Consider the following 283,457-nt stretch of genomic DNA (forward strand, 5'->3'; position numbering starts at 1 on the left):
CTGGTGATCCAAGCGATGTGTGCGCGCGTATGTGTGTGTGTGTGTGCGTGTGTGTGTGTAGAGTTGGCTGTGTTGGAATGACTAATTGCGCTGCTGCGCGGCGGAGCAGTGTCACGTCTATAAATAGTATAATATAATGCGAGTGTCGTCGGACGTCGGTTCGCGAGGAACTGTTTTTCGAAGTCGACAAATCTGATGTGTGTACGGCGAGCACCGTGGAATAATAATCGCGTTCTTCTTCGATGAATCAATTTCGACCTGACCATCGAGTGACACAATTACATCAATGCCAATGCTGAATCGTATCCATTTTATAATCATGGCATTATAACAATATTATAGGATAAGAGATTCGGCGGTGTATACGGCAACCACAGACCGCAGTCTAACGTTACTGTCGGACACGTGCTCCATGTGATTTTCGGTTTTCGTATAATTATATTTTTAAACCCTACGGCGGAACGGCAAAAGTGAGCGCAATGATCCGCGTACAATAAATAATGATATAGTATTATCATTTAGTACGATCCGTCCTGTGTACCTACCTCTATAGCTCCATAGCGCGATGCTTTCATTTATCACTATTGCTTTGTGTTCGCGTATCGTATTAGCGAACAAGTGGTCGGTCGAGTAAATGTACTCGAGTAATTAACGAGCATGTTAAATATTTCTAACGGATTTCGTCAAAAAGGGCGTTTAATTACATATAAATTTTAATGAAATTGTTAGCCTTTAGCAAATCGATTTTAGGTACACGTTATATTATTATATTGAGGGAAATTAATTATAAATGACAAATTATTATTGACAAGTGGCAATTTTCAGTTTTCAGAAAATTATAATGGACGTAGTCACGTCGACTTAAATGATTATATTAATCTGTTTCAAATAATTTTGACTTTTGAGGATTTAATTAAATTTAATAATTATGACATCAATTTCATCTAACTTTCTAAACTTGATATATCGAGTCACTGAAGTTGTTGAGTGCGCTTTTGAAATGTTTTGAATTATAATTCAAATCTAAAATTATGCTATGCTAATATTGTTAAATAATTATTTAAAAGATATACAAGTTTTTTTTTTATAGGAAAATACTTTATAGTTTATATAGTTACTTTAAATACTTAATAATATTGTGGATCTATTAAACTATTTATTTTTAAATAGTAATCTATCCTTATTTTATACGTAGGTATTTGTTAATTTCTATTTCGGTATTTTTGTAATATAAAGTATGTTTTTCTTAATTTTTTCATATAATTGTCTTAACTCGACGTAATTTCATTACTTATAAATTATTAGTGCTGACTTGTACTTTTTATTCATTAAAAATATTTTAAACTAAAACAAAAAACTTTTTTTTTTAATATATAGATACTTATAGATGCTTGATGACTCAAATATTAAAAAAATTTTTTTTATTTGCTCATCTATTTAAAACTATTTTTATAGTAAATATTTAGCAATCATACTTAGTTGTAACGTCATTTCTGAAATTTATCATCACGTAATATATGAACTCAAAGATCATGCAGTGTATTTATATTTTGTACTTCAGTACTTTATGATTTTTTTAAAATAATTTTATTTGTATGTAAAAATGTTTTAGTTATTCTGAGAGCAAATTTTGGTATATTGATGATTGGTTATCGTTGAAAAGTTATTTGCGTCTCATGGAAAAAAAAAACATCAAATCACGAAACTCAAACCAAATGTATAATGTAAATACGGTAATCAAAGTAATATAGTTATAAGCTAGATATAGTTCATTAAAAATGGTATTGTTTGATCCAAAATAATCACGTTTGACACTTTATAATCACGTATAATATAATAATCGCGTTTGTAGATTTTGTCAAATGCAAAAAACACTTAAATATTTACAAGATAATCTTAAAAGAGTAAATTAAATATTTCAAAGTTGTATGGAAACTGTTTTTTTTATCAATGCAATATTATTAAATTTATTTAGTACAAATAAAACATTTAGTGTTTATTGGCAAGGGCATCCCGCCTTATCCAATTGCACTTTTTACCTAAAATAAATGATCGAATTGCACTTGGGTTAAAAAAAAGGTTATGGTCTAACTGGACTCGTGTAAAAAGCTGATAATTGTCGAACTGCTTTCGTATAGAAAAAGGGTTCCAACAAAAGTATTTGAAAAATAAACTTAAAAACTTTAAAAATGTTACGAATCTTATTTAGGAACGTTAGTCGTAAATACTTTAATAGCATTATATCGGTTCGTTAGTGCTCTTTTTATAATACGAGTTTTTCGATGTGAGTTAATACATAACCATGAAGAACCATCGAATGTACTTCGAAAAATGATTTTAAATTCAGTAAAGAGAAAAGCAGCTGTTTAAAGTATTTATAGACTAATAAAAATTATCAGGGAAAAAGTTATCAACGTTCCTGTATAATTAACACAATTAATAAACTGTAATCAACTATGAAAACATAATATGTTATATATATTATGTATTATGAACATAAATTCAATTTTACCAAAAGAGTGCAGTTTGACTAAAATAAATGCAACTCGACTATACTCGACAAGAGTTGTTAATATAACTTTGAGAGTTTTTTTTCTAATGAAATTAAAGTTGTATTAAATCATTTTGTATTTAACACAAAAACATTTTTCAGAAATATAAACGGTTTTCGTACACATTTAATTTTGTATTAATATTATTACTATTATTTTTAGACATTAAGTATAGAAATAAATAAATACATTTTTAAAATTAAAACGTTTGTTTAAATGTTGATGCATATTACTAGTTTATACTTAAATACAGTATAGATATACGTTTTCCACTTATATTTGAACACAACATAATCACATTTAAGTGATAAAACGTATTATTATCGTCTAATATTATTATGTTCTAGAATCATTAATCATGGGATGCAATCAAGATAAGCACTTACGTACAGTAATATTGAGGAGTATCTGTGCAACACGGAAGTGTCGGAGGATATTTTTAATTTGAGTACCTAGTGAATTGATAGTGTTGGGAAATGGAGCAACAAGTGTCAGTCTTTTGAAGAACTTGTTTATCCGAAATGCATTTTCCACCCATGGCTTCTTAATAGTACGTAAGTGCCATAAAGGATTTTATAGCACACGCTGTAATATTTTGTTGTGTGTTATAGGTATGAAAATTGTATTAGCAATGTTGTTGTTTGGAAGTTTCTCCCCAGGCCATAAAAATCGACTACATTGCTAGCAATAACATCCATAACGCTTTAACAGGTTGATTCTCTACAACGTCATAAAAATACGAAGATTATGCTTTTCAGCTACTAAACAATATTTCGTTTAGCGATAGTGTGTTTATTGTATTGTACGGTGCAGTTGGCGTAGTATATATTATTTGCAGAAGTCGATAGGAAAACGGACGGGGGATGGAGCAGATACATATAGTATACATTTGTGAGTCACAAATCAAAATAATTAAATGCTTGTAATTTTAGATTTTAAACGTAGCAAAAACGGCTATCACATATTTTAATTATTTTTTTTTTTTTGTTTTGTATAATTGGCCTTCTACCGATTTCTTTAACATGCGACGACGTTCAGCTTTCGTTCACCTGTCAGTCATCCTGTCCAATCTCTTCTTTTTCTACCGTCCACGGAGAATGACTTGGAAAACAGATAGTTTTACGTTTAATATACTATTTTTTTTTTATTATTAACACGGAGTAGCTACCAGCTAAAGTCTACCCCGGCGATGTCTACGAGAACGAATACCGATGTACCGATGGGTATCCCTGAATGTCCCTCGATGTATAATTATAAATATATGTACTGTAAACTAATCTTACCCGTGAAAAGTATCTTTGAAATAGTGTCTACTATGTGTGTGTGTGTGTGTGTGTGTGTGTGTGTGTGTGTACGGGTGAATGATACCATGATACCCTCTACATCCCTATGGGCTCTGTAATCACATACCTATGTATATTTATAATAATAATTTGTTATGGCGTACACTGTAGGTACAATGATCAGCGAGTATCGTGATTAATGATTATCATAAACAAAAGGGCGAATCCGGCAGTGAAAGCGTAAAACGCTTTCCCCTGACGAATTTAAAGATCCATTGTCGGCATTTTTGGCACAGTAACAAAACGGGATGGATGTATAGAACAAACACCGTCGTGGACTCGTGGCAATAAGAATATTGTGGAATGGTGACTAAATATCGTAAGAGCCTTCCCACGTGCTGAACATTTTTTTTCGTTGGCTCAGATTAAGACGTCTGCTTAAATTATCACGTTTTGTACCATACATATTACTATATTCATTTCTATTATAGTCGGGCAACGCAAACTCGAGCATTTAGCATATTATTTAGATATTTTATTTAATGTTTTTATTTTTATATATGTACTGTACATATAGAATTTAGAAGGAATATTATTTTAATACCTCATTAAAATCATAAACGTAATGATGATAGTTATTTGAACGATTTTAAAGCACATATTATAATACGACAATAATAGAAAAACCAGTGAGAATCAATGAAAAAAAAAATAAAGCCTCAATAATAGTCGCCCAATGTGTATATTTCACTATTATTTAAAAATATATCTTTGTTATGATTTACTGACATAATTAGTTTTTATTTATGCGAAAAACATAGATTAACATTTTAAGACTTTTGTGCATATTTAAGTACAATATTATAGTGAATATAAAATTAAAGAGTTGCTTAAGAAAACTAACAAATCATAGCAAAGGCAATAATACTTTTTAGAAATAACTATAGCACTACGCTTAAACTAATTAAATTCGTTTTAATTGAAATTGCAGTTATGTATTCATAAGAGTAACTCTTTACATTTCAGTAGTCTTTGTTTAAATTCAAAATATTTTTGTAATCTTAAACCTCATAAATATTATTTTGAGTAGCTCTTATTTAGGAATATTGTTTAATTGAATTCAAAACTATTCCCAAATAAAATGATTTATTATGAATTTTTATATAATACTATAATATTGTAATGAAAACTGTAGCAGGTGACTCTACATACATTATTATATCTATAATTTTGCTGTTATTTATACGAATATCTAATTATATGTTTAGCACTATAAATTGTAAGACTTCTTTTATTTAATATTTAACTATTTTTTTTTGTTTTGCTTTGTTTGTTTGTTTGTTTGTTTGTTTGTTTTTTTTTAATATAATGATATAATGAGCTCTTTTCATTTTTCTTTTTTTTGAATAGATAAATTATTTTAGTAGGTAAGTAAAAAAATGTTGATTTTTTTAAAGTACATTGTAATAAAATAAGTGTTAAGGACAAGCATTTAACTTCGGTTAATGGTTTCAGGAGATAAAATTATATTTGATTTAATTATTTTTTTTTTTATAGTATCTGATTTAAAATTTTAATTCTTAATTACGAAAGTTAAATATAATTGAGAGATATTATCTTTTGAAAGTTTTTTCACTCTAAAGGTAGTTTGATTTTTTTTTTGTTTTTTACAAATATTTAAATTAATATGAAATCCAAATGATATATACTATTACGTAGACATGTTTATATAATTTATCTTAAAAAGGTTAATAAATTGTATAACATATATAGATTATTGAATTTAATAATACCAACAATACTATTGAATTATTCATTGTTGTGCACTTTGTAATATTTTGGGTTGTGTCATAATTTAATAACTAAAAATAAATATAAAATACATAAAGACATATTGCGGCTGAGAGTTGAACGTGCATTTCACTTCGATCACATCGGTTTAGTAGTTGTGCTGTAATATCATGGAATCTGTAACTTTGAAAGTAATGATAAATTGTTGAACTTGATAAAAGAATCTGAGCGTAGCTTGACGAAGATGTTCTTGTTTAAGCTTATTGATTTTTTAAAAACTTTTCGATAGTTTATTTTTTAAGTTTCCTGATGCATAGAAAATAATAAAATTTAAAACAATTGTTAGTTTAGAATAATGTACAATCGAGTACAATAAAAAATGAATAACTCAATTGAAATTAAAACTAAAGATTTAATAAAAAATAGTATAATGTGAAAAGTTGAATTGTATGTGCTACTAAGATGTTTTAATTACTCTTCGTCAATATTAAATAATATTTAATATTTTAGTTACTGTTTCAAAATAATTGATAAAAGTTCGTACCGTATTTTTTATTTTTGGTATTTTATTATTTTGTTTTTTGAAAAGTAAACAATAAAAATGTTATTGGATATATTAAACAATATACCGTTTATAAAGTTTAAGTACTTAGAAAATGTTTATATTTTTACTGCAAGTCGTCAGAAGTATATATATATGTATATTGTGAGTATGATAATAATTGGATTAATTCGTATTTTTATTTTTTACGGTTACGAGCATTTCGAACGTGTATCTTTAATTGAGATAAGGAGAAACTAAAAATAATATTTAATTGTATGGTGAATAATACATTAATGATAAAAAAAAAAATGTATTTAAATTTGCGTTCTATTTAGATCCAACTAGTAAGTTCTAAATTAATCGGTACTAAAAATAATGATGCGTACATATAAAAATAGCAGTATGAAAAAAACGATCACATCACAGCTATAATGTTGACTGTGTTACTCAGACATAAAATTATGCTGTTGATCAGAGTGAATGGTGCAACGCAAGGGTGGTGTTGAGACAGTATGATAATAATATTATTGAGAATATTATCCCACGGATTAGTGATTTTGATCTTATTTTATGTATATGTGTATAAATATTTATTGTTCGGTAAAAAAGAAAACCATTTATAAACCATGTCATTAAATTCTATCATTAAAACGATTCTTTTATCTTAATTCTTACAGTGTCTGGTTTAATTTAACAATAATATTTATAGTATACATACAAAATTTAAAATGTGGTTTGAACAATAAATAAATAAACAATGCCAATAAATAATATTTATAAAAAAAGTTCTTTCATGGCAGTTATGACGAATTCGTATAATACAAATTAGTATAATTATTAATGTGCAATTTAAATCATATAATCGTATTTCATATAATCGAGTGCTAATTTATCTCATTTGTAGTTTTCAAACGTAAATAGGTACCTAGTTAATTATCACAAGAACAGAAATAGCGTGTCGAATTTAACAACGTATAATTGTAAAAATTCTGACAAGTAACTCCTTCAACTTAACTTTGCACTTATTAAGAAGTTTTGTGTAAGCTTATAAATGCGTTATTTGATTCATATATAGTAGGCGTTTGTCGTTTGTGTTATTTAATTTATATAATCTGGATCCAATTTCAAATGTTAAAAAATGTAAATTAAAAGTGTATATATACCTACGAGTACAATATAATATTTGATGTTAAGTTTAATTTAACGTTTATACAGCGCATTTCTTAGCTTCTGGATTTTTTTTATTATTTTTTTTTTTGAAACAATTTCAACTGTGTAATGTATTTTACGCAGTTAATAAGTGGCAATATGATACTTACAAAACACATGGATTTCTGAATTGTATAGTTTTAGTGTTTTAACTTTAAATTCACTTAATAAATAATAAATATTGATTGAATTATGAGTATATTATAAATTAATAGGCAAGTAAATAATACTTACAGCGAGGTTTATAGGCAATGTTGCTACACTGGTTATTTATTGATATTACAATAATTTAGTAAATAATTTGAACTAATCATAACATTGTTATTTCTAAATAATTATAAAAGATTGGCAACAAAGTATTGATAATTATTAGAGTTTGTATAAAATCAAGTGTCTATTTATATATATACATAACTATTACGTAAGATATAATAAAGTCATAGAGAAATAGAGCATTATGTGATTTTTTAACATTATAATACAATTTTGAATAAATATTTCTAAATTATAAATTATTACTATTTAATAATGTAATCATTTTATTTTAAGAAATATTTGTTATGAACCACAACATATATTATTAATAATAATAATACTTGTATTTATATAAATTTCTCTGTTAGTATGTATTTTACAATTAATAAAGTAAATAGATTATTTCATTATAAGATATACTTAAAATCAAAACTATATACTGCCGTTTAATTGTTTTTGATATTAACTGGAACAGGTGGACTGATTAATCTAAGTTTGATCAAAACTTATTTTTAACGTTTAAAGTATAATAATAAAGCTAATTTAATTAATTCTGTCTTGAAGCGAGTTTGATAAGATTAAATGTAATTTATTGATTATTTACATTTTTCTAGTATTATGAAACTATTTTTAATATTAACATAACTGAATCACCTGAATTTGTCTCTTATTTACCTCTATTAAATATTTAATTTAATCACGACGCATATCAAAATAAGTTGAGTATACTTTGATTAAAGGGTTGTTATAAACTCATTTTCTTAACCGAAAAAATCATTTTACCTAGACACACACCTTAGGTAAATATTAGCAAAATATTATATTAGCTTAACAATCTCAATGTAATCTTCTGTGTAAAATATTTCTTTGGTTTTCTATATAATTTCATAATTATTAATATTTATATTAATTCCTATAAAATGTATAATTTATAATTATTCTATCAATGAATTACTAATAAAATGTATAATTTATATTTTTATTAAATTTTATTCGGATAAAAAAGAGCTTAATACGTTTAAGCATATTGTCAAAAATGTCATGGAAATTTTAAACACATTTGGACGCAATTTAAAAATAAATATCATTGTAAGAAAAACAACAAATAAATTAAGAAAGATACTGTAGACAGATTAAAGTTTTTACAAAAATGTTCGGAAAACGATCAAATTAGTAATATAAATTAACTTATATTAATTAGAATAATAACGCTTTGTGGCAAAATTAAATAATAATATACAAATAAATAGAAAATATTGCCTATTATTTTAACTCACAAGTAGAAATAATAGTTGTTTACTGGAAAGTAGTTAAAAAAGTGGATCTGCGTATGATCGCAAATAATATTATAGTATCGAATATAAAATGTTAACATAATACTATTATTGCTTTTGATGTCACCCGTCAGAAAAACAAATCAAAATTGCTTTGAGTTTATTGTTAATACAATAAAAATATTATCTCTAAAACTTCAACACAATACGTGTCATAGGTATTAAAGTTAAATAATAAGTTTATTTATTTTTACTCATTTAACTATGTTTATGATTTACAATGGTGATGGTAGTATAAATGTTTAATATTCATCTTCAATAGAACGTTTGTACTTAATTGACTATGTTAAGTATATTTTTCATTTGGTTAAATATATAGCATTATATTAATCACATTTAAGTATTACAGTATCGTTAACTGCTCCCGTACAAATCGAATTGTGAATAATAAAATCAATAAAAAAAATAAAAATTATTTAATCATAAAAATGATAAAAATAATAAAAGTATCTATAAATTACATAAGTAACTTCTCAATGTGCGATAATTTATAATTGGACTATTAAATATTTTTCATTTGAAAACTTTTGGAGCAATTTTTGAATAAAAATCTATTACTTACTACCTATTTTAAGTTTTAAAATCCATCATTAGATTAAACACGACGTTTGTAAAGGGATTAGAAAATAATTCTGACGTATTTTGTGGTATACTCGCATTGCATGATGTTTTATTAAGCTTGTTATAAAGGTATTTTTGAGTTTTTGCCAAGCCAAAAGCTTCTGTTTAAATCCAATTCATCACATTTACTATTTGTTAAAAATCGTTTAGACTTTGGCTGTCAAAATTTATTTTTAAAATGTATTCAATACAACATTTACGCACTAAATAAGCTATTGTCAATTGATTTTTTTGAGATGTCGATTGCAACAGATGTTCTAATATTTTTAAAATAAAAAATGATATTATATTAAATTATGGTATATATATTATAAATAAATATAGAAAAATACACTTAGTTTTTGATTGGAAAGTTATAGTATAAAACCCTAACTAATTATATATTTTATATTTTCAAAACTATTCGGTGAAGTACTTCGATTTGGAGGCCTATTTATTATTTATCATGATTTATTATACACACGATTTTTCGGTTTTAGATTTTTGATATTATATCTTTAAGTTTATTAATTGAACTAATACAATAAATGTGTAACTTTACAAATAGTTGTCTCAATTTTTAAATTATAACTTATTGTAGCAATTTATTTGTAACAATTTATTGGGTCTATGTAATTAATTACTGGTTATTAGTTGCGGATTACATTATTTTATCATTTAAATTGCATTTATTAATTATACTATATTTTTATAACTTGTAAGAATATTTAAAAAGCTTAGTAAATCATAAAGTTGATTTTAGGAAGAAGTCAAATTGAATTATGATTTGTGTTCAACATTCTTATTGCATTACTAAATTGATAAATATTGCGTGTAAAAAGTAATATAATATTAATAAACTGAAATATTTTGTTATAGGTATGTTAAAAAAAAAAGAACTAAAACAAATTGTTGACTTATATAATATATAAAAGAATGCCCTTAATAATTGCAAAAATTTATCATAATAACTGTAATTTATTATTATTTAATTAATTAGGTATATTATACGTACATAAATTTATTCTTGATAATTAATATTAAAAAAAATAATATTTTGTTTTAAATTATAATATTGCTGTAATTTTTTACTGCATCCTATAAATTATTATTTTGGACTTGAGCCCATTATTACAAAAAAAAATTCTGATATAATAATAAAGTAATAACTAATAAGCTATATTCAACATAAAAACAATGTAACTTGGGATATTAAAATAAAACATATATTTTTTATTATTCATTATCTTGGTAAATCCATATGCATAATATTTCATAATATTAAGTACTCAGAAAATCAGTACATATATATATAGGTAATACGTACAACTTTTAGAGTAAAAAGTGCTAGAGTTGGGTTGACCACGAGGTGTCGGTTTTATAACTGAAATAAATAAATAATAAATCATTGCGTTCGATAAATAACTCTGATATGTTCTGACTACTGAATGTTTTTGTATAAGTGCGTCTGGTAAAATGTTGGTTTAGATTTTGAATATTAAAAATCTTAATGTTCACTCTGCATCAGAAGAACCCACAATTTTGACAAAAACGATTAAGAGTACCTATACCTAGTAATTTTATTCAATTTTTACGACTGTTACTATAGTCTCGCACTTATACAACAGTATCTTTACGGCGCCTCGTAAAACACTGACACATAAAACTATAAGCATTATTATTATTATGATCCGTTGTGCCGTGCATGTAGTTTTAGCACATCGACGTTATACAGACGAGTATAAAGTGTTCGAGAAAGGTTATCAGTACAAAATGACCTAGGGACGTATAATAAAAAAAAAACATAACAAAAATTGGCATTATTTCCTTTTTATAATAATATGTTTCTATCAGCTTTCAGAGTACCAGTGGTCGTTACATTTTGTAAACGCATATATGAAGATAATTTACTTAAAGATATCGAATGGCTCGCTCGGCGTTTCAGAGGTCAGCGAATGGTGGACAATATGGAAATTCTTCACAATCATTATCGGGCTTATGGCACTAATAAATATAATATTAAGAATACGCGCGCTTATATATTACGTGCCATCAAAAGTTGATTGTTGATTGCTATTAAAATAATTCAAATTTTGTAGACTGCATAAAATTATATAAATTTATACGGAAAATATTTCTGCACGCGAGAATTAAAATATTTACAAACGAAATACTCTCACCTAGACAGCGTATTAACGTTCGTACATGCATAGAGATCATACAGTATACCAATAACCATATATTCACACGCGTAAAAATATTGTTTCGTACTGACGACGTGTCTTTCGGGTTACCAAATAGGTAAACGTGAAACGTGAGTTATATTATATTATATTCGCATTACACGATACGGGCGCCTCTATATACGGATGTACAACGGTCATACGAGGTACGGTTTTAACGACTTTTCATAATTCAAACACGTACGGCGTATCTCGTTTTCAGGAAAACTTGGAGAATCTAAATCTAAAACGTCACTGAAGTATTAAATGACCCTTTATACTGTTTAACTCCCGAGGTTAGAGTTTGAGTTTTACGTCCGACACGAAAGCTTTTAACATTAATAAACCGTACGTACGCGAGACTTCAAGGCAGCAAACGATGCAGCAGTGCCGTTTAATCGACCGCGGTACCCACGGCCCACCTAAAGAAAGTTGGGAAAACCGGAGAACCTGCAGCTGTCACACACGTCGCTGCGGTGGAGATAAATAGAAGAAATACGATGGATAAACGTTCGAAACTAAATAAACGCAACCGGCGGCACTTTATACTACAGCAGTGCAACACTGTATTATGCATGACTGCTAAGGTGTAGTTTAATAATTATATTGTTTGGATAACATTATCGATATATATATATGCATATGATATGTGTATTTTGTATACTACCTCCATAAATTGAATTACTTCATATTTCTGTTTTAATTTACTCTTGAACAATAATTTAAATTTGTAAAAAAACTGCATTTTTACAACTTTTTTACAGTTATATAACTAAATACTAATCAAACGAACGTTTAAAATGGTAAATAATACAGTGTTATACTATTATTATACCGCGATGACCAGTGAACACCTAATAATATAATATAGATTATACATTTATAATTGATATAACATTGTATTAAACTATTTTGAAATTTTCATTTTTTTTTTTTATTAGATACCTAAAACTTATGCTGTATTAAAGTATCTTATTTCTATACATATATATTTTTTTTTTTCAAAAAAATGAAACACTTAAAATTTAATTATTTTATATAGTTATCGTATTGTTTTATTACTTACGGTACAAAGCATAATGTAAAAGTATAAAGTATGTAAATTAGTCGACAAAATCATATTTTTTTATATTTAGTTAAAACTTTACTGAAATTTAAAGAGTTTATGATTAATAAGTTATAATAACTTTTAACGCAGAATATTTTTGAATTCCATCTCAAATATTAGCTTGGTCTTTATCAAATATTTTTGGCTAGTTTACAAAATGATTAAGTGTCTACATACTTTATAAAAAGTGTTATATACAATTTTAAACTATATGATACATTATACATACATTCTGATAGTGTATAGGTAGTAGAATTATATTATCTACGCCATAATTATTTTTTATGGTCTCACTAGTACACATTTTCTTTGTGAAGTTAGTGTTAATTTATACAATAAAAGTCAATTAACGGAAAATATTAAAAGTAGATAAATGGAAATTTGTTTACGGAAAATAACATTAAAATATTTTAATGAGGAAAATGAAAGCCAAATTTAGTTAGAAAAATAAATTATTGAAACAAAGTTCTATTAAAACTGTTTAGTGTTCTGCAGCTAATATATTTTTGTATGTGTATTAAGCAATAAAAGGTGCATACTCTGAGTGATATTTAATTCCACTAAATTAATTAAACAAAAAACGTGAGAAGAGTTTTATAGCGTTTGATAGTGAACTGTAATTAATTAATACCAAAATATAAAAAAAAAAATATTAAACGTTGGCAAACTGTCGTTAGAACACACGTGGTTTTTGACTATTTAATATAAACTATAAAGACATTAATGTAACGAAAATATGACACGGTTAGGTGGTCTGATAGATGATTATAAACACTGTGGGTGTCCTTCGTCACTTGTCAACAAAGAGGTTTGTAATGTGTGTCGACTTATTGAAATGAAAGAAAAAAATGAATATAGGTCGAGTGTTCCATCGATATCGATTAGCCATTTGATTTTTATACATTATTTTATTCTATTATTATTTATTACTGCTATTACCTACTATATAATTTATATATTACACATTTATAAATATACTAAGTGATTCATTTATCGAACAACAACCATCATTTCTAAATCTATTAATGGTTTTGGAAATATTTTTTTTTTACATAATTTTTAGTTGAAATTAAAACATCATTCTTTAAAAAAAAATATCATATTTTTTTATAATCTGTTAAGTATTTTATTTTCTTGGATGAAAATAACCATTTATATATTCTGAAATAGAATATTATTCGCAATATTTCGATACATAACAATTAAAATCGGTTTTTGAGTTATAAGTATTTACAATTTAGTTAAGTGGATCAATATTTTGCAGAATATTTTCGTCCTTTCCACTCAGCTCATCTAAATATTAAATAAGTACTCATAACTCATTAACTATTCGTCCAAATTCGATTTCTGTGTATTGAAAAATTCCAAAACATATTCTGATTTAGAATATGAAATCAAAAATGTATGGTGTCATTCAAAAAAGCAAAAACTTAAAAAATTATCACGATAAAAAATAATAAAATATATTATTTTTTTCCGAACGTTGTTTTATTCTGACAGGAAATTATGTAAAACATATTTTTAATAATATCGATAAATTTTGAAATAATAAGTGTTGGTTGATAAAATCACCGTATTTTTTACAATGATTATTACGGGTGGTAGGAGGTTACTGAGAAAGAGTCTAATAATGGTTTCATCGACCACAATAATGAGAGAGACATTAAAGTTGATGGAAAAGAATGGATTTTTTTGTGGAGGAACAGCAGACCATACATAAAATAAAATATTTTTGTTGATATTAAAGCTGATGTAATATCAGATTACAACCAAAAAAAAGATTATTAAAATTTGTTTTGTGTTCAAGATGTTAAGACCTATATTATAGAAAAATATTTTAAATTTGAAAAATATTATAAGTACTTTATTATGTCACGTATAATGCATCATAAATTAATTTTGTGTTTACCAAAGTGTTTATAATGTTTAAAAAATACAATATTATCTCAAAAGTAAATTCAATATGTAAAAATTAAATTTTTAATTGATATTTAATTGGTAAATAATGAAAAAAAATGTTTATTTATGCATATCTAATAATATGTATATATATATAAAATAATTGTGATTTAATAATGACGTAAATCATATTATCTGAGAGATGAGACGAAAATATGGTACTTAGTAGATAATTAAAAATAGGCTTAAACTTTTTTTATTAACACAAAAATAAGTTTATGTCATAATACTATAATAGTATTTAAAAATACAGAGAAGGTTTACAGGAAAACTTTGAAAGTTCACAAATGAATGAAAAGATTTTTGATGCCTTTTAAATAAACATATTTGAACTCAATTCATAATTGAATTCAATAAATGTTTTGTTGTTAGTATGAAAATACAACTTTTTTAATTAGTAAAAAAAGGGTTTAAACAGAAAATCTCTTTTAACAATTTTGGTTGATCTCAGGAGCTTAAACTTGTGAATAGTTTTATTTTATTTTCAGAATGATATGATGTTTTAGTGGAATGAATTAAATTAAATGAGTCAACATTTATTTCATCACGCAATTATTTATTTTATAATATTAATGTTTTAAAATTATTCATTTAATTGTTAAATAGTTGTATATTACATATTTACAATAAACTAAAAAACCGGTAAATTTATTGTAAAGCACATGTACATTTCACAAATAGCATATTATAAAAGGACAAAGGCTATGGATTTACTTGTATACTAGAAAATTAAAAAATTTAAACTACATACTATTTTGTTGTTTTACTTTCATCGTAACAACAAGTGCTAGTTTTTTTCACTACCCAGACTCCAGAGTTGATTCATTTATACAGTTTGAAGATCAGTTGTCAAGACCAAATTAGTTCCCACGAAGTAGTTTGTACATAAGTTTTATGCTGAATTGCATGTAAATGATTAAAAAAATATATCAAAGAAGGCACTTTGCTTTATAAGTAAGTTGAGAAGTTCACTGTAATAAGTATGTTACATTTAAATCTAACGACAAAACATTTTATATTCTATACTAAAAATTATTTTAATCGGAGACTGTGTATCAGCTTCTATTTTAAGGATATTTTAAAATGTTTTTATATTATTATATGATTTATGCATTTTTCAATTAGTAATACCGAGTATGGTATGATTAACTAATTTTTGCCCAAATCATCGCATAATATACTACATAGTGGGTCACGAAAATAGGGCCAAAAATAAATTATATCTATCTATTTCTATCTATTCCCGTGATCCACTCTATGTATTATGTAATCATAATTAAAAATTATTGTGTTATTTTATACATTAATTAATATTTAAATGATTTTTGATTTCGATGTTTTGTGTGTGAACTTAAATTTGTTTTAATCATTGTTATTTATATATTTGATAAAAGATTCATCCGTTATAAACTTTTGGAATTCGTATAATAATTGTAGTTTATATGAAATATCCATTACAATTATTAACACCATGAATACAATTATAAAAAGTTTTTTTTAGAATATTCATATTAAATTTATAAATCAATATCAACATATTATATAACATAAGGGTGGTTTATAGTAAATATAATAAAATAAAATGCATGCTATATTTAAGTGTACCTATTGTTGAGAATTTCGATGTGGGTATGTAATGTATTATGTTTTATTGTATATTTATTGTATATGGTATAAATATATGTTGAATGATGAAATTAATAATGATATTGCATTAACAAGTATGGCTTGAGAGGTTGTTATTAGAGCGAGTCTGATTTATTATTTTCTTTAAGTTTGTGTGTAAATACAGTTACGTACTATTTTCATGTTATGACTTTGGGTGTTTGAGTGTTCATATATATGACATATGTTCAAATGTATGTTATAAATAAAATGTTTATATATAATTTATTACCAAATACTATAACTGATAAAAACTATACTCACCAGTTGTATTATACTTATAATTTTATTATATAAGTATTAGGTATCTATGCATAAAATGTATTTTAAAACTATTAGCGGCTACGACAAAACGGCAAAGTAGGTGGCAGAGAGCATTTTGTACAATGCCATAAAAAAAAAAATGTTTTTATTTTCTTGCCAAAGATTGACTAGTCTTTATTTGTGTTATGCAATAAAATATTTTTGTCATATTGGCCTTTTGACCTTATCAGCTAAAACACTTTCGGACACTTAACTTTTAGCTGTTTAAATTCGTTCGAATGTCTGTTTACCAAATACATTTTCTGAAATGTGATATTATCGAAAAAATAATAATAATAGTAATAAAAAAATACAAATATAGAAAATATAGGTCAATGACCATTGTTTTATTCACTAAAAATTGAATTTTCATAGAAATCATACGTGTATAATTTTATATTTAAATTTAAAATATTGATGTTAATAGCATACGTCTGGAAGATCCATTTTAAATTGTATAATTTATGCTAGTTAGTGAAATAAAAAAATAAATTAGGTAATCGATCTCTGTCATCGAGTTTTAAACAGTGTAAAGCGTTACAATGTTGCACAAACGAAACACATTTTAAAATACATTTTTTGAATTTTAAAAAATAAATGTTATTTTTAGACATTTTTAAACAGGAATATAATTCTTTTTTCACTTTAATTTAATGGCACAATGTATTTACACTTAACACATTTATAGCGATACTCACCATTTAATATTAATTGTTTAAAAAAAAACAGCGTCATACAATAAATAAAAAATATTACTATTTTTATTATAATATTGTATTGCTTTGATGACGAATACTTTTCGTATAACGGTCATACAGAACGTCTAAACTTGACCAAGACTGAATAAGTTGTCTGGGCAATGTTTTTCCATGCCTTTCGTGATCTCGCAAATAATGGAGAAAATTATATATATTTCAATTCCCAACGTTTTAGGTATTTAAAATCAATCATAATGGCTTGCATAAATATCGTGGAGGATGATTTGTTATCATCTACAGCACGGAGGTGGTGCGGCAGTCGAACAATAACAAACGTGAATGGTATTTAAGCCATACAATGTCCTATACAAGCGGACAAATTTAGTTGCACTAGTGGATAAGCACCCATAATGCAAATGAGACGGATGTTGATAATCAGCGGACAGGACACCTGGGAAGTGGTGAGTACATGACGGTTTGCAGTATGTTAATTTTCAACACAATTGCACTCGCTCTTTATTACATAAACAACAAAAGGTATAATGTTCGAACACAAGACTTGAATAATAATTTCATCGAATATCAATAATAATAATAATATATCCGAGCACATACGTAAATGGTAACGTGAAATTATCGAGATATATCTAATATATTATATATTATATATATATATATGTATATTGTTAAAAGATTTTAAGCGTATTATACATAACATAATAAACTTACTATAAATTTTAAACAAACAAAAAAAATTCGGCATGTTATGTATTATATTATTATAAGATATTATACAATCTGAATATGTGTTTGTGTATTTTTGCGTATTATTATTATTATTTTCACATTTCAGAAATTATAACACTTTGCTTATTATTATTATTTTTTTGATTTTACAATTTATTTTTCCTTAATTGTTAATAATATAATATACATTCTATCACAATAATTACAAAGAATTCAAATCTCACAGTTTTTTGACGTTTACTAAATAAAATCAAAATCAATAAAATGTATACAGCTTAAACGAAATTTTAATTTATACAAGTATAATAGCTCATAAAAAAAATAATTTAAATACTTTAAAAACATAACTGTACATTTTTTTCATGAACTACTGTTTTATTGTAAAATAATTGAAGTTCTGCAGTATTTATGATATTTATAATTAAAATATCTATTTGATTTATTTTATTCACATTTATTTAATATGTCTTCTTAAAAACTAAAAATGTATTTGAAACAACTCGTGTGTTAATAGGTACTTTGACGAAGAAAAACTCAACTTTTTTCATTGACCATAATATTATACACTAGCTAAAAATTTTCTAATACAATAATAACCAGGTAATAACTATTATAATTTGTTAAATCTTGTTGTTCGTTTTATTTATCTTTCCAAAATCAATTTAAACACGAAATAACTAAAAATAGTATATTATGTTATCGAAATAGGTACCATTTTTATTTATATGTTCATTAATATTAATTTATAAATATTAGGTGAACATTGTTAATAAAGAATTATATTATTTGCTACCAGTGCTCGATTTGGGAGAGGAGGTTGCAGAGGGGCGGAGTACTCCAACTAACTTTTCAGAAATTTTAGCATATTCCTATAGGCGGAGATTAGGCCATTAGGGGGTGCTTGAGCGGGCTTAGCCCACCCCAAAAAATCGAAATCCCCCCCCAAATTATTGAAAATTTTTCAAAGTATTAAATAGATACCTAATTTGTAACAATATTTCTAAATATACCCCCTCCCTAAAATGCAATCAAATTTCCGCATATTCCTATTATTATTTTTAAGGGAAATGCATGAGACGCTTCACCATTCAGTATAATGAGCGGAACACCATCATGATTTGTCTTATAAATTATTAAAATTATAATACCTATGTAATATATTGTCAGTTACCACTGTTATCATTATTCAATAATATTTATTATCAGTTATCATAAATCTAAAGATTATTATTTTTAAATTTAATTTTCATTATCATTATTGTTATTAATACAATGTACCTACTGGTCCACTCATCAATAGATTTATACCAAGTAGCTAGATAAAAACTTGGATAATAAGTGGTAAAAGAGATGTGGAAGAAAATTGTTATCCAAAAAGGATACAATTAGAAGATATAAAACAACATAGGCAATACTAATAATAATACATTTATGGAAATATTTAAACAAATAATTAAAAATAAATGTTTTATATTTATTTATTTTTATTATCCTTTTGAGTTTATTATTATTTATAACTATATTATATAATATAATAAGTACAGTAATTACCTATGTCTTATATTAACTTGTATTTTTTTTTATTTTTTTTAATTGATTATTTATAAATATTTTTATATGATTTAAAAAGGGGTATAAGATAGTGGCGGGTATAGCCTCCACGGCTCAATAACGTTTAACAAGTAATGGATACGCTTTTTTTTAAAAAATTAAACAAAATCTCCTTACTTTAATTTTGCCAATTCGAGCACTGTTTGCTACATCGTACATTTTAAATAGTCGTAAAAATAAATTTCAAAACAGATAGTAAAAATGTACAGTTAAATAAGCAAAATATTTTCAGTAGGTATCTCTATCATAAAATATAGTTTAAGATCAATAAGTAACTTAACTTATTTCGATATTGAAAATGGCATTCGTGACTGTTAGGTTTATATATTTTTTTAATGTGTATCCATGAGCAATCTGATGCGTCTAATTACTTATTGTTGTCTGTGAAGTGCATATTCTGGATATTATATTATTAAGCTTACGTACAATTATTGGAAACATATTGTCGTAATACATTTGCATATTTTCTTATGAATGTAAACAGTATGAGTTGCTGAATATTATTTTCCAAATTCGTTGTTCAATATAGAATAGAAGATAAAAATAATATAGAATCAAAAAATTAAAATTGATTGAGAGTATACAATTTTATTACAGTAGTTCAGTGAAAATAAATTAGGATCTACGCATACGTATATAAGCGTAATGCGTACGGATAAATATATTATATCAAAGTGATCACAACGAAAGACACAAACTACAAAAAATCAATTAGATAATATTACATACATTTTCACATAAATTACATGTTGTTTAAAATCTTTGATCACGCCGTTGTCATCAAAACAATATCATCGAAACATCGAAAAATGTTTCTGATGTAATACAATTTAAGATAATTATACGGTCAAAACGTTTATGACAAACTCCGGCACGATTTTATAATTATTTATATCAAACCGCGAATTAAGTGTTTATTGCGCGATCATAAAAAAACAAAAACAGATAATGTATAGATAATTATTTATATATATATATATATTATGTTTATGTTATATAATGAATTATATATTATATGTTTTACCGTTTTTGCAGTTTTTGACGTTCAGGGAATATCGTTTAACGTATATTGTTATTATTTTTTACTCGGAGTCCGTCCCACGCGGACAGAATCGGAAAAAAACATTAAACGAACTAATGAAATCGGCAAACACAATAATATTATCATCTCGCAGCCCGAGTACACACAGTTATTATTGTATAATATTTTGTAATATTATTATAGACTATCATCACCGTCGCCGGACTGTGCGACTACCGATTTTGCTTCGGGCGTGTCGCCGCCGAGCCGAACGGATAATATATGTTATCGTTTAATATATTGTTGTGTCGCTGTCTCGCGGGGTCGTGATAATCCGGTCACTACTAGAGGAACGACTCGGAAGCCAACGTCTGTTGATTGGAATCGGTGCCGGTCCGCGTGTCGTCCGGTTTGGTCGGCGACGGGTGGTGCGGCACGATGTTTGGCTCTCCGGGTATCACGCAATAGTGTGTGGAGTGCTGCGGCTCCGGGTCGCCGTACTGCGAATGGTAAAATTCCTCGCGCATCATGTGGTTCAGCGAGCCACACTTGAAGTACAGTATTTGCTGGAACGGCCTTCGGAAGTCTCGATTCAGCGTGGCGTAGATCACCTGAATCAATTACCAGACGGGTATAAGGTAAACATGAACGCATTGAACACGGGTGATTAGACATTAATAAAAGCCGCAACGGGACTTCGGAGTGGTTAAACCTGCCGGCGGGATTGCGATTGCTAATGGTAGTGGTGATGGTGGCGGCGGGGGAAGGGGTAGGGGGAGTGGTTGTGAGTTGTGGCGTTTAAACGATGATAATATAATGATGTATGCGTGTGTGTGTAAACGACGGGATGACATTCAATTATACCAGTTAGTGAAGTAGGCACGTCGCACGTTTAGTACAACAAACTTAGTTTTTGAACAAAGAAGGCTAAAACAATATGTGAAAGTTTATGTACTTACATGGAAAATATTATACACCCACTAGTTATTGTTCTTTTACGTATTTGTGTGGTTTCACGTTGTATTAACTATTCACATTTTTAAAATCGTGTTAAATTCTCTACCTATTGTTCGTGTCAATGATCGATTCGTAATATAGTATCATAATAAGATAAAAAATTATGGACTATGAAGTATAAATGATATTGTTGGTTACGAATCAATGTCACAGCTAAAAGTTTTTACTTTTAATTTACGAGATAATTTGTACTTTATGCACATTGCACATGCATATTTTATCAACAAATATATAGTTTAAAAACGTAAAATCGAAAAACAACCGAATCGAAACTCTAAAAATCACAAAATTTCACTAGGTTTACAAAAACTTTTTTTTAAATTTTATTGATTACATTTTGAAACGAATTAAAATTTTTCTAAACGATACACCAAAAATTCTTGGAATAATAATAATAATAATAATAATAAAAAAACGTGTAAACGCAAGTCGCGACAATGTATGAATTCGACAGCCAAAATCCATTGCACTGTTTCACGTGTATATAGAGAATATTAATAAACCTTCGCAGATCATACTACTCGTAATAAGTAATAACAGTAATCGATTAGGTTACCTACTATATTTGTGCACAGTGCGATTTCAATTACGATCGCATATCTACGTTTCTGTTCGGGTTTTCTACGCGTATAATAAAACACAGACGCGTAAAGTAATAGTTTAGGTATGTGAGTAATATCGACTGTCATGTGCAAACTACTGAAGTGTGTACAGTGAGAACGGGTTATTATACCTATACGCCGTGGATACACCGTGTTCTAAACCTCCGAATCGGAAAAACCGTAAGCTATAATATATGAAGTATTATTCGTATCGTAATATTCCTCGCCGCCAATACTTGATGTTATTGCTCGTGGTTGCATGTCGGAAACGCGGTAAATACCGGGAATCGCTAAGACCGCGGCGATGACGTCGGCGGAACGGAACGCCAAACAGAAACAGCTATGTAAGTATAGATAGACGTTATATAGGCGTAAATCGTGTAGTAACTTCGAAAATTTTCGAAACGAGGCTTTACCGTAATTATATGGGATACGGTTGAAACGCTGACAGTTGAAATATCGACAGGTCAAAACAATGACGGCCGAAACGTCGAAAAGTATGAAATATCGATTGAAAATTCGTTAAATAAAAAACATAATAGGACATAAGAATAAAAAGTTCCTTGATTACAGCGAAACGCGATAAAATATAAAATTACGTTTTTATAACTGTAATTAAAAAAAAAAAACAAAAAAAACAACGAACTAATAAAAAACGTATAGAAATTTATTTAATATTATATTTAAATAACCTAATAACACGTAAATATCATCAGATCATGATTTCATGTTATAGCACGCCATTCCACGTAAAAGATCTTTTTGTGTAGGTAAATTCCTAAGCGGTCTTGTATTTTTCCTAAGGTTGTGTTCACCGCGAAGAATCGGTTCGAACGCTGTTTGGTACTTTTCTATATTACTCGTTTCCGTAACTCTCCGATATTAACTATTAAGTGATGACATACACAAATCTCACATGCCAAATTCAAAAACGCTCGACGCACATCCAATAGTTAGCGCTAAAACATCGTCAACTCCAATGCATTTTAGTCTTGTCATCAGCAAGCGTTTGAATATACGTAAGTTATATTATTATATATTCGAGGTAAACAGAAATAAAAACAAAAAACCGACGGCGGCGGCAGCGGCGGTGAAATAGCGCACAATTCGTAACGCCCAAATAATATTGTTTATAGCACTCACGGGGTTCAGTAACGAGTTGGCGTAGCCCAGCCACAGGAACAGGCTGCTCAGCGAGCTGGGTATGCTGGACGGGTCGCTGAGGAACGGCCTGACCAGCGCCAGCACGAAGAACGGCAACCAGCACACGGTGAACGCGCTCATGATGATGCCCAGCGTGGTGGACGCTTTCCGCTCCTTGGCCAGCTGGAACCTGAGCTTCTTGCCGCCGGACTCTGGTTTCTTGGTGGCCGCGGCCGCCGGGCGTCCTGCGTTGTGGCCGTTGCTGGGCACTACCATCAGCACTGGGCACTGATACTCGCCCACCGACCGGCGTACCATCGAACAGCACCGGCACCCGTCGCCACCGCGTGCACCGCTCCCTATCGTTCCACTGCACTGAATTTGCAACGACAAACACAAAACGCAATCATATTATTATATAATATAAATCAATTCAAGTTTGGTAACATCGTCAAATATTGTTGTTGTTGTTATTATATATCGGATTAGGATGAAGTGTGATTAAAAAAACGGGAATTGTAGCTCATATATTTTAATATTTTGGAAACTAAATTTTCAATTTGGGATTAAAAGCTTATCATCTTTTTTATAAGAATTTTAGATTTACTTTTGTTTTAAATATAAAATAAATACATTTACATTTACATAAAAAATAAAAAAATATAATAAAAATATTATACCCAATATAGTTTTGTTCCTTAAACAAAAATAAATTATCTCATATATATATATATATATATATATATATATAGTTGATTAGTAATAGTATTGAAATTGTCGTGTATAATATACTGAATATTTGTAACTATAAAGCTGGTGATTGCATACGATCGAAAATAATACGGCTTTTCGAAATATACGATCGAATCTTGCAGACCGGTGACAATAATATTTTAAAATAAATACGATTCATAATATTATTATCGTTATTGGTTTTTACTTTGTGGTCCGTTCGTAGCTTCGAGCACGGTAGCAATGAAAGTTTAAGATCAACCTTTGATTTCATAGAATCGAATGTAAAACATACTCGCTTCGAACCTCTAATCACTGTAGTCGTCCAAAACTGTTTTCGTGATAGGCTCCTTGTTTGTAAAATATTATGTTTCATATTCGTATATAATTATTTATGGTATATTAAATGTGTATAATGTATATTAATCACTATATTATAATTGTTTATCATGTGATTTCAATACGGTTTTATAGGTTCGCTTTGAACGTGTTCGTTAAACGGACCTTTTTCCTACTGCTTTGCAATGGCCCTTCTACAAATATAATAGTATCCTTTTTTGTGTAAAAAAATTTTAAAATATTGATTAAGGTTAATCGAGGGCTTCATAATGTTGATATTGATTTCATAATATCTGACTAATAATAAAAAAGTTTCTAAACATAGTAAAAATATTAGTGAAGGTTCTTAAACTGTCGCTTTGTTATTTTAAATTGTATTTAGATTATAAAAACATTCATTTTGTTCGTGATTACGAGGGAAGAAGGTCATTTGTTTCCACTCTTATAAACCTGTTGACTGTAAAAACTTCACGACAGATTGTTAGATACATGTATTACGTATATTTATACAATATTATGTTATCTATTTATTGGGTACCATATAACAGTGACAAGTTTGGTGCCGATCGATAATATTGCAATAGGTATTTTAGATGGACGAGAGAAACATTTTATTCTTTGTAGTTTGTATATTTGTACAAATTTCTTTTATTAACGTTACAGTTTGGGCAAAGTTTGACTTCAACAATATGCAGGGTTAAACCACGTCTAAATAAAACACAAATGTTACTCGCTAAGTTTTAGTACAGTTTTCCTGAGTTTTAGTCGTATATGTGAGTTTTATTCACATGCGTCTGTATTTTTGTTTTCCCAAGTAACTTTAGAAAATTTAGAATATCGAAACACTTAAAGTACCGAATACCAAAAATTTATCACTCCTAGGGGTTTTAAATGAGTCCTATTCTTTTATTTAAAAACACGCCTGCACAGAAAAACGTGTTTTTATAAAACGTTGTACTTTTTACTTCAATAAGTCAGAAACAACTATGACAATAAATAAATAAAAGTAATCAAATGAATGGATGGAATTTATTACAGGGCAATGGTTATTTCTACATACTCGGCAGAATATGTATATCACATAATCTTAAAAGAAAAAAAAATGGCGCTAGAACGTAATCATTTATGGACGTTTTATATTATAGCTTGGATTGTAAATAATACTTGAACACTTTCAATGGAAAATATATTTAAATATAGCAATATTTGTACGTTTTCATATATTGTATCGAATAAATCATGTTTTATGAATACTCAAACAAACTAAAATGTTAAGAATGAATTGCGTATAAGTTAAAAGTTTACAAGATTAGTCGAAAAATTTTATAGTCATTTCAAGAATAATTTTACTAGAATTTATGTATATTATAAATATTTACGTATATTTTTCAAATTTATTTAACGACCATAAATTAGATGATTCATTTTAGACTATCGCAGATGGGGTGATAGTAGTTTAGTTTACTCGTATTATTACAAAGATTTAAGTATCGATCGTTTTTAATACACATTGCGTAAAAGCAATTATTAAAGAAACATAATAGTTATACAATTAGTTTTTACTAACACCTACTTATTATATGTAGGTATTTATCAATGTACAATACAGACGTTTTCGATTAATTTAACAGGTTGTCGAGCAAAAGGACATTAGGTAACCTCTAAAGTTGGATACTAGTCAAAGGATTTTTTTTTGTTATCGTTTAATATCGCATTGCCTAATTTGTCATTACGCCCAAACTACGTTCCGATTGTTGTTGACAACAAGTTTTGGCAAACTATGTGCTGAAAAGGTAGAGTGGAAACAATTTTTTTTTGGCGTGGTTTAACCAATGAAAATAAATTAATGAAGTGAAAAATAAATCATAAAATATAAAAATTGAAATATCTATAAAAATAGAACTGCCTATTTGTTAAAACCTATTTTTCAGTAGGTATGATTTTTGTTATGTTAATAGTAATAACTGATCCGTCAATGAAATATGAATACAACATTAATCGTACCTTAAAAATTCTAATAATATAAATCGTAAGAAATCTACCTACTATTATACATATAGAATTGAAAATAATCGTGAGCGTGAAATACTTTTGATAAAGTATATACACCTGAGAGATTTTTAGTTGTGTGAATTTAGAGTACCTACATGCATAGAACATAGGTGTTGAGTACATTTGTTATTTCAACGCAGTGTCGAGCGTATTCGATGGATAGTTGTCGAAGATGGTGATAAATGATAATAGTTTAGATACAAAATAAAAATATAGATGAATATACTGATATTCGTATATGTGTTTGACATTTATATAGCTACTTTTTCTTTAATTTTATTCCGATTGGTAACCGTTTTTAATAAAAAAAAAAATAATAATAATAATAATTGTTTATATTGTTGTTATAATACCTATGTAAGTTATACATAGTCATAAAAAAAGTTAAAATGACAATGAAAATATTCGCAAATATATGACCATAACTAGAAATTTACGTAAATTCAAAGCTAAGTTGGCTAATAGTATTAAAAATTGTTTGCCGGATTTACGTCTTGATGTTAATATCACCGAAACAATATTACGTTTTTATATAAAATTTTTTTTAACATACCTAACCTATCTCATTTTAATGAAAATATAGTTCATACATTTTTTTTCACAATGTTTCATAAATGGAGACTTAAAAATAATAAAGTACACGTATTTCATAGAATAACTTTAAAATTCTAAAGTAGTCTAGTGCTATATATTAAACATATAATATAACAAAGAATATCAATATCATTAATATAATTTCATACTTGAGCTCATTTCAATTATATGCATAATAAATTTCAATACATTTTTAAGTAAATATAAAAAGTTTTTTTTAAAAATATGAATAAATAGTAATATTCATTTACAGTAAATATATTTATTTTTTTCCAAAATAGTTATATTATTTATTAATTATGATTATTTCTATGATAAAATATGCCAAAGTGAAATGATACCATAGACTCTAATGTCCAACCATACCTGTACATGGGAAATTATTTTAACATTAGATTTTATTTTAAATATATTTCTGTCAAACCAATATTTTCATAATTATCTATAGTTTAAAAGTTATAACTGAACAAGTGAAACAAAAATAACCGTGATAAACTAAAAATTATACTTTTATTAAAATGTTGATACATATTTGCACTACTGATTTAATACGATAATAGCATATACACGCGTGGTCTGACTACAGTTTAAGTTTAATTATACATGATATTATCCTTATTAGCTCAAAAAACAATCTATTTTAGTAAAAGATCAAATAAGTATAAAAAATAATTGCCAGAAAACAATATTTCTAATATTATATATTGTATTAAAGTAAAACTAGTTAAACATTATTGTTAAAAAAAACATATTATTATTGGTTTAAAATATTTATAGATTTGATTAAATTATATACTATTGTAGCATACGATAGGGTCAATTACATTTTTATGAAAATGTCAACTTATAAATCTTACTTATACCACATATTATATATTATATTATATGTACCGTGAATAATGACAAACAACTAGGATGTGTTTCAAAATTAGTAAAATATGAACTTTGTAATAAGTTTTTTTTCTTAGTTTTGAGACTAAATTTATTAATAAATATAAAAATGATGTGCTGAGAGTAAGTAACATTCTTCACCATTTGAAATCAACATAACTGTGTATTTTACTAATACCATGCTAAAGTTTAAAGTTGAAAACTACATTGTATTCATTGCCTTTCGAATAATTACCTCTGGCTATGAAATATATTATTATTGTAGAGTTAGCTAACTCATTTTCGATTACATAGAATTCGTATTAATATTTAAGTACCAGGCGCAGGTATTCCATTTGTAAATTGTATGTTTATTTTTATTAATTTAAATTATTAATTATAAAAAAACAGTTGTATAATATATTTTGGTAAAATGATAGAAAATGTATAACTATGTTATGAATTTCAATTAGCATGATATTTCTCAAACTATTTTATTTTATAAAACTAAAATATATGATTAATTTACAATAATAATGTAGCCAGGATATTTTACTACATCGGTTACTACTTTAATAGATCTGATAATGGTTAAAAAATAAAACTTAAATTCGATTGATGTGGATATATTTAGAATCATATTTTAATGTATGGTTTTAAATTCTGTGAAGGTTTACGATTTTCGATTGTGATATTCAATTACATTTCCATATACAAGTTCTTAAATATTTATTTAGTCTTTATTGATCTCACTGTTTTATTATTTAACGCAAGATTTCAATATTCAATATCCTCTACCTTTGAAGACATAGTGTTTGATAAATGATAATATGCATTCTCTACTGGGTTTCAAGCCATACAAATATGTAGGTAATATAGGTTTAAAAGAATATTTTATCAGAAACTTCAAACACGGAATTTAAAATAATGTTAAATTATTGATACTTGATACACATTATGAATTAAGTGGTCTTTAATAATATATAATATAATATGTTTAGTCCTTAAACTTACTGTACAATAATAATTATCGATAAAAGTGTACTTCAGAAACTACTTTAATAGTACAATGTATTTATATACATATATAGCCATATAAGCATGTATATTATATTATGTTTTTATTATTATTTGTGGATGCTCCAACAATAATATAATTCTTAGCATAATTTAATACTAAAAACAAGATATAAATAAACCAAAGGTCAATATATACAATTTTTAATCTAAACAATTTATGTATTGTTTAGGTGTTTCTTTCATTGAGTGCTATTGATATTCCATTAGGTAAAAGTGCTCATATTTTAAATGTTAAAAATTGAAAAGTGACGTTGATTGTATTGTTTTTGTTGTAATCTACCTATACAGGGCATAATTTTAAGCACGAGTTTAGATAGTTAAGTCATTTTGGTTTCAATAAAGTATTAGAACCAAAATGGCATGTCTTATCTTTTTGTTCATTTTTATCAAATTAGGTACATCGACTATAATTATTTTTATAAATACTATGTTTGTATGTTTTTTTATTTGAGACATTTTTTAAAATATATTTTAATGTGATATAAATGAATCAAGAACATTATTTTAAAGAAAAATGTTGTTGATGGTTTGAGTTGTTCATTCAATTTATTTTTTAATTGGATTTAAGTTTTTTTGGTGCTTTTATTTTAGTTAAATTATTTGAATTTACTAAGTCTTCAACGGCTGCAGCTGGTATCGATAAAATTGAGTAAAATTAGAATAATAAAGTGATGATGAGGAACATGCAGATTTAGAGGCTAGTTAAGTATTCAGTAGATACACGTGGTTCATAATTCTTACATAAGTTTCATTCTGTAATTTTTAATTATTGTCTTTACCTACTAGTACGTGGATGTGGATTACTAATGATTGCTCAATGATGATCAATTTATGGTATAAAGAATACTTGATGTTCACGTTATTAAATGAAGAGGATATGTGACTAGTTTGTTTATACCTCTATGAAGCAAGTAACTGTTTTTCAGTAATGAAGATTTGATATTTAGATTATGCAGGGAAACCATAATCGATTCCACGAGTCTCGAAAAATTGTGGAGATTTATAAATAACTGTTTTTAGAAGCTTATTGTTCGTGAGAATTTACTAAGCTAAAGAAGCCAGCTTTTAGTGCAGCTTTTAGTGTTATTTTTACTCAAATATTTTCAAAGACTTTAATAATATAATATCATTCACTTATTAGTATAATAACAATATTCTTAAGAATAACAAAAGGGCGTTAGGGTAAATATTTTATAAAATAATACGTTTATATGGGATTACAAATTTTCGTATTGTTACAAAACATGTTATCGATGTATATTGTTGAATGTTTATTACGTAATGTATGTAATCTATATATTTCGATATAAATATTGATCATTGGTTGGTTTTTAAAATAAAAATACAAGATCAAAATTATTATACATGTGTGAGACAGACATACTTAACGTTTGTTGCTTTAGTAATTTGACTAGGTGTGTTGATAAAACGTATTTTGTTTAGTAACGTCTATCGCTTGATTAATTGTAGGTACATAATATCGAGTTAAGTGTTGTTTCTTCAAAACTTTTAACTTGAGTATTTTCTTTTGATGTATTTATGTTGTTGAGAGATTCATTAATATACGTAGTATTGGGTTGATTTTGAGATGTTTGTTTTGGATTTGTTATTTTGAGTGGATCATTTGTTAGATATTAATGATTTATCATTAATACATGATTTGTAGGTTTTATTCATATCTAGATTATGTAGTGTGTCAATATAAGTTTTATTGGTATTTTGTATATTATATTAATAATATAATTTAATGCATTAAAAATAAACTGTTTATTGTAATTTATTATAAAAAAAATGGTCATTTTACAAATTGAGCATGCGTTTTATATTATTATCATTGTAAATAGATACGTGTTGAATTTGTGGAAAGATTTCAATTAAATTATATAAATAAATACGAATTCAATTTTTTGCTATTATTTTTTTTTATGCTTTTCTTTATGTATATCAGTTCATTGTGTATACGTTTTACATAATATAGCTGGAAGCTGGTATTTAAATAAGCACTATAAAGCGTATGCGTTATAACTAGTAAATAATATAAACAATTTCTTATGGATCCGTAAATAATTATTGTTCATAGTTTAGGTTTTTTTCAATTTTAAATGAAACAACAAGAGGTTTAATAATAATAATAAAAAAATTCTTATTGAGAATAAAACCATACAGTTTTTTGTTCTTGACATATTTGTTCTTTAAGTGTAAGTAACAATATTTCCAATTTTATACAAATACATATTTTTTTAGAAACATTACAAAATGTCAAAATGTATGTTGGTTATATTAATACGTAGTTGTAATATGATCCCAAACATATAGCTGTATACCAAAATATGCATTAAACAAAATATCCCATAACAGTTTAAATGTATACAAATATGTATATATAACCAGTGCTTGATTTGGGGAAAAAATTAGAATAGGTGGGTGAAAATAAAGTGTAAAAAGAGTGTATCTGTACTTACATTAAAATATCTTATTGATTAGGATATAATTAGTAGTGGTATAAATAAATATTTTTTAAAAAGAACAGAAACTCCATCCCTATATGCCTCCCCCCAATTCAAACATTATAACATGTCCATTTTTTAAAATTTTTTTTTTAATAAAAAACAAGTAAACTTTTTCTTGCTGTATCATCAAAACGAATTGTGATAAATTAAAAATCAGTTTTATCTTTAATATCCACGTAGTTACATTAATACTTAATAAATTATGGGTAATACGTACTAAACAGTAATCCCTATCAAACACGTATTAACCAATAAATTGTTAATAGGTTTATCGTTTATGGCATTATGATACTTATAATGATTACAATTTGTAATTTAATTTTTATTTAATGGATTATTATTTAAAAATAAATGATATATTTTTTAAATATAAATATTATTAAAACAATTCACCAAGTTAGAACCTTTTGTACCTATTTTCATAAAAATAGTTATCTATAAGTAAATACATTTAATTTCAACTTTATGGTTATAAATTGTATTTTGAATTCATTAAAATGGCTTATTTAACTTTAATCACTCATTTTTTTTGTATATATTAATCATGTATTACTGTATTAGCTTATCTTTATTTACTGTTTTTATTAAATTAAAATTAATAATAGAAATTTAAATTTATATTACGTTATTTTATTAGGTACCTATAGATAGTGTTTAATTATTTTTTTTTTTAACTGTGGATAAAAACGATTTATTGCTGTCGATTTATTAAATGAAAAAACTTAATTCAGTTTTTATTTTAATATTTTGGCGTTATGAGTTTTCGTTCAAAACCACGAAAAGTAACATATTATGAAAATCATATTATAATCTAATCCCCGTATAATGAAATCACGAGGTATTAATAATTTAGTTACAATCAGTTTCGTTGGTTAATACTTAAAGGATTACTTATTGTGAATCATTTGTCGAGAAATACCTTAGATTATAATCAGCTAACACTATTTCACGGAACCTAGACGAAGATATCTATCTAAACGGATGCGAATCATTTACAAAATGAAGCGACGCCAAAGATGACCCACTGTGATTTGTTTTATAAAAATTATATTTACCCGAATTTTACGCTTAGATGCGCATTAAGTCATGTCCCCGTAAAAACACGGAAAACACTTAAAGTGCTCTTATCTTTATTTTACATTGAAGAATAGCATAAAAAAACGACTAGTAACACTTTACTAGAGGTAACAAATTGACATTATATTTGTATCCAATTATAATATATTGATTACTTTACCTGGTATTAATCCGATATAAAATATTCATTATTGTATCCTCTTTTTGTTTTATTAAAACTTCATCAATTGGGTCTCTTATGAATTAAACACGATCTTGTTAAAAGTAAAATGATCTTATTCTCTTACATCGAATTAATAATATTTAAATTAAGTCTTAGCATAGTTAAGCTAAATCCTGATTTTTGAGATGGATATTATATTTACATATTAATTATATCCAAGTAACTTTTTAGAATTTATTAGTAAATTAGTTATATTGAAATTAAATATTAGTAAAAACGATGTATAAACATTCAGATCGATTGCAATCATTTTTCGAACACAATTATTCAATAATAGTAAATACATTGTAATACCTACTGTTCAATCGTTTTCGTCCAGTAAAAATCTTAAAAGTGTTCGTCTTACATCGTTTAATACAGTGCATCTAAATTGATTTAGATCTCTGAAATAATAATATACTAATAAAACTAATAATAGTTTAGTGGTTTACCAATTGTTTCCGGCTACAATCCAATAAACCATTTAATAGTTTTAATAGTGCTATTATTTTGGTAGTTGAAAAGTTCATCAGGAAAAAAAGATAAATTTAACCCACAACGGTGGTGATGGGTCAATCGTTTTGTATTTGAACGTCAATGCATTTTTGGGATCGTAATTCGTAAACATTATTGATAGAATTTGAATTATACATTGGTGTGTTGATATAAATGGCATAGATGCGTTCCATAAAGGCTAAACAATACCGATTGTTGCAATAAATTATGAGGATATATGTGGATCGGAGTATGTTTTGTTGAAGGGGGAGAAAAAGTGAGAGAGAAAGAGTGATTGGGGTTCGCCGATGCCTGTATAACACAGCGTTATAGGTAAAAATAGCAATTTATTATATTATGTAAATTATATACCTACAAAAAGAAAATATATTGTTTGATTTTTTTATTTCATTTAAACTGGGATGGAATAATATTGCAAAAATAATATTTTGTTGGAAATAACTTTATTGCTCTACATCGTTCTGAGTATTTATTATTATTATTATTATTGTTTATTTATTTTGACGCATATAGGGTAATTACGTTCTATTTGTATTTTTCAAAAGGAACGTTTACAAAGATAACGAGTTTTGAAAAAAAAAATATCCAACAACATAATATAACAAGACCTAAAGATATTTACGAAATCATCAAGATCATTATTTAATGTTTGATAGATCTATTTTTTTTCCATCGTTAATTTGTACAAAATGTTTGCAGTTTCAGGAAGCTACATTTATGATGTATTAAATAAAACTAGTTATTAGGTACCAAAATATATATTTTAAACATTTAAATAAGTCAATAAATATCGATTCTTGAAAAGTTACTTGTACTTTTTGTTTATAATTTGTTTTCATTAAATGAGATACTCAATAGACACCTAACTACATATTATATACTATATTTGATATCTTACAAAGTATTCTATACACGAGTGTCTAAATATTATTTAACATATATAAATTATAAATAAGTGAAGTTATTTTCTTTTTTTAAGAACAAACAAGAGTATATTATACAGTCTGTAATAATTTAAAAAAAAAGTAATATAGATAATTGATTACAGGACTGCATGGCTTGATTAAAGGGGATGGTCAAAATAACACTACTTTAAAATTTTATTTTTAGTTTTTAATTGTATGCACACAGAGTAAATTTCAATGGACGAGTCAAAAATAAATTAATTGTAAATTATAATATTAACTTTGGTTATTTGTTATAGGAATATAGGATGAATAATATTTATCAGGTATATTTTGTTGTATAGTTATATTTATTAATTATTTAAAAGAACGATTTTTGAATGAAAACTCTTTGAATATAACTATAAGATAGTTGATATAACATCAATATGATCAAGTAAAAAAAAAATATGAGCACCTGTTATTATTAATTCAGTAGCATTCAAAGCTGACTTGAACGCAATAAATTGCTGTATGAACGATTGGCAAACAAGTTAACGAAAAAGACTGGTTTTAATTTATAAACATACGGAGTTAGTTTATATGTTTCGAAAAAAAAAACGGTTATTGGAACACTCGTGATACACTAAGTGTTTTTCAGAAATATTGGACACAGTTTAATGGCCGTTAATATAAAAAACAGTCGTGCACATTTCAAACGTCTTATTTAGTATTTAAACAGCAAACGCGCTGTAAAAATCAATTGATGCGATTAAACTCATCTCGGTATGAATAAAGTCGTGGTGTATATTATTTATTTGTTATATCCGTTTTATTGCTGTTGTACGTGCGTAAGGACGAAGACGGTCGACCCCAATGACTCCTCCGAGTAGGTATATTATAGTCGTCGAGTAGTATACCTTTTAGAAATCCACCGAGACTTATTCGTGGAAATGTCATTCGAGTGTATTTTTACTGGTTATATAACTTATCAAGACGTAAAAACGCCTAAAGTAAAATCTGAACGTTAAATGCTCACAATCGTTAATAAAGTATAATTAATATTTCAGTGTTGTACTATTAATCGCATTATTGCATTAAGCATAGTTATTCCGAAAAGATTAAGTTATTGTGAAGTGTATTTATTTACAATGTTGAATGTATTAAGTTATCTTTTAGTAATTTATTATTGTTCGAAGGGTGCAAGAAAGAAGTATTTGTTTTTTTATTTATTATAGTCATCTTAACACCACTGAGTTTCCGATTCTTGATAAATAAATATGATATACGTTGAAGCCAACGTATTTATTTATTGTATTATCATTTAATTTAATTATATTTCTGTATATAACATCTTTAGTTTGAAAATACACTTCATTCGACTGCAAATGTCCTAACTTATCCTAGTGGTTATTTAAATTTATATATAATGCTTTACGTGTTAACTTGTATTGTGTTAGTAATTTATATAGCCTTAAATAATCATTAATGTAATATATGTATGCAAGCTATCACGGGGAAAAAAAAATAACCAATTCATTATAATAATTGGGATACTTATACATTTTTTTAGCCGGAATAATATAAGAATAAAGTTTCAAAAAGTTTTAAGCTATTTTCAATATAATTTTCTTTTATATAGTCGGATTTAAAAGATTTAATGAAAAATTACTTTGAATGCATTTAAACTACTTTTTTTTTGGAGAGAATACTATTACAAGTGTGCATTCAAATTATGTTAAGTCGTATCTAGCAACTAAAATTCTTTTCTTCAAATTTGAAATTTCTAAACTATTCTGTGCGAAGCTGCTTTTGTAGCTTATGTTTCTAATTGAAATGGGTAATCTGTCGATGATATAATAATATTTTTGCTTTTTCATCATCCAATTTTTGTTTAAAGCTTAGTTAAAGGTTAAAAATAATTATGTAAAACCCTTAAGATTATAAATTATGAATAAATGAAACAAGTGAAAAAAATATTTGAATTTATCAGATATTTAAAAAAAAAACTTTTAAATAAAGGGAAAAAATAAAAAAAATGATTAAACTAAATTTTAACAAATGTAGAATCTTTTTAAAATTCAATAACTCGTTTTTGTTTTAAAAATAGTTACTCCTTTCTTATGTACTCAAACCAATTCAATCTTCAGTAATGAGGACTTTATTTGAACGTATTAAGTATTGAGCAATTAAATGTTTTAAATATTATTTTATTTATTTAGTGAATATTTTGTTCACCTTTTAGTTGGGGGAAAAATTCATTAGAGATTATGTGTGCGTGTTATAGTGTTATACATACACATTTATGTGATTGTTATAATTTAGAGAATTATAGACGGAACGAAGTTATTGAAACGGAAAACCCTGAACAAATAAATAGTAGACGTGTTTTTTTTATGTTACTGCTGATCCTTGATTACACATGAATATAAAATACGATTCAATAGTTGCTTATGAACACATTTATTGATTTAAAACTAATTCAATCTTGTCTTGGTTGAATTTAGAGTAGTCATATTTTTCCAGTATTCAAATATTTTAGACATATAGTGATTAAATCAGGCTAATCTATACGTTTATATAGATCTTGATTAAAGTAAAGTATATTATGATATTATATTATACTAAAAATATAATTAATAATAAAAAAATATAAATTTATTATTTTATTTTTGAAACTAATTAAAGAACGATAACTTTTTATCATTTTTAATCTTTAAAAATAAGTACAATTATTATTTGTACTTAGCATATAATGTATCCATATTTTATTTTATTATAGTTTTTTTCTTTCTATTAACTAAATAATTTGGTTTTAAATAATGTAATATTAAAGACTCTGTTTAAAATAAACTATTATAAGGTATTATTTAATGAAAAATTGTATTATTTATTACACGACACATGTTATTGTTATATTTTACAAATGACTAATACATTTTTATTGAATGGTGTAGGAACACCAGTGCGCCAGTACTTTATCTCGCAATTAGATATTTTAGTGATGTGATACGTATCACGTACGGTACGTAGACTCTTCTGCATTGATTATACGTAACAGAAATTTCAAGGTATTTAGAATTCATACTTTAAATTATATTTTAATCTTATTTTTGATTATTTAACATAAGCTAATGCGATTTGACTGCTTATTAATAGAAGTCACAAAGTTAGACCTTTATTGAATTTATGTAACTTATCAAATAATATTAATGTCATAGTACTTATACATATATAGAGGAATAGAATGATTATAAGCATACAATTTTAAAATTTATGTTATTTATTACATAGTTAGTTTTTAGTTTTATGACTTAAATAAAATAAAAATATATTGATAAAAATATACCTAGTAATACCTGACTGATTTACTAATATTATAATTTAAATCTTGTTGAAATATAATATTTTAAATTTTTAGTATAAAAAATATATATTATTTTTGAACATTGTTAATTTTCGTAAAGTAATTAAATAAAATCTATCATTTAAACAATAAAAATTTTTAGAAATAATGTATTACATTAGAATGTCGATGTTTCATATATGTGTATTTGTACAACAACACTGTACAATTAAGTAAAAAATAATTTTTTATAAATTGTTTTTTCTATTTTTATTAAAGTTTATAATTTTTTTTGATAAGAAATAAGAAGCAACGAGTTCATAAAATACGTAATATGTTCATTATTTTTTTTTAAATAAAATAATTAATTTACTTATCTACATCTACATGCAACTCATTATTCTAATGTTTACCACAGACTTAATTAAAATATGATTGCATTTAAAAATTATTAATTTTACTTAAATATTATCTGTTAAAATTATTGCATAAGGATAAATGTTGTTTGTTTAGAAAGTTTTTTTTTTTTGATTAATTTTCAAATTTCATGATCTATTTATGGTTTCTGGATGGTATCATGTATTTCATGGTCTGGTGATTAAAATTATTATACGCAACAGTTAAAGTTTTGATACAATATGTTTACTGATATTGTTGGTGATATTTGTAAAGTGTATATGAAGTATATTGTATAGAAACATAGTTTTAGAAAATGATGGAACGAAAGTATTAAACCAAAAATGACGTAAAGTGATGTTATAGTACTTATACCAACATAATTGACATTTTGAAATCGATGAACAAAACCATCATATTGAGCCATTCTATATAAGAAACTTTACTGCAGAGAACATATCACATAATACAGTAATATCCAACGGGAAATTCTTAAACATGTATTTTATTTTCATGATTTACAAATATTTGGAATTGGAATATTTTAACGACGGTGTTAAGAATTTCACTATAGCGAGAACGTTGCCGGTGTTTGATGAATTACGAAGATAATATATTTTTATATATTTCATTATTCCGATTTTTAATGGAACGATAGGTTAGTGTTTGGTCGGTTAGTAATACTGAAAGGAAATTAACAAAAAACCAATATCGTATTACAAAAGATGTCATCGTAGTAAATAATAAAGTTTTTTCGGAGGAAAAAAGAGCGATTTAATTTAACAACAAAAAAAAACTCAATCTTGTCCCATCAATGTGTAAACAAAGAAATAAAGGATTTTAAAATGACTGTCAGATAAAATAAAATTAAAAAAAAAAAACAGTTATTTGTTGAAGAGTTGCTAAAAACGGCTCTCGATAAAAGAGTCAACAGTAAAATGGTCAGCGGATACACTACAACATTCAATGGTTGACGCATAAAATAGAGGGGAACAGTGTTAAAATATATGGTGTTTCAATTTTCAATTCATATGCATTTGAATTTGTATAAAATCAATCACTTCACTGGTTAAAAAAAAAATAATAGTGTTATAATGTCCTATCATGGCGATATAACAGACATGTACGGTTTTGTAATCGTTTAATGTTATACAAGTTATACAATATTATTTGGAATACAAAATTCCATTTTGGCTCGGCTTTAGGTATATAAAACTGTAGGGTTTTAAATTTATTTTCTCAACTCGTTTTGTGATTGATTTTTTTTTGTATGGTGTATTTTATTATGCTATAGCCCATAGGTATATAATATGCATTTTAAACATTAATATAATATTAAGTATAATATGAATGTATTTTCTTATAATCATATTCATAGCAGAAGTATGTCGAATGGATTACTGCATTATATGAACCAAGCACTGTTTCAGAAACTTTGTAATCCTATTTATTCTATATAATATTCTGTGAACTATAATGTCGAACAGAAATACAAAATAATGTGACTTTGTACGATCACGTTAACTAGATTAATAGTATTGTACTCCAGTGTATATTTTGTTTGTTTTTTTTTTTTTTTATATGAAACTAATAAAATGATTCATTTTTATTTGATTTCATTTTATAAATGTAAATTTTTTGGTTGATGGTTGAGCTGTTATAGCGTACCCACATGACGCACGTGATACAAATACAATGAAAATATACCGGCTATAGATTAGTGGAAAACATCACTATATATAATATCTTCTCACGTGTATAGTAAAATATCAGAACCTATTCTGTAAAAGTTCGTTTACTACGAATTTCGCTGTTTTTATTTTTCGAAAGTTTGACCCCAATGGTTATACAATATACATTTTCAGCTTACTTTGAGAATTTTTTTTTAGTTTTCATTATATTCCCGTAAATCACCAATAATAATTCTGAAAACATTTTATTATGCCATTCAAAAAGTGTCAGGAAGTTTCTTTTTATAATTTTTGTTTCGATTCACCGTGACTTGATGAAAAGTTGCACAGTGATAGGGCGCTTTTAGAAAAATTATGATGGGAGGAAGCAGAATGGGTATGATTCACCCGTGGAATACGATCAAATCATCGACGAAAGAATCTTTTTCTGTTGCTCTGTCGGGTACTAGGGTGTGAGAAGTGTAATTATGCCAACTAATGAAAGTGAGTTGATTGTTATACACCGTTGCCTAATAAATAAATGTACAAAATTTATCTCCGTGATTTTGTATAGAGTGGGACATGAGAACAATAAAAAACTTTTTAATGCTATGAACTCTGTGTGCGAATTGTTGGTGTTTTATCATTGGATCAGAATACAATTATATGTTAATTATGTCTTAAAAACAAAATGGACAAATATGTAATAATTAATAATATACCTAATATAGTTATATATTATTTAACTGAAAGTCACGTTATTACTTAAGTCTTGTCAATATATAGCTATCGTACGATTGTTGAATTTATATTCAACAATCGTGCAATAAGAATTTAAAAATTATGAATTATGAATTTAAAGTATTTGGGAAATATTAAAATGTAAAGTATAATATATTTTAACATGCAACGTTATAATACCACTATTTTTATATTTATGTTGATCATAAATACAGTAGATATATTATGTAATTCGTATATTTCAAAAAATGTTGATACATATAATATATTATATTATATATCGATCGTGTTATTTTATTTGTATATATATATAACTTTTTTTTCAATATAATATAAATAATAACAAAAAAAATATATTAAAAATGTTTACTCGTATATGTATACAGTTTCTTTTATAAACATCAATATCTAATTAATTGGCGGAAAAGAAATTACATTTAAACTGACTAACCTAAATAATGTAGTTATTGTTTTGTATTGACATTTACTCGACCTTTATCGTGTGTAGAAATTAGATAAAATAGCAACTGTTTATGTGTCAATATATAAATCCAAGAATTTAAATGTTTAAAAATTAAAAATATATTGGGTATTGATTGCATAAGTTAATAAAATATTTAAAAAACATAAATATCGGAATAGTAAAATACAATTTTAATACTAAAATAGGTATATAAAAAAAAAATAAAACATTTTAAAATCATTCAATAATATTAACAATATCCTTAGGATGATAATCATTTATAATACAATGAATTATGGAATGGAAAAGGAAAGTCCTAAACTATTATCAGTGTTATAATTTATAATTTATATTGTATCTAGTTAATTTTAGTGCGGTGATAGTTAGATGTCGTAGTTCGCTTGGATACTACTCTAATATTTTATTTATAAGACTTTAAAAAGTAGAAAATTTTCCGGCAAGACAGTTTTTGTATTAGGGTTAATACAACACAATATGAACTACCAGTTCTAATTTACTTAAGTAATTTAAAATTATAATATTTACCTATGTAGACATTTATTTTACTGTTAATAACATATTACAATCATTTTTAAAACCACTTCTAAAATTTAACTATATTTAAATTTTCATGATATATTGTACGATCGATCTTGACGAATGAACGTGGTTATTAAAACGGTACATTCGGACGCAAAAATAATAATAATAATACAATTAATTTATTTGGGTCGTCCAACTTTATTTAAACAAACATAAACAGTGTTACATATAAAATACAAAATATAAAAATGTATGTTTCAAGTGATTACATACTGTACAGAAATATTTTGGCCATCATCTCTATAAAAAATGACAAAACTCCTTTTCGTTCACAGTTTCAACGACTTTCAAAATACTCTTATTAGCATAAATATATTTTTAAAATTTTTAGGAAGACTATTTTATGTTTGCTTCTAATTGATTATAATACAAAGTCTCTATCGGCTTGCACTTTTTAAAAACAAGTAAGAAAATACAACAAACTATTAATTTCTGGAATTACCAATGTTTTTTTTTTTTTTTTAAGGTAATCGAATTCTATTTGAATTTAAATGAATTCGTCGTACATAATTGTCTTCAAACCAATTAAGTAAGAATCGTAATTTGTCTGATAAGTGTTTGGATAATAATTCAATAGTTAAATCGATATCATTAATTGAAATAAATGTCAATGCTACAACCATTTTTACTAAGTTTAAATAATCAGCATCGTTTCAATAATTGTATATAATTCCTAACTTATATATTAAAAAAAAAAAAAACTTTTGATTAAATGATAAAGAAAACCATATATTTCAGCAAAAACAAATTCAGTGTTATTTCATCACATTTTTAAACTACGATTTTGTCTAAAAATTAAAATACAATTCTCGCATGGTTAATATTCTTACTTTAGTCGTTTCTGATAATCCGGAAATACATTTGTTAATTACGGTTGATTTAGTTCTGTGATTCCAGTGGTTTTATTTTTCAAACGATTGATGGCAACCATCGCCTCAACGTTTGCAGCCTCTGAATCATAAGTGCTTTCATTAATGCGTTTTCAGTATTTCTAAACTGTCAATTTCTCTATTAACTCGTGCTTTACATTTACGTTTATATTTACATCGGTGATTTTTTTTAAGTAAGTCAAAACTTAATATATTATATATATATATAATATGTGTGTTAAATATAACCATTTTCAGTAAAAAAAATATTGATTACGATTTAAGTTTATTAATGCCACAGGTACCTATTTATAATATTGTATAATATGTTTAAATAAATCAATTTAAATTTATATAACCTATTAAATGTTTACTTTATGTGGTTTTTACCGATTTAGATAACGTTGGATATCCCTATTCTGATAATATTATATTATAACATATATATACTAATTTACATACTATAAGACTGTATGAATTAAAAAATGTCAAACAACTGGAATAAAATAATTGGACTAAATGTCCTCACGCCAAAATGGACACGTCCATTTGTTGCAATTATTTACTAATATAGATATTATTAATTGTTTGTGTTAGGTACAACATTTTTTCAGTATTCTGCTTCTATTCAATAATAATTTAATTGAGAATATCAAATATTAAATTTAATTTAATGACATTTTTTATTTTTCTGTACATAAAATGAAAAACTTTTGATAACTTGACAACAGTTCCTAAAGAAATGCAAGCAAGTGTATAGTATTGAAGAAATTTCAGTATGTGTAATTTTTACTCAGAATCAAATATTACAATGATTTATCATTTACTTTCAAATGTAATATCATACAATATCACTATTGTGAATTGAAGTGAGCTAGTTGTGACGAGATCTCAACTAACTTAACTCCGTATCTATATTTTAATATATACTTGAACAATTATCATATAATAATTTTGTTTTTACAACGACGGCCTAATCAGAATCTAAATTTTCATTCGTAGTTTTATTATATATCTAATTATGTAACTTTTGAACGATTTGTATTCTATAACAATTGCAACTAGAAATATCAAACTAAAATAATAATAATACCACTATATATTTCGGACTGCATACATATTGCTATTGATCATGGTTTATGATAACATTTCAGAAATCTAAAACGTACGCTTGTAAAAAAAAAATACCTGTTTGCATGAAAAATAAAAATGTCCTAGGTTAGTTTGAAAAAATGTTTTAGATTTTATTTTTTATGAAAAGGACTTCATGGTAATCGGACGTAAGTTTATAATAATAATAAAAAAATCGATTCGGGTTTGACGGAGCTTTTATTTTTACGTCCGTAAAGAACATTAATATAATATACTGCAACATTATAAACGAATTAAATTAGATTTTCCAAATAAGAAAGATCTTTGTTTATTATTCAACGATGGATAAAATTTTCTACTTAAATACCATGTACTGCAATAAACCATTATAATATAATATATTATATTATAACATTTTTCATATTTCCATAATTTATAATATATAATACCTCATATATTTCTATTTTCTAAACAGCTATTGTACAATTTTAAGTGGTTTTCACATTAAAAGATCGAATCTGTATGATATAAACTGAACCAATTTACATTGCATTTTAAAATCTCAATAAAAATAATTATGATTTCTCAAATGAGCGTTAAATTATATTCTGAATTCTGAACTAAATCCTGTTTCCTTCTTTAAAATGAATAAAAAATTTAATTTATCCATAGAGGCAAAGTCAATAATCTATTTCAAACTAAAAAGAAATGTTTTTAGAAATATTATCTATTGTAATAGTATAATCTATGTGAATGAGGTAGGTAACACAAAAATACTGTGTTTTGTGGTTCTTATGACAATACAAACTTTTTTTCATATGATATCCATTCTTAAATACTTTAAATTGGTCATGCATTTTTGAAAAAAAAAATTTTATTTAAATTAAAATTCGAACGATTAGTTTTCAGTTATAACATTTTGTACACAGTTAGGATATCAGATTTGAATTCATTGGTGTTTTAATGATTTGAATATGACGACAATTATTTATTTTATTTTAAAAACTGATGAAGTACAAGACTAATAACTATATTATCTATTTTATATTTTATGTAAAACCATAATATTATTAAAGATTATTATTACAGAACATATTATGTTTTAATAAATCAGAAAATGTTAGTTTACACTTCGAGCAGATTTTATAGATACAAATATTAAAAAAAAAAAAATAAATAACTTATTTGTAATTTACGGTAAAAAGAGATTTTGTAAAAAAAATTAAAATTTTGTAATGCCTTACAACGTACCTTAAGTTAAATTTCAAATAATACAAAAATAATACATTTAATAAATTAATTACTTAAGGACAAAAAGGAATGAGAATGCTTGATGAATCGCTGGGATATTATATTGTTAAAAGTTATATTACACATGTGTATTTACATCATACCCAGACTTATACAAGGAAATTAGTTGTAGTATTAAGTTTGTTTTTAATGAATAAATTATAGTATATAGTTTCTATATTAGTTTAATAATTGTTAAAATTATGTATAAAACATAAATTATTTAGAAGGTATACTATTATAAATATTTTATGAATTATTAAAAAAAAAGTGTGAAATAACTAATAAGTATAAAAAAAATGTCTTAATAGTTTTTAATTAATATTTATTTATTACTTATTAAATATAACAATATTATTTATAGCTTTATAATATATATTATTTAATTTCGTGATTGTTAATGAATATTGTATATACTAGTTTTTAATAAATATAATATTTGTTTAAGTTTGAATTTTTAGGAAACTAATAAAGATCTCGAAACAGAGCCGATTTTTTTATGATTTAAAGTTTATAAAAGTTCAATTTATGTAGCAAAGGTTTGAAAATTAGCGCATTATTCCACATAAATATTTCTTATTAAGCTCAAAAATCTTAAAAAAAATATAAGCATGATTTTTTATATAGAGTATCTTAAGTTAAAATTTAGATGAAATTGGATAGGTACTTAAACATAGAATTTTGGTTATACTTAGTATTGTAATTCAAAAATATTTATGAGGCTTGAAATTAGTACGTATAATATGTATTATCATATTTTATATGCAATAACATTTTCAAAATACCTTTTTAGATTAATTTTCATGGTTTGCCTATTTATACCGTATATTATAGCCATTATAGGTATTAACACTAAACTAAATTATTTTAATAACAATTTAAATATGATATGATAAAGTATACTTATTAGCTGACGTAAGTACCATCTCTGCTCAGAATCTTTTATTATATACAATGACCTATAACTGAATTCGAGTTGAATCTTTAACATCTATTACAGTAACCTACTCAATAATAATGTAAACTTGACTCCTATTGTTACAGCAGAGTGGGTTACCTAATTGTCCACTATTTTTTAATTTATAATATAATTTTGATATAAAATGCGTTCATTTGGAATATATTATTCATATTTGAACGATTAATTATTATACATTTTATTATAAATAAACATAATTTATAGGTACTTAAAAGTGTAGTTAAGACTATACAATTATAATTGTTGTGTAATTATGTACACAAAAAATAAAATATTACACAATTTCATATTTCAACTATTCAATGTTGTGTTATATTTTTATTATCAAAGTTATATTAAATTTATAAATTGTTTGTTGAAGTGTGACTCATAAAAATAATATAAAATATGTCGATTGGGTCAACACTTGAAAGGAACTGAGAACTTTAACAAAAAGTGCTCAGCAGCAATTCAAAAGAATTATTGTAAAATTGGTTTCTTTTTTGAGCTTCATTTAAAATCTAAATAATAGTGAAAACGAAATCCTTATAACAAAATTGATCAGTTTATATTATATTCATATCGTTGTATTATAGTGCTCTATAATAATAAAATCAACGAACTCGCACTCAAATTTAACATTTCCAGCTATTTGTTTATTTATTTTTTTCATAAATGAAATTTCATAGCAAATACATTAAAAAAACAACACTATAATTTCACATTATCAGAGTACTAGAATTTACAAATATCAAAAATAACGTAAAGTATTATGATTGAAATTCATTATAATTAGATATTATTAGTTTTTTTTCACTGTTTTTTACACTATACATTAAAGTCACTTTTGAATACTCACAGTAATATCTAATTCAAAGGGCTATATTATTATGTAATATATTACATTATTACCTATACTTATATTATACAGATTTGTTTGCTTTTTATTAATGTATGCTTATATTTATTGCAAAGAAAAGAATATATAACAAATTGAATTGCTTTTCGCGTTTTTTTTTTTTAGCTTAAAACAAAATATAACAAGAAAAAGAAATCAAATATTCATTATTTCCTGCCTACATAAAATTTCTTCACTGTGTTTGTGAAATAATTTTATCTATAATATAGCGTTTTCTATGTATTCTTTATTCTCTCGGTTCAATCAATAAATGTATTATTATAATAGTTTGCTTGATATACAATTTCGTCACTGAGCAAAATTATGTTAGGTACTTAAATAGTTAAATGTACTCCTAAGTTCTCCAATGAATTTGCATTTTCGATACATTTTACTTCTGAACTAGAACACGAATAAGTAGGTTCTTAACATTCATTTTACATAATTATGCCCCAGTAGACATTTAGTAATACAAATACAACACAATTTTGAAGAAATAAAGCTTAAACTTAAGTGTATACGTATTTTATGATATACTATATTATGTATTTTATTTTAATTATTATCCATTAGTCATCATACTTAATATAGGTATATTTTATTTTCACTGTATCTAAATATTGCGCAATAAGTGTTATTTAACTCGATTCCTAACCTATTTTTAAGTTTGCTTTTTATAAAAAGTAATAGCTTAGATGTGAAAACTTAGTGTTAACTAGTTTCATGTTTTGATTTAACGAAAAATTATATCTAATAATATTTAAAATTTTCAAATCTAATTTTTAACTTACAGCTGACTGTTCATTATTTTATTCATTTTTGTATAAATGGTTAGCCATTTGTGCTCTAAATAATGTCCTATAATATAGGACCTATATTATACTAAACACATTGTTTAAAAACTAAAATATGATATAACTGTTTTAGAGTTTCATTTGATTTTGGATCTGTTTATGTTTGTAGTTATATAATACCATATCAAAACGGTGCAATAAGAAAACTTGCTGCCATTTTAACGGCATAACATTGTATGACCTCCAGCCATCTGATTCTTCGCCATGGCATTTTTTTCGAAGATTACAAAAATATTTAGTGTTCTTTGAAATTCGTGGACAATTAGGATAGAGATTTTTAAGGTAGAGAGGTGAAATAAAATATAAAGTGAACGCCATAGTCGCCTTGACTTTTCCGTCAAAATGATTATTATTATAAGGCGGTGCCTCTCAGGTACAAAGAAAACACCATACATCGCAAGCCACGTGTTACTTCATTATCACCATATAAATAAAATACAACCTTTTGACTCATCCAATTCCCCTAAGTGCTTCGAATGGCAAACAAATGTTTTAGATATGTGTTATAGATTTTTGACGAACGCAGCACTTATTTTAAAGCCACCCGACATTGCTGTGGGCTTTTTTTTGCTTCCGGTCCAGCGGAAACCGTACACAATTTCTATTATAGATATGTGAATGTAACACTCTCTGGAAATTATTTAAGTCAAGGGCCTGTATAAATACGTCACAAAGATAATTTGCTGTCATTTAGTGGTAAACAACTGAACGAACTGATATCAGAGACTAAAAAACTAAAAATGAAGTACAATAATACAGGGTGTCCCGTGTGAATTTAACCATTGCCATATCCCTTGAAATAATGGATATATATTCTGATTATTAATAAGATTCACAGGAACAAGAGTTACAAATATTTTATGTTTTAATTTATTTTAATGTTTTGGTAAAAAAGTTAAAAATATATTTTTTTGTTTAATTATTTTCAGAAAAATTTAAAAAAGCCTCTACAGTAGAGTTCATTTTTCTGAAAATATTGACGTTTCATCATTTTAATTTCATTAATCTCCTGATTTTTAATATTTTTTCTAGTTTCGAGAAGCCGGCCGTACGGGCCACGTGTTTGATATTATAATACCACTAGGTATCTTATAAAATAATTCGCAGTTTTTTACGAAACTAGAAAAAATATTAAAATCAGAAGATTAATTAAATTAAAATGTTATAATATTATGAACCTATATTTTATTTAAAATTTAAATGTTTTTGATTGTCTAGGTTTGGTATATTCAAAGGCTAAATGAACAAATATATTAAAATAATGATGCGTGATGGAGACATAAGAGGTAACGGAACCATTAAAATATCTCATAGTATAAAATTATTGTCAACAAATTCTAATAATATAAGCAATAATAATCTACCAATTACTATATACCAAACAAATATAAATACAAACAAGTTATCTGAAAATATATGAATCAATCCAGTATTAATTGATAGCAGTAAGGATTGTGTTGAGCTTAACGATATATTTAGTATATTTGAATTAAATAACAGTTTAAGTCATAATAAAAGCAAAGGTTGAGGCTTCCTTTAGTAAACCCTTTAAAGCAAAAATAATCCTACTCAAAATACCTAATAAATTATAGAAACAAAGAACCTTTCCAGGCAATAAATTGGAAGTAAGCATTAGTGGTTTTAATACCAAAAAATTAATATATTAAAAATACTATATTAGATTAAATTGAGGTTAGATTTGAACTTTGTAATATAAATTTAATATAAAGTCATCATATGACCTAAAATTGATTATGGGTTGATATAGTACAGATATGGATAATGGATAAACTATAAAAATAAAGTTATCATAGAATAACATAATTGCTAAATACCATAAAAAATATTGTTATCTGCTTTATCAATAGAGGCTTTCAAATTATTCCGCTCGAAAGCATACTCATTAAACCATTTTTCACATTTATTAGAAAATTACTTGAAATAAAATATGTATAATAAAAATATTTTAAAAAAAGAAGAAAATCAAGTTTACGATAAAATAATTTTTAAAAAATTACCCGATTCTCGTGAGATTATCTCATTTTTCATCAATATACAAACAAACTTTTGTTTCAAACAACGAAATGGCATTTTAAAACATAATCCAAAATACTTAATTGAAAATAATACCTCCTGGATGATTTAATAAAGACTTGATTAACTTGAACTTAATAAGTTACAGTAAAAATATCACAGAAAAAATCATTTATAAAACCTTTTTTTCAATTACTCCATGATACCAAGTTTACAAATACGATGTTACATACAATGTTATAACATTTTTATGACACATAAAAAAATCATCAAAAATTAAGACTAGCCGTGATATCAAATGATAGTAATTTAATTTCAAATAAATGGTGTCTAGTATTTTTACAATACAAGTTTTATACTCAATGCCATCCAAAAATTCAATTTAATGATAAGAATTATCTAATAATGTATTAATGCACTTTAATCAGCAGAAACAATTGAAGAATATCACAACTAATCAGAATTCAAATAAAGGAATTTCTAGATGCTAGTGAAATGGTCGCCACTTCGGCAGTGAATTTATCACGGGAAAATTGATCACAAATTCACAATAAAATTGGTCGCCAGGATAATTGATCGATCTTTTAACAAATATTTTTAGTTTTTTGTTATTTTATTATACTACAACTAGATAATTAATACACACATTTCTGAGTTTTATGTATAGTATTTTAGAATATTTAAATAGTACTCTCACTTATTTATTTTGAAATAACGAACAGTTAATCTAATTTACAATGTGGATAACAGACATAATAATATATACTAATATATGAAAACACACAAGATAATAATTGATTTGGTGTGGTAATTACATCGATAAGCTTTTTAAAAGGAATATCCGAATATCCCATAATTTTTAATTTCAATTTTAAATTAAAATTATATTTTTTTAAATTTAATTAACTGACATTATTATTATGTTTTATGTGTAATTACTTAAATTAACAATAAAATCTGTAATTTTTATTTGACAACTTAACATTTTAATATTAATATCATAATGTTGTAAATTGGATTTACTGTCAGTTATTTAAAAATACATAAATACGAATATTTTAATTCTTATTAAAATAGAATATATACACATTTTAAGAATGTTTTTTTTATATTCTAAAATAATAAACATGCAATCCCGGAAATATACCTTAAATAAATAAGAAACTAAAAATGTACGTTCGACGAGCAATAATCCTGGCGACCAATTGTATTCGTGATAATTTCATCGGCGATCAATTGTTCGCGACTATTTCACCGGATACCCAAATAAAGTATAAACAATGAACTAAATAGTCGTAAAAATAGAATGTCTTTTACGTGGATTCCATGATATATCAGTTTAGTAAGAAATGAAGAATTTGATTGAAAAGCAAAAAAAGCAGTATTTAAGCCTGATTTAAAAATATATTCCGGCAGAAAAAATTACAATAAACCCTATCATATCACATAATTGATTAGAAAAACTAATAATTTAATTTACAAAACAATTCAATTAAAGATTTATGAATAATAATCAAAGGTATTCTAATAGCGGCCACATTTTCATTAAACATAGATAATAGATATATCTTGACGAAGATTCATCTTTAATGCTCAGCTTCTTGTATACTCAAACACAATCCCTATAAGACAGTCAATAACAAACCAAATTAGAGTACAAACACAAACTTTCAGAAATTATACGTAAAATCCATGCACTTTCAACAAGATTATTCAATACATTTATTACATTTACTAATGAAACTGATATTAAATTAACTAATTCAATATTTTTTTAATATTAAATAATTAATACAAAAAAAAAAAAATATTATTTTAATATTATATATAAAATAATAATAATAATATTATATTATAATATAATAATATTATAATATTATAATATTATTATTTTTTTATTTTTTTATAATATTATATTTTTTTATATTTTTAATATTATTTTTTTATATAAATACATTAAACATATGTAATAATAATCAGTGTCTAAAGAATAACACTAATATATTGAATAAAATATTATTAAATAATATATTAATATATATTTATTTCAAACAAATTATTTAAAATATGTTTACTAGTTTTTAAATATGTATATGTTTATTTTTTTGATTGTAACTAAGTAAAAAAAAATATAATCAAATATTTTATGAGTGAAAAAATATTATCACTATAAGTATAATAATGATTAGTTTTATAATATTAAAATACGACAATAATTCACTAATTTATGTAATGAGTATATCGACTTGTATTTTAAATTTACAAATTAAATTTAAAAAAAAAATGACGCGCACATGAATAATAAATAATAAATTAATTACTTAAATTTATATTCATGTATCTGTAACTAGTTTCTGATCCAACTCTTGCAGCTAACTCTTTTAAAGTATATTATTCAGTTTTCAAACTTTGTAGAAAGTTAAAAATTAAAATTTTCCATTTATAAATAGAACTATAAGATCTTAGTACGATTTGAAATACTAAGTATTATTATTATTTATTATGATAGTGATTACAAAAATTACTTTAAGTGTGACTAAGTTTATAAATTACCATTTTTATGTAATTCGGCTATATAAATACATGTTTACAGTTCACAAAGGCATGTTAACAATAATTGTGTTGTCTCAGAAGAGAATTAATGGGTCAATAAGAAGCCAAAGTTTTACATTTATATTTTAATGCGTAAAACTATTTAAATACAAAACATTTATACTCCTGTTATATACGATGTGTAAATAGTATTTTATTTTTATTTAAATATATAAATATTATTGTAAATGCGTTATTGAATCCTAACAACTAAATCCTAAATATAATTATAATAAATATATAAATAATGAAAAGTCCAGTATATATTTATAATTTTGTGTGTAATTCAATAATAAACTTGCAAAAATTGCATTCAAAGTAAACAATATTATACTACCAAGCTTTTAAATACAAATCATAATTATTATCTGATTTGCACATAAAAGTTAGTAATCCTGCTATAAACCACTCAACATATTTTAACGAACAAAATACTATTTATCAATACTGAGTTATAAAAGTAAATAGGAAGTAATAAATGGTTTTTCTAAAAACTTTATTTTAAAACTTCATATGTATTTAATATAATATATTGTCTGAGAGTTGCTTTTGAGTAGTTGAGAGTATTTATCAACTCCATGCTATCTTCTATTAACTATGTATTCGTACAATAATAATTGATTATTTAACTTTATTTTAAAGTATTTTTTTTTTCAGAAATCAAAGCAAATGATTTTTAAGTACAATATATCTCGAGAAAAAGTTAAATAGAAAGTATCTTTATTAGTACTTTGATTAAGATGGTTATAGTATTACTGTAGTTTTGGCACATTAGCCAAAATGTTGTACCCTGAACTTGCAATAACATTACATTGATATCTGTTGCTTAATTTTTTCTATTACAATATTTTTATAAAACAAAATCACATCACTGTAACTATTGTGTTGTGATAAAATATAATTCACACCTGTAAAGTGAACACATAATATGTACAAAATGGATAAAATAATATTTTTTACGATATTTATATTATTTTTTATATGCTATTCTGAATATTTATAATAGTTTGGACAAATTTTGCGCAAATATTAGGTATATATAATATTATTTAGCTTAAGTTTTTTTTTCGAAAGTTGTAGTTGTCTTGAATTCTTAATATAATGACATTTCAGATTGAGAAACAAATTATAAATTATAGTACAAATTATCGTTACTGCCACAGTCAATTTTTAATTATATTATGATGAAATAAATTAATACGCGTGACCTTCTAATATTACCATTAAGTTTGTCGTTTATTATGTATATTTTCTCTATAATTGATTCAAAATGTAAAGAACTAAAGAAGCAAAATTAAAATATATTTTAACAATTTTTTTTGTTAAGAATCAGTTTAAAAAAAAAGTATGTGTAATGTTATTTTGTTTTCATCAAGAATATTTTTTTTTTAAATCCAAATTTATATTTTTCATTAGTCATTATTTCAATGCATAATAATTAATATCTGATTATTTTCAATAAACCTTAATAATATCACTAAAATATTGTAAGAAGTTTATTATTTTAATTTTCTTAATAAAATTAACTATATCGTATATAAATATTAAAATATAATTTTAGTTTCGTAATAATTTAAAAATGTAGAAAAGTTTTTATTATTAAACTTAATACATAAAAAATTAAGCTGTACTATTTCTCGAAATTGATACATTTATACATTCGTTTGTAGATATTTATTGAGAATTCAAAATCCTATCATAATATTTATATCAAAATAAATATAATATATAAGATAGATTGGTAATCCGCATAATAAGCTCAGAAAATATATTGTCGTTTTTAACTTGAGTATTTATCATTGTTTAAACATGGGTTAATTTATATTTTAAAAGATAGTTTTAAAAGCAGGTTTCCGATTTTTTTTTTTTACAGTATTTTCAAAGAGGATTTGTAGATCTACTAAGGTATTTTCAAATATATAAGCTGTCAATGTCAGTAGAGAGATTGTTTTCTCGGGAAACTCAATACTAAATGGATTTTGATAAAACCATAAAAAAAAATTGTATATTGTTTGAAATGATCACAACTTTTAAAATAAGAAAAATTATTATAATGATAATAAGATAAATATTAAACAGAAAAGATATCAGATATATTGCTTTTTTGTAGAGGAATTATATTGTTTCTATATCTATTTAGAAATATATAATATTCATATATTTCTTTGATCTATGCTTTGATTGTGGCAGTAAAATTGAATAATATATTTTTTCGTTTAAAATTTAAATTTAAAAATAAAACACAATGACATATTTTGTGTATCAATTTAAAAAAGTAATTTCAATTCAAAATAAGTCAAACATAACATATGGTGAGGAAGATTCAAACTTAGAGTTTAAATTAACCTGTCTCTTCGAGTGACCTCAATGTAAGATAAATGGTTTAATTTTGGTGACCATGAAAACACTAGTATTTAATCGATTAGAAAAAAAACTTTTGATTATGTCCAATGGAGTGGGAAGTTTTATACTATGGAGCTTCAGAAGCCTTTTAAGAAAAATTAGGACTTTTTCGAGAGTGATGGGGTTGATGGAAAGTGCCGTCGTATTTGTGGACGTTTTATTGATTGGACGCCGTCAATCAAACCACGAATATTTCTTTTCAGAAAAAAAAATAGCAAAACTAAAACATTGACTGAAAAAAACATATTAATGACATTCGTATGTGTGCATACTTATACCAAGAATGATAAACACTAACAATTAATAATTCATTTTGTAAACGTATTATATTTTCAAATAACATAATATCTAAAAATGTTAGTTAAGATAGTACTTTTTAGAATTAAATGTTATATAACATATTTATACATTTTTATTCGAAAAAAAATATGATTAAATATTATTTTTATGTTTAAATTGAAATATTTTTATTTTGTACTTATTACAGTTATATGTTATAGTTAATTGATTTGCTTTGCTATTACAGAATAATTATTTATAATAATTAATAATTAGTTTTAGAAGGAAATTTTAAGTTTTAAAATAGGTAAAAACTCTGTCTTCAGTGTTTCTGTAACAAGTGACAGCTGTAATTGACTAAGTTAAAAAAAAAATCAACGTCTGTCTTTTTAAACGTATTATGTTAAACAAATAATAAGAAATTCGTATACAAATCGAATTGTACAATCGATCAATTTCTACTAGGGTGGGAAGCTGTGTTTTTCATCTAAATTATTTTTAGTTTTGATACATAGGTATTTTATTGTTATATGTATGTTTTAAATGTAGTATACATACAACAAATTTAAATTTTCGTGAAATACAAGTTGATTATTTAAATATACATAAAAAAAAAAACACATCATTGTAAAAGAAAAAAATGAAGATTGTTGAAAAGAATCGTGTTACACTGTAATTTATATTAATTTACAGGTATCTCTATTGAATATAGGTGATGTATTATATTTTAGAAACTCAAAAATCGATGTTAAAATTATTCACATAATTTTTTTATTATAAATAATGTCGATGCAAAAGACTGTTAAATCATTTTGATAGTAATAAGTGATATTATGTCGTGCAATTTATTCCATTTCCTCAATACGATATAACAAGATTGGTCGTGAACAACTGTGTCGCTGTACTTTGTATAGCCAATCCGACAGAAAATAACTACTTGTCACTATAGACCAATGGCTATAGTGCCTAGCCAGTATATAAAACATGCTGGGTTTGTAACGAATTGTTCATTAAATCTTGCCAATCATTCGAAAATGCGAAAATAATAAAACCACCTGCTTATTATAATATAAACGGCGGGACTGGCCCATAATAATAACAATAATAATAATTATAATGATTTTGATAATGATAATAAAAATAGTATTGTAATATAATATATATTATGAATGTGTGTACAGCTGTTACTTCTCACTCTGAACCGAATTGCCACCAGAACAGTTTCACACTCGACCAGGTATAATTAGTCACTAATGTTTTATATAAAAGGATCGGTGCATGCACCACGTTTAATAACAAAATCGTTTTCTGGCTGTCGGTCGCCGACACACCGAATTGCTAAGCCGGTGACGGATGAGCCATCCAATTTTGGACGACAGCTCTTCTCGAGAGAAATTAATTACGCCGAGGCCATTACCGCGTAAGTGTAGTCTGTTCGAGGACCCCAAATAGAAAGCGAGTGAGTACAGTTAGGGGTGCCTAATACGGACCAGTAAGATCTGATACGAATTAATAATATATTCACATTCGCGCGATACATGTATACGTGGGAACGCGGACCGCGATAGCTATACGATTACGTTATTGTGTCTTGGAAACCCGAGTACTGTTGCGCTGCTGAACTCTCTACGTACATGAAGATATTAGTTGTCTCGAAACTTAAACGGGGACAGATTCGTTTGATTTGAAATATTATATTTAAATTTAATTTAAATTAGAGTACAAGTACAAGAGACGTATACAATTTCAGATGTTTATGATAATAAGATGCAGATGTAAATAAATCAACGCTTTTGAATTTTTATGCCGCGCTCGCATTCGTTTAAACTTGGCGTAATAAAAGTATATTAGTAACTTAGACTAATAAATACACAGGCATAATATATTTAAATGTTATATCCTTACACAGCCTAGGCATATAAGACTGAACTTTGAGAGAAAGCGTAAAAAAAAATCAGAAAATCTGAGTTTTATTCCAGTAAATAACCCTGATTAACATTCATGTATATCCTCTAGAATTATATTATGTCCTTTAGCTCCGTTAGGTTAAATTAATTCTTAACTTTTCTAGACTACTATTTTAATAATATGTATTATAAACTACTGCACTTGACATACGAAGGTAATTTTTTTTTTATATATATATATATATAACATATAGGTAGGTTATTGCGCAAACGTCATGCTCTATTTATTTTACTTCATTTTAGTTAGCATTGCCACCATTTATTCGAATCAGTCCCACAACCTTATTTACGTTTCTGGTTTTCAAGCTAAACAGTGCTAAATAAACGATTGACGGCTATGGCTGTAATTGTTTAGCCAATAGACCGAAAGTGATGCACGTCTGTCACACATTATAGTCATTGATAAATACGAGAATTACATACCCGAAATCCCAAGAGCTGCGACCCCGACTATACGCATAGACAAATCAATAAATACCATTATTTTAAGACTATATTATGTGTAGTATCGTGTCTATTGCTAAAATTAAAAATTAAAATCTTAGTTAATGGTGTAATCTTAATGCAGTTCAGACTGAAGAAAAAAAAACATGGAATACGGATAAAAAGATAATTAAAAAGAAAATGGGTATATATTATGTATTGATAAATGTATTCAATATATTAATTACGTTATTCTCTATTTTAATCTGGTACTTATTGTTTTTTTTTTTTTTTATATTTCCTACTTAAAATCTGAGTGCCTATACTTTTTCATATTTAAAAATGTACACAAATCATTTGTTTAAATAAAACTATTTATTATATAAGTAAATCTGTGTAAACTTGACAATTATATTCCTTAAACATATAAATAAAGCATAAAATACTATTTTATCCATCGATTTTTACATGCTTAATGTTGTGCCGATAACTGTTTAACTTTTTTTTATTTATGTTAGCTTAAGCTACTTTATTGGTTTCTGTTATATTGGGATTCGATCTGAACAAAAAAAAAAAAACAAATATGCATTTACTATTTATAGAAGATATTATTCCAGACTATATCTATTATTATACTTATATAACATAAAGTTAATATTTGTGAAATTCTATGGTACAATATATTATATACCTACGCCTAAAAAAGTATTATGCACAAAACAGATAATAGGTACCTACTATAATAGAACATAATATTATACTTCGTATTTTTTTATAATTTCTCGTGTATAATGTTTGCATAACAATACTCTACAATTAAAGCTCTGAGCAACAACCAGATTTAATTACAATATGTTGCATGCGAATTCTTATACAGGACTAGACATTTGTTATTCATAAACCGCAACAAAAAACCACATATGACCGCCAATGAAAGACCGTTTAATTTTCAATATAATTCATATTTTAATCGAGAATAATATAAATATCATATATTCAAATACATAAATTTAATATTATGGCTTAGGTAGAATTATGTATTAATAAACAGATGTCTATTATAATAATGAGAAACCTATTATAGTTATAGACAATTGACATATCATGTAAAATTTAATATTATGAAAAGCTAATGTCGAGGCTCATGTTAAATAGTAATGATAATAATTATAATAATAAAAGAAGAAAGAATATTATTGTTTATATTTTATCAATTAATGTTACATATTATGATGTGCCTTAAGGTTTAAATGAAAACTAAGAGTTTGTAAATTTCAAATCTAATAACCTTTTAAACTCTTTCATTATAAATAGATATAATGCATTTTTTTTTTTTATAAAAATGGTTTTTTTTCGTATACCTATATGTATAATCTTAAACAGAAAAGTTTGGGTGACAAAGTTTTAGTTTCATGCAAAAACTTCGATTACTTTATTGTATTTGAAGAATAAAATAATATTAAAATTATTGTTGCTATTGAAATTTATTTTCTGATAAGCTGTGGGGCATTTTAAAATCTAAAAACTCAAATTTTAAAACTATAAAATTTAAGTAGACACTTATCTATAAAGATAAATATTTGAGTTTAAAACATACCGATACGGATATTTCATGTTTTTTTTATTTTTGAATTTTTGTATGAATATTTACCTAATATTTTGTGTAAAAAAATCATAAAACTAGTAAAATATTACGATATCTAAAATAAAGGCTAAGGATATATTATACGTACACTTTAATTACTACTATTGAAATATGCAAACATTTCCGCCCCAAAAATAATCGTTATATTTACTTAAGTTGTGTTTTATAATTCTTCACATAAATAATTTATCGTTAAAAACCTTTTAACGAAAATGTGTATAACAATGGACGTACAATTTTTTTGACAATGTTAATTTTATTTCAAACCTTTATGTACTGTGTTCATATTTTGTATTTATAAGTTAACAGTGAATATAGGGACGATCAGAGATATTTATTTACCTGGAATATATGCCATTGAATAATTTACTTGGCTTTAGTGTTCTGTAAAACTGGTTAAGTTAGTTCGTATGATGATTTTAATAAACGAGATTAGCATAACATATCTAGTTTTTAAGTTTCCAAATCATATGATGCTTTACTCAAATAATAAGATTGTTCAACTTTTTTTTTCTTTCATAAGTTTCGATAAAAAAATATTATAAAACGATTTTTCCATGCTATTTATCTTTTACGTATCTCTATAGTATTATGGTTTATAAATATAATACAATACAATTATCTATTTAAAATAATAAGACAAAGAAAAAAGGCAATGTATATGTATGTTATGGCTAATTCTTTTCACAGTAGGTTAATAACACTAGTCAGTAATAAACTAATAAAATAGATACAAGTTTATTGTCATAATTTCGTAATTTATTAGCAATAATCCTTTTCACATATTCTAGTCTATTCATCGATGGAAAAGTCTTACAAATATGTGTCTGGATGAATCTTGGAAGATTATTTTTATTGAATTTAATATAATCAAAACTAAAATTTTATTAAAAATGTAAAAACATTATATTATTGCAAAAATTGGGAAAAATTAATTTAAATATAATACTCATTTTTTTTCATATTCATTTTTTTTTTTTTGCAGTAGTTATAATAATGACTATCCCGTGAACTTTAACTCATTTTTAACCTTTAAATAATAAATTGTATGATAAAAACTATTTGATTTTTACGCATTTAAATTATTCAGAAATATATTCAACTATTAAAAAAGCTACCTAAAAAATACAGCGAGCAATTTTATTATATATTTTTTTTTAAAGAATAAAATTGTAGATAATATTACTGAAAAATAAATTAATAATAATAACAATGGATCGAAAAATGTGTGGAATGACTAATAAATTTAAATAATTAACCGGCGCGGTATTATGAGTTGGTAATCAGTCAATTCTCGCGATTTACAATAAAAATAAATGTATTAACATTTAAAAATTATAATTAATATACCTAACAAGAACGTTGAGATGCGATTTAGATCACAGTGTATTTTATTATATAGATACGTCGAATGTCGAGAATTATATTTCACTTGGAAGGAATTTAGATGTTAGAATTAGCAATGGGATATGATTTATTGGGTATGCAATACATTTACCTCTGTAAATTGGTTTCGTAAGAATTTGGATTGAAATATATAAAATTAGTTCAAAATTTTATGTTTTGTGAGTTTCATATAATTCTATTCAACCACTTAGAATAAAACTGTTTATAAATTACCAAAGCTTGGTTCGAAAGTATCTTGGTATTTGTTTCCGTTGTCGTGAAAATGTCAACTTGGAAGTAATAGCATTACAGCAATACTAATATAATCTCTCAGCTTTAATAGCCAAATAATTTATTCGGAGCGCTTTTACTGTCTGTACGGTGGTACGGTGTAATAGCGTGTCGCAGAGTAAAGTGTATATAACAATAAAGTGGTCATGATATTCAGAAAAAAACGATTGTTCCCAATTCAAAATTAATACATAGAATTTTTTCAATTGGGGGAAATTGTAATTATTCGTACCTAAAAACCGCATACTTTTGATTTAGGCTATATAGGCCAATTAACAAAAAAACTCAATTTTTCTCAAACCCGGATTGGCAATGAGTTATTGATGTACATGAGCATCAACAATATGAAACACCGTAGAAACTTAAAATTTTGACTAAATACCTATTTATATTAAAACTGTATATTATAATTTCATATAATTGTAATATTTTTGAGTTATTTTTAGGTATTTTAAGTTTTTAGATTATTTCTATTTTTTTTTCGGTAAAAAGATGTATAAATATAATTCAAGGTTTTAATAAGTTTTTCATTTACTGTTCATTCACAAATTAAAAAAAATAATGAAGTAAAAATTATAGAAAAAAAAATAGTCAAAATAACGAAATTTGTTGAACAATAATTTTGTGATTAAAAATGTATAATATCTTTATTATACTATCTAAGGTTGACAATTTGAAAAAAAGATCCTCACATATTACTCTTACAGAAACCTGAAAATATCAAAAATATATATCATACACTTTTTTTTTATAGATATTTTAAAATAAAATTTAGACAAAATATGATATTAAACAACAAAAAAAAACAATTGTAGTAATTTAAATAATATTAATCCAAGGACTCCGAACTTATTGTCAATGCCCATCTATATTAAAAATGTATACTAATAATTAAAATTTAAAAGGTAGGCATTAAGTAGCCACTCTGTTTTACAGTAGATGTCGAGTCTATCTCGACATTGAGTTGGTCATAGTAATGAATATTCTATTAAAATTTAATTCAACGATAAAGCATTGCAAATGGAAACTGATTCTGAAAGGAGAGTCTGTCAGCCTATATTATTAAGTTCATTTTATTATATATTTACACTGCTATTTTATTATAGTAATTACTAATTTATATTTTAATTTTTAATATAGTAAGTTGAAATAATTGTAGCCAAACTTATTTAATATTAATTATTATATAATTGTATAATATGTTATTTTTATTAATTTTATTAATTTTTGAATAAATACCAACTTACCGTAGAATGGTATGAATAGGTTTGTGTTATACATAAACAATAGTTTAAAATTAATATAAATATTTCAAAATGTCATTGTGTTAAATAAAGTATAAAAATATACGTTATAGGTACGTAAAAGTTTCGAGTTCCTATGAATAGTATTTATGAATAACTTAAATCGTTATTTTTAATAATTTAAATATCTAATTCTGACAAAATGTTAAAGTATTTTTGTTTATATTTTACGATAATATGTGTTTATTGCCTTAGTAGTCCCATATTTCAAATTAAATACATGATCTTTGTATTCAGCAGTCTGTAATAACTGATAAGGACATTAAGTTTTTTATAACCTTTACAATACAAATTGTACAGTATAATATATAAATCTATTAATTATTTATTTCATATCATTTATCTCGTTTGAAATAAAATTAGTTTGTATTTTCCAAATGTTTCAATGCTTTTTACGATTCTACCCATACGTGGTAAAATGTAAATAGGTATAAAATAATATTATAAAATTTACAAAATTATATCAATACAATAAACGATAAATCATACTATGTTTTATTATATGGAATTAATAATATCGGTGTAAATTGAGTTTTAACATATTATATGCCTTTATAAAATCACTATATAAATAAATTTTACATTATGAAATAGCTTGTATCTCAATTTTAAACAAAGATAGGTAAATGTTATAAAATTTAAATATTTTTTCCGTGATAAATACAATTTAATGTTATTATTAAAAAAAAGACTATAATTATGACGTACTGAAATGTATAATGGATATTAAATTTGACAACCATTGTAATCTTTGAAATCATTATAAAAGAAATAAACAATTCAGAACGAAGGGTGGATACAATAAATTATACAAATTTGTTATATAGGATATTTTATGTTATTTGTATTATATTTATATATAATACTAGTATTTCTTAGTTTGTTAGACTTAACAAATATTTTTCAAAAACCTGGCATATATGTATATAAATGTAAGTAATTTCCAACTTCCGGTGTATTGTAAAATAGTATACGGTGGTGTAGTGTATACTAGTAGTGCGCAACCCCGAAATCTATTTAGAGGGTCGCCAATAATTTTACACCAAATGAAAAAGTTATATACTATGACTAATATAAATTATACACTTACATAATATTGGTAGGAAGGGGAGGGAGGTCGTATTATCAAAATAAATAGTTTTGGGGGTCTTGGATCAAAAAAGGTTGCGCACCATTGGTGAGTACAAACAGTTAAAAAGAAAAAAAATTATAATTGTAAATATGCGTTTTTGTATATTATAATTTTGTAAAACACTTATACGGGAGCTTGTCATTTGTTTTTCAAGACTTTTGACAGAGAAAATAACCATTATAAGTAAAAAAAAAAATGTTAAATTGTTACAAATTGCTTAAAAATAGACGAAATATTTTTGGAGTAATATCATGTCAAAAAATGTTATTCGATGTTGATTTAAACTTTAAAGTCTATGGTTATTTATTTAAGAATTACAATAAAAAAACAAAACATATTTTGTCAAAAAAACTGGTGAGCATAAATATTCCTGTATTCTCACTGATTTTTATTAGTTTTTCCTAGTAATAAAAAAACGATATCATGGAAATTTCTCTTTTTACACCCTCAAATTACCACCTAAATCAAATTGTATATCTATAACCACTTTTAATTCGTTCTCCGAATTATAATGACGGATATAACAAATGTGATAATATACACATAAATAAACATATAATAGTAATACCAATACATTCCTCGCTCTACTCAGAATCTAAAATAATATTGGATCAATTATTTTTGTACATTCATAGAATTCAGATTTGTAAAACTCAAGACCAATGAAAGCATATTCGTAAGCTGGTGGTATATTTGTCAAGCTTTAAAGTGATATAAGCTTGGATGCTCTAACACAGACTTATAATTAGAAATGTATTAAGTGATTTATCTTGTTAACATCACTCACACACTCAGTATAATAAATGTATTTAATTTATCAACAAAACATTGAAAATTTATTTTTGTTGAAATTGTATAATATCAATAACATATCCATACCTTAAATAAATTAAATTTAAATTTAAATTATGTGCTAGACGCACGCTACATCTTCCAAGTGATATAACATTGACAAAGAATGATTATTATTTTAAATTGTGTTAGGAAACAGCACAATTAGAATATACTATGAGTAAGGCTTAACATAAATATAAGACAAAATATAAAATGATATTAACTTTAAAACAAGATTTATATAGCATGAAATAAAATAAGTAAAATACAAAATACAAAGACTGACAAAGCCGTTTCAATGAATAAGAATAACGAAAGTAAAATAATAGATATTATCAGCTGTACTTATAATGCAGTTTCTAAATAAAATCAAAATTATTTATGAGATAACGCAAATAACTTATAATATGATTTGATTGCATTTAATTTAAGTGCTGAAAAGTCTTTTAAAGTGTTTTTTTTACACATAATAATTTCCATATTATTATACTGATACGAGTACTTGTATCTTTATATTAATATTATATATGTCATCTTTGTCATCGAAAACGTTTATGAATATTTTAATATAGACATGTGTTGTCGTCTGAACATTATATATATATATATATATATATAATGTGTTGAAGTTTTTCTTCGTATTTAAGTCTTAAAACATGCATAGTTGATTTTAAGTATTCATTTAAGTTACTACTGGTACTAGCGATGTATAAATAATAATATATTCTATATATTATAACAGCTTTTCAATACGTCCTTTTAAAAAAAAATGTTCTTTTAAAAATTGCATATCTGAATATTGTTTCATATTGGCTGAATATTTGTGTTAAATTTCAATAATTACTACACCAAACGACGGGGCCAGGAAAAATTGCAGACGATCATAAAATATTAACGTCAACGATTTTATGATACTTTACGCTTCCTTCTTGCAGATAAATTAACCTACACACGTAGGGTGGAGCATAAAAAAATATATGATACATTATATTACAGACTTTAGTACAATAAACGTGTATATAGCTCTCCCATATGGCACCAAGAAGAAATCAATATGATGACAATATGAAAAAAAGGACAGCAATGATCAAATGAGCAAAGGAAATATATAATATACAGGATAGTTCATCAAACATGACCATCTCCACACTTTCCTTTAAAAATGAATCAAATACTGATTTTCAGAATTTTTAAATATATACTTAAATACCATATATCTCAATCCCTTGAAATGCTTTAACTATGTTACTCAAATAGTATTCTGTGACGATATAAACTTCTCAAAAAATAATTCTCCCCTCTTGTATTACTGTAAACTATTTAGTGGACACATTTTGAAAATGTCAATTTACTTAATTAAATATTCGAACGAGTTATTAAATATTTAAACTACGGACGACAGTCCTTACACCTTAAAACTGATTTTACAAAAATATAAAATATAAGTTTTAATATTGGATTTATTAATTATTATACTGCTATAATAATTACACAAAGTTATAATAAATAAATAAATAAATAACTTAAAAATGTGTTGAATGTACGTACGAATTTTTATGTTGATTCGTCAATATTTTCAGAAAAGTTAAATGTTAAAAAAATTAAGGGAGATTTAATTTAAAAATTAGAAGTAAGTATCTCCAAAAAACACTCCTTACGTGGTACAAAAAAAAATCAAAAAATAAATTTGAAAATATGGTATTTATATATACATTTAAAAACTAAAAAAAAAAATTTAAATTTGAATAAATTCATGATTAAAGAAAAATGACAGTGATCATGTTTGGGTCAACTAAACTGTAAAAATAAAAATTGCATAATTGTATTTATAACATAAAAATATGATACGCTACTGCAATGATTGATATTTTGGATGTATGTAATGGGAATTTTTACTTAAACATAAATTTTTTGTTGAAAATTTAAATAACTCCACCAGTTTTTACAATAGCAATAGATCGTTCCTTTTTAACACTTAAAAACATTACTTCGTAATAAAACTGGTAATGCACATAATGTACTTGCTTTTTCGTCCGTACATTGAGAATTGTCTACTCAATAGATGAGTGTTATTAGATGCAATGGACAAAAAACAACAAAACAGAAAAATAATTTTATAGTGTTATATTATAGTCAGCAGTGTGATCCTGTATACCTATTACGGCTATTAGACATTAGTTCAAAATAATTAGATACCATTCTATTACAGTTATTAAAAATAAAAGATTTTGTAAATCAATCATGTACAAAAATACAAATAAAATTGTATTCAAAATGTATTAGGACCCCTTCTCAAAATATAATCCTGGCTAACAAAATATGTTACTTTAATTATAAATTAAAACAAAAAACTTGCATTGAATAAAATAAAAACGAATTATTATTTTATACGTTATTATTTCATTATAGTTATTATTTTCGTTTAAGAAGTCTACTATGTTTCCATATTTAACCATTAAAATTTTAAATTGTATTCTGATGCATGACTGCCTGAGAAAATTGAATTTTAGTTCGACTAAATACTTTATCGACTATAATAGTTTATGTTAGTAATTATATATATAAATATTATAACATAGTAAATAATTAAAGAAATATATTATAATATTATATACTACGATAATGTACATTTCCACGATTATTTCTATATACCTGTATACCTATCTCTACATTATTGTACCTAATTCATGGAATATTATTTACTGTTTATTATTGGTGGTATAATAATGCCATTGTCTAATCATAATATTCAAAACATTCAAATTTTCAAATTTACATGATACAGTAATAACTGAAAAGTTCTTTATAACAATGTAAAATAGTGTATAGTAGATAAAATATGTAAAATAATACTTTATACAAAATTTTAATAATTAATTGTTGATTGTATTATAATGCATGTACATTGAGACAACTAAGAAATTATACTAAAAATATTATTTGTATCAAAAGAACAATGGAATTCGTAAATCATAATTATGACAATGAAAGTCGTGACTAACGGGAATTGATACTGTTGGTCTAGAAGACTCATTTTGGGTAGTGCAAAACTTTAAAATATAATAATGTTTAAAGGTTATAATATGATTTCTGTAATTTATGTAAATTAACTTAAAAACCAAACGTTCAATAAATATTATACCTATGTATGCACGATAAACAAGTTTTATGAAGCCATGTAAAATATGTAATATATGAAACTATACTAAAATATTTTGGCTTTTGAAACGATAAATTATAACACAATTTGTAGTATGTTTTAACGGGTGAAAGAGTAGAATTCGACTGTATAAGTAATAAAAAGGCATAACAAATTATTAAATATTCGAATAAGGCTCGTGTGTATATATATTGTACATGGTATCGTGTATACATTATACTGTTATAAAATATAAATATCTATACCGGAACAAAATAGTATTATTATTTATCCCGTTGTGGCCTACCCTCCATGTCAATCAATTAATCATCGGTCGTCAAAAGCTTTTGGAATTTCATCCCGACTTTATACTCCATTGAGCAATTTTTATAAAAACGATTCATGACGCCCCGTCCAACATACAAGACGGAAGCTCACAAACGTAATTGATTTGTTTCTATTGAAAATATCGATTATTCTTAATTAACCTTTGTTTGTTGTATATAAAAGAAGTAAAATGAAAAATTAACGTATAGATCCAATGTCATTAATTGTTATAATAGTTGTTTTAGTTTATCTTTCGCTGTTTTGATTATTGTTTAAGTTTAATTTAATTATCTACACATTGTACCCAATAAACATATATGTAGAGTGATTTATTTTTAATAAAATTAGACTATCTCTATTATTTACTTATGTTTAATAATATCAAAAGTTATAACACTTAAAAATAATAAACTATTTATTTAAATATACAGGATGTCTCGTGAGGATTTACCCATTGCAATATCTCTTGAAATAATGGAGATATCATAATTATGTTTATTCTTAAAACTCACAGTGATACGGACTGCAAGTATATCATATTTTAATTTAGTTTTATGTTTTCATTAAATTATTAAAAAAATAATTTTGAAGATAGCCATTTTGTAGAATTTATTGTCATTATTAGAATCGTAATTTTAAATACTCTTTTTAGTTTTGAGAATATATTTGTATTATTATACGGGCACGAGACCGTGGATCACATATTTGATAATACTGACACTTATAATAATATGGTATTAAAAATTCACAATTTTTCTCGAAACTAGAAAAAATATTAAAAATTACGATGTTAATGAAAATAAAATGTTGAAACGTCAAAATTCTCAGAAAAATAAACTATATAATATGGTTATCTTTGATTTTTTTTTTTAGAAAAAATCAAATAAAAATTATTTTTCTTAACTTTTTTACCAAAACATTAAATGAAATTAAAATATGAAATACTCTCTGCAAGTCTTAAATTTATAATATAAGCATTTAATTTGTACTTACATAGTAACAAGTTGTTACCACTTACTACCAAGTATTAACTAACAAAATACTGTTAGATTTACAATTGTTTCTATATTTTATTATTTTCAAATTTAAATATATTCAAATACTTTATAAAATTTCTATTTTATTTTTTTTACATTGTAACAAGTATAATGTCAGAGTCAAACAAAGCACTTATAATAGAAACATTTATAATTTAGTTAAAATTGTGGAAGTGACTCAAACTCAACCAATAAATTACAAAAAAAGATCAATAATTGTAATTTGTAGCACAATAATTATACACTCAACATTTACACTGAAGTAAAAATACATTTTTAATAAAAGAAAAAATGCACATTTATTAATGGGTATAAATGGTAATAAAAGTACATAGTTTAAAATATAACTATGAATATATGAATAATAATATAATTACAAGTTATAACTATAACTATATAATATTAAAAGATTTATTTGATAAGAAATTAATATGATAAATTATAAAATTTTCATGAAAATTTACATCACTAGTCTTAAGTATATTATATATATAAAACAGAATTATGATATCTCGATTATTTCAGGAGATATAGTGTAATAGGTAAATCCTTGCGGGACACTATATATATATATATATATATTATCGGTAAATATTGTATATGTTTTCTCCCTATTTTATTTATTTATAACACGAAACGTGTAATTTGAGTATCATATTTTACATAATAAAATAACCACTATGAACAGCAAAACCATTAATAATTATTTAAATATATTCTTATAGTGATGTCAGTGTGATATGTCCCAACTTAATCCGCAAAATATACCATTCTACTAGGTTCCTACTATATTCGTTACCAAATTGGATAATTCCATTAATATTTATACTAGCAACATAAATCAAAGCGCTCTTAATCTGATTGTTTATGGTCAACGTATACTTTATACGAAATATGGTAATAATATCAAATATGTGTACAGATAATATAGATTTCGTGATGTTGTTACTATGTAGGTAAATATATATTTATAATTAAATTGCATGTTCCAAATATCTTGTTGCAAAAATTGTGGAAAGGGATTAGATATGAACCGCGGGTGTGTATCTAATCTCCATCATGTTCGTAATACTAATTAGAAACATCCTATTATATACCTTGTATATAATATATCATAAATTCATATATATAATTTGCTTTCACGAGTATACAGTACCTATAAACTGAATGCTGATTAAATAAATACTCAATTTTAATTTATCAACATTTGAGTATAATAATAATAATTCAAAAAAGTATTTAAAACTTTATAAGCCTTAAAAATAAATAATAAAATATAATTATACATTATATATTACTTCATTTATAAATTCATAAATAATTGCTCATTAAAATTATCGACTAATAATAATATATTGAATAACTATTGAATAATGTTTTTATGTATAATTTGTCTTATACATTTCATTATCTATGTATAATAGTAGTATTATATTTCTAATTTTAAAGATTCATTGTTCAGAGTTATTAGTTCAACATAAAAAAGTATTACAATTGTAAAAGCCTTTTTATTTGTTAATTGTTATTGTAACCGAAATTTAAACAAATTAAAATATCAATAGTGTGCATGTCAAATATTCGATTTAGTTCAAATGCAATGATTCTTGTTAATCTTGTAATACATCCATATATTTAAGCTGCTAATGAATTAAAATCAATCATAAAAGGATTAGACTAGATCTAATACCTAAACAACGTGCACACTGTGATGATTTATTAATTCCTACTATAATTTCTGACTAGTTTACAGAATCTATACATTATAATTATATGTATACATAAAGCTTCACAAAAATAAAACCTTTTCAATTATAAAATGTATTCTTTAACCGCGAAATATTATTACACATTTGTCTCTAATTTAGAACAATTCAAATATTATGTATATATATCATAATTTAAAATGAATTATTGGTCTTATATTATAATTTATAGGTACATGGTTAAAACACTAAATTCATTAATATAACGAAATTGGCAGCGTGGTTCACTGTATTCGAGGTAACGTGTGGTTCTAAATCCAGACGTAAGCTATTTCTGATTAATTTGAATTCAAAATAAACTAATTCGAAGTTTATACGAACCTAATTTGTGAATTAATTAGATAGAGAAAGTTTCATTAGGTACCACAATATCTAATTAATCTTAATATTTTCACATTTAAGACTTAAATACTAGAATATATACCTACCTAATTTTATTAATAAAATTTATCACATTGTAATATACTTAAATAAGTGAGTTAAAACTTGTATTCAACTTGATTTATAACCTATTTGGAAAATGGTTCGAAATATGTGTGTGACAATTAAAATTAATAATTATAAATACATTTTATACAGTTTAATTAAATAAAAAATTACCTACCATATTGTTTTAAAATATACTGATATTCCATTTAAGCACCGCAATATAGAGTAATCAGAAACAATAATAGGTAATGAAAGTATATGAAAATATTTTCTACTAGCCGATATTTATACAAGATACATTTTTGCATATAAAAAAATTCATGATAAATGATTTCTTATAAAATGAGCATTCAAAGTAATTTTATTACATATTAAATTTATAGACAATTTATTTTAAAATGATTATATTAATAGTTCTTTTAAATTTAATTAATACCTGAAGTGTTTAATACTAATTTTTTTTTTTGTTTTTTTTGAAATCAGGTATTCTGATTTTATCATTCGACGACTGGTTTTTAAATTAAATTTAACGTACTAGTCTTATTTTCTTAATTTAAAATATACGCGTAATAAATTTAACTCGTGTATCTGATTCATAATTTAGCTATTCATCAATAATTATTGTTTATAAAAGTAACCTTACATAATGTATAAAACTTGAAAAGAGATGGATAATATAAATTTTCAAAGAAATATAAATTACATTTTATTTTATAAAGTAATCTATATATTTTGTTTTATTATTATTTGTAAAATAAATAAGATTAATAATATAATTTTTGAACTAAACTTAAAGTTAGTATATAACTTTTTATATTTTATTGTCCAAAGTGCTCCAAAATGAAATGTTAAAATCGAAATATATTATTATATGTAATTAAAAAATAGGATAAAACCATTTACTTTATTTTTAGTTTTCTTAAATTATGATTTTCTTTATTGCATGAGCTATTTTTGTAATAGTTTATATTTTTTAGGTAGGTATATAATAACAATATTTATATATTATATTATAACCACACTATTATTAATATATTTTATAATTCCAACATGCCAATTGATCTAATGAAATGAAAAATTCATACAACAGATTTGTTTCTCTATTTGAGATCGACTTTACAATAAATTAAAATCTGTTCTCAAATCACTTAATATAGTTTTAATAAGATGTTTTTACTTTTTTTTATTTATAATAAGCTACTCCATAAAATATGTCTAAACTGAAAGTAATAATCAGGTTAAAACAGTTTTGATTCTGTCACATTGATTCCTATGTCATTATTTATATTGAATAGATTACCTATACAAATATGAATTACCAATATAAAATATAACCTACTGATATAATATAAATATTAAACATATAACAATTTATTTTATTCAATATTTTTGTAATAAATGTGGCCTGTTGGTGTACATGAGATGTGAAATATTTTTTGAACAATGTTTCAAAAATTATTGACGGAATCTTGAGAGGTATTTTATTTTTACATCAGCATCACATCTTATATTTATCGCAATCTATAAAGCACACCGAAAACTTCGTTATTTAACATCTTAAAAGCTTTTTCAATTTCTACTGAATGGTTAGGTAGACAGTATTGTTTTTGTTTTCAGTGATGTTCAATTGAATTTTTCGAACGGAACTTATCGGTACTTGCAGCCTGCAGGAAAAAGTACATAATGCATTGTCAAAGACCGATGATAGTTTAATTAGATACAGTTTTACTTTTTTTTATAATTTTTAAATTTATTTTATAAACGGTTAAATATTTTGCTGAAATTATATTTTAAACAGTATACATACAATAAGTTAATATTATTAAGATATTATTATTAAGCTAATAATAATTTAAAAGGAACTTAAATTTATAACTTGTACTAAGTTATATAATTTTGTATTAGTTGAACAATGTATTTATAAAATATTTTACCTGATGAATTAATTATCACACTATTTTTTTCTAATGCATATTTTACTATTTGTTAGATATAAGTACATAATAAATACCTAACCATTTTACTATACATTCTAATGGAAGTTGCTAGCTACCTATTATAATTATTAACCAATTTATACGACATTTCCTTAACTTAAAATATGCAGTCTTGGATTTCACATACCTATATACCTATTATATTTTGTTTATTGTAATTTGCATAATGTTATTTAAGATTTCTCATCTAAAAAGTATTAGCTTACATATTTGGTATGAGAACAATTGATTAGATATTTGATTTTAATTATCTGCCTGAAAAAAATAAAACCCATAACGTTTAAGTTATAGATGTAAATATACAGAAAAATAATACTAGTGTGAAATATTAGGTTTACGTTATCTTGATTCCCTAAATACAACATATGTATTTAAAGGTAACTTTTACCGTATCTATGTATTATATTTCTAGAGATTTTTATTATATTGGTTTACGGAAATATTTATCATCCAACGAAGGTTTGTATATTTACCATCAATCAACTACTTGAGATTTATTTATTTATTTATATATACATTGTACATAATAATATATATTAGTTTTCGATATAATATTGAAACTCCATAACTCAATATATAATAAATATTATAGGTAATAATAATAGGTATAGTCATTAATCATTATAAATCGTTAAACAGTAATAATTCTAAATTTAATTAATTAAATTCATAATAGGTAAAAATATATTCTGTAGTAAAATTTATTTTAGAATCATTATTTATTATCCACAGGATTTGTATTATATGTAAGTAAAATCTAAAAATACTCGTCCATCATTATTACATATAGAGACAAGAGTGGGAACTATTGCAAACCAAATGTACAAGTGTATGATACATAGACCTGTCCTACATATGATCTACAACAGATGTGCCAAACCTTTTTCAACTTGCGGGCCACATTCGAAATTTATATTTACACTGCAGGCCGTATATACTTCATGGTTTTTTTTTTGTTCATTTTTATAAATACTATAAATAAAATACTATCTTTATTCAGTTATAGAATTTATGACTTTTATTTGAGTTTGTACTTTGTATCATTAAATTATCGTTTGGGTTTATGGCACTGGATATTTCTACGCAAGTTCACACTTTTATTTCGTCATTAGAAACTGCTAGTTCGTATTTTCAAAAAATATATCAGACTAATTTATTTCTATTAAATATTCCATAATATTGAAATGATAATATATATTAATAATATTTGAATTAAAAATTATTGTAAGATTCTCGTATTTTGTAATTCTTAATGATTTAATAAATTAACTTTTTTAAATTATTTATTTTTTAATATTTATATAACCTATACATTTTTTAATTTTACGGTATTTCCACGGTCTCGTTGGAATGCTTTCCACGGGCCGTAGGTTGGACACGCCTGATATACAACCATTATATCATTTCATATGCACTTAAACCCAATGAAACAAAATTAATTTTTTAAAGTAAAAATATATGTTTCAAACAACATTATGACATAATGGCAATATAATATAGGTTACACTCATAAAACCTGATTGTGATCGATGCGTATGGTTCTTTATACCATCATTATAAATTGTGGGTAACTGATGAATTGTAGATACTCATATACAATTGAAAGAACACTTTAAAAACCTTATATTTCCTGGTATCGTAGAGTAGGGGTTACGTGTGCATACTGCATCATTGCAATGAATTTTATCCGGTCAGTAAAGATGTTACTTAAGACTTTATAAAAAAAATAAGGCATACTAGTGAGTAATTTTTAAATTTCCGTAAATGTATTCTTACTAAGGGGTTTTAGCATAAACCAGAAAGTATACTGTCAAGTTCAGTAAGGGTAAAAAAATCAAAAGATTGTAAAAAAGGTTTTTATTTTTGAGCGCGTACGCCTGGCACAAAGGCAATAACTATAGTAGCTATACGTCGTTATATTTTACCACCACGGGAGGGCACACAAGTTATTTTCGCATATAGTAATAACGTTTTATGCCAAAAATGGAGAATGGGAACCTAAGGGTTGGAAATCTGACGAAATGGCCATTTTACGCTCAGGTAAATAAAATTTCCTATTTCGGGATGAGTCAAATGGTCTGTATTTATCAGACGCCACCGTCACTGACAATAAAATGGACCTACGCCATTTCATTTCCATCGCCATTCGCCATCGTTGTTATAATCATAATAATATTGCTATTATTGTGCTCCTCGGCACCGATAAATATCTGTCATAAAATGTAATCGTTGGCCGTGTGGGATAAACATACAAAACGCAAATACACATACATATATATATACGTATATATTATAAATACCCTATAAAAATCTAACTGTCTGTATATATACATATAATATACAGACAGATTTTTATAAAATGCAAGAAAGGAGAAAATAGACATCTTTAAACACGTTACCATGCGCAGAACTCATCAATAAAAATTGTATTTTTACGACTTACGCTGATGATGCTAACGACACACAACGCATATTAAATTATTTATCATAGTACATGTTGACTTAATTGAGCTATTATTTTTCAGCGATCGTGAATGATAATCATTTGTACAATCCTATTTTTAAAATTATTCAGTTTTCAATACAGTGGTGTGTGATGTATCTATTACTGTGAATGTCCGCAATTGGTGATTGGTGAATGCTGATAGTCACCGATTAATGTCGTCCTACACCAAAGTCATTGGTGAATTTTGGCATATTGATTAAGTGTGTGCTGTTAATTAACAGTCACTAGTAAATTTCTACATTTATATAATGATATTGGTGAATTTCGGTAATGCCTATAGTATTTATTCTAATTTAGGAATAACGGAATAGTCACGATTATTATAACACAGTATCTTATACTATAACTATAAGATCTAGTTGTTTTATTATGCTGCGGAACAATTTGTATCGCTAAATTTTGTATCCACGTAATGCTGCCATACTATAATTTATAGTTTGTCATGTTGTAATAATTCAAATAATTTTCCTCGTTATTTTTTAAAAATAATAATTATTTGTATAGCAAAATAATCATAATAATAATTATTCATTGATTTAATTAATATGTTGTTTCTATTTTATAATATGAGACAAATTCAACTATAGCACTATAATAATATGTACAAAATATACGTACCTATGTCAACATTAACCAACACCGTGATGTGTATGTCAACATTGACCGAAATCCAATGTCAACATCTACTAGTAAATGTCTATATTATTCTAATTTTTCAACATTTACTAATTTATTAGGTGTATGTAAACATTCATCAGGTGACTATCAGCATTCACCAATTGTGAACATTCGCAGTATCAAACATATCTACTATATATATATATATATATATTGTGTGTGTTTTTGATAAATGTTCTTATTATGGGATAGTAAGCGTTAAAATAGTTCAAATTATTAGATACCTAGATAATGCATAATTAATTTTATTGAAAAATAGTTAATTGTTATTTAAGTATTTTGTTGAAAACAATGATACATTTTTGATATGAATAGAAATAGCTGATTAAAATATTGGAAGCAAAGCACATACGATCAAATTAAAATATCATATTAAACAATTTACAACCTGTTTGTATTAATTCAGTAAAATTATTGTTTTAGTATATTCCATAATATATTAATTATTATATTATACTGTTTATTTTTCGTATAGTATTAAGGTTCCTTGTGAACAATTTTAAATTTAAAATCATTTAAAAATAATGTATTATCCAAAAATTATTTATTGTATACCTAAGTATTAAACTGGATTAGTAGTTTTTAATAAATTCAACATTTTTAGTGTTGTCTTTATTTAATTTTGCATCTATATATTTTCAGAACATTTAATAAAATAAATCAGGTTAATAGGCATTGCAGACAGTGACATTAATGATGTTAAAAACGTTTTACCGATAATTTCGATAAAAGAAAAAAAATATGATTAGTTAATAATATAAGTCAAATAATCTTAACCTAATTATTATAACTGTTCACTTTTACCAAGATAAAATAGGTTTTCAGGATGTTGCTTTTTCATAAAATATTTATATAAACATGAATATTGAAGCTGCGGTAAACAACTAGTATCTTTCAAGATTAAAATTTAATTTAAGTTTTTGTTGTATGACAAGTACTTTATTAATCATTTTGATGTATGTTATATAGTCTAATATAGATTTACATTATAAATTCCATGAATAATTTGACAAGTTAACTATTATATTATATTATCATACTTTAATGGACACTTGTTCATCTTACATTTGGTTTCGAGAGGAATTTTATAAATCTCATGTGGCATGCGTAGTATAATAAATTATCATTTGAGTAGAAAAATGTATTACAGAAACATGAGTGTTGAATTTCGATTGGTTGCATACATCGAACTAATACATTTTAGTTCATGGCAAAAATATCGTAATGGCATTAAGAACGAATGTGAGAAATTTTTCAGTGAGAGTAAACAGAAAACGTACTGTGAGTTTAATTTTTAAACCCGTAGTGCTGAGTGTTGACTATCGAAGGCGGACGTCGGGAAGCTTATTTGGCGCACGAAAACCATATTGTGGGTTGAAGGACTTTTATGCCGCTGTCGTACACGCCGATGTTTTAACAGCGGTAAGGTGGGAAAAAACGCTTTTGCGGGTGGTGCACGGGAGTGAGGATGGGTCGGTCAGGGGTGAGGGATTTCTGCCATAAGAAACATTCATCAATTTTAAGGGCTGTCAATAGCTGTATTCATTGAGGCTCTTCGCGTGCAACAACAATAACAACCACAACCGCAACGGCAACCACAACCACAACAACAACGTCACAACGACCTAAACACATTCATTCTTTGCCCACGACGCGTCCGTCCAGATCGATAACCGAATAAAATACAAAATAAACATTGGAAAATTATAACGGATTTCTATGCCTATACCTACCTAATACACACTTGCTGGTTACGTGTCCAGTGTATAGTAATTTTTTGTTTTGACCGAAAGAATCAGAATCTAATTTCAAATACGGTGATATAGTTATAGATAGGAGGACATCTAATCGTTTTGGATATTACATTTTGGTTTTATATATTGTAACTGCTGCTGTTGGTCGATACATTATTACAACGTTCACGGAAGAAATGACAGTGCTCAATGGTATTATGTTATTTTCAAGTATACAATATTTATATATCGGTGTGCGTGCATGTAACTTTGAGAATTGTGTGTGTATGTATAAAGTATGGCGAACTACTGCAGTTGAGGATAATGGGAATAAGAAGAAAAAATATATCAACTCTAATAATATTTTTTATGTTTTATTCGCTAGAACACTCGCGCAGTTAGTTTACAAAGGACACCACCGCTGTCACCTATATGTTTGTCGTTTGAAAGAGGACAAAAAATATGTATTTATTTGTGTTTACATCTCGGAAATGCCGAGAAAATATTCTTGTTGTGTAAACACACGATTGAAAAACGTCGTTTATATTATAATACATTCAAAGTTGTCTCGGCGGAAAATACCTGAATGTTTCTCGTATAACGTAGATTATTTTGACTTGCAGTCATCTGTGATAATAATGTGTGTGAACACAGTATAAATACATATTTTACCTTTAAAACAAATTTGTATATATAAAAAAAAAAAATCAAATCACCATGGGAACATAAATTATACCATGGAAATATTGGAAATTTTTTAAATACTTAAACTATTCTAATGAAATTGATTAATTTAAAAATATTTATTTATATATATAAGATAAGAATATAATAGGTACTTGTAATAAGTTCGTAATATCATAGTCTTGTTATATTACATAGCTGAGTTGTGGTTAATAATATAATAATAAGTAATAGATTTTAATTATTCTCATTATAGTCTGCGGTATTTCGCTATTTTCATTGTTGAAACTTGAATGATTTTAAATTAATTATGTAATTTAGTATTAGTTTAAAGATAAATATACATACAGTATATTATATGATACGGTTACCTAATCAACCTGTTGATGATACGTATTTAGTAATAATTGAAAATACAGATGATATGATTTAAAAATAATGTTTGAAATAGTGGAAAAAACATTACGTTTAAATGTTTAATGAACTAAATGAACTTAATTACTATTAAATAATATTAATAATAATAAAAAAAAACATTTTTAAATATTAATCGTAGAAGACTAGAAAATTGAAGACGAATTGCACAAAGATAAATAAATTATAATTTTTTGAACCTATAGACAATAGACGATCTTCACTCATAACCGACTTTTGAAAGCATCATTGAATTTAAATTTAACACATCCATAATGGTGAAATATTCATGACTTTTTATATTTATAGATTTTTATTGTTTAGAAAAAGTACAATGCTATAATGGTACATTAAAGTAGTAAATATAAAATTTCCATCGAGAATAATCTATTAAATATGATTATGTCTGAATGGTTACACGTGTGTAATAGGTATAATATATTATAGTACAATAGTAGTAAATTTAATGTTATAGGTATTGAAGTTTTTATTTAAAATCAAAGACTGTATGTTAGCTTTATAGTTATAAGTAAAGCTGCGCAAGTATTTTTCTACGACTTTAAAACTATAAGGAATATAATATACTAATCAGTTTCAAGTTTAAATGGAAATTGTAATAAAAAGATTTTCCATACTGTTACAAGCTTTTAGAGTCGACTGATGAAGGGAGAACGGCGGGAGTAGGACATTGAACAAAACAAATGTCGATGGTCTAGACACATAAAGTCTGAATAGTTTTTTTTTATTTTCGTTCTGTTTTAAAACTTTAAACTGCTTCAAAATTTTTGTATTTTCCTCAATGTGTATATGCTTTTACAATAAAACGACTGAACATTTAAATTAACAAAAGATAAGGAAAACACGTAAACACGTACGAAAAATTCAAACTTCAATATTCGGCGATAGAACACGATGGTAATGTGCGTGTATTTATAACCTTTCTGTTACAGATGAGATACCGCGATAATACAGAATTATCGTCGGCATAAACAGGAGAGAGGTACGACACGTGGACAGTGTGCTGAACACATTCAATAGTTTTGTAGAAATGTTGATGAATAACGGTGGCCAGTGGCGTATTTAGGATTTCGTCGAGTAGGAGATGTGACTATAATGTTGTCGATGCCAAACGTACCGGCATTTTATTACCTACGGATAAAGTGATAAATAAAAAAAAAAACACGACCATAATCATATAAATATAAGCCAAGGGAGAGATATAATATTATATTATACATCCCGAATAGTCTTTTATTTTCGTTTTATAATATTTTAAAACCCCAAACGACTTCAAAATGATAACATATATTGCTCGATGTGTACATGTTTTCACGATAAAACGGCTGAAAATTATATATTATATATCTCCGCGGCGTAAATACGATACCGACTGCGGTGTTAATGGACGTAGCACTACAGATGATGGAAAAGTGAAACAGACGTTTTGAAATTATTCTTTTCGCGAAACACTCGGGTCATCACAACAACCACAACAACAGCAACGTTAGTAATAAACGACATTTAAGACGACGGTACCTGTATAATATTATTATGGTTGTTTATTTATGGTCCGGTCCGGACACTTACCGTGGTCACAGTGCTGGCGCTGCTGCTGGCCCGGTGATCGTGTTGGCCGCGTTCCGGCGCGGCGGCGGCGATTTTCGACTCGACCGGGCCAACGCCGTTCTTGACGCTGATCTCCAGGTAACAGTGGCTGTTCTCCAGGTGGCTCTGTGCCCGCCGCTCCTCCAGCACGATCTTGCGGGCGGCCCGAAAGATCTTGTAGTACACGGTGATCATGACGGTCAGCGGTATGTAGAACGAGCCCAATGTCGCGTATATCTGGTAACCGAAGTTCTGGCACACGGTGCAGTGCGGCACCCCGTCCACGGTCGAGTGCTCGTTGCCCAGTATGAGCACCGGCGGCAGGCTAATGCACGCCGCGCCCAGCCACACCAGCGACACGCACACCAACATCCGGCGGGGCGTCCGCTTCACGCCGTACTCGAGCGGCTTGGTGATGGCGTAGTACCGGTCCACGCTGATCATGCACAGGTTCAATATGGACGCGGTGCACGACAGCACGTCGAACGACACCTGTGGGACCACACGCATTCGTTGACATCGTTACAGTGCGCCACCGTCGTCGTACGCATCGATAACGACGACGACGACAACGACGACGACGACGATATTATGTTATTATTATGTTTATTTCGTTTAGTTATTCGACGTGTTTACGGACACGCGACCTGGTTTTGCACCTTGGGTTCTATTACCCTCGATAATGTTTACCCCCTCCCCTACTATGAATATATTTATTAGAATATTTTGTCGGCCGTTAAAATATCCTATGATAGGATACTGAAGGGGGAGGGTAAAAATTACCAAGCGTAAATATTACGCCGGCTCAGCTGGCGATGTGCTAAAGCGATGGCACGAATTTAGATATCGCATTTACAAATCGACGAATTGCACGAAACCGTTCGCGAAATTAATCGTACAACTGTTAAGTGGCACGAACGAGACACATAAACCGACCAACGGATTAATTGCACATATTATTATTATGATGGGTGGGTGGGTGGTGGGTGGATGTATATAATATCACGGTGTTGTTCGTTAGTCTATTACGAAGATGATAATATCATACATAGATAATATGTTGTATCGAATATATAGTGTTGGCGTGGTGCACAGAATAATCTATTTCAGTATATGCACTCATAATAAAAAAAAAATCTAATCTTTGAAAGTATATTTTCTGCTATTTTCATCTTAATCGTTATTTCAATAAAACATCTTTTTACGTGCATTTTTCATTTTATATATAAAAAATTAAAATCAGAATATTTCCGGAGTACTATGTTATATACATATCATATATCAAACATGTGATTAATTAGTTATATTATAACTTCATAATTATTAGACGAGTGAAATAGAGTTCTGATAACAATTTAAAAAAAAACCCTGACCTACAACAAGTTACACTAAATTATAAACTACTTATTATGTTTTATAAAAACACTAATATTTTTTAAAAAAATAAGACTTTATTTATAGTCATTAAATATTTGAATCAGATTCAATTTTGATTAATAACTTGTACATTTTTAAATGTATAAGTAAAAATAGAAATGTGTGACATTTTTTTAACATGTAACTTATTAAAATTAAATTGTATTGGACATTTGTAAGGCTTTACGCGTTATTTTATTTAATTATTTCAAGTGCTATGCATATGATTGTATATAATTTTAGATGTTAGACGAGAATTAAATATAATTTTGTTAAACTTTGAGGTAGGTGTTATTAAATAGTCATAATACTTTAATTCGATTATATGTTAAAAAAACAATATAGCTTGTATTATTTGTATGAATTTTCTAAAATAAATCGCATTGATGAATATAACACGATCACGATTTCAACCGATATTTAATAAGTTTCAAAAGTTAAAATTAAAAAAAAAAATAGATACATTTTAGGTTTGTTTAATTTGGTTGATTTTATATTTTTTTAGAAAACAGTAAAATTATAATAAAATACACAGTACACACTTTAACAGGCAACAGCAACTACTGTAAATCAGAGTTAAAAAGATTCTATTGTTAATTTATAATATTAAAATGTCGGATATAATTTTACTTTGTCCATTGTATTCCTTGATATATATTTTTTGTAACGTATGTGTCGTAGAACTGTGTGCATAATATGAATCAATAAGCAAGTGATTTATTGTAACGAGTTTTGGAATTGTATCTAATAAAAATGTGCTTCCTTGTATAATATATTATTCGAACTGTAAAGAATACACGAGTATTAAACGCAAATAACATACTATTAAAATGACAAAATGTTTACTTTTATTACTGTTTAATTTCAAAGTTAAATGGCATCACAGCGAGTAAGGCATATCATTATATATTGCCATTGTGAATGTACTATGTTATAAGTACCTACTGTTCACATAATTGCCAACCAGTTTATACTTAGCGTTTGCCCTCTTCCCCACAAATAATTGCTTAGTTTTTTATTTTATTACCAAACGTTTGACTTTATGTCTGACAGAAAACGTCGTTTATTATTAGAATTTTAAATTATTAGTATGTACTTTCAACTGTACTAATTTCGTCAAGGACCGGTGCTCTATTCATTAATGGCCAACACTATTTTGAGTATTACATCCAAATTTAAAGTTTACGAATGATTATACTATGTTATTACGTTTAAAATGTTCGGTTGTTATGCATCAAAATCCTGGAAAAAAAATGTTCTGCTCCGAAAAATAATAAATTAAAAACGTATTTTATCGTTTAAAAAAGAGTAAAATGTATAATTTCCTTCGTAAGAAATAAAAACAAATACATTTAACGATTAAACGATACCGCAGTGTTTAGTGATAACTACTTTTCGCCTAATGTGTTCATACGATTTATTACCGCAATATTATTATAACGGGAGTAGATCGTTTGAGCGAGTGCATAATATTGAAAAAAAACCACCTTTTGAGCGAAAAAGTAGGTTTATAGGCGAATTCGCGATGGACTTCGACTTTGAAAACTTCATAACGGTATATGGTTAGGGGTAGTGGTAATAATATGCCGTAATCGAGTGACGCGCAGTGACGAATTATTAAAAAAAAAAAATCGAACGATGCGCGCGTGAAAGCCTATAACACGCCGTGTATCACTCGCTCAAACGACCGCCGCCCGCTTGACGGGAGTGATATATCACTGCCATCACAATACAGTCGCGCACGTACCCATAGGTCGCACATGAACGTGCCGAACGGCCATTTGCCGAGGACCAGGTAGAGCAGGGCCATGGGCATGACGAGCAGGGCCACGCACAGGTCGGACACGGCCAGCGACACGAGCAGGTAGTTGCACGGGCGCCGGAGCTTGCGGACCAGACACACGGCGATGCAGACGAGCACGTTGCCGACGATCGTCACCACGATGACCAGGAACAGCACGGAGCCGATGGTGAACGCTTCCAGCGCCGTGTACGTTGACGGCGGCCCGGCGGCGGTGGTCGCGTTCTTCGGCCACGACACCACTGTCTCGTTGTGCTCGTACACTGCGGCCGTGACGTTGACGCCGTCCATTTAAACGACATCCGGGTACGCCGACCCGAGCATAACCGGCCGGCCACTCAGGTCACGCTGGCGGTCGCCGTCATCGCCGCATTGCCGTCCGTCACGCCGGCTGCATGATGATGATAGTATATTCACCCGGCACCGCCTCCAAATGACAGTGCGCCCTGACCTGCAATCAACCGTATATTACACGCGTTAGTGGCGACATGTTTGCGGAGGAATTATTCGTGAACTGCGAATGGACAAGACTCAAAAATCTTTGATTGTTGCTTTTTTGATTTCGTCCTGATCGGGGGACCTGCACACTATATAGTAGTACGACACTGTCTTACGTCCGCGTGACGACTGAGGATCACTAAAGTCGCACCGTTAATGAGTAATAATGTCAATAATAGGGATATATATTATTAATGTCATGCCGTTGCATCGGTGCAGATTTGGGATAAGTCAACATTACCGCTGTACTATATAACATTTACCTAATAAACGCACACTACAGCAGAGCTTGCAGCGACATCGAGAGTGTGTCGATAAGTTTTACTTGGTGCGTATAGACGAATTTAAATACTTAAACAGTGTAGAAACCGATCTACAGGAAATAGTCATAAGGATACTATTTACGGATATATATTTATATATTAAATATTAAAAATCTCAAAGTCAATAATTTTTATTATCAAGTATTATTTTAAACAAACACTACGTATAGTAGTGATTCGACTGAAAAACGGTTATCTTATAGAATAATGTACAATCACGCCTCGGAATTTCGTATTGATTTAGATTTACAGAGATGAGAAAACTTCAAAATTAAGAACCAAACGGCGAAGATACATTCAATTTATAGGTTACATTTTTAAGAAACATATTATTATTCTTTTGTTTGGATATAAATACAATGTAATCAGATAAATATCTGTTAGTTATTAGTTCTTGATGACTGTAAGCATATTTTAGTATGTCTACGCGGATCAATAACAAATAACACTGTTGTACATTTATAAAGTAAAATGTTTAATAACCTAATTATTTATATCATATTATCGTTTATCAGTAATAACCGTTTTAAAATGTATTTAACACTCGTATATTATTAGAGCTGAATGATGTATACTGTATGGTATACATACTATTATTATCTAAGCTAACAGTAAATTTGTGTATATATGTTACGGGTAATGTTAACATTTGGATAATGTCGACATTATCCGGCTAATGTCAACATAGTGTTAACCTTAACCAGTTAATATTGGATAATGTTAAAAGTTGTATATTAATTAGACTATAGAGTTTTTATTAGCATTCTATACAATAATAAAGCATCGGACATCCAGAGTATAATATCTTATCTTGACCTTGTAACCGAGTTAGTCAGTTATCTTACCGATTAAGTGAACAATATATCGATTTTTGGGTTTAATATTTGTACCACCACGATCCTACGTAGGGCGGTTGGCCTAGGATGGCAAGCTAAGAAAACCCAGAGTGTAATATATATTAAACTATCGTACAAGGAGCGGGTGTCCAATATTATAATGAACAAAACCTTCTTTTATATGCACCGTCGTGCTACAAGTATATAGCATTTGCAATAAAACAATAAACATACGTCAACACAAAGGTTAAAACATTAGCATTTTAATTCTAAAGGTACATAAAATAATATTTTAAGAAATAATTTATATTATAAAATGAAATTCAATATTGTATCATTAGTAGGTTAGATTATTAAAAATAGAAAATAAACTCATATTAATAATATTATGTATTTTATGGTAATTACTAATTTATTGTATGTTAAATATATTTAATATTTTTAATGATTTACAATGATTTTATCTCATGTATGTTATATTTTTATGGTTGTTAAGACATTATTCAAAAGCTAATATCATATTTTCCGGTTAATGTTAACATTAGCCAACATTTAATAATATTCATGGCGGGTAATGATAACAGTTGGCTAATGTCGACTTTAGCCGGATAATGTCGACATTATCCAAATGGTTAACATTACCCGTAACATATATATTGTATATCACGCATTAAGAATATACATGACAATATATTATATTATATTCATATAATATATCAAGTACAGATTACGTAGATGGCTCAAAAATCTAAGTACATAATATATTTAAATTAACAAAATATTTGTTTATCATAACTCAATTAAATAAAATCTATTATTATTTATGTTTTTTGAAATTATATTAGGTAATAAGTTCCGTTCGTAAGATATAATAATATTTAAAAACAAACATCAGATACAATGTTTATTACAGCCACAAAATGGCAAGACAATAATTTTCTTTTTTTTAAATATTTTTATTTTAATTTTATTAAAATATTCAACAACCTATACATTACTTTGTACAATAAGTCGAAATGATACATAAATCAACATTTTTTTACTAAAAAAAAAAAAGTCACGCGAAATCGACTGAAGGTTTTAGTGTTTAAACACAACTTCCTGAATTCTATATAATGTCTAAAAAATGAAGCATTATTATGTGTGTTCTTTTAATATTACGAAAAATCACGTTAAACCTGTCACTAATACCACCTGAATCGGTTAATTAAGATATTTTATTAAAACAGATTTTTATAATATCCAAACTAAAATCTAAAGGAATAAATAATGAAGGGTGACTTTGATAAAAATACATTAATTAAGATTAATATAAGATCAACATTAATCGCATCTTTTAGTTAATTGAAATTACATTACGTTTATTATTTTGCACGGTAAGTTGTTAGTAAATGTATTTAATAATATCAATAATATCTAAAAATGCATAGGTACTATACTAATGAATTGCCCTCTTCTTCAATTCTTCGTATATAAATATTTTCATTATTTATCTAATTTACCTATTGTGCTATTATAAGAATAGAGGGAAATTTTTTTTTTTTTATAAATATAATAAAAATATATCTTAAAATAAATGTAAGCCATATAATGTTATCCTGCTGGAAGAAGTGATGCTCCTTTAAATAAAGTTGTATGTAAAAATATTTAGCATTTGGTTTTTTTCTATTAAACAACTAAACACACTATCAATGGCATCTTACAGTTAGAGATAAGTCTTCGAGTAGGTGGTAGATTTTACGTAAAATATATAAAGAAATACAACTCAATTACACACTGCCATAGTAAGTATTTGTCTTGTCATGGTTAAAAGCCTCATATGCCATTTTGGCAAGATCCTTTAAATTTACTTATAAAAAAAATATATATATTATACAATTTAAGTTAAAGGTTTTATACGTTATATTTCTACAAAGGCTTAAGAGTAATTATACGGGAATTTTTATTACGTTAAATATAGTTACAATTGTTTTAAATGTTTAAATTATTTTATATGTATATTATGATTAATTATATAAACACTGTATAAAATAATCTTTTTTTTACGTACTAATTGAATAAGGTATATAGAACAGTAGAAATATTATTTTTTTCTAAGTAAAAAAAAAAACAAAATTATAGTAATTTAATTTAATTTATTGGTAAAATACATAATTTGTAAAATTCTGTATACATTTATTAAAATATTTTTTAAACTGCCTGGTACACAGTACTACAATAGTAATAAGTCTTTGTAAAACTAATAACTTTAACATTTAATTCAAACTTTAACGCTATTAGGTATTAGATTAAATAAACGTTTTTTTATAAAATTAAAAGGTACATAATATATTTACTGATTTTTACAAAATTGCATATTTTAAAAGTATTGTATATTCATCAATAGTATTATGTGCATGTATTATAAAAATAAAGGACACGAAAAAATAAATCTTGTTAGCTATCTTTTATCGGATGATCTGAATATTAAATAATTTGTAAGTATATAAAATAAATTATGCTTCTTTGGTAAAAACATTCAAAAATAGATCTTTACCTGACACTAGACTAAAGGTTATACCAATTAATTTAAAATATTCCAAGAGTCTGTCTAGTATTTTAGTTAAAACATAATTTATATCATAAATAAATATCTACCTAAACTTTCAATAGTGTGACACAAATCTAAGAACTCATTAAATCGGATAATATGGGTTAACGAGTTTGAAATCATAGTATGAACTTAGATAACAAAAACTCTTCTGGAGCATATATATGTCTTACATTATACAATAAAACATATTATAATTACTAAATCAATCTCTGAGTACATTGACAACGAACAAAATATTTGGGTTAATTACAATTTTAAAATCAATGAATGAGGTACTATAGTTATTTCGCGTACTAAAAACTTCTATGTCCGTACTTTCAAAAGAAAACCAAACAATTTCTTTGATGGTAGAAATAATTTGATTTTGTAACGTATGACCTTACCAAGTCGAAGTTTTAAGATAATATGCAATGTACCATAACAAATATATTAAACAGAAAACGATTTATACTGTGCTAAAAAAAGCTAAGAAATGTCATTATACACCACAAGCATATTATAAATATTTATTTCACAATACAGTAAAGCATTCAAAAAAAAAAAAAAAAAATATAAAATTAGTAATGCAAGTTCGAAATAATGTTTTATAAACGTATATTATTTATTTAGTTTATCCGAATAAAACAATATATTTTTATTGTATTAGCTAGAAAATTAATTCCATATTTTTATAAAGTGATAAGTATTATTAATTATAATCATTCTATTTTTAATTTATTTAATTTCAAATTAATTTATATATTTTGATTTACTTGAATAAAAATATTAATTGAATATTTTTTTTATATATTTAAATGTAGTTATTTAGAAAATAATTTAAGTGATTTATTATCAAATTTAACTGATATTTGATAAATTAGTTTTTATATTTTAAAATCGAAAATGCATTCTGAAAAATATAAGATTACTGTAATAATAAATTTAAGTAAAAATCGAATAGTTTTTATAAATCAGATATTATAAACATTAAAATATAGATCTCAAAACAATTCTACGTGACATTAAAACACTCGTACATGAAACATAAAAAATAAAACTATTCTTCGTTTTTTAAATTAAACCACGTTGTCGTCAATTTACAAAAAATGTATATATTTGAATATAAACTGCTATAAATATACATGAAGAATATTTTTCAATAATTTTATTTATGAAATGACTGTATTAAACTATATTTTAAAGTTAATATTGTTTTGTTATAAATGCAAACATAATATTATTTTTTTAATTAAAGTGTCTATACCTAAATCATAATGATACGATGTTTTATTAATTATATATTTAAAGTACGATTAGATATATCATATGAACCGCAACTGTTATTATTTAAATAGTTTTTAAAATTGACATCTATGTTACATCAATTGCTTATAAAACAGTCAGATTTAGATAAGTTAATATTTTGACGATTATGAATTATATTATAAAACATGTTTAATTTTATTAATAAAATCGTACGATGCACAATTAAATAAGGAAATAAATATTATTATTGTTTTCACATAATCGACAATATAACATTTGAAATAGAAGGTTAGTACATTTTACCGATGTTTATACTATGTATATATATTTTTTTACTGTTGTTAAAATTGAGTAAATTTATATTTTAAATGTTTCTTGTTGCGTTGCGTAATAACTTTTACTACTATATCATGAAGTGTATACTGTATTTATACATTTGTTAATGGTTTTCTGTAAACCGATTTAGGAATAGGCCGTAAAAATAGAAAAAATAAATTATAGACCTACTTTTATAAAAGTATTCAAGAGGTGTATAATTAAACATTTAACAGGTAAATGTTATATACATATTTATATAAACTTGATGCGCCTGAAGCATAGTTTATTCATTTACGAATATACCTCTGAATTTTTAACCTTAAAAAAACTTTAATGTTATAAATATGATAACTATATACATAGCATAAATTGGAGTAAAAAGTAAAAAATCCTTCTAAAATTTTTTTTTTTGAATTCTTGATCTTTTAACAAAAAACTTCTATTTGGCATTGTATTTGTTTTTACTTATTTAAAATTCTTTTAACTTTAAGTAATTTTTAAATAAATATTTTAACAGCAAAAGTTATGATCAAAATATTATTATTTATCTTAAATTATTATTACGATTCTACACAAATAGACATAAAATATAAGTTGTTGCTGCGTTCTCAAAAGTACCCATATTGCCTATTCAAAGCGCCGTGTTACTTTTTATATGATATAAATACATAACATTATGCCGAAGTACAATATTATTATTAAAAAATATACGCTATTGTAATAATTTTAATTGAAATTATATCGTAATAAATGATAACATTAATTTTTATACAAATTTATAAATAGATATTTTAATGGTGAAAAATAATTTAAAAATAAATATTAACTAGAGAACCGGACTTAATTTTATTTAACTTTATATGTATATACGTATACTTTTTTAAATATATTTTTCTAAAAGAATTATTAATTAAAAGATTTTTCTTGTAATATAAACCAAATGTTGATGTTTCAGAGTTTTTGACATCAATTTTTATAACCAATTTATAAGGTATTTTACAAAAGGTGAAATTTAACTAGATAAGTAGTCACTGGTAAATTTAAATTTAGATGGTATATTAAATATTTATAACCCGCAATTGCATTACTGTAATTCTCCTGAATTTAACCATATGGGAAATATTTTTAATATTAATTTATTTAAAATAAAAAAAAAAACAAATTTCTACTACTCATTTGTATCGAATCAATAATAATTATCAAAATATATCTGCAATATTTTATCAATATGGATAATATTTGTCCGTTTTTTTTTATCATAAATAATTCAATGGTAATGTAATTATAATTTTGAAATCAATTCTTCATGGTTATAAACGTAACAATTAAGAACTGATTTAATTCATTTCGATTAGTTCTTTATGACATTTTCCTCAATGATAATAAACACAAATTTCATACATCAATAACAATAAAATGAATTGATTTCCCAACAGATTTTTAAATTGAGCTATAAATAAATTGCTAATGGTTTTCTTAGTATAATCTAAAACAATAAACATAATAATTCGTTGAAATATCGTCAATAGAAATTAAAACAAAATATATATTGAATATATTTTATAAATTATGCGTGAAAAATGCCTTGTGCATTTGTAATTGTCAAACGACGGTTGTGCGCTGATTTGTCCAATAACTGATGTAATAATAATAATCGAGGTTATGTTTAAAATTAAATGATTAAATAATTAAAACAAATGGTCATGTGATTTAAAAAAATAAATAAAAATAAAATACTTTATATATAGAAAATATGACTTCTTAAAAATTGTAATTGACAATTGACATATGTATAAATAAAGAATTCCTAATTACTAAAATGTATTATTTACAATAACTACTATTCTCGATAATTAGATTTATTAGGTTTAATTGTTAGTATTAAAATTCAGAATTTTATGACATGAAAATGTTTTCTGAATAATGTGTTATTCCTATAAATATTTGTACTAGACTAAATATTAAATAATATTATGTTCGTATATTTTATTTTTTATGATATTTTAATTTCTCAGAAATTAGTCTTTTAAATTTCAATTTAGAATCATAGAAACTATGTACAACAAATCAACTGTTCAAGATTTTCCTGTTACCATCTCATTGATTATCATTTTAAAACAAGAAGTTTATACCACCACAAGACTTCATATACGTAGGGTATATAACATTAAATGTTTAAAAAATTAATTTTTTATCTTTTTATACATTTTAATAATAGTTATTTCTTTTTTTTTTACACACATAAAAATTACAGTGAGATCCGATTGGTCAATTGAAATTTACGAATTATCTCTATCATTGTATTGCGATGGTTACAGAATCTACAGTTAATTGAAAACCATCGTCCAAAACCAAGTTCTTGTCGCACTCAAGCGAAATTATATCGTTGTCGTTTTCATCACGAGCTTACGTTTTTTTCGAAACTAAACGCGTCGCCTTAATGCTATCGCGTCTCTACAAAAACAATTAACGTAATATATATATATATATATATATTTATTAATGATATAGCGACCATGATTCAATATAAACTATAAACTGTTTTTTTTTTTTTTTATCCAAAACCAATAAATCCACACTTCGTCATCATTACCTGCACAAAATTTGTGTAGCACACCCTCGAACACCCACCATTTCTAGAATTAATCATCTACGGCGGACATATTACCCGACACAAAAATTTTTATGCACATATATACTTTGATGATTTATTACTATCGATGACTTTGGTTGGAAACCACATAAAATATAGGTAGGTACGTACTCGCGCATTTCATTCGGCGGTGCATCGTTATCGTACCTGCACCATAACATCCTCACGATGGCATGTGGTAGTTGTTCGCCAATTGTTGAGTCAAATAATAGTCAACGCCAATGGAGTTGATTTTTACAAGGGTCGTTTTTATTCAAACGATAAAGCTTTTCTCGCGTCCCTATCGCTTCTGACACGTTCATTATATTTTTATTTTTATGCAACTACTGGTTTACATATAATATGTAGTTTAACGGGTAACGTTAATTAGCCGTGAAAAATAACCAGGGAAGTCACTCTTCTGAATAGTAAGAGTTGAGTTAATCGCGTTATTCAGTAGATCATTTTAAATGATGTGTTAAATGATAAATCATTGAATACGATAAAAAAACATTTTGAGCTGAGCTATATTTTAATGATATTATATAATATATCTATATCACTATAAGGTATATGTATATTGTATTAGCAATATAGAAGGTTCAACAAATTTACTAAGCTAAATTAAAAAAACAAATTCAAATCATTATACGTTTGAATATCAAATGTTGTCAATATTATTACTCATAAATCGATGTATGCAGTCTTATCTCTTATAGTCTTTTTTTTTTTTTAATTTATAGTAAAAAAAAAAATATATATATATGAAGAATATTGTAATACATTTTCAAGTGTTATATTTTTAAATTAAATTAATTAAACACATAATTTGAATAAAAACAAATAATACTACTAACTTTAAAATTAGAATAAATTTTGCACCTATATTGCATAATACAAGTATATCGTATCTTAGATTTTTAAAACTTATGAACCTTTTTGTATTATATTTTTTACAAGTTGTTTTACTTAAAAACAAAGGTAAATATAAAAAAATATATTAAAATAAAATTTGTAAATTTGTATAAATAGCACAAAAAGAGGAAACAAAATTTTTTCATGTCTTGAAAATAAAAATTTACCTAAAAAAGCCGTAACTACGGTTATACGTTTTTGAATTACCTACAATAAAACAAAAACAAAATATTGGGTTCGTTAAATAATGGTTATATTATACGTAAAATTTTCAATTTCCCTTTGTTTTGAAAAATACTAGCCACTAGGTTGTAATTTTTAAATTTACCACCTCTCAAAGTATTAACTAGTTACAGGAGCTGTACTAGCAATCAATAACAAAGTTTTAGGTTAAAGAATTTCCCAAGACTGCTCCAAAAAAAAATAATGACAATAAAAAAATATATATACTTCATTATTAAACAAAAATATAATCGATATAATATTATTATTAAATACCAGGTGTTCAATAAGTTTGAAAAATGTTAGTTACAGTATGCGTATTTTAATATCTGCATGGAGCAATAACAAATAATATTGATGTACATTTATAATTTAAAATATTTAATAACCTCATAAATTATATTATACTATTATCATTTATCAGTCCCAATTAGTTAGATGACAGTTTCCAAACTTACTGAACACCTTGTATATATTGTATAGTATATTAATCTCTTCACTTAGAATCTGAAAACCGTTCAATGTTCAAATTTCAGTACCTACATATGTTGCAAAAACAAAAAGACAATGAAATATATTGATGACTTCGACAGTTTTTTTTTTATACTGAATTCATATTTGGGTTCATATTATATTTTTTATAATATGTTACAAAATTCAAGAATTCAGTAAAAAAAAATAAAATAATATTAGGTTCACGGATAGTGGATAACAATATATAGTTTATTTTACGTTTCACACATAAAGTTATCATGACAAAAATAACATAAATAATCTCAAAACTTTTTTGTTTTGTTTATCAACAGAATTCCATTTAAATATTAAACGTGTCACGTTTATATTTTATTAAAATATCGAGACAATTTTATAATACTAAGAGCAATAATAATATATACTCAAATGGTTTTGAGGCACCGAATATTTATAAGATATTTTTGTATATTATATCATATGACTATAATCGATAAGAATAAAAATTAAATATTAATAAATATTATTTTATATCTGTATATAACTTTAAGCCTCGTACATTTTATATTTTTGTTATTATATATTATAGTCGTCACTACTATTTGTGAATTATTTATTTCGTTTTATTTCGTTCATTGATAAACTAACCTTAGCCAAAGCTTAAGTTGAAGATTTTCGAGATCTGATTTTCTAAGGATTAGTTAAACATAATATTAACATCGTTTTACTTCAAGACCAGGTACGTAAAAAACTGTTTATATTGTATATTATTACGGAGGCCATCAAATTATATGATACGAGCAGAATATGGCTCTCATATAAGTTGTAAATGCTCCACAAAAGAAGATGAATAATTTTAAAACATGAATAATATCTCAAACTCTTTCGTACGTGACGCATGTACATCATAATGGGCGAACACACATTTTATAACACAATTATATAGGATTGATAGAATTGCTATTGGAATTCATAGTAAACGTATTTATAATTTTAAACCCTAAAGATATTCTTCTGTTATCAAAAGTTTGACAAAATAGTCTTGAGACCCTAGCTATTACTGAGAGTCAGTTTGCTAACTCGGTACGGCGGCCTCGAACTGTAGGTCATATGAGCGGAACCCATTTTTTGATTTTAGGCTCGGTGACACTGTTATCCGTGCAGAGTGACAGGTGTACGTGCGAAAAGATTATCTTGAAAAAACGTTGGTGACTAAACCGGAACCGGACAATTTACTTCAAACGAGGCTGTTCTCAAAAATAAAATGATCCATAATCAACGATTTTATCCACGCTATCTTGAGTAAAAAGAAAAAGAAAAGAGAAAAGAACAAACTGCTCAAGAATATAAACCTAGTTAAGTTAAAATTTAGTGTACTGAAATCAAAAGTTAAATGGTTAGAGCCGTTAGAGGCCCTCGCCTTTTTGTTTGTAAATATATTTTATTTTAACGTGTAAATGTTGTACAGTTACGTTATCTAATAATTATGTTCCTTACACGATGGCACCTAGGGGTGAAATTATTGTAAGATCAGTACCACCTTGGGTGTTATACAATGTAGAAAAAAAGATTCCCACTGCAGGAAGTTGAAGAAAAGGAAAATTGATTCAAAACATATATTTTTTTTAATGTGATATTATTATTGGATTATTTAATCACTTATTCTAATGATATAATCATATGTTTAATTTTCATAAAAAGTATTTTTGTATCATAAACTAACTTAATAAATATGTATTATGAAATAAAATAGTTTCTTCGATAAAATATATCAATTCAAAATATAGCTCTTTCTTGTCGGGCAAAAATTTAAAATCAGTGTTGAAAATTGGAACTAATAACATAAAGTGATACAGGTTTAAACTTTGTTAAATATAAGTAAATGGTTTATACATTTAGAGAAGTCAAAAAAAATAATTTTACTATAGTATTTTGAGTACACTTAAAATGCTAAACTTTACTATTTTAAATTTACCATGAAAAATAAATTGTATTTCTATACAATTTAAAATAACATCTTCTAATATATTATGTTTAGCCTTTAAACATTTTTAATTTTTTATGAATTTCCAATGCACAATTTTTGAAAATTCTATTTAGTATGTTTATCAATTAAACCAACAAAATTATATCAGTTACAGATACTTAAATATAATATTATTGCAGAAATCGGGATAAGCATTGCGTATATTATAATTAATATACGACTATTAAATAATTTAATGTTGGGACTGTACGCATGGCTCTGATATTGACTTTAGTTAAAATAAAATATTACGGAGATATTGTTTTTGAAAATGTGTGAAATTCGGCAAACTTAAGTCGGGGCGAACTACATTCAAATAATAAGTTAGGTAAGATAATGGAAAATTGTTATCCATTTATTTCTTGTAATGTCTGATGGAAAGGAGGTTAAGCGTTACAAAAATAAATCATAAGATAAAAAGATAGGGCTGGAGAAAGAGTGACGAATGAAGTAGAGAAACGAAAAGTTTCCGGTAAGAATAAAGGAATTCCGTCGCATCATACGCTTCACTTTTCAACGCTGCCGGCGCTTCAGAACGAAATGACTAATATCATTTGGCAAATATAAACCGAAAACATTTAACCCGCCGAATGCTGGCGGCTGTACGGTAGAAAAGTCATTATCCACCCCTTTAGTTTTTATGTTGGTAACAACTCCGACCACGAGCCGCATAAGTAAAAACGTACGTATTTACTTCTACCTATTTTATAGATCGGATTCACAAAATTGTACTCAAAAATTATTTTAAATATGAGTTTCGCAAACAAATTGTTTTTAATAGTTAAAATTTAAATACGTAAGTACATTAATGTATATTAAACTCGTGTTATAAACTTATTATTGTTGACAATATATTTACTTTAATAAGTTCTGGAATATAATGCCAACATAGAAAAAGAAAAGAAATTTTTTCTTTATCATCATAAATGGTTATTTATTCAAGTAAAAAAATAATAATGTGAGTATGATTAAACACTTAGTATTTTTTTTTATTAAAACACGCTTTTATCTTATTCAATTAGTATTAAAAAAAAAAAATTACAAGTTTTTAATTTCTCAAACTGTTCAAGTATAAGTTATTAATGATAAAAATTTTAACTTTAATATTATAATATTTATAATAAAACCATATTTATTAATTATTTACCATTTCTTAAAATACATTTTAACGTTAAAAAAATTTTGTTTTTGATGTTATTGTATTTTTATTCATAACAATTTCTCCACTAATATAGATACAAGCATTGTTAGAACTATAAGGAGTCAGCTGACGACAATATTGAACGGAAATGTTTATCTAATTAATTATGAAGATGAATGGCCATTCCGAAGATATCAGTATAGTATACCTATTATAGATAAAATGATAAGAAATAACAATTATTATTATTCATTATTATGAATAAATTAAATTAAAATCTTAACTATAGAAAATCATTTTGAGAAGATAAAAGCCGTTTATGTTTGAGGAATAAAATATTTAGATTGAAATATTGCCTGAGTGACGCTCAATAAAAGTATACTTTACGGGCATAAAAAAAAAAAAACGATCAACCTTTAAACGTTTTTTACCATTTCTGAAAAAAAGATAAAAACATCTATATAGGTTTTAGTTCTTTGTAAACACTTAATGGAGTAAACCAATATTCGCTCATACCGATGTTCTTATTATATTCCAAAAACCAAGAGGTAACTAAGTAAGTTGTATTTATTCCCTATTTCTTCTTTTTTGTAATGTTTATTCATTTTATACATCTTATACATTTTTTCACACTTCATTGTAATATTATTTTTTAATTTTATTTTGACCAAGTAATAATGAAATATTTAGAAATTAGAAAGTTAATGGGTAGGTATTTATAATAACTAAATTCATAAAATGTATTGTTACCACAAAATAAATTAAATAAAGTTTATACAATACCTATTGAAAAATATATATTTTATACGATAGCAATTTTATTTTTAGAACTGTTATTATATTAAAATAATTTAATCCCAGTATATAAATATGCACTAAATTCCAAAAGAACATTAATTATTAAATTGTTTTTGAAAGAGTATTCTCGAATACTAAAAATTAGTGTTTAAAATTTGATTGTTAAGTGATTTATTTATTATTTTAAATATTTATACTTTTCCTTACATTTAACTCAATAAAAAAACATATAAATCACACAAATCATATTTAATATACTTAGATAAGCGCCAATTAAAACGGTTACAAAGTGGAGTAAAGGTAGTTTTAATCAGTTATGAATAAGATATTAATTAAATAAAAAATAAGGACAATAACTATTTCAATTAAAGTTTGTATACGTTTTTGCATGCATTTGATTGCCTATATTTTTTTCCCGAGATTATTTTTATTTCGCTCATATCTATATTATATTCAACAGTCTTATTCATAATATAATTTGATGAAAATTCTTAAATTAAAATCAATTGATTAAATAGTATTATGTCAGTATCAATGTGTTCAGTAGACGTATATACTATATTATAATTGTATTATAAGTTCGATTGCTATTATATAATCCGAGTTATATAATATAGTATAATTTTTATATTATTAATAAAAATTAATTTAATAATTTAAAAAGTTCGATGTAATTGATGTATTGAAACATGTTCCATTTAGTTAAATTAAATGAATAAATATTCGTAGGTATAGATACTTAATTCTAAAATTTTAAATCATAATTTCATCATAAAAAATAAAAATGACCAATAATAATATTTACAAATACATTTGGCAACTACACATTTTCGGAATATAAGTCATACTTCGTTATACAATCCATCTCGAGTTCGATAACTAATAGGGAATTCCCCATAAATACCTATCAGTAACGTTGCCGCGTTGGATGTATAGACTAATAGATAATTTAGTTTCTAGTTCTATATCCACCGCATGAGACTAATTATATTTCATGTATAAATTGTACAATGTAACTCAATAGCCACGCGTTTGATTTCGCATGCTGTCCTTACCCCTCACCATTCTAATAAAACGATAGAAGATGATGTTTTGAGGGTAAATAATTGAACGAAGTGTATCTACTACAATCGGTTCCTGAACTTAATTGTTGACAACAAACTATGTGTGAAACTACAAACACTTAAGCGTGAGATGAAACACGGCAGATATAATTGGTTTGTAGGATAAAATGAGTAAAAGATAATATTCGGAACAAGCGTTGAAATAAAACGTTATAGTTTCCGTGTATTGCTGAAAATTGTATTAGGCGTAAAACTTTTATATATATAATATAGACTTAGTTCGTGAGTAATTAAATTTACGATTCTTATATTATTATCGATGATTTAATAATATCATTTAAAAGAACCAATTTTCTTGGATTAGTTATGGATAAATATTTTGAATTTTATGGTTATGACTTTTGGAGATGATTGTGTATATAAAATAAGTAACAAACGATTTATATAATTTAACTTGTACGGATAAAATACATTTCTTTTATACTATATTTGAATAGCCTAAAATGTAAATAACCTGGTGAATTAAATTAAAGATAAATTATTATTTAAATAATTGAAAAATAATTCAATACAATATTTAATTTTGTAATACTTATTTTATTAATATAATGTTATAACAGGAATAATAATTGTATATTTAAATTTATTATAACATTTTTTTTTTTAATCCAAACATTTCTATAAATGGCATAAATATAACTAGATAAAATGTATGAGTATACCTACCAAGTTATAAATTAACATAATATTCTAATATATGTACTTGGATTATATTCAACATAACATTCTGCACTGATACTAAACTAGTATTACATACATAGTACATACATAGTACATACATAGATTACATTACTTATATTATTGTCCAACTTTCAAAAACATTTTAAACATTTAAAATTATTCACAGTATTTTTTTTTCTTTAACGGGGAATTCACTTTGCTGTATTTCAAGTGCATCCAAAAAAATTGAGTAAATAAACTTCACTTGATGGGGATGTATACGATTTCAATTCAATGATAAATTATTATTGAATGCGAAAACAATTCTAAGAATTTACTGTATCTCAGTCTCTATTTCCGAGAGTATCTTATAATATATTTATATTACTTTTATAGTAAGACAGTAAAGTTAAGCTAATTTTTCGCAAACACATCGCATACATACTATTTTTTTTAAATGAAAGTATATATTATATCATGTATTATTAATGTGATAAATGTATGTGTTCTTTTATTTCATACAGTAAAACAGTGTAAATAAGTCCATGATATAAATGGCTTAAAATTAGGTTAAATATTTTAAAATGTAATTGTTAATAGAAGACAATAATAAATGTGAAGTTTAACAGAAAGTCTCAAGTGTTTATGGGCTACTATACATTTTTTTCGAATTAAAGTCTTTAAACTGTTGAAGTAAAAATCAATGAAAAATCAAATAATTTCACATAATATGTATTTTTAATTTTTGATATATTATTAAAAGTATACATGATGAGGAATCGTATTATTATTATCTTTTATTATCAAACTTTTTGAATAATAAATTGTACTATCGACATAAATTAAAAGAACAAAATAACCGAGAGATTTAAAATGTCTATAAATTAAATTAAATTTATCAAGATAACAAAAAATGTTGAAGGAGAAATCATAATTTCACATTTAAGGACCAACATTTAGTCAAAATTCAAACACTTTCAACTAAAATATTTTAATAATGATATTTTTATAATTAAAATCAATAAATTGAAAAACAAATTGTTTTACAACTAGAGTGTATTGTGAAACAACTACGAAAAAAGGTCGAGGTTACACAAATTGTACTTAACTATATTTTACTATAATTTGTGAATCTCTACAGAGAGTGCTGTCGAAATGTCTGGCTACAATGCCAAACTATCAATTGTATTTTAGGAAGAACGCCAATTCTTTGTGACAGCTTTTAATGCTAATGTGATCAAATGACGTGAATAAAGTTATATCACTAAACCTTATAGTTGTATTGCAGTCTGTATAGGTACGTAAAAAGTGTAAAATCTTTAAATTATTTTATTTTCTATTTAAATTTAATGCTTTTGAATTCAGGAAATTGATGAATCACATATTGTATTGTTATTCGTGACGTTTATTAAACTTTTAATATGCAAAACACTAAATCCTCGTTTCTTCATTATTATAACGGTTGGTGGTTTCGAACTTTGGGATTTAATCAACCAATAGATAGCATACTACCCGGGCTTTCAAACATAAAGCAAAAAAATAAAAAAGATAAGACAACGCACAAAGCCATTAAATTCAATTTTTTTTATAAACCATACAGTTATGTTCTTAAATAATGTTTTGTTTTGAATTGAATTCCGATGAAATGGCGATAAAAGTAGACATAAATCCATATATATATAAATTCATTCATTACGTATTGTTCTATAGTTTTAGCAAAAATTAAAAAGAAAATAATTCAATATGTATATCTTCTATACAACTGATATAAATAATATTCCAAGGAAAAATACTTTTTTTAAAACGCTGTTTTATTTATTGTTAATAATATTTTGCATTAACGTTATTATATTCACCGAAAATATTACATGAAAAGTAGTATTTTGTAATTCATATTTTCGAAGTATTTATTATTTAAAATCATAGATTTTAACGTATAACCGTGATTACTCTTATTATACTAATAGCTTTTTAACACATCGATTTGTCAGTTTGACGTCCAGTCAGTACATGTGTCAATAATATTCTAACTTAATATATTTCAGAGATGTAGATAATAATAATTTTGTAAAACTTGAAATAAATGTTTTTTTCTCCTTATTATTATTATTATATAGTTGTTTCGATCGATTGCAGTCGATTCCAACGGGTTCCGTATAAAAACATGAACTACCATATTGGTATTAAAGGAGCGTAGCACATTTTGCATGACCTACTTAGACAATTTATTATATCGTTTTTTTCTCTAATGTTCATTTTATTTTTATTTCAATTGTTTACGTTATCACGTTACGGTTAGGTCTGAGTGAAGAAAATCGTTTCTGGTAGACTCCGAGCAATCCAATAGTGAATTAGTGACGACAGCTTTTGTTGACAATACAAACCTATAAAACGCTCTAATAACATGTATCAGTTCAGACGTTAGAGTGGTATTAAGATATCTTAAAAATAGGTTCACTTTACGACGTGTATTTTAAAAATACTATTTTTACGTATTTTTGTTTTCGTTGTTTGTTGGTCTTTAGTCAACTCTCTGAACAATGTATTAAATGTTCGTTGTTTTGACAAAATGAAATTAATGTTATCTCAAAACGATACGAAAATAGACTAAGTAAATAATTGTCAGAAAATGTCAGAAGATAGTGAAAATTGATAATAAACACAACGACATAGATTGATAAGTATATAGTTTAGAACACGTAATAAATGTTCATGGTTTAGGATGAAATTGTAAATTGTAAATTGAAATAAAAATAGTTAAATAACAAAAAAAAAAAATAGTGTTAAAAGCTCAATTTCAAAAAAATGTTTTTATGTTTACAATATTGTTTTCATCACTTGTTTAATCTACCATCTTTTCGGTTTGTTGTTGTGTAATCACTGATTACCAATCAGTTCTTGTCAAGTGGCACCAGGGACCGAATGTCAAATGAAACAATGTGTTTCTTATTAAGACCTTTTACCAATCTAACGAAAGTAGTGCGGAGACTGTGCGATGACTTCTTATCTCACTCGGACGGGACGCTGCTATATGTGTCATTGATTCGTTGGCTAATAAAAAAATCGAAAAACTGGTTCAACTGTTGATTTTAAAATCCCCGGTTAGGTTAAGGCGTCTTTGTGAACTCGCTAGAGAGAACTGAGAGGTATTTATTGTAGATTTTTTTGGCCACCTTTCGACCTGTCAATAGACAATAAGCTAGGGGAGAACAATCGAATTATATTATTTTTATAAGTAAACTGAATATTATCCCGAAACTGTACATATCATTTTTTTGTATTTGTTTGAAAAATAAAGTGTTTTTCTAGCTAATTTGAAAAAAGTGTTCTGTTTGGGACACTCCATGTCTATAAATATATAACTGCATTTCTCTTTATAAATTATAAAGGGAATTTGAGTTATTAAATGCCTACTTAAGATTCATGTTGCATAGTTACATTAAAAAAACCACTGAACTAAATGTATTTAAATGCCAATGTTGAGAAAAAGGCATACATTATAGCATGGGCCAACAATTTATATGTTAAAGAATCGGATTCCATAAAATCATAAAATCTTATATCAAATAGTATTCCGGAAGTCTCACCATGTTTTTCTTAGAAATAGCTTTTAACATACATATGTTTTGTGGCTGAGTACAATTTTTTTTCGACTCATTTCACGTTACAGTAACTAGGTTGTCCCTAACAACGGATGCATAATATAATTAGGTTACCATAGCAACAGCGTTGATACATTTTTTTTAATCATTTGATTCAATTTTATTTATATCAATTTTGTTCGTGATATAGAACTTTATAAATACAATTGTTTGAATATTGAATCATGACTTCGAATTTTAAATAATGAACGTAAAATCTTGAATATTATTTTCTACAAGAACTCGCAAAAATATATACATAATATTATATATTATTATTATTTATAATTCGTTGCTTTTTCGTGTGCAACGAAGAAAATATTAAGTTATACACATTGTTTTCGTCGTTTTTGTTTAAATTTAAGAACTCTTCAGAATAATAAAGTTCATAATTGTACACAGTATGTTGCTAATATAAATGTAAATTAATAGTTTAACTTTTTAAGTATTTTGTATGATATTATCACTTGAAATAACAATATGATACTATTAGAAGTAATTGTTATAATGCACCTACTAAAAAGTGAAAGTTATTAGGTTAGACAATTTCCTTAAACAAAAACAAAAACAAATCATGTTTTGAATTTTTCTTTCGTAATATTATTTAATACTATAAATGATAATTTTGTTAAACATTTGATTGGAATCATTGTATTTAATCGCGGCCATGGAAATAATGTCATAAATATTTTTTTTTTGTGCATAAAGAATTTAAGTTTGATAAATAATTATTTTTATGCATTATATTCTGAATAAGGTTATATAGAATCTTAAAAGTTAAAATTATGGAAATATATTCTATAACTTATAAGACAATTACTGATATATATATATATTTATATAACAGATTCAGTCTGCTATGTAATAAATATTATTGTAAAATTATAAGTTTTAGGCAAATCGTTTACCATATATTATTCGCATATTATAATAATATTATGAAGTCAATACATTTTCGTTAGCGAAAGAATTATTCAAAACAATGTTCAATTGTTCAAATATATATATATTTATTTAATATTTATAACATAACGTTTTATATTTAACGATGAAAACAGAAGTTTAATATCACATTTTTACAATATAATTAACAGCATGATTTCATCATTAAATTCAAGACAATATAACACAAAACTTCAACGAAGAAAAATGAAAACTATTATATTAAAAGAATTGTTTACATTAAATAGAATGATTGTAATACGTCATATTTTCTATATTATTCTATAATTATTTGAGTTATGCATACAATTAAAAAAAAAAACTTTTTAAAATTTAGCAATATCATGACATTGTTATATAATATTTTTATACTTATAAAACTAGTCAACGTTAAATGATTTAAATAATTTTTACTATAGAAATGATGAATAACAATTCAGATTTTTAAAAAGGTAATAGACCTTTGATAACACGTGTAAAGTGTGATTACTTTAACGTAAGATAGAATGTTTTTAAAAAGTTGTAAAAAACATAATTTTTGAGCAGTTATAAATATTTATGTTATTATTTTTAGTGTTATTAATTTTCAAGTTATTTTACTCTAACAAAATGTATTTTTAGTTTCGTATTTCAGAATATTTTCGAAGTATTTTTATGTACAAATATCGGTTTTCTAACAAGGTATAAGTTATAAGTGTTAAAAGTTTATATGAATAGAGTACACAGTGGTACAATTTATTTAAGTCAACCATGCTCATCTAAACTTTAAATAATATAGGTAAAACTAATTAATTAATACTTTCAAATTCGACTTATATACATTGAAAAATATGATTAAATAGTTTCATTAATATATACAAGTATTTACATGAATAATATGAGGGGGAGGCCATCTTTTGATGGAACTCAACCAAAAAATGTTATTAAATTATTAATTTCTGAAAATGAAATAAAAAATGTATTTTGTAATTTGAAAAAATACTTATATTATAGTTCAAGTACAATTTTAAAAATGTTTAAAAAAATAATTTTAAGTGTATATTATAAAAAAATAAAAGCAAAAACTTTATTTAAATATGGTTTTCATATTTACTCATTCATAGCATACATCTCAAAAATGTAATTTGAAATTGTCTCTTCTTTAAAATATAAAAAAAAATGTATGCTATTATTCGAAAAATTAAAAAAATATTTAGAATATATTTCATTGTAAATTATATAATGTATTGTAATGTAGACATTAGAACTAAGATGAAAAATATATGCGATTTTAATAAATATTTATTTCAATAAAATTATATTTTTTGAAAATCTCTACCATATAACTATCACCAAATAAACTTAAAAAACTTTACATCATACACATTTTCAAATGTACAAGTAGGAATGAATAGAGTTGTCTCTAAATTCTTACTGAATTTTATTTATAATCAATCTTCAAGTTTTGATCCATACAAAAGTTTTATTTTATTTTAAATTACACTAATTTATGAAATAATATTTCAATTTTCAACATTATTAGGTATATGTATTTTTAATTGTATTAAAAGATGTTATGTTATTATATACTAATTGTTAAAAAATACATTAAAAAATATGATAAAAAAATGAAATAAAAAAGTTTGACTATACAGCATGGTTGAGCAAATAAAATAGTTAAGATTTTAGTAAAAACGTGTTCTTAGTCAAAATTATTGTCTTTCGATGTAAATTTTGATTTACATGAATATCTATTATATCTTAAGAGTAGTTAGTATTTGTGATACATTAACAATAGATTTAGATTAGTACTATAATATATCAAACTGATGTTTAAACAAAAGAACCTATTATACACATAACATATCAAACTTTCCCTGTGTAATCAACGTTAACTTATAATGATTAATTTGTATTTAATTGTATATAATAATTATTTATGATATTTTATAAATGTTTAATAGATAATGTAAAATATTACCAATTATGTTATGATAAAAAACAATAAAAATAATATTACTTGAAATTTCGAACGATTCACATGCTACATGATGAAGTATTTAATAATTAATAATTATTACTCTTCATATAACTCATATTGGTATTGATACATTTTATTGGATTACCTATATACAATATAATATATATGATTAAAGCTATCTATCAAGGAAATATGTATAAAAACCTTTATTTTTTGTTCTTGATAAAGATATTGTAAGTTAAATAGTTGATTTTTTTTATATAGGTACTATTTTTTTTTTTCATTAGTTCTACAATGACGTACTTACACATTTTGTTGAAAATTTATTATCAGTTTTGTTTTTTGTTAATGACCAAGAAACACGCAGTGCGTGGAGGTATTTATACTTCACCTTTTTTAGTGATTGTTGCCTTTGGTGTAGGTAGTGTTAATTTCTCAACAAACAATTCAGTGTCAAAATAAATATCCGCTTCGACATAATTATTTCATCCACCGGCTTAAACCGAACTCCACAATCTTATATGCCTCCTTAGTTGTTCACCCAAAGACTATATTTACTGTTTACCATCCCAAGCCGAGTTAACTATTCATCTTACAGCCTTGGTAAAGTATTTTACTTTAATTTCATAAAGAACTTCCGCAAATATAGCCGCTGTTTAAACAAAATCAATTCCCACAACATGCGTTACTTAATAACAATATATACCTGAAGAAAATACGTGAATCAAACGTACCTGTATGTAAACGAATCATAAGCACGGCCAGTTGTACTTTTATAATGATCGAAATATACAAATAATAATTAAGATAATATAATATCTGTATAAAAACTAATCCAAACTTAAGTAATAAAAAAAATAAAAAAAAATAAGAAATTTAGTTTTTCATTTAAATCAAAAAATATTTCCATAACCTACCTACATCTCAATAAAAACGATGAAATTATTTTCTATTATCACTCATTTTGATTACCTTTTATTTATTTTGATTTTATTGAATGGAATGTGTATCATCTAAAATAAAATATTGTAAGTTATCAAACTGTTTATGAAGGTAAATATTTATATTTTTTATCAAAGCTGAAAACTATAGACAACATAAAATACTTTGTATAGAATAAAGATAATATATTTAATTTATTGTAGTTTCTCTCTGTTGTTTTTTTGCTAGTGCATTTTTTAGAGATATTAAAAATATTAATAGTCTACATTTTACGAATATGTACTGTAAGAATTTAATATAAGTATAATATCTTTACAAAATATTAATTTTCTGGTTTGTTTGTATACATAAAAATTAAATAATATAATTATATAATACGTGTAGAGCAACGTGCACGTGCACAATAACAAAAATGTAAGTACGCATCGTTATTTGGTTTAAATATATATATTGTAATTTTGTATTATTAAAAAAAAATAAAAATACATATGACAATAACTAAATAAATGCTTATCGAGCTTCATCTAAAAATGTAAATGTTTATATTTATTTGTCTTCTAAATCATATCTGTATGCTTAAGACATTAATCTAAAATAACATTAAATACAAAACGCATATATAATATACTATATATAAACCAATATAGATCAATTGTTTTTACTCTAGAGTACCTAATACTTAAGTATCAAGTCAAATTTAATGCTTACAAAATATTTTTATTCATTTTAGTCACTAATTTTCTAACATAATATCTTTAATCGAATACTAATACAAACACTCTATAAAATCTTTAAATTAGAATCAAAAATGAAAAACAATAACTTTTTATAAAATATTCTACTTCAAATTCCTTTCCTATATTAACCTACTCGAATCTAACTTAGTAATTTTCACAATTTTTAGATACCACAAGACTGTTTAAAAAGTATTAAGCCATTATCTTCTAGATATTTAAGAAATAAAAACTAAAACCTGACACGTAAAAAATTGCTGTATATTAGGTGTCGATTGTAAATGTCTCATAGTTATTAGTACCTAGACAATTACCTACAATGGGCGTGTTAAATTTTAATACAAAATGTATTTCAACCTCGTATATTATATTGATGAAATATTATGGAGATACAAATTATAAAACATTAACAAAATTCACACATATCAAATAATAAATTAATTTAAGTGTAGATGTATGCATTGGAGATCCAATAATTTAAATGAAAACATTTTTATTATGTTAAGTGCTGACCTAATTTAAGATTCAATTAATATTAAAGACGAAATAATACAATTGTAAGTTTGGAAAGTTTGAGAGATCGACAGAAGTTTGAGTTCTCCGTTTTAATCAATATAGTAACTTGCTTGAATATTAAAATGTATTATATTAAAAATTTGGCTTAATTGCCGACATAAGTCGGTAATTTTTTTACAAATTTCCTTATAAACTGACCACATACATTTTATAAATTGTATTATTAATATTCACAAAGTCCGTAAAATGATTAACAGTCCGATGAATACGAGTTTTCTTTATTGATAACTATTGTAGTATGCTGTATAACGTTGTTTATATTATATTGTAGGAATGAGAATATTACGAACCTAACAATCAACCAGAAAAAAATCATCTATCCGCACCGTTACCTACTTTTCTCCAATAAATTCTATAAAATCTCAAGGACTTTGTATTCATCGACAATATTTTCGTTCAGCTATTGGAAATATTATAATCTAATCCATTATAATCTACTCTTCAAAGACATAATATATAGCTACTACATGAATTATTATTATTATTATTATTTTTTTAGTTCTTTGAATACAAAGCAATAAGTAGTTTTAAAATAAGTAAATGGTAATAATAGTGGATTTGTATTTGTAAATTGTTCATTAAAAATAAAATAAATAAATATTTGATATTAATTTCTGTGTATGACGATATTCGTCAAATGTTTGTGCATCATAGAAATTATACTTTTTTTCAAATCATAACTTTATAAATAATATATTTTTTTTTTGATATTATTTGCATTTAAAAAACTGAATTGAAATTTAAATATTTAAATAAAAAATTATTATTATTTTTTTTTTTTTACTTTTAGGAATCTTATCAGGCGATATAAATCGATCAATCAAATACGGCCGACGGATTTCTATTACCCAAGTCCCTACTCCCTTTTTAAAACGTTTCTCCTTTTATTTAGAATATATAACACCGATCATCAATCTAGTTTTCAAAAACTTGACTACAAAACACAGTGTTAAATTTTTCAAACTTTAAGATTTCTTGTAGTTATTACACATGGACTATGGGCGATTTTTATTTTTCTATGACTAGAATGTACTAAACATCAGTATGGCTCAGAGAATGCAAATTCAGAGATAATATTATATACATTATTTTCATTATGCTCCTTATTCAGTAGTTATCGATACAGTATTTTCTAAATTCAATGTCGTAGAATAGTAGAATAATAAGACGACAAAAGTTATTCGATTATTATATTTTCGGCATCTAATAAACGAATACAGTTATCATTGTTTTTATTGTAAACGATTACCTTTGCCTTGCTCAACGCAATAACAGTTAATCATTATTTTATAAAATGTACCTATTATAAATTAACCAAAAAAAGTTCGGTGAAATGACAATTAATTTATGTTATTACACTATGATAGTAATATATGAATAAATATTATTGTGGCACATAAGACGTATATTTAATTTCTAATAAAAACAAATATTAAAAATTAAAAATGTATTCTCAGTTATAAAAATCTATACAAAATACCATGAAACAAATGTTTATTTAGCTATAGACATGAGTTTAATAGATTACGAAAACATATATGAATGGAACTATAATATATTCAAATTTATATATATAAATATACGATTTATTTTATCGTATTTTTTAATCATTTTAAATAAGTTTTAACAATTAAAAGTAAACCACATATTTATATATTTTTTTAAAAATTAATTAAATTTTTAAAGCTATTTTTTTTCTTTGAAGGTATTTTAGATAGAATAATAGTTTGTTTTTGGAAAATAAATAATATTACTAATTAGATGAACAAATGTAGTTATTAATTTTATTAAATACTAAATGTATTACTTTCAAAACGTATTAACAATTATTATACTTTAATTGTATAACTAATATCTTGAACATACCATTTAGCAAATATTTTTGATTTCTAATTATACCTATAAAAAACTAGATAATAAATTGAAAATATCGGGTAATATATAGTTTTATGAATAATTATGCTGTGCCAAAAACGAATTTCAAGAAAGTTATATGCCTTACGATATTAATTTAAATAAATAAATAAATAATTATAGATACACATGTTCTAATCGGGAATATATTCTTTAAATATTGAAATACAACAATAAATGTACAAATGAAAAAAAATATTTCATCAATATTTATAAACTTACTAACTGTATATAATTCTATTATTTCCGTATTGAACTAATGTTGATTAGCTATCGTATTTCGCTTTTCTTAAATTTAAATATACAATACAAATACAATTATAACGATTAATTTTATGATTTTCCACTTCTTAATTCTACACATATTTTTAATGTGAATACAAAAAACTGTCAACAGATTCATTGAATACAGGAAGCAGACATACATCCAATTAATCCAATAATTTTCAGATAGGTATATAATTTTTTTTCTATGTGTTTATATCAAAAATATGTTAAGAACACTAAGAAAGTAGATCGTAAATGTTATCATTATAACTGTGTCAATAAATATTTAATTTTAATTTACGTTTAAATATATTTGTATATCTACATTTTTTTGTCACATCTTTACTAATTATAATAATACTATATAACTGTAACTAATAGTTACATTTACCATTTAAATACGCAAAAAATATTCGATTTTCGTAAGCCAAAACATGTTACAAGAGCCACCTATTTAAGTCGAAAAAATAAATAATATCTAAGTCTCATGGAATCTATTTTATATACTTTTTTTTATTCAAAACGGTTCAATTATTTTTGTGTATGAAAAACAAAATTAAAAGTTAAAAACGTTCATAAAATATAAATACACGATAAAAAGCAATAAATATCTTATGAAAAACTAAATGTATCAGTTACGCATGCTGTGCAGAAGTGCAGATCGCAATAAATTTACATTCCACAAATTTGGTAATAAATAAGGCATATTTATTAATAATTATTATTTAATACGACAATTATTATTAACTTAGTATAAACATATTACCACATTAACATATCTTATCATGATACCCTATATTTATAATATTATATGTATTATCATTTTGGCGGCTGACAGATAAATTTAACTAATTAACTAACTCCTAGAATGTTCCTTTTATAAAGTAGTATATGTAGGTATATTTTAGTAATGAAATTCCTATGCAACGGAAATCAAAGTATTTAGGTACTGTCATGTCTAAGTACAATAAAATAATACGCATGCAAGTAAAAAAAAAAAGTTTTTATAATCACCGGTCTTAACAGTAGGTATAATCATAGTCTCAATATAGCCACTATCTTTCAAACATCGTTAAAATAATGTTTGTTTATGTTTCATACGAAGAATATTATGGTTTTTTTTTTTTTTAAAAAAGTCAAAAACGAGACAAATTAAAATAGGGAATCTACAATAAATTACACATACATTTTTTGAAAATAAAATAATATAATAAATATTTAGGTACCTATATTAAAATTTAAGTAAATAATTCAAAAAATAAAAATAATAAATGATAAGAATAAAATGTAATTGACATTTTAGACGTTAATAGATTTTCAATTTGTGTGGATTTATTGACCCAAGTCACACATTTGATAATAGTTTTGGCTGAATCATTAACTACAAAATTATTATCAAAAATAAGAAAACCATTAGGTAGGTATATAAAAGTTAAATGAAAACTGTTCTAAAGGTATGCGTAATATACTTCGATAATAAAACATTCGGTCGAGTAAATAATACGATTTTATATGAATTTTAATAGAACACATTTTTCTTTTTCATGGTTTTTATATTACTTGTTAATGTATTATATGCATTATACTTATACGTTCATAAAATAAAATTTATTTTTTATTTTTTATTACCTCTAAATTAATAACATACATGTGAATTTCTCACAATTTCTCTGGACTAGTGGGCCAATAACCAACCTGCGACAGCAATTTTTTTTATTATTAATATGAAAAATTTGTTTTACATAAACATTAATTACCATATATGAAACAATTAAACTCAATGACATAAATTACATTAAGACAGAATAATCCATTAACAAAACCTCAGTTATTCGGTTATACGATTCTAATAACGTTTGTGAATACGCACTCAGGTCCGATTAGTGTCCAATTAAAAGTGTTTTAACCTGAACATTTACATTTTAAAAATATTTAAAAATATTTAAATATATTTATATCACAAATCTATTCATGCCATTTTCCAGTTATTAAAATAAACTTAACTACTAATAATGATAGTCCTGAAAATTGTTTTACAAAAATATATATTAGATTGAAAATTATCTAGTAATCTAATACATAATTATAATACACAGTAAATTTTCATAATTAATTTCATTCTTGACTAGAAAAGCCTAATGAATTATTAAAATTATTTAAAAACATAATGAGAAAAATATTTTTAAATTAGTAAAACACAAATATGGAATTAAGTCGAGCTCAAAGAATTAACATCATTATTCACTGATGCATTGGTTATTATTAATGTACTTGGAGTATAGAATAGAGCCTTGGAAATTATTTAACCAATAAAATTACATTATTTCATTTGAACTTAAGACATTTTTCACCATTCGTTTAGAGCACGTAACCTATTCTGACAGTCAAAATCCAATGAGTGCCGTTAGAACGGACCTATAGTGATAATCCTATTAAAACATTGCTTTAGTTACTCTTGACACCTGTCTTTTTTATCCATTAGAACGTCAAATGGCTTAATCCAAATGGAAAACATCTAATAGAATGCGAACTGACAAAATATTTTATATTTACTACTTATAGTAGTTATGATTAGTACCGAACAATTGTTATGAATTATTATGTTAGTTATATGTATTTTGGCTGGTAACATAATAATTAACTATATTTACTATAATCAACATCATAAATTATTTTATTATTTTATTATTTGGTGGAAACACCAAATTGTAACATTGTCAATATTGTATGTAAAAAAGGTAGGCAAATAGTTACCGCTTTATTGTACATTAGGTGCTGAGTGAAACTCGTTATTGAGTAAATCACTTTAATGGATTTTGTTCAATTTGAATTCAATGTTAACCTATTGTATACAATGAAAAACGATTCTGTGCGAAGATTGACTAAAGGTTGTTAAACATGATTTAAAATACATTATTTTAATAATAATATTGGATTTGCGTAAACATTCCCGTTTTTCCTTAATTTTTTATTAGTTTTTTTTCCGATTATAAAAGAAAAATACTAGTAATTTTTAATTTTACCTCTTTTTTAAATACAAACTAGATCTAATTTTCTATTTTAAACTAATCTTTAAGTGATAGTTGAAGCATTTTATCAGCTACTACGTGTATACACACACAAAGAAAAAAAAATCATTATAAAATCAATACATTCATCGCTCCTCTTAGAATCTGAAAAATGTCATTAAATTATACTTTTCAATAACGGCATATACCCTACTATAATAAATGAGCAATAATGCATATTATTTTATTAAGAAGGTACCTATACAATTTATATTTACTCCATACAAGTTAATAAATATATAATGTAATTATTACACTTTTATTTAGATACAGTATAAACAAAATACATTGTCTATTTCAATTTAAAAGATTTTTTACTTAAATTTTCAAAAGTGCAAATTGAAATAAAAAAGGTATGAATAGTTTTATCATTTGGTTAACTTATTATTATTGTCGATTTTTAATTTTAATCATTTTCAAATAATTGCGACATTATAGAACTTCTATAATTGCTTGTTATCTTCAAAATAATATTATTAATTGTCGGTTATCAGTTTAGGCTATATAAATTACCTACGTAGATTTACAACAAAGTTCAGGTTTCTGACTAATGGTAATAATAATACATTTTGTTTATCACATCTAAATATCTAACTATCGTTTATATCAAATTTATTGAAGTTGACATTCTATTATGCTAGTTGTATAACTCGATTTCTCTTTGGAAAAAAATAAAGAAACCATAAATACGGTGTTGTATCAGTGTATTTCGGTTTTAGTATACCACGCAGTTGTCGAGAAACATTCGGAAAACGATGTACCTCGCTTTGTGAACTAATTCAGGCGAGATAGGCAATCCGCCTACTTTGTATGTTTTTGAACGTGGTTCAAACTATATCCTAAACTTTTCTGATATCTCTAAGAACAATCTTTTACAATTTTGTTGATATTGGTCAAGTTATTTTTGAGTCTAATATTTTCAACTTTACAAGCATACATATATTGACTTTTTATGAACATTTAAATAACAAACAATAAATTAAACTGTTTTTATTTAAAAAACAATCCCATACAAAGCATTCATATTAAACTGTTACATTTGTATTTCTATCCTAATCAGAATTTCTATAATTTAACGAATAGAGGGATGTTGGTAATATTAGAAGCAATGCCAACTCAAATTGTATTATTTTTTTATGAAGAAAAAGCTTTAGTTTATTTTTATTTAGTGAAAATTATGTTAAATAAATGTTTGATTACGATTTGCATATTGATAATATTTAAAATAGAATCTTAAATATTACTTATATTTTATAACTCATAAATTGCGCAATACCTTAACATAATATGATTAAATGAAACGTAAGGATTTTAATTTTTATGATACACTGATACACATTACACAGTACTACTGACAATGTAGGTGATACGAAGTATCATATAATTTAAAATATAATACAATTAACTTAAAAATATAATATACTACTACCAATCCTATTTTTTTTTAGGTACAACCAGCAAACAAAATATTATATAACGTAATATAAAAAAATGCTGTGGATTCACGACTTATTATAGGTTAAGTAAATTGAATTCTCCCGAAAATGTTTTACTATTTTGATTATTTTTCACTGAATAAACAATTTAGCATTCACTGATGTTGAGATAATAATAGTTTATTTGTAACCATTAAATACATATTTTTTTTTATAAATACTTAACGTAAAGGTTACTAAACAGTAAACGTTTGAAAGCTAATGTTTATGTAAGATATTTGAGATTAGTTAGATTAAAAAAAACAGGCGTTAAGAATATAGATTTAAATATAAAATAGTAATATTAATGATATTCAGATTTCGTATTTGGATAAGAAGTTATACAAAAGTAAGAAGAAAGAAGAAGAAATGTATAGTTTAAATGACAATTAATTAAAAAAATATAAATTAATGCACAGTATTAAATTAATTGATGTTACCTACAATTACATAACAAATTATACTTTTAGAATACTAACCTATTAATACATTAATATAAATAATAAAATTATGAAAATTAAAATATATTTACATTAAATTCTATACATGAATCAGTTCCAATATGAGATGAATAAACTAAAACAAATAATACTTCTTTTCCTAGACACAATTTCGTTTAAGTTTTAGAATTAGTATGAATTAATTGAGTTATACGTTTAAAAATGTGACATTTTTATCCACAATTCCACTTCTTTAAGATGATTAACATATTACTTTCTTATAATAAAAACAATGACGTGTATTGTTCTTTATTCTTTACTTTTACATTTATTAGTAGTTTAATTATAGTAATAAGTAATGTTATAGAATTGTCCCAAACTTTCAGTAATGAAATTTTCGTGTATATTATAAATTATGTATAAATATATATTTTCAATTAGAGTAGAGTTATGTAAAAGTAGTGTTAGATGCTATTGTAGTAGGTAGTTAGTGCTCAGATGTTGTTGCGTTGCGACCTGCGTATAAAATTCAAAGCACTCAGTGTTGTGTATACTTAGATTTTAAGTATATACACGATGACACCATGTTTAGATAATATTTATGTTATTTTAAGGTCATATTATAACGAAAACTAGTTTTTACTTTATTTAGATTGAAAATACAACGTTCTTTGTGTGATGACGTATATAAGTATATTTTTGTACGATCTATTTTGTTGTAAATGATAAAATATACAATTATTTGTTACTTGATGAAAAAAACGTAATAAATACACTCATTATAAAAAAACCATACAATCATTTTAAAAACGTCTTTATAAAAACTAATGTTCTAACAAAATGATTAATTATTGAATATTTTTTTTTCTAAATAGAGTTAGGGCATAGGAGTTTATTAATTTACAATTGTGTATGTGTATTTTTTTAAATTCAGTTGTAGCTTTTGATACTTCAAGGACACGCACCACAATGATCCACCTAATTCTAAACACTATAACTTGATTTATATTATTTTAAACAGGTAAACCCTGTGTTAATATAGGTTCACTGATCAATTATTTAAAAAAATATTACAAACATATTATCCAATCAGATTTAAAATACCTTACAACAAATGTTTTTACACTTACCTAACGAGGGTTAAATTTCTACATAATGAGCGGCTTTGTATGCTAACTGCACTTGGATAATTATTCAACAATGATCTTTATTTAGGCACTAATTGAATTGACAGAAATTTCCTGAAAAATAACAATTAAAGTAAATAACAACTTTAAACATGTACATCAAAACAATTATGTTTAAACTTTTTCTTTTTATTAATATTAACTTATCAATGTTTAGTGAATAAAACTATCCATTATCTAAAGTATAGCAAACATCAATAATATGAACTACATAAAAAAAAATTTCAATTTAGCTATTTATTTTTTGAAAATATAATAGATAAGGTAATAGGTAAATTTTCATTTAAATCCATGACTATAATACGTTATTAATTTCTTGTAAATTATTTATCTAAACTTTATTTTCATTATCAACCAATTGTTACAATTATGTTAGACAATTTTAAAATCATAAATTTTCTATATATATTTAATTATAAACTGATGATATTTTTATCGTAGTATATTTAAGTATTTATTTATTTTTAATATTAAATGGTATAAGGAAAATAAAAACAACATAGTAATTTAAAACCATTGTAAGCTTGGTTACAAATTATAAAAGTATATATTATAAACTTATTATAAAGAAGGAATATTTTAATTACCAATATCTTGTAATAATATTATTATACAGTTGTATATTATTTAATATTATTAAAATGGCACTAGACATTTTTTTTTAAATGCATCATCGAATAAGTAATAACATGTATATTATAAATAAAAGTATTTATAGTTTAGAGACTTACTAAAAATCTAAAATATAAATTATCTAATACTATGAAAATTTATGAAAAAAATATTTTTCAATATCTACTTAGTACCTATAATATAAATTATTTTATAATTATTAATACCTGTACGTGTTTAATTGTTTGAATAAAAGAGTTACCTATACCATTCGAAAGACTTTTTAAAATACATCTAATACGCATTATGATAATAATTAATAATATATCTCTGATAAAACTTTAATATCTTATATTAATGCATATTCAATTACAACATGATAAATAATATTAGTAAGCATAGGTTATCTATACGGACAGTCTGGAAAAAGCACTATCAATTCCGTCCATAACTATTCGATAGACAACTCAGAGATATTACCATTTTACCCGAGATGTAATTTCGTTGATGAAATCACAGACAAAGTGTAAAAAGATCAATCTCGGTCGAGAGACCAGTCGTACTCAGTGTATATATTAACAAAAGTCATATACGTGTACAATACAGACTATCGCCAGCAAGCAATATTGTAGCACATATTTCTAATGTTTACCTATTATTTTTTTGAATAATAGATATCTCATTATATGCTCTTTTCAAAGCGAATATTAAAATGAAACACGCATGGAAACTAAATAAAACAAACTACCTATCATGGTTTCTGAAAAATGTACATCTCTTATAATTTTAATTTAAATAGTACTAATAAAAAAACATGTTGCGTATAACTCAAAGAATATTACGTTTTAGTATTATATTTTAGAATCTTTCCGTAAGCGTAGCCGTAATTTATGCCGATTTTACTAAAGCTTTATAGTCATGTCACTTTAATAAAGGTCCTTTTAAAGTCTGATTTCAGCGATTCTCTGATTACTTTGTTTTCATCTTATCGCGTTGATACAATTCATCAGAGCGAGTAACTTGAAATCTGATGTTGTAGATATTTAGTCTGGTGTGCCCTGTGGTAGACATATCCCATCTCTTAACCTTGCTTTGTTCATTAACAACATCATTAAAATAACTCACCACTAGCAGCTGCTAATTTTGGCATGTACAATTAAGTTATTTCAGGAATTTCATTAGATTTATGACAATTAGTAGTCATTTGGTATTTGCATGTTTGGATTATTCCTTAATATGTCTGCATTTTTCGCAGTAACTAGGGTTAATAAATTTATCAAATTTACCTACGATGATCTGTGTAAGCACTACTATGTGCAATATGATTAAGGATCTTGGTAAAACATTCGATTCAAAATTGAAGTTCCGCAATCACATTGATAATATAAATAGTAAAGCCTTACGGTCTCCAGGATATGTGTATAAACTTCGAGTTGGACTATCATCTTAAAATGCTTTACTGTTAATTTGTACGGTCCATTTGTGGTCTAATTATCTAACAATCTCAATATTTCATACAGTTAGTGTCGTTAGTGATAGTCATCAACTTAAACGCGTGCAGCGCTTAAATTTTTATATTTTTTACTTATGGTTTTTATATTGATTGTCCATTACACAACTCTACTTCAGCATCTTTAGGGCTAAGAACATTAATTGATCTTAGCGAATAGGTCAACCTGACTTTTTTGTATAATTCAATACCATTTTTATGCACCCAGTTTCCTTACAGTTTACTACAGGCAGTGACTTTGGACATACGCATAATTTTAGAGTTTATTCATCTGCAACTGACTATTATAGAAATAATCTATTTGTCAATATGATGAGGATGGCTAATGACGATAAATATTTTTTACTATTTTGGTTTTACTATTATACTTATTTTCTTGTTTGAATTTATTGGGTTAATTGAGTACATGTTAGTAGTTCGTCAGGCCAAAATTCAAGTAGTATTTTGGACATATATTTTATATTAATCAATTCACCCAATTATTCTGAGTCTCATATTTTTGTTTTATGGTTTATTTGGTTTTTAAAATTAAAACATTAACTAAGCCAAAAAGTTAGAAAAAATTTCAATTTTTAGTTAGGGTATTACAAAAAAATCTAGAAACACATTGGTTTGAAAAACATTTAACAAAAAAAAAGTCATCCTATTAAATTAGTTATATTATCTACATTTATACCAAGTGCTTGAGCATATTCTTTCTTTAATTTATAAACTCATTTCACTCATACTTTCATTAACATGCTATTATGTTTTCATTGATTAACACTTTGTAATCATAGATTGCACATAGCAAACTTAAAAGTGCGTTATAGTAAGGTGAGAACTAAAAAAAAAAAATATTGCAGTATTCCTCTCCCAAAAAGTCATCTCAAAATGAGAATATCTGTATTATTGTGTAATCTGTTTAATGCATCATGAAACAAATTTTTACAATGAAAAATTAAAGATCGCACTTGGGAATCTGTGCCAAATGTTGATAATACACTAGAATCCAATTTAGAAACTGGCCAAGTGTTATGAAACACAGTTTGCTTAACTAAAAATAAAAAAAAACCAGCGAGATTATGGACTAAAGAATGAGTAGACTTGAATACAATGTAGATATTGTTACTATGAGACTGCGTTATTTTGTTAGTTGGTATTTAACTTTGCCTTTTTAACGGTTAAATTTTTTGTTAGTGATATTTTTATTTGTATTTATAAATTTTTGTTAGTTATTAAAATAATTATAATTGTGTAAATTCATATCCCACGTTTATCAACAAAAACGTTGAATAAATAATTGGTGAAAAAGTAGAAAAATTTAATTGTTTTGCTGTTAATAAAAAAAATTATATCAATGTACAAGGAACATATTATTTAACTCGTTAATCTTTGGAAACATAAAATATATTTTATAATATAAAAGTACCATCGACGTATTTTAATAACACGTTATAACTACTTATGTTGAATCAAAAATTCTAATAATATGTTACATTTAAATTTGGAACTTATTAAATGGTATAAAAGTAGTACGTTTTTTTCGAAAAAAGTAATTTCTCTCTGTTGAGCTCTATCAATATCTTATATATATATAACAATTTTTTGTATCTACTGATCTTCTGATAACTAAAATTATATGAGTATTATTATAGTAACTAAATAAATCAAAATGACAAGTTTTCTCAAATAAAATGTCCTATTTATAAAAATACTTATAGGACTTTTCTTTTAAATATCTTTAAGAACCCTAAAATGTCAAGTTTTTGAAAATAAAATATATAAAAACGTATATATTTTCTTAATATCATAATAATATAATATATTAATTAAACAAAAAATTATCATTAAAGAAGACTGTCAAATGCAACTAATTAAATGTACGAGAACATGCTATAGTACCTTACAAACTTATTCAATAGTAATTCAATAGCACGACTGATACAAAATGTTATTTTGATATACCATAACATACTGTCATTATGATATAATATTGTATGAAAATATGATTGATATTATTGAATAAATGATATTCAAAGCGCATATTATTGAATGACATAACGTGTATTTTGTGAATTATTATTTGATTATTGGTTTGACGAGAATTTTAATGTACGAAGTTGTTATAATTAAATTTAGTTTTTCTAAATTGTATTAAGCAAATCTACGAAAAAAACATTGTATCTTCATTTGAGAATATCGATTAACATTTAAAATAATCAACATTTGAACAAATCCTGTTTATTTTTAAAAATAAAATTGATTGGAGTTTTTAAATATTAATTATATTAAGAATATATTGAAAGTTTATTAAAATTAAATGTTTAATATAATATACATTTATTTATATAGATTTTTATGTAAATTAAACACACACATGCGAATGAATTAGTTTTAAAATAAAAATGTGATTGATTATCATTCCATTAAAAATAAAATATACAATGCAAAACAATTGATAACCTTTATATATATATATATATATAATATATATATACCAGTAATAAAAATGTCATACATTTTAGAATAATTTATATCAATATTTCTTTTATCATTCGTTATTTTTATTTATATTTTTTATTTTTTAAAGTCTTACTTCAATATTAGTATTTTACACAAATGTAATAGTACTTACTACTAACATAACTTTATGTTTTCCAAAAATGATTTAGAGAATTCAAACTACATCACAGGTAATGAGATATGTATTTGTAGTATCACTAGTCATATATTGTTATGCATTTAAGACTTTTTTTATTTGTATATATATGTTTTTTTTTTATTAAATATTTAGATAAATTTATATTTTCAAAATGTATATTTTAAAATATTTATTAAAAACTTTTATTTTAGTTATAAAAGTCTATAAACATTAAATTCAGAATAGTTTGATTTGTATCAATTTAATATTCAAATTCGAAACACTTGCTATATATGCTTCATACACGTATAAATGTATAAAAAATTAAATAAAACTATAAAAAAACAAAAATCATAAAATAATTATAAATTCTACAGTAATTGTTATCAAGTGAAGATAAGATTGAGTAACATCCTTAAATAATTAAATAAACATGTACTTTCTGAATCAACTAAGTCCCAAGAGATAAATTAACGGTCACCTTTAACTAGTACTTACTAGTAAAAATGTAATTTTGTATATTATACTAAAACTTAAAGTTTTAGATATTTAAACAATATTATTTCCATCAATAAAATTATTTTTAACAGAAATAAAATATTTTGGTAAATAAAAATATGTTATACGTTTATATAAAGATTAAAATTTCTTATAGAACAAAAATATTTTAATTTATTTTAAAACTACCTCAATGCATATATGAGATAGACATAAATTAAAAATGTAATTTAAAATCAAAAACAATACCACAGTTATTGGATTTTAAAATAATAAGTTTTAGACCAAATAGTTGTTTACTAGTTTATTAGCTCTATAAAATGTTTTTATATATAGGTAACTTCTTGCCAATGTATCAAATGTAGACAATATAGATATTAAAAAAAAAAAAGACGTTAATTAAAAATCAATATTATTATTGTTCAACTACAAATAGTTAGTTTTTTGTGTTCATTAGAAATTTAAAATTAAAATAAAAATAAATTGTATGTGGTTCTTTAATTATACAAGATATATGGATTTATTATAGAATAATTACTAAACATAAAATTAGTTTTAATTGTTTTTTAAATTTAACAGTTCTTCTTATTTTATTTCGTATTAAAGAAGTAGAAATGTAGAATAATATAAAATGCAATATCCGCAGTTCATTTGACAGGCATGTGTGTTCACGTAGTAAGACGGTCATAAAAAATGCATTACCTTTGAAACGCGAAAAACCTCGAAGAAAATATGTAATCGTGTAATCGTACAAAACCTTAATATTTTATGACACTGCAACTGGTACAAAATAAATCAGTCGACGCTAAAAAACTTTCGTAATTTATATATAATGTCTACAGAAAGCAAATCACAAAATATTTTATTATTAAATTATGAGGAGGCACTCGGTGTAATGAAATAGGCAAGCAGTATTTACAAAACTGAATAATTATTTGCGTTACTATAGGTATAAAATATCTTGGCTAACCAATACAATTCCAATAGTAATACATTATGACCATACTGCAACAATAAATCTTACATCAATGGATACCTACACAATATAGTCTAATAATTATATTTCTAAAATATTTTTTTCAGGTTCAGTGTCCATTGAATTAAAAAAAAACGTTATTATTGTAAAAAAAAGCTATTATTATAAGTTTTAAACACAATGCAACGTAACTTGATGGTTTTGTATAATTATAAATTTCATATTTTTATCAGTCAATTATTTTGACTCGTATAATTCATACATGCGTGCGTGTGTGTGTGTGTGTGTGTGTGTGTGTGTGTGTGTGTGTGTGTGCTAGGCCACTGAATTCCTAAATACAAAAAAACATTCGTAGATTATTAGGTACGTCATATACCATTTTGTTGGACATGATTATTATAATAAATATAATGTTAAGAATTAAGATCAATATTGAGAATGAAAAATAGAAGACAAACGAATCATTTTAAACAACGTTTGCAATACAACGACGCGGACGTTGCTGCGGTGCGGTAAAGCCGAGCGGCAAACGCTACTCGGGGTGATTTTAATTACGATGAGAAACCCCTTTGGTGGTCCGTTTTCCCAGTGATCGTGGCGCGAATCGGGAGGTATAGCTTTTGTTTGGCTACCAAATTGAATTCCAAACATTATAACGTCCGGTGGTGACCTCCACTCTTTCCGCAAACGGTATCCAAGGTTCGTGTAACACCGTCATAGACAATATTTCTGTTTTGGGAATACGCTTGCTTATTGGTATAACTTTTGATTATTAATCTTGCGAGATTTCATTTTGGTTCTAATAGTTCTATAGATGTTCGGCTCTGCGTCATCGTGTTTGTATATTATAATAAAACCGCATTCACGAACCGGTGACAATAAAATGTAATTTCGTGATATTATTTATGACGATAAAAAAAAATTATAAAATTCGTGGCCAGAATAAGAATATTTTATACACCGGACAAACAATTTTATAAATTCAATCTGTAATTATATATAATACATAAAAATAAAATTAACCATGTCATCATTAAATCATTATAAATATTTAACTACTTAATCATACATTTATTTGTACAATAGCACAAGGTAAATTGCCGTTGATACTGAAACTAATAAATACATATATATATATTATGTAGGTATATATAAATGTATATAAGTATATTGTAGGTGTATTGTATATGTCGAAACGAATTCAGAATGTTTGTGGATTTTTCATGAACATAATACATAAGACGATATAGGTACATAATTTACGACAGATCTATTGAGTTATTGTTTCAATCACCAAACATTCTAGACACGTCATAAAAACATACATTCGGTTGGTTATGGTGTTATTTTATTAGAAATACGATAAACAATTAAGATCAAAATTGCTTTACTAAATTTAATGAAATTTAAAAATTAAAAAAAAATAATAACAACTAAGTTATCAGAATAATATCGAGATCTTCCTGTCGACGCATAAATGTACATATTATAGATTTCTCATTGGTAAGTGAAAGATAAAAAAAATATTAATAATGTTAAAAATCTAAACAGAATTTTTGTTTTGTTAAGATGCAATAATCAGAGTAACGTTAAGCGGACATTATTATAATGGAAAACGTTAAGCAAAATACCGTAATAATCATAACGTTCATTTCCCCTGAGATTTTGTATTTAAAATTTTAATATCGAACGAGTACTTATATAATATTGTTGTGGGCTTTAGGTGGACGGAAACACCACTAATACGCCCGACAACGTCATAACATAACGCAACAGTGCTACGGATTATAGCGGTTAGAATTATTGAAATAACAATATCAAATTTCAATTAAGTGCATTTTATGTCACGGGTACCGTAAACTAATAATAAACTAATTAACTATAACGCTCCGTGTTTACAATGATTGAAACACGAATGTTTCTACATCTCGAGTCATTATTGCTCACGAGACGAAGGGTGTTTTATTTTAACACGAAATACTCATTTCGTCTCTTTAACTTGGATCAAATGTCTACAGCCACTTAGTGGTTTGATTTAATATTTGCATTGAAATTTGCGACAATTTTATTATGTGGTGAAAATTAGTTAAATTGTACATAGCATAATTTCATGTTACAATGATTCTATGATTCTGTGGTCTCTGTGATAGTTATATATCTATTTTATATCTTTATAGCTCTATTTTCATTAGTCTCTTTTAGCATAAAATTTTAATTTTAATTAACAAAATTAACTTTACTAACACACTAGTTTTAATGTTCTAGTTAAAAACGTATTTTGTTAAAAAAAAAAATGTATTTTTCAGAAGTGACATTTTTTAGTGTCTGTATAAGTAACAGTGTCATAATGAGTGTGGGGGGATGGTGTAGTTAAAAGGGTTTTAACTCTTCCCTTCATAAAAGTTAATAATGCTTAATTTTATATGAAATATTCTATTTTAATTTATGTTTTTTTTCTTAAATTAATCACATTTCCTTAATACAATTTTGTATATAGTATTATGGATGATTATAAAATATTTATATCAATATCTCCTTTAATAAATAAACACATTTTCAATCAATTTTATAGACAATAATAATATTATAATTTTTATAACCATGAATTTTATAAATTAAAAAATATTTAAAACATTATGTTTTAACATTAACTCAAGGAATATATCCATTATCCACACGCATGGTGATAAAAAGATACCAACATGAGAGTTAAGACTCCTAAGACCTATCTAGTAACAAATTAAAGTAACTCGTTATAATACAAAATATTCATCCCTAGTCATCACAAAACCACATGGTATTAACTAGGGGATTTTGTAAATTAATCATTTAAGCTTGAACACCTCTGTGAGGACAAATTCACGCATATATTCACCGTAACTTGATTAGCTATCTGTTGAATGTAGAAGTCACCGAGTTGATAATTTAATAAAGTGTAAATACGGAAATTTCACCGTATTAAAATCAGATTCTATAGGTTATAATTCTTAGCACGATTTCCACGTGTCCAAGTACGACTATACTAAAAAAAAGTACATGTATATATTGTATTTTTAAATCAGTACTTTGTTAGTAATTAATTAATTAAAACTTCTTCATTTAATATTTCAATTCAAATGTAAATCATAATATAGATTTTAAAACCATGCTTAGCTTATACTCATACTGTACTATCTAAATGTATGCATATAATATATAATAATTTATTAAGACATGCATTTCTTGTATACCTGTTAATTTATTAGTTTTTTGCTGTAACGAATGTGTTAAATCAATTGTTAATTCAATTTGAAATAATCATTGGATACGAAACAAAGATTTATAGTGAAGACAGTTTGTCAGCTTCTGATTATAAATATATGTTATGATTTATATGAAAATTAGTAATTTATCTTTCTATTAGTAGTACAGTAGATTGAACTTATTTTTTCTAAAAACATCGAACATTTTAAAAGTAAATAATTTAAACATTTTTTTTTTTTTTTTTTACATATTTTTAACAATAAAAATGAGGTTATTAGCCGATAAAAGCATATTATTTACTTTATATGTATTTTTAAAACTACACAACAAGTATTGCATATAATGATGTAATAATGCTAATAACTTTTAAGTTAAAACTGATTATGGAAATAGGTTCATGGTATATTTAGCTTGAAATTATTCAAAATACCTTCTTTGAAAACTTCATTGTACAATATACAATATACATGGATAATAATTATAATACATGATATTATTAATAAACTGTGAAAAGTACCTAAAATTAATACTTTTGGAATTTTAACAAACTACTTATCTACAATTAATTTGCATAAGAAAGATTGTTAATAGTTTATATTTAAATATCCAATTTTGTCAAATTTTGATATTCAAATTTCTATGAAATAAAACTGTCCATAATATTATAAGTATAATACAAATTTATTATAAATCACATGTATAATTACCAAGCCTAAACCATTAGAATTACATTTTTTCGATTTTTTAACTGCGAAATAATTAACAAATTTTTACGATTTCAACGATTTTTTTCAAATTTAGAATTCAAACGCTTACAAATAAAAATAATTATGTGTTTTCGCTATTGTTTAATCACTGTAAGAACAACTTATGAAAAATCTTGTATTGTATTGTCAAGGCTCTTGTCTAAAGAAACCTAAAAAATTTCAAATGTCTACAAATAACCAATTTGAATGTATTAAAAAGACCCAACATATTTTGAAAATAACCCATAAAATGCTAATATAAATAGTAAAAATGTCAAGTATATACTGTTATTAATTTTTAAACCACAATAAAAAACAAAATAAATTTTGCCAAGAACTATTGTTGCTTAACTATTATTGTTTTCGATTCTTTACCAAAAACCACAAAATACATTAAATATTGATGTATTATTGCTAGTATAATAAATATCTTCATTCCACACACAAATAAAGTAATTGGATAGCTATATTTTATAGAAAAAGAAGTATAAATAGTGTTTAATAAAAAGTATAAGTTAATTTTTCAACTAGCAATGATATAGAGGATGGTTCATAGAGCATATCCATCCCCTGTTTTCTTCTTCAATAATGTTATTCAGAATTTGATTTTTGGAATTTTTAAATATACTTAGATAATCAAATCCATACTTTTAAATTCTTGAAATTTTGCTTAAGTAGCGTCCCGTGGAGATATAAATTTTTATTTTCAAACGAAATCCCCTTTTTTAGTTCATTATTAGAGTTTATTATTTGGTAAGTTTTCTAAAAATGTTGACGTATCAAAATCAGAGTTCAAAGGCGATGTTGTTGAGCTATTAATTTAACTTTGCGTACTAAGGATATATGTCCATGTTAATAGGGCCTATGATGAGTTGAAAATTTCAGTTATTAATAATAATAAATCAAAATGACGAAACACTAGATATAATATTACGTATACTTTACATTTTTGTACAACTATTTTTAATGTATGTTATAGACTATAGTAGTATAAACATTTTGCTAAATTAATGTTACAAATATAACAATAAATTATAATATAATTATAAATACTATATATTTAAAAATTCTAAAATAAGAATTTAAATGAATTCATTATTTAATGAAAAATTCATGGTGAACATGCATGGTAAATTATTCTATACATATACTTTTAGCTAATAATAGTAATAGGATTATTTTTAAATTTAAACGTTCATATCAATAAATGTTATTAATAAGTACTTTTATAAATTATTATATTAAATTACAATTAATTATATTCTATTTTCACATTAAAATGACATACTGACACGCCTACTTGAATAAAAAGCCTTTTAATGATGATTAAAGCATTCATAAAATAAAAAGACTATACAAAACACATATTTTAGTCATTTCCGAGAAGGCTATAAATAAAAATAATAGAAAATAATACAATACAAAATAAATAGTTCCTCAAGTAATTATAATTTGAGAAAACCAATATATTTGTTAATGAATATTTTTCAATTTATTTTATTGTTAAACTAATTGTTATAAAAATTAAATTAATACATTTTAAGTACTTATGTGCAATTTTTTAATTAAAGATTCTGAATAATAATCTATTGATTTTACAATAAACAAGAAGTTTCTTTCATATCGTATATTTCTTTTTATGTAATTTTGTCATTCGATAGTGTCCATTTTTTTTTAATTTTCTAATTTTTGAGTATTTTTGTGTAAAAAACATAAATAGTTGAACAATTTAAAAATACAAATAATCGTATATATTAATGAAACAACTATTTTAACAAAATTTGAGTTATGTTTTTGAAACACAATACCATCGAAAGTTATACTCTATGAACATGCTAAGATTAACAAAAACTGTTAAGCTTTTATTTTTATTCATAATCAAACACTTCTATTAATGTATAATGTATTAGGTTTATTTATAAAAAATATTTAAAGGTAAAATAATAATTAATATTATATTTTACACTTATAGACGTATAGTAACTATATTAACTAATTGGACACAAATTGTAATTTTATTTTATTTTTCCAAATTCATTAATAACTTTTTCAGATAAATTAAGTTCTTCGATTTTTTTTCTATGTAAACTTAACATACATAATCCGGATAAACGGTTCTCACACATTGTTGAACGTAACTAGGTTTTAATACGACGTAATTTCCTGAATGTCCTTTCTATACTACAAGTTGTTGGTGGAATAGTCATATAAATAATAATACTTCTCTTCAAAGTTAGATAAAATTCACAATCTTTAAAAAAAAGAAATATTTTCCTACCGACTATATATTACCTATATCAAATATAAATACACCTTAGTACCAATAATGATTTTTGGGATTTTAGAATATTTAATTTGGATATAATTATTTTAACTAGCAGGAAAGTTAGGGGGAGTTGTCCCCTCCCTGCCCCCCTTGCGGACGCCCTTGAGTAAACGATTGATAAACTTGTGACAGCAAATAAAGCGTATTACGTTTCACAAATTATATACATTTGAATAAACTATGTTATTTTATTCATAAACGTTTATTTCTTATAAAATATTATATTATTACTTTTAAAATTTATAATAATTTTAATTTCAGTAGTATTTGTGTTTATTTTGTAGAAAGTTTAATTACACTGCCCCAGTGCTTCTAAAAAAGTTAGTTGATGTAATTAATGAATTTAAAGTAAAAATTGTATATTACGATACTAGGTTTCTATACATTATTATGTTGTAATAAATGAAACATATATAATACTATTAAATTTATATGAAAAAAATAAAATGATTGGTAAGTCAACAGTTATTTATTTAAAAAACAACGTTTACGTATATTAAATACATGTGAATTAAATTTAAGTTTAAAGATAATATAAGGCGCAGCATTATTTATTAATATATTATTATATTTTTATATTTTTATTTTTTAATATGTTATACGGATATAAAGAAAAACGGGTTTGTCTCGATTTTTTTTTTCATCAATGTTTCAAGTGATAAATGAACAGGGTAAACGGTTTTTTTTTTTTTTTTGGAAACTGAACACTTTGTAGTTGAATTGGGCATGTCGTCTTAGGTATAATTAATTAATGATGTAGGAGTATTATTTACTTATACTCAAGTTTTTACTGTTAGTATCAAAGTCTCATTAGTAATAAAATATTATTAATGTAATGATAAAAAAAAGCTTACCGCCATTTAAAAAACTATAAAGTACTATAACAAAATATATGTTTCCCTTTGTCTTATTATAATTTTTATAGTACCTACTCATATATAAAATAAATAAAATACCTATATGCTGTTGAATTATTATTAACAATTAAGTATGTTTACTATAGAGTAAAATATTAATATAATTGGAATTGTACGAATTAAATAAGCGATACCATTGTTTATAGAATAAATTCTTATTCTAATTCTAATACTTAAATGTTCAGTCTTTCTAGTCTTTGAGCTTTTGTTCATTTGTTCGATTTTTTTTCTCGATACTCTTTTAAAAATAAGAATATAACTTGTTTATGTTTTAGATTTATTATAGTAAATTAAAATTTGAATGATAATCAACTATAACATTTTAACACTACGAAATATTTATGGATTAGTTATTAGTTCACTTCATTATTATATAATTTTATAAAAATTACATTTATATTACAAAAATTCATAATATTTTGATTGATAGTAATAATGTATAATGTTATATTATTATTCATTTTTTTATATTTAATGATAATTAAATATAATATATCGTTTTAGTAAAAAATGTCCCCATTAATATTATCCCTTATTTCATATAATCTGTTTTTAATGATAATAATATTTAAACTAAATACAAAAATATTTTTCTTAACATTATAAATTATGCATCCCACAGGTTCAGATCAATTATAACAATTATATTCTTTCTTGATTTAAATTTAAAAATTGATAGTTGATAACTCGTATTCAATACGTTTGTTATAAATATTATAATTTAAGTACTATATAGATTATATTATATACTACAAACAACATTCGAACTTATTAACACTTAAGTTAAATAGGAATATGTATGATACAATGTTATTGTGGAAATAATAACATAGCCAGCTCAGGTATATGTATAACGGTCCAACGCAGATTTCGATTGATGGGTTGGGACTTGTAAAAAATGTGTTGTGTTGTAAATATCCAAAAGTTTAGTATTAACTTTCATTTAATGGAAATTTACGTTGCTAACACATATTAAGTAATAATAATATTTGACGATATTTGTTAGTTGTTAGTATATATAATATTAATGCATAACTGGTTATAAAACAACTAATTACAAACAATTTTCAATCATCAAACGATCATAAAAATTAACGTGATTTTCTGGTAAATCTTTTATTTTTGTTATAATATGCGGAAAATCTAATGAGGAATCTTTAGATATAAAAATACATTTTTTACTACAAAATCATTTTAAAATATTTGAGATCTTACAATTTTTTTCGAAATTCTAATTTAAACGTTATTATAAATAATATTGCATCTATTAATTTTTAATATTTCTTAACTGATAAATGAATAATTTATACAAACATCGTATTAAATTTTTTTACATATTCATACATTTTTTTTTCGGTATTTATAAAAAATAATAATAATAATAAAAACAGAAATTCCAATTGTCTACAAATAGTTCACATATAATATGTATGTTAAAATATGTAGAAAATTATAACATCACTATTTCATGAAAATATCACATTTTTATTGTTATTTGGTATATTATAATTATTTAAGCTTAAGTTTTCCAAAAATATGCTACGGTATTATTTAGTGATGTCATAAACATTGACAGTATCTTATATTGTAACCAATATTATCAGTTTTATTGTGTAAATAAATTTAAATTAAATATTTAAATAGATAAAAATAATATAACAATTATTATAAAATAAATGTAAAATGTGCAAAATACGAGTAAGTAAGGAATCTGGCATAAATTAAATAATTTTATACATTTCAAATCATAACTTTTACAATAACAATAGAAGTATCCTATATATATATTATATATATATATATATATATATAAATTAAATGATAAAACTTTTCAATGCACCATACATTTTCAAGAATTATTTAAGTGTGCAATAAGAAAAAGTTAGAGATCCATTTAAATAAATGTTTTTTGATTAAAATTATAATATTTAATAATATAATATTATACCTAACTGATATTATTGTGTTTATATTATGAAATGTGAAGTATAAAGTAGATCTGCGATATTAATCCACAATTTCACAGACGAAAAGGGGCTTCAACGGGAAATAAAAATTGAATAACTTCAAATTTATACTCAAACCAAAATGAAATCATATACAGTAACAACTACAATAAACTAAAATTCACCTTCGGATTATATTTCTATTATTATTTTAATCACATATCATATTCAATTTAAATTAAGTACACTAATTGTTTTTTCTTTCTTTTGTTTTAAATTTATTTATCGCCTAAGATATCATCTCTCGTTGATCTATTTTTGTATAATATTTCCAAATATATAATAAATTATCTCTGTTATACCAGCTTTTAAGAGCACGTTATACCCACATGTGTCGTCTCCATATTTATAACGCATAACATTGTAAATTTAACGTTTAGAAGATCCCATCTTACACTGTTATTTTTAATATTAGAGTGAATTGACCTTTTGTTAAATGTCAAGGTAAAAATACTATCTAGGGCAACTGGAAAGTTTTTATATTTTAATTTTAAAGCAAGATATCAGCATTTTTTTAAATTTTAAAATGATCATAATTGTTCATACTATTCTTACTGTACACGATACCGTAAAAACTTGACGGAAAAAATTGTAGAGTTTCGATGTATTTATGATATTAGATATTTTCTCTCTGTAATAACTACTCTTCATACTAAAAATTAAATAACAAAAGAACTTAACAAAACTAGTATCATATTCATAATAGTTTCATTTATTTTACAATATTATTTTATTATTCAACTTTCATAATTTAATTTAAACCATTTTCATTATTTAAATGTCTACACATATTTTAACTCATAACACGATAATGGTTGCCTGGAAATAGTGAACAAATACGTGTGAATAGATATTGCGTTACTTAAATGCTGAGTTTTCTATAGTACAATAATGGTGTAAATATTGTTGTAGTTTAATGGTCATTTAACGAAATTCGTTGGGAGAAAAAACTGAAATGAAAACAAGACAAAGTTGTGAAGTTATCGGTATGCCGACGGTGGTTCGGCTGCACAAGTACTTACTAAGGCGAAACGCAGATGGCGCGGTGGCCAATTAACACAGCGCTGTGGCGCCATGAACGTGGAACGGCCGACACGAGCGGGAAAAATTACCCCCTCGTGGCAGTGGTAAAAATCGCTACGCCTTGACAGAGCTTATGTTATTTCGCTTATCCCAGAACTTGTAGCTTAAGGGTAGCTGCCAGTCCGTGTACGTGTAAAATACAATACGATTATACGGAATAGGTACATACCACCAAAACAATACGGGGTGTATGCACATCTGGAGAATTTGACAAATATTTTACATTTGTATGATAGCTGTTAGAACTTTTTTGCAGACTGTCGGTTAACTGAAACGATACAAGTCGTATAATTAACAGTTTTGTAGATGCGGATGAAAACGCGCTCTGTAAAACTATAATATTTTAGCCACACGTTAGGACTTTGGACAATTAAATACATTATATATTATATAGGTATAAACAGTCACCTGACCAATTCAACATAAAGGTAATATAAATAATGCGTATGCCTTCACATGAATAATAGCTGGTTGTTTGACAGCAATACAAAAAAAAAATATATATACATATACAATAATAAAAGGGTCTTATTTTGACATATACACGAGCTTAGTGGTATTTGTCCAATATACGCCCAATATAGAAACGTAGACATGTCTTTATTCTAATGTACCGGTTAAATGTAGTGAAAGGACTAGATTCCTATAAAACAGATTTGAATTAATTATTTATAAATTCTTCTTAAAATATATTTCTTTAATTTATTCCTTTAAATCGCATAAAAATATAAGAAAACAATGTAAATTTAAAAAACACCATATTTCAAAAATTATTAGTAAATTTAAAATTTAAAAACCATAAACATGGGTAAATCGATCGTGAGTAGACTTTACAAAGAATTTAAATCGGTTTTAACAATTGGTACAATTTTATTAAAGCATATTTTAATTTCTTTGGTACACTTGTGCTTACAATTTCTTTGAGTAAATTAAATTATTAAATTGTATATGACTGCTGGTATAACACTTATACGTATAAACAGTTCAATTACAAACATATTACATGAAAAATTATTAACTTTGAACACCATATTTTGTCTAAATATCGCAGAAAGATCGAATAATTAAACGCTTAATATGGCTGTTATCTATCTCTATGATTTTGTTTTAATTTATCATCTATTCTAAATGTCCCATGTAGAAGTAGAAATAATTAGTTTTTGGTTGAAAATCGATGTTTTAAAATATCTTAATCAGGCAAGTTTAAATCTAATAGGTTTTTTTTTCACTAATAATAAGAAGGTTTAAAGTAATCGATAAAAGTAATTTATAATTTAAATTTATTTTTAATTATTATTTTATATTTTTTTGATGTGAAATCCAGCATTGTTGGCGTAGTGCAATTTTATATGGTTTTAGTTTCCTTTAACATCGAAGTATAAACAAAATTATTTATACTATTATGTAACAATTACGGGTAGAAATCAAAAGTGTTGTTGTTGTAACTTATAAAATATAATAAATAACATATTTATTTTTAGTTTACGATTTATAAAGAAATTGGAAAATATAATTTTTATAGATAAGAATAAAAAAAAATAATATATTGGCTGACAGTATCTATTTGTTAAATAATATTATTATATTGAATTGGAAGTACATTTTTAAAATCGAATCTGATTGTTTTTGTACAGTGACTTTTAAAAATTGTATTTATGTTTTTTTCATCAGAAATCGAAAGGTTAAATCAGTATATTTTGTTTTTTCTACGAATCTATAAGTTAAATAAAGCCAAATAAACTTACCATTTTAAACGACTACTATAACAGTAATTTAATTTTTTTTCACCCTTTATATAAATTATATAATAATAAGTGTATTGTAAATTGTAATACATAAAAATACGTAAATAAATCTCAAAATAATCAGATCACAACAGATCAATTGTGTTAATAGGTATTTATTTATTATAGTCTATATATTATAATTATGTGTGTGTCTCAAAAGTAATAATAATCATTTATAGGCGTAACATTAAGTTGAATCTTGAACAATAGCAATGATTAAAATTCAAATCTAATTAATCCGAACTTTTGTACATTTAAGTAGCTTTATATACAATTAGAAATTGTGAGAATAATGTAGAATAATCATATTATAGTACCTATACTATAAAATACAGAACCAATCAAATTTAGTACCTATCCACGTTGATACGTCATATAAGTCAATAAGTAAATCGTAAAAATATAGCGTTTTTACCATAATAATATCGAACTTAATATAACATTAAATAAAATTTAACTATTTGAAAGTTTAACGCGATGGACATTTTTCAAATGTTTTGATTATTATTGTGTTACACGTAAGGCAATACGGTAAAGCGTATTGAATAATTTACTGTATAAGCAGATACAGTATACAATATTTTAAATAGGTATAAAAGACAGGTTAATACATGCATATGGTGTATGGGGTTCTAAAATTTTATGAAATTTTCACAAAATATTTCATTTCAATGAAAAATAAAATAAAATTTATTGTATCTAAAAGTTGATACTATTTTTAGTCACGTCAACTTACAAGTGAACGTTTTTAAAAGTTGGTTTATTTTATGAAGCAAATAAAATATGCATACTTATTGATTATATACCGTATATGGATATAAGTGAATAGGCTAGTCGAATTATCATTGAACTTCGACATGATAACCATTTTACCTAGTTAAAAATATATTCAAACTGTTAACAGTTGTACCAATTTTGTTGTACATTTTAATTCTGAAATATTATTACGATAAAAACCATATATTATTTTATGTGATATGAAGGCTAATGTTGCTATTGATTAAATTATCCAGTGCCAATACTTTTTGGTTGGAAGAAATACATATAATATACAATATATGAGTGTTTTATACTCAATTTAGACATCTTGGAATTATTAATATGTTTGAGTTAATATTTTTAATAACAATGTTCTATTGATTTAATAGCATGTTATAGAATATTTTATTGAGTATATTATTTTATATATATTTTTTTAACTAAATTAGTGTTAACAATTGTTAGAGACAAATAAAAAAAAAAAAATAAGTAATAAAAAATCATGAAAAAATAATAATAACAATTTGTTGAATAGTTTAGATACACCATGTATATACACGTTATAATGATACCATACAAAAATGATTCTTAAACATATATAGATTGGTTTTAATGTAGAATTTTTATATTTATTTTCTTCTTTATTTTACGTTTTATATACGAGTATGTAGTATACTAGTAAGTTATGAAGGTAAAATTATAAATAAAATTAGTATTATGTTATATTTTGTATTTTATATGATATATTATATTATATACCACCTCAATTAGCATATTTATAATATTGGCGTCTATAGGATGATGATAATTATGCAAAAGCACTTTAACCACTCTAAGTATAGTAAGTATAAGCTAGTAGTCTGGCACTGTATGTTAGAGTAATTGACACACAATTTGTAGAATTCACTGCCAAATGGTTATTTTTCCTCGAGTAATACATGAATTGGATTATTCGTATTTCACAAAAAAAACTCATTATATTCGTTTTTATCATTATTATATATTATTGAATAATCATCACGTACAAATCTAAAGTAATTATTAATAGTAGTCACAGATAATAAAAATATCTAATTAATCCGTGTCTTCATAATCAACGTTAATGGATAACCAGATTATAACTTTGACTTCTAGTTATAAATTCAATCACGTATCGAAATATTTCGAAAAATATTCTATTTCAGAATATGAAATTAAATATACATATTATTTATTCATTCAAAAAAGTAAAAAATTAAAAATTATAAAGATAAAAAATATTAAAATAGTTAGTTTTATTTCGACTGGAAATTGTGTAAAAAATATATTTTCCAAAACGTGAATAGATTTTAAAACAATGAGTGTTGTTCGATTAAATAATCACCCAGTATAATAATTTCATATATATCTGCTATGCGCATATAGTATTTATTATTATTTAAAATGTCTCTTATAGTTTTTAAACAATGGAGTACTTTCCTGTGCATTTAATCAGAGTATTTAATAACTTCACAAAAAAACAACCCCCCGAAAACATTCGTTTTAAAAGTTATTATAATACAGGGATTTTCCACGATTTGCACATTCGTGAATTTGATAAAATGCAGTTAGAATTAAAATATGACGTTATTTTATATTTATATAACAAGCTGTCTCACGACAGTCGTATTATAGCCTCGTGGATGATGATTGTATGGGGGTGTTTCTTTTGTATCATTATATTATTATTATTTTTTTTTTTAACTTTATCGAATTTCAACGCGTCTCTTTTATTATTCATCAATACTTAGTTTCAAATCTATTGGCTTCTCTAGACTTCTGAATCTCTATTATATCAAAATATTTTATGATTGTAAAAGCATTAGGTACACATTTCTCAGAATCTAAAATTACAAATTACCATAATAATTTTAAAAACTTAAAGGAAGTATAAAACTATTTTGAAATATCTTATACAGAATAAAGTAAAATCAGATAACAATTAAAATTAATAATGTATAATTTCTAATAATTGCCAAATGTTGTAAAAACAATAAATACGAATTTACGAATTGTCGTGAAATATTTCTTAGAATCGCGTTTAATTTCTAATAATATCAATACAGTTAATATATTATTATATTTAAATACATGAATTATATTTGTTTACATACTTTTATCATTGCTATAATATTATAATGTATGTCAGCAGTCCATATCTATGTAAATAGACCATTGTGTTTATTCCTGCTACAGTTGATGTAATATTATTATCACCTCTGCATTTTTATATTGAATTAAACAAGTGCATCGATATATTTATCGCTTTATTTGGAATTTAAATTAAACCTATTAAAGGAATGTATTAAAATATACAAATTGCATTGTTAACAAACACGAACAAATAATAAATTTAATACAAAAACAATATTCATTTGGTTTTAATGACTAAATAATATACACAAGTATTTAGTATCTGATATTCAAAATGTGATAATAATTATTTTAATATCTCCGTGTACATGATGTACTTACTTTTGTTTTCCTATTGAGAAATACTGGACATCACTGAAAAAATATGTGTGTAAGCACGTATAATATATTAAAAAATTTGACTGTATTTAGTCTAAATTTAGTAGGTTGACCGACTTTCAAACCAAACTAAAAACAGCACGTACGCACCACATCGGGTCGACCGTACAATGCTTATTAGTTATTATACTGTGCACAACTAAGTGTGGTTAAAAGGTGTTCGTATACAGCGAAAAGGGTTTAAAACTACGGATCTTTTTTGTTGAACAAAATGTCTATGTCAACAGCTGTAAGCTTAGGCAAGAACGATTATTCCGCGTTTGTCCCAACCGAAGTTATAACTTATAAGGGTGCAAATATAGTCAATATGACGAAACTTTACGAAAATGTTCTCTTCTTCAATTTCCACTGAGTGTACAGAGAAAACTATTCAGTTTGTAATAATATTTTTTGTACAGTTTTCTTTAGTCATTACTCATTAATTAGGAAATGCAAACATTTTTTAAAAACATAAATTTGAACATAACCAAAACGCCTAAAATTAGACCAGAAATTATAAAATAGGGTTTCAAGGTATAAGTCTTTCTATAATGCATTTTGAATATGCATACTTAATTTCAACTCATTTCAGAAATTCATGATACTTGGATGGAATTGAAATACCCTTATAATATTACTAATATGCTCACTACTATATTGTTAGAGTCTCCATAAATTTTGTATTTCAGTATACATAATGTAAAACTAACAAATAACAATCACAGTAAAATTATTGTATTCACCTGTACAAAGTACATTAAGTTTTATTTATATTCATGCTCGTTATTCTTACTTATGTTATTTTTGTTGTTGTTTCTGTTGTTGTTGTTGTTGTTGTTTATGCCAGGTACTTGCGTAAGTTCATAAAATATAAAATGTAACAATATTATCGAGATCTCGACACAGATACAATATATTTGTGAGTTTGTAAATAAACGAACGGATAAATAACCAAAGTTTAAATATATTCGGAGATTTTTCTTTGAAAATTAAGATAAATAATATCAAATACAAACGACAATCCGATATATTCTATAATGATAAAACGGTTGAATACAGCTGTCTGTTATGTACTGCGTATGAAATCTATAAACACATATATAGCTAGCAGATATAATTATATCAACGAGCTATTGGTTCTTTTGATTCATTTAGAATTTAAATAGTAATAAGCTAAGTAGAAAGAAAAAAATAAAATAAAATTACCAAGCTTCAAAACATTGAGTAAAAGACTGAAAATGTGATAGTTATGTTGTGAACCAATACAAAAATAAAAGATAAATTGAAGGGATAAAATAAAATAGAGGAATCATGAAAAATTAAGAAAGGAAACAAATAATGTTTAAATCTTGGCAGATGTTGATATTAGTGCATTTTTGGCAAGTTTTTCTGTTTTTTTTTTTTTTAAGTATTTTTTGGAAGATAATATAATATATAATATTATGATTATAAAACAATTTTACTAACTAAGATTATCTTAAATCTGAATTACGTTATGTTAAATACTAAAATCTATGAAGCTTATAAAATCCATAAAAAAAAAGAAAATGATGAATGTAAACTGAATGTCATCAACATTAAAATATATAAGGATAATATCCAATAAAACATAGGATTTTCGTATTTGTCAAGCATATTTTTGTTATTCACATTATTGTATTCCTACTTACACAATGAAACACATTTCAATTTTATTGTTTATTTGTCAATATCCAAATCTAACTAATTACTATAGCTATTAATCATTTTGTAAACGATAATAAACATCCTTCAAGACTTTTGTCCAATATGTTGACTATTTAAAAAATACTATATACAATCGAGCACTAACTTAACTTCACTTACAAATACTATATTATATTAAATCATTAATTGAAAATCGAGTAAATCTTGAATTTGTTTCATTAACTTTTTTTTTTAGCCTTGTTACTATCGTTTGTATAAAAATAATGATACAGAAATGACCAGATGCTTCACGCCGATCTGAAGAGTTTTCAGCTCGCCCGAATAGGATTACCTGAATAGTCTCTGATTGGTAGTAAATCAGACCAGACATAAATCCCACTATTGAAAACGAGAGTAATCTCAACTTTTCCACCAGCAAGCAGATTTAAGCTATTTCAAAACCATTGACAATCACCGAGTCTTAGGAAAAACATAATCCCCGCACACTTTGTGATGTATGAAAATTTTATAATCTTTATCTGAGTAACTTATTTATTTTATACATTTCGTTTCTTATAAGTTCGTTTTATCTAAGAAAATCATTCTTTGAAATTTTATAATATTTTGATATACGGAGCATGTCATAATATACTATACTTTCAGGTGTAATAATAGTATATTATACAAGATATTATGATAATAATGTTCATTGTTTAAATAAAAAATAAAAATAAAAATCATAAAGGTGAAAACATTTTTAAAAATGTCTAAACAAAAGATTAATATTAATTACGTAGTATTATACCTATTCGTAGTGCATATTTTCAAAGTGATTTTGAATATGTTTATCAATTTTATAAGTTTAAAACTTACTCGATTTATAACTATTCTCTAAGTAATATTATGTAAATTTATTTTACATGTTTTGTGTACAAAAAACATGAAATAATACCTACTTACATGGACGTGTTATGTTTAATAACCAATTTGTTGTTTAACCAACTAACTTAAGCATTTGTTTCACACAAATATATATTTTTGGATATGAATTGGGTATAGAATTGTTGCAGCCTCGCAACGTGTAATTTCGATTTCAATAGAAAATGTATATTACGTGACACAATATTTTGTTCTATTTTAAATAATATTTTTTAAGAAACTCATACTTATTAGTTTATTGTGTTACTATATACGTGCACAGAATGACAAATTTTAACGCGGTCACCAACAATCACATTGTTGATATCATACATATACATTATACACATTACACATTATAAGCAAGTGAATGTTAAAAACTTTCAATCACAGCCATTATAATGATTATTTCAATTATCATATTGAATATAATAAACGGTTGATTTTAGTGGATGTTAAAATTTACAACATATTTATTTAAATTTCGATCATGATCAATAAATTAAATATTGTTTATTTCATTTAACGAGAAAGATTACCAATATAGACGTGTGGTGTGGTATCTGCGTACACTTTACAGTTTATCAACCAAATAAAAAATATAAAAAGACTGGACACATACAACGAAAATACGATTGTTGTGAGTTATCCCGACTCTATCACATTGGCGTGGGATATTGGTGTATTGTAAAATTAAATTTGAAAGCAATGATAAATCATCGCGTTGGAAAAAGCATTCTAAACCCGGATCGGTTGAGTCCGCACTGCTGATATTACTCTAACATTATTCAATGGTTTTGCTGTAGTTTTTCTTTATACCTAGGTACTCTAAAGAAAGTACCAAAAAAAATCAAAAAATGACCTATTCAAAGCTGATACCAAACTCAATTTCTGAATGGCTACTTGACAGTTTCTAAGCATTCATTCTGCTTGAAAAATGTCATTGAAAATGCAAAAAAAAAAATAGAAAAAATATAATATGAAAGTCAATATATTCCTCGTTTAATTTAAAATCTAAAATGTATGCATACATTTTTCAACACTATAATTAATATCAACTAAAAATTGAAACAGAAGTATGTTAATAATCATTTTATAGTATTAAAACAGTTAAACTAAATCAGACGTAAGACAACTGCATATTTTAATTATTGCTATTGAATGACAGCCGTGACACAATCGGGAAGAAGAGTGATACGTCGTCACTGTTATTGTAGACGGTTTTTGGATAGTTTTGATTCTAATCAACGTGTCAGATTAGGAGTGGTAAACTTGCGGCGTACGTCATATTATGTGGTCTTATTTATAAAATAAAAATTTACTTATTATTATCATTATGCAGTTTAAGCTTTTTTTGGTGTACATTTATAAAAATTTGTCAAATTACATAAAATGTATTTATAAATAGTTTGGCTCTTGATACCATTGTATTTATCCACGTGGCTCGAGGACATATTTATATTGGCTACCCCCGTGTTATTTAATATAATCGACTTATAAAAATATGACGGTCGCAAATAATACAACGTATTTAATATGACTGTGCTATCTCTTTTTAAATTATTATATTAAAAAATATTAATAAAATAATAGGCGTATTGACATTTTTTACAAACATCACTTATTTAGTTATATTACTTTTTACGTATTTAGCAACCAGATTAAAATTCATCACACCGTATATGCGTAATAACTTTGTATTTTATTACTATGCTAGGTTTATTAAAATGTACACTATGTGCGTTCATTTGTATTCAAATATGAATTTCCTCTGATGTTTTTAAAATTACAAATTATTTAAATATTCAGCATAAATAGTTCCACATCATAATTTACATAGTAATATAAAATGTCCATTTTAAATGGTATTAATTGAGTTTATTATTTAAATAAATTAAATATTTTTAAATCCAATAAGTTATAAAATAAAAGTTAATAAAAAGTTATAAACTAATATAAATTAATATTAATGTAATTTATAATATTATGGACTTCTTCTCTAAACTCTATTTTATTATTCAAAATACATAAAACATATGCAAGAATCATATGATATAATACGCATACTGTAATACTATATTTATACATGAATATATAATATATCCACTTATCTTACACTTTTACTGAAATATCATATAGAATTAATATATAATGATTTTATCATGCTTACCGTATCAAAATAAATTTACTATATTATATAATTTTAAAATAATAAAATGCAGACAAAAAAAATAATACATTTTCCATGCAGAATGTAATTACTTAAAACTACAAAACTTACCAACTAGGTTTTTTTTTAATAATGATACAATTATAGTGAAATATAGGTTATACCACACGAGTCACATTATTCTGTGTCAACATCTGGTGTTTTATTCACTTTGAGTCACGATAGCAGGTGGACGGGATACATTCGATTGTAGTTTTATTCGTTGTGTTTGACGCTGTACATTTTTATTATTATTCATTTAAAACGTTCTTTTTTTCTATACACATTACACGACTGATATTCTCTCACGTTGTTACTTTATTTTATTTTATTTTAAAAATGTAACTTTAATAATACTGTTGTTTGAACTAATTGTAGGTAGACAATTTTACAAAATCTAGACCAATGATTATGATGATTAAATACTACGTTATGGAGCATTATAAGTATAATATATTTTAAACGATAATTAAAACGTTAGTCCATAAATTAGCTAGTACCTAAAATCGAATAATCAATACATAAATAGGATAAGTGAATAATTGTTTTCAGTTCACAGTTGATTTATATAACAATATGACGTATGACACTATGACGTACTTATCTAATATGAAATATAACATGTATTAATATAATATATTAATCATTTTATTATTTTATATCCCATGGTTGAATATGATTTTCAATAAGTATCATACTATACATAAATACATAATAATATATTTGTTAAGGATTATGTATTTTATATGTCAATCATTTCAATTTCACAATTATTATTGTTAATTTTATTATTGTACAAAATAGTTTTTTAGAATATTTAAATATTATAAAAAATAATATTTAAAATATTCATTTTTTTATCGGTTATCTAATTATACAATTAACTTATGAATAGTTTTAAAACATTTTATAAACAAAAAATTACAATATATAAACAATTTGTTCTCTCTCACGACAAAAAAAAAAAAAAAAAAATACGTTATTAGTAAGGAGCAAGTCATTAAATAAACGGTTAAGTACATATTTTATTAATATGTTGTATTATAGCTAGTATCCAAAAATTATGTAAAACAATTTTTATTTATATTTAAGAAAAAGAGAAAGACTATAATTACCAAAATCTGTGTTTATTAAAGTCATACAACCAAACTAACGTCTACACTTACAATAATTGACTTCAGCAGTTGGAAAGCTTCATTTTTATCTAATTAAAATGTATGAATCACTAGTGAGACATTTTTATTTTTTTTTTATTCTAAGCAGAGCAATGAATGTATTGATTTTACAATAGTGATTTGTTTTATATATTTGATATCACTATTAGGATTTAAGATCTGTAAAAATGTTTCATTTTTCAAGTTTTAGGGAAATTTCAAGAAAAAAATTGAATTTAATTGGTAATATTTGGTTGGTTAAAAGACAAAATTCTCAGTACTTAAATAAATAAATAACTCGAAAAAAAATATGGAAAATATCAAAACTTAATAGCGAACCTATTGTACAGCAGAGAAAATTCTCCTGTTTCCTTTAAAATAATTTTAGTACTATTGTAAAAAATATTTTTTTGTATATACAGCAGATAATAGATATATGATATACTTTAGAAAAATATTAAATAAGATACAACATGAATATATTTATAATTACTTCTAATATTTATATATAAGCCATACAGAAATGTAAATAATTAAAAATTAATAATGAATCTAATAAATACATTTTATAAAATATCATTAAATATAGTTAAAATATCAAATGTTTTAATCATCAATAAATTATATTAAAATTTAAACAAATGTATCATTTAATTTAAATGTAATTGTATTATTAAGTAGATGTATCATTTTATTTTATATAATACTTAAAATGTATTAATATATTCCGCGTTTTTCTAGTACTTGTAATTTAAGTTTAACAATTAGTTACCATCTAACTGGTGCCAAATTATATTGCCAAATACAAGAGATAAAATAAAAACAAAACAGTGGTTTTTAGATTTATAAGCGTACGGTTACAGGTGGTATGAATGTACGGAAGGTTTCAGTAAGTGCGAAAATTTGGCGCTGACATCAAGAGTGGTTTGAGTATATAATAATACTGAATAGGTACACCAAAAAGTATTATATGCAATGTATCGTTTATCCTTGATAAAATAGGGTAAAAATCAAATTTTATTAGAATATAAGACGAATAAAAAAAAAAGGTATATTATATAATATTATTATTTTGATTAGCAGCTCAAAAATGAATATTTTTATTATATTTGTAATCAATTGAACAACTCACTGAGTTGTAGATTGTTTGAAATATAATTTAAAATATTATATATATATTAGAATCCTAACGGGAGCCACAGCATTATTATCTTTTAAACTATGGTAAATATTAAATCCAAGTTCAATTACCTAAGTTAAAAAAAATACTGAATAACAAAAAAAAATCTGAAACCTAACAGTTAATGCAGTATTATTATACTGTTATTAATTAATTTAATTTACTATTGATAAAGTCAATCCCTTTCATTTTCTTGTACACTTGGCTCAGACACTTGAATGGAAATATAATATATGCTTATAATATATAAATTTAATTATAAATAATATTCAAAAATTATTTTTTTAAATAAAACGTAAAAAGTATATCAAATTTTAAAAGTATGAACAAGTGCTACATTAGGTATTAAAAATAAATAAATAACTCATGTTATTCTGACGATTGAAGTATACACTTAAAAATAATTCAAATATGAATGAGAGCAAATTATACTAGGTACTAAGTACTTGTATGAATTAAATAATTAAATTGTATGTTCCACACGTATTAAATCTAATTTTGGCCAAATGTATTTATTTACTCATAGATTGCCATACTACTACAAATAACTAAAATAATACTGAAAAAATATTATAGTAAGACATAGAACCAACAATAAAAAAGGAAACCTGTATTACAAAACAACGACATTTATTACCTTATTAAAAATAATACATTTATAACAATTATCTTTGACATCAACAATATGTATACTTAAATATTTATTAATATATCATGTACTATAGGTATAATGATATAATATTGTATATAATCGATTGATATAATATTCTATAAAATTATTTAAATTCATCTTATGATTCCATATTATATAAATTGTGTAATAGCAGTGTATATATCTGCTGGTAGGTCGATAAAATAAAATAATAATTGTTATTTCAATCTAAACTTATTTAATGTACCTACACAAACTAATGTTCAAAATTGCAATTAAATAATTTATAACAAGTTAATGATTAATTTAAGAATACAATTATAATTATTAACGTTAATATAAAAAGAATGTACATATTATACTTAAAAATTTGAATGTATTATTATTAGCAAAATATATTTCTACAAAATATATACTATGTTATTGGAATTAAAAATTAATTAATTAATTAATTTGCTTTAATATTAAATACTTTATTCATACACTGAATAAATATTTGAGACGGTCCTAAAAATAAATAAAATAAATAAATTATACTCGAACTAATAGTTGACAGATTAATATTTTAAAATCCTTTACAACGGTAAAAGTAATTTAAAATTCTTTAATTTTATGATAAATTAAATACCATTCTTATAACATTAGAGTTTCCAATTGTTTAATTATAGCAAATATGAATGTCTATAATGTTATATTATAAAATTGCCTGTTTTAGTTACTTTGCAGTTTCAGATATCAACTGTTTTTGTTTTAAAAATTATATAATGTAAATATATTTTTTATAAGTTCTAACTTTTTGATAGTAATCAAATCATAAGTTTCAACTCATTACTTTGCTTACTAAAACCATTCTAAGTTTCTAAATCAATAATTATTATTTTTATTTTTTACTAAAACAAAAAAAGTAGTTTGAATTTACTTTATCAGTGTTTAACTTTATTTGTAAATCTTATTTAAAATTTTAGATAATGATTGGTCAAATATTTTTAAATCATTTAGTGCTGGGTACTATTCTTAATTCATCTAGATAAAGTGATAATAATTATTTCAAACAAGTTAATAAGTTTACCACTGTAATTCCAATTATTAATTTAGCTAATCAATTAAGGATTACTTATATCATGCGTTTTTAATATATATATAAACAAGATTTAACAGAGCTTAGCCGTTTCTTTAGTCAGTTTTAAATCAGATATTTTGGAAGATTCTGAAGAATAAGATAAGCATGGTTCTTTTATTTGTTTATTGTCTGTGTGCACTAATTGAAAATTTTGTAAAATAAGAAAATAATGAAGAAATAAAAAAAATGTCTTTATACTATAAATAATAATACTAAACAATAAATTACAAAAATAATATTAAAATATTTCGTTCTTCGTCACAGTAAAGTAGCTATATTGCCTATACGTCGCGCCGTACCTCAACACATTTTATTATGTTATTATTATTAAAATAGGTAGACGCATTTGATAGTGATTAAGTATTTAGATGATTTAACTATATGGTATTTTTTATTTTATTTTTTTTAATCATTTTCTTGATGAATGGGGAAAAAGCTTACACATAACGTCGCAAATAAATGTCACGCACTCTGTTCAATATTTTATCATGAAACATGAATAAAATCGAAATCTCTATGTCTCATTAAACAACTCGGCAGTGCGTATGACTTAGAGTCAGCAACTCTAATTCCATAAGTCGTCTTGTATTATTTCTCTTTGTCGTATTGCCCGTTACCCGAGATCGCGTCCAAGACACGCCTATGTAATAATAATGTTACTTTATTATAATACCCGTTATTCGGCGAACACACACACTGCCGACGGACTTCCGGGTTATTGTCGGTTACAGTTTGGTACGTGCGGAGTAATATGACTCGCGTCGGCTGCTAATAAATCACACCCGGCCGGGGCAGCCGTAATTAATGGTATTATACGGTGCGTGGCTTTCTAGAATTTGTGTTTTCATTGTCAATATTTGTCGAATCAACCAGATTACATCATCGATCGAACCAATAAAAAGGTGTCTTGGCTAAACAAGTACATCTCTGCTGTACTAAATTATAACCAAAGATATATGCCGATTTCGGTCGACGTAAAATTGTAGGTATAACTAGCTGAGGGCGATGGGGACTGATTGCGTGTATAACTCCTCCCTACGAATATATATAAAAATACGAATACATGTGAATCATTTTTTAGTTTTTACATATTAACATAAAAAATATAAATTTCAATATAATTGTAGTGTGCATTTTTGCCAAGCATATAATATTAGTTATGTCCCAGGGATCAACATTTTTTGTTCCCCAAAATATAATTTTAGTAATAACAATGTCCATTTGAATCCGTTTTTCAAACCTATCGTCACTAATGTCATTATGATGTTTGTGTTTTTCAGCCGATCAGTTTTTAATCGTACGTGTTGTATGTAATAATAATTATATTTTTAAAAAATTATCACCAGCTTTGAAAATTATTCGTTGTTTAAACTAAATAACAATCACAAGGGAGTACCGGATTATAATAACCACTGTAATATATAATAATATTATATTATATAAAACATACATTTTTTATTGCATATAGATATTATAAATTTGAATATATTAATAAAACAATTACTAGCAAAAATGATCGTTGTTTTTTTTGTTTCTATCAATTTTAGATTACTGTAACTGACTATTTTATTTAGACAAAATTACACAAATGTATACCAATAATTATTCTGTTTTTTTTTTTTTTAATGAAAATATAGTGTATATCATGTTGTAATTATATAGATATATTTTGTATTTTGTCTTTGAGTAGTATTGTATTTCTTTCAACACCGGATTTGAGATTGTTAGTTAATATGAAAATTAGATAAACAATTTTCATAAAAATGTATTAAACTTGTACAGATTGCATTAGATTGGGCTAATATCTACTGAATCTTGTGAAGTTTCATTACAATATAATTAAAAATTATATAAGTAAAGATGATTTGACAATATATTTTTCATATTACGTAACTATATTTTAATTACAATTTATAGGTTTTAAGAATAATTTAAACAAGTTAATTTACAAAGAGAGAAGTTTAAGCTTAATAAATAAAATTAATTGAAGCAATAATAACAATAATATAATAAATATCATAATATCCTGTCGTGTTATATCATTTTTAGACGAGTGGATCTTATTATTAATAAATTATGGTGTAGAGGGTAGAAAACTATAAAATGGCTATATATTTTCCGAAAATAGCCATGAAAATTAAAATGTATGTCAATAATATCAATTTCGTAGTATCTATAAGTATAACGTTATCGTAGTAAAATAATAAACCTTACACAAACGATGATGAAAAGCTGCGAACATAATATTATTTAAATAATAACACGTAATTATATATTATACAGATACGATTGGGGTCGACCAATAATAAGTTATTTTGAAAGCCAATCTAAGCAGCTCCCATGATGTTCATAAAACTACCACAACGCAGCGCAATCGTTGGTCTTTGAATTCCAATTACTCAACAATGTCGTAAATAATATATGTTGTGTTCTTCGAAACGCTTTGAAACGCTCTCGGGTGACAATCTGCATGTATCGTATTTTAATTATAAATACTTAGAAACCATAATAAACCATATTAACGTTATTTGTTTACAAATTTGCTATTATTTTAATTTCATACTCTAAAAATTATTACGGTTTAGATCTTTAAACTTGTAAAACTACTATTTCAACAAAAAATAAAAATAAAAATAAAATAAAATTATAATATGATAATAACACGTCATAGTCTACCTCATTAATTATTGTATTAGAACGTCCATTAATTTATTTAATCCCACGAAAATATACAATACGAAAAATAAATTTTTATAATTACCGTGTAAAACACATTTGTGACAACGTCATTGCAATTACAAAGTATTATATTATCAAACGAACCCAATTGCTTAAATTTGACATTTGTTGTTAAAGGTTGTTAAATGTATATAAATAAAAGATTAGATATCCGTGTTCCTCTAGTAATGTGCGTGAAGTTAATGTTTATTTTAAGCGCCCACAAACATTGACCTTAACACAAATGTTTCCGGTTTTTAATCATATTTAATTTATTTTATGTGAACTTAATATAGTACGAAACATAGTTTTGATGATTTTTACTAATTTTTAGTATATATTTACTCTTCTTTTTCACATTTAACGAGAAATGTAGAAAATATTTATAGATTAAAAAATACGTTTGTTTTATCAAAAATCGTTAAAATTATTGAACACTAAAATGCTTTGAATTTCATAAAAACAAAAAAATAAATTAAATAAACATATAGTAAAATAACAATAAAAATGTTAGTACTTAATATTTAATTAGTTTTTAGAAAAGCCTCATCATGATTTTATAATGATTATTGTAAATTTACAAATTATATTATACTCGACATTTTAAATCATCAAATAGCTTAAGAGCAACATTAAAATAAATATTTAAATATATGATATTTAATTTTGCCTATAATAATATTAGAATGGATGGTTTTAAATGCACATTTCATTGTGACTACCTATTGGTGAAATACAATTATAAATAAGAATATATAGAATGTTAGTTGGTGCCATACTATAATAATAAATTGGTCTACTATAAAATTATTTTTCAATTAATTTAAACGGATACCACAATATAACTTTTATAACATTATATAATAATTTCAACAACAATATAAATAAATGTGACTGTACATTATACTGAGGTTGAATAATATTTGTACAACAATACTTCTATCCATATTGTAAACATATAATGAAATGAATGCTGGAACTGACAATAAGATAACAAATGACGTATTCATTATATATATGGTAAAAGTAAATTCTGATTGATGATGTCAAGTGGAAATAATTTGATTTATACTAATTTTATCGCGTGAAGCAAGTCGTAAATTTCAAATACAACAAGTGGTAGGACATAACGTACGTATAATGTTCCTATAAAAAAAATGATGAGTTTACGATTTAATTGTACATAAGTACACAATATTATATTATTATAATTTATAAGTACGAACATTTTTATTATATCAGGTATTTATTTTTTTATTTTTACTATATCGTGTATCAGCTATTAAAAACAGAAAGTTAAGTTATATTATTATACCGAAGCCGAATGGTACCCAACGAATACCATTTGAGTATATTGTACCAGCTACATGATTTCGGTTGTTATACATTTTTCATAAAACCTGATCATTGACCATATTATATTAAAAATACATTATATGAAACAATTATTTTGATATCACAGCCATGAATTCGTTCCAACAAAATCCATTCATCAAAGGTAATTTATTGCAAAACTAATGACTCGAGTACTTAGACGAAAATCATTTATTTTAGGCAAAAATATATATAAAATAACTATTTATGTAAAATAAAAAAATGTGTTCTTAAAACATTTTTTTATCCTGTCATATCTTACAAGTTATACACACTATTAGCGTTAAAAACAAGAAAACTTTTCTTCCTTTTGAAAACCTTTTTTATATATTAAATATATAATATGTAGATGTTGATATTTATTTCAAAATGTTCGTTAGTCGTTTTGGGACAAAAATTAATATTTCATATTTTAATGCGAGTCACTAATGAAAGAGTAAAGAAATACATACATTAAGTTCCGAATTTGCTTTAAAATGAAATTAATTTATTCATTTAAAATAAGTAATTATTAAATAGTTTTTAAGGTTTAAAAAGCATCATGATATGTTAAAGTATTTTAATAATAAACATACATTCCATCTTAAAAAATAATTTAAACATATTGCATTGTAAGTAATAAGTACATTGTATAAATATTCAATCTATTCAATAAAATTTTATAATATTTATAAATGTATTCCAATGGCCACTGTTTCAGAGGGCTATATTAAATAACAACAAAGACAAATACATAATAAAATTTAAATATTTAAAAAAAGAAATATACGTAAATTTTATTAATATTTTCTCCTTTAAGTTCATAATTGTATTATATTACAGTGAACTAAATCAAAATCGGTATTTTATCCGTTATAATTATTTGTCATTTTTATATTAGTTTTTGACTTTAGCGGTGGTTAATAGTTTACTTTTTAGAATAAAAATATATAATAATTTAAATAATTTCAGTATTAATTTCGGGTAGAAATAATGTTTTTTTACTCCGGTATATGCGGTGTTTAAAAAAAAAATGTCCATAAAAATAATCTGTTGATCATACTAACGGCATCCATGTGCGTACAATGTTAGAGTATTTTAAACTTTCAAAACTGTTAAAGAAAAATTAAGTTTAAGTATTTAAAAGGTTCAAAACAGTAAAGTCTATACATAGGTATTTATAAGTACTTAGTGACATAATTCCACACTTAAATTCTTGAGCTATAGTTAATACATTTATAAAGCTACATTGTGCATGACTGAGAAATGTGCATTTTCTATTGTTATTGGCTTATTTTAGAAGTAAACGAACACACCTGACATAAACATGATTTACATTACTTATAAAATTATATTAAATATAAATAAGATATTAATTATATAGTATCTGTTTTTTATATAATACAACAACTATAATAAAAATACGTAGCTTTTAAATTACATTTCCCGTTAAAACCACACGATTATAAACCAATTCACGTGCATATGAATTTGCCTACACTGGCTTCTAGACACGTGAGACGGCGTGTAGTTCGTTCAATCATACGATTAATGGCCATATTTACGCCCCTTATTTACTAGGACACATTAATTTAACGTCCTTCGCCGTCTTGTCAGATATCTCACTACTTTCTATACCTCTTCTCATAGTACTAACTTTTCTAAAAATTGCCCTTTATCTATATAAATGTCATAATGTAAAAAATACCGTGAATTTCATTGCGTATTAAACACGATACATAAAGTAATTAAATCTCACGTTAAGTATTAAATTTGTCATTCACTATAATTTGCAATCATTATTATATTATTTAATCTTTATATTAAATTTTTAGCCATTACATTATCACGTATACTATGTATACTACAATTAACCTACACCCGTTTTATTTTAAGGAATACATTATTATTTATTACTATTACTTTAAGCTTATTATATTATACATTATTGAAACCATTTTGCATTTCGATGCGACCTTGTCCGAGCTGCCCTTAGAATTAACAAGGTCTGGTGTAAAAATAATACTAATAATATTAATTGAAAAATTCTTCAAAATACCACATCTTTTTCAGTTCATATCAATAGATTAAGGATCAATAAAATTCAGAAAAATTATCTAATGTTTGATAAAAGTAGAAAAAAATAGTATAGTCATCTAGCCATCGAATTACACTAGAAAATTAGAAAAGTTATAGAAGTTAAGTAATGGATTATATGGTATGGATAATACTAGGTAGATGTCCAAGAAGCTAATCATTATTGTGAGCAATGAATGAAATTAAAGAAATAATATGTTTTTTTTTAAATTATTACTATATTCCTAGGTTTTGTACTGCCATATTTTACCAATTATAATATTATGCTTGACCACAACAGCTATTTACTATTTACATATTAAGTATAAACTTATTATTTATGTTTATTTAAGGATTGAAAAATTAAGCTTATAGCATAAAATAATATAATCTTTATACTTGTCTATTTTAACGGAAATATATTATAAAATTTATCAATTTTATTGGTTTCAATTTAAATTAGGAAATAATGAAATGATTGTTATACTTTACTAAAACCACAGAATAAATACATGATATAATAATTCATTTAACTTGCAATTCATTGAGAAATATTTTTGTGGCCATTTAAAATATTTAAATTATTAAAAGAGATTTTAATGATATTATTTTGTAAGTGGAATATTTTGAAAGCGATATGTTCTGCAATAAGGGCTGTTTTGAGTGTGAATTATTTAATTATTGTTTCAAAACTAATAAAAACAATACACAACATGAATTTAAAATCTGATAGTAAAATACTAATATACCTTAATACAAAATATTATAAATATAATTAATATATTATTAATGTTAAATTATATTTAGAAAATATACCTCACACAAAACGTACGATATCATAGGTATCCATTGCACATCGGTTATATGTATATATATATAATAATATATACACATACAATGATGAGGTTTGGTACAAATATTTTCGTGGATCGATCGAAGACATTATCATTTTAACCCGATAGTCCATCGATAAAAATAAAAACAGATGTTTAATGACACAACATATTTGCCATGTGTAGTCGAGTACCTAGGGACAACGGTATATTTTTTTTCATCGAATTTAGCAACACGTTTGTAGCTTGGTGTTGAAACGTATATGAGTAATTTAATATCATCTGACTGTGCTCAATATAAATTTATCCGTAAAATAAAGTCACACGTAACAAATCACTGTCAAATAGTTTTTATTTTCATTTTTTTTTCTTATTATTTTATTAGAAATAATATGAATGATCATGTCTTCAGATTCTCAGATTCTTATGCCAACAATGTTGACACATAAGACACGATGACATATTATGATAATAATTAATGATTTATTAACAGCGATTGCTAATTTTAGATTATCGAATAAGTTAATAAATTGTTTTCAATTAGAAATATAATATATTTACAGGGGCGATAGAATTTTTATATTTTACTATGATAAAAATACACTTGTAGTTATTGTAACGTAGTACCCACAATATGAATATGAATAACTTTTTATTGAATAAAAAACACGAAAATATTTAGAGTTCATAAATTAAATTTAACTTGCGTAAAGGTGCTTTTATAATCTCTGGAGATTCGTGTTTAATATGGTTCCCACTTCAGTCTTTTTTTAGTATCATCAATCCTAGAAAACCAATGACGCAATATTTCCCTTCTAATAGTGATAACTAATATATTATGATAAATATATTTTACAATTTTCATTATCTGGTTTGGATGCCCATTGTCCCTACATTTTAACCTTGCGCTGCATAATTTTTATTAATTATTAGAATTAAGCAATAATATCTAATAATGATTCAATATGCCTCATGATTAAGATTTATTTTATAAATAATACGTTATAATTTATGATAGATAATATTAGTATACATATATCTGATATTTTATATAATATAAAATAAAACTAAATTATAAAAAAAAATGTTATAATGATATTATACATTATGAAAATTAAATTTATTTAGCAATTAAATAAATTGAGTAAAGTGTGTTTATATTATTACAGGATACTTATGATACATTTATAATAATTGTTCATCGTGATCCAATAATATTACAAAAAAAGTAAGATAATTAGTAATTTTATCAATAAATTACAGATAATTACCTATCAGATATAAAATTCAAGCACCTGAACTTTTTAATTTAAATCTTAAAAAAACTGCCAGATAAAAAAAAAATCATAAACTCGCTAAAAAACTAATGACATTGTATATTTATATACATAATATATTGAATTAATTTTATCATAGCATAAACAACTTTAAATAACATACTAAACAATGTTTAAAATTATTATGATTTTTAGACTATATAAAAATACCTTCAAAATCGTTATAATAATAAAATATGTTGGTTTACATTTACAGTAATGTTTTTATTGTATTATCTTTTTTTAACTTTTTTGGAAGTACTTAATAACTTTTATGTTGTGCCTTAAGAAAATAATATAAGTAAACGTGGTATTGAAGTACTTTATTTTAATGAAATTAGAATTGTTATTTTTTAATACCATGATTAATATAATTGTATTATAAATATTTATGAAAAATAAACACAAAATAAAGAAGCCTTCACTAATACTAGAATGCTCATATTATACAAAAACGCATATTATTTTAATTTAAACATATTTTATTAAAATTAATAGTGTTTAACCTACCTAATGTTTAAAATGTAATAATTTATGTTGATATTACAACAGAAAATTATTATATAAACGATATTCAACTTATGTACTTAAAAAATCTTTAATTTTTTTTTTTTTCAGAACTAAATTGAGTTCAATTATTTTGTTTAAGTCTCTATAAATTTAAAAAAAATAATATAATTTTTTTTTTTTTTTTGATTAATATTTTTTGTTTTATTTTAGCAAAATATCAAAAGCAGAAATTTGTTGTCTATTCTCTAATTTATATTTTAAAATTTAATTGTGAAATATCAGTATGTGTTTTATCCTTCTTACAAAACGTAAACATATAACACATATTTTTTTATCAGAACCAATATTTGTGTTGTTAATTTTAATATTAGGGCGATTTAAGTTATTGTCTAATATAAAAGTAAGAACTAAGAATATTTTCTTAATTTATACATCGTAAGTGTCTTACGATTTTTTTCTGATGTGCGTTATGCTTATAAGCATTGAGAATTTTTAAACTAAAAGTTATAAGACCTTTCAAAAAGTATACACCATTAAGGTTAAAAAAAAACCACTATTTTCGGTAACTAAAATAGTTAAGTTTCTTATTTATTCGGTGAGTCTTTTACTATTCTACTTCTAGACCTAAAATATAAGATTAAGGTAAAAAGAAAATTATTATAATTAATATTTTCGTTGGCCTTTCAAAATATTTAATAATTTGTCATTTATACTCGTACAATATGGTTTATAAATTTTTTTTTTTACAATATTCACTCCTGAAAGTAAACCTAAAGCCCTTTACATTAAAATTCAGCCTTTATACATAAAATGTAGATACTTGATATGGTTGACATTTTAAGAAAGTATTTTTGGTTTAAAATTATTATAACTGTTGTTTCCTTTAAATCTAATAATATGTTATTTCACCCTTAAGCTAACTTAGCTAACTACACAAAATTAGTTCTTCTGAAAGCAAATTCAATATTAATACAGGTGTGACGTATATGTATTTATTAGGTCCCCACTGTACATAAATATTAACATTCATAGTTTTAGAATATTAAAACAATTAATGTATATAAACAACTGCATGTTGTTGTTTCAAAAATTAATAATAATAGTAAACATAATTTTTATAAAAATTATAAAACTTAATTGATATATTAACTGAAATAAGATCTAACTAGACATAATCATTAAAATAAAAAATGTTCAAACAATAATAAGTATTACATTTTTTTAAATTTTTTTTAATATTTCTTTTATATTTCTTTATTTATTTAATTAGTTAAAATCTCAAGAAAACGATTATTACCATTACAGTAATAAGAGTAACACATTTAGCACATATTATAATTTTTTTTATATAAGTGTTTTGTCGTTAATTATTATTTTTTTATATATATTACCAAAGTGTATAATACAACATTAAAAAATAAAGTAAAACTATTTTTGAAAAAAAAAAAGCTTATATATTATATTAGCTATAATTTCAAATACTGCATTATATTTTTAAACATCGATTTTTTGATCTGAATATGGTACGTAAATATTTAACTACTTCAAATATAAAATAAAAAAAAAACTGTGATTTGTAAGTTGTTCCAAAAATGAAAACTGAACCAAGAAAAAAAAATATTTCATAAAACACTTAAAGCGAATGAATGTTTAATGTTAAACTTTCCTTTTGTATTTTATTATTGATTTAAAAATTATTATTTGTATTTTTTCTTTTGATAATATTAATTTTTCTTATGACCACAAAACAGCTTCTTATAAATAAGTATTTTTTTTTTATTTTAAAGTACTGTTAAAATATTAAGTGCACTATATTTCTGCTGCGTAATAGACGAGTACTTTTAACTAGATTCATTAATAAACGAAACAAAACGTTTTAAAACCGTTGGAAACGTTTGCATTTAAGAGTTTCAGTGGTGTATGTAAAAATGACACACAGTATATAATATTATAACTTACTTTCAAACAACAATAATACCTTTCCACACACGTGAAACATTTTTTTTATTATTATTATTATTTAACCAATGCATCTTACTATCGCAGACCATGCGTGTTTACATTGTTCTTGACGTCTAACAAACATAAAAAGAATCCAAATGAAACTTATGAACACGTTGAATATTTTAATGAAATGCGAGGCAAACTATGCGTACGCAGGTAGTACAAGACTATTTTTTTGTAAGAATTAATGTTCGTTTATACTCTATCATAATCATCGTCAAAAGAATAAAATAAGACAAAAAACAGATAGCTATATAATATCAACAAATTATATTCACGCAGTCGTGCCCTAATTTTATCTTTGCTTTAGTTCAAGATCTTTAAAAATTCTCAAGTCTTCTTTTTCATTAGCCATTGCGACGTGGCCAATTATTCTCGTGTAATAAAATCAAAGATTATGACCGCCTGGCACTTTTAGTCGTATTACAAACAGCAATACTATTATTTCTTAATGATTATAATTTTTCTCGAATCACAAAAAAAGTCTCTCATCTACCGTACCTTTTAACGTTTTTTCAAAATATTATTATTTTTAAACATAAAGTATAAATCATTAGTTACAGATTATGAACTCAATTTCATCCATTCTTTGTAAAGTCATTAGTTATATGTCCATTCCATGATTAAACATCGGTTGTGAATGAGTATATTATACGTCATGTTCCTAACAGATATAATAATAACAAGAGAACCGTTTGAGTATATTATAATATGGTGAATATAAATGAAAAATACTTTCAGAAATGTCAGGCTGGAAACACCTGAGGAAGGGATAACAGATACCGAGAGAATGGATTGTTGGTGGGCGTGACCGGTCCCTATATAACATTAATGATGTATGGCTTAGAGTTTTTTGGGACACTTTTGCTAGAGATAAAGCTACGAAAACCATAATAAGTAAGTATGAGTGACCATAAAAGTTCATCACCTATGAAATATCTGTATATATATTTAATATAGTATCCGTATTTATTTATTCATTCATTCATTTATGTTTATAATATGTTAAAGAGATTACATAGATATCTATAATTTATTGCATTCTTTTACCACAGTTTCAGATCTGAATTCACTGCTATTTATATAAACAATATGAATTGCCTGGTGTTGCTGTATTTCGATACACCATCAAAGGTCACTATTTTTTACTATATGTAGTATAGTTACTGTATAAATAATAACAATATTAAATCTAAAATAAGATTGTCATTGTACACTCATCGCGATATATGAAATAGATAATTGTTAAATAATTAGTTGTTATTTGAATTTATTTTTTTTTTTTAATACATAGTTCAACATTTATAGACGAAACAACAAAGTCAGTGCCAATACGGAAATATATTATTTTATATTATATTCAAATAACATGTACGACCTCCTTACCAACAAATTTAACGAAGAAGCAAAAAAGTTTTACAGTAGATTACATGGAAAACTTCCTAGTCACTACAATCCACTCATAAACAATGTATACGAGTACACATTCAACTCAACCCTTTTTGGAAATTTACATCATAGGTTAAAAATGCAAACGCAAAATAGTAATTTATTTTATCGATAAGTTTTATTTATACGTGGTACAATTCACATATTTTATTACTGAATTGAATTCAGTGCTGAAATTTAAACTTACAAAATTGAAAATAGTAATAAATTAATTTTGATATTTCAATTCAAATTGTTTAGTTAGAACTTTAAAATTGTTTTTTGTACGTATCATAGAACATAAAATATTTTAGTATTGTTCATTAGGAATTTATTCCATTCAAATTAAAAATGACCAAATCATTTGTCGTAAGTATTTCAGACATATCATTTATAATTTATACGAGTATATTATAATATGTAGAAAATAAATAATCGTTATAATTATATGATTTCTTGTTATTTTTTTAATAATTTAATATTATAACGAATGTCAAATTCTATACGTTTTATCTAATCGGCCGATTTTTATGTTTCAACACAAACTAACTTATTGTTTTTTTTTAACAAAAACTCACAATTTTTTGTATTCTTAATCAATATCTAAAAACAATAAGTATTCTCTAAAATATGTAAAGATAACACGATTCATATTTTTAATTTAGTTCATACCCTTATTCCTAAAGAGTTGAAAATGCAACCCATTCTGGCAATCATATCAGCTGTGCATAACACGTTATCACATATCATAAGGTGTAATATGACTGAAAACATTAGATCCATCCGAATACGGTTTTAATATAATATTATAGTTCGTTACAATTACTGTGTAATATTTTGGTGCATTACTATATATTATATTTGAACAATATAAACGACCTGAGTATCATCACTTGAGATATGAGTGGATCATAAAATATAGTTGCAAATTGTGAATAAGGTAGTACAAGCTATTTTTCATAGTTCGAAGATAATTTTCTACGATGAAAATGTTTATGTGTTGACTTGTGTTCCTTTATATGTATTAAATCTTGAAATATATTATGGTATGCGATATCATATACGAAAACCTTTGGGTTAATTTAATTCCATTCGTTGTTAATGGCACTGAGACATGTGTATCCTTTCGGATTATCATAATCTAAGTATAAATCACACGTTTCAACTTAAATCAAGCACAATTAATTTCAAACGACTGTAATTTCCTCTATATTTATGAAACATTAAAACAGAAAAATGTCTTACTTTAGAATTTAGATCGTTGTATTATTATGATATTGTATAAATGTAAGCCACCGAGTACATAAAATATTTACTTTCAATCTCACCATAATTTATTATTGTAGAATGCATGTGAGTTTAATAAATTAAACAATAATGCATTAGCCGGTTTATCATAACAATAATGTATTTTTTTCATGTCATACTTATCGTTAATCACTTATTTGAATATTTGTATTCAAATAATAGTTAACGTATTATTATAATCCATAGGTATTGATGAGACTATGTGATTGATACATTTTATGAAAAATAAATTTAAAGGACCTCCACATGGTTAATAGTAACTAAAAATTAAGTTTTTTAATATTCATGATATTAATTTAAAATTTTCCGGACTTAGTCATCTAAACGTAATGGACTCAATATAATGCATTCCTCATAATTGGGAATAAAACATATCAATATACATATTAATATAATATAATAATATTTATCTTAAAGGAATAATGATTATTATTGGTGTCTTTAAAAATAAAAATGAAGTAAAGACTAATATATATTTATTAAAACGTTCATACTTATGTTACATTTAAATTTAAAAATATATATATAATAAACAACGCATAATTTTGGAATTAAATTCAATAAATTTTTAACGACTAATTTTAATAGTAAGTAATTTTATTTACTGAGGAAAGTATGAATACATCGTTTTTTCAACGATTAAATTGCCATATACATGACGTACTGTATAAATACGTTATAGCACTTAAATAATAAACCTAAGGGAATCTATGTAATCGTAATATATAGGTTTACACATTATGTATGTATTCACTATTCATATACATTTCAAATTTTACAGTCGTTTGAAAGTATAATAATCGGTGACTTTCATCATCACACATATGTTACGAATAGTAAGTTTATTTAATATGTTTACCCCAAGGGATTTTTTATTATTACTATTATCCTCTTTTTTTCCCAATACATACAGATGTATGAGTTTCACACCAATGGGACATTGTAATTTCAATGTGTGAACTATATATTTAAAAAAAAAATACTCAATTAAAAAAATATTCAAAAAAAAATACAATTGACTTTCACCTATATGTATATATTATTAGATAACTTCAAAGAGATAAAATCCTCTCGGCGTTATAAAATGTTTAAAATTGAACAAGTATTTAATTTGACATAAAACTTTATAAAAAACAGGAAAAATTACTGTAATATATTATAGTATACGTAAAGGTTTTAAATGCAATTCGTCATTGAGGTCATTGTAATATAATAATTATGTGGTAAATTTGAATTAAACATTAAACAACTTCATATGAAAAACGAAAGTGATCGGATCAGTGATCAATCTCTTTCCTGAAAATATATTTTATAAAATACTAAGAAAGCTTAAACTCATTTTTGCAAAAACATCCCATATTGCGTTATTTAATAATCATTATATACATCATATATTTTTATTATTAACTCAATTTTATAAATCAATGTCGACATGTAAAGTAGTGTGAATAGGATCTTAGTATAATTTTTTAAAAATTAGATTAAATATTTTGGAAAATGCAATGTGTGCATATTGAAAATATCAATGGCAGTAATGGCAGTAATGATGAAATTTTCCAATATATAAAATGAGTATTTTTTTTAAATTTGAACTCTAAATGTTAATAAATAAAAAAAATGTTGATTAAATATCTTTAATATTTTTTTTTTTTTAATTGTATCTATTACTTTAAGAAAAGTTCATGAGGAACCTTGTATTAAATTTCAAAGATTTTTTTACTTTTATCTTAATTAAAAACTATTTAAAAATACCTATTGTAAAATAAACTAAAATATGTGGAAAATGCTAAAAATGATTTTAGAAATATTTATTGAGAATAGAATTTACAGAGAAATACAATAAAATATATTTTTTTAAATATTGATCGTCCATGTATTATCTTTATTTTGCAATTTAAGTTTCAGTTTTTTCCGATTGTTCTGACAAGTACTTGGAATTTATTACTTTTAATCCTTCAAACTACTAACTATATCCAATTTTCTATCAAGAACCACCCTCAAAGTTGAAAATTTAAATATTTCTTTCAACATCTAAAGGTGTACAGGCATACACAAAAACACTAACATCATTTTAAAATCAAATAATGCATTGTATCATTCGGAATCTATAATAACATAATATTACTACTGTCTGTTTTTTTTAATCGAAAAAATACATTGAATTTTGCATGAAGGATATCTGACTTAAATCTATATTTTGGATTATCGTGTTAGCCATATACTTTTAGTATTTATATGTGAATTATTATACGTGTATAAAAATTGTATATTATATCTTTGTTACTACCTACTAAATTAAAAAAAAAATTAAAGTTACCTGTTACGCGTCTATTTCCACGAACTGTCCATACATTTTGATCTAAAAACACATTTAAAAATACATATATTAATGTACATATTATTATATAGGCGAATTGGAATACAAGGTTTAAATAATATAAATTTTGTATGCAAATGTATTAATATTGTACCTATTAATTGTATTTAATATTTGTTTTAAAATACTATTATGAACCACTGATGCTGAATATCATTCAAGTTTGTCAAAACGTACACAATATAATATTATTATGTAGGATCAGCTCAATGTGATATAAATTCTAGATAAATAAATGTACTTGTATAAACGTGTACATATTTATATGCATAAATTGTTTATATTTAAATAAAAAAAAAATAATTCATATAAAGTATAATACGTCATTTGACGATAACGGTTACGTACAAAACATCGATGTTCTAATATTAAAAAAGTATGGGAAATAAGTTTTATTAAAAAAATAATTTAACAGAACTTCAAACCCGCATGTGTTGTCTCCATCTTACACACGTACTACGAATACGTTTACGCACTTTGAGTCAGCGGTGTTGCCAGGTGGGTGGGTGTTACTCCCCCCCCCACCATTCGGCCGTATTTATATCAAAAATATAATGTTGATAATATTGGAATACAATCATTTGATCGTGGTAAAATGTATTTTATTATGCCGAGTTCACGTTATCGACTGCACTGGTGATACTAATCATTATCAATTAATTATTTTATTATTTTACCACGGTTGAAAATGTATTTTATTCCCTCCCCCCTCACTAAAAAAATCCTGGTTACACCACTTGTCTGACTAGAGCTCACTCAATTTTGGTTCTAGGATAAATATACCTAATATAAAATTAAAAGATTACAATATTTTGGAGGGCAAAACGATGAGGTTTTCTCATTGTTTCCAATATAACGTTCATTATATCGTTTAGAAATAGTAAAAATTTTAAAATATCTAAATAACCTTACAATTACCAATTAATAAACTACATATTATTTCCAACAATTTCATTGTATACATGTAGTTGAATTATAAAATAAATTTTCAGAAACATTATGAACAATATTCAATGGTATTTTATACGAATATAAAATAGGTACAGAGAAAATTATAATAAATAATATATTTTTATTTTTTTGTCATACACTAAAAAAACATTTTATATTAACATAAATTGATTTTAAATATAATAAACTTAGTACTCTGGTTCACCGTTTATAAATGGTTTTTTTTAATTTTTTTATCGTTGTTTGAGATCGATGAATTAAAAATTATGGCTTGAGATGTTAATACTTTTATGGAATACAAATTTAAATTGAAGGAATCCACTGAGGTATAAGGACTGAGGAGTGCATATAGTTTCTTATTGCAAACATCAAATGTATAAATGGTTAGGTTATAGGTATGGCTATTAATATGTTAAATGATTGTAAAATATATTATCTTAGGAAATTAATCTATTCAACTGTGCATACATTTTTAACAGTTTAAAATATTTATTGTTTATATTAAAATATATTTTTTTATTTATAAGGATACATTTTTATGTGATTTATATGTTATTAAATATTGTATAACTGGCTAAAAACCCAAATCATTTTAAAGGTATAATTATTATTATATATAAAAAATGTTAGATTTTGGGTTTCAGGGTTCAAAATTTTACAAAAAAACTCTACATTAACTCTTGTAAACTTACAATAATGTTTATCTCAACTAATAGTATTACGATTCATTTAAATTTTTGTAATATTAATTATTCGAGAGCAAAAATGATAAAAAAAAGTAATGTTAACTTTAAAACGAATGTGATTTTTAAAAATTAGAACAAGCTCGATAAGGATTTATAATTGTTCATAAAAATAATGTTTTTGAAATATTATTTATTGAACTACCAAATGTATCATTATTATCATCGGTTTTCATCGTCGTCAACGTAAATATTTTAGAACCAATAAATAACACGCAAGATCTGCTTCCTCTGAAGATATTTGAAAAATGAAATACATAGTGATAACGCTGATTCCACGTAAGTAATATCTATAAATTCATAAATAAAATATTGTACATACTTATAGCTTATTCATCCGAGCACGCTGTTCGCAACAAAAAAACACCTTTCAATGATGACAAATTGTTGGGGTTTATCGGTGCTTAACATTTGCCGTCGCAATAATAACAGAAACTCAATTTTTACACCAAGAATGTTGCGTGGAAAAAAGATAATAAAAACTATAAAACAGCTGAATTGGATTTTAAATATTTGGTGACACAGTTCAACGGCGATGACCAATGACCATACACCAAAAGGGTTTTTTTTTTGACAATGCGGTCCATGGTTATAATTGATAAAAGGTGTACAATGCCATTTTTAATGAACACTGAATGAATAGACTATGGACGGTAATCACCGGTAATCCAATTCCCAAGTCGACGCAATTTCACCATCACTGCCGTTTCCTAAAAATCCGTAAAGCACAAAGTAACTTTATAAATCTCAAAATCTGTCGTCTATAGTTCATTTACCAAAACCAATGAAATTAATATTGTGTGCGTGTGTGTAAAGATTCATTGGATCACTCATTTTAGGCATTTATCTTTAAATATGGTCATTATTCTAAATTAAAACTAAAAATATTATACTATAATAATAATATATATATATATATATATATATATATATATATAATATCTTATTAAAACTTATATTGTTTCTAAGTTTACTCTTCGATGCGTCTGATTTTGTGAAACCGTTCTCATTGAACATAGGAATAATCATTACTCATTATTCATGGACTTATAAGTTTTTGCATATGTTGCCCATCCCAATCATTATTATTTCTATTACGCGCCCTAGTCTTATTTTTTTCTTTAATACGTTATATTTTATTTATTAGTAAGTTTCAATATTTGTATATCTATTATATGAAAAAGTTTTTAAAATGTTATTGAATATTTAATAACTCCTGGTTGCCAACTGTAAAAGAAATTGTTTAGAGATCTTTTCCTTAAACCAAAATTATTTCTCTTCTTTCTTTTTATCAACTTTATCTCTAACTTTTCAAGTTACCATTGATAATGTCTTAATATAGTAAGTTCATGTTATATTTTTAATATCTTTACGTAGTATGACAGTTATTATTATATTCTGTATGTATTGTATATTTTTCTTAGCGATGTATATAAGATATAAAAATATTTTATAACTACCGTGACAACAAAATATATATATATATAAATAATTATAATTATAAAAAAATGACATTTATGAGGATTGAAATATAAAAAGTATTTTAGATAAAACATCCTAGAGGGGTTGGAAAAGTCTATGGTAGTTGGTAAGCGCAGTGAGCGGGTGGCTTTACCCTCAAGTATTTTTTGATATATTTATGATTCAGTATAAAAGAATAAGTATAATACAGCCTTACACAATATCCACAGTTAAAAACCTGACCAATGTATTTCTAATTATTTGAAGAAGTAAAGACGTATTTTCTTTGAATTATGTTCTCAAAGCGAATTCATCATGGAAATAGAACACTTGAGAATGGCTATGGTTACTAATGATTACTGTTTATTTTGGTTAAATCTTAATAGTATATGCATATATAATTAGTATTTGGTCAATTGTCATATCGTATTCAACAGTCCATTAATATAATGGATACGTTAAATTAGGTTTATCTTCAAAAACCAAATTAAATTAAAAATCTCAAGCACCAGAGTTAAAAATTCTATAACTATTGTAGCAATATGTGTACTGAGTTTTTTCAACATTAAACGACACAATCGTGCAATAACGCTCACGAGAGTAGCCACTACCATTTCAACAGGGACATAATATTATATTCATGCCTGAATATACTATCTGAAGTACCTAACTAAACGAATACGTACATTTTTTTTACAACAGAAGGTAACTTAAATTGCTTACCACAATAATTGAATAATAAGAAATTGAAATATTTGAAAGATTAGTAAAGAAAATAAAATGGGTATATTTTTGCTTTATTAGTTATTACTTATTACCATGCACTGTACGAAAAAATAAATTATGAAGATTAATTCCGTATGGTAACATTTTTGAGTGATTGAAAATCAATACTTAACGTAACAGCTTGGATACATAGCTATCGATTTTTATTTTTGTAAAACATCATTATAGATATACTTATACATAGTAAATACAATCATGTCTAATAGTATAACACTCGTCAGCAGTCAATCAGAAACTGATTTATGGCTTTCTACAGAAACCAGGTTTATTAGACTTTAAAATCATTTAATAAATTAAAACATTTTTATTTTAATTGATTAGGAAGAAAATCGTCATAACTCTGTACATTTTTTTGCATAAATTGAACTGTAAATTTAAGTTGACTTTATTTTATAAAACTTTTGTAATTTAAATATTTATTTTGAATTAATTAGATAAAGTTATAATATAATATCATTATATTACATTTCCACAAATACCTGTATAAACAAAAGATAATTATTTTAATAAATAATTCTAAAAACTAACCAAGCAGTTTCTTCAATAATGTTTTAGAAATATAAATATAAGTTTTTTTAGAATAGTTATAATTAAAAACGTATAAATATATTATACCTAAATTTTATTTGTATGGAGACATTAGATTCAATCGTACTTTGGAAAAAATATTTTGTGATAAAAAAATGTATTTTAACGAGGTTTTTATTTAACGTTATGACAAATGTATGATATAAAATAAAATTTGTCTTATTATAAATTATGAAAAAAGAAAACAATAATGGTAGAACATTTTAAATATTTTTTCTTTTATATAGGTACTATATATTTGTTAATAATCGCGTGACTGACAACTAAAAGATAACACATATACATAAAATATTTTTGCTTGGAAAAGTGCAACGGCACAACTCAAAAAGATTAATAACAATTTACCTATAATGATCAAAAGACTAAAATGGCTATTATGTTGGCAATAATATAAAACGATGATAACAATATTATAAAATAAACTGAACGCTCATCTTACTTAATACTATATGTCTATGTATAATATATTTATATTAACTAATCGCAAGTTATAAATTCGTGATATAAATATATAATAAATTATAATAGTAGGTATACACTTATATGCCTGGGAAAATGTAAATATGACTGAAAACTGTTGATAACCGATGTTTAATGTATTTTATATGCGTATCATTTAATATACCAGGCAATAAACTGATAAGTAAATATTACATTTAAAAATATAATAATATAAATAAAAAAAACCCTTCTTTATAATATATTAATATATTTTACACGTATAATATTCTAATCACCCTTTAATATTCAAATTTAAAAGTAAACATAATGATATTTAATAGATTAATTCGTTATAAAATGAAATAAATGATAAAAGACTTATAATTTACTATGAAAAATATTGAATTTTATCTATATCTATTAAAGTAAATAAAAAAATAACAACTAATTTAATTTTAAATGTGATCTTAAACTAATTATCTATTCACCTAGATTAAATCATTAATTTATTAAATCAATAAAGTATTAATTGAAATGCGTGTTTCTTTTATTTATTAGTATATTTTACGTTTTCACCTTCACATTATTCTAATATCTAAAATATTTTAAGATTTTCTAAACATTAAAATATAACGAACCATTTTACAGATAAAGTCGATAAAGGTAAAATAATATAATATTGTCATAGTTTTAATAATTTATTATGTACTTAATTTTAAAATGTGTTAAAATCTGTATGCCATTTAATTAATAATTTCAATATATAGGTAATAATAATAATAAAAATAAATTATAAATAATTTTATACCGATGTTCAGTGATTATACTAGTAATTTATTTTTATTATTCATTAACTAAATATTGAAATTATGAATTAAATGGCATAGTGTACGGATTTTAAAATATATTACTTAGCCCAACACTAACAAATAGGTAACAATCAAAGAATATTTGACATTTATATAGAAATACAACTTATTTCTAGTTGTGAAAATATGACTTTGGAGTATGATATTGTAAACGTGACAACTATCGCGTTCCCATTGGCGTTTCACGATCTCTGATTATCATAGTGTCCATCAAAAGTTTGTACCGAACTTGATTCAGTATTATAATATTATAACAAAGGCCCCATGACGCATAAATGCCTAACAGCTTTTCAATAGTGGAAATGCATCCCGGTCATACTATAATAAATTATATCTGTTTTCTTCGTACTAAACTCTTACAATTAAAATCATACCGGAATTAAACAAAAATAATAAAAATAGTAATGAAAAACGACGCGGGAGTTGGTTATGACTACTGACATAATATAATTTGTATTTATTTTCATAAATATATATAATATATATACATGATAATTCACAAGATATGTTCATTCACTTTTTTTTTTTTAATAATGAGAATTTATTTAAATTCTGAGTGTTGAAATTTTGAAATATACTCAAAAACTATATTTTCAAATTCTTGAATTTGTTTGTAATACTTAAGTATCTTTTAATAGCTTCTGTTTTTCAAATATAAAAACCCCCTTCCTTTTTTAGTGTAAATTATTTAGTGAATATTTTTTTGTTAAATATTGATGTTCCTTATTCAAAATTGAAATGATTAATATCTCAGTTACTAAAATGTTTATATTAAGGAGAACAGTTTTTAAAAGTTATTATATGACAAAAATAAAAATATATATAGTAGTAATTATAGTACTGTATCCTGTGTTTATTATACTTGGGCCATTTTTACAAATTATTAATACTAATACATTAATATTAATTGCAATATGTTTAAAACCTCCTAAAGCTTTATACGAGTGGCACTATATATATATATATTGTAAGCCAATTATCATAGACCTATTATCCTTATCATACAAAGTTAAATAACTTGTATTTTCCAATAAAAATATCCATAAGTAATTCACGGTAGAAATGGTGATTTCAGTTTGAAAAATAAAAGTTTGTATCCCCAAAAAAACATTCCTTAAGTAGTACGTAAATCTCAAAAATGTTATGATACGTTTACGTGTAAAATCTCGCAGAGTTACAAAGCTAGTACTCTCCATCTATATTATATTACACCACATATCTGACTGTTAATGTAATTATATATAATATATTGTTATAGAAATATTATAAACTATAAAATATTACGTAAAAGTATATACACTCATAAAAATAATAATATTATTATTTGTATTCTTTTACGTTATGCTAAGGTTATTTTTTACATGTAAATTTATTTGACATTATGTTAGGTATTTCTAACTACAAATATTTCTACAGTTTTATTCTTAATATTATAATATACCTATATATTTTTTTTTTATTCCATCTTATACATTTATAGTTACAATATAACTAAAACACACTGTATAGGTACTTGTAAAAACATTTAATATTTTGATGTATTAAAATAATATTAAATAAACATTTTTAACAAGGAACATGTAATATAGCCACAAAATATATTTTGTTGAGCTACTATTTTCCATCGATAATAATTGTTAATTATAACAGTGTATTCGTAACTTCACCATGTCGTATTCTGAAGCTTTTATGGAATTTATCATTATAATATATAATATACTATTTTATTATTTATAAATTATAAGTAATATTATTTTAACACTAATATTATTTAAAACACCTGTCCACAGTAATACACAAGTAAATATTTATTTAATGTTAAACTGTAGCATGATCTATTATATTGTATAGCTTTACAACAAACAATAGTTGCGCAATTCATTAATATTAAGTAATGATCAAGCAGTTCATGAAATAATGGAAAAGTACCCATTTCACGTATTTTACAATTTTCTATACGACTATACCCATGTCTAGAATGGCAGTATACACCAAACACGTTACAAGTATATTATATGATTTCCGTAATTATTTTGTCTAATTATTATAAATGATCATTGTATTATCAAGGTTAACGTACGTTTGAAATCAAAGCGTCGATGTATAATTGCATGCTGATTTTTAATACTACCTTCTACGTAGCCCTCTAATAAAATTGAATTGTTAAGGACTATGGTATATCAGTTCTATAAATGATCTAATAGTAATAAAAATAATATTAATAATATTATTATAGATAAAAATATTTAGTTAAAATAAATAAAAACTACTATGCAACAAAGCATAGACGCACTTGAAAAGTTTGACTATACTGCGTTTGAAGAGTTTGTGAATTTGTTAATTTCAAACTGATACCTATAATTAATGCACAAAACAAATTAAAGCGAAATCAATACCAATACAAATTTTTACCGAAATGGTACATCATTCAAATTACTATGTTTACGTGAAATTGAGATTAATTACAATATTATTATTATCAACACGTATAAGTATCAATCAAATATATATACTATTATGATGATAATAAAATAAAGTAAACTAACAAATAAACACATTGTATGATATGGCTTTTTTCGTTCAAATAAGTAACTAATTAAATATGATTTTATAATTAATTTACAAATCATCTCGTATCAGACGAAAATATATACGAAATCTGAATTCAGATCAATTTTAGTTCATTACGTATAATACCTTATTACGTTGTAATGGTATATTCATAACAAAAATATAAATATTATATTTGTTAATATATTTTTATTTAAAAATGATATAATAATAATAGATGAGAAATACAAATAAAGTGTATTGCTTAATTATAATTATTTATAAGTTTATGATCCTTCAAATAAACTAAAATACCTAAAATATCTAAGGTATAAATTATGAATTTTTATGTATCAATCGTATAATATTTGAATGTGTTTTTAAGAAATATTATGAGATAACCGACAACTTTTATTTAATCGAAAAAGTTTTAATTAACGTTCGTCTATATAAATACATAATTATACATCACAAGTATAGAATGTTTTGAATGTCTTATTAAAATAACATTTATTACAAAACAATTTATTACGAATCACCATGATTTTATATAATTATAATATGTAATAAAGCATTTGATAGGTAATAAACTTGACAGTTGACAAAAAAAAAATAATTATCATAATATGCACATATATACAATTTATTAAGCATATATTAACAATGACAAGTATATTTTTTGTATTGAACATATCAGTACGTCATATTTAACCAGATATATAAATTTTAACGCAATTTATTTTTTACTTCTAATTTCATGATTTTTTTTATTTTTATTTAAATGTATACTATTTAATCGTTTTTAAATTATTAACATTTGTTAAAAAGGTTGTTATTTTTATCATTTTTTTAAAAATTAAATCTCACTTTACTTTTATTTTAAACACCAAAATCGATTTCATTCATTAAATACATTTATGAAAATATATTTTTTATAAATCTTCATAACTTGGATTCAGTTTATAAACAAAAATATTTTGTTATATTTGAATAGTAAATTATAATTTATAACTGAGCATTTATTCGAAAATATAAATTAAATAATTTAAAAAAATAAGATAATTGATCATGATGCAAATGTATAAAATGTTGTGGCCTAACTTAGAAATGTATTGTCATTATTAATATTATTTTGAAATTTGAGACAATATACTATTAAAATATATGTTCTTTATCAAACAATATTTTATAGAATCGTGTTCAAAATTAAAAAATAAATATATCATTTTTTTATTATTATTTACAAAAGATCTTTACGATTTGTATACACAGTTAATACAATAAGTAAATTAGTTAATGTTTGTACAAGACTTGAAAAAGATGAAGAAAGGGAACATCCATAGACACTACTTCTAAAAATATATAATTCCGAGTGAAAATCAGCTTATATATATAAATATATAATATACTCACGGTCGTAATTATTGTATCAATAACATTTGATATTATAGGAAGCTATACTAAAAATGTCTTCCAAATGTTATATAAATCGGTTTATTCTTCATCGAATACAAAAATAAATAAAGATAAAAATATCACACATAATTATTTGTTAATATTTTATATAAAATAATCGTGGAAATAAAATAATATGATTACATATTTCTGTGCAAAATTGTAATTATTCAATATTAAAAAAATTCAAAATATTGAACATTTTAATGACATTTAAATCCGAATATGGTTAAACTATTTTGAAAATTATATTAAATCTATAAAAAACCAAAATGAATAATTGGTGAAAATTTAAAGTCGTGGATTATTTAAAAGTTTTAATACAATACAAAAAGTTTTCATCCCTGGTGGGAATCAAAACCACGACTCTCGATGTTTCTCGTATACTAGGTAACGGTTTTAGGCGACCGTAAGAAAAACTACTGGGAAATTTTAAAAAAATGGTAACTCTTTGATACCACATATATCTAAAAATTTCAGATCTATAGATAACCTAACCTAGAGGGGTTCCATAAACTTTTGCAACACTTATTTTACTAAAAATATATAATAAGATAAAAAAAACTCATAATTTCAAAATTAAACAATTCGTAAAAATATATCAATTATTTTTAATTATTATTAAAAAAAGTTTTTTGATAAACAATTGTTCTTACTTTTTATTCATTTTAATCACAAAATGTCATCAATATTGTGTTAATATATTAAAAATAAGATAATATATTTTTAATTTTTGATGAATATACTTTATCCACAAATATGATATACATAGTACAATTATTTAAAACTTCAATGAGGTATATGTGTATTTATTTAATTTTAGTATGTCCGTATGTCCGTATAAACCTTGATTTTATAATTTTCAAATTCAAAATTATATTAATTTTTAACTGTCCATTGAAAATAATGAAGCATAAAAATAAAATTAAACAAGAGTTTTCGGGTGTAAAAAAATACATTAGTTTTCTCATTATATGCAGAACATAATATGTAAATTAATGAAACTTAAAACTGTTGATGTTAATGGTTTTATTTTTTTATCAAATATATTTAACTAAACAATTAACCATGTTATCAAATGGTTATTTCCATTTTAAATATTTATAATGTTTTATTACAACATTTTAATTATTCCAATAAAATTAAAAATGAACAACAAACACCACACGTTAAAAATTTTAATTTTCTAGACAGTAAATCTTAGTTGAGTGAGTATCAACTAAATCATAAAAATAAACATGATTTAAAAAAAAAACAATACGTATGGCTAAAAAAATTAATTATTGAAATATCATGTCAGATAATTCATTAAAAATAATAATAGTACCGAATCAGGTATATTTTTAACATTTATTTGTTATTTATAACACAACATTTGGATAGCTAGTATGTTAACTAGTGTTGACACGCATTTGTCTTATGTATTATTTTCAACACTTAAGTTTTTTTTCTTAATATACAGTATGGTAAAAAAAAAAATGTATGAATTATTCATTTGTAAAGACCGCAAAAGTAGTTACTTGAAATAGACTTTTTCAAAACCTTTTTGTTTGATAGCCACTAGTACAAACGTCTCCGTGGCCTTAAAAACAGTATCAATCGATACATTTCTGTTCTGATGCATAATGGCATGGTTTTTGCATTTTTTTTTTTCAAATCGGCTGCCAAACACTTAATTAATGGATATAAATATATATACCTATATTTTTTTACCACATCAGTAATTAATGATTTTTAATTTTCGAACAAATGTCATCGCTCTACATACACCAGTCGACAAATGGATAATCCAGTAGTAAGAAAAATAGACGTCAACTCGATAAAGAAAAATATATTACCGACCAGTTGGGGCACAATTAGTTCTGCAAGAATGGGCAAGTGATCGCAATACAGCTAAAAAGAGGCTGTGTATTATTTCTCAGTATGATAACACCAAGTACACTCGTTTCAGAGGTAGTTTTTAAAGGTCCGGTGATAATCTGTACGTCAAGATAATCCCCTAACAGGTTTATTCGCGATGGACAACGATAATCGACCTCGGTAAAACACATAGTTGGGTTATATTGTGTTAAAACATAAAACTGTTTTAAATAAATGAGGTGCCACAAAGAACCATCAATTTGAAGAAAGTCCTTATTCCATGAGCAACACTATCAGCCATTTATCAAGAATATGAAGTGGTTAATATTGATAACTTTAATAATATATAGCTAGAAGCTTTGGGTAGATAAAGGTTTATGTCATTTATGATTTAATTGTGTATAATTCAACACTATGAATGATATAATAATTATACCTAATAATATTCATAATGATATTCGCTTAAAAAATAAATTAGATCTTTACATCCGCCGAACCGATAGATTTAGTCAAATAATTTATTACAAGGTATAATTTTACGTATGACATTTCTCTACAAAATAATGTTCAATGTAATTATTTATAACTTCTCAATATTGGTCATTGATCATTATAGTTAGTATGTATTCTAAAGATATAAATTAGCTATAATACCGTTAATTATCATCATTGTGAAGTCCAATACTATAAAATAATTTTGTTGTCTTATATTACAGTTTTATTTTAGAATCAAAATTAATTCATATATAGAGAATAGAAATACTTCAATATTTATGTAGGTAAATATCAGCATAAAATGAGTACATAATAACACATGTACACAATAATTTCATGATTCCGCGTAATTTTAAAGAACACGATACAAAATAATCGATAATTTTTTTATTTTTTAATCAAATACTACATAAATATATATTTATATATTATAAATATATCAAAAATATATCTTATTTAAAAAAAAAAAATTAATTTAAACAGTTTTTGAACATACCTAACCAATTATTGTTTAGTATAATTCTATATGATTTTTTTTTCTTGTTATACCAAATATGAACTTAAAATACGTTTTACCAATGGATAAGTTTAATTGACTGGCAAAATAAAATTTGGTGGCAATTGTGTAAATCTATCACTGATTAAATTGATTAAATATATAACATATTATATAAAAAAGACTCCTGTTAAACTGCATATTATTATATAAGTCTCTTTATTCACTTTTAGGACAGCATTCCAGTATTAACCTTAAAAGCTTCACAAACTACACAAAACCCTGATAAAAACAATTTGGTTTTATGACATCAAATTAAGGAGTGCTTAAAAGGAATAAAGTACCAACAAAATACAAACTTTTCAATCAAAATCATAACGTATAATTAGGTACATAAGTGACATTTTACATCCCAAATAATTTTCTCCGCTCAGACCTAAAAAGTCCTAACAATCTCAGAAATAGCAACATCTATCTACAAACTTTTTCAATTCCATCTTGCGAACTACTTTAACCATCTAGTCATTGCTCAGAACTTCAACAGCATCCCAAGCAATCCCAAAGTAGGCTAAAGAGAAATTGGTGCAGAGACTTATAACATAATAATAATATTATAATAATAAAATTAATAAATGAACAATTAGAATAAATATATCACACCCGACATATTACCTAAGGGCAATTATTAATTTATTTTATCTTAGCATTCATGTCTACATAACTACTTACATAAAATATTCTTATTGTAAGTACACTTAATACATTATATATTTCAAATAAAGTTTTATGTACATATACTTATATATTATGTATAGTAATAAGTCATAAAGTCATAACTTATAACGCAATAAAAGTTACGACGTACCTATACGTTGTCTTATAGGACTATTTTTGTCAAGTAAAATTATTTATACAAAGTGTATCACATATTTAAATATTTTGAACTACTATAGTATATAAAAATGTCATTTTAGATTCTGAACGGAGTGAAGAATATATTGATTTCACAATAATGTATGTTTTTTTTTTATCTGTCATCACATTTTAGATGGCTTCCTGCGTTAAGTCCTGCAGAAGCTGGTCAGTGGACATAATTTTAACCTGTGTGTACCGGCCGCAGCTGCTACGGGTAATCATATACCAGCCCTAGCTTGGTTGGCCAAGAAGTTTGCAAGCACCCTAAATTTTTCAATGTCGTACTTTCTACATTTCCCACGGAAGATGGGCGTCGACATTGAATCATAAAGAAGCTGTGCAGGGTAAATTAATTTTACCTCTGTTGTCGGCCGAAACAGCCGAAGGGCTTCGATCACCTATTTTATGATGTTGGGGCTATCATCTCTCGGCTTAATATTGTTTTTCCCCGGAAGACTAAAGTGCGGTCGACATCCCGCACGGAGTTCCGTCTTCCGATACTTCTCCAAAACATCCATCAGCTGCTGCAGCTTTTTGAGGTAGTTCATTACCACGCCACTCTTTTCTTGAAACCGGTGCAGTTGAGTTTTCACACGGCGTTTCCCCATCTGGCCACCGGTATGATAGCGGACATTATCCTTAGATTCCTCCTGGCTCTCGTACTCCAACTCCAAACTGGCCAAGTTATTCTCTTGTATGAAGTCTTATCGTTGTAGTTGGAGTAGACCTTCCACATGGCGTTCCGCCAGCCGGTCACAGAGTACAGAGGACCAAAGTACAAGTTGGTCAGTGGACCTCATTTTCGACTGTGGTACCGGCCACGGCTATTTCAAACTTGTATAATATAACATATTTATACTCTCACCCCCCCCCCCAAAAAAAAAAATGTTTTCTGGCTTTGGTCTTGTAATCATTATTCCTATCATAACCACCACGATTAAAGCGTTCTAGTTTGGCGTATACTATGTTAAACCACAGACTTTGTGATTAAGACAAACATCACTATATAATATTATATATTATTATTATTTATTAGTAAGTTGAACCAAAAGAATTATTTTAATAATATTAAAACATGTAACCTAACATTGTGGTGAAATTCAAAATAAATAGGAATACAGATTTGGATATTTAAATTTATTAAAATAAAAGTATGAAACAATCAGGCGTTTATATGATACCTACCAATTCTGTTCGCTACATCCAATGCATTATAATACCGTGCTAATCGTACATACGCCTTCTTTTTATCGTCAGGCCTGAAAAATAAATAATAATTGATGGTGAATATAATGATTAACTAAGGACAGTAATTTCTCAATAACATCTTTAACTCCAAAATATTCTCAAGCTATATTTTAATAAAAACTATCAGAATAAATGTTCAATCATTTATTACAAGTAATATTTGATATTCTCAGTCATCACTTGAGTTAATTACTTTTGATCTTTTTTTTTTTTTTGTACATAGGTAATACCTAATTAATAATTTTGCATCCGACAGAAATATGTCAATCATTATTTTTAATATCTGACAGATTTTCAATAAGTCATCATAAAAATTATGGTGATTAAATGGGTATATAAGTTTTAACATTAAATAATAAATAGTAAATTATGTATTACGTCATAAAATATTGCTTAAGTAATAATAGTTTATTTAGAAATTATTAGTTTATAACTGTATCAATCATAAGATTAATTAAAATTTTTCTGAGAGATTCTCATTAAATCATCTTACAACCTCTAAATATATAATAAATAAATAACACAAAAAGTAACGTAAAAACTATAACCCTATACATTTAGTGATTTACCTGGTTTTTTATTTTATTTATTTTTTAAAGAGAGAGAGATCGACCTTCCTTTAATTTAAATAGAAATGTAGAGAATATTTAAATATGCACTATTTTAATTTAACTTTAACATATTATCTACTTTTTGAAAAAAAACATATTATTTTTAGTTATTGTTTTCCTTAAAAAAAAAAATCATAATTTATTACATTTTTAGGAGTTTCCAATTGTAAATTTTGGATTCTTTTGACCAGTCAGCTCTAATTAAATAATGACTATTTATAAATACCATACATCATCCAAAAAGAAAGGATTAACTTCACCAGTATTATGTTTTGAAGGTTACAAAACCTTTAAAAGATTAAATATTAAGGGTGGGCAAGTGGGTATCGCTCTGCTGTATAGTAGAGATGGAGAGTAAGTCACTATAATAAATGTATTAAATTTGAATACAATGACAGGTATCATGGTATACGAAAAACGATTCTGAACGGAGATGATTTGTCAGTCTAGGGTAATTAGTAATAGATATTATAATATATTATTAGCTATATTTAAATTGTAATATATCGTTTTTTACACGATTTCGTTAGACTACACTATTACACTACTATTTTTGTCAAGTAAAATTATTTATACAAAGTGTATCACATATTTAAACATTTTGAATTACTATAATATTATATAAAAATTGCATTTTTTTAAATTTAACTTTTATTTGTTGATCTTTTTTTTAACTCATCCCTTAACCTATATAGCCCCAAACCCTTCTCAAAATATTTTTATCCTTTTATATATTGAAATTTTTATTACTCGACGAATTCCAATGGTTTACCTAGGTCAACGCACTCGGATATATATTAAAAAATATTTCTTACTGTGGCATTTTCTCAGTCTAACCAATTAAACCTACTATAGAGCTAAACGACTGTGCTATAGTTAAAAGATACACAACATCTTAGTTATAAAAATCCATAACGAGATGCCACACACACGTAAAATTTAAATTTTTACGAAATGTAGTATATTATGGTTGCATAATAATACAATACATCATTAAACATTTTTTGTTAAAATATGTTTAATTATTTATCATCCAATATCATCGCATGATTTTAAAACAATCAATAACTTAAAATATAAATATAATTTATTAACAATTTAAGAATATTAAAATAATACCTTACATAATTAGGGTCATTTATTAATTTTATTCTTTCGATCCGATAAAAAAAATGTTGCTAATAATTCGACACACTATTGTAATATAATAAATGTATTGTTAAATATTATGGTTTTTATTCAAACATGTACTAACAGTGCTATAGATTCATCAACGAACTCCATAAATACAACATTTCATCCAACACGGTCGAAGCATTATAGGACTAAATATTGAAAACATCACAAATGTATTACCCTCCTAAGAATAACAGACACATAGGATAAAATTTAAAAAAAATTGTTGTATGGCATATGTATTGTGTATATTTTGTTAGTTTTACTATGAACGCACGTCTAATATAAAATAAGGATTGTTAATTTTTTATACATATAGAGTATAGACTATAGTCAACTAAAAAATCATAAAACTAATACGCTTTTCTGTTGGTGTTTTTTTTTTCAGTTGAAAAAAAACCGTTTTTATTGAAATACTATCTAAACAAAATTACGGACTAGCGCAAAAACGAATTAATATTCTACTCATTTATTTGTTTTATAACAGAACGAACCATAGTACAGGATATTATTGTTTACATAAAATGTATCATTAAATAACAATTAACATTATTATTACAACATATAGAGTATTAACATTAAGAATAATATTATATATTTACTTAAAATTAACAAAAAGAAATAGACTGGTACTAATTAAGAATATACATAATCCTGAAAATCAGTGAATTACGAGAATAATTATTAGTACAAAAGGGTGTGTAAAAAAAGGTAAAGTGATCACAACTGGAAGCTAGGCCAGCTATAGGGGTCTTGAAACTAATTTGACTTAGCAATCTAAGACGATCTATAGAACCATCAATAAGTTTTCTTAGAAATATCTACTTGGTATCCTTTAGCAAACACCTCAAATACATAGTTTACAAATACAAGGAGGCATATTATAACTGAACGACTGAGACGAAACCCTTGACGGTTCTCCGCTAAAGTTGTATTAATTGTTAGCTGTATACCTCGTAGAACGATAGACTCGAGGAGTTAAAGAATATGGCTAAGGATAGTTATAGGTCGATAATTGCCTACATGAAAAGTCATCATGTCACTGGTTTTAAAAATTGGTGTTGCAGAACTAAGTTTAAATAAAACTGGGTAGACACCAAAGTCAAGGCTCTTGCGAAATAGCATCCATATCGGAAAATAAAGCGAAGATCGAACATTGTTTAGAAAAATCGCTAGGTAATTCATTAGGATTAACTTTACTGATGTGGTTGGTTACCTTTAATTTTAAATAATCCATCATGAACTTGGGACAAATTAAAGAAACAGTTACTTGGAAGACTGTGGAACAAATTACAATAAAAATGGTATACCTACATACACATTAATGGAATAATTGATTAAATAAATTTATTTTAAAACGTGAGTACTTAGTAATTAGACACTTAGCAGTTTGTGTAACAAGAACATGATAATATATCAAAACACGAAAGAGATCTAATAATAAAATATTATCCCCTTTGAGATTCATTCACATTTTCTAAGAATTAACAATTCAAATTACAATAATGTTACGTACAACTAAATTGACTTTATGTCATCGTTTAAAATGTACACCTCTTATTTGTATTATTTTAGACTAAAAATAAGACATTAAACTTTTTATTTTAAAACTGTTAAGTTCGATAAAAATATAAAATAATGTAGGTACTCGACACTAAACTGTGTGACAACTGACAAAGTCATAAAAAATATGCATTAATTGTCAAAACAGCAACAAAGACTCATTTATTATTTAAACTGAAACAGACTTTAGAAAAAAAAAACGGTAAAATTATACATTTTACGATATTCAAAAATATTTAAAACATATTTCACAATAAAATTAAAACGTAGTCAGGCCATAAACCTAAAATTATAAAAATCAAATTAACCTTAAACATATAATTTTTTGTTTCATTCGTAAAAAAAAAAATACGCAAATGCAAGCACTGTTAGCTCCCGTTTTTATATATTTATGTATGTAAATCATGTATGAATATTTAAAACTAAATACACGATATACATATATTATAAAACCAATAGTTAATATTTTGTATTTTCTTGTCGGTTTTAATATAAATCAACATTAACAAAACAACACGTTAACTACAGAATAGATAGTAGTTGTATTGTTGGTTGCTGTGCAATTGAAACGTATAGAAAACTCGTGATCAAATTGCTGTAAATATAATAAGTAATTTAAAGATATTAATAAAACAATATATTGCGGGAATGTAGTATATCTGCAGGAATCTCAGCCAAAATATTTAGTAATGTTGAAAAGAAAACCAACAATGATGGTATCGGTAACATAGTAACGAAATATAATATACAGTGGAATCGAATTAATATATATTAATATAAAATACTTAATAATATATCGCAGTTATAAACCTTGAGAAATAAAACATATCTAAAAGAAATATTAATAAATACGATCGATATTTTAATTATTAAGCAAATATTTACATATTGTTATACGAAAAATAAAATCTTATTATGTTAAAAATAATATCATATTTATAACTTTATTAGGCGTATTATTAGATATACACGAGTATGAATCCGAACTATAGAAAAATAATCATAATATACGTATAAGTTCTATAATTTCTGTTTATTGTAACGATATCACAGAACAGTAATGTGACTTTTCTGTTTGGATATATGGACACATTTAACGTTTACTTAATTTACGTAAAATAATATGATCATGAAATGAGTATACCTCTCGACGCAATCACTATAGAATTCACAGTTAGTTTTAGCTATTTTCACTATTATGTTAATACGGTAAGAATGTCTAAGTCGGATCTCGAATAACGGTGGTCTAACATTTAATGTTTTACGTTTAAACGTGTGTTAACGGTGGGCTTTTAAGCTGGATGGCACTCAAACAACTTTGGTTTCACACGACCTTATCCGTTTAAAAGTTTGGTATGCTGCGTCCGTCCCAGCCAGTGTTTGTAATAGGGTTGTCTGCAGTATGAAAACCCCCTTCATATAAAATTGATGTGTATACGATATATAACCAATACGTTGTCAATAATAAACTTTTGACTCACTTATTGCCAGTCATAACCAGCACGAACTTAATAGCTTTGACACGAATTCCCATTTTTAAAAATATTCATGACGGATTTTTGGTCATTGAAAAATGTATAGAGCCGCAATATCCATATATTATGGATATACGCGATATACGCGTATCGATATTATTATTATTTTTTATTTTTTATTTAAGTGTATCCCACCAATAAGTGATTAGTTTTATTTATTTTATTTTATTTGTTTTTTTTTGAGCTTTAATCTTACTTTGTATTTTATGTATACTGTCAAATAATTTATTTTAAAATTATAAATTTAAATTTTGTAAAAAAAAAATGAAGTGTCATATTATTATTTATTAATACTAATACAAAAATATTTTTAATAAAATTTTAAACATACAAATATGTATTGTACCAAATACCAATATAGTATTTCAATATCATAATAATTGTATAATTTAATGTAAGCTTTATTTTACGAAATATCCATTAAATAGTCTATGGAATGGAATTTATTAAATCTGAATGGCAATTGTTTTGCATTTCATATTTTTTTTTTCACTTACTGAAATAATAATTTATTGTATTAGTGTTATATCATTAAATAGCTTTTTATTCATTTGATATATTAATGTTTAAATATTATTCACTCGATTTCATTAAAAGGCTTGAGGGTAAATCCACCCTATTTACTGTTTTCTAAATAAAATATCTTAGATAAAAGACATTAAAGCCACAGAACGGTTTTAAGGGTAAATAAAAATAAGAAACCCGTTATTTACTAACATCTGCGTAATGCGTATATTTCCCGCGGATGAGCTTTTTTAGATTTGATTTTAATGGGTTGTATATTCGTCGTCATTAACTCAAACAACTAAATTTTTCTGGTTTATTAATAGCTTGATAAAATGTATATTTTTGTATTTTCCAAACAGTTAAAGTGAATTTAGTGTTCCAATCACTAACTGTAAATATTGCAAATATTCAATAAAATGTATGAATGAAGACATTTTCATTTTCTATCTATTAAATTTCAATCGCTCTTTACTGAAAAATATAAATTTTAGATAAGAAGGTATATCGTTTATAGTTAAGGTATATTATTATACATATATAATTGTCATTGTTGTTGAAGCGCTGGTAAACTAAAAGCAATATATTGTATACTATATACATACACATATAATATTATTGGTGCACATTTTACATGCAATTCTATTAACTAATCACGGATCACAATAACCAGATAATATGAATTATAAATGTCATGTACGTTAAAGCGATAACATGAATTAAGATTGTATCTGTTTATTTAAACATCAACCCTAATACACCCTTCTAAAATGGGTTCGTTTGCAATAGAAATTTAATGGATTTCTAATTTTTAATGTATTTTTGCTCTATGTGCATAAAGCGACCCGTATATTATGATGACTATTGTGATTTCAGCCATCGGGGAGATTAACTGTTCTTTTGTTTTGTCGTCTGGACATCGCATTAATTTAACCGGGATAATAGAAACGGGTTTGAAAAAACAGATCAGGGACTGCGGATATTGAAATGATGGCAAAAAGAGCTGAAGATAAAATAAAGTAATTTTTAACGGCGACAATCGATTATGACGCGTAACGTGACGTGATTTTTAATTAATACACCGGTGTACCGACCGATAACCTGTGGTAATTAATCCCGTCGCATAATAATAATATACAACCGATTACTATACATGCGTGGTATGGGTACTATTATTACAGACTTACGGGGTCAAAATTATGTGTGTAACGTCGGAAGGTAAATGTGTACGCGAACGCGCGCGCACATGTAACTATGCATAATGTGCAGGCCTATAGAAAAAAATAAAAATATATTTAATATATAATATAATATGTGTAATGTGTATACACACAGAATGAAGGTGTGACGAGTCGGACGGGTGTTCATTAACGTGGCCTTGGCCGACAGAACGGTTTTTGTTTTGGCAACGGCTTGATGTATAATTTGTACTTTCATATAAATAGGTACGTTATGGGATCGGCGGGTAAAGTGGAACCGGCCGTTTTTATCAGTATTAATTTCTATTTTTTTTCCACCGGAAAAATATGGTACATAACGATTTTTAACTACCTATAGGTTGCCTATAATATCTATGCACAATACTGTGTTGGTAATATGCTCACTGCCACTGCACACTATCGGCTATACCACCGTCGAAATTAAAAATGAAATAATTTTAATATATATATATTATCTACTATTAACAGTACCTAGTTAAAATTGTTGAAATAGAAAAAAAACATAAAAACATGCATTTTTATTATTGCAACTGTTAAACATAAAATAAATTAACATTTTGACCTAGTTTTGCACTTTTACAATATAAAAATCAAATTACTGTGTAAGATATTATGCATTCACATTAGTTTACTAGGCACTTAATTACTAATCCATAATTCATTTCTAAAATAAAATTGTAAAAACAAAAATTCAAAAAATAATTTGATTATTTTAACTTATGAAATAAAATACTGCAAGTAACATAATTTCATAAAATTGGATGATATTACTATTCGTACTTACATAGTAATGAATAATAATAACATGTCATAATCCAATTATTATGATATATAAACATTTCTTTTTTATATATTTCCTATCACGTTTTTTAAATTATTAAAAAAATTCAATTAAATGTTCATACTCAAACAAAACTCCAATATAAATCCTTAAAATATTATTGTAGGTCATCTAGTTACACAGTAAAAATCATTAATTATTATGTAGATGAGCGTATCACGTAGGCGCCTACATGAACATCATTTGGTATTATTAATCAAATTACTTTTTTTGGATCACTAGTTTTTTAGAAAACGATATTACGTTACAAAATCAATATAAAAATATAAACGAATTTAATATAAAAAAAATAATAAGTAAAATATAAATTTTAATATACCACTATGACTCTATAATTCTGTAAAATACTAATTAAAATATTTTAAAAAATGACAAAATAAATACTTAATATATTAATTGATAATGTTACAGCAGTAATGATTTTAATATATCATATAGTTCGGGTTATTTACTAAATATAAAAATGTCAATAAGATATGAAAATGCAATGCACTTAAATTCCTATCTATCATTTTTTATCGTTGATTGATCACAAAAATATCCAAAAATATATTCCATTACTTTATTTTTATTTTTGTGAATCGTTCAATGCTCGTTGATAAAAAATTGTCTTATAAAATACAAATAAAAAGTTAAACTGTTTATCTACGATGAGCCACAACATATAAAAATAATAAAACGATGCTTACATGATGTATTTTATAAAAAGCACAAGTAATCATAATAATATTATATTTTATGTATTCAACGGTTGAAACTAAAAATAACAAGGAATAAGTCGATTCTTTAAGGGTTCCGCGGGCTGGTAATTATAATATAATTGGTTTTCATTTACTTTACTGGTGTGTATATTATATATAACATGGCTTTCGAAGCCTCAAAGATTTATGGTTTTATTGGAAATTGTCAGTTTAAAATTTGACAATGTCAAAACAAAATTATGGAAGATGGCAATCATTCACCGTGATTGACGGATTTTGAACCAAATGACTTGGTGGTATACGATATTACGGTGTATCGTATTTTAAGAGTGTAAAAAAAAAAAGGTATATACAACAGCCTTGGCCGTGTCATAGCTAAAACAAAAATGACCACTTGTGTGTGCGTTTCCATTCCATTGCCGTCAGTATGGGTCGGTCGCGTTGACAGGTTCCACAAAGTTGAAAACTTGATGCACAATTAAAAAACAATAAACCATTATTAAGGAAATAAGAAGTGAAAGGAAATAAATTAAACACATTAAAATTCAACGCGTACAATGCACACAAATGTCGGCGACGGGCACGGAGAAGAAAAAAAAATATGTACATACAGCATGTACGTGTGCGCATGTTTACGTACCTACCTAAAGAAAACAGAAACCACAATAATATAACGAACGGTGGTCACGGTGGACTCCGAACGCACGAAATTGGACCGCCTTAATGAACGCGCATGAGTATTGTTGTGACAGAAAAACTCGTCGCCGTAATATTATATACGATATATATATAATATCGCACGGGAACTGAAGAGTTAAAATGTTCGTGAAAAAAAAATAAAAAGGATTAATAAAAGTGTTGGGCCCATTTTTTCCAGAGACTTTTTGTCACCGCGATACACGCGCTAAATGAATACAGACACTCCGACATGACATTATTATTGTTGTACAGCTCGTACGAGATGTCGGAGATCTGTACATCTTAGTCATTTTACCGATGTTTATTTTGGAATTTGTCTGGCTGTTGGCGACATCGAGTGGCTCGTGACTTTAAATGTTTATTACTGGTTTAATAACTTCTACTTGGGTACACTAATAATATTGTATGTACTGTTTCATCTACACACGACTGTACACACTGTATTTATACACGTTTGCTAAAGGTTTCCCATGCCGATAAACCAATTGAGATTTTAAACGGTATAAATGTGAAAATATATTTCATTATTAATGTCAATATATCTCGTAAAAAAAAATATAACAAATTCAACATATTATGTTACACTTAATTATTAAAAAAAAATACTACTAAAAAGTGGGAAATTAGATAACCTCTCTGCTGTAATCCAAGACTGACTGTCAGTCTACATCATTATGTATATCATTCACGGTATGGTTTTTTTTAATATTTCTATAAATATATTATAATGTAAATATTACGGTGGTTTTTTCCAAAAATATTTAATTTGATTATAATATTAATATTACATTATTATAATAGTTTATATATGTATATATATAAATGTGTATATACCATATTATACAATTGTTATTAGATATTTTGTCAATACCGCCTTATCGTAAAACAATATAAACGTTTATAGTAGAAATAGGTAATAGCTTAAAATGTATTTACATGTTTAAAAATTATAATTGGATATAAAGTTAAATTCATAATATTCTTAAAAGTCCTCATAACAGAGTTTTTGAATCAAAACAAAATAACTACCTATATACATATAGTATGCATCGTTATTTTAAATGTGTAATTTTAACCTAATATATTTATAAAAAAAAACCCAATGCTTATATTAGATTTTTTTAGATTTTTCAGTTTCAACATAAGCTACTTATTAGGAATTCTTGCATATTTAAGCCTTAAAATAGGTAATAACTAAAATACAAAATAATTTTAAAAATTTCATTAGTCATAAAATTGTAAATTTATTCATGATATCCAATCCCAAAAAAAAAAATAAAGTTCAAAAGTTCAAACGTTCATAAAAAATGATTGAGGTTTTACTCAGAATCTAAAATCTAGCAATTTTCCAACAAATGCAATGTTACGAATGAATCACCTTAACACATTTTCTAATCAATCCTTTTTAAAAACCATTGATCCAAAACTTCATTCAAGAAGGATTATATCAATTGAATTAATAGTTTTGATTAAATTTGTAAACCTTGCAAATATATTTATTTCAGAGTATATTTAAAAGCTATTACTTATTTTTCAGATAAAAATATTTTTTCGATGTTCAAATATTTTCTATAAATACAATGAGCCGTAAAAATGAGATCAGAAGTCAACAATTTAAAAATGCATAATATTATTTTCAAAAATGGATTTAAATTACATATACTTGTTAAGGAATACAATTCTAAATATAATGTTTGCTAATTATATTTATTTTTAGTGAGTAGAGTAAATAAAGCATTTGTTTTTATATATTTGGTATAAATGCACTATTAAAGAATAATAAGTAAAGACTAATGAACCATATTAATTTAATAATTTTGGTTAATTTTCCAGGTAAATATTTGTTATTAAGAATCACGTAATGACGAAACAATCAATATTTTACTAAGAAAACATCTTTAATTAGTATTATAGTCTCTAAAAAATTATGTTCAAACTTTTTTAATAAGTTAATTTCTAGAAAAATACAAATCCAGAAGTAAACAGTGATTTTTTAATTTAAAAATGTTTATTATTTCATATTATTCATATTATTATTAAATGTATAAACATGTATTTTATAATAAAAATATATATTTACGATTCTGTATATAATAAAACTCTTATACATTTTTGATTTTAAATTATTAATATTGCTGTTTTACGTATTTCATTCTACTTAAATGCATCAATACTCAATTTCAAGTATAAAGTAATTATATATTTTATCATCTAGCGATTATTATTTGAAGATTGGTAAAAAAATTTAGAGTGGTTAAAATAATTTTTTCCATTGGATGTTTTTATTATAATCTCTATATTCGTTAATATTTCAGAAACCTTACTAAATTGATTAACTATTTTATAGATGTTTATTAAATGAACAAACTCAAAAAATATCATAGTTCTCATAAAAATGTTCTATTATAAATTTGATTTAAGAGTAAGAATCACTTTTCGAAAGTAAGTAAATGTAATTGAATTTAATTGTAACGTGTTTTTAATATTTACATGTTTAATAAAATATGTTATACTTATCTGAATACAAAAAAAATATGACAGAGAAAGATATTTCTGTATCAACTGAAAAACTAAAAATTAACTGTAAAATAATATCTAACTACCGATAATTTTGTGACTATAACTGATATAATGAGCGAAAGCTTATTTAAAATATGAATAAAGTATTAATTTAGAATCATGTGTCAAACAGTTGTTTGGACTGATTAGTTTAAAATATTCAGATCAATTATTAAAATATTTTATACTGAACGCATAATAAAACTATGAAAACAAAAATATTAAAAGTTTTTTGAAGCTGATGGGATGATTCCAATTGGATAACTATAAGAAAATAAAATACTAGAAATTTTTGTTAGTACTTCCTAACACATATACTATGGGAGGATCATGGGGATAAATCGGATAAAAATAGTGTGCGGTATTATTATGTGTTCAAGACACTATAACATAAAAGGATGGTTTTTGAAAGAGATTATGATATTTTATGTTGTAATATATATATAAAAAAAATATATGAAAAACTCTAAATTCTATGTATCAAAACAGCATTGCTCGTTCACATTGAAATTTCCAAGCGTTATAATAATATGTATGTCAGAAATTTTTATAAAATGTTAATAATACGACTTGTACAGAATTTAGGTACAGATGATTACATTAGTAACATTATTTCAAAAAGTTCTATATTAGTAAAACGAAGTAATAAAAAGTTGAAAACTCCAATAAAAAAATATTATATTGAGTTATATTACATTAGTTAACAACAATTTATTTGTGATTGTTTTTTAGATTTATATTAGCTATAGTGTTATACTATACGTGTCTATACATATTTAAATTATTATAATTAATTGATTAGGTGTATTTATTTCGATAGCATATTTAGTAAGAAACTTCTAAATAAATAATAGCATAAAACATGGTTATGAAATATTATAAAATATATTTAGTTAATATCAATTTTTATTCAAAAAATTGCACATGTCTTACTATGATTTTACTTTGTATAAATAATACTATAAACGTATTGATTATTACGTATTGAATTATTTTAAATTTTAAATTTTAACAGTGGTTGAATTGTTTAAAAGATGAATATATTTCGATTACTTAGATATTATAAATAATAAAATATCATTAATTCTTGTGACATCAATAGTATATTATTGTAATTATATAAAAACCCTTCCGTTCCAGTACAAAAAAATATTCTATCAAAAGAAACTAATTTTGTTTTATACGATTATACTATGTGTAAATAGTTAATAATCATATGGAAACCAATCAAATTTATTATTTTTAAACTGTCGATAGTTTAATAATGGTAAACGGTAAATATGTCGATTAAGAATATTTAAAACAGAAAAATTGTAATTTTTTTATTATGTAAAAATACTTTCAAAATTTAAAATAAACTTCCCTCTAACCATTTTATGTATAGGTACTACTTATCATAATTCAAAGTAATTAATGTGGTACGTATGCATTTTCCTAAAATATTTTTTCTCTTCCGTGTCCATTAACTATTATAAAATGATGAATGACATTATAAATGAGTATTATATTTCGAATATTTTTTTATTATTTATACGTAGTTTTTTTTTTTATTAATATTTGTTATTATAGAATACATAGTCTGTTTAATATATTAATATATCAATATAAAAAATACTTGTTGGAGACCGGTCGGTCCAATGTGTAATGTGTGATCTACCAAGATTATCTACTCAAATGTATACTTCTTGTATTAAAAATGATAATTTTAAACTGTCTGTAAAAAATCAAATTACCACAAATATCACTAAACAGACGAAAATAATATTATTGAGATATATGAGGGTTTCTATTATTAAAGACAATCTCAAATTCCATTTTCAATTTAATAAACTATGAAGAAATAAAAAAAGTGTTTATTTACTTTAAAAGCAAAAAATAAAAGACGATACACATTCTTTAAGTGAGTATAATAGGTTGGGCACATTATTTCTGAAAACAATACAGATATTTATACTCATTTGACTAAGAATTGTTGGCAATTAACTTTAAATTATTTTCGTCAACATCTGAAAAAAAGAAGAGTATTTAAAATTGGAGCCGGTAAAACATTAACTGTATTGCATTACATAAACAGAATCCATTCTATCATTTATATGATGTTTTAAGTATTAGGTTGTATTTATATAAAACATTAAAGGTTTCTTTTTCAGGCAGGTTAGCTTAATTTAATATGCCATTTTACTGTAAGGTAATTTAATGTTGTTATTATTAATTATTTTTAAAGTCCTCTCAAACGCAGGAAGTTCAAAATAATATAAGTAATATTAAATTCAACTTAAACCTTATTTCAATTTATTTTTCTTAGTATCCAATAGATTTTATTATATTTAAAATAATTTAAAGGTCATATGATCGTTCATTTTCAAAATTGAATAACTTGAGTAAATATTTATATCAAAAGTTGTATTAATGAGTTATGACACCATAAAATATTAAAATAAATGAAAATAAAACGTATTCAATAATCGAAAGGTAAATGAAACAGGTAATACTATAGGTATACCTAATCAGTCTAATATTAGATCTTAAAATCGTGTGCATACAATAATAAAACAATATTTATATTATACAAAAACATTTTATATTTAAAAATAATCTATACTCAATAACGTATACAAAGACAAATATACATTAAAAATATGTTTGTGTAATTTTTGTTAATATTTAAGAAAAATTCGCTCATTATAATAATAGTAATGATACAAAAAATTATAAATTAATATATATTTATTACTTGATTTTATTTCGTAGAAATTACTGTATTCCTATTATAATATTATCTGCCTTGTAAAGTGAAAACCTTACCTTAATTGGAGGAAAGACGACAGATTTTTCGCGCCTGTCAAACTCTATTCGGAAACATAATAAGAGCGACACCGTCCGACACATCGATTTACTATAATATGTTATGGATATTATCGCAATAATTTTGGTGTCACAACAATATCTAGATAATAATATTATTGAACATATTTAAGTCTGTGTAATGCTACTTAAAAATAAATGCTAAATTTATTTGATATTATTAAATGTTATTCGTTTTTATATTTTTTAATATACATTTGCACATTATACACATATACCAGTACAATGTTATTTGACTAAATCAAATATTAAGGATACTATCTACCTATATAATATTTTATGTTTATTATAATTTCATGACACAATAATGAGTTTGGTTATAATATGAATTATGAATGCGTATGATAAAAGTTGAAAAAGTTCAACTCTTTAGTCAATATTTTAGTATAATTTAAAAAAAAAATAGCATACAGTCGTGCACAACGACTTTCTTTGAACAATAGAAATAAAATTATGATCACAACCGTAGTATTATGTAACATAGTGTATAAAATAATAACGGATTGAGTGATCCCTGTTTCTCGTGTTAGATATCTAAAAACCAATTATATTATAAATTCCAAATGATAGATTTAATATTGATCAGCGAATTGACAACTGACAAGTATATTTCTGTCTGATGTACGAACAATGTAACTGCGTGTTGAAAATTGTATTTTGGAAGCCAATTATGGTTTTATTATCCACGATTAGCATAACGTATGAGCCAAATTTAATTTTGACACAATTAACAAGTAAATAAAACACATTATCTAAGTCACCTATAGGTTTAGTCACGATTCCTAAAGTTTGCATAGCCAGCATAATTATAGCTGTGACTTATCTGCCATTACGTCGCCGCCACATATTCCCTGTGTTTAATGTGTGGTATACACGCAAAGCTATTTAGAAAATATTTAAATTAAATTAATATTTCCATTATAAATTATAATATTATATCACGTTGTGGGGGACGTGTTGTTGACTAAGTGAAAACAAATATTGTTAAAATGTTCATGTTTAATATATGTATTAATTAAAATGTCTATGGCATAACTAAAAGCTATATTTTCGAAAAATTTTCATTTTCTTTGAACATTATATATGATAATAGGTGTAACATATAATGTACACCTAAACATTATAGACAATTATGTTACAATCTATAGTATTATAGTGCAATAACTACAATTATTGTTTGGTAAGTCGTAATACGATGCATATTATACTACAACACTAAACACTAAACAGTCATTAATCATTATATAATATGTTACGATTTTGGGATGAGTATTAAACTGCATAGAATGCATATCAACCAATTTACCTGGTAAATCCTAGAATGAAGTACAATTATTATAATATGGTATAATAGTTTAACCACACAAAGTATTGTATTTCTGATTTTAACAAAAGTAGGAATTAGCTATAGATTTTTTTAGGATATATAAAAAAAAATCGAATATTAGCTTTAGACATTAGAGAGATAAAAACTTCTTTATTTAAAACATAATACTATATGGCAAATTTAAAATTATAAAATTATCATACAAAATATTTACTCATTACTCATTGCACAGAGATGATTATGACTATATCTAATATGTAATGCTTTTTTCATAAGTCATTAAATAAGGATTAAAATATAAACAATAATATCGTGTAGTCGTATAATTTACACAAATGAGAAATCATAAAATTAGATCTAACGTATTGCGGCTTGTCAAACAATTTATTAGAATACCATAATCAAACTAAAAACATTTTCATTTACAAAGACATATTACTACAAAAATATATTGTAATGTGATATCAGTACTGAGTAGACTTTACATAATGTAGATTGTTGAGTACACATGAAGTTCACATCCTATATTAATTAGCTTGGCCAAAAGAGTTATGTTTCCTACAAGTCTCTGTTTCCTATAAAAAATAAAATATAAAAATAAAACAGTAACAATTTAAATGTCAAATGTCATATAAAATATACGAGTCACCTAAGTTAGTACATTTTTAATAATTTAACTATTATATGTTTTTAAACCTAAAAATAACATTTTAATCTACTCAATATTATAATTATTAAACATTTTTTTCCGAAATCATTTGAATATTTTCAATTCAATTATTTGAATTTTGTGTATTAAATTTATATTTTAAAAACAGGTGGTTGTTGTTAATATATTATTTCAGTATAATAACACACTGTTAAATTTTGAACTAAAATGACAATTATTGATGAAATAGAAGTTAGAAATCAATATAATTAATAAATTAAATATAATATTAATTTAATTGTATTATTTGCATAAATGCAATAAATATAAATGCCTTAGTACACCATTTTTTGTCAATATTTACAATGTAATTTATTTTCCGATAGTGAATAGAGCATATTTGTTTAACAATAATGACATGTTTCTTTCTTTCAGTTTTGTCCATTATAGAATACTGGAGTGTAATATTTAGCCCCCGGAGGAATATCGCATTTACCACAAGTTAATTTTTAAAAATAATAACTAAACATGAATTCTATGTTTTATTAACATTTTTATGTTGTAATTAAAAATAAATGCTCAATCTAATAGCGAAATTATTTTTTTTTACTAATATTTGTTTAAAGAATGTTTTTCAGATGTTTTTATTAAGAATATAATATTTTAATACAATTGTTTACTATAATATCATAATAAATATAATACATAGTTATACAATTTATATAGTACATTTTTACACAAAATTAATTTCCACGAACACTTTGAAAAACATCATAGCTTTTATCAGAATCGCTTTTCTAATATTATTATGTATCATTAATTTCATATTTTCCTCGATAAAAGTATTTTTTTATTTACAATTCAATATAGTTAGTTTTTAAAATTTGATAGATTTTATTTTATTAAAGAGACGTGTCAACCAACCGTTTCATTTATACAAGGTTTTTAGATCACTACTTTTACCGAAAAAATGTATCCATACGTGGTACTTAAAAAATAAAATAAAAACCGTAATTTTTAAACGGATTCGTTGCCCGCATTTTTTAAAATACAGAATAATTTCTATTCATAAGATTTAGGTATTCGTAAAGCACACAACTCCAGTAACGCTATTATATTATTTCTTTATAAACAACTTCTAAATAGTTATTATAATATGTTACGAAACAATATTCTGAGCATATACATCCACGAATAGTTTTTATGTTTGAAAATTAAAGATAAGTTGATTATTTACAAATTTGATATATTATATAAAATTCAACTCAATATATTATACGAATATTTATTAAGCGTTTTTTTAACATAAATAATATTAATCATAAATAATAATGATAATATATTGTGTAGTTTAAAATCTTCGACTATTTTTGTACTACTTCTGTATACAGAATGTATACATTTCGTCATAACATAGAAATTATATTGGATATAAGCCAGTTATTTTTATGAACTCAGTTCAAAAATATAGTTCAAAACATTGTTAACTAATTATTCGCAAACATTAACATTTACCTGGTTGTGAACTGTCACTTTTCTCCTAAAAACATCAACTAATCATGTTACAAACTTAAATAATTTGGGTTCAATAAACTTTTCGAAATCTAGAGTAAAGTACATCGGTACATATGAGTTAAAATTATCTTTGTGTTCAAAATATATATATATACCTTTGATGATCTTAATATGCTTTCTTAAATCGGTAGTTTAAAATGATTAGCAAAAATATGTTCAGCTATTTATCGGGAACTCAAAATTAATAATAACAACAGCATATTAAACGGATATAAAAAAATATAGTCATGAAAAGTTTTTAAAATTTCATTTAAAACTGATTTCATTTCGGTAATTTTATACTTTTGGTTAAATTAAAGTTTAAAAGAACATGAGCAGGCATTTTCTCTAACTTATCAACGTGGTTACTTTAAAGTCAAAACTTAAAGAAAAATTACAAATACCTACCTTGTTTAAAAAAAAAAAACATATCTCACTCAACTTTAAAGGTTTAAAATTAATTATGATATTATACCAAATTTTAGAATTTGTATAAATTAAATTAAATTAATTAAATCTTTGAAAACATCTCGTGCACGCAAGTTTCGCAACAAAAACGCTGCATCAAATATACAGCTCTAACTTTCCCGATTTGGCGTAGCTTAAAATATTCATAACGTACTTTCTGCAGTGTGTTTGTGTCGACCGTGGGAACTTAAACCTTTAAGAAAATTCTACAACTGGTGCTACCAAGACTTTTGTTAGCTCGATTGCTAACGATAAAACTATCGAATACCTAGCTAAGAATGAACATTACTAAACACAGAAATTCCGAATAAAGTTTATTTCGAAAAATATTTTACATTTTAACCTTTAGATCGTCATTATCAGACAACTTACCGTTGTTAAATATGAATGATGGAAAGTAAAATGTAAAATAATATTTCGAGACAGAAACAATAACAAATGGAAGCGATAAGTAGTTTATAAACTTTACAATTATATTTTATCATCGAATTATATAACGTGCAATATAAAACGCATTTAAAAAAAATATTTAAATTTTTTTTCCCCTCCCAATTGTGTATATGAACAAATACACAAATATACGCAACACACACGAGTAACAGAAAACATTATATTATTTGGACTCGGTAATTATATATATACATCAAGTATCTGCAACCTACTGATAAAATTCCGCATAACGGATATTAATCGGATGCAGTCAGAATAGGATTGGAACGGATTCGACAGCTGGGACGGGCTAGAACTAATCGAGAAGGTCATCGCCGACTGGTGTTAAAATGTATATCCGTTCCGCGTGCAGACGGGAAAAATATCGAACCTGCACAATGATATTCTAATAATATACATATATATGTGATATAACTCCCCAGAGGATTATATTTCCACACTACTATGCCATAGATGTGACTTCAGTGAACATGTATCGACGCGTGTGTATTATATTTATATATATACATTTATATAACTCCTACCTAATATAACATATTATTATTATTATATAAAACAGACGGTTTCGGGTTTGGATGTGACTGCGTATTGAAATGCAAGAGAACGATATCCGATAACGTTGAACGTGCTCGCGATGTCGATTAGTATTGACATATTATTTTGCGATGCGATCGTCGAATCGCCATTGAATAGGTTATATAGTTTGTCGAACGAGTTATCGATAGTCGTGTTTCCGAATACTGTATTGTGTATCCTTTTATTCCGCTCCGACGCCCGCGTATTATGTGTCTGTACCAGGCACCACCGTCTCTTTACCGCCGGCGGTATACAAACTAAATGGACCGCCAGTAACGTCAAGTGTGGTACACGGTGGCACGACTAAATACGTCGTATCCTGCAGTCATTTATCACAGTGCCGTGTTGAGGGCCCAAATAATACTTCGCAGTTTGTGGCATAGTTACGGTGTTAATTATTATTCCGATCTTAACCCTTTTAACAACATATTTATAACAAGGACAATAGCTGTACCAATTGAACATTTATGACGAATTCGCTTAATTTGTGTACGCGGTTGAATTCCCGTTCAGCAACAATAATATTATACATTTGTACTGAATAACAATATGCTGTTGTAGTATGGTCGTGTTGGTCGTGTTTTGAATTTAATTTAAAAACTCAAAATTCTACTTGTGGCTTTAATTCTATTGGGCCATTGATATAACTAAACATAGCACTTGATGTATACAAAGGATACAAAAAAAACTGTCCAACTCTAATCAAGAATACATTTTTCTTTTGTGTATATATATATAAAACAAATTTTAAATTTTTTTTCAACGGTTTTAACACGTCATAATATATTTATTATAAATATAAATGTTTTTTTAAGTACACATTTAATCTGATCTATAATAGTATCATGGAAAAAATTATAAAAATAACAAGTTTTTTTTTTTGTTGCATAGTTTGTAACTAAATTTACATCACTGAAAAATGAATAATAATTATATAATTAGGTACAACAAAAAAAAAATATTAATTACCATCTATTTATCCGAATAAGTTTTTCCAAGTATTGTATTACAATAAAAATTATTTCAAAGGTTTAGATTTTTACCTTTGTTCAATAAATTATATACATAATTAATTATATAATATAATATAAAAATTAATTATTATAAACAGTCTTGTGAGCTACTAACCTATTATTTATTAATTAAAAATTGTATTTAAACCTATATACCATAAATAAATTATAAGTAATTATTTTAAGCTTATATACGAGTAATTTAACTAGTTATATTATATGCATACTTAATGTATACAATATAATACAATTAATTATAAATCATAAAATAAAATATTTTTTTTTCTACAAACATTTATAATATTTAAAATGTTTAAATGTGACACTTTAGATTCTTGTCACCGAGTTAGCGTCACCAGTTACCTGACATAAAATTACAAAAGTGTAGAAATTCCATAATGTATACAATGTACAACCTGTTGATAAAATGCTTGTAAGGATTACATAAAGTTGTTTTAGGGTCACGTAAGGGATATTAGATTAGTAATATTATTTTTTATAATTCAATCCCATTTGTAAAATGGAAAATTATATAAATACAAGCAATGGGTATTTATCTTCAAATAATATAGGTAATGTAAATAATGACCTTTTTTTATTATTTTACGTTAATAAACATATTGAGTTCATGTTTTTGTTTTCATATATTTGTATTGCTTCGTGGTAATAATACTGTTCCAAAAATGTCATATGGTTTATTACTAATCAATGATGAGTAATCATTTAATTTCCTAATAGAGTAAAATATATTGTAAAAATACTAAAAACTCTAAAAAATTCTAAAATTATTAAACCAAAATGTTATCCTATGGAATAAAGTATTAAGTGAATTAAATCTTGAATATAATATTTAAAATCATACATTTTCAAATTGTATTATATAATTTACAAATCCACAGTTTCAAGGAAATGATTTATCTAAAATACAAGAAATAATAAATGAAAATTATTATTAAAAAAAAAACCAACTTAGATAAATGTTTAGTTTGATAAAAGTTTTGTGTTTTATAAAACCCTTTCCTTATGAAGTATTTACTTTAAGTGTATATTACAAACGAACACAAAAGCAATTTTATTTTAATTATTGTGACTAAATTCTTATTACAACCTTAAAATAATTAATATATATTTTTGTTATCACAGTGGATTAACCCTTTATTTTACTCTTGAAGCCAAATATTTCCTCATTCAAGCAAAACGTGAAGTTCAAGATTCTAGATTCAAAAATTAGTTTTTGTGATTGATTTTATATGTTGAAAGTGAATCTTGTGTACAATTGCCTAAATTAATTATAATACCTAATAATTATAATTATATTAATATATTATAATAGGACATGTATTCTCGGAAAATCGTTTTTTTTTTTTTACTTGCAATATTTAAAATATGTTTTAGAATTTTCAAATATTTAGTAAGATTTTAGAATATTTAATGTAATGGTAAGCAAACTTAACGTTTAATTAATTTTTAATTTATTATAACGTTATAAAATCTACATAAACAAGTATGAACAAGTAGTTATATATTTTTAACATTTTAATTTTAGAAATAATTTAGTTTGTTCAGTTTATTGTTAAGTTGTATCAACATGAATAACTATCTGTAAAATATTTAGGTGACCGTTCAGTATTTAATAATTAACTTTTTTTACCAAATTCATTTGTAGTTAATATTATATAATATTATATTATTAAATGTGATTAATTTATAACGTTGTATGTGAATTTTATTCCATAAAGTTATAAATTGCTACACCGCTTTAACATTATGTCTTAATATCTGTATCTCAGATATTATTACAGATTACAGAGTTCTACTTTATGGAGTTCGTTTTATGTTGAAGCATAGATGTATATATATATATACTATTCTTCAAAATAATTTATCTTTTTCTAAAATTCATTTAAACCAATGAATTAAATTAAAATGAGCAAAATATAATTTGCATACCTATTATCAATATTACCCTTTAGATAAGTATTGTATTCTATACTTGTGTTGTTATATTAAATAGAGGTATATATAAATGTCCTATAACTTAATTATTATTTCTCTTATTTATTTATCTACTTTTAATTTTTCAATACTTAATCACATTTAATAATTTAAAACTTTTAATTTTTTTTTTTTTAGTTAAATTGAGACTTATACGTAAATTGATATAGACATTACTCATAGTAAATACATAATACGTCGTGTAGAATAGTTGTCCAGTAAAGATAAATACAATTCTAACTTACTAAACTCGGGCTCTACAGAAGGTCTTGACAACCTTATCCCTTCGTATAAAACGGACATATTATTATTATGTGATAGAAACATTAGCATAATATTAGTTATTAATTGATTAGGTAATAGGTTTAAACCCAAAACCTATATACCTAACTGTTTCTTTGTAAAGTTTGTTTTCAAATAATTTAATATTATAAAACTACAACTAAATTGATTACAGTATTTTTTAAATATCTAGATTCGAATTTGCATTAAATTAATATAGTAAAGCCCGCTTATCAACACAGATTTGTTCTATCAAATATTAGAAAAAAAAAGTCGCTAAAAATTTAAATCAATCTTAAAATATATTTTTACTTTCTTACAATGAAAAATAACCCGGATAATGTATACATATTAACTAACATGGATATTATTTTTTCCAAAGTTTATAGGTTATTAGGTTATTGTTATACAACTATCGTGGTTCACTGAGTGGCAAAAACTTCTATTCATACTTGGATGACCAAACGATAAATATGATAAAATCGCCTACAAAGTCAATGATAACAGCAGTTATTCGGATGAACAGAATTTTATGGCATTTTGTAAATTCAGGAGACCTACAATGGATTTAATTTTTTTATATACATATTATTATATTATTTATTTCACAACGTTTAATGTTCGATCAGAGAATTAATCGCTTTCAATATAAATTCATTTTTTCCCCGAATTGTTGGAATTAAGCCATTACACAGTATTTTTAAATCCCTTTACCCCACGTTTTTAATACCAGACAACATACTATTATGCGTATATTCACGCGCTTAGTGCATTCGCGTAAAAATGATTACCATACAAACGTTTAGCTGACGGCTTTCAAATGTAAATTTTCAGATCACAGATAGGGTATACAAGTCGATTATTTTCAAAACTCAAAATAGTCATAAACCTTACCCAACACAAATATAGTTTTAACTCGCCGGTTGTCGTTTGCGCATCACTTTTGTTAATTTCGACCTTTTTTTGTAAGACAGTTGCGCATCGTTCGATTTTTGGTTGATACATCGTTTGCGCATCAGCTGTTTAAAAGGTCGTATATCGTTTGCGTATCAATATTATCTAACAATAGAAATATAAAAAAGGTGTATATTCTCTTAGTATTCAATTTTAAAATATTGTAGAGCTATTTCTGTTTTAAAATAACTGTAGTAATATTGTGTAGTTATTAAGTTATAGCTGACACCTATATGACCTATGACTAACTAGTAACCACCTAAGCTACTTGTACTCGTGGCTAAAAATAAAACACTACTATATGTTGAAAAATCCCGTCCCCCACAAGTGATTTTGAAATATATACAAAAATGGTTTAATCTGGCCCTGGTGACCACACAGCAATAAACACGCTCTACGAAAAAACAGAGTTTAACCGTCGTCAGTACTGTACGGGGGCAATATCAAAATCTGCCCGTGCTATGATATATCGTTCATTTAATTCCCCGAGGACGACAGGACGATGTATAGTTCACTATTGGTTCCCCAGTCGTCGGCGACGTGGAATCTACGTGCAGCGCACTCGCCGGAAGGATGAAAAGGGATCAGATAAAATCTGCCATGACGCATGCGGAATCCTAATGAACAGAGAACAGATCCAAAAACATGTTCCGATTTTTGTAAAGCTGGACTTACATACTACTACAATAATAGCATACCGTATAATATTATTACATTTCTCAGCGCAATGGTGCTAAAAAAAAAAAATAGCTACAGAGATATCAGTTGTACGGTTTTAAGGTATTAGGGCGGTGGTGGTGGAAAGGTGGACAAAGTGAAATTAAACGGGCACATAATTTATAATAAAAAATTTATTTTGTTTTATTTCTTTTCAGTAATGATAAGAATTAGGAATAATAAGATGGTGAATATATATATATATATTTTTTATACACTCAACACCCCCAGGGTTCTAGAAAAATAACGATTGTGTGTCAGTATGTCAGATCTACGTAAGCACTGCATTTCATGCCCAAGGGGACTGTGCGAGGAAATTCTACTATCCCGTCGTCATATACGCTTACAGAATCTTGTAAAAATTCGTAAATATTTCTGTTCCAAAGTTTTTCCATTAATTTATTTAATAAAATATATATATTTATTTAATCAATCAGAAATTGACAATGACGAACATAAATTTAATACCACCCAACATCGTTCAGAGGAAATTATGATTTACTTTCTTTTTAATCCTTTTTAATATTTTTATTTTACTTGTGGTTTTTTGACGTGGTTTATGTCTTCATTGAGCAGATTTTACGAATCGCAAAATTACAGGCGTTTATCCACACAATGATTACTGATGAGAATTTAAATTACTATATTCAAAACAACTGTTAAATTTTTCTTTTATTCATAAGTTTTATGATTATATGGTTTTCTTTTTTTAATAGTTTCATTTAGCCTGGATACCAGGTTAATTGTACGGGTTGGTACTTAGAAAGATTATAACCAGTTGCGCCTAAGACCAAATTGCTGTTTTAAGATCAATATTCGAATTACGATTCTTATATTGTTCTATTATATCAATTGAAAAAATTGACGAGCAAAAATAATGTATTAAATATAAATGAAAAAAAGCTATTTATTTATATAGAACACTCATCAAATATTATAAACTATTTTTTAAATTTATATTTGTTATTTGTACGTATTTCTTTTGTATAATATACATATAATAGTGATTTATTTAACATTAATTGTATATATATAATATGAATGTATTGTTGACGTTCATATACATTGTAAAATAATTGTATTTATATTAAGTAAGTAAAGTGCTGTTGAATGTGATAAATATTATATGATCGTTATTGAGCGCAATTTTGTCAAACAACTCTGAAAACTATAGAGCTCAATTGTTTTATGAACTTTAAAAATATTTTATGCACAATTGGTATATTATGTAGAGGTCAATTTAGGCACTGTTGGTAAACTATTTTTCGAAGAAGACCATTTTTTACCTACTACTTAGTGCAGACATCCAGTGTAAAGGCAAGTACTTGCAAATAACCAGTCTCTACGAAACTAAGCTATGTAATATATTATAAATTATAATGTACGGTCATTTTGTTTTTCTACAGAAAGAAAAATGAGTTTATATAAATGACAACAATTTAAGTCACTCAAAATAAAATTTTAAAATGTCTGGAGTATAATAAATAATACGTAAGAACCAACTATAATAGTAGCATTGAAGTTTACAATCGACGCGTAATAATTCATGAAAGCTTAGAACTTTTTCTTCGTCGTATTGTTGTTTAATAGCGAGTAAATTATATTAATTATTGTGCAATTAATATTTTGTCCGCAAATTTGAAACAATTATAATAATTTTCAACAAACTGCATCTCAACTGTTTTGATTTATTGAGATTAGGAAATAAATGTACAAAAAATATAAAACTTTAAAACGTGCCATATTCGAAATATATAATAAATATTTAAAGCAAATGGGTGGTAATCAACTGATGACATACGATAATAACCATACGTTTGACTCTTTCAATTTTTATTATTATAACTATTTTTATAATATTACAGTATTGCAATATGCAATCTGCTTTATTTATTCGATTTCCCGTTATGCATTATACCCAGTGGATACAATTACATGTATAGTATAATGTTTCGTACGACTTATTTATCGTTATACTCGGTAAGTAGGTATAGTACCTGTGCACATGATGTATATGTTATAGTGTATTATGATCATACACTATAATATTAATAATATGTTGAAATCATAGTATTTGAAGAATCAACTCGAAAAAATCTATAGTTATTCTGTATTTTACAATTTATATTATACATAGAGCTCTTAAGTTATAATTATGATCATTCAAGATAGTACATATTATTAATATCATAAATATATTAAAATAATTAATTTTTTATGTTTTAAATGTAATACACCTGTACATTATACGTAAGAAATTTTGAATAAAACAATATAAAGCATAATGATATTATACTGAAATTATTCGTCTCATATAAAAAAAAATAATTAAAAGATAAATATATTGTTTTTAATATTTTGTGCCACTCATATACCCAGTTTATTTATATAAATCTGAAATTTTCGGTAAGCATCGATCGTATTCATTATTATTATTTAAAATGGTTCATAATCGTTATATCATAAACAAAATAATAGTTAAAATATAATTTATTTCAGTATTCGTGGTCAAAATAATATATTAAGCAGTATACGTAGTACGGATTTGCTGCATATGACACATATTACCTACTATTGTGCTCCTAAAACTATTCATAGATATTATATAAGCTATTTCGTTTAAAATATTTTATTTTATTTTTATTTGCTTTTATTAAAACAATAATAATATAAATGTATTTTAAATAAACAATGATGCAGTGTCTTACAACACAATATAAAATTATATTTTGCAATTATACTGAAAGGTTTGTGTTTAAGTCGGATAAATGATTTAATAATATTATATAAGAGGAAGATGTTTTGAATACAGGAGTCTTAGAGTAGGTTGGTCTAAATATTTATACCGGAAGTTAAGCAAAAGAAAAAACTCTATAATATAGTAAGAATCAATAATGGCTTACGCTTTTATCTCGCAATATCGTATTACTTTTATTAATTTTTTTCTTCATATTTTGTTGTCTATTTTTTATGTTTGACAATAAAATAATACTTATAGGTAGTGATGAAATAATGATAATGCAATACTCTATATGATCTGATTCAATGTAATCGAGTGATGTATTATTTTGGTGAACTAGCTAATTGCATTTTTCAATAACTATATTTTTACTAAATTAAATTAATTGGTTTTAAATACAGCATTTAATAGATGACTACATCATTATATCAAATATATTTCTAAAAATCATTAAGTATCTCTAAGAATGATTTAACAGATTACAAAATTCGAATTTAAACACTAATAAGTCTAAAAAGTAATAAACCTTTCAAAAATATAATGCGATATATTATAATATACCAACTTGGTGTACGTGTAATAAACCCTTGAATAAAAACGTAAAGAAAATTATAAAATAAATGTTAAAAATCAAAGTTTTCTCGTGTTTTCAAAAATACATTTATTTATAAAGAAGTTAATTTTACTGTCTTTAAATTTAATTGAAATAAGGTAGATTTTCAGATGAAACATAATGACTTTTCCTTTGAAAAAAAATATTCTTCTGATTTAGATTCTTTGTTTACTCCTTTATATTTTCGTTTTATGATATTTTTTTTTAGATAAGTATGTCGTAACTCGGTCACGCAAAAGTAGAATAAAAAATAATAATAATGATAATAAACATGTTTATTCGACGAAAAAGACGTTAATATTATCTTTCATTAACTTTCTTTAATATATTTTTTACGTACGTGTTACAACCTTTAACACAGTTTTACAGCAACTATTTTAACGATGGCGATGCTATATAAAAGGACTCGTTGGGTTTACCAAAACCTAATCAAAACTAAACAGTATAAAATATAATTAGATTATATTACAATTTTCACTTGTAACTTGTAAGGTTTATTCTTCTTCTTATCTTCTTACGTCATTTTATTTATATTAATGATGATTCGGTTATAGTAAAACAACATATAGATACCAATTAACGTGGTTAATGTATTAGTTTGTTTAATATAACTATATAAGTATCGATATAATAATTTTAAAGCTTTCAAAAGAACTATATTATTTAAAATATATAACTTTCCAAAGGATATTTTTCCTATAGTATCTCATTTGTTCAAACTATTAAGTTTCTATAATATGAAATATAATATTACATTTTACACTTAAGGTGCATTAAAAAAACGTTTTCAGAAAAAAAAAACTCGACTTAGAATCTATACAATCGTAAAATATGTGATTATGACTTAAGTCAGTGCTATATAAGTTATGATTCGTCAATTTTAACGTCAACACAAATAATATTAACTACCACCATGATTCCAAATTTTAATGAATCATTTTTATTTTGTTTCCAAGTATAATACCCTGTAAATGTTTAAAAATGTTTGCAAACTTCCATAATATACATATATAGTATTAAATAATGTCTACTATATAGTAGTTACTTTACATTATGTTTTTTTAATTTAATAAATTTTATAGTTAAAATAAATAATCCTAGCAAAATTCAAACCTAAAAAGTAGTCACGACAGCCACTAGTCAGTTAAAAAAATAAATTATAAGTAACGTAATGCCTGCGTGCTAAAACAGTTGAAACGTTCAAGATTGGATGTAGTGATTACTTATAATATACTGAGTAGTGATGGTTAAATGGATATTTCTCTCGTTCTCTATTATTTAAATAATAAAATAGAAACATAAAAATTAATTCAAACCAAAGTGTATAAAGTACATTAAGACAATATCTTTAAAGTTTAATAGTAACCGCCTTGGAGTAATGGATTTGTATGTCATTTGTTATTTTTCTTAAGTTATATTTCTTGAGTTGTTTTCTACTCGATAATATAATATTAACGTATAATCTTGTTGTATCTAAATAATGTATTAATGTCTAAATAATTACTAACCTGTAACACGAATATATTTTTATTATCGCTATTATAAATAACTTTTAACAAGTATAAATTATAGTAGTTTTTATAGCTCTAAACTTAAATCTAATAGCGTACCTGCATACATTTAAATATATAGGTAAATAATAATGCTTGCAAATAGTAATAGAACAATATTAGTATCATGATCAACTGAAACATATGACTTTATCATATAATTAAAGATAATGAGGTAAAAATAATAATATTACGGAATAAGCAATGAGGTCCGGAAGATTATGTCGTTAATATAATATTATTAGAATTATATAGTTAATATAATATTAGCGTTAGTGACGGAGATATGAGAAAGGTTGTTTTGGAGAGGATGGTAGTAATAAAAGATTACATGTGGTTTTACTCGAACTATGGCGGTTTGGCTGATTGGTATTGCGCCACTCGAAGAGAGCTTTGTACAGCGGACATCTTATAATTAGTGGTATGTCATTACCGCATAAGGCGCGCTTGATAGCGCTACTTTTATCTTCCATACGACTATCGGGCTCGTTCACGCAACTGATGCAACGGGAAGAATGATAGCAGCAATAGTTTTCGACGTGTCCGTTTTCCTGACAGACACGACTTTATTATTATATTGTTATACATTAAATTCCCTATTGTGTCGTATGAAATGTATATATATATATATATTTATATACATATATAGAGAGAGCTTATTTTGGTTTTATAACTATAATAGTGAATAACTTGAATAACATTCTTTATTTATATTTTGGATTGAATAGTGACGTACTACATTAAAATTGAATCAACCAAAACGGTTATTACTTATCATAGGTAGGAGCACTCAAACATTTGTTGAAAGCACATGTGTTTGATTTGATCAATGCAAATACACAATAAAGAATAAAACGAAAAACAATCAAAGTGTAAAAAAATCACAATACTTTTGTATTCCGCTTGCATGACTATGTCGTAAATTCGTAATGCATTTCCTGACATTACTATAAATACATTTTTTTATAAACTAGCTATATAATATATATATATATTCGTAAACGAGCACATGCAAAATATTTTCTGAATATTATCATTCAAATATTCAAATACAATAATGAAAATTATGCCTTTTGGTAGTTTTTTTTTATCTAAAAATATCAAACATTTCTCTTTCATTCAAATCATCTTAACATATTTTGTGTTTATGTGAATACGACATTTTTTTAAAAACTTTTTCGAAACAATTCTTAAATAATTTAAATAAGTAACCGTAATCAATGGTTTCATATTTCTCGTTGTATACCTACGACAAATGTGAATTCGACTGAACTCAAATAGAATAACTGTAATATACGTTTATATTGTAGCATTTTTACGAACGATCATGCAACTAATAAATTTAAAATGACAACCTAAGTATAATTATATAAAAAGACAATATTGTGTATTAAAATAATTTGATTTATGTTGTTTAAGTTTCAGAAATATGATATTACCAAGGACATCATTGGTTATGTCCTTCGAGGTCACACATACGCACATTTCTTTAATTAACCGTGAATATTTTTGGATACGTGTTTTGTTTACATTTTTAGTGTTATAACTTATTAGAATCTATGATTATAATAATTAAAACAATCATAAGAACATTGATGCTTTAAATATCGTGGTAACACACGTTGAATAGGTAAATAATTTATGAAAATAAACAGTATTTAACGTGACAATATAATTTCGTCATAGTCAATAAATGTGTGATGACTTTACTACCGAAATACCAACACGGCCACTGGTTCGTTGATTGTAATTAGGTAGTTTTATTTGCCGAATATATAATTCACAGTTTTTGTTCGCGACATTGACAATATCCATGCGCGAGTGTTTTACAAATATTACAACTATGTTTGATTTACATAACAATCAAAACATGAACATCATTCGTACGAAATATTAAAAAACCAATAACTAATGTATAACTTACCATAACAATATTTCAGTAAATTATTATTAATTCAACAACAATCAGAAGACAATTTAGTACAAATAAACTATTATTACGATCACGTTCTGCTATATATAATAAAGTAAGTGTTCTGCGTATACATTAAAAAAAAATTAAGTCTATATAGACATTTCTATTTATTTTTCTGTAATACTTAAAGATGTTTAAATATACTATCAATATGACATAAATATGACTATAAATTATTATTGAAAAACAGTACCTATGAAATAACTGTATGACTGACAACATTGAACATACCGTTAAAAATATTTATATCGACACTTACAAATGAATAGATTATTAAATTATTAAATATTAATTAAATTGTTTAGTGACAGAAACAATTCATTTGACATAAAACATTGATCATATCAGTATAAAACACAGATTTATAATGCAAAACAGTTTCTCGGTGAATAATAAACAATTATAATATTTAAGGATATCATTTTTTGAGTATTTCAGTAATACCTCATAGATAACTATACCAATAATTTAACAATTTAGTTTCAAATAAATAATGATTATCTTACTAATGTTTTATCTAAATATCCACGGTAAATCAGCATTTACTCTGCAGGAATCAAAAATATCACTGAAAATGCTTCTACTGTTTGACAAAATATAAAAGACTATTTTCAGTGCTAATAAAGATGATAATTGGAGTAATTTGAATTTCAAAATAAAATTAAAATGCATTATAGTATTATACGCTATTTCCTGTTATTTATTAAAAAAAAATTATTTACACTTATCAAATATGATAACAAGCTTTTTACCTATTGTATTTTATTGCCATTATTTATTTCGGAAAAAAAAAGGTGTACTAAATCACAGATATATTTTTTGTTATTTATAAATTATTTTAATGCAAATGTAAGACATTCAAATGGTTAGTTTATTAGAAACTGTTCAAAAGAAAAATATGTCATACTACTAGTTGGCAACTTTCTAGAAATGTTGACGCGTGTACGATGAAACAAAACTTGAATAACCTTCATGTTGTCACGATGAAACTTTTAAACACATATGTGCTAGACACTAATAATCCATTAACATCCTCTTAGCATTCGGATGAAGTCACGTGAATGATTTATTTTTAAGTCACTAGATATACCTACTATATTTCAAAACAGACATTTTAAATAATACCACTGTCGATGTGCACATTAACTATTTGATTTCCTGTGAATAATACACATATTGAGTCTAAATACGATATATTTATATTTATTTAAATATTTAGCGACACAAAGTTAATAGCGTTTACGCGCGAACTTTAAAGTAAAACAATATATTATATATATATATATATTGCACATATCATTACTAACTAACAGATCTATTTTCTAAATATAGACACAACCCATAAATGAAATACATATACATATTTAAAAAAAATAATAATAAATGCGCATCAATATAATATATATTAGCAAATATATATTGCATTAAAAATTCTCGGAAATATTTGTTTATATTTTGTGTTTTAATATTTTATTTTTATTTTTATTTTTTTTTTGGCGCGTTATTGTAGTTTAAAAATCGATAACCCTATAAAATAAAACCTGGTAAAAACTAAAAAAAAATAGATATCAATAAACTATGTCTTTTTTCCGTATTATTAAAGTATAAAAAGATTGTTGGTTGAATAAACTGATATTCTTCAAAGCATTAGGTGACTGAATGCAATGCTTTGAGAATCTGTCATTGGTATATATTTTTACTAGCTTATGTACTGAATAGTTAACCATAGCTATATTGATCATTTTTAAGCTTTTATACACTACAATACTCAACGAGATTGAATCAAAATATTTTGATATTTTTCACTTATAAAATAAGTACCACGGTCCACGATAGCACAATTTCATGAGAAATTTTAGTACCATATTTGTTGTTGTCATCATTATTATTATTATCTTCAGTAATATTTATCAACCATGATCACTTGCTTAGTTGGATTAGTTGGTTTAATTAATTGAAAAACAACTATTAACTTTTTTATTTTCTTCTTAAGATTTATAGACTTTTACTTATATTTATAAATTTATTGATATTGTACTTTTTCAAAACTATATTTTATAAATGATTAAAATATCAAAAGTTTTATATTTTAATAAGTAATAACAATAAAAACTTATCTAAATTTTTAACTTAAATTTCGTATAATTTTTTAGTACGTGCATAGAAGCAATGAAAAAAAAACATTGATTAGCTTCAATAGAGTTGATGTTTTCATCAAATAGGAGTAGGTACAGCAGCGTAGTGCTAGAGATATACAAATTTAAGTTTTAACGTTACAAATATTCTAATCTATTTTTGGACATTATTAGTACCTACAAATAAATTATTACAATAAATTAAATACAAATCTTACATTAATTAGTTTCTAAAATAATAAAATAGCATACTTATAATATGTACAATGTACATATTATGATATATTTTTATGTACAATCTATTTTGAATTTATAAAGTTTAATTTAAAAACATATACGAGTATTATAGGATTCTATACGAAGGTATAAAAAATAATATTCTTACCAATACTGCGATGTGTGAATTATTAGATTAAATATTTGTATACATTTCTATGTTATTGCCAAGTATATATGCTGGTAGTATTTTTTAAATATAATATTTACTTTTTAATGAAATTATTTTTGTTTAATACGGGAGTAGGTAAATGTAAAAAGCAAGCATAAGCTTAGTTATCCAATAAATCATTTTTCTAAGAGACTTTGATTTTTCATTTAAACAGTTTTAATATAATTTATTAGTACTCACAAATCTGAAATAGCTTTTTTTACGGATAATAACATATTTATACAGGTATACAGTTTAAAAACTAAGAGAAATAATTTGAATAAAAAAACGGTTTATTGATCAACGTGTAATTAAAAGGGTGATGAGGATAAAACGTAATAAACATAAAATACAAAAAACCTTATCCCCAGTCACTCAGTGGACATTCCGTTCCACGGACAACTCTCCTTGGTCAGAACATATACACAAACTCGCATCCTACATATATTACGCACATGTGTCACAATACAAATCACATTTCCCGATAAAAACCGTATCAGAGGAACAGCAGCATATCGGATACGGTTCGTCGACTGATGGTTACGACAAAATAGTTATTACAGAAGCCGTAAGCGTAACTGCGTAAGCGACTACCTATAAAATAATCAAATTATACATATAACACATGAGTTATGGATTATATATATATCAATAAATATATATATATATATATATATAAGCAAACAACTATTATATGGTATGCATGTCCTTGAGGATGGTATAGATCACATTATTATTGTGACATCTTTCTTGTGTTGTCATTTTTTTTTAATTTCAAAATCTATTTTTGCCAAAAAGTTAGTATTCCGTTAATTGTTATTTTGATCATGTGAACAAAATTTGTATGGTTTTTTTACACTCATTAAAATAACTATAAAAAAAATAAAGATGGCTTTTAAAAATCACTTATACGTTTAACAAATACGTGAACTTTTCTATCTATAATACCTAACAGTCTTGGAGAATTTCTTCAATTTAAAGATAGATACATTTCTATAGCTTTGCTAAAAATCTAAAATTGTTATATATATATATATGAGTGATTGTTCGAGTTCCTCGCCTTTTTTTAACACAGTATGACTAGTATGAGCAATGAACCTGTGTTACTTTTTCACCCCTTAAACATTTCAATTGCTAATTTAAAAAAAAAAAACAAACAAAACAAAAAAAATTTATATATAACATTATGTATATATGTATATATGTTAGCTGTATTTTTTATTCTACTCTCTTGACCTTTGTTTTGTTTAAAAAAAAAAAATGTTCTGTTATTTTAAATTCTTTCGGTTTGTCTTTAACATTTTTATTTCATTTCGTATTCGCTGTTTCACACATTGGAAACGAGCTGTGCACAAATGACAACCCCTAGAACACACGCGCGCGGCCGTATCGCGTTTTTACACCGGGAAGAAACGTCCGACGATAACGGCGGCGTCGGCATGATATAGCATTTTATTATGCTTGTCTGTGCACCTACATCCTACACACGTCTCCAAATTCGAGTGGACGTCACGAACACTACACGATAATATAACATATATATCATGTAACGCGTATACGCTGTTCGTACGCAAAATACGCGCAGTTGTGTGTACGATGTACGCCAGTAATAATGCAACACGCGCGGATTACATTATATTAAATATTGTAATATTGTTATATAATATATGTATAGCACACGATGCCGCCGATGTTGATACTGTACAGTATCCTCTGCGTATAAGATTAGAATACGTAAACGCGACACATGTATTTTATATAATATTATATTTTGCTGAATCGTGTGCATAATATTATTATTTTTGTTTTAGGTAGACAGTACCTATACGATATTATTATTATAAGTTGTATACACTTCCGTCTTCCGTTATATATGTAAATAATATATATATATATACATGTGTGTGCAATAGTACGTATACAGCGTAATGCCGTTTTCCCGTGTCCTCCCGTTAACGCCATACGTTTTGTTCGTGATAATAATATTTAATATCTATAATAATATAAGTAGTGTAAGTATTTCACATTTTTTTAATCATAACACCAACAACAACCCTAACTCAGAAAATCCATTAAAATGTACACACTTAAACACTTTAAAGTGTAAATTATTAGCAACGTGTTAATTATTCTCCATACCTACTATGTATACGCTTTACTTTAGTGTTGTATAAACCAATAAACCGATAAAAACGTTATGATGAGTCAATACTAATTTTAAGGAATTGACAAAAACTTTCGGTAAACAATTTCCAAAATATACTAGTTATTGACATCACGTTTGTTTATTTGCAACTAAGTTTTATCTTTACAAACCTACGTTGAGAAGGTACGGAAAAAGTTAAATTAAATTTAATATCTGTTATAGAGTGTTCAATAAATTACCTAATATGTATTGGAAATTGACATAAGTAGAACTCTGGTTCAGTAAACACAATTTCTAAAACGAAGAAAGTCCCTCGAGGGTGTTAAGAGAAATGATAAATTAATTTTTGAGTTTCCATTAAATCTGTTAATAATAAAGTTGTTACTTTACTATTTTACTAATATACGGGTATGGAAATAATGAACAAAAAAAAAAAAAAAAATATTTCATACATTTATATTAAATTTCGCAATCAATATTATGGTTCGAGTAAAACATTAAACAATGGAAACAGCAGGACACTATAATTACCGAATCGTGTTCACTGAAAGCAACTCAGAATGCTCAATTAATCTTATAGTGATTACTGATTAGTCATTATAATTATATTAAGAACAGCATACAATAATGCTATATAGTCGAATTTAATTACTCCAAATAAGTAAAATCATATTATGCGTACATTGTATAATGTCCGCACTATATTTAAGAAACAATATACGTGTTTTTTTTCCTCATAAATTTCTTAACATATGTATGCATAATGATTCATCAAAAATGTTTGTAATTTGTTTTAACTATTCAAAAGAAAACTTTTTAAATCAACTACCTGCCAATATAATTTATAATTACGAGTTATTTTTTAAATACGTTTTTTATACACATAAAATAAACAATCAATAATAATAATATAATATAAAAAAGACCCATTTCACAAGCTACAGAGTGAATATAAAACATACAGCATAGAAAATCAAAAGTGGTTGGAAGTTGAAGCATAAAACATACTGCAGAAAGTGTTGACGTATATTTATATATATATCAAGTGTAAAATGTGTTGTTAATAATAATTTCAGGTTCAGATGAGCAGACTAGTGCGCCACAAATTCAATGAATGTCTCTTGCCATTTTACTTATCTTATAATATCAATGCTAATCAATGAAAAACTATTTGTTTAGTCTTCAATATTCATACACTAACATTTTTATAAAAGTATAAATTTAATTTAATAATAACTTATATATAATACATTAAATTTCCAAAATAAAAATTGAAAGTTTTTAAAATAATATTGAGTATTATATATTATTATTATTTAATGATACCATAGTACCATACACTGTTTTTCATTCTCAAAAATATATATTACTTGTACTAATACGTATTAAATCTAAAAACAAGTAATTACAAATCTTTATTATTAGGAGCACTTTTCCAAATAACCCTAGGGTCACATAACTATTACAATACTTATTGTGTTCCAACTTCCTAGTATAACTCTTCGAAATACGTGACCTGAATTTATATTAATTTTACAAGTACAATTCACTTTCTACAAACTTATTATCAATTTATTGACCGTCTCTAAACATAAAGTATTTATTTTTTTTTAATACAGATAATTACTAAGAAATACTCATAAATAATATTTATAATAATGTATTTATAAATAGCTTCAATTTACCTAGAGATCCGACTAAAAATATATTGTCATTTATCGTCAATAGAATTAATAATTATAAAAAAATATAAAAATAAATACATTATTTAAAATTATAATGAATATTGTTCATAAAACTGTATATATTTATACTCAAACTCATATTATATTATAGTAAATTTTTTCATTTGTAATTATTATTTTTATATTCAAATAAGACTAACCTGATGAGATAATATATTTATATAATTAATGATTAATGGATTAACTATATTTACTTCTAAAGTAATAATCGAAAAAACGCATAAATAACCCACACAATAATTAAAAATCAATTAATACATCTAATTGAATGTTTTTCTTTGATATCTCCGTTATGAGATAATATTACTTGTAAAGTTATTATTATTGAAAGTATGAAAATATTCTGTCATGTTTATTTTCAATATTAAATAAAATAGAAATAATTAGTTTTAAATGTAATATGTATCTTTTTAACTCAATACCACATTACAATTAAAAAATATAAACATCTACTGTGTTTTACATTAATATACAAATCGAGATAATTGTTTCACATCACTGAATCCAGTTATTGAACTGATTAAATTGAAAATATCCTTCGACCTGTTATGTAAACCTACATGGAATAACTGGAATAACTGGATACAAAAATAGATATTTTTATTGGGGAGGTTTATTCATAACACCTAGGGACCTTGTAGAAACTTGCTCACTAAGCTCGATTCAATCGTTCAAATCGAAAATATCTTTTCACTTGTTATTTAAACCCATGAAGCATGAAATAAGATACACTACTTTTACTAAGAAAGATTTCTCGTAACATGGAGGGCTCACAATTACCGAGAAATGATATAGACTACGCTACTTCACCTTCAAAATGATAATGGTTTAATTTTTAGACTTTGATTATGTACCTATCATATTTAATATCTTGAAAAAATACTTAAACATACAAAATACATGTATATTTAATGTAAATTCAGTATTAGTACTAATTTAGTAACTAGATTTTTGAAAATTTTGAATGAATTTAGTGTTTTTATTACGTAAAATCACAATTAAAATTAACTCATGAAATGTTTCGATTTATTTAAAAAAATATATTAAAAAAAGCACATAAACAACCATTTTTCTATTATTACAACTTGTTGTGGTTGATTATTATTAAAAACTTATTAAAATATCTAAACAATCTTTATAAAGAAGATCTTATGAAGAAGGTATTTTTTTTTTTTTGTAAAACGCATTGAACAGAAAACTTTAAACTTTTAAAATAAAATACAAACATGGTCGGTAAATCGTAATTATTATACCACTTGGTTTTTGTTGGTGGATTTCTTTTTGTTATATTTTCAGTAAACGTACTGTATGCTGAATATAGTCCTGCATAATTTACATATTCAAAAACTTTACTGGTTTACAAACATATTTTACAAATTCATAATATGTTTTTGACATTTGTTTGTCTTTTATTTTAAACATAAAAATCAGCCATTAAGGAGTTCTTTACTCTTACAATATAGAGATTATTATTTATTCTATTAATATTTTAACTCATATTTTTTAATTTAAATATCTATTAGGGAATTAAACTCGTTTTTTGTAATTTTTCTATGGTTAACCAATAGGATTAGATCGATGTTTCCATAATTTCAAAATAAAAATGACCTTAGTTTATATTTTTTACGGTGAAACAATGTGATGACATTTTTAGGGAGATTAAAATGTTATGGAAGTAATTATTAAACAACCATCTCCACCGGTGTCTATTCCATCAAACATCGTAATACCACGACCACAAACATCAATATTATAATGCTTAAATGCTAAAGTAGTTGTATTATGTCATAACTTATAACTGATGCCAATATTAACTAGCACAAAATATAAATTATAAGATGGAATTTTGCATTTCATTAAAAAAATATATATTTATATTTCTTAGAGTGGTGAACTACCAACAATAAAATAAAAGACTAGGTCATTATTTTCAACTAACTTCAGTTATGTTAACATACATAAAATAAAACGTAAATTTATTGTATATTACATTATAATAATATAATATCATAATATAAATAACCAAAATGCGTTTAGACTATTCTAGTAACTGGACTACCTACATTTATAATAGCATGCACAGGTATGCAAACAGTGGTTAGTGTTCAAGCTTGTACGACTTCTAGTTTTTATTTGCGAAAACGCTAAATGACAAATTTCGAAAATGTAGTCGCGAATCTCGACGAATAACTCGTGGAAATATGCGTATATTCGTATATTTTTATTTGAAAAAACGCAAGTGGGTGGGACAATTTGTCCCACGCACTATCCCACCGGTAAAAACGGTAAATTCAAAAACGCAGTCATATAATAGAAAATGGTGAATAGCGCTGAAAAGGATAGCCAGAAATGTGGCCGTACAAATGTATACATATTTATGTGTATACGGCCCTCGAGGACAAGGGTATATTACCAGCTATATAATGCCTGAAATATTATATATATATACAAATAGGTAAGTACTCTGATTTTGCTCAGAGGTCTCTCTCTCTCTCTCTATCTCTCGTGCACTTCTCCAACTCCCGCCCACGCTCACATCTAGTCTGTTCTGCGCTATACTCGTATACCATTGTGTTATATAATACACGTTAACGTCTATACATATAATATACACACGCTGGTCTCGGAGTTTAATAATAATCATTATATCTACGATCGTAGGTACCTATATAATGGAGTAATTGGGACATGCACGAGGAACACCGGTAGCGTCGTAGGCGGGGCCACGGTCAACGCGTGTATAATATTATAGACGCCATCTCGGGGTACCTGTTAAAGCTAACAGTGCACCGGATTTATCGCCACCGTTTCGTTGATATAATATTATTGCATTAATATGATACCAATCCCGCTGCTAACGTTATGTGTACAATACGTCCCATATTCGCGCTGTGCGGCGTCTGGCGGCGGATACCGTAGTCGTCCTCGTCTCGAGATATTATATTAATAGTATACCTACCTACCTACGAGTTTCCACGAAACCGCAACGCATCGCCCATACGTATAATAATATTATAGAGGTGTTATATAGACTGCGTGACTATTATCCGCCCGGAATGTCCGTTTTCTGAACGAGAAAACGTATACCTACGGGACGAAAATCGCATATCTATTTCTTGGTTTTTATGTTCCGGTCCGACAAAAACGATTCCCGGCAGACTGACCGTACGAATCGTTTCAATGTTTCTGCTGTATCGCGTGCTTGAACCCAAACACATAAATATAATTTCTGTCATAAAATTTTCTATTGAAAATCAAAATCAACCAATAGCAATATCTATGAAAAAAAAAAAAAAAACAGTTTGAGTTCAAAAAATAACGGAGATACGACAATTTCACATTACATTGACGACTTTTTAACGAACATTTAATTGAAATAAGATATAATAAATAATTAGCATGTGTATAAAAATACAATTATTTCGTACATTACAATACAATATTATGTAACATATTAATATATTATATATTATAATAAAATGGTTTTCCTAGTTTAGATTTTTTCAATAAAATTTTTTCACAGGTAAATCACCGAATTTTATCTTGGGATTATATCTATTTCGAATTAATTGGTGTTTACTTTTCTAGTCAAAAACTCAATGATTTACAACAGTTTAAAATGTGCTTTAGTTTACATAACTTTGTTATAATGTTTTATGTTCTCGAATAATTTTTTATATATAACTTTTTTTTTAATATCCTAAAAGCCTAAATGGAGCTAAAAATATTTGATTAATTTTATTTTCAAAATTGTATTCTTTATTAGTTATAAACATAAAACTTATTGTGAATATAATATGAATCATTAATATAATTCTTCTGAGTCTATCAGATCCTATTTATTAGATTAAAAATAATTTTAATGATGACCTGTGTGTACACATAAAATATTTTAATAGTACGATATTGGACTATATTATTATGAAATAATGTTAACACTATACAATTTATAGGTAATAAAGTTTATTGTGTAATAAATATCAACAAAAACAACTTTACTATTACGAAAATTTATACTTCATCGAGTTTTTTCTGTGGATAGGTACCGATAAAATATTTGAATAATTTTAATTACCCTATTAACATGTACAGTGTGTATACTATACATATATCAGTGATATCAATTACGAATGTATGACGAAAGTTTCCTACATCGATGAGCTATTACTCAATATACATTGTTTAACTATAAACTTTGTAAAAATACGTATTGGATGATTTTACTTCAGTTTCCAAATAATAATTTTTGATAAATTATCCATTAAAATACTGCATACTGTATTAATTATATATTTTAGACTTTAGGTATATATGTAAAATAAGCACAGATTACAATTACTAAATTGCATGTGAATAAAAATACCAATTTAAATAAATATTAAATATCAAATGTTTAAGAGCTACATGTTTTAATTTATAAATTATAAGTTATAACTATTATATTTCTACGAATGCTACTCATACTCGGGATATATTGGACAATATTTAAATAATAATTATTAATTTATTACGAATTTACATATAATATTATACAACGATAGATAATTATCTGGAAATCGCAATATTAATTATAATAATAACATATTTAATAATATTGTTGAAAGATTTAATTTGAAGATTAAAAAAAATAATGTATATTGAAGACTTGAAGTATCTGTTCAGCACTTGTGTCGTATTTGTATGATATATAAAAAAAAACAGAAAAAAATTATGATCGAAGAGCTTATAGCAAAAACAAATATGAACCTATATGTATTGAATTATGATTGAATGGTATAGATAACACCCTACCCTAATTTACGTAGATTCGTGAAATAAAAAAAGATTCAAATGGCACTTCTATATGAAATAACTATGATTAATGCAACGTTCGAATGCAAAAAATGATGAATTTATTTTAAATGCTTTATTACTGTATAAATTTAGTTAAATAATTCATTATTGGATGACTTGCGTCATCAACATGCTGCATTTTTGTACTCAATAATCAACGGTGATAAGTAAACATTTTCATTTTGAATACATTTCGAGTAAAAAAAAAAAAAAAAAATGTTTATTACAAAAAGACCATTATCAAAATGTCTATGTGTAATGTGTATACTATCGAATAAATACAATATAATGTATACAATAAAGGTGATGAAGCATTAAAACTATGCTTTAATAAAAGTAATTAATGTGAACTAAAAAAGAACCACATGTAACGCGTTCTAATTACTACTATAATACATATACATATTATACATATATAACATATTTTCAGCACCACACACCTTTTTTCGATTATACTATTCTCACTCATATAAAAGATAATAATAATTTTCATTAGCATGTAAACGGTTTTTTTATTAATTTTAAATTAGCCTAAAATCAATTTGCATACTATTTTAATAACCATGATTAAAACTTGACCTAAGCTAAATAATTAAAAATTATACATTTTTGTAAAAACTATATTAACGGACATGATAATATAAATAATAATTGTATAATATTATTCATTTGAAATAAATATTTACTTAAAAAAAGTTTTCAAATGTATTGTATATATTTTCATTTCTCATTAAAAAAATAATATTTAAAACTATTAAATCAAATTTCATGTAATTTAGCTGAATAAAGTCAAATTATTTGAATTAAAAATGCAACTTATTACGATAACTACACTAAATTAATACATTTAATTAAACTATTATTAAACTAACACGATTTGAAAATATTATATATTTTTAATTATACGTAAGTACTTACGTATTTCTTATTTTATCACTTGCGTATGCGAAAGTTAATCAAAAGTTAATTTTATAATTTAATTGTGTAACATTTGTTAATTTCTTAAGCTAATAACTAAAACCATAAATTATAAAAAAAAACCAGTAACTTTAGTTTATTTCCACTATTTAAGTAGAAATATTAATATAAAATTAAAAATAACCAAAAATTCAGAACTAAATATATGTATTAATGCTATCACATTTCAAACAAATTTTAATTTTTCAATCAATTCTTTTATTTGGGCGCCAATATTTTCAATCTTGTCAAAATTGTTTAAATATCTATAAATAATTACTTAGTCACAAATGATGACTAAAATTAAATACCCACATGAATTTTCATTTTTATTTAATCTTAAAAATTTTAAATTTCATGTTTTCATCAATATATGTGCTTTAATAAACAGTTCGTTAAAAATTATACTTCAGTCACGTTTTTAAATTTTAAACATCAGGACACTTCTAAAATATAATTTTCTTTCGAAACATAATTTTCTCTCCAACGGCCTAAATGAAACATTTGATTATTCTACCACGGGAATTAGTATTCTTGTAATTCATAAGTTCATAGTTGCATAATTTAAAATTTTTCACAACTATTATTAGATATAAAATCAACATTTTTAATAGCTATAGATTTATTATAATAATTAAAAAGATTTATACGATTAATTATAATATTAATTATTATGGGTAGGTTAGATAATAATATTGTTTCATATTAAATATTTGCGTTGTAAATGGTTAGTGTAGTTAGTTTTAAATATTACGTGTTTTTATTATATTATTAATACCTATTCCAAATGTTAAACTATTGATCTAATGAGATATTTATTTGAAATTTTGCAGTTATCAAATCCGATTATTGTTGATCAAAACCATTTTTTTGTTAATCGTCCACATAATTAACATTTATTATTAATGATTTTCGACTTACATAGTTATAGGTTACAGGTTTCGTGAAGCTTCAAATCCCGGTAAATTTATCCCATCCAAGACCTAAGTCTTTCACGGCTAGTTGGTGAATATTTGTTGATTAAAATTGCAGTCTCCAATGCACATGACCGACAGAGTGCAAAATAATGACCACCGACGCCAACCGCGGCGATTCTCGAAAATCACTTCCCGTGCGCTATTCAAAACACCTAACAGAGGTCAGTCAATCGTCACAATTTATTGTCTATAATCTGACGTATTGCAAGTAAATAGAAAACAATATCCATTAATTTGGCTGTAGTAAAACACCATCCATAAGCCGCCTACAGGTGTTGGCCGATGCATCAAAAGGGACGTAGCACAATTTCCTCCAAATACTTATAAACTAATTGAAGCAGTCGAAACAGGCAGGTCGATTGGTCCCAATAGTGGCCACGGCAATCATAAACAAATCGATTTCTTAAAATCTGTGTTAACTGACCAAATCATTACAATAATTCTATGTTTACACGAAACAAACCAAAAGCGAAGATATATTTTTTTTTTAATTGCTTAAGCACATAAAATAGCAAATAGGTACACATTAAAAATGTAATAATATTTACGAATGTTATATTGAAATGGTTTGTAATGATCCACGACATATTTTAACATTATACTTATACACCAATGAATAAACATCCTAACATGGATAATATAATAGTACGCCAATTCTGTCTGTCTATGGATCTCCAAGAAGTATTTAATATATAACCAGTAGGCACTAAACAGCTTAATATATTATTTTAAAACGTTATAAAAAAATAAAAATTAATCATTGTTTTAAAAAATTGTCTATTACTTATTTAGTAATAAGTTTTAACTAATATATATACAGTATAAACATATGAAATTGAAAAGTATATGGCCCTTTAAGTACGCCACGGACTTCAGCTATATACGACAAAATTTGAAAAGTTTTACTGGAAAGGCCACTTATTTTTACTGTTCGACTAAATTTACGCGCCATTAGTTACGAATATTACTTATTACTGAAATTTCTGTTGCGTATAATAGAAATGAGTTAATAAATACAATTTCTAATAATGACTTTTATTTAATGATAAATGATAATATTAAGTACTTATACGAGCGCAGCACTTGTCAGTTATACCCACATTAACCAAAAATTAGTGTTGTAAGTGTTGTACGATCATAGCAATAATATTCCTGTATTTTAATGGTTATAAACCAATATTAAGCAATGCATTACTTTTCACATTAAACACACTCGGTGTATTATTGTGTGTTTAAACACTGCAATATGGTTCAATTGACAAACAAAACTTCTACGACCTTTACGCAAAAACCATACAGATAAACAGGTTATTTATCTTGTACTGTTGACAAACTTCACTTACCTAAATACTATACGAATACATGCTGATTCCTTATTGATACTCGTTAAGTGGTAATATTTTCAATGTGTAACAGCTAATAATTAATATTGTTTACACAACAAGGATAGATTTTATTTTTCATATCTATGAACTGTAAATTACGCATTATCATATATAACCAAGCGTTATTGTCCACATTCGAATATTTGTTTGATTCTTCATTTCAAGTAAATAGGCATGCGTTTTGTATATTTATTATTAAAACGACCTTCGTGTTTAGCTTTTAAAAGATAAATTGGTCAGTCACAAAATAAAAATTAAAAATATAAAATAATTATGGAATATATTTAATTTTGCTATATTCTTATATAAATAATTTAAGTCCCCATTTTTTTTTTATTATTATGTTGTAAAATCACCTAACTGTATTTGTTTTTCGGGTTTTTCCGTTATTTCTAATTAAATTTTAAAACTTCCCCAAGTAACCCGCCTGATAAAAACTACAAACAATATTTATATTGAATTTTACAGGTTTTCACGTCTAATCTTAATTTATATAATGAAATAAACGATGGCACGATCTATTGATAAAAAAACATATACATAGTTATACAATTTAAATTATTATTTAAAAAAAATCTATTCTGAGAGGAAATGCCTTTCATCACACAAGTTAAAGAGAAAATTATTAATTAAAAATATTTCGTAAAATCTAAAACCAATTAAACAATATGATACAAATATTGTGTGTACAAAAAACATAGTTCAACCATATTCAAGCTTTTTAGGCAATAAAATATATTAGTATAATACACATCGAAGTTAGGTAGGAAACGAAGTTATGAGCCCGAATACTTATAACAAATATAGAAATTATTTATTAAGGGAAATTAAAAATTAAAAATAGACATTGAGTGCTTATACTATAATAGTATTAGTAGGAAGAAAAAGTGTCTTAGTTTTTGAAAGTAATGGCAAATCATTTATTAAAAATATAATTTTAAACGGAGCATATTGGTTACGAAAAATCGCTTAATTACATTTTTTTCACACATATTCTGGTTTTTCACAACTTGATCCTGTAAATTAACCATGTCCCTTCTCGTATGGTATTTTATAACTAATATTGCTAGTTTCTAATTTTAAAGTTTCTGTTGTTATTTTTGAAAACAATGATTTTATTTTCAAAAAAATCTTAACCGTCTAAAAAAAAAGTAATTAATAACAATATAAATTTATTATAAAATGTATATAATTTACATTATGAATTACCTAATTTTCAATTTATTACATATCTATCGGTGAGGGGTCATTTTAGTTATAGGTACCATAGTTCATATTGAATAAAATAAATAGTTCAGTTTACATAATTCTAAGTATTCATAGTTAACAATTCTCAGATATAAATTCAAATATCCTAGTAAGTTTTAAAAAAAATATATTTAACATTTAAATATGATACGTCATAACGTACGAATTCCAGTAATTGGTAATTAGTGACGACTTTTCACGATAACATTTTAAACTTTTTTTTTGTGTTAGAAAACAAAATGAGTTATTCCATTCAAATATTGTTATAATATTGGAGAGTTTTAATGCAAAAAATTCAAAAAAATCCAACATTAAGTTTGCATTTAATTTAAACCACGCATTTGTTATGTGTCAGCTCTATAAATTGTTGTCAGTATGTATAAAGCACGCAATATACTTCATGGGTGAGATAAGAATCTATTTACTAATGTTTTAAACGTATTGCCGAACAATAAAGTCATTTCAATAAAAGGTTTCATATATTTTATGAATTTTTATTTGAAAAGTAAATAAAAAATAGCAATACATAGCATTGTGACCAACTATTTATAAGGGTTATTTCGTAAAAATATAATTCTTGAAACAAAAACAAATTAACGCCGAAGAGTAAATCAACACATATAGTATGTACATATAATATGTACATACATATTTTAAACACCTGATGTTTAAAGGAGCGCCGTATGTATACATTACATGATTATATTGTTTAAAACATTAAATAACGTGTAACTTATAACACACATCTTTGATAAATACTATTAATATTTTATTTTAAAGCACAATTACAAAATTTAAACATATTTAAATATTAGTATAAATCAATTATGATTAATTAAATAATTCTTGTTTAAACTTAAATTTGTTTTAAGCAAATCATAAATTTTTAGTATAAATTTAGATAATAAGTAGTGTGTAATAGAAATGCTATGTACCCATAAATAAAATTAATTTTAAACTATACTACAGCAGTTAATTTTTATAATAGTGTTAACAAATAAAGTAGTACAAAAAAATACTTACTACAAATTTTTGTATTCTATATTTATTTTAAAATATTAATATTCAAAAAAATTAAAAAGCCACATAAATACTAGTTTTTTTTCTAAATTCTAGAAATCTTAAACATATTTTTATTTACAAATACCTAATCACCTTAATAAATGTATTTTATATTTTATTGAAAAAAAAACTTAAAAAAAATGTACTAATTTATTAATTTGTTTAAATAAACACAGTTTTTAATACAGAAATGTCCTAAATGAAAATCGACTTTTTGGAAAAATAAATAATACTTTAAAAATAAAATAAAAATAATTCTTTTAATTTATCAATAATAGAACGATTTTGCTGCAGACCAAAATTAATCAACATTTGTTATACATGTTGGAGTTTTATATTTATTATTTTACACGCCATTAACACTGGTTTACTTTTGACAGAATGTTATAGTTAACGAATTACAACCATTAGCGTATGGTAAAATAATTTTATATTCTTTAGTATATTCGTAATCAGATACCATTACCAATACGTCACACAATTAGGATACAATTTAAATGTATTGATTACAATGAATAAGCATTGTTCTCTTTTGCTTTAAGAATAAAATTGTACAATGATTTATTTTTGGCAAATTATATGCTAAATGTACATACTATAACACATTAAAACTTATTTTAAACCTAATTATACTGTTAACCTACAATGTCGAGACAAACAATATACCTCTTGGCTTTTAGAATTAAAAGATACAATGTTATTTTTTTAGAACTTGCATAAATTTAGAATATTAAACAAAATGAACAATGAAAAATAATTACTATAATCAAACATTTTGTTGGTTTTATTTCAAGCAGGAATTAAAAACATGATATTAATTTTGTATTTATTACATATTATTAAAAACTTTAAAGTTTTAAATTTATTATTTGTATACCTACATTAATTTAAAATAAGACATGTCGCATGTCAATGTTTCAATATTAAACTTTTACTATTTATTTACGAATACGATTCGAACTAATGCAAACATACAGCAAATTATGATACAAACACCAACTTCCAAAAACTTTAAATGAAATTTTCATAATTTCAAAAAAATTAGTCAATGCATTTTTCAAATTTATAAATGAAACAAATCTTTGTCAACTAGTTTAATATAATTTTGAATAATTTACATTTTATAGTTGTATTGGCTAATACTTTTACCGTTGATAATTGAAAAATTAAAATATAAAGATCGCAATCGTAATCAGTTATACAGAAAAATGCCTTCATGGCAAAAAATTTTTATGATGAAAAAAAATAGTGCTAAAGAATTTATATTTGGTTATTGATTAATTTTAATTCAATACAAAATATTCACGCCTCAGTGACGTATTTGAGTGAGTGTTTCCATTAACCAGAAGCTCAATCAATTTGTTTATAAATATATTAAATATATATATATATATTATAAATTAATGTAAGAACAAAATATTTTGAAAATGATATAATATATCTAAATTAATTACTAAAATCTAATCTAATTTTCAAAATTCCAAATATCATTATATTAAAATATGAAAATGAGTGAGTACTTTAATGAATCGACTTGCATAGGTAGTTTATAAGCAATATTGCAATAATAATATGGACTGAGGCCAAAAAAAATTAAACTGTAGTGACAAACTAATGTAGTTACATTTGTATGGCATACATTATAATAATATGTACCTAGTCCAAATTTATAACTGCTGATAGTTACACTTTTTATTCATTGGTACACAAAATTAAAATCTATATAAATGTTATTTTTTTATTTTACACAGCAAGTGGGCAGTTATATATTATAGCAAATATTATGATATAACATTATCGATAATTCCTTAAAAGAAAATGGTTGTAAATTTAATTATCTATCGACGCGAAAAGTATAATTTAATTACCAACAATTATTACTATTAACTTGGTAAAAAACTGTGATTTATCAACTAGTCGAAATTGAATCTTACTATTTATGTATCACTAAGAAAAAAAATTACTAAATCTGAGAATCAACTAAATGCTTCGAAAAAACGTTAACTGAAAGATGTATATACATGAGTTATGCATTTATATTGAAGTACATATGTATGTAAGTTTAATTTATTTAAAACAAATGGAACATCCTGGGAAATTGGAAGAAAAGCTTGGAAATTTAAATTGAAATATATCTACCTGACTAGGATTACACTTCTTTATCAATAATTTGTTGGATTTACTTAGGAAATATTATGGATATATTAAAAAATATTTAAAAATATAAATAAAATTTCTTTCAAAAAATAAAATAAATACAATTATACCTGTATAAAATAATTATAGTACTGGAACGTGATTAGTATTTAATGCGACTATGAGTGTAAGAGTGCTGTTAGTAAGACCACACAAAGTAGTCTCAATGTACTATTGTCAAATTATGTAAATTCAATAATATATCATCACCAAACGAAGGCGATGTAGGCCCAGCAAGAAATTTCAAAAGACTTAATTACAATACATAATTATTACAAAAACAAACGTTTGAAATGAAGGTGAAATAAACCTAAAAATCCATTGAACTGTATAACTGCTTAAATTATCTTCTTAAATAATATACTAATGCATAGTACAAGAATATTTTTAATAAATTTATGAATTTTTTATTTTTTTTTTATTAAAAAATATATAATTTTAAGTTAAATTTAAGATGGGAAACAGGGTTTTAATGACTTTATGGATAAATTGAAAAGGTTTAAAAAAAATGTCTGAAAATAAACATTTTTTGACAAAATATAAAATAGTATTATTATTATTAATTTATCACGTTTATGATTATTATGCTTATGTAGGTATTCTTTTGTAATAGAATTGATTTAATATAAAGATCTTTTTAAACATTTATTATATAATATTACAAACCTTAATTAATATGTGAACCACTGGACAACCATATCTGACTGTATATTATAATATTATAAAATATGTGATAGATATATAATTATAATAATGAAAATTCGTGTAATGACAAGTTACTATCTGAAATATAATATACACTCAAATATTTTTTTTATCTGTTGACTTTTTAATTTTTAAATCATATATTTCTCCAATTTTTTTCAATTAAAAATCCTAATAATTAATTGTTTAGCCTCACTCCATAAATACTTTTCATTGAAAGTACTTATTTTATGAGATTCATTGACTATATTCATTATACAGTTTTAAACTATTAGAAGTATATGTTATACATATTTTAAATTAAAAATATGTTTTCATATATTATACCTTAATCTAAAAAAACGTATTTTGTTTTTGTCATTAAATATATAATATCACAGATCACAAATTAAAAACACTCACCTAATAATCAAAATGAATACATAATATATTATATGTTTATGAATATCTTAAATTATACATCTTAAGTTAAACTTTTAACATTGGTGTAACCAAAATATTAATATGAATGTATTTGACGTGTTAAATAATTAGAGTAAATTTTGATTTTTTAAATAAAAAGTAATTAATCATGATGCTCTAGTCATATTTTATATAGAGAATAATATATCCATTTATTAAAAGAAATATGTGAACATAACAATTAATAAGTTAATTTATGGAAAACAATATTGTTGAAGTCACTTATTGTTATACTTACATTTTTAATTCACTTGTACAGCATAATATATTAAGTTGGATAAATTTTAGGTTTTATGAACATACTTATAGTTAAACGTTTATCGATAACCTTTCTTTTTATACAATAATAGAATCAATTATTGAACACGTTTAAGTGCATGAACCTTCTTGATAACGTACAATACACAAATAAATGCTACAAAAAAAAAAATAATATATATATAAATTATATAATAAATTTAAATTCGCTTTCATTTGTAAGTAAATAGACATTTCTGCAGTGTATAGAAACATTTAGGTACTATATTATGAGTACACGATTTCATAAAGTTTCTTGTTAAATTGTAAAATTTTAGGTGGATAATATAATTTAATTATTTATTTTATCTAACATAGATAGTTTTATGTCACACTAAAATGTATTTATTTTAAATCTTGAATTTAGACATTTAACAGTTTTTAATTAAAATATTCACTTCTATGACGAGTTGAAGACTACTAACATTATATTTTTAGTATAAAACGATTTATTAAATTAAATTATATTTTTTTTGTTATTATAACCTTACGAGTTACAGTATAAATATAATCTTTTTCGGATAAGATATATTTAATGAGGGTGGTTGGATTTAATGGATATATAATTAATTGATGCAATAAATAATTAATTAAATAATTTTTCAATCTAATTATATAACAGCAAAAAAGTATATATAAGTAATAAAATGTCATATAACAAAAGTATCTAATTAGTTGGTTATTTATTATAAATTTACCATTTTTTTCTTTTTTTTAATTGAACCGCTAAAATGATAAAATTAAGGTCTTTGTGTCACTAAAAACTTCAAATTCTAGTTTATTACAACCTTTTTTTATGTATAAAAAAAGGTCGATTAAATTTTACATTGTATACAAATATTTCACAATGATCTTTAAAAGGTATAATTATATTGTTTTGTTAAAATATTCTAATAAAAAAATAAAATTCTCCAACATTTTTGATTTAATAACCAAGGCACTGTTTATGTTATCGACACAATTAATATTCTTACTATGGAAAGTAAACTAAAAATCAATTATTATAATATTTTATCGAAGCCACGAAAATATAACGGAAGAGGCTATAAAAAATTAATAATTGTGACAAAATTCCGTGTGTCTGGTGTAAGCACGTTTTTCATTAGATTTCATTTTGTCGTTGTCGTATAATCGTATATGATCAAAATACTATATGTATGTTAATAATAAAATGTAAACAATCTTTTTGACAACAAATAATAATAAAAAAAAACAATTAAAGCGTTATGCTAAACATTATCGGGTTTTTTATTCGCAACGACCAAAATATTACACTGATAAAATGTACGTTCAATTATTTGTAAAAACTCGCTACTACCTAATTATAATATTATATTATATACATTTGTTACTTACCAATTGGTTGTCGGATTTCTCGTCTTGCGAGAGATTAGTCCAAAATTAAGATGACAATAAACGATACGTGTTGTCAATTTCTCGGAAATTCACAATAGGTTTTAGAAATATTTATATATATATTTTTTTTTTAATACAATGTACAATATTTTTGATATTTTTTTTTTTCTTAGATTCGCACGTGGTTATCGGCCGAGTGGTAAAAGAAAATTTCGAAAAGACGACGAGACGAAAAACCGCTATACGACGACTGCGACGACGACGGCCGAGCAAAAACCGCACGCGGTGCCCGACGTTAAAACGAACTGAACTCGTCTCTCGCGCGACCGGCCCACCCGCACGCATACGATACCGAATTTATGAGCGCCGCCAGTAACGCGCAACTCGTCCTTGTCGACGAAAATCACACACGTGCGCCGATGCCGCCGCCGCCGCCGCCGCCGCCGCCGCCGAAACGAAAAGTTAGGCGGTGGACCGATGACGGGCGAACGGTGATCATTGTCGTGCGTAAACTTGGCCATTTTGTAATAGTTAAATTGTATTCAGAACTATGCGTATAGGTACTATGCGTAAATCGATCGCATGTGGTAAAAGAAAATAAATAAATAAATAAATAATCGGTTAGATCCACGTGTGTGTTGATTATTGTTATTGTCGTTTTATAACAAATATATAAAATCGTCATAAGCATTTATGATTACAATATCTAACGTGATATACCTGATCAATTTGTCTACTGGTGATGATCACCTCTGTGATGCCTAAAGACTGGGCCGAATTATGAGGAGAGTGACGACCGGTATCGCGCTTTGAGTGCCAAATCTCGATTGGCCCATCAAATTTCATATTTTCATCCTACACAAAAACGTAGATGCGAGTAAGTATAAAATAAAGACAAATCCACAATGTTGTATATTTTAACTATAAAAAATGAACTTGTTAATTTTCTGTATTACATGGGCATTTATGCTTTTTTCACGAGCTAAAAGTAGTACAACCACAAATTATAATACATTAAATATAATATTTCGACCACACTACCACCCACCCCATTAAAATATACGAACTATTATGCCCGCGGCCGTAATTATACAATATAATTTTAATTATATGACGTTTCAATGATTGTTCTATGATTTATTATTCTATGATTATAATATATCGTATACCACCTCTGTCTACTAACGAGTACACATGTTTGCAAAACTAAAAAAAAAAACGAAAAATATTAGATAAATAAAATATACCAACAAACACGCCGTTATTATAGTAACATGATACAGAGCGTGTTGTTATGATGTATGGCGATCGTGTCAGTGTTCACACAGTCGTCACAATAATGATATTTGTAATAATATTATAATACAGCCCAAATCGTAGTAGAACTAACTAACAAATTATTTAAAAAATATAAATACTGGCGAGACACGCGCGTCAACGTACCTACTACGTGTACGTATTTTCATAATATTAAGTTTATATACTCCGTGAATTATTGTTTATTTTCCGAGTAAAATAATATGACGTCCATTAAATGTGTCCTGTGGCATATTCCTACTCGATATTTCAATATCATTATGACGTAAGGTGATTCACCAAACACGTTCACTCCCATTTTATTCTATTCTATTATATTCTCTAAATCCTTAAAACTATTTATTTATTCAAATTTTAATTCTTAAAAATTTAAGTATAATATAATACCTATACACCCATATTTTTCTTTTTCTAAATATTATTTAAACCGAATTTCTAACTATTAGTTTCTGAATTATTAAACTGTGTATACCTACAGTATAGGTACTACTCGTCATAATTTCTCGTAATGATTTAATAATCATAGTAATCAAAATTAATCTATTAACATTTTTTTATTTGGAAATATTGAAAATTGTAGTTCAATTAGTAATTATTACTACATATTCTTAAGTACTAAAATAAATAATAATATTTTTATGTTTTATTTTTGATCATAACCCCCGAATATTCAAAGCCTATTATCATAGGCTAATATCACAAGGGTCGGATCTAGGGGGGCGAACCGGGGTACTTCCCCCGGAAATCTTGGTCGAGGAGCGTTAAATTACCAAATAACAGTGGCATAATAGAGGGGGGCTAAATTATGAAAGGGCACTAATTTTATACTTTGCCCCGGGTAAAAAATATGCTAGATTCGTCCCTAATTATCATTACTTTATAAAGTTTATAATACGAGATCAGAAACAAATATTTTGAATTTCGATTAAAATATTTGCATAAAAGTTAAAAAAAACCATTATCTAGCTGTTACACTTTACAGAAAAGATTCTAATTTGGAAAAAAATAGTTTGTGGTAATCCCTTTTTTGAGTGGCAGAAGACATTTAAATTCTTCAAAATAATGCACACTTTAAACATACTTGAATATTCCGAAATTGAAAAATGTAATTAAATGCATAATTAGTATATATCATTAAATAATTAATTATTACATAAAATAATTGGAATGAGCACACTTGATAAATCGCTCTTTGTGATTTTTTTTTATAAATAATAAAAAACCCGTGCCATTCGTTGGTTAATTCTGCCATCACAACAAATTGTTTCGTACGTATTGATCACGTAGACGACTCAATTAAACTCAATTTAGTTGTAATAATGTTATGTTGTTGCGACAGTATAATTTTTTCCTTCAAACATATACTTTTTAAATTATAGACACAAGATGATATAAATTATTGGTTTAAGACTTTAAGTGATCATGTTTCGTTTTTATTATTTTATTTATTTTGTAAACAATTTTTTTTTAGAGAAAAATATACTGATACAGTTTTTTCAGTACATCTATATAAATATTAAATTATTAATCAAATATGGTATTAGTAGTTTACCTATATATGAATATATATTCATATATAGGTATGTATATGTGTGTATGTGTGTGTGTGTGTTTGCGCATGGTAAGCTATTTTATTTTATTTTTTAACTTGATTTTGAATTTTTTTTCAAAAAAATAAAGTTTAGAAAAAAAGTTTTGGAGGATATTTTTGAAAATTAGTTATTGAAAAGTAAAACTTTTTTTAATAAATATACAAAAAAAATTTATGAAAATTAGGTATACTACAATATCTTTTTTTAAATATGAACACCCAAAACACCCTCTGTGTACGTACATAGACGAGGAACTGTTACTTAATAATATTACAATAATATTGTTGTTCACTTAGTGTCTATCAAGTCTTTATTTTTGCAAGTCCTTATTATTATATTATAGTGAATGTAATTATTATTAATTGATGGCGAAATATAAAATCAATCCGTCTTCGAATTATTGTTATTATAACGTTGACGCATACTTATATTGTGTTTTTAATTTTGTTAAATAATAATCAACTTCGAAATATTAAGTCGTGTTAAAAAATTATTTCGTTACTGTTTTCTCATATTTTAAACTCGTTAAGAATTTTATAATTTATTATACTTTAGAGTGAATCATTGTTCTAGAGAGTATGTCTCAACGGGGGACATATCTTGGTCGAACATCCCGCCACTTGATTCCATGCGAATATCATAAGAAATATTCTTCATATGGGCCTCTCTGGCGGAAACTATTTTTCATTTCTCTTGTTGCAAATATCGTTTTTACTCAGATTATACTAACTAAGTTGTACGAAACATTTTGGAGATAATATAAAAAGGGCGTAGGCACGAAATAAAAGGCAGAGCTCTTTGTTAAAATCATTCATCCACCCTATCCTGATATTTTAGTGGAAACAATAAAAATGTATATACATTATATCGTGCCATGAGTTGTCTAAACATACCTACCCTTAATTCGTTGTGTACATAATGTTTATTTGTTACAGCCGGCTGCCATCAAAATATCGCACTAGAACGGCGGCGGTCCCTTATCGAGTTGACCGTTGTCATATATGAAATTTCACCCACATTACCGGACAGCAGTCTTGGAATAACTATACGATCGTAATACAACAGTGAATAAAATATGAGAAACGTTTTTAAAAGGCAAACATAAGTATAGTTCGGAAAGACATTTCTAAGCAATACAATATAATTTATCAAACAGTGTAAGATGCATATTATATATATATATATATATATATTATGGATGTTATTACTTGTCGGATGTATTGTGACTAATATTGGTGATATTTTCGGTATATTAAAAAAAAAAACGGTTAATCGAATAATTTGTGCAAATACTATGCGCTTATACACTTAAACACTTAAAAGGTCTCGCGTTCCCCACAACAGATAAATATTTATTTTTTTGCTGAGTTGTATACGTCAAAAAAATGTTTATTTTATTTTTTATTTTTTATTTATTAAGAAATATACGATCTGTCAATTGCTATTTATAAAAATACTAATAGTTTGAGTTAATATAAAATACTATAACGTAAAAAAAAATATAATAAAAAAATGAACTCATCTTACAGAGATAAAGTGAGGGAGAAGGTTGATTAGAAAAACTATACACTAAAAGAACTTCATTAAACAGATGTTTTATAAAAGCTGAGAGAATAGTGATGAGTAATGATATGATGGAATTTAAAATAGGTTTTAATTCTTCAAGAAATTTAAGAAATAATATTTTATTGTAGTTAATAGAATTAGGATTCGGTTTGAATAATTGGTGACCTTCTGTTATAATTTCATACGAACGTGGTAATGTCAAATTTTCAGTGGCTGGTTGATGATTTTCTCTCTACCTATGGTTTCAATCCGTAGATTGGTTTACAGCCATCTTCCAGCCTTCTCTCTTATCTGCCTTCCTTTTCATTTCCACATATGAGTCACATGGTCATATGGTTGATGATTATGGTGTTCAAGATTAGTGATAAATAAAATTGGATGGCAATAATTACACTTAGAAATAAATATATGCATGATAGGTTCGTATATATCTATAGATTTGGCAATTTTAATACTTAAACTTGTTGTTATAATATGTCTGTATGACGTAATTATAATATTATCAATAAACGGTCATTACTAAACGGGCAAACATAAAAGTAAATTAATACACATAATACATACAAAATAGCATTGATCTTTTTATTTTACTTTTGAAATTTTTTAAAAATTTAAAACTATTATCAATATAATGTTATATAAGAGTCACCACTGAAAGTTTCACAAGAAAGCTCTAAATTTTAAATTACGCTATTGGTTTTTATTTATAATATTACTATTTTGTTACTATTTATCATTTGAAAATAGTTTTAGTTTAAATTTATTAAATGTCTTGTTGACTAATAAATATTTTCCCTCAAAATGCTAATATTGCTACTATCCTAATATGTATATTTTTACGGTGTTTGTAAACATTGATTTCCATTTTTTAGTAATTACTGAATATAGCTGTTTTTATAAATAAATTAAAAAGTCTCTACGTCAACTATTTTACCGTCTATTATGCATATTTTTAAACCTATGAATAAGTGCACTTTGCTGACTTCAGCACATAATATTGTCCATATTAAAAGATATATTTAGAAAATAATTCCTCCCTATTGTAATAGTTGACCCCGACTCTTATTAATAATTAGGGCTTTGAAGTTTATGAATTTTGGATTTTTTTTTTTTTTTTTTGGAACTTTTTAGACGATGCACTTCTAGCCACAAATGTGTTTCATTAGCATGTGAATCTGAACAACTAATTTTTATTTTGCAATTTTTTTTTGCATTTTTTGGTATTTATTACTTTTTAAGTCATTTTCCCACACTTTTAATCATTTTTACTGATTTCACATTAGTTCACTTCAAATTGTTTCTTGTCGATTGTCATTATGCCGATAACTTACTTAAAACTTTGATATTATCACGGATTAAGATTAGTATTATCCGATTACAGTCGTCTTTGTCGTGTTGTAGTGAATATTATTGTACATTTGTACCTACCTAAATTTTATTATTTTTTCGTAATATTTTCGAAATGCTAACAATTAAAACGTCGATTAGTGCTCATCTACGTTTACTAAATTTGTAATTTTTTTATTTAATTTTTAAGGATATTTTTTGTCATTTGTATGTGATATTTTGAGTAATTTGTAAGCTTTGATAAATATATATAGAATTTTATAGTAAAATAGAGTAAAATTTTTAAAAAAATTTATTTTTATTAATTTAAAACAAATATTTGTAAATTTTTTAGGTAATTTTTTAAGGACATTTTTTATGTCATATTTGCATTTTTTTAGGTCATTTTTTAATGTTTTTAAGGTCATCAGATTCCAAGCCCTATTAATAATCATGGTAAAACAACAATAGACATTATATTCGTTATTGTTTTAATGGTAAAATGTATACTGAATGGCTTATTTTCATTCTAAGAATAAATGTGTGTACATGTTATCTACGCGGTGCACCAATTAGTAAGTACTTCGCAATCAAATGTGTTTTTATAAGTATTCTTGAACCGTTTAATACACATAGAACAATATTTTAAATACGCATATGCACATGCCTTTCAAATATTTACTTACATCTTAAACATTTTAACGAAAAATTGATACCGTTTGTGTGCAAATATTAAAAAATAACACAATACGTATATTTGCATTCCAACCATAGTATTTAAACCAAAATATTATGAATGACAATATACGATACACTATTATGTTAAGTGCGTTTCAATTTATTTTAACCATAATTTTGATTATTACCTATCTAAATTGTTTTGAATACGCACAGACATGATGCTAACACCTCATCTGAAATAATTTCGTTCACCATTAAGAAAATTTGATGTGAAATGTATTTTGTTTGTATGCATTAAAATAATAAATTATTTACAAATACCTTTTTTAACAATGTGAGTGCAAGTGTTATTTAAAATTTTAGATAGTTTCAAGAATGTGCGAAAATGTATGGCACCTTTATATGTATTATGTCTACACAATCAATTGTGTTTTATTTGTGCTTTAATCGATAACTAGGCAATTAATCGATTTTTAGACTTCTAAATATTCTATAAGATTCTTTTATTATTCACCAAAAATTTCACCAGCAACAATGACGCATTTGCTGTAATTAATACACTTTTTATATGATTTAACTTTTGGTTTCAATAATCTACATTTTATTTTAGTATGGTGTATCATTTATGCAAGTACAATGGATGAGGGAAGTGAGAGTATCATAACGTCTCATCCGGTAAAATCGACCAAATCTCTACAAATCTTACTACGAGTATATAATATTTAAGCGTCTTCGTTCGTTGTTAGTGACCAAATATTAAAGATTTCGAACATGTAATATACTCTGTCAGTACATTCCAGTAAACCTGAAAGTTTGTTTTTGGCAGTTATTAAAAACAAAGTACAACATACTTTAAATATTTGTGGCATTCTCAACCATTTCCTTAAGGTTAATGATGAATTTTTGGTCAAATAGTATACCTGGTTTCTTTGATTTTGTATCGGTAATATTGATTGATAGATTATTTGTCACTCATATATATTAATCGCATACATATTAGTATATTGCATAGTATAATTGTTCGTTGGTGGTTAGTTGGTTGATTCCAGTGAGTTAAAACAATACTTACTCGATATGGGGTCCATCATTATAATCGTATTGCTTTATGCCATAAAAAAAGCATTTTCCTTTATCGATTAAAATATGAACTGAAATAATTTTTTTGATTCTGCAATATTCCACAGAACAAAATAAAATAAATGCCCATCTACAATTTTTCAAATAATAACAAATTCATAAACTCAGAATCATGATAAATCGATTTTTAGACAATATTCTCTTTTATACAAATAGATTTAACATTAAATTCTCTATATTTCAAACTCACAAACAAACAACCATGTATTACTATTATTTAAAGATTTTTGAAAAACTATAAAGCTAATACAATTTAAAAATGACTATTTCATATTCATTGGGTTAACCATATTATAATAATCATTATAATATATTATCTTATAATTCATAAAATAGAACAAAATTATTTATTGTTGTACGTTTATCAACAAAATAAATAATTCATTAAACAATGATAACAACATATTGTTTTGGTTTTAATCTCATGACAGATCCTTTTTTTCTTAACCATATTTTGTTACTCGGTAAACGAATATTTAATTCAGAACAAAAAAGTTCCAACTAAGTGAAAACAATACATTAACAACCAAAAAGTTCTACCTGTAGAACTTTTTGGTTCTTAACTGACATTTTTAAATACAAAAAAAAAATGTTTTTTTTTAGATTTTACAATCACTAAAAGTAATTTATCGTGATAGAAAATATTCCAATTTAAAATTTAAAATTACTTCCTGAATAATTTGATTTTTTGAATCCTCTTTTGGTTTAAGCTCCATTTATCACGTATTTATTCTAATAAATCAAAATATAGTGTTGTTTCTTTTTTTATACGTATAATAAACGTTTTTCTTTTAATGAACTTATTTTACTAATCCACAAAAACAAAAAAAAAAATTAGATAAAACTATTTTATATTATAAATCAAAATTTGATTTTATCGACGAGTGAAAAACAACTTACTATTTATAAAATACATACGGTTAAATAGTGACTATTCTACGGCAATAGGCATTACAGTGAGAGAATTAAGAAGTTAGGCTTACCAAAGTCATAAAATTCTCAAATGCCCCTTTAATCATTTTAATATAATATGATGTAATAATATTTAATAAATTATAAAAAATTTTTCGTATTTTGTGATCTTTGATAATTTTATAACATACGACACACGTTATGTTTAAATATCAAAATAATAATACAAATTTTTAAACACATAAGTGTTAACAAAAAAAAAACTAATACAATAATATAATATTGTACAAACTTAAGAAGTTTTAATATGAAAAAAAAGCTGCGGAAATATTAATTTCGGTAACACGTTTTTATTATATACTAGTTTAATATTAAAGCACTGAGTAAAGGGACACACGAGAAAAACTTTTGTATTAATGATAGAAAGTTTATAAACCTGAAAAAAAATAATAGCACACGTTAAATAATGATATGAAAATAAATGTGTTTAGTGTACCTAACAGTGTATATTTTATTATTTTAAAATATTATAAGATGCCCAATAGGTAAATAAAATTGGGTTAATGCATACCTATACTTTTGTTAAAAATAAAAACTAAATATACCGATTTCGTAGATTATATTTACTTAAGAAATTATTTAAACGTGATAAACTTAATATGTATTGTGCATTCAAACTTTTATAAATAAAATATCTTGTTTTGGTACATAATCTTATTATTTATTGTCTATATATATATACATATAATATATATATATATATGTTAGTTCACAACCATTCTGCATTTATTTAAGTGCATAGTAAGAAAAAAAAATTAATAATGTATGTGAGTCTCGAATCCCAATGCGCACCTGTTATCATAATATTTGTACATTTAGTCCAAGTTTTAGAATTATATTTCAAGTATGCCTACAAACTGACAAAGTATGTACATAACTGAATTGTTTAAACAAACAACATTAATGTCTTAAAATGAGTATTTTTAAGTTATAAATTTCTTTCTGGACTGTGTAGTCATTACTAAAATATTTTTACAATATCAACCATTTCAAGCTCTAAAACACGATTAAAAAGTTTTGCAAGTACTATTTATTTCAGTATTAAAAGAAAATTAATCTTTTCGTTTTTTATTAAATTATGACTATGCGGTACCTAACATGAAAACATGAAACAAATTTGAAAATAGAATATGGAAAAATGGTTATAACCTTTTTTAGTTGTAACACATTTATGCCTACAGGCCGTATAATAATACTATGTAGGTGATATTCGATAAATAAATTTTCATGACGCAGTTTAGAGTTGACCTAAAAAATAAATAACATTGTTCGATAAAGAAATAAAATGTTAATTATAGTACATTTTAATTATCACAAATAGCGTCGTTAATAAAGTAAGTAAAGTATATAAATATACCTATAGAGGAAACAGAGTAAATTAAATGTATCTTTATACTTGTGTATTGACACATAAATTACCCGCAGTAAGTTAATTGATGATTAACACAATATTCTACGTCTATTATAACAATATTGATTATCAGAAAAAATACGACGTTTTATTGTATTATGAACAACAAAAACGTACATTGTCTAAAAAGTGTGACTAATTTCAATCATTTATTTTTTGTTTATGAGCACCTATGGATCTATTATGTGCTACGATGATGCTGCTTCACTTGGACCAAACCCTAAACAAAACAAGAAAATTCCTAACTTTTCAAAATTAGTTTTTATTATTTTTTATTTTGGCTGTCAGTATTCAAGAGACACCAGTGTCTTGTTAATCAACCAGAGAGATTTCCTGGTACGAATTCGCTAGCTATATAATGGAGACTAGTAGATTGTGTGTTTGTTTTAATTTGTTATAGAATTTGTGTAATAAAAAAGCTATGAAAGAAACTTTTTGATGCATTTTCCTTTTCATTAATTTCAAAGAAACGTGCAAAATCAGAAACAGTTACTTTCGAAATGGATTAGGATTTATAACAAATAATGATTTCATCAAATACATTAAAAATACTTAAAATAAATGTAACAAAACAGTAATTCTTATTAAAATCTTCACCATTTTTTATTCGCCAAATCTAGTTTTGTAACACACATAATAAGAGCACGTTTGAATTAAAAATAACTATACTAAATTAATCGATTTGATAAACGAGACAGAGTTTTTTCCAATTTAGTATACATCGTACAGCTTAATCAATTAATAAATAATGAAAGTATTTAACTGTGTGATTAAGTTAAAGAAAACAAAACAACAAAAACTCGATAGTATTATACTCTATTAGCGTTTAAGACTAGTTATGACTATAATATTGTGTGCATTTTAGTCAACCGTAATATTAACGTGTACTTACATACGATTGGTCATTAAATATTTATATGTGTACAGGTACAACAATAACCAAAAACCGTAGTTTAATATGCGATTAAACCAAAAATAATACTAGTGATATAGTGATAGGTAAGTACTAGTGTAACATAATCCTCGCATTAGTATAACCCTTTACATGTATACCTGCGGAATGCAGACGTACTTACTAGAATTTAGTGCATCAGACAACAGTATTATATATAGATATATATTATCTATCTTATTGATTACCATGCAAATATTGAAACTGTATGGCACATTTTTTTTTAAATATTATATTTAAAAAATACTACCTGTTTCACTTTATTTTAAATTTTATGTTTAAAAAATATTACAATTAATCTTCATTCTAAGTTTTCATTATCTACCTTGCACGTCGTATTTTACGATGATATTATAGCGTTTAAAATCGTAATAATACTAACATAATACTGAGTAAACCTTTTCAGTGTTATAAATGACACGTCAGTTACAAAATAGGTTACTTAAATGTCAAACCAACGGAAATTTAACATAAAATGAAAAATAAAATATCAGTAGGTTGGTTATATTAGAATTGTAAATTATCTCTGTTTGCGATTTACTTGAAAATAATGGAAATCCTTAAGTTTTACCGGAGAACATATTGGTCCAATTTCCGATCGACAGAATATTTTGTATCAAGATTGAATAATTTATGCTATTGAAAGTTACTGTGATCACGAACACACTTATAAATACATTATTATAAAAACAATTGCTTTTGCGTTACGTTTAGAATGTAAAATGACAATCACAGTTTGTTTTATTTAACTTATAATAATCTTAAAAAATGTTATCATAAGTAACAAAAAATAATTGGCTAATTCTTTGTTTAAATATTTTTAAGATTTAATTATGCAGAGAAAATTATAATTTTAGATATGTTTCAAGATTATTATATCGAAATTACAACAAAATAACACAAATCGCTGGATCAGTTATCGTTATTTTACGTTTATTTTTTCAATGCCATCAAAAATAAACTTCAATCTCTTTTAAAAAAATATTCGTCAAGTATTTTCATAATTTTTAACTGTTATAAGAATATATTCTTGACTAAGAAAAATATTTTTTATTTATGTTAATAAAAAATATCACAAAAAAATTCAAAAATTATATCACGTCAAAAAAATGTTTATATTTGGTAAACATTTCAAGTATTTACTAGTTATAAAATAAAATCGATTTTGTCAAAGATTTTTATTTCAGAAATATATTTCTAATTTTGAGTATTTTTTTACCAATTATTTAGAAAAGTACTGTGAAATATTTTTTTACTTTGACCAAAGAGGGAGGGGGGCTCCTCTACTAACTATTAACTAAATCCAATTTTCTACCAGAAACCACCCTAAAACCCTAAAAATTGAATGTTAAAGTATTTTATCTGCTATAAAAAGTCTCCACAGAAACAAAACAATTTTTTTTAACACACACATAACATTAAAAACCAATTACATTCATCGCTTCACTAAAAATTTAAAATCAAGACATGTTGAGAAAAATAAAATGAATTAAAAACCGTTGCTTTGTTCCTAGTCTTCAAAAAGATCCTTTTTAATAAACTCAAATACTCCATGAGATCAAAATGTAAATATTTGATCTGCTTGTGGTTCAGCAACTTAACATGACTTTTTGATATGCAAATTTAGTAGGTATGTTAAATTTTCGTATGAAACTCAGCACACATAATAATATGATGTATAAGTATATATTTTACAGCTCAAGTTTCCTCTATTTAGAAATATAGTCAAAATCAAACTCTAACTTAAAATTTGTATAAATCTTTGAACTAGTTTTAAAATAAATTTGTCATAATACGCTGTTCTAGATGTGTATTGAAATATATAATACAAAAGCAATGAATTGCTCTAAAATTGTAATTGTTAAAATTTTAAAATTCATAGGCATACAACAAAAAAAAGTGCCCACAATGAGTTTAGGAGTGTTACATTTATGGTATAGCATTAAGTTAGAACATTTAACAACATTGATACACAGTTCTGAACGGAGCTTAGTTAAAACTGATTTTTTCAAAATATCCTTTATTTTTCTTTATATTTTTTCTCATACATGTCATGATGAATCGATAGCCATCCAAAAGTATGAGTAAACCTGGTCTAAACCAAACACTTTTTATATTTGTTTATTTATTGATTTAGTATTTAATACATTTAGTATGACAACTAACTTCTATTCTGGGTTGAGGTAGTCGAAACAAAATGAATGTCAGTTCGCCGCGTGTCTCGTATTTATTTCATTTTCGAAACAGTAAAAGATACACAATTATTACATACTAAAATCGGTTCAATCTTTTTTAAGTGAAACTTTAGTTGTCAAAAATGTAATTTATCATGCTTTAAAATATGAATCAAATCAACCACTTTTAAACGGACTATATAATATAATCCTGTGATTTTAACATTTTATTATAACTAATACTCTGACTCGTTTTTTTAAATTAATTATCTTAGTGGCATTAAAAAACAAAACTTAATGATTACATCTACCTAACTACACAGCGTATCCACAAGCTCTTACGTTATTTTATTTATTATAATATAAGCCATGTGGCATTAATAAAATTGATTAAAATTAACATTGAAATTAGTTTAATAGAGTATATATTTTTTTATATATATTTAAAATTATAATATAATAAATGGAAGTTGGCTAATGTACGTAAAAACTATTTTTCTATCGAAATCGTCCTAATTAGAGGTGAATATTATCAATATTAGTATCATTTACTAATAGGTAAAATAATCCCTTAAATCTGGTGCAACCAGGAACACGAATATCGAGTAATTCTAACAAACAGATGCATCAATAGTTACTTAGTTATATTATAGTTTGCTTCACGTGTGATGTTCCATCATTCATATTTTATTAATAAAGTAATGTAGAAACTTTGAAGTTGCACAACATAGCATCGAAATAGTAGTAACAAGTATTAGTAAAAGTGTAAAGTAACAATTATATTTTACTCACATATTGAAACAGCTTTCATATAAAAATTATTTTTAAAATGAAAAGCTTTTGTGCTTTACGCTATAACATTTATGAATAAAGAAATTATATAACAGTCTTAGAGAATAATTTACATTTGAATTCTATACATTTGAAAAATTACTTACTAGTCTTATCAATGTCCCTACAAATTACAATATCGAGAAAGAAATAATAACTATTGTTACCTCTTCCGGAAAATAATATATTATGAAAATCTCAACATATCACACGTCCTGTGGGTACAAAAGGATGTACAGACACTGATGCTTCCTGAACAACAATTTCGTGTTATACATCCAATATTTATGTCACTTTCGCGTCAATAGTAAGATTTTTCTTTTCTGTACCTACTAAATTCTATTTTCTAATTTAATTATAATAGGTCTTGGTGGTCATAAATATGTAAAAAACATAAATAAACCACATAGTAATCAAATTAATGGTTCAATATAATATTCATAGAACGTTCAACTTTTTTTTAAGTAATATATTTAATATTATAATAATGAATATTTATGACCGATTGCTTCTATTTCAAGACATGAAATGTCAGTATATCAGTATCATAAACTAATGTAACATGTATAAATCTAAAAATTATACATCAATAAACATATTTTGCTATACAATTTTATCAATAAAAATTAATTTAACATACACATAACTTAATTAAATAAACATTATATTATATCAATAATTTATCGTTAATCGCACGTATAGTAAGCTTGATTGAAATCACACTTGTTTGTATATTTATTTCAACTAATTTGTCTGACATGTAAATCTGCTATAATTTTAGTGTTCGTCGTGTACGTGAATAACAGACAACATATGAATAGATATAGCAACCACAGTCACCAAATGTGGTCCAATCTGTTCCCCGACGGACAAGTTTCAATGTTTTTGTAATACTTCTTACACAAAACCAAAACATATTACGATATCAATACCTAACATGTCGTCGCCAATCGATAATTTATTGTTTTCCGTGTTGTAATAAATAATATTCAAAGTAATATAAAATAAATACTCGATTAAAATCTGAAACAAATACTATTTATAATCAATAAAAATTATAACTAAATATTTCAAATTTTAAAACAAAAAATAGAAATATCTAAGTATCATGAATAATATCAAAACGTTAAATACCATCTAAGACATTACATTGTACAAAAAAATGTCCATTTAAATTATTCTTCAATTTTCAGTCGGCCTTAATATGGACAAATAAATGTTCTAATAATATAAAAATTTCAAATGTACCTATACAAATAATTCAAAATATTTTAAAAATGTTAACATTATATCTATAAAAATAAATATTTAATGGGAAATTACAGGTATTTACAGTAATTCAATTTTTAATTATAATAAAATATTAAAATCTATTTAGTCAAAAATACAAGTAGAATACAACGTAAATATTCTCATTTTACCATATTTTTTTTTTAATTCAATACTTATATGTTGTTTAATACCCCCAAAAAATCACACGCATATTATTGTAATACCTAAATAATATATTAATCAACCTACTTACAATCTAAAGTCATAATTGCAGTGTATTTGACCCTTCCCTTACAACTTTAACAAATTCCTGGATATGCCATTTTTTTTTTTAATTTCTTATGAGCTATGGCTAATTTATTCATGATTTAATATACAATAATAATCTTAATAAAACCAATCATAATTAATCGTATCTATCAATTGAACAATATGTGTCTTGAATTTTGTCTCAAAAACAAACTGTGTTACACATACCTTATTTTACCAAGATTCTTTATTCATTTCACTACGGAGGAATGACCTATAACTAATAAAATACAATATTGTGCATTCAGGTAACTATAAATCATGTTTAAGGAAAGAAAATCAGTCTCAAATGAAATATGTAAGCACTTAAATTGAAAATCGTTTTTATCAATCATTGTTGACAATTGAATATTGTAATAAAATATTGTTGGTAACAATCGTTTCGAGTTGTGTCAAAATTTGAAATATTATATTTACGTATAAAAACATGGGATAGATGTATCATCATCGTCATTGTATTCATTCAATTTCAGATAACACACAAAACGTTGTTTTTTCTATTTTATTTTATTATTATTATTATTATTATTATTATTATTATTATAACAATTATTAATTAATATTATTTATTTTCTATTCAAAATATTCAATAAGTTATTCCTAACCAAAAAATACTATGTACATTAATAAAATAAAATATAGTGCATAATAATTTATTATAAGTTTGAACCACTAAAAACCAAGGTCTTCATTAATATTTAAAATGTATTCCATAATAGTTTCAGTTTGAAAAATTTTTACCAAGCATAACTTGATATTTTTCTTATTTTTGACGTATGATATAATTTCTTTATGACTTAATTAATTTCAATAATATCAACAATAAAATTGTATTTGTATAAGCCGGACCGCTGAGGTACACAATTTGTTCAATAGTTTCTTTTCATGATGTAGAGACTCACTAACAAAGAATTTTCCAAAATTAATTCCCTAAGAATGTTAAAGGGTGTAAAAAAGAGTAAAAATACAAAACATTATTTCTAAGTCAATTTTTTTTTTTAATTTAATATATGCTATAATAGTCATTATAATTATACGTAAGATTTTAAAATAGAGTAAATCTAATGGCATCATTTGATTTATCATGGGCAACGGAGTGCAGGATCAGCTATAGTATCATACATATAACTACATTGTTGAATGAAGCCACCCATTGTGCACACTACTGATCTAAAAAAAAATCACAATAAACCAATAATAATAATATTATTATGCTCCATTACACGGCAACTTGTATAGGCCATTTCACTACACGGATGTCTAAACTTTAAAGATGCTTTAACCTATTTAGTTTTATTTTGCATTGGTTATTCAATTTTATCGTTTAAATTACAATATTGTTCTATGTAAATAAATAAATAAATATTAAAACTGATGACTTAATAATTTAAAATATACTGATATTATGAATATTCTTTCTTATTTATTGTAAACGGGAATTATATGTATGTTTGATGATCCAAATAAGAAATTTTTTTAATCTGTTGTATTTGTGGTCACATAATCAATACACGCATTTTATTTATGTGATATGAGTTTTATTTAATTTATCAATAAAATATATCAAAAGTCTGATAAAACGTAAGCAGTATATACATACTAAAATTACTATACAATTTATTATTTAAAATAAACAAAAACGATATTATATGAAACGCTGTTTTCTTTTCGATTATACTGTCAATAGTTTTGCTTATACTAATGTGATTTCAAACCATAACTTTTGTGATTACAGTATTATAGTACAACATGTTAATACGCTAGGGACCACTAGATCCGACGACGGACATAACATTGAATATTTTCCAGAGCTTCTTGCTAATAATAATAGTTATCCCTGAAATCCACTTTAAATAGAAAATTAATGGAGTATAATAAAAGTACATAGACGTAAGCATGAAGTCATATTTTGAAATTAATATTTTACATGAATAAACACACCTACGTTCGGTTCACTTGACCCTATTATGATTCCATTACTATCCTGCCACAAAATGTCCATTCTGTGTAGACAATCATATTATACATGTCTTCCAAAATTGTATTGTTTATAAATATAACTATCTATTGTTCTATATTTTTACTATATTTTTTTAATTTATATTATATAATAGTATTTACAGATATGTCGTAAAATGTCGTTTGTATGGTTTTGTAGCTTGCGTAACTATACATTCTTCTATGATTAGATTAAGTGATTTAATTTTTTTTTTCGATATTTTTTTGCACTTTTAAATTGTATAATATTATTTAGATCAAAAAACAAGAGTTAGCCGAATTAATAATACTAATTTATGGATGTCATCGATTAATAGAAAGAAGTATTGTCTTACGAAACATAGGAAGACACAAATCAATTTTCTTCGAGTAGTAACCAAGACACATAATAACTTCATCAGACAATCTTGATAATATGCTAGAAAATAATATTACACTGAATGATGTGAGTAAAATAATTCAAGGTTCATCGATCACGAAGTTGTTCATTTATTATGTTTGACAAACATCATACGGATACACACGATTTATGTCTATCAAATGTTTGTGATCCATAATAATGTTTTCAATAAATTTGTATTTTCTTTTTTTTCAGTGAACATATTTCCATAAAAATGAACTGATATAACAGAATCTACAAGACTAAAAAGTATAATTCCTCGATACAAGTAAAAAATCTGTAATACATCAAGTCAAGTAGGTATTATAGTCTTGTAATGGCATTGATAAATCGGCGCTATTCAAATTAGGTCAAAATTTGTTTTAATAATGATAATGTCCACAAACGTGAATTTAATTAATAATTATAGTTTATCGGCGAATAAGGATTCATTTAAATATGTTATTTATTTATGATTTTTGCTTTTAAAAAATATGTTAACAATACACTCAATCAATATGATAAATACTAAATTCTACAATTAATAAATGAGAATTATATATAAACATCAAGATTTCTCAAAGTGTTTTCATTAGAAATGTTCGTATATTTATTAAAAATACTATTTTTTTAATTACAATTGTCAATTATTATTAATCAACAGTTTTATCGATAAATTCTCGGTAAATGCGGTAAATTTAAACCATTTCGATTTCGGTATCGGTTAATGGCCAAGTAATTATAGATATTCAAGTATAACAAAATGTTTCGATAAAAATCTTAAACGTATTGAATTTTTAACGATACTGTAGTACACACTGCATAGTAATTTCTATACAGTTTAATTAAAGTAAGTACTCCTCAGATAAAGATGAAACTTTCTATTTCTTTCACCGTAAATCAATTATAAAGACCACCATTTCGCATTATGGTATGCACCAAAAATACTTGTCAGTATAAAAAATATCATATGGGTGTGGTTTGCAACCGTTTTCGTCTGACGCACAAACGTGAATTGTTAAATATTTCTATTCAAAGAGAAAAATTGAATTTATCGATCGCAAATAATAATAATAATAATAGTTGAATCGTCCAAAAAATTAATAAAACGTTCTCTTAAATATTAAATTAAATAGAAGAGAACCTCTTGATTGAGACTTATACATATAAATGCGCTGATAAATATATGTTATACGTATCTACTAACTAACATAATGTTTATAATTCGACTTCAAATGTTTTCAAATGGAATCCTAATATTTCACAGTAATGTATATGCATATATGATTTTATTTGTGTATATTCTATATTATTACTAAATTTAACTTGTTTAAATGAATACTAACTGTTTATCGTATGATAGAAAATATCACCAAAGATACCATAAATATCAAATATTTACATTACGAAAGCAGAATTGCTAAAATATATATTACGTTTTATTTTCAAAAACCTTTTCAAGCCAAATGTCAATTTTAACATTGTTGTATAGTTTTGATTAGTGTTATAATAAACAAAGTTATCAAACACGTATAGTATTAAAGTCACAATCTATACCAACGATAAAATAAACTTCTTGAATATAATATGTTAAACACAGCAAAACTATTCCAGACATAAAAATTAAATAATATTCCTCTAAAATATTCCTAAATCTGATACACACTAATCAAGCTGTAAAGTAACTATAACAATATATATGCCATTTAGTTAAATGTATTAATGTATTGATTTTATTTCGTGAAAGAAATATAATACGTTTGATCCTTTTAATCCAAAATATAAGTAGTTTAGGAATCATAAACTACTTAAATATCCTAAATTGTGATTCTTACTTCTGTACCAATAAAGTAATAAAATGTGTGCCTAAAACATCCATCCGTCACATCCGACTTGTGTGATCTATAACATTGTTGAATTTCTTAACATTTTGAATACACTTTTAATTCTTAAAGGTACACATAGCCATTAATGTATAATTGGTCTTAATTTAATGTAAGACTATTATTTCCTACATCCAACATATTACTTCATAATATAATAGGTAACCTTTAAAAATGTTGTAATTAATCTGTATATTTTAAAGTATAATTTGGTTTATGCATCGTAACATAATAAATATAGTTGATTATAATTATCCATTTTACAGTTTAGACTCTTAGATAAAATATTTTTAGAAAGTACGATAAACACGGAATATCTTTGTAAATTATACTTATTTTTAACGTTTGTTTTATTATAAAAAGATATACTTGAAAAACTAAAAAGTAAGTATGATATGATTTAATTTGTGCAATATTTATTTAGCTTTCATATTACTTTTTTATGTTGTTTTATGTGCAAACAAAAAACAATAAGAAATATTAATATTGAAAATTTGAAACTAAAGAGTCATAATCCATAAAAATTTGTTTTAAAACATAAGATAAACTATAAAGTATAAACAATAATATTGTGTGTTAATGAATTATAAATAATTACCTAAATTCTGAGAAAAAATAATAAATTAACAATAATATTGATCATTTTTTAGGTCTTTGTAAACCAATTATTGCCAAGTTTGATTAAATTTAGGTTGTTTTCAATATATTTTAATATTTATTTAATTAACTTTAAAGACCGTAGTTATTAATACTTTTTATTAAGATTGCATTGCTCTATCTTTTTTTTCGTCTTCTTTAGCTGCACTTGGATCCATTAACATCTTCAGTTCCTTTATTGTATTCAAATAAGCGGTTGCTGCAATACAAAAATACATTTATTAGACTAAATTGAAAATTTACAAAATTAAAAATTGCAATCGACTAGAATATTCATGTTAAGTGTTAACTACCACAAAGTTATTGAACAATTAAATTATACGGTTTCAAAAATGTTTGTAAGTTTATGAAAATGGCTTGGATAATTAATTATCTACATAACTTTTGAAATACAAAAACTATTTGTAGTTCGAAGTTTGAACATCACCTATATAAATTAATTTAGAAAAGCGTATTGTAATAAAGTCTTAATAAACACTAATAATATGATATGGTTATAAATTGATATTTTAAGTACAAACAATAAACATACTTATATATAAAATACAATCCATAGTCAATTCAATCAACAAACAATAAATCACTTAAAATTTTAAAATAGGTACTCTTTTCGTAACGTAATTTTACTTACTTTAAATAATATTTCCTATTATAACATTTTTAAACGTATCATGCATAAATTATTTTAACCTTTAACATCAGAATAATGACTCGCTCAATCTTCACTTTTACCAAAATCCTATCCCTAATAGCACGGAGTATCTACCAGTAAGGTAAATAATAATATATACCGCCCCAACAGGATTTGTCCAGTTAGTCAAAATACAGACAAAATTATGACTTCAAACCAAGACTAGCCCCTAGGCATTTCGCTAACAGGATTAATGAACGGTCATTGCCCATTGGCTGTCTTATAGACGTGGCCACGTGGGTCTCTGACCAATTTTAGGCACGTCCAAGGCGCATATCATTTGTGTTCTATACTTGAATACTATATATGATACACATATAGGAACCTCTTGAGATCGAAAAAAGCATAAAACAAACGTAAGATACCCATATGTACCGATCTCTGCCACTATCTGTAAAATATTGTTGAAAATTGCGTTTTAAAAACGTTACCCGTGCATAAAATTATAATGCAGTGCCAATTTTATGCGAAATTATTTCTTAATGAAATTGTATGTTTATTATATTAAATCATATATTGTCCGATTCTTGTTTTAACGATATGAACATACAAAGATTACCTTTATTTTCACGTTAATAGGTTACACTTAAATAACGTGACGTAAAGGTAGTAAAGCATACTCTTTATGATGTACAAATTAATTCTACTGAATGGTCAGTTCAAATTATTATTTACTACGCTTACAGTAGTACAGTGTTATTTTTAAAACAAATTATATATATATATTATATATATTGATTAATATTTACTTCATCCGTGTTAATTGATACTCTCTATTTGTAAATGTCTAAGCATGTAATTCAATATTCTGATGGTCCGTGGTCAACAAGAGTGATCAATTATAAATGGATAATACTACGTTATATCAAATAACTACACTACAGGCTTATAAGTGGATATGGATAATCGACTAACATTACTAAAATATTTCTTTCAGCATGTAATCAAAAATTTCCGATCGCTATTTATGAAATACTAGTTACACTCTACGACGATTTTAACACATTTATTCTTATTTCTAGCCGTTCAAATTACTTGGTATTTTTTTGAACGATAATATATCGGTACCTACTATATTATATCTGTTAATTTTATCGGTTTGTCTATAGTACATCAAATAGATTGATAAATACCTAAATATTATTGGATAACAACCAATTAATTACATAATAAAATATTTTTTATAAACAAATTGAGTATAAAATAGCAATTTTGATTTTCATACGACCAAAAAAATATAATTGAATTACAACAGTTAGATAGCTGATAGGGGTGCACGATACTGTACATAACTGTTTTATCTTTTAAACATAATATTGCTCATAATATTATGTTACGATGAAATAATTACCTTATGTAATGCGTTATATTAATTGACACAATCAAACTGTATTCGAAAACAGCAATTGTAAATTCGTAACTATTTAGTTATTCATAATATTATATGAATACAGTCTAGAGATAAATATACGAATAATGTATTACTGTTATTATATCGTTAGCCCTTACGTATACAATATGTTGTGTATATATAGTTGTTAAGTACACAAATATACTGTCATGTATGTTCCGCGTTCACATCAAAATACGTTCTGTATAATTTACTTGATTTAGAATATCATTTGTTTAACGAGTGGTTTATTTACAATATGCCTACATATCATGCAGATGATGTACATTCGAGAAATGAAGAAAATCCAAAACACGACTTATTACGCGACAAAATACATTGCCATGTAAGGTATACCGATAGTAATGACAAAGTCAAATCAGTTTATGTGCAATAGTGTCATCAATTACGTTTCAAGTGTTTGGGTAGATTGTTACGTAAAGCAAATGAATATACCTGGGATATTAGAACAGGATGAAGATCTATGCGTAATGATACGATTTCATTTGAAATGTATCAAAGAGCCAAATTCAATTACACAGTCTACTGAGATAGATTAATTGGAATTCCTATGTGTTACGAACATCGCCGTAAACTAATCCCGAAAATTTTACTCCGTGATACTAAATCCATCTAATAAACGTAAAATGTATTGAGTGATCAGGTAACCAGCTTGGCGTGAAATATTGTCACGCGAAGGCGGTAATTCTGCAGTTTTTGTCGTATTAAATTATAATACTCAAATTAAAGCAAGTGAAATGAAAATCGCATTCTTGTGTTCGCGTTTTAATACAGGTTTATCGAATCTGATAAATACAATGTAAAAACAATAATCAAAATATTTTGAAATAATATGTTTAAAAAATAGATTTATTTCAGTTGTGTAATGTGTTAAATAAATCTCACAAAAGTGAGTTTAAATATCGACGGATACCTAAATTGTTTTTTGAGATCATTATATAAATAAAACAAAATTTCTATCCTGGGTACGCTGTAATTATTGTCGACTGTTGGCGCATCAAAGTTATTTATAATTTAACTGTAACTATATAAACTATAAGGAATGAGATTAATGACCAAAACGTAAAACTTACAAAACCTGAAATTTCATTTTCTGTTAAGTTTTTAAACAACATTTTCTGTATTTTTGTGTCAACAACGTTAAATTAGAAACTTAAATTGCCGACCATAATGAAATATTTGCATTAAAAAAATTAAAAAATTGATTATCTGTAATATATATTATTACTAAGTGAGAGAATGGTTACGCTAAAAATATAAAACAAATAACTAGTCAGATAAAGCATTTTTCATAGGACACTAAAAAGTTTTCAAAATTACTTATTCTCAATACACAGTGTTCATTATTACTTAATGTCCTAATGACAATATGAAAATATTTTTTTCTAAAATAACCATTAACCAACATTTAAAAACAAAAATCTATCACACCAGTACATTTACGAATGTAATAAGATATGTAATGTTTTGTAACTACTTTAAACATAATAATATGTACAAACCGCTAAGATTTTCTAATATTAATATGGACATTATAACGTGTCGAATTCTGTCATATTAATACTGGAAAATGCGATTACATTTGGAACATCTCTATTCCTATTGTAAAATCGATAATAAATTAATTAATGTAGACATTTATAATATTTTCTACCTTGTTTAACATAGTTGTGTAAGAATCGTTTAATCAAAAACATGCGGAATTCATGGTTATTAATTGTATTGTTGATCACAAATTGTATAACTTCCAGCAATTCTCCTAGCTCTTTTTCGTGTTTCGTCAAATTGCCGTTATCTTTTAAAGATACTTTTTCGAAATTTATATCCTTCTTATATACATCTTCATTTCTGAGACCCCAGCTTTTCAACTTCTTTTCGCTCACAGTTTTACCACCACGTACGTCCTACACACACAGACAAAAAATATCTTAAGTAAAAATATGTTTTTATCATTATGTGCATTACTATAAGAAAATTAAGTTACCTGCAGCATCGATACACCCAATACGATGGTTATGCATATTAACGTCCTGCCCTTCATTTTTTAAGAATGGGTCACAACAGTACGAGTGAAATTTAAAGTATAAATATTTTCAACAGTTTCAAACATTTTTTAGTAAATTTTTAAACATGTTTATTAACGATGAAAACAGCAGTATTTTCGATTTAATTACAAACACATGTATGTTGTTTATCTATAATAACGTGCCATAATAGAAACACACGTCAATTACTGTGCTAGTCATACGATTTAAATAATTATTGTAAAAATGCACAAAATATATTAAGTATTCGAAAGTGTACAAAAACATATTGTAAACACATCTTCAAAAATGATTTCTTCGTACTTAATTCGTTAAGAATTTTGTTAGAAAAAATAAATATAGTAAATATTACTTGGTTAATATATTTATTTATTTTTTAATGTAAGCAACTGTCCCTAAAACACCCATATACACATCTTACATACCATATTGATTTTAAAATCGTATGAAAATTAAATACTTGAAATAAACTTTTTTAGTAAATACGTAATTTGTTTCAAAATACAATTCTATTGTTCTATATTAAACAAAAATGTTTGAAAATTAAATCATTTTCATTTAACACATGTGTAGGAAAAAAATACATACGATCAACACATAACTTTGGGCCACCTTCCTATTTCACAGTCCAACAGTAAACGTTGGCTACAAGTTGTTCAGAAATCATTTTCACCGCAAGATGAACATTATCTACGCAAAAGGAATAGTAGTTTTGATAGTTCTTGCATGTGTGTTACACACAGTGAGTATCATAAAATAAAATAATATATTTAAGTCTATTTTTATTTATTAAATCTTTCGACAATTGAATAAGCAATAATAATCATTTCACTGTGGTGCCACTGGTACCAGTGACAAACAATATGTTATTAATAATTTACATACAATTATTTTCTTTGGAACTTCCTCTTGTTAAACTAACTAAAAAAACTCACTAAACAATGGTTACCTATTATTTTTAAATATATTTTACTAAACTAGTTACTTTTAATAGCAACAGAAACAACAAAATCACGTATAACGTTATTATGTTTAACGATGTAAACTAATATATTTTATTGTAGATATTGACAGAATTAAAGTTTCAATTTTGAAAGGCTCGTGAGATTAACCATATTACACATATTTTATTCAATTTAATATTTAAAAAACTATCACCAGTTTTTCAGTAGTTTGTAATGTAAACTATTACACAGACACACGGTTTAATGAATTATTCAAGTATCACTATTTCAACAAAAATTATTGATAAAAATATCAAAATATCAACTGCAAAAATAAATACTTTTATGCACCTATCGTTTGTTTTCTATATCCATATACATAATGTTGTGCGAAATAAGTGTCATCAATGAGTGACTTATTAATCAGAATTTCACGTTTATGTTATTTTCACTCTTACCAGATAAGCCTATTATATATATATCATTTATCTCTATTAAAAATTCAAAACAAATTTAAAAAAATATAAATAGTTATTATTATCATATGTGGAATAGAATTATAATAATTATTATTATTTATGACATAATACGTTTCATCCAATTCTAAATACACAACGCGGCCACGCCAAACATTATATTTTACCTGCATTGGTAAAAACGTTGTTTATTTTATTCAGATTAAAAAGAAATTTTTAAAAGACGTAACTCATAAATATTATTATAATTTCATATATTATGACGATATATATCCTTATAAGTTAAACAAATATAAAAACTATATAAAATTACACGAAACAATATTTTTCAATTTTAGAACTGTGCAAGAACTGAAAGATCATTATCGAAACTCGACAATAATAGTAAATTAAAAACATCTACTTCAAATTTATCAAATAACGAAAAAAAAAATGGTTCGGTTGAACAAATGTTATTAAATATTGCCACTATAATCCAAGGCTGTATAGACGAAAAAACCATGAATAATAAGGAATTTAAAACAAAACTGGACAATTTATATAAGAATTTGGTAAATGATAAAAGTAAGTGTTAATATTTTTAATATTCATTAGTTACCAAAAGTCATGGTCCTATATTAATAATAGACCATCCTTGTGTACACACATAGAGTGCGCTCCTCGAGTGTGACTTAGTACTACACTTTAATTTTAGACATTACAGCGAATAGGACACAGTCTCAAATTTTTTGTAATTTTCTGAAGGCTAAACTGAGAAAATTGTTTTCGTATTCATTACACATATATTTTATATTACATTCGTATCAAAAATCGCACAGTTCATATTATTCACCTCATTGTCCTCATTTAAACTCTACTCTGAGGTAATCGCTTGCAATTGCTATGGGTACGTCCTATATCCATTTATAATATATTATTATCCATAACTTTTAGGTATTTATTATCTCGAAAAATATTTGTACGGTCTTGATCTTGTAAACAAGATTAAGAGATAAGATTACTTGTTTACAAGATCGTGGGTTTTTGAAAAGATTTTAAATTCATTCAATTAAATATTATTTTCTTTATCATCATCATTTTTCAAGTTATTAATATTTTAATGACATTCTAAATTTTATACCTACCGAATCGCATACATAAAAATTGAAATCTGAACACGAAATTAGTTTATATTCAAAGTATTTAAAGTTTGAATAAGCCAAATTGCGTAGAACAATCATATTCTACAAAATATTAATTTACAGTTAAAAGAATTAAACAGCAAACCAATGTTTAAAGATATATGATTAAAGACTACAACACTGATATAAGTACGACTACATAGTACAGTGGTTTTCAAACTGGGTGCCGCGGTACACTGGCGTGCCGCGAGTATCCACTAAGTGTGCCGCGATTTTTCCATAAATTACCGATTGCATTGAATTTTGATATAAAAGATGCGGGTATGTGTCAACTATTCGTCCAAGCATTAAAAATATTTGTTAGCCCATCAATCATACGTTTCTTATTAAATGTATATATAATTATAATTAATTCAAAACAATTTTGTTCATCTAAAAAAAAAGGTCAGTGTGCCGTGAAAATTGTTTGAAGTGTACGGTGTGCCGTGTATAATAAAAGTTTGAAAACCACTGACATAGTACATACACAGGCCCTACTATACTCTGTAGTACTACTCTATAAGAAAGACAAAAATATAATAGTATATAAAGTATATGTCAACAATAAAACATACGATTCGTTTTATTTCAGTACAAAATAAGTTAAAAACATACACGAAAAAAGTGATGAAGATTAAACAACAATACGAGGACGACGTCAAAGTATTGAAGATAATGAAAAGTGGGGCAGGTAGCAAAAGTAGTAAAACTAAAAATAAACCAGCAAAAATTAGTAAGTAAACCAAAAACAATAATCAATAATATTATTAATATTAATATTTATTTTTAGAATCATTCAAATAATAATAACCAAGAACGCAGTGTGGTTAAATATCCGTTACAATAATATATTAATTCATTATAAACTACCTATTATTATACTACCAGCCGATTCAAATGATGTCAACAATTTATATTAGGTACCTATAAGATATTTTGTTAAATAACAGATAACAGATAGTTTGGATAGGAACAAGTTTGGAATTAAGTATATACTATCAATAATTATTTCTCGTTCCAACTTATATCCAATTTTATGATGGACCACTAATAATCATAGTCAATATTCCAGTAATCTTGTGTTGAGCTTTATTCTTTGTATACTGCGAAAGAAATACATTCAATAAACATTTTCACAGATAACATTTTTCATTTAATATGTTTTACAATCCATTAAGACTTAAGATTCGTTGTTTAATTTAATTTTGGTGCAATGGGTAGTATATCTAGTGGTACAGTTGTAAATGATTAAATAGAAGTAATAACTTGAATATAAGATTTCTACATTATATTTAAAACAATAAACACTAAAAATATACATTTTGTGCAAACAATATAATTTGTCGTTTTTCTAATTATATATTAAGAAAAATACTAATTATGTATTACTAATTAGTAATTATTGAAAATCTTAATCAAATATAGTATAGAATAAAAAATTAATTGTATGTTGTAAGCCAACATAAAATATTTACATATTACCATATATGATCTCTAAAACTAGCAAACTATTATTTAGAGGTAATTTATCTTTTCATCATAATATGAAAAGTATGTTTAGCACAATAGAAACAATATTTTCTATTGTTTCGTACTAGAGATCAGTACGGGTCGTACGAAATTCGCACTAACGTATGGTCAAGTGGCCAGGATAAATTCTAGCTAATACAAATATTACTGAAAAATCTTAAAAACGAGTAAGTAAATAAGTCACGGTAAAAATATCAAAACGACATAGGTACCTCATATATTTTTAATTAACCAATGATGAAGTTTCGTCTTTCTGAATCGGTCTCTTAGAGTCTGCAAAGATGTTGAAAAATCTTGAGAATAATTTCACATAGGTCCAACAACGGAATTTTATGGATGCATTTTAATATTACTAATTAGTATATTATGTAATAAAATAAAAATAAATACATACAAATCGTAAGTTAAAACTAAAATATATAAAACGACCTATACATACCTTGTTTTTCTAAATTGTATTTTTGTTGAACTATTTGCAAACATTAATTTAAAAACATATACGAAATAAAAATAATAATATAATAATATTACTTAAAATTCATAAAACTTACAAACACAAATAACATATTTAATAATTTATTCAGTTTCCAATCGGGAAACAAAAGTAATGCATAATTATTGTATAACTAAATAATTGTAATTTTCAATACATACTATTAGGATATGACGTATAACCTTGGTGCACTTGATTGAAGATTTTTATGCGCGGTAAATCCGATTTAAATCCAGTTTATCCAGTAATATCCCTCATTTTAAAAATTTTTCTAGTTTAATAACTTTTATTAAGATAATATTTTGTGTATAAATACAGTATTATTCATAAAATAAAAATATGAAAATTACAAGATATCTAGTTGTTTTGTGGTTCTTAAAAAAAAATAATGACCATAGAGACTTTGAATGTCCACTGGTTCTTTGTAGCGTTTATTATAAATAGATTTCAAAAAAGTAATTGATATTTACGCGTACCTAACACTGTTTTGATAAAATTTACATTTAAATCGCTACTATAAAATCTAAAAGTTTTGTGAAATATATACTTTATACTATAATTTAAATTATTCATCTTTTACGTTATTTATATTTTTATCAACAATTTTATTATTTTCACCAATATTTTATGTTGATTTATGCATATGTCATAATTTATCGGTCATTAGATCATATTTTAAACTTCAAATACAATATAATTCTGTAATTCTGTTTATGCATTAAGTCGGACGATTTCAATGGCCAATTATATTATTTTCAATTTTTTACAGAAATAAATTATTTTATTAATTTACGATATTATTATGTTATAATATACTCTCGTTTAAAATATAATTAATATTTTATAATACAGTGTAATTATACTGCACTAGATACAATTATGATTTAAACGTATATGACAAATTCTTCCTTTTTCAAACTACAAAACCTTGTTAAATAAGGCTTGTTAGTTGTTTGGTATTTTTCCACAACTAGATGTAATTATAACAACTTACGTATCTAAAATAACTAATTCGTGATTTTAGACTTAGGTAAATGCAAATTTAACCAATTTATATTCAAGCAATTATTTAAATATTTTAATATATTTAAAATGACATGTATACCTACTACTATTTATATTTTAACACAAAATAACAGTTTGTTAAAAACCATTAATTACAAACTGCTGCAGACGCTGTATATTATATGTAAAACCAAAAAACAAATGTTTTCCTTTTGCATAATTTAAACACAAAAAACTGGAGTCCTTCGAAAAGCCTTCTTCGGGTTAAGATAATTACTTCATGTGCTAACTAATAATTTTAATTTCAATCGGTTTACGATAACGCAACAGTGCCGTAGCTAGGGGTACACCGGGGACACTTACCCCCTTGAAATTATCAATTTCAATTCCATCACTATGCCTTCAATATTTATTTATAAATAGGTAGGTTGACCGCCACACACACTGTACCTAATTACAGTATTACATACATACAGCCATAAAGATAATAGGTTTAACCACAACTCCTATACAACACAATGTTATAATTTGAAATAATGGAACTTTGAGACAACTGTTCGTTTTTATTTATTGTACATTTGGTATGTAGGTCGTACAAATACTACGAACGCACGCAGTTAATTGTTAATCGCGATTTCGTGTACAAACTGTGACTTTTGTTATGTTTTCAATCATTTAAATTTGTTTAGTAACTTTAGTTGCTTCATAATAATCTCATTTATTTGTAGCTATCCTATTTGTGTAATGTGAGAGCTGTGGCTTGTTTTATATTATTATATTATATGTTTATAAAAGTTATAAGTTAAAACTTTAAAACCTCTTATATTCTTGTTGAATTAATATTTCTTGTTTGAAATAATATTCGAATTAAAAATAAAATTTTATGTTTACAACACATATGATTACTTACATATTAATTAGGTAATACTACATTAATTCTATGGTCTACAATTACAACAAATGTCAATACATTGTTATGCTAAATATATACCGTAGTCACCAACACAATGTATTAGTAAGTCATAAAAAAGCAGTATATGTATAGTATACAAAATGAACAAAGCGTGTAATGAACAGACGGGTCATAAAGTAATAGGTGAGTCGTAGGTATTCTAACATGGCAAAAATTGGAGAAAAAAGTAGAATGCCTCCCCCTCCCCAGAACGGCACTGTAACACAATGTATATATATATATATAATATCTGTGCACATATAGTATATACATACGTACAAATGTATTGTATTTGACAAACAGTCCCACGATAAAAGACGTCCGTTACGCATGCATTTCCAATCAATTACCAATATATATTTCCCTTTAAAATATTGCTATACCGACGGATTTTTTTTTTCATTTTTCTTTTGTTGTCCGTTGTTTATTTATTTACATTTTACTTATCGATAATAATAAACTAAAAAACAAGCGCATTGATATTATCCTCATAACCTATTCCAATCAAACTTAAATTCTTTGAAATAATAAAAAAAAAAAAAAATTAATTTGATACTAAAATTGAATAGCTAGCTGTAAGTAACTTTTTAGTAAATATATTCTTAAAATAAATACATTTCTCATATATTTGTTACGAATTCGCTCATATACAAACCCTGATAAAATTGCATTATTTATATATTATGAAGAAACTCGTTAAAAAAGTAACCGTTTTATATAGTATTATATATTAAGATACGTTTCTAAATAGATATAATGCGGACAGGAATGCAAACTATACAAATGATATTTTTTCTGTTTTGTAACACATAAACACACACACACACAGACTCACACATACACACGTACATACACAATAGATCTGATGGTTTTTGCTACTCTGACATTGATTGCAGTTGTCGACCGGCGCGCATGTCCGCCTAGGACGGCATAATAGTCAGACGAGCAAAGCCGCGTTAATGACCCGAATTCCGCGATAACGCACTGTACTATTGTCCATTTGTACCGTGCCAGTACAACAATTGACTCGGACTAAGATGCGATCATAATAATATATTTATATTATATTCACTGTAATGTGGCTGCCGGCGGACGATTCGAGAACGTATTTTAACCAGTTTACACTACGCGTGGGCAGCCACGTGCGATATCCGTTTTGTACAGATTATTATTTACTATTATCGAAGTTACTTACTCGGCTTGAAAACACATGACCGAAAAACTAATAACAGTATTTCTGTTTGTCCGACAGCGTCGTTCGGTTTGCAGTACTTTTGTACAATATGGTATACACTAATTTGGGAGGGGGGCGCTAGGAAAACGACCGCTAATAAAGCAGCACTTTTATAAGGTCGTCACTTATTTTTAATGTTTTGTAACAAAATAGTTTAATCTTTAAAATGCAATCTGAACACTTTATATTATGGATTTATAAATGTATATTGTCATATTGTCAGAATCATAAGTCTTTATCACAGAATTATACTGTGCCTATTCATACAAGTAATATGTATAAATTGATGTACAATATGTTACCGGAAATATAAATAACTTAGGTGTTATGAATACTGCTGACTAGCTTTAGGCAATTTTAATAGAACATATAATACCCAGGGTTAATTGAAATATTGCTTATGTATTTTATAAAATTACATTATAAAATGCAAAAATTGTTTTAGACAATATAAATAAATTAAATTGTTTGTCATATTATAAACTTAAAATAACTTATAATAGATACTATAAATACTTACCTATTATTTATTAGCTTATAATATATAATATAGTTATTTCTTATTACTTATTGTTGAAGAATTACATATTTTAGAGTTACATATATTATTTTATTAAGCATTGAAAAAACCTTGTCCTTTAAAAATTACTGATGGTGTTATAAATCTATTCGGTTCATTTAAACTCAAGAGACTTGAGAACAGCAAACTTTTTAATCTGATATTGGTACACCATTATGAATTTATGAATTTAAATTTTTCATCAAGATTTGATTGAAAGTCAATTAAGTCCACTTAGAAACGAGAGTTAAAATCAATAGCTATTACAGGTTTAACTATAGAAACTGTTTTCAAGCCTTTTTGTTTTTGTTGACATGGTTCACAAAAATGCAAAAATGTCTATACCTTTACGTGTTATATATATATTTATATATATAAGTTATATTCCTAAGTTCTTTGATCATTTAATCCTGTTCTCCATGTCCTATTAAAATGTACGAGGTCAGCAATACATCTAACAGCTCTCTGTCGGGTACATAATATAACAAAATGTCTTTTATGGGAAAATATATGGTTTTTTTTTGCATGTACAATCAACTCATCAAACCTACGACAAAAAATAAATAAATATTTAAACAAAATAAAATGAAAACTTTTTAAAAAATAGTTACCTCATAACTATATAAATGGAAGTCTTTGGCTCTTTTTTTATCTCACCCTTTGATTTTCAAAATGGTTTCTATTAACTCGACATATTGTTTATAAGATAAAATAAAACTCATATTACGAGTTACATTTTTAAACAATTCTTTGTAAAATGTTGATTTTAAAATACATTTTTACTTTGTGGAATGTCCTTTATAATTGTAATTACTCTGCCCAACACTATACGTCTTTTAGTATTATTAACTATAATACAGTTTACACAACAGTTTATGCATTATTATTATCACTATAAATATTATGTATTTGTTTATTGTTACTTGTACCTGTGTAAGTATGTAACATTATAAGCTGTATGGTTTATTTTTTTAAAGGCTCTGGCAACAAAAGATCAAAAACTAACAACGCATTTCTCATAAAAAAATGTGTCTTCTGTACTGAACTATAATATGAAGACGGTGTTAACGTATTTTATTTCGATTAGTCATTGTATTTAGATCTGCGGATGTAAAACTTAATTTAATGTACAATATAGAACTATAAAGATGTAACCATTTGTACAGCAACGGCCGTAGTATAACACGAGTTTTCTACAAAATAAAAAAGGTTCAAAACTTTTTTTGTACCCCTTAAAATTATGCAAATGACTTTTAGTTTACAATAATTCTCGTCCGTGTGCGTGAAAGCATAACCGTAACAGAGATACGGACGAGTCGCTCACATTATTAGACATTATCGATCATTCACTAAGCTCGCGATCTCTCGAGGTACATTGAATTATTTCTTACGGTCGACATTGAAAAAATCCATATGCTAATCCAATTTCGACAGCGGTGTGGAGAATTTACTATGCATACGCTATATTTCCAAATCATTGGTCACAAATTCATAATATATTTGAAGAATCCCAACTGGCACTAGACTATTTCAAATCATATACGAGCTATTCGTTTTAATTTATATTGCACTATGCATACATGTAATTTTTTAGTTGCGTATAATTTACATTTTGTACTCGTGTTTGATGAAAAGTTCAATTTTACATAATATGCTCGAAGACAATAACATAGGGTTCGAAATTAGAAATACCTACAGAAATAATTGTATTCAGCAATGCTACTTCAGGTAGGGCGGGCACAAAGTTAAAAAGTAAGCTAAATATTTTTCATTCTAAATAACATTTGCGTCAGAGGTTTAATACAATTTTAAAGGTATTTATTTTTAAAACAAAAAAAAAACGAAAACCCTATCTTATTTATAATTAAATCCGAATAGAGGACGGTAAGTTTTTTTCTCGATACAACACATTATTATATTTGACGTGATGGTTACTTTTTAATTGAAATATATATATGTGTGTGTGTGTTTGTGTGATCTTCGAGAAAATAGTATCATATACAATTTAAAACTGGTTTGTTTGACGTTCCTGATTTATTAGAGATTGGTTCCGGTGATCTTTTCAACAGAAACTACAGATTTTTCCGAAGACCGCATAAACAATATAATACACTATACTACACTATTCCGAACCGTTACTCTCGCAATATAATAATATACAAGTTTCCGGTCTGTAGCAATTACGTCCGTTTTTATTTGTTTCTACTGCGTATACTAGTTGAAAACAAAACGGTTATTATCATTTAAGTGGGAAAGGGTGTTTGTTCTCCGAGTTCGATCGAAATGAAAACATGTACATTTTCTTACACGGTCTTTTATATATACATATATATATATAGTGTATTTTATATGTCCATCCCCGTGATTCCCCAGGCACGATAGTAATTACAAACGCAAAACAATATACGGTGCGCATAATATGTATAGCGAGCAGCTGCACGTGCGACAGTCGCACCTCCGGTACAGGTACCCACACCACTCGAATTCGTTTTCAGATTTCCCTCGGGAAAATCGATGGGCTCGTGCGTTACGTCAACGCGCCGTACACACGCCGTGTACATTTTATTATATATTATTATATACACGGGGCCCGCGTACGGCGACCTGCGAGAGTCTATATCGCGTCTATTTCCCATTTTTATTTTTTCCACTTTGGATTGTGTTATCGTGCTTCAGTAGGTAATAATACACTTCAATGTTCTTTTAAACCGCTCTGCCGGAAAACTACTGTTTTTGAGTCGAGACAGCTCTCTTCTTGGCCACGAGCGATTTGTTTCTCCGTTTGGACCACTGACTCTATCCTCGTGTACAGCTAATAAACTGGCAACACGACCCGTTACTACGGCATCGAACGCGCGCGCTGACAACCAAACACGCGGTGTGCGGAATGCAGTTGTTAAACACAATAGATACTGTACAGCCCTGCAGTGTATACACACCGCTAAAGTGACGGCGGAAAAATATTTTATTTTTTTAACATTTATTTTTTATTTTTTTTAGAAACTCCAGAAATCATATACGTGTGATACAACAATAGCAAACAGACACAATAACACTATATAGTACTTAATCCAATATACAGGAGATAAAATATTAAAACGTCCCGTGGACAAATGAAAAAACGTTCACGCCGCTGTGGACTAATTTGAACATATTTATTTTTGTTTTGTGTGCAGGTGCCAAAAATTACGCATGAGAATTTCCCCTATAAGGCTACAACCTCAACTTCTCCGTTTACCGTAAATTATTTATTCAATTTACCTACTACAGTGTTAAAGTATAATACGTATTGCATTTTTTTTTTTTTTTTTTTAATTATGAGCTATAAATCAAAAATATGAATTTAAAAAATAACTGTCAATACATTAAATATTAAGTTAAAATACAAATTAATTATTTACAATGAAAAAATAAAATCAATATGTAACATTACAGCCACTATTATAACTTAAGTCATAACAATTTATAAGGTTATTCGAGTATTTTAAATAAATAATTACATTCATAATATATTCTAAACTTCACTATTATATTTTGAATTTGTTAGTACGTATTGAGAAATTATTACGAATTTCCACAAAATTCTAATTTAAACCATTATAAATAAATATTGTAACAGTTTATTTTCAATATTTTTTAATTGGTACCAATACGAAAAAGGTATTAGAAACCTTGTAGTACAATTTCAAGCTTTTAAAATTTTATCGAAATTGATAGAAAAAAATTAAATGAAAAATGTATAAATTTCTATTGATAACTTAAAATGGGTCAAAATATTTTTTAAATCATACCATATACATAGAAAATTATATTATTACAATTTGGTAAAAAATTCACATATTTATTTATATTATTCAGGTTATTTGTGTTTGAGAAACACTAAAAAAAAAATAATATCAATTTGATTGAAAATTGTTTTTTCTTTAAATTACTGATAATTTTTTTCTTTTAACTTCCTGACCATCTCGATCAGATTTGCTGTCAGAAATCACCCACAAAGTTAAAATCTAAAACGTTTCATCCAAAACCGGTGACATGTATAAAAATAAAAAAATAATAATTAAAAAACTCATCATTATAAAATCAATATATCTAACGCTCCCCTCGGACTTAAAAATAAAACTATTTAACAGCCAAAATATTTAAGCAGCACTAATCAAAACAAACAAAATATTTAATTCATGTGGGTATCGTCGCATACCCCCATAACGATAAAAGAAAAAGTATATCAATTCGTTAATCAAGTAACCGAAAACAATGAATTTCAAATCCAACAATAATTAGTAATATAAAAATTCACAGACATTAAAACATCAATCTTTAAAAAAAAAATCTAGAACTCAATATCTTCAACAAACAAACTAAAAATAAAAAACATATTAAAATATTATGGTTCAAGCCTTATTTTAATCGTCGTCTAGACGCTGATCATCATAATCAGAATTGGATACACTTTCTTAGTACATTTCTACATTATCAATAATAATTCACAATAATCTGCGTGTGTGATAATTGCCACACTACTCTCAGTACTCTCAGAGTTAAACATCTAATATATATCTGTGCATAACACCTAACAAGTCTGCAAGAGCATCAGTGAGAACCAAAGCCACACAAAAATATTAGAGTTCATTTACAAATTTCAAACCATAAGCTAAATGTAATAACAACATAGTTTCATAAATTTTAATGTTCATTTTTACTACATAGATTGTATATTTATAAAAAAAATGCGTGAATATACAAATAAATGTAAATTCATGTAATATTTTAATGGACATGCTTATAAAATTCACGTTGAAACTTCAATTAAAAATAAATAAAAAAACTTCTTTACAAAATATCCTAAACATAATTTATTATAATGATTCAAAGTCGTAGTTATCAATAAATTATAATATTATATATTGTTACACTCTAATTATTTTTGGAATTGCCGCATCATACATATATTATATTTTAATATATTATTATAATACAAAACATACAATACTAATATTAATAATTTATTTTTTAATCCTATTATTAAGTAAAAACAAATAAATAAGTTTCGTCATTCGTTTTATCTTAAAAGATAATAATAAGGAACTACACTGTATTGAATATGAACTATTCACAATCCTCGAATTAAGTCACATAAACACATACCCCCTGGGTAGTTATATTTGTAAGATCTAACTTCAAATCCTAAATTGTATTTACAAAATTAATTTTAACAATGTTTGCACCCCCTCCAACACACACACACACACACAAATCCTAAATCAACCACTAATAATTGATACCTATATAATACAAATCAATGTTTTTTTTTTAATAAAACTATATCATAATAAGTCAGAAAAATATTATCAGTTTTTATAAAATCCAACCGTAAATGTTCCTATACACGTTTAAAAAAACAAAATACTAAGTATATCTTTAGTAATTAATATAATTAAATTTATTTTGTTATTTAGTTATTACGTTATTAAAATTCAAAATTCAAAAAAATACATACAGAGAACCACAATATTAAATTTGTCAACTACAAATAAATAGTAGTATAAAAAAAATAAGTTTCATAATACAGTGAACTCTCGATTATCCGCGGAATAGGGTGGCAGGGCATCCACGGATAAGCGAATTCCGAGGATAATCCAAAAAATTAAAATTATACGAATTAAACGTATCAACAATTACTTAAAATATTTCTTTGCAGTCACATCAAGACTGGTGTTGATTTTAAAAATTGTATTTAATGTATTTAAATACACATTAAATATTTTAATTAAAACATAATATACCAATAATGCGACTTAATTTAAACATTAATTAATATGTATACTAGATTATTATAAGTTCTAACGAAGAGTAACTTAGTAAAACTAGTAAGATAGATAATATATTTAAAAATACTAACAACATTTTTGTTACCCAACTCTAAATCTACACGATGACTTTATATTTATATTATTCCGTATTCTAATTCTATACGACTATAACTTAATATATTTTCTACTATCAATATGTTTTTCTAATAAATAATTTACACTCGAAGTATGAATATATGAATCCGAACAAAATAATATAATACACCCAATTTCTATGACAACTAAACCCAAAATAGGCGTTTCTCTCCCACTAAATTACAGTAATGCAGTATAATACACCATTGTTTGGCGGTAATTTTCATGAAATATCAACCGGGGAGCTTTTTGACATTTTTATCCTAAGAGTTATCTTAAAAAGTAAATAGATGGAATGAATAAATTGATAAAACAAATATATAACAATTAAATAAACAAACAAATCAATTTATTTTTGTTTCAAAGTTTTTCGGGTATAAAAAGTGAAATTATAATCTTTTTTATTTAGTTTCATCGCGGTTTCAAGTTCAGAATAAATGGTTTTGCGATACTGGAAAAATGATTATTAATAAAAGTATTATTGTTTAATTAAATGTTTTATTTTAATTTAATTGAAATTAAAATAAAAAGTTTTTAGCAGTTCAATGGATTAATATTTAAAAATAAATAATACAATTAAAATTATATTATATAAACGATTTTTATTGATTGGTCATTAGAATTTTCGATTGTACTTTAATCAAATAAATATTAGATATTAAGGATGAATAAATTACAAGACATATTATTATAAAAGTTAATAGATATAGTATTGTGTTAATCAATCTTTATTTTAATTAACTATTTTATTGATATTATAGTTCGTTAAGTCGCGTCGAGTGAAAATTAGTATTTTTTTTTTATTCAATATTATTATTATTATTATTACCTTAAAAACTTGTATTATAGACACAATAAATAATTTATTGGTTAAGCTTAAACAATATCCCATGGGAAAAAATTGAATATTACGTTTTAGAATTGTTTACAGGACGTAATAAAACGCTTTAAATAATGCTTTAATAATTTAAACGTGTAGAATATTAAAACATTCATTTAATGCATTGATGTAATGTTTTTTTTTAACACATACTATTTTATAACACTACATTACTACAACGTCTACAACATTTAATATTTTTTTATTGTTCAACTGTAACCGGGTACCTATAATACTATAGTACGTATAATACTAGTATATTATATTTACCAATAAGCTTATTCAGTTCATCAGTTAATCACGTATTATACCAAACTATATTATTATTACAGGTAAAATATATTATAATATAATAAATACACGCTCCAGGAAACTTTATAGGTATATCCGGTTATAAACTTCTATCTCCCGTACCCCTACCCCACCGCCCTTTAAAGTTCTGACCTAAATGTTAAATGTATATTATACAACATTATGTATTATAATTATTAGTATAACGAAACTACGTTAAAATAAATAAAATATAGTGTAATGTCTTATTTCTTTCAAAATCTATGAAAAACGTGGATTTATTTTGGTTATTATGTATACCTTGTCGTTGCGAAGATAAGAAAAATAGAAATATTTTGACTGATAATATTTAACATTTTATTGGTGTGAAAAAATGTATGAAAATGTTGACTAATTTTATGCTTCATGTTTATCATAATTATAATAAACGCTATTCGAATTCGGTTCACTTCAAAAAACAGGTTTATTGCAGCGTTTACATTTTACCTTCAATATTATCATATTATTATTATTGTAACCCAAAAATGACCCACGACAGTGATGTAGCCATATTGCCTATCCACGTGGCCGTGTTACTATAAGTTTATTATTAAAATCATAAAAAATACGTATAAAAATAATAATAATATCTAACGACCATATTATTATATTTTTTAATTATATTATATTATTATATATCTATGTAGTGGTGTTGGCTTCAATTCAGATTATGATAGTAACTACAAAAACGACGAAGTGTCAATAAAACATATTGTTTACCAACTGATCCTGAATGGCATTTTCCATGACAAATTAAATTCCCTTGGATTTACATCTTAAACTTCGTTCAATACAAACCGAATGGATTTTTTACACAGGTACTTGAGTTGTTTTGAGTTTTGACTAATTATAAATACAAGTCTAAAATTTTATCCAATCTTGATACCTATTATATTTTCTGTAACCAATGGCAAGAATGTGTAAATAAAAAAAATGTCAGTTTTTATCGAGTCAATTATAATAAATAAATTTAAACTATACTGAAAATTAAAAAGTGATTTATGAAATTCGGTCGAAACCCAGTGAATTTTTAAAAGGGTCGTCCGTTTTAGGCCTTTGATTTTATACAGTAAAAATAACATTTATTAATAACAGCTGATCCTCCACGGCGTTACGCGTGACAAATTAAATAATGCCAGTAAATTTACTAAGTCTTGAACTCCGTTAAATATAAGCTACACATATTTTATATACAATTATTTTGATGGTTTTGAATACAAAATACAGGTCTATAATTATACCCAATTTATTATATTATATTTTTAGTTTTTCAATCCAACGATTAGTTTTAACAAATGATTTTTCCATTCATTCCTATTGTTTTCCATATCCCTGAGTTCATTGTAGGATGTGACTCATCTCTCATCAGTAGCATCCTTCATTATTTGGCTAATGTATCTTGTTCTGATGGGTCTTCCTCTTAATGATTAAGACTTAATCGCGTTCCTTCAATCATTCCTTCGGTTATTAAACCGTGTATTTTGCTTCATGCCTTATCATCCACCATCTCATTTTCTTTAGTGTGTCTATTAAAGTTTGTTTTTCTTCAATTGTCTGTAACTGTAAGTGTAAGAGGGCTTCGTTTGTGTTTTTTTCATTCCAACATATTCTTTGCATATTTTTTCTCCGACCCCAAATTCGATTCACATTAATTAACATTAAATATTAGTATAATTACCCTTAAATCTTTATTATAACATATAATAATTGTATATTACCCGATTTCGTCTGAAATGAGGTGAACAAATATAAAATACGGCACACAGACAAGTTGAGATTAGATCATTGTACCCGTTTGCTTGTGATGTGGACAAATTCAGTAGATTACGCCTGGTGCTCATAAAAAGATTTAAATGCAATCAATTCATGAACATATTAGTTCAAGTTAAGTCGTCATTGACTTCGTATAGAAAGAGTCTAACAACTCGCTGAAAAACAAACAGATGGCGCCACAGATGTTTCACTATTTCTTGATCAAATTTTTCAGACATAGTCTATAAAATTATTGACTAATATATAATAAATATTCTTAAAACCTAACTACTCCATAGTAGTAGTTATAGCATGCTATATAAATTTAAAAAAAAAAACTCGTACCGGATAAAATATGTATACCGTACAAGTGTACAACAAATGTTATTATTTGTGTAATAGGTAGTTTGACATTGACATAAGTGACCATTTTATAGCATTTTAAACAAAATGTATCAACCTTGTACCGTTCTATGTTTGTCATTATTTACTAGTTAATAAAAACAATATAAGTATGTTAAAACTTATAAATATATAATCGGCATTAAAATATAAATGTGATGTTTTGGTCAAAAATAAATTCTAACTACCTATCGTATTAAGTTTTTATTTATTATTTTTTATAGAAAAAGCTATACAAAATATATACTAGGTCTTATACATAATTAGTTTGGAAACTCTTAATTACTGCATGCATATTTTAATACCAAATAGAACAATAACAGATAACTCTGCTGTACATTTATAATATAGAATATTTAATAACCTCATTAATTATATCACATTTGTCGTTTATCAGTCCCAATTAGTCTAATGGCCGTTTCCAAACTTATTAAACACTGTATACTAAAATATCCTTATAGTTATAAAGACCGAAGACAGCGTCCGCTCAGAATCGTTTTTTCGTAAATGAAATAATTTATCTTCAAATTCAAATTTAACACATCCATTACAGTGACCTACTCAATGACAATAAGATACATACACTCAACACGCAATTATTGTGCCCAGCATTACAATTTTCACGGTTTTTTTTTTTTTTTTTACAATATTCAAATCGGTATGCAACACAAATACCGGAATATGCATACTATATTTGTTTACAGGCGGTTTTGTCGCATCACAGACACTGGAACTGGATAGACGTTTGCCTATATATTAAATATGATGAACGACGAGTTTAAATTCCACACGTCCTTGCCCTGCCCCGATCACCGTATAACCAATATCATTCCTACCTAAACCTCACTATAAAGATCATGCGTGTGCGTCACATACCAACGAGTCAACAATTGTATTGTCGTTGAGTTGACCGTTGTTGTGTGCACACGCTAGCCGGAAGAGAAATGACGCATCGGATTGCGTGCGTGTGAGTGGAGTGTGACCGTTTCGCCCCACCAATATTCGACCACGACGGCCGCGGCATACTGTGTGGCTATAATATTATATTGAATAAGTTTTTTGTTTGACGACCGATCGCGAGATATTTATTAATTCATTTTTTTTACCTCCCCCATCAAAAATGAATCTATTACGTATGTACCAATATAAACGTTTTCGCGCCCACTGACTCGATTAAGTGACAAAAAATCATGACTATTTTGTTCTTAATAATTTATTATCCGCGGAAACACAAAACCTGAAAATAATAATTGTTTTAATAACCATTATATTATAGAGGTAGTTAGAGTTTTTTGAACATTAGCTATCCGCTAACAAAACGTTCACGTATAGCAGCAGTTAGTCAAATGTCTCAATAACTCGACATCATAAATGTTAGATACTTAGCTATACCAGCTAGATGTTTTTATAATATAAATTAATTTACGTCAGACTCACTAGACAAAAGGTCATAATATGAGAAATACGAAATATAATATATACATATATAATTCGTACATCATAATACATAATAATTAAATGTCGTGTTGATAATTATTAATTATTGTCGTTTGAGTAAAGTACAAATTCATTGATTACACATAAAATAACTTTCATTAGACAGTTATCCATAGACAATAACACTTCATCGATTTGGGTAATGTGATACAAACAATAAAACTAAAAAGCCAGTTAAAAATAAATATTTTATTTAACCAATGTGACATCAAGATGATCCATAACATCTAGAACATTATTATATAAAGTATTTCTAGACTCGTCTATTTTATTAAGTTAATTGAACAACCATTTGAAACTTTAAACATTGCACCTGCAGTTTACAACAATTATTAAAGAGGTTGACAATATATATATATATAATATAAGTAAGTCTTTTTATCTAAACATTTTGATTGTATAAATAATTATCATTATCTGAACGTCATATTATTCTTCATCACTTCAAAGCAAAGAAAAGAGTTCAACATCCATAAGCAATTGAAAGTACAATTTTGACTATACAATTATTTTGTACTTTTGCAAGTTCAAAGACATAAAAAAGGTCTTGAGGCATTTGAGTTGTTGTTCACTTAACATTGTATTAAAATTAATTGGTCTACAAATCAGTAATTATAAAAAAATAGAAATACAATTAAGCGTAAAAAAAGTTAGTTTAAAAAAATATCTGTTAGGTCTACTTTTAAAATTATTTTCGGCAGACAACAATTTACCTATTTCCGTAAATGGATACAATTTTTAATTTTTGGTTTATTAGCCTACCTACACATAATGTGGTAAAATATTATTTTCATATTATGGCTGTATTTATTTTAAATGTTAATAATAATTATTAATTAAAATGTATCTTAATAATATTATTAATCATCAAATAAGTAACTGATGTTACAAGTGAATATTAACGTTTAAAGAAAAAAAATATATTAATAAACATAAAATGATACATAAAAAGGATTGACAAAAGAACAAAAAAATTAAAATTAAAAATAAATTGGGTCGTTATTATAATAAACAAAAACAACCACAAATAATTATGGCGTATAAAAAACCTATTTATTTATTATTCAATGAATGCACATATTTTCTTGTAAAATATAAAATAAATTATTTATATATATATTTATAGATTAGTAAAAACAAAATAATTATTATTTCATTATTGTATCCATGCTAAATCATGATTTAAATTGTTTTATCTTAAATATTTTTATGACATAATTGTCGCACCTGTTTATTTATCCGCAGCCTTACAATATAACACACTTCCTCTTCTTAACTGGTTCAGGAGGCTCTAAAGCTGCAAGAATAGCTTCATCAAATACATTTTTTAGTCCTTTCTGTAAACAATAAAAGAATATGAGTATTATAGCTAACAGATAAAATTTCAATTGTATTATAAAGGCATACAAAATTATAAATTAAAAAATTACATCAGACATTGCATATAGTAATATTATTTTTAGAGTGTAAAAATAACTAAAATTATAACATTTATAACATAAAAGAAATTAAATTACTGAGTTAGCATTTTTATCATTAATAATTGAATCCCACAAGTGCTGCATATATCTATTTATTCTTATCATATATTTTACTTGGAATGTAAACAATTTTTTTATTTATAAGTTCCTTACAACTATTAGATTCTAAGGAATATTATATGGGCAACTTCATAAGCATCACTATCAGTCATACTGTGTTAGTGATAAATGATAATTAGATAAGTATATGAGTATAATAAACGTACAGAGAACTATTTTACGCACATAATATCATCTCACTCTCCTACATTTATTTCAAAAATGTATACAATTATTCTGATTTTTTTTTATTATTATTAAAAATGTTTAATTTTACTGAAATGGACTATTATAATTCTAATAATACCTATGTAATGATAACTCCATTTTCATTCTAAAAAAAATTCTTATTTTCAGTAGTATTGACGAGGAAATGACCAAAGAAAAATGTTTAAATTATTTTTGTTTAATAATCTTTTTTTATTATAATTAATAAGAGAATATTTTTTACAATATGTATTGGAATATCTCATTAAGCAAATATTATTAATACTATACATTTTAGCTGAGAAATAATACAAGGAGGAACTTATGATGAATTAACTATCAGAGTTCCATACAATGGATTTTTTTGGACACTATAAATAACACTCTTTATTATTATTAAATTATTATTCAAATTAATTACAATAATTTTAAACAAACTAAAAATTGTATTATTAATGATAAACTATATTATGTATACACCCAACTTTTATTTAAATTTTAATATGTAATATTTATTTGTTTTTATCTATAAATTGTATACACAAATAATAATTATTATTAATAAATAAAAATTCTAAATTATCAACTACATATATAAATAATCTTAATCTCCACTAAAAACTGAACCTTTTCAAAACATCAAACATAATTTTGGTGACCAAATGAATCCACTATTCAAAAGTTTCACTGGTATTTCTTTTTACTATTATATTACACGTATAGCTAATCTTTATAAATCAAATTCCTATTAATATCAAAACTCCATTATACTAACTTGTGTAAGTGCTGAGCATTCGACATATTTCACAGCTTTAAGTTCTTTAGCTAGCTTCTCTCCTTGTTCAAATGATATTGATTTTTGTTTATTTTTGGCTAGTTTCTCCACAGTTGTGGCATCTTCTCTAAGGTCTATTTGTGTGCCAACCAACAGGAATGGTGTTTTTTGACAGTGATGCGTTATCTCTGGAACCCACTAGAAAATACATATTGGTTATAATCAATTAACAACTTAAATGTATTAAGATATTTCTTACTTTTTCTTTGACATTTTCAAATGAAGATGGTGAAACCACAGAGAAACAAACAAGAAACACATCAGTTTGTGGATAACTCAAAGGTCTGAGGCGATCATAATCTTCCTGACCTAATATTTATTGAATAAGCATAACAAATTAGAGTATATAAAACTGAAAATTACTATTTTAATGTTTAAACATTTTTTACCTGCTGTATCAAATAAACCTAATGTGTATGGTTCCCCACCAATCATAACTGTCACTGCATAATTGTCGAAAACCTTAAACAAAAATGTAACATTATAACATTATTAATAGTAACTATACTGTTTGATACATGCACATATGATAACAAAATTATCTGTACAGATATTGAATTTGTCATTGTTGGTGGGTTATATCATAGTATCATACCCAATATGTATAAAATAAGATAATAATTGTTTGGGGACACATAGTTCTTTCTATTATGAATATATATTGTTATAAATATAAAAATATTCATGAAACATAAAATCCAATAAAAAAATGTATTAACAAAAGAGATTAACATATGCATAAATAATATCAAATCAAACAACATATTAAGATAAAAAGTTTAAAGGTTATATAATCGTCGTAGTATATTAGATACCTACATAATGTCTAATTATGTATATAACAATACACATGTTATATACCTAATTAAAGGTACTAAGCAGTGGTATATTTATTTAAAATATTTATTTATCATATAATAACATTTAACTTACATTTAATTTAATTTACACTTATGGGAAGTAGATACCTAAACCTAAATCAAAATATGTACAATTTGTCATATATATAATATAATTTATAGGTACATTAATTATTGTTTGTTTTCATATTATTTATGTATGCTATCATTGCTACCTATACTTAATATATACATAATACAATTAAATGTATATGTGCTTATTAAAAAAATAATGATAGATACATAAAAAAGTAATATTTTGTTCACAATTTACTACTACTACTGTTTTTTTGTTAACTACACAAAATAGTAGATTTACTATTTGAAATGAATTTGTTTTATATGTTTAAAAGAAATCTGAATTTTTTAATTTTTAAGGATACAATCAAACATAAAATAAAATTGTGGTTTTTATGAATTATATAAGTATAACCAAACATAAATAATACAGCAGATTGATATTTAAGTAATTTGTACTTACAGTCGGTACATATTCTGAAGGAAATTTGTTTGTTGTGTACGATATGAGCAGACAAGTCTTACCGACAGCTCCATCACCAACAACAACGCACTTGATGGTCTGCATGTTGCCGCTATGGAAACACTCCTACGTGTACACTGAAATAAAACGAATATAATTACAACGGGCTAACGAACGCATAGTCGATATGCACATCACACTTAACCGTACACTAACTGCAGGCACATTGAACGGGACAATGATAGAGAAAAAAATTATTATAACTACTGGTATTCATTCTATGACTATTAACATAATTAGTATTTTCTTCGAATAGTCTCGGTTACCTGGTGAATAAGCAGCACAGAGCACTAGAGAAGTGTTCTCGCTGGTCGTCGTTGTCGCAATCGAACGCTGCCTGCAGCGATCTCCAACCTGTGTACGGAGTGTACCCGGCAGATCAACACGCGCGGATCGACGTCGGTAGAAAAAAATGGCAGAACGCAATTGAACAAAAAATAAAAATAAAAACGAAAATATACAACAAAAACACAAAATCGTCTACGAGACGCACAAGTACTACGCTACATGTAATTCGGCTGGGCCGGCGCGTACTGCGGGTGTAGGTGGGTGGGGAGAGGACGAAATTGAAAAAAAAACACTGCGTACGTACAGAAAGACCGCTAAAAAAGACGGCAACAAATTTCGCGTATACTTAAAAGCCAGACGATCCTTTATGCTGTACTTGTACACTGGTGTTGTGTGCCGTGTGTGACGGAATAACAAAAAATTTCGGGCGTCAACACACACACACACTCTGACAGTCTGACACTGACACACGCACACTCACACGCGCACGCACGCACGCAACCACATACGGGATACGGATGGAATCTCGTACCACGTTGCCGCACTGTGCGAGCCGTGGAGGTTGAGCTTCGTCGTCGTCGTCGTCGTTGTCGTCGGATCTGAGGTCTGAACGGGATAAACGATGTACCGGACAGTTCTCCCGGCGCAGAAGCGGTTGACGGAAATGATAACTGATAAGGACACGGCACGAATACATAATTATGATTTATGGCATGCCGGTCGCAAAAGCAAATAAATATTTATTTGATATCAACACTGAGCATCTGCTGTATAACAGCAGCTAATGGTCTCTAAAATGCCGTGGACTATTCGACATTCGACCTTATCAGAAGTGAATTTTGACATTGAAAATAAATGAATTTTGGGATAAGATTTAAAAAATCCTCATTTAAAAATTAATAATATTATTAGTTTTAATCACTATTTAAGATACTATCTTAAATCGTGGTTTTAATCACGGACTATATTAAGATACCTATCTTAAATCTTAATCCGTGGTTTTAATAGTAAAATGTAATTTAAGGTAAAAAATGATATTATTATTATTAGATATATAAAATATAAATACATCAAAAAATTATGAGTTTTCTATTTAGATATATGATTTGAGATAATAAACTTGTTCGGAATTTGTACCTATAGGCTTTTCTAACAGCATATTTATTATACTGAATAAAAGAAAAATCTAACGAATTTACATTATTTTATATAGATATTATAGATTGTATTTCATATTGTTATGACTAATTATTTAAACATACCTTTAATAACTTTTTTTTTCTCACAGTTACTTATTGTACATATTATTATATAGATTGTAAATATTCAAATAAACGTTATTTTAAAAAAAAAACTTTTTTTTTAATTTAAAATATTCATAATCATCGCCGCAACTAGGGGGGGTATACGGGGCTTAGCCCCCCAGTATTTATTTTGTATATACTACTATTTAGCCCCCTTTAAGGTTTACTTTTTAGCCTCAATTAGCCTTCAAATTATTTGTAACTGTTTTTCTAGGAATCTAGCCCCTGTAACTAATAGTTACGCCCATTTTCATAATAAAAAAAAAGTGATTGATTCTAATTCAGATACTCTGAGAAAGTATTTAAAATACTTCTTTCGGGAATATTTTTAATTTTTGTTTATGAATTAATAAAATTTAAAAGTATCATTAAAGTATAATTCATACAAAAGAAATTACTATTTAAATATTTCCACATTCTAAGCTTACTAATTTGTTTAATGTTTATACTGAGGATTTTTTTCTAACTAGGTACCCATGCCCCAAGCTAGAAAGAGAAACTTTTGAATAGCATAAATAATATTTTATAAATTAATATATATATACACATTACACGAGTATTTTCAGTGGGGCCCAGTATTTCATTATATGAAATTAAAATTAAATAAATATATATATTTATTAATTTATTATAGTAGTATGTTCATAGAACATTTTAACAGACAATTTTTAAAGTTTAAACGAGAATACTTCACTCAAAGCGATTTATTCAAACACAAAATGTCAGTAATTACTAATCACTAATTACTAATTACTATTTCTCAAAAACCATAATGAATGTTGACAAGATGACAGCACCTTTAAACTTTTTACATGAAGATTAAGATTAGTCAGACTAAAAATTTCATCCACACACAAAAAAATGTATTGTATTACAGTGTGACTAACATGTATCATATATGTTAGAGTCTAACATATTAGTTAGACACACTGTAATTTTGATTTTTTATCAATTTGATAACAAAATAACAGTTTGAAATTTTAATTTAAAAAAAAATTGATTTAGAACAAATACTATATATCCTATATACTATATAGTACCTATTTGTTTAGAATATAAAATAGTATTTTTAATTTTTAGTTTTTACTATTATATCAAATTTCTAATTCTAAAAATTTGGAAAGAGGTTACGGCCTTATAATCATAAATAAAAGATAAATTACTTTTAATTAAATGTAAGCATAAGCGTAGGGTGTTTAAAGTGGAGGGGGCTGTAGCCCTCATAGAGTTAGACATGTACCGACTCGTAGGGGGCTTTGCCGCCACATCCCCAAACCCGTATACAGCTGCATATGTACAACTTAAAATACAAATGACTTATGAACATTTTATTATTTTTTTATTTTTAGTTCTCCAAACTAAGTAGCACTCATACTTTAAATAATAGCAATAGTATAGCTAGAGGTATCTAGATTCTGGTATCTAATTATTAATAGGTATTAAGTTAAATAATAACTAGAGCGCGGATTTATATTAAAATGCATTAAAAACCAACTGAATATGCGCTAAAAAAACCTTAAATAAAGCATAACTAGATGCACTTAAATGTTAAAATATGCGCGAAAAAATAAAAAATATGCATAAAAAAGATAAGCAAAAAAAAATTTAAATTTTAAACATTTAATTAATACAACTAAAAAAATTGTTTTTACAATTTAAAAATATTATCGAACCCAACTATAAATACTTATCTACTTTTCTTAATTTTTTTCTTTTTTTTTGTAGGTTGTTTTAATCTATAATAAGAAAAAAATAAGAACCAATTTATTTAAAAAATGTATCCTAAAATTAATTAACTTAGGTACCTAAATGTGAATTGCATTGTATAACAATCATTTTATATTATTATATTTAAAAAATGTCTAAAAATCAAAAAACATCGAAATATGCACTAAAATATGAAATATGTTATTAAAATTGTAAAATAGATGAGCCCTTAAAATAGAAAAATGTCAAAATATGCTAAAATATGCACTAAAAAAGTTTCATTTTTTAAATTTTTATGTCATGAAACAAATTTTGTGCTCACTTAGCATATCATAGGATCAACCAGAATAAATATGCAAATATTGCAAATGCATACAAATCCGCGTTCTAAATTAATAACTTATGCTTGTATCGTTCTTATACAATATCCCCTTGAGCACTGGTTAATTGGATGACAATAAACAATATTTTGGAAGGCAAGATGATGAGTTTTTTCCATTATTATTCCTAATGTAATATTGATTATATCGTTTAAAAATAGCAAAAATTTCAAAAATTTTAAATAACCTTTAACTTTTTAACAATTTAGTTTTTTTAAATAAACTTATCGTTGCCCTCCAAAAAATATTGTCATCTTTTATTTTTATAATAGATATGTTTACTTTACTCTAGAACCAAAATTGAGCGAGCTCTATACTCAGACTAGTCAGACTGTGTAAACGCGTTTTTTCTATATGTAAAACGGAGACAATATTTGTGATATATCATATGTCATATGTGGGTATTTAAAATAAGCACAATTTAACCTAAATAACATTTTACTAATAGAAAAAATAACGCGGTAGGTATGTTATAATATTATAAATTTATAAGAAATGTAATGGATAAAGTGGCATAAAACAATTATTTTTATTGATATAATTTTTTTGATCAACGTCAATAATTATTAATTTACACTTCGTAAAAATTATTGATTTGAATATTTTTAAAATTTATATGGCTCAACATTATGAATGGGCTATTATTCGAACTGGGGGCTTAGCCCTATCTCTAAATACACCTATAAGTGTAAGTCACCATGATAAAAAATGACAGGAATATTTGATATTTTAAGATGATTATTTGCTAGGTCAAAATGTATACCTACCATAGAATTTATCATACCGTTGTCATTTTGAATTTAAAATAATAATAAAAAAAGAAATTTAATGATGAATTTAATACACATCTTCATCGCTAGACAATGTATAAGGTTTCTATTTTTTTTTTAATTAGATTAGAAATATACAGAATATTTTTTCCCGACAGTGTACCTAATAGGTACCTACCTAGTTCAAGTATTGGTTTTAATGATTGATACGTGTCTGACCATATCAGGGGCGAGCCGGTGTCAAATGTCCTCATGTCTGTTACAAAATAACCCGACTTGTATTGTATTGTTAAATTTATTTTTAGACAAACCTTAATACCTATTATTACTATAAGTGATTCAATTTTATAC

General features: G+C 25.2%; 4 protein-coding genes across 9 annotated transcripts; 1 reads left to right on the forward strand and 3 right to left on the reverse strand.

The window, feature by feature from the left end:
• Positions 1–18,010: 18,010 nt before the first annotated feature.
• Positions 18,011–231,166, reverse strand: LOC132921388 (5-hydroxytryptamine receptor 1-like). 6 transcript variants are annotated; one of them, XM_060984391.1, is made up of 8 exons: positions 230,830–231,166; positions 164,920–165,307; positions 162,844–162,885; positions 116,411–116,521; positions 83,466–83,970; positions 80,285–80,794; positions 23,665–24,039; positions 18,011–21,513 (listed from the first exon to the last, which is right to left on the reverse strand). In XM_060984391.1, the coding sequence occupies exons 5-8, from the start codon at positions 83,808–83,810 to the stop codon at positions 21,247–21,249; spliced, it is 1,497 nt and encodes a 498-aa protein (XP_060840374.1). In that variant the 5' UTR covers positions 83,811–83,970; positions 116,411–116,521; positions 162,844–162,885; positions 164,920–165,307; positions 230,830–231,166; the 3' UTR covers positions 18,011–21,246. The 6 variants fall into 6 exon arrangements, with proteins under 6 accessions (XP_060840374.1, XP_060840371.1, XP_060840372.1 ...); XM_060984388.1 differs by lacking the exon at positions 164,920–165,307 and adding an exon at positions 177,699–177,772; XM_060984389.1 differs by lacking the exons at positions 164,920–165,307; positions 230,830–231,166 and adding exons at positions 177,699–177,772; positions 222,063–222,216.
• A 19,638-nt stretch (positions 231,167–250,804) lies between these two features.
• On the reverse strand, positions 250,805–255,531 carry LOC132921722 (uncharacterized). Its single transcript, XM_060984894.1, has 3 exons — positions 255,373–255,531; positions 255,043–255,292; positions 250,805–251,485 (listed from the first exon to the last, which is right to left on the reverse strand). The coding sequence occupies exons 1-3, from the start codon at positions 255,427–255,429 to the stop codon at positions 251,388–251,390; spliced, it is 405 nt and encodes a 134-aa protein (XP_060840877.1). The 5' UTR covers positions 255,430–255,531; the 3' UTR covers positions 250,805–251,387.
• Positions 255,532–256,015: 484 nt separating this feature from the next.
• On the forward strand, positions 256,016–259,352 carry LOC132921721 (uncharacterized). Its single transcript, XM_060984893.1, has 4 exons — positions 256,016–256,175; positions 257,192–257,417; positions 258,606–258,746; positions 258,804–259,352. Exons 1-4 carry the CDS (start codon positions 256,113–256,115, stop codon positions 258,815–258,817), a joined length of 444 nt encoding a protein of 147 aa, XP_060840876.1. The 5' UTR covers positions 256,016–256,112; the 3' UTR covers positions 258,818–259,352.
• A 15,412-nt stretch (positions 259,353–274,764) lies between these two features.
• On the reverse strand, positions 274,765–279,515 carry LOC132921015 (cdc42 homolog). The gene is made up of 7 exons (XM_060983813.1): positions 278,924–279,515; positions 278,598–278,734; positions 277,607–277,679; positions 277,417–277,526; positions 277,158–277,355; positions 275,823–275,932; positions 274,765–275,193 (listed from the first exon to the last, which is right to left on the reverse strand). Exons 2-6 carry the CDS (start codon positions 278,700–278,702, stop codon positions 275,843–275,845), a joined length of 576 nt encoding a protein of 191 aa, XP_060839796.1. The 5' UTR covers positions 278,703–278,734; positions 278,924–279,515; the 3' UTR covers positions 274,765–275,193; positions 275,823–275,842.
• Between the last annotated feature and the right edge of the window lie 3,942 nt (positions 279,516–283,457).

Source organism: Rhopalosiphum padi, chromosome 2 (assembly GCF_020882245.1).
Source record: "Rhopalosiphum padi isolate XX-2018 chromosome 2, ASM2088224v1, whole genome shotgun sequence".
Taxonomy (NCBI): domain Eukaryota; kingdom Metazoa; phylum Arthropoda; class Insecta; order Hemiptera; family Aphididae; genus Rhopalosiphum; species Rhopalosiphum padi.

Excerpts from the sequence above, each read along its gene's own strand:
- LOC132921722 (XM_060984894.1), bottom strand. The coding sequence starts at position 255,429 with ATGAAGGGCAGGACGTTAATATGCATAACCATCGTATTGGGTGTATCG. Across the intron at positions 255,293-255,372 it reads TGGGTGTATCGATGCTGCAG|GACGTACGTGGTGGTAAAAC; the intron begins GTAACTTAATTT and ends CTGTGTGTGTAG. Across the intron at positions 251,486-255,042 it reads ACACAACTATGTTAAACAAG|CAACCGCTTATTTGAATACA; the intron begins GTAGAAAATATT and ends TTTGTATTGCAG.
- LOC132921388 (XM_060984393.1), bottom strand. The coding sequence starts at position 83,810 with ATGGACGGCGTCAACGTCACGGCCGCAGTGTACGAGCACAACGAGACA. Across the intron at positions 80,795-83,465 it reads CGTTCATGTGCGACCTATGG|GTGTCGTTCGACGTGCTGTC; the intron begins GTACGTGCGCGA and ends GTGGTCCCACAG. Across the intron at positions 24,040-80,284 it reads GCGCCAGCACTGTGACCACG|TGCAGTGGAACGATAGGGAG; the intron begins GTAAGTGTCCGG and ends TTGCAAATTCAG.
- LOC132921721 (XM_060984893.1), top strand. The coding sequence starts at position 256,113 with ATGAACATTATCTACGCAAAAGGAATAGTAGTTTTGATAGTTCTTGCA. Across the intron at positions 256,176-257,191 it reads TTGCATGTGTGTTACACACA|AACTGTGCAAGAACTGAAAG; the intron begins GTGAGTATCATA and ends TTTCAATTTTAG. Across the intron at positions 257,418-258,605 it reads GAATTTGGTAAATGATAAAA|TACAAAATAAGTTAAAAACA; the intron begins GTAAGTGTTAAT and ends GTTTTATTTCAG.
- LOC132921015 (XM_060983813.1), bottom strand. The coding sequence starts at position 278,702 with ATGCAGACCATCAAGTGCGTTGTTGTTGGTGATGGAGCTGTCGGTAAG. Across the intron at positions 277,527-277,606 it reads AGGTTTATTTGATACAGCAG|GTCAGGAAGATTATGATCGC; the intron begins GTAAAAAATGTT and ends AATAAATATTAG. Across the intron at positions 277,356-277,416 it reads TTGAAAATGTCAAAGAAAAA|TGGGTTCCAGAGATAACGCA; the intron begins GTAAGAAATATC and ends TGTATTTTCTAG.